Source organism: Diadema setosum, chromosome 17 (assembly GCF_964275005.1).
Source record: "Diadema setosum chromosome 17, eeDiaSeto1, whole genome shotgun sequence".
Lineage (NCBI taxonomy): Eukaryota > Metazoa > Echinodermata > Echinoidea > Diadematoida > Diadematidae > Diadema > Diadema setosum.
Genome location: NC_092701.1, coordinates 37,461,305 through 37,738,519, shown reverse-complemented (window position 1 = coordinate 37,738,519; position 277,215 = coordinate 37,461,305). Strand labels below are relative to the sequence as shown.

Genomic DNA, 277,215 nt, shown 5'->3' with positions numbered 1-277,215 from the left:
TTAGAGGATTGAGAACATCTATTAATAACTTCACATTTGAAGGGGTCGGTGCATTATAGTGTTAACCCACACTTTGGTGAAAAATGAGTTACATGCATTTACACCATCCTGAATCACTGCTCTATAATGTCTAAGAATGTCATCTTGAAATTTAGCTATAAATGGGTTTTTAATGCAGGCATCTTTTTGCCCCGAAACTTAATCACATCTTATAGGCAGGAATATAATGCTAAGCCACACTTTTCAAGATGGCGACCTCCATGGTAGCAGACAGAAAGGTGCCATAAAAATATCTAAATCTGAACAGTGAGGAAACTTTTTCATCTACAAAAGTGAGTGATTCTGATTCATAACATAACTTGTACTCTTCTGCCAGTAATGAAAATGGAGATGAGATAAACATTAATGAAATTTTAAGCATTTAATGAGTATTATTTGTTAATTTTTGTACTGTCGGGGTTAGCACTATTTTCATGCTAATTCTGCTGATTATGACATTTTTCGCCAATTTTTTATTTTTGTTGAACTTATCAAGAAAATACCACAATCACTGGTTTTAGGAGTATTTTAGCATTGTACATTATGACCTATAAGAAAATTAATCAACATTCATGGTCTGTCCCAGCACCTTAAAGTTTCATTAGTGGGTTAGCACTTTATTCATGCTGCCATTTCGCTTCAAAAGGAAAGCTTCCTCAAAATTAATCAGTAGTTAAATAACTGATGAAATATATTCCAAATATAAATCTTTATTTGTTATGTGTGTTTTTTTCTTCATCAAAATGGCTTATTATAAGTGTATTGTCTCTAAATTTAAGATTTTTCCCGATGCAAGTGTGATCGGGTTACGCCATTTCCTGACCCACTTTATCTGACACACTCTTTCTGACACACTTTTTTTGCCATTCACTTTGTACACGGGGCAGTTTTCATGAGACGGCGTCTGTTATTGGCTACTGTGCTAATGAATATTCAAGACTATGGTATGGCTTGTCGAACGTCGCGCTCAAGGCCGGCCAATAAGAGGCGGCCAGGAGCTGGTGAGCTGGAGGCGCGCGGCAATTTCTAACCTCATCCACGTGTAGGCCTTGCTACTACGTGGGCTTCCAGTACCTTTTTTTTTTTCAGCTGCTTAACCCATCCACGTACGGGCCTCTGTGTACTAGTAATCTTCGTGCCTGCCTAGTAAGTCGGCAGTGAACTTGGGCGCGATCTTCCCTACGGCGCGATCTACACGCGAAGGGTATTCATGCTCCCAACCCCCCCCCCCCCCCCCCGAGATAGCTCTGGAACATTCCATTCAATGACGGGGGTTTTATTTTGCAATGTTATCAAATAACTCTCATGTAAGCAAATTCTTGCCATAGCTAATCTATTTTAGAATAAAATCGTAATCCATCTATGATTAGATAACCTAATTCAAATTGGCAGAGACATAGAAAATATTTGTTTTACAATCGTGATACGTTCAACTACTCATCTGTGCTGAAATCCGCATGTCTGCTCCACATAAGCACACATGTTATCGCTATCGCTCAAACTTCGATCGCGGCGGTGCCGGTGGCTTGTGTGTGTTTACAACATGTGTGCATATGGAGGAAGCATGGGGCTGAAAAAACAGTACCACGTGGTGAGGTAAAAAACAAATCGGACGTAAGAAGTCATACATTCGAGAGCTAAACAGACAAATAGCGAATACAAAGTCCACTGAAGAGGTCTTGACACTGTAATGTATGTTCCAAATTCATGTCTGGCTTAGTTTCGAGAGAATTTTCTACACTTGTAAAGGTTTTCTTTGCAAGAGATCAGGAGTGAGATCGGTGAAGTAGCTAAACATGTACTCTATGTGACTGTTGGTGACAGTTGCATGCATGCTTGCACGTGGCTGGGAGAGTGCGGCAAGAACGCTAGGAATGCACCACCAGCACGTACGGTGGGCTGCAAATTCTTGGGGCAAAATTAGACTTCATTGTTCAGCCCGTCTAGTATTTATATATTCATAATAATTCTAATTCTTCATGAAATCACGATAAAAATTCTTCATATTTATATTCATAATACATTTAAGAAGCGTAATATGAAATATTTTGACCTTTTTTTTGAAATCCAAAGAAAAAAAAATGTTTTGAATAAAAAAATTGATAATAAATAATAGTTCTTGACTCAAGTCTAAACTTCGTGCGTCTTCTTCCAGTTACCCCGCAGTTGCCCATGGATACGACGCATAAATAATCAGCTGTTTGCTGAGTCATTCCTACCCTACTGCCTCTGTTCAAATTGAGAGCGATTGTGATTTTATCGGTGGCATTTATAGTTTCATGACCTAATCCAATAAAACTAGACAAATTTAAACATCAAATGTTGTGACAGTTTTTGTCAGAATTTCCTATCAATATCACTTGTTGCCACGATAGTTTTGAGATTTCACTAGCTTCATTATCGAAGCTGTTCTGAGGCTGTTGGACATTTGAAAGAACTGCTTTGTAAGAAATCACCTTTTATTTATTATCTATTTTCACACACAAGAATTTTGATGATTTACATAATCTTTTAAAACTATTCTAATGTCATAATATTTCATGATGGTATGTGTTCTGTCTTTACATGGCAAGATGGGATTTTTTTTTTCCTTCCGTCCAGGGTCAAAGAAGGAAGTGACAGGAAGGAAACCAACACGATAGGAAGGAAATGAAAAGGATAGAATGAAACACCTGCTCAGCGGGCTCTTTTTTTATTGATTTTTACAATGGTGAATGCAGTACATCAGAATTTAAGTAAATTTACAGTTCTAAATAATTTATTTGAAAAATGAGCAAAGAAAATGGGATATAATCGAGTTCTTAAAATGAAAACTAAATTAGCATCGCCATTTAGATCTAATACTTACTAAAGAATAGCCCTGAGGCAACCTTATTGTCAAGCTTTTGGTTGAGTTTCTTTAGAGAAACGAATTTTTGGAGCACTAACCCAAGTGAACAACCAAAAGGTTAAAAAAAAAAACTGATTAAATGCAGGTCTCTAGGTCTAGACCACTCCTGTGCATGAGCGAGCAACAGCCCCCGTGGACAGTGTCACTCTCGTCCTTGGCCTAGGCTAGGCTACTCGTGTCGTTCTCGCCATCATCAATGATCAACGTCATGGTCACACGAAATAAATTGCATCATCAAAAGGGTTCGTATATCATCACCAGAATCATTATGATCATCATCACTATCATCTCAACCACAGCAAAACCCTGAATATCATTCCCACCATAGTCACTCCCAGCTCACAAAAACACATTAGCATACAGACATCGCAGACTTTGTAGCTAACTACGTTAGACTTTAGATCAATGTTAGTTGTACACAAAATGAAACGGAGGTGGAAAACTAGTAATGAATACACGGAGATCATCAACGATGGCATTTTACCGTAGAAAAAATACACTGAACATCTTGCACCGCAAAAAAAAAAAAAAAAAAAAAATTGAGGTAAAAAACTACGTTGAGGAAAACTAGGGTGAAAACTCGCTGCTTGGAAGACGAACGATGAAGACACTGTACGGTAAAAATGCACACGGAAACAAACGAGTGGGTACCATGAATGTTCTCGCACACACGTAGATAATCTACATCGTGTTCAATCAAAAAACTCAACAAACACTCGAACAAAAACTCACCTCTAAATTGTTGCAAACGAGATAATCACTTCAAAAAATGGGGGAAAACACTTGTGGTAGTACGATTGTACTCTAAGAATAACAGAGATAAGATGATACGAAAGCAAAAGAGAGAAAAAGAGAGAGAAATGGACAGGAAACCTGCAGAAGTTATGCCACACTCACTGGCACTAAAACGCAATTCAACACACACACGCACACTGGTAATCAGATATTGTCATGGACCCCCTTGAGGAGATCGATATCACGCGTAAGTCAATAGCTAAAAGCCAATCACAGACACAGAATCAGACCGAGTGACTCATTATGAAAAAATTATCGCAAGGCTGATGAATATTCATTAGCACAGTTGCCAATAACAGAGGCCGTCTCATGAAAACTGCCCCGTGTACAAAATTAATGGCAAAAAAAGTGTGTCAGAAAGAGTGTGTCAGATGAAGTGGGTCAGGAAATGGCGTAACCCAGTGTGATCTGAAAACGTTCATAAAAATATGGGTTAAAAAAAAATGTACGGATAGCTGGATGTTTGGACATGTGCCTTATCTGTTAGTAATTCTTACAGAGTTAGATCACTAGTGACACAACATTTGAAATTGTCATTGATTAATTTGTAACTTCTTTTGAATAAAATGCAATTTTGCTATGCTTTCACAGCCATATCCTAGGGGGATTAGCTATAGACAGTAGAAAATGGATGAAAACAAAATGCATTTTTGATATCGATTAATTTACCTCAAATTTTCAACAACAAAAAATCCTGCCGCTGTCAATACAGCTGTGCTACCCTGTAGTTTCTTACATAACCGAGACACGATACTTACATGTTTAACATCCTTTGAAAGGATGTTACATTTATGATAGAACTGCAAACATTATTTTTCAAATCTAACGCTGTCGTATAAAATTCATAGTTCCACGTGGTTGATACCTCTATACGGTTTCTCAATTTAAATCAATAAACGTTGAAAGCAATCAAATATCAATGCTGATAGTATAGTGTTTTTCAACGTAGTTTAATTGTGAGTCAATAGCTCCCTTTTTTCCACTACTGAATTTACCCTTTAAACTCGGTATTTTTATGCATTTTTATGAAGAAGTCTCCATGTTGGAAAGAAAATGTATTTGCTGTATTCTGTTATTAATTTCAGAGTTATTTTTTTTTCACAGGGTTGTTTTCAAGATTAATTTACAAAAAAGACAGTTTCCTTCAAATTAATTTGGAGATTTGTGATTGATAAAACTATTGAAGGCATGTAGAGTTTTCACTTTTTCGTGTATGTTTTGTCACCGTAACAGCTTTGACATGAGAACATTTTTTTTTTCCTTGTTCCTAAATGATCTTCAAGATCCGAATGTAGTCTGAAAACGTGCATATGGGGTAAAATGTATGTGTATAAACACACCAACTTGGTATAATACGTAGACTACTTTGGTCTTATTCGGCACATTGGATTTCAGCATGTATGGTCTGTCCAAATATACGAAATCTATAAGTGTTCAGACTTCCAAAGAGATTTTTCCCAATTTTTAAAACTGTTCTTTTCATGGATTTTTGCCCATTAAGAGTTAGTCATTAATTTTATGATAAGAACTTTCCTGCATAATTTCACATAGCCTGCATTTACCAACGAACATGGAGGAGGAGGATTCATTGAGGCATGTACAGTCATAATTCTCATGCAACACTATTTTTTTTTTGTAAATTCGTTGTCATACAAAGAAGGATTTTAGAGTACTATTGGTGATTTTGATACCCTAAATAAGAAAACCAATCTAGCTAAACAAGGCCTTAATGTCTAATCTTTGGTATTTTATTCCCTTTAACAAAAGACATGATAATCTCTGGAATAATGTTGATATCTACCATTTTACTTTATTTTCTCTGATCTAGATACCCTAAATTTAAAATTCGTTATATGCATAATGCTGAAGAAGGGACTCTTTCCCTGCTTTTAGGTACACGGAAGATGTAAAATCCTCAATGAGATATAACCCCCCCCCCCCAACAAATCATAGTATTATGTTGTATGACACTGAATGCTTTTTCTTTTAACAGTTGAATTGTTGAAATTGTTTAATATCCACATTTCAAGATGTCTTTATGCGTACAATGATTGATTCTGTGCGCGTGTGTGCGTCTGAAATGTATGCAAAGTTTGTCTTCATAATTCACACAGATTATACAATACAGACAGTTAAAAACAAGTATATCTTATTTTAATTTCACGTCACAGAGGAGAGAAACTCAAATATTACATTAATTTTCCATTTTTAGCGAAGAGATATTGATATTTTGTGAGTTTTCAAAAAATAAAGAGTATTTGTATACACGACGGATTTGGCTGCAATAAAGTGCTAAGCCACAAATTCAAAATGTGACTTGAAAAATCCTCTTGAATCCACCAAAATAACAGGGTAGTAAATTTCCCCAAGACACTATTCAATCTTTAGTATGTAAAGGTTCATATACGAAAAAATTGGCCTTCTCGAGTCATTAACCTGATTTATGGATTTTTTTCAAACTTTCAAAAGCGATTATCTCAAAATGAACATTGTGTGGGTTAGCACTATAATGCACCGACCCCCTCATTTATATTTTGACACGCTTGATACAACTGGTGCCCTTCACATTTACTTTGAAAGCAATACACATGTTTACATGTAGGCCTATCAGGGGCCGCGGAACGAACAACAACCCCCCCCCCCCCCAGTGAGAAGTTTTTGCATTTTGATGTTGTAAATGGTGCAATTTGATGCATGTTTTTGCATGTTTTGTCCCACTTGTTTAATGTAGCAGGATGTTTGATGTGGGTTATTATTGAGCAATTTACCTAAAAAGTGGTAGCATTCAAATAAACTTCTTGTATTAATTCTTACAATGAATTTCATGAACGCTGTCGGTTAAGCAATCAAACAGAAAAGGCATGCACACGAGGTGTACATAAGGGATATTTCTCCTCCCACACAAAGGTGATTTTACATTTTCAGACCTGAAATTCAGCGATCTGGTGCAAACTTTTGGTGCAGTACTTGGAATTTTTTCTAGCTCCCCCCAAAAAATAAATAAATAATGGAAATAATTCGGGCTTTTTTTCTTCAGGGAAGTGTTAATAACAAAATCACGGAATTTTAGCTGTTATTCCAAGTGTGCATCATCTCTGTGTATGTGCAAAGTCTAAGTGAGGTAGAGCTTAGGGAGGGTATGGAGGAGGATGCCCCTCCCTATCGACGGAGCTTTTGCGTTTTTAAAATTGAAATAAAGCGATCTGAATACGGAAATTGTCATTCCCCAAAGTTTACTAAGTCTACAGAGGGGACCAATCAACGGGATGGTGGCAAGATACCCTCCCACATTCGAGGAAGTTTTTTTGTTTTGTTTTGTTTTTTGTGTTTTTTATTTTAGAACTGAAATTCAACTTGGGCACTTTTCTGTTTTAATATCTGGAAATTTGTCAATTAGAGAAGTTCAAGTCTGTGGAAGGAGACATAGCAGGAGGATGTGGGAGGGGATAAGCCAGGGCTATTCCCCCTCCTACATGAGTGAGATTCTGCATTTTCTGATTGCAGTTAAACGTTTTGGTGCACACACTTTGTGGCATATATTTGGAGAATTCAAAGTGTAGCCATTGTCTACTTGTATGCACAGGGCGGAAGGGGGGGGGGCAAACTGGTAGAAAGCGTGGGAGAGTGCTATCCCAACCCTTCCCGTACGAGGGAGCTTTTGCCTTTTAAAGTTGAAATTGAGATATCTCGTTTATATACGCATATTTGATGGAATATTCGGGAAATTATCCCCCCCCCCAAAAAAAAAAAAATGATCGGGGGAACTGAGAGAGGAAAGGATTGATTAAAAGGGGATATTTTCCTTGTACATGAAAAAAAAATATTAATTTTTCGGAATGTAAGTGGTACTTAGACGGGAACTTTATGTAAGGGAGGAATCTTAGGAAATTCAAATTTAAGTGAGCGTTGTGATTTTTTTCCGATTTTCCCCTTCTTTCTTCTTTTTTTTTTCTTCTTTTTTTCACGAACCAAAATTGTGGGGGGGGGGTGCAGCACCGCCCCCCCCCCCGCCGGTTCCGCGGCCCCTGCCTATTAAGACGTCAACGTCTGGACCATACCTTATTTCGATATTTACTTTATTCGCGAGAGAGCGAGCGAGCGCTTGAGAAAATTATGTACAATACATTATCCTATACAAGATAGAATACTGTTCAGCTCTGTTACCTGTCTGAAGGCGGGCGCACGAACGTCATGCAATGTGCCAAAATGGATACAATCCCATTTCAGCTTCCTCCATTCGGGGGGGGGGGGATTTCCCCTTATCCCCCCCCCCCCCCGGATTTACGCCCATGAGTTGCTTAGCACTCATTTTTCTTTATTATTGTTATTGATTATTATTATTACTATTACTGACGGACTTGTCAGTTTATTGGTTATTTATGTATTCATTTGGATAATGATCAGTGGCGTATCTAGGGAAAACGGCGCCCGGGGCAAGCGCGAAAATTGCGCCCCTAATTTCTGAAATATCAACCCCAACCCCATCCCGGTAGGGACTTAAAGAAAAAGTCCACATGATATGCTTTTTCAAGCACTGAAAAGGGGTCTTTTGAGGGTGATTTATTGTAATAGGCAACCCTAAATTTTGATATATTTTGGTGAGTGAGCGCAGCGAGCGAGCCGAAAATTTTTGTATTTCAGCTTACAAAGCATGGAATTCTTGTCATTTTTGGTTAATAAATCTTCGAATTACAGTTCTAATCAAAATAATTTATAGTGACGGTCTTATAGATAACGATTTATACCAACAGTGTTCAACCCCAACCCCATCCCGTTAGGGACTTTAAAAAAGTCCACATGATATGCTTTTTTCAAGCACTTACATGGGCGTCACGGGGAGGGGGGGTGCGTTGGGTGCGAACGCACCCCCTTCAGACCAAAAAAAAAAAAAAGAAGAAGAAAAAAAAATAAAATCACTTCAGTCTGCGAGCGACCACAACGCCGGACGCTAAATAATTATTCTTGTTTTTGTTTTTGTTTTTTCATTTTTTTTTTTGAACCAGGGACAAAAAAAAAAAAAAATCGTGGGCAAAAACAATTTGCACCCGGGCTCTGGCAGCACTGATTTTATACATGTATCTACTAGTATTCTAGAGTGTTTACCATTTATCGACCGTATACTGTACATCCGTACGGTACGGAGCACGTACACGTTTGCATACAGTCATGTGCGTGTGCTACTTACAAGTATGTAGGGTCTATGTACAGCACGTTACTTCTGACCAATCCATATTGATAATGCGAAACCAAGTGCGAGCCTTAGCGTCATTAAAAAAAAAAAAAAAAATGGAGGGGCAAGTACAATTCCCGAAACGAGAAGATTTTCTTGCTTTTTTGACAGAAAAAAAAAAGTTTCCCCATAAAAACATTAGAGGGGCACGCATAATTATTATAATTTGCCCCCCCCCCCCTAATTAATAATTCCCGAGATGAGAAGATTTTCTTGGTTTTTGGCAGGAAAAAAAAGCTGCCCCCATAAAGATATTGGAGGGGCAAGCGCACCATTTGCCCCAACCCCACATAATTATAATTCCCGAGATGAAAAGATTTTTTGCTTTTTTGTTAGAAATCTGTCCAATTATTTCACCCAAAGTGTGCACCAGGTGGCAGGTTGCTGAATTTCAATTCTAAAAAGCAAAGTCTCTCTCGTGTGGGAGGGGGATACCCCTTCCCACACCCTCCCCGTTCTGTATATTTTCCATGGACTTAATACACCTTTAGATTGACAGATTTACAAATGTTTCATCGAAAGTGTGCACTAGATCTGTCACTTTACTTATTAAAAAAAAAATGCAAAGTTCCTTCGTGTGGGAAGGGATATTATCTCCTTTCAATTAATCCTTTCCCACTGGCGTAGCCGGGGGAGGGGGCGATGGGGCAGTCGCCCCCCCCCCCCCCCAAAAAAAAAAAAATAATAAATAAATAAATAAATAAAAAATAAATAAAAAAAACAACCGGGGATTTGGAAGGCGGAAAAAACAAGAGACCCGCGGGTCTAACGCTCACCTGAGTATCGCTAAGTTCACCTTTCACGCAGTCACTAATCTAAATTATTCACAGCTCTACTTAAATTTGACCAGGCATTCTCAAGTAGAAGATGAAAATGTACAATAAGGGCCCAAATTTTTTAAGATTCCTTGATTTTTTCAATTCAATTCAATTCGTTTATTCATCTCAATCATCATAAAACAAATACATTGTGAGATCAACATAGCAAACAAAAAAGAAGTATTGATGAGGAGAACGGGGACTACAAAAAGTGATTGCTTGAAAAGGCGTAAAGCCCCCAGATTACAATGATAAATAGAATGCATGTACATGTACATGACGAAGTGAACATAATTTTTAGATGAAGTAAAATAATAAACTGTTTGAAATTGTACATAAAACACAGAAGATACTATACATTGAAATGGAAAAAAAATAAGTAAGGAGGTCTTATAGCCCAGTGAAGTTCGACGCCTCCTCCCCCCCCCCCCCATAAATACAGTCACATACATGATGCATATATATTCCTCATGGTAATAAAATTCATGAGTATATATTATAACTATTGTAAAATCTTTTGGAATTTAAATCAAATAAAATGATTGAACTTGGTTATTTTCTTTATATGTATGAATCAAAAGATTCTTCAATTTAAATTTGAAAGAAGTTATGGTTGAACAAGAAGCGATGTCATTTGAAAGGTTGTTCCAGATACGGGGACCGGTGTGCTTAACAGATTTTAATATGGAGTGACTATTGGCTGCAGGGTAATTGAATTTAAGACGTGAGCGAGTATTATATTGGTGTACATCTTTATTGTGGCGAAATAAATTAGAAATATTAACTGGTGCCAAATTATTATTAACATAGAACATTAAATTAGCGATTTTGAATCTATAAATATCATATATTGTTAAGGTTTTTAAACGAAAAAATAGAGGCTGAGAAGGGGCAAAATAAGCAGAATTAGAGCATATACGTAGAGCTTTCTTTTGCAATTTGTGTATGGGATCTAAATGAGTAACACCAGCATTTGCCCATGTAATGGTGCAATACTGTAAATATGGGAGGACAAGAGAATTATACAACATAAATAGCTGCTTTTCAGGGAGCGTAGTACGTAACTTGCATAATATACCAATATTTTTGGAAACTTTGTTACAAATCAAAAAACGGTGTTCGTTAAATTTTAATTTTTCATCAAGTATAATACCTAGAAATTTAACTGATGTTGATATACATAATTGAACATTATTCATCTTGATTTTAACTTCATCTAAGACATGAGATATTGTGGGTTTACGAAAATACATAACGCTTGTCTTTTCGTAATTGACAATTAATTCATTAGCATCAAACCACTCAGACACTTTATCAAGCTCAGTATTTGTTTTAGAGACAAGGTACTTAAAATCACTGTGAGAGGAAATAATATTGGTATCATCAGCAAATAACACAAAATTAAAGAAGGACGATACATAACATAAATCATTGATATATAAAAGAAACAGGAGAGGGCCCAGTATGGATCCCTGGGGGACTCCACACTGGACCCTTGAATATGATGAACTACAGTTATTATAGAAAATAAATTGGTATCTTTCATCTAAATAGCTGTGGAACCAGTCCCACACTGTACCCCTAATTCCAAAGTAAGATAATTTGTACAAAAGAATATCATGATTAATCAGATCAAAGGCTTTGGTTAGATCAAGAAAAATTCCGAAAGAGTGATTATTGTTATTGATATTATTCAGCAGTCTATCATGAAGGTCTATTAACGCATGCTCGCATGAATGACGTGCCCTGAAACCATATTGGGAATTATTTAGTAGTTGGTGTTTGTCCAAATGAAATATTAATCTTTTATAAACAATTTTTTCTAAAATTTTCGAAATACAAGGCAACAAAGCTATGGGTCTGTAATTAGAAAATAAGTGTTTGTCTCCCCCTTTAAAAACAGGTATTATTTTAGCAATTTTTAAATTTTTTGGAACCCTTCCACAACATAAAGATAAATTAAATATGTGTACTAAGGGGGAAACAACTGAATAAATTACCTTTTTTAGAAGGAAAGTACTTAGTTCATCGAATCCTGTGCTGTTACTGTTCTTAAAACTTTTTACAATATTAATAATTTCGGATTCATTAGTTGGAGCAAAATACAAAGTTGTTTCACAAGAATGTTTAAGATAAGAAGAAAAGTGAGTCATGGAAGTGTTATTCAATTTTTCAAGAGCAATTGATGCAATATTTGAAAAATATTCATTGAATTCATTTACAATGTGCTGATCATTATATATTTTTTCATTATTCTTTATAAAAAAAGAAGGGAAAGCATCTTTATTTTTCTTACCAATGAGACTATTAATTATTGACCAAACTCTAACTAGATTATTCTTATTCGTCTGAAGTAAATCACCAAAATATTGTTTTCGTGCGGCTCGCAAAGTTGCAATTAATTTATTACGGTATTTCTTAAATTTCAATTCGGACGATTTATCGCGTTTGGAGCAAAATACTTTATAAAGTCTGTTCTTTTTATTAATGCATTTAAGTAGAGATCTGGTGATCCATGGTTTCCGGGGAATATTCTTTTTCTTTTTATTAACGGATATTTCAACTTTACAGATGTTATCAAAAGATTGCTTAAACTTCGTGAGAAATATGTCATATGTAAATTCAACGTCGTTGGATGAAAAAATAATATTCCAGTCAATTTTTGCTAGTTCCTTATTCAAAGAAGCAATGTTTCTGGGATTGAGATGTTTTCTATTGGGTACGAACTTTTTTTCACCATGTTCATTCATGAAAATATTATGAGTTAATGAAAATATTGGTAAGTGATCTGTGATATCACTATAGGATATACCTGAGGTAATATCTTTTGTGCATACATTTGTCAAAATATTATCAATTAAAGTTGAAGAAGATTTAGTGATTCTTGTAGGCTTATCAATTAAAGGACGAAAACAATTATTATATGCAATATTCACAAATTCATTTACATAATCTAAGGACGAACAATTCAATAAATTTAAATTAAAATCCCCCATGACATAAACTTCTTTGTTTTCTTTGGTCAATCTCTCTAGACATTCATTAAACTGTGTGTTGAATTCATTGATATTAGATTTCGGGTCACGATAGATAACGGCTACAATAATGTTTTTTTGACCTGTGACACTAATTTCAATAAAGAGTGAATCACACAAGTCTTGGCCTAAGTTGAGATCACATCTAACAGTAGAATTTAATGAATTGGGAATAAGCATAGCAACTCCCCCTCCCCTACTCTTTATTCTGTCGTTATGGAAAAATTTATAATTATCAAGGTGAAATAAAGTAATTGGTGTTCTATCATGAATCCAAGTCTCACTAAAACCGTAAACTGAAAACCTTGTGTCTAATTGACTAATGAAATCATGAATAGCATTGTAATTTTTGAAGAGACTACGTGAGTTGAAATGGAGCAAGCTTAAAGTAGCATTGTCGAAGTTTATATTTTGGTTAAATTCTTTTGGGAGCCAGTATTTGTTTGTCTTGTCGAAACTAAGGAAGTTGTCATCAGGATCAAGGTTTTCAGTATGGTCGTCTAAAAAAGAATCTTCATTTAATTTACTATGCAATATGTTGTCTTTAACTCCGGTGGTTTTATCTAACACATTTAGGGTACCTGGAAATAAATTACCAAATTCAATATTTGTTACATCTGAAAATGGAAATTGAAAATCACACTGTATCATACAAGCAAATTAAAAAAAAAATACAAAAAATACTTTACCAAACTGTATTAATTACTAAGCTAAGGTAATAGCTAACAAAAACAAATGGGCCACAGAATAAGAAAAGGAGCCCTCAAATGTATAGAGGAACTATTAAAAAATAACACAACTTACAGAATAGTAAGACGTTTGCAACTAGAATTTTGACCAAAAAAAGAGTCGAATTTGTGAAAGAAAATCCAATTTGAATTCATGGATACAATAAAGACATTAAAACATCAAATTAATGATAATGACGTATGAATTTGAGTAAATATAACGGAATATATCATATCACGTGCTTAATCAGTTTAGAGATTTTAGTTCATCTTTGTTTCGAATGACCCGTTTGATGTCTTTTCCGCTTGTACCAGCCAGCAGCACAGTTACGTGACCATCAGAGGTCCAGGCCTCTTTTACTTTTTCATGACGTTTGGCAGTCCATAGCAGGTCTTGATTAGAGACCGTCAAAGCTTCATCGATCGCTATGCCGCTGCCTTTCAGCTTTCTCCTTGCACGCAGGACTGCGGACCGCTTGCGGTAGGAACAAAACTTTACTATTATTGCTCGTGGCTTCTTCTTCTTGGAATTTGCGCCCTCAGCGTTCGACGAGGAGTTCTGCCCCACCCTGCTTGCGACACGGTGGGATCTGTCCAGGTCCTCTTCTGACAGGTGGACACCTAATCGCTCACTTGCGAGGCGACAGACGACATGATCTGTGTTCTCTCCTTTGTTTTCGGGAACGCCATAGACTTTTAAACAGTTCCTACGCGAATATTGTTGGATTTCATTCATTTCAAGTTTGAGGTTGTTGAGAGACACTGCTTGCTTTTCAATGACGCTATCCAGCCGATCAATTTGGTTCGTTTTCTCTCCGATTTGGACTTCCAAGTCCATCAATGAGCTGGTGTTCTGCTCCAATCGTTCCTTTGACTCGGTAGTGCTTTCCTCCAGTTTCTCAATCCGCTCAAACAACCTGCTTAATTGTTTGTTAATCCCCCTCTCGATTGCTACCTCCACGGCCTTCAAAAATGCGTCACTTTGCAGATAATCCTGGGCAGCTTGATATATTGCGGTGTCTACATTGGTTTTGGCTCTGGTGTTGGGGCCAGCCATTTTGAATGAAACAGAAATTCTGAAGTACGTATCAAAATGGGAATTGAATATGTAATCGAGATGACACAGGCAAAATATCAAGAAGAAAGACGTAAATGATATGACGTCTTGTATGTTCAGGTTTTCCAAGAAAAAGAATGCTAGGTCAGTTCAATATTATTGCATGAGATCACATGAATAATATATTCCAGAAAAGTTCTGACAGAATTAAATCATACTGTTTTGTGTAGGTGCAGAGATAATATTGAGGGACTCGCTGACTATCAGCTGAGTCGGTCTCTCCCCAGGTAAGAAATAGTGTCAGGTGGTGTTGAACTTACATCTTTGCCAAATTGTCCGCGACTGTCCGTAACCATATAGCACAGAGCAGATCCACCGCAAACTATATACACGCAGTTGAATGCAATGGGACTATGATTCACTGTCTACGACATGGCTTGTCCAGCATCCTGGTGAGCACCTTTCTGTTAGTCAGGCTCAGAAAAACGATGGATTCCAATCCGTTGGCAAAATCCACATGAAAAGTATAGAGTGTCAATCTGTCCAATAATGTTGTAAAATCCGAATCAACAGGAAATGGAAATAAATATGATTGAGAATTGGGAGATCCAACACCACGCACACCACGCACATCTACACGCTGCATATATATGATATATATGATTTGGGGGGATTGGGGCCCCCTGGGGCCCTCTGGGTGGGGCATGGTGCCCATTTTGATAAATTGAGATCCTGACCCCCTAGGGAGATACCTGCCAAGTTTGAAGAAATCCATCATGAGGTTTTCAGGAAGAAGAGGAAAATGTACAATTCAGGCCCCTATTTGGACCTTCCCAACCCCCGCCCCCAAGAGGAGCACCCCTGGATCTGCTATGAACAAACTTGAAACTACAGTCATTAATGTACTCACTCATAGTATTATCGTAGCTCTATAACTTCTGATTCTAGATAAGATTTTTAAAGATTCCTTCATTTTGGGGGGTTTGGGCCCCCTGGGGCCCCCTTGGTGGGGCATGGTGCCCATTTTAACAAATTGAGATCCTAACCCCCTAGGGATGCTACCTGCCAAGTTTGGTGAAAATGGGTCATGGGGTTCTCAAGAAGAAGATAAAAATGTACAATTTAGGCCCCATTAGGACCCCTCCCCACCCCCCTCCCCTGGGTCCCAGGGGGGGGGGCACCCCTGATTCTGCCATGAACAAACTTGAAACTACAGTCATAATGTACTAACTCATAGTATTAACTTAGCTTTATCACTTCTGGTTCTAGAGAAGAAGATTTTTACAGATTCCTTAATTTTGGGGGGTTTGGGCCCCCTGGGGGCCCCCTGGGTTGGGTATGGTGCCCATTTTAACAGATTGAGCTCCTAACCCCCTAGGGATGCTACCTACCAAGTTTGATGAAAATCGGTCTTGGGGTTTTTAAGAAGAAGATGAAAATGTAAAAAGTTTACGGACGACGCACGATGCACGACGCACGACGCACGACGGACGACGGACGACGACGCCGGACGAAGGGCGATCGCAATAGCTCATTTGAGTTGAGCCTTTGGCTCAGGTGAGCTAAAAATACAATCGAATATGGGAGAGGTATCTTGCCATCCTCCCGTTGCCTTGTCCCTTCTATAGACTTAGTACACTATGGGGAATGACAATTTTCCACAAAAAGTGCGCTTCAGATCGCTTTATTTCAATTCTAGCAATTCAAAAGCTCCGTCGAGCGGGAGGGGGTACCCCCCTCCCCGTATCCGGGCACTTACCCCCTGGGCAACTACCCTCCGGATAACTACCACCCGGATAATTACCCCCCAGGTCTATTCCCCCTTAGGGCAACTACCCCCCGGACAACTACCCTCCTAGGGCAATCACCCTCCAGGGCCATTACCCCCCTAGGACAACTACCACCCGGTCATCTACCCTCCTAGGGCAACTACCCCCAAGGGCAATTACCCCTAGGACATCTACCCCCCCCCCCCGGATAACTACCCCCTGGGTAACTACCCACTGGATGACTACCCCCCGGATAACTACCCCCCGGATAACTACCCCCAGGATAACTACCACCCGGATAATTACTCCCCGGATAACTACCCCCAGGATAACTATAGATACCACCCGGATTACTAACCCCCCCCCCCCCCCCCCCGCCGCCCGCGAATATTTTTTCCGTACATGGAAACGCTACAGGACATGAATTATTCATAAGTTGAGCTGAAAGAATGAAATGCGCATGCGCATGGACTTCGGACAGTGAACGCCACATGCACATGCACATGAATGCACATTCGCTTCATAGCGAAGTAGCCCTACTGTTCTGTGGTAGCGGTTTATTTACGAAGTAGCCCTACTGTTCTGTGGTAGCGGTTTATTTACGAACGAATACGAGTACCCGATCGACAAAAAAAAAGGCGTGCGAAAGATTTCGGAAGAACTCTTATTTGGCCATTTATGCATGTGCGAATAGTGGTAATGTGGCATCAATTCCAAGCCAATGGCTGTAGTTTAGGTTGTAGCTTGTAAAGCTGTTTATTTCACGCGAGCTGCGTATGTACCTGCTTCAAATCGACTGCACTTTCTTCGAACCCTGCATGCTCGCTCATGCTCGCCACGCCGGCTGCCCTGGCTGCGCTGACAATCACGATGCTGTCTGCTCCCCGCATATTTACCAGCGGGGTTACGTAGGGCGCTCATGAACTGCGAATCGTATGTACTGTGTGTAATGTATGATTGAGGGTACCACCTATCGTCACCCTAAGGATCTCTCCTTAGGTAATACACGTGACTTTCACAGCCATGCGTCGTTACCGTGAGCGGATGTGTAATTGAAACGTGTTTAGTCTGGTTTGTTTGTTTGTGAGTTTGATTTTCGTTTCTTCGTTTTTATTGTTTTCATAGCAAATGGCACTTAATCCCACGCGTACATTTCGTTCTATACGCAAACAGCCATGATACGCAGGGTGCCGATGTCAAGGTACCCTGCCGATAGGTGGTACCCCCTTACCATACACTGTATGTACAGTATGCGAGTCCGTTCATTCGTGTACAAATTGGCCGAGCAAAGTCCACGCGCTTGCGCACTTCAAAATTTCAGCTCAACTTATGAATAATTCATATCCTGTAGCGTTTCCATGTACGGAAAAAATATTCGCCCCCCGCCCCCTCCTGATACTTACCTACTGGACAACCCTCCCTCCCCGCCCCCGAAAGTTACCACCCGTTGTATTTTTTCCATAAGTTCATAACACCATATCAGAAGATGCACCTTTCTCTTACACTGTCATCACTCTTTTGGCTTGTCATTTTCTACCGTTATAACACATTAGACGATAAACATAAGAAAAGGGGAGTTGATTTCACTGCAATTCATATTCCCTTAACATTAGCGAGGGACCCTTCGATATAAAGCCATAATTTCTGATAAGATCCGGGCACGGTTTTATGAAAGTTATCAGTCCTGACAAGCTGTCAGTTCCACACAATTACCAATCGTTGTAGGTCGATCAAAGCAGGTCCATGGTAACAAGTCAGTGACTCGAGCAGCTTATCAATCAAGCAGAACCCATGGTTTTATTGAAATCATTAGAGACTAACAAGATGTCATAACTGGCAACTTTTATCAAACGGTGCCCTAATCTGTCATAAGAGTAAAATTACAGCTTGTTTTACATACAGGTAGAATTGTGCTAGTTTTCAAATTAAATGTTCTCGACACTTTAAGAGGAAATCCAGTTCAAATATAAGTTAGTCTCATTAGAAAGAGTAAAATATTACGAGTTTAACGGTATTTATTTTTTTTTTTTACAAAACACCTCTAGTTGTTAACGAAGTCTTTTGTCCTGCACCCTCTTTTTGAATAGATCTATGGAGAGTTGTAATTGACAGAATCCTTTTTACATTATAGGGCTGCTCTGTTTTATCCCGGCCATTTCAAGAGTATTTTATTTTTCTCAAAAACTTGAATCCTTCTTGGAATAACATGCTCTTTAATATTTCGTAAGGGGTTTCTAATTATCTCACCCAAAAGATGTTTAAAACCTGAAGTTAGGTCTCGACCAAAACCAGACGAAATGAAAAAATGTTGTTGTTGGTTTTTTTTTTCAATTCAAATAGCAAACGTTGTTCGAAAATAACAATGAGAGACGTAATTTTCTGGGGGAGAGTTATTGTAAGAGGGGTGATTGTTTGGAGCCTAATTTTAATAAGGAGTAATTGTCAAGGGAGATAATGCTCTGCAGTGATCATACCAAGGAGGTGACAATCTCTTCCCACATCCTTGATATATCAGTTGTTAATATGCCCAATAATGCAGTAGGGCAATTCTGAAATGAGCGTTAACGGTATAACAGTAAAATAGTTACAAAATTGATGAAACAATGCAAAGAAAGCAAATTAAGACAGAGACGAAGTACACAAATAAAGATACAGTGCACTCCCGTTACAACGAACACGGTTATAACGAAATTTCGTCATAACGAAGCAAAACTTCTGGTCCCAAAATAATATTATCGCCATTAAAGTCTATGGTACAAAATTCGCTTATAACGAAGATGGTCATAACAAAATTTTCGTTATCACGAAGTCTTTTCTGAGCGCCACTGACAAAGAAAAACAAAAGAAATGTGCTCCGTTGTAACGAAATGCGGATCGCATTCGAAAATGCGTAGCGGAACAAGCATTTTTAAAGCATCTCTGCATAAGCGAATGCATCATTGAATGTTCACTCCGTGTATCACGCACAGTTTCCGAGGGGAACTTGCGTTATTGTAATACAATAATCTGAATTCAGATAAGGTTTGTTTCATTGTTCCGAAGTCCTTTAATACAAAACACACAGATTCTGATACAACTAAATGTCCGTTAGTTCGGAAATGAAAGAGGGTTTGTAAGCACATTTTGGCGTTATTCCAAAGGTTCGTTAATTCGATGATAAAATATGGTCCTTATTCTTATTCTTATACGGTTCGTTAGTCCGAAAATGATAGGAATTCAAAACGTTCGTTAATCGGAACATTACAAAAAGTATCGTTAATCCATGGTGGAAAAAGGAGAGTACACTAACAAAATTTAAGAATTGCAATCCTTATAATCGTCTTAAGATAAATAAATCTTCGAAAAAACTAACCTTTCTCATTTTTTTTTTTCATTAACAAAATTTCTTCGGAATAACGAACCTTATTTCATTTTCGGATGAAAAAGCCTTCGGAACAACGGACTTTCTGACTAGTGAACCTGTTTCTTTTTTTGATTTATAAACCTTCAGAATGACGAACCTCATTTCATTTTCAGATCAACGAACCTTCGGAAAATGAACAATATATTATTTTGATCTAAATTATGAACTTTCGGAATAATGATTCTGCGGAAATGCGAACCTTCACATAAACAAACCATCGGAATCCCGGGAATGGCGAAACTTCGGAGTAACGTACTTTAGTAAGAAAAGAACCTTTGGAATAGCGAACTGTAACCAAATCCTACACCGTCATTTTCTACACATGTGTGACGACACAAACAACTTTATGCTCTTTTTAAAATATAATATTTAAACGAAATTAAAAAGGTATTCTCCCATTTCACATAGCTTTCCAGCGTATGATAAGGATTCAACAAACATCATTTTTTATGCGTGGTTTCCTTCTTTTCGTTATACATTGCATATTATATTTGTTCGGTTACAACGAAATTTCGTTAAAACGAAAAAAAACTGCCGGTCCTGAGCATTTCGTTTTAAGGAGAGTGCACTGCACATAAACACACACGAGATAAATCCCTTGTAATGAGAGAAAGAGGAAAGGTGAGTTATGAATGACAGGAATAGACTACCTTCACGGTGGACAGAGAAAAGCGAAGGGAAGAGGAAGATGATGGGTCAAAACCAGGGCACGTGAGGCATGAGATATAAGCTCCTCAAAATAAAGAAGTGTTACATGGAGTTGTGGTAAACGATAGACGATTGTGGTTAAAAGAATATTGCAAAAAGTTGAACTCATTCTGAAGTGTAACATTTCTTCAAAATGTCTTTAGTTCAATAGTAAAGGCATTCAAACTTAAAACTTCTTTTATACTATACTATCAAGAGAAATCCGAAATTTCGGAACAGTAAAAGAAAATACAGATTTAGCGAAAATAGTTTTGGTTAAAGGCAATGACATTTACTGGATTACCGGGTAGGATATGAAGGAACAGCTTCGTTTTTTATGAACATAGAGTCAAAATACAGAGGGAGAAATTAAGCTTGTACATAAATCGTCCTAAGTGCAAACGATACAAATCGTAAATCCTTAAAGGACAAGTTCACCTTCATAAACATAAGGATTGAGAGACTGTAGCAATATTAGCAGAACACATCATTGAAAGTTTGACATGTTTGAGGAAAATCGGACAATCCGTTCAAAAGTTATGAATTCTTGAAGTTTTAATGCAGTAACCACTGGATGAGAAGACTACTGCATTGTATGAATAACTTAGATGTCACATGCGTACAACAATATAAGGAAAATACAAAGAGAATTTCACAAAATTTCATCTTTTGAAAAAAGTACACATTCCCATGACTCGTTACCGACATATGTTAGGGGTAATATCATTCCCCATGCCTTTAGAAAGAGGCAAGTCAAGTGCTCTTTTATTATGCGAAAAAAGTGAAAATATGTTGAATTTTCTTTACATTTTCTTTATACTGTTGTACGCATATGACTCACAAGCTGTAGTAGTCTCCTCATCCAGCGGTTCCAACACAAAAATTTCAAAAATTCATAACTTTTGCATCGATTGTCCAATTTTCCTCAAACTTTCACTGATGTGTTCTACTAATATTGCTGCATTCTCTCAATCCTTATGTTTATGAAGGTGAACTTGTCCTTTAAGATGTTGTTTTCATAAGATGATGTATCAGTATGGCATCTCCGTGATTCCTGGCAAATAATACAAAGAACTTCGTTTCCTGTAGTAATGATATTCTTTTTATTAACTCTTTATGTGCCATGTAGTAGAGCAGATAAGCCCTCAAAATCACGTGAATTGTGCAAAATTTGACTAAAGCATGAAACTTTCACCAGTGTTAGTACATACCATAAGATTTATTTTAAGATCGGGAGGTAAGTCTGATTTGACCTCTGATGACCTCCAGAGGTCAATGTACTTTAGATATCAGAAAATCGATGTTTTTAGACATTTGCAAATGATATATGTGGTTATGTTGCACTAAACATGCATTTATACCACAGAGAAATCATTTCCAGATTCAACAGAGCACTGGCAGGTTTTTACCTTTGACCTCTGATGACCTCCAGAGGTCAATGAACTTTAAATATCAAAATATGGATGTTTTTAGACATTTGTGAATGATATATGTGGTTATGATTCACTAAACATGCACCTATACTTCAGGGAAACCATTTTCTGATTCCACAGAGCATTGACAGGTTTTAACCTTTGACCTCTGATGACCTTTGGAGGTCAATGACTTCAAAATATTATATTGATCTGTGATGTCATTGGTTAATGGTAACCATTGTTAAGATGTACAAAACAAGCATATCTGTCTTACAATGAAATTGTCTTCATATTCTAAAGAGCAGACAGGTTTCTACCTTTGACCTCTGATGACCTTGAGAGGTCAATGACCTCAGAATATCAGAATATTGAAGTATGACATCATTGGTGAAAGGTCAAACATGGTAAGTACAAAACAAGCATATCTGTGTACAATGACATCGTCTTCATATTCCAAGGCACACAGACGAGTTTCTGCCTCTGACCTCTGATGATCTCGAGAGGTCAATGACCTCAAAGTATCAGAATAGTTTGGCATCATCAATGGTAAACATGATGATGTTTTAGAGAGCACTCGTAGGCCCTGTTTATTAACGAGCCATTACCGTTCACCTATGAAAATCACACAAGGTCAAATACCTCGAATGAAATGTGAGGATGTTAATATTGATATTGCGATTGTTAATAGTTAATTGTTTATAATGTAGGGCTTACAAACCATGCATTTCTGTTACCAAAAAAGTGGCTACTCATTCCGCAGAACTTTTCAGGTAATTATCTAAGTCGGGTATGTGCACAGAGCAAGGGGTGTCGATCTGTTTTCACGTGGGGTGGGGGAACTTGGAAAATATGTAAAAGCATAAGTTCATGGTGCAAAGGAATGAAGCGGAGGGGGAGGGGGAGGATGTGGGTGGGGGATTGGAATTTTGCAGGTTTAGACCTGAAATCAGTGATTCAGTGTAGCTCTTGTTTAATGTGTGCGTCATCACTTATACGGAAGTTGATGGGGTGTGGGCGCATCTCACCTACCCTCCTCCCAAAGACGATTTTTTTTTTTTTTTTTTAAGAATCTGATGCATACGTTTTGGGGAATATTTGGAAAATTATGGATCACCAAGGTGTACCAAGTCTATATGGATGGGAACCCAGCAAGCGCAGCGTTGGCGAGGGTAGGGTATTCCACTCCCATTCGACAGAGCTCTTGTATTTTGAGAAATGAGATTCAACGACCTGGCACACAGGCACTTTTGAAGGAATACCTCGAAATTTGTATCAAAAAGGTGTAGTAAGTCAGCCATCTATGGAGGAAGACCAATCCACAGAAGGATGTGGGTGGAGGTATCCCCCTCCCACATTATGGAGCTTTTGCATTCTTTTGTTTGCAATTCAATGATCTCGTGCCATTCTTGAACTACCATTTTGAAAAAAAAAATCCATACCCAAATGTGTAGCCATAATCAATGCATGGAGGAGAGGTTGATACAGCGAGAGGAGGGAGCCTTTGCAGTAAGAATAGAAATGTAAAAAAAAAATCTAGTATACACATTTATGATGGAATATTTGGAAAATTATCAGTAAAAGGAGTGTACCAAATCTAAGGGTAGAAACCGAGGAGGGATTGTTAATTGAAAGATACACTACCCCCTCCAACAAGAGGGATTTTCTTTAATATGTCGGAACTGAAATTAAAGATCTAGTACATACTTTGTGATGATATAGAACAAAAATGGGACAAAAGCACTGAGCGTATATGGAAGGGGACATAACGAAAGATAGTGTGGGGGAGGGGGTATGCAAAGGAGATTCTGCCTTTTAATCTGGTGCATACTATAGCTAAAATGTTCAGTGACAATTCATTTTCTGTCAAAAAAGTGAAGAAAAAAAATCTCAATCTCAGGAAATACTTGGAGGCAAAGTTTTATGTCCCCACCATTCCCCCTCCCATATTTTCTCGGGAGGCGGGGCAAATGCCCCTTGCCCTCCAAAATGAACAATCGTGCATGTATAGGAAAGCCTTTTCATCTTTGGAATTCAAATAAAAATATCTCTTAAGAACATTTTTCATAGAATAAGGGAAATTATCATTCCCCAAAGTATGTTATATCTGTGGAAGGAACCAAGCAGGGGAAAGGAGTCTATCGAAAGGAGATGTCCCCTCTCACAGAAGGGAGATTTTGCATTTCAGAATTAAATTTTAACAATCCGATGCACACTTAAAGTGAAAAACTTGGGCAGTTTTCTGTCTAAAAAGCAAAAAACAAAAAACAACAACAAAAACTAACAACAACAAAACATAGTCCACATCTCAGAATTTAATGGGGTGGGGGTCAACTATCCCTGCCACCACCCCACCCCTCCTCCAAACTAATGCCCCGGTATGTGCATGTGTTTTATTCCACTTGTTGAAAAGAAGAGAGAGTTTTAAGAAACAATATTGTTCAGTGGTCGCTATCCCAGTCAAGTAAATTGTTTATCAATAAGGTGATTTCCTTCACCTGTATACCTTAAGATGATGTAGGCCTGGTATTTGCCTTGCACGTTATTACATCTATTTCTTTTTTAGTATTCTCGTTTATATTTTGATGTGAAAGTTGTTTACTTTGCCACGATTTTATTTGTACATAGAAAAAATAATCCAAGACTGAAAATGAAACTGATACAATATTTAATGATTGACATGATGCACATATTGTGTATTTCTATAGCAATAAAAGTGAGCAATTCAAAAGGCGTGTACTCATTTCACATGAACATTAGCGATGATCCTCTGACCTCTGGAGGATATTGAAAGATATGCATCAAAATGTAAGAATATTGATGTCTGGTCTCATTGGTTTGTCATGGCCTGCTGCTTATGAAATAATAATTATATTTAAAAAAAAATGCATTTTGTGTGTGTGTGTGTGTGTGTGTGTGTGTCCAAAATTGTATGCAGAGTATTCCACACACAGTTCAATTTTGACTTCCATCTAGGACAATGAGCGGTTACTTTTTTCTCAACTACACTGTAATATCAAAATCTATTGAAAAAACACGTTGGCGGCTGGGTCTAACACATTATCATTCCTTTTCGTTGGAGATCCATGCAGGATGGTCAAAACAAACATAAAAAATAGATATCTCAGACCTAATTGTTATAACAAAGCATCATATCCTCATATACCCAACCCAACCCTCTATGCCCAGACAATGTAAACCACCCCATGGACTTACTTGGAGCTTTAGAATATCCTTTGTCAACAGAGAGAGACATCCAAACCTTTGCAGTGCCGACTAAGATCTGCCATGGAACTGATTGGTATTGGCTCTGCATCATTGACAGCAGATCTCGTTTCCTATTCTCCTTCTTCTTCTTCTTCTTCTTCTTCTTCTTCTTCTTCTTCATTATACTGTGTAATCTTGTAATATTCTGCCATGGAGCCTTTTCTTAATTGGTTAAAGAAGGTATCCAAAGAGCTATATGAAGCAAAAAACAACAAACAAATGCAAAAACAAAAAGAGAGACATATGTATCTTTAATAACAGAGCTGAATATTGAGTATCTCTCTCCTGAAGTGTTTCAAAGAGATACAAGAGACAGTGGCCGAGAGTAGCCGCCACCTTTTTTTGGAGTAGGCCTACTTTGTGTTCTTGCAAATGATGCCTGACATTTTTGGTCATTTGCCCTTTTTGAAGAATGCAGCAATAGAGCCACAACTTCCTGCGGAGTGGATATTGTGGGGTTCTTGATGCAGAACATCATCGCTGAATTTGCCTGAGCTGTACTTTCTTACAGGGATTGCCATTGTAGTTTTGTTTTGTTTTGCTTTTTGTTTTTCAAGTGTGGCTGTAACACTGCTTGTTTTGCATATGATGGTCATTGCAGCTAAAGAGTGCATATCTTCTCTGGATCATTCCAAAATTCATGATGTTTCACCTGGGTGAATGGATCCCAGATGATGCATGCATATTCCAGGACAGTCCTGAGCGGCATGGAGTAGCAAACACCTGAACTTTATGATACTCGTATCTTCGTCTGGAGAGAGTCTTTGGTTGAAGTATAACCTTTTTAAGCTGCTGTGGCGATTTGATTCCAGCTGAGCCTCCTATTGGAACTCCAAAATATTTTGCACAATCCGCTTTCTCCATGGTTTGCCATGAATGCTTATCTATTCCCTGGGTAGGTCTCGGATGGCAATAGCTAGTTGCAATACACAGATTGCTTCATGTGGAATGCATGTTGGGCCTCACAGTATGTCGAAGTTTTCAAGATGGTCCATGATGTCGCAGCTGTGGACTGTATACTCCAGGACCATGAGTCATTCATCGCAGTCATACTGTAACAACCCACCAGCTTTACTCTGGCCAATACAGGCCCACCAGCTGGAAACTATGCAAATATTGCCCATGAGCTTGACACTTAGGCAAACCAGTCCCATAATGAGTCCGACAAATGGGGGAAAAGATCTATGAGACTTACACTGAATAGATTAAACACTCTGTATATCAGTCTCGTGGGCCTTGTTTTCCTCGAGTGTCGAGATAATGGCCATATTTGCTAGTCTACATAACTAACCCAAACATAACAGTTGTATTTGAGGTCACTGCCATCACTCAAGAAACTTAAGTTTTATTTCTGAAGTAATTGACCTCTCACATTTCAGAGACCTGTTACTATAAACAATGCTCTGTGGAATATGCATACATACTTGATCAAAACATCAATGCGTGATTTGTACATGATTAAGCATTTACGATTACACCAATGAAGCCAAACATCAATACAGGTAAGCCTACACATGTGACCTCAGTGACCTCTCATTGTCCCTGAGAGGTCAAAGTTGGATATAATGCACAGGCTAATGACCAATGTTCCATGGAATGACAAGATTCTTCTATTATAGCATAAAGATTGTACATCGGGTATTACAAAGTTGACCATTGACTATACATAGAATATCACTATTCTGATATTTTGAGGTCATTGACCTGTCACCTTCCTCAGAGGTCAAAGGTAGAGACACGTGAGTAATTTCTCTTGCTCTGTGGAATAGGAAAACAATTCAATTGTAATACAAATGAATATAACATCTAAATCATGTTTGTCATCAACCAATTGCACCAAATATCACTGTTCTGACATTTTGAGGTCATTGGCCTCATCATAGGTCATCTGAGGTCATCAGAGGTCAAAGGTAGAAATCTGACTCGAAAGGCTCAGTGGAACATTGAGGCAATTCCTCTTACAAAAATTAGTTTTTAGTACATAATATCGTGTTTCAGTTATGAGTGACGCATTAAAATATCAATTTTCTGACATTTTGAGGTCATTGACCACTGAAGGTCATCAGAGGTCAAAGATAGAAACCTGTCAGGGCTCCGTGGAATATAAAGACCAATTTCACAGTGACAAAAATTAAGTTTTAGTACATTATTACTGTGTTTATCATTAACCAATGATGCAAAATATCAATTTTCTGACATTTTGAGGTCATTGACCTCTGGAGGTCATCAGAGGTCAAAGTAGAAACCTGTCAGGGCTCTGTGGAACATAAAGACAATTTCACTGTGACAATATTAAGTTTTAGTACATCATTACTGTGTTTATCATTAACCAATGAGGCAAAATATCAATTTTCTTAGATTTTGAGGTCATTGACCTCTAGAGGTCATCAGAGGTCACTTCAGACTTACCTCCCGATCTTAAAATTAATCTTATAGCATGTACTAACAATGGTGAAAGTTTCATGCTTTTAGTCAAATTTTGCACAATTCTTCGGCTTAATTGCTCTACTAATGGTGGAAACTTCCTGTGTGCCACATTATTCTGAGAGGTCAGAAGGAAACACCAACGAATCCCTGATTTGAGAAAATATTCTGGTTTTCAAATCTATGTAGATATTGTGAAATTGCACATGTAGTGAGCGAAGTTGTAGAGAAAATGCCAAGCTTTACTTTGGCGTAAATTGTATGAAATATCTATGAGTCTTTTTCTTTCAAATGACAAGTAGGTACATTGCTGTAAAGGCATGACTTTTGCACACAAAAAAAGTAACAGAAAGTTGTAATTTATACAAAAATCAAGTAGGAGCACCGCCTGCTAGTCAATCACAACATAAATTGCAAGCTATATATGAGAGGAACGGAATCGCGAGAAACGCTTACATTATACTGTGGCATTTGGCGATTTATCGATCGGTTTGGGCGGGTTTGTGCGTTTGAGCAGAATATGCGAAGTTGGCACGCCGTCGACTGAGTCGGGCGTTCGAACGTGGCACATATAGAGTTAAAGGTAGATGGGGGGGGGGTGAGGGCAATGACCCGGGAGGTAGTTACCCAGGGGGTAATTGGCGTGTGCACTGTCCTGGGGGTAATTTTCCTTTTGATAGTATAGGGGAGGGGGAGTTGTAGGCTTGCTTATCCGGGGTAATCATCGGAGGGGTAGTTATCGGGTGGAAGTTATCTGGGGTCTAGTTATCGGAGGAGGGGGTAATTAATCTGGGGATAATTATCCTGGTGGTAATTATCGGGGGGGGGGGGGTAGTTATCCGGAGGGTAATTAGCCGGGGGGTGATTATCCGGGGGGTAATTATCCGGGGGTAATTATCAGGGGGGGGGGTAATTATCCGGGGGTAATTATCCGAGGGGTAATAATCCGGGGGGTAGTTATCGGGGGGGGGGGGGGTAGTTATCCTGGGGGTAGTTACCCAGGGGTAGTTCTCCGGGGGGGGGGTAGTAACCCATTGGGTAGTTTTCCGGGGAGTAATTATCCAGGGGTAGTTATCCGAGGGGGTAGTTATCCAGGGGTAGTTATCCGAGGGTAGTTATCCAGGGGGTAGTTTTCCTAAGGGGGAATTGCCCTGGGGGTGATTGCCCTAGGAAGGTAGTTGTCCGGAGGGTAGTTGTCCTGGGGGTAATTACCCTGGAGGGTAATTGCCCTTGGAGGGTAGTTGTCCGGGGGGTAGTTGCCCTAGGGGGGAATTGTCCTGGGGGGTAATTATCCGGGTGGTAGTTATCCGGAGGGTGGTTTTCCAGGGGGTAGTGTTCCTAGACCCCCCCCCCCTCCCACATCCTTCCCCAAAGCTCTACCTCACTATACTTTGTACATACACAGAGATGATGCACACTCGGAATAAGAGCCACTAACAATTCAATGGACAAAGCAACCTATTTCTTTAAATTATTATTTTTGGGAGGGGGCTGGACAAAAATTCAAGTATTGCACCAAAAGTTTGCACCGGGATCGCTGAATTTCAGGTCTGAAAATACAAAATCACCTTCGTGTGGGAGAAGAAATCCCCCTTATGTTCACCCCCGTGTGCATGCTTTTTCTGTTTGATTGCTTAACAGACAACGTTCATAATACTCATTGTAAGAATTAATACAAGAAGTTTATTTAGATTTTACCATTTTATAGGCAAATTAAAATGTACTGATACCTTAAACAAGTGGGACTGTTTCAAGTCGATAAAACACGCAAAAACCTGCATCAAATTGCACCATTTACAACATCAAAATGCAAAAAGTTCTTAAAGGGATGGCTAGTAACTGATCAGTGGGAATCAGTGGGAATGCTGGGGATGATTGTTCCAATCCTTGTGGGATTCATTTAAGAGTACATTATATATCTATTGTTGTGTGAAAATTATTTGCTTCAGAATGGTCTCATATTCAATGTGCAGTTCAATGTTTCCAGGTTAGCATGCCTGTACAGTGTCGGGGCGGGGGTTTACGGCCCGTTAACGATCGCCCCGACACTGTACAGGCATGTTAACCTGGAAACAATGAACTGCACATTACTTGAATATGAGACCGTTCTGAAGCAAATAATTTTCATACAACAATATAAAACACTCTTTTATGAATCCCGCAAGGATTGGAACAATCATCCCCCAGCATTCCCACTGACTAATTCCCACTGATCAGTTACTAGCCATACCCTTTAAACAAGTGGGACTGTTTCAAGTCGATAAAACACGCAAAAAACCTGCATCAAATTGCACCATTTACAACATCAAAATGCAAAAAAGTTCCCACTGTGGGAGGGGGACACACCCTCCCCCCTCGCTCGCGCCGCTTGCTCGGGCTCGGTCGCGTTCATGACATCAGTGTAAGAAGCAATTCAAGAAGTTTATTTACATGATACCACAGTGGCGTAACTACGGGGGGGCATGGGGGGGCACGTGCCCCCCCCCCCCCCCCAATCCGCTGGTAAAAAAAAAAAAAAAAAAAAAAAAAAAAAAAAAAAAAAAAAAAAGGAAAAAAAAAGGAAAAAAAATACCAAAATGGTAATTCAAGGGTTAGTAAACTGATTTTGAAATCGACATGAAAGGATGATCAAGAAAAAAGATATTTTTCTAAGATTTCTTTTAACCATATAACTAAAGAGGTATTATAGTGAAACATTGTTCAAAAAGCCCGGAGACGACAAAAGATTGTGATTCAGCGTGATTCCTGATTGGCATTTTGAATATAAGCAGGATGTGCGCAGTGTACTCAGAACATCGGAATGGCAAAAAGAGTCGCTGCAATGTTACGCAATGTGATGTTTGATAGGTTGTGCGCATTTGCTATCAAAGCTTGATCATTGATTTTGCAGTGTTGCTTTACATACTAGTCTATATTAAAATGCCTTGAATTGCCAATAATAAGACTTGACCTTGGATATTTCCTAACTTTTTCCATCTATATGAAACACACACACTCACAAACGCAAACAAATTAGGGGATGCTCTATATAAAGTGCAGATTTTGGACATCCTTCTCCCGCTTGGTCACTTCGACGCCCCCTCGCTGGTCATACTCCCCCAATCATGAACATAAACCAACACCCTTGACTAGCAGTGGCGGATCCAGGGGGAGCACCGGGCGCCCCCTCCCTCCAAAGCGAAAAAAAAAAAAACAAAAAACATTATGTAGCTACAAACGACAGTTTTTGGACTGTAAAATGTCAACATTTTCAAGCTCGCTCGCTTCGCTCGCTCGCATTTAACCGTTATATGCCATTCTCCTAATGTTACTGCCAATAATTGCCAGCAGTTGCGCCCGGTGCGCCCCCCCCCCCCACCCTCCTGAGTTTCCAAAGCGAAAAATATAGCTACAAACGGCAGTTTGGGGACTGTAAAATGTCCAAATTTTCAAGCTCGCTCGCTTCGCTCGCTCGCATTTAATCGTTATGCCATTCTCCTGATGTTACTGCCAGCAATTGCCAGCAGTTGCGCCCGGTGCGCCCCTTCTCCTTAATTTCGAAAGCGAAAAAATATAGCTACAAACGGCAGTTTTGGGACTGTAGAATGTCAAAATCTTCAAGCTCGCTCGCTTCGCTCGCTCGCATTCAACCGTTATATGCCATTCTCCTGATGTTACTGCCAGTAATTGCCAGCAGTTGCGCCCGGTGCGCCCCCCCCCCCCCCGAATTTCCAAAGCGAAAAAAATATAGCTACAAACGGCAGTTTTGGGACTGTAAAATGTCCAAATTTTCAAGCTCGCTCGCATTTAATCGTTATGCCATTCTCCTGATGTTACTGCCAGCAATTGCCAGTAGTTGCGCCCGGTGCGCCCCTTCTCCTTAATTTCCAAAGCGAAAAAATAAAGCTTCAAACGGCAGTTTTGGGACTGTAAAATATCAAAATCTTCAAGCTCGCTCGCTTCGCTCGCTCGCATTTAATCGTTATGCCATTCTCCTGATGTTACTGCCAGCAATTGCCAGTAGTTGCGCCCGGTGCGCCCCTTCTCCTTAATTTCCCAAACGAAAAATAAAGCTACAAACGGCATTTTGGGACTGTAAAATGTCAAAAATTTCAAGCTCGCTCGCTTCGCTCGCTCGCATTTAATCGTTATGCAATTTTCCTGGGTCCCGTTGCATAAAACTTTTTTAGCAACCTTAAAAAATTCAGGTTGGGATTTGCCCAACCTGAATTTTTTAAGGTTGCTAGCCTAAGAATGTAAAATCCGTTGCATAAAAACTCTGGTTGGGAGCTTCCAACCGGAATTTTGTGATTTCAACCGGAAAAAAAATCCGGTTGGAGTTTTATGCAACGGGCCCCTGATGTTGCTGTCAGTAATTGCCAGCAGTTGCGCCCGGTGCGACCCCTCCCGGGTTACGCCATTTCCTGACCCACTTTATCTGACACACTCTTTCTGACACACTTTTTTTGCCATTCACTTTGTACACGGGCAGTTTTCATGAGACGGCGTCTGTTATTGGCTACTGTGCTAATGAATATTCAAGACTATGGTATGGCTTGTCGAACGTCGCGCTCAAGGCCGGCCAATAAGAGGCGGCCAGGAGCTGGTGAGCTGGAGGCGCGCGGCAATTTCTAACCTCATCCACGTGTAGGCCTTGCTACTACGTGGGCTTCCAGTACCTTTTTTTTTTTTTTTTTCAGCTGCTTAACCCATCCACGTACGGGCCTCTGTGTACTAGTAATCTTCGTGCCTGCCTAGTAAGTCGGCAGTGAACTTGGGCGCGATCTTCCCTACGGCGCGATCTACTCGCGAAGGGTATTCATGCTCCCAACCCCCCCCCCCCCCCCCCCCCCCCCCGAGATAGCTCTGAACATTCCATTCAATGACGGGGGTTTTATTTTGCAATGTTATCAAATAACTCTCATGTAAGCAAATTCTTGCCATAGCTAATCTATTTTAGAATAAAATCGTAATCCATCTATGATTAGATAACCTAATTCAATTGGCAGAGACATAGAAAAATATTTGTTTTACAATCGTGATACGTTCAACTACTCATCTGTGCTGAAATCCGCATGTCTGCTCCACACATATCGCTATCGCTCAAACTTCGATCGCGGTGCCGGTGGCTTGTGTGTGTTTACAACATGTGTGCATATGGAGGAAGCATGGGGCTGAAAAAAACAGTACCACGTGGTGAGGTAAAAAACAAATCGGACGTAAGAAGTCGTACATTCGAGAGCTAAACAGACAAATAGCGAAAACAAAGTCCACTGAAAAGGTCTTGACACTGTAATGTATGTTCCAAATTCATGTCTGGCTTAGTTTCGAGAGAATTTTCTACACTTGTAAAGGTTTCTTTGCAAGAGATCAGGAGTGAGATCGGTGAAGTAGCTAAACATGTACTCTTCGTGACTGTTGGTGGACTGTTGCATGCATGCTTGCACGCGCACGTGGCTGGGAGAGTGCGGCAAGAACGCTAGGAATGCACCACCAGCACGTACGGTGGGCTGCAAATTCTTGGGGCAAAATTAGACTTCATTGTTCAGCCCGTCTAGTATTTATATATTCATAATAATTCTAATTCTTCATGAAATCACGATAAAAATTCTTCATATTTATATTCATAATACATTTAAGAAGCGTAATATGAAATATTTTGACCTTTTTTGAAATCCAAAGAAAAAAAAATGTTTTGAATAAAAAATTGATAATAAATAATAGTTCTGACTCAAGTCTAAACTTCGTGCGTCTTCTTCCAGTTACCCCGCAGTTGCCCATGGATACGACGCATAAATAATCAGCTGTTTGCTGAGTCATTCCTACCCTACTGCCTCTGTTCAAATTGAGAGCGATTGTGATTTTATCGGTGGCATTTATAGTTTCATGACCTAATCCAATAAAACTAGACAAATTTAAACATCAAATGTTGTGACAGTTTTTGTCAGAATTTCCTATCAATATCACTTGTTGCCACGATAGTTTTGAGATTTCACTAGCTTCATTATCGAAGCTGTTCTGAGGCTGTTGGACATTTGAAAGAACTGCTTTGTAAGAAATCACCTTTTATTTATTATCTATTTTCACACACAAGAATTTTGATGACTTACATACTTTTAAAACTATTCTAATGTCATAATATTTCATGATGGTATGTGTTCTGTCTTTACATGGCAAGATGGGTTTTTTTTTTTCTTCCGTCCAGGGTCAAAGAAGGAAGTGACAGGAAGGAAACCAACACGATAGGAAGGAAATGAAAAGGATAGAATGAAACACCTGCTCAGCGGGCTCTTTTTTATTGATTTTTACAATGGTGAATGCAGTACATCAGAATTTAAGTAAATTTACAGTTCTAAATAATTTATCATTTGAAAAATGAGCAAAGAAAATGGGATATAATCGAGTTCTTAAAATGAAAACTAAATTAGCATCGCCATTTAGATCTAATATTTACTAAAGAATAGCCCTGAGGCAACCTTATTGTCAAGCTTTTGGTTGAGTTTCTTTAGAGAAACGAATTTTTGGAGCACTAACCCAAGTGAACAACCAAAAGGTTAAAAAAAAAAAAACTGATTAAATGCAGGTCTCTAGGTCTAGACCACTCCTGTGCATGAGCGAGCAACAGCCCCCGTGGACAGTGTCACTCTCGTCCTTGGCCTAGGCTAGGCTACTCGTGTCGTTCTCGCCATCATCAATGATCAACGTCATGGTCACACGAAATAAATTGCATCATCAAAAGGGTTCGTATATCATCACCAGAATCATTATGATCATCATCACTATCATCTCAACCACAGCAAAACCCTAAATATCATTCCCACCATAGTCACTCCCAGCTCACAAAAACACATCAGCATACAGACATCGCAGACTTTGTAGCTAACTACGTCATGTAGAAATGCACACCTACCGTTCGCTTCGCCGTTTGTCAATCAAATTTTGTGCAGCTATTGGAGATGCTAAATTGAACCATATCAGAGATTTTCATGGAATTAGAAAGCCGAAAAGGTAAGAAAAAAATGAGAAATCGGAGTTGAAAAGTACGTCGGTCGCGAACATAGTCTCCGACGTAATGTAGTGGCTAGTGCACCGCCGATTCGCAGAGAACGATGTCAACGATTATAATCGATTCTGGTAGTCTCTAATTAGCCGCTTACTAACAGTATCGAACTTGACTCGTGCAATACGTGTAGCCCCTACTTTCTTTTTCGTATTTTTTATTTCTTATTGTTAGCTCACCCGAGTCGAAGGCTCAAGTGAGCTATTGTGATAGTTCTTTGTTTTCATTGCCACTATCATGATTATCACTATTCAAATTATTGATACGATAATTCATACCAGGATTAAGACATTGATCCTTTCTTTAAAAAAATGTGGCAAACTCTGTATTGATTTTATCATGACAAAAGTTGATAATAATAATTTAATTTGAATAGTGTCGAAGGGAATAGAATGAGGTTGAAGGAAAAGTGGAAGAAAACGGTTAGGCTAGAACATGGTCTATATTAGGAGGGAGAGAGAAAGAGAGAGAAAAGAAGATGAGAAGGAAGTTGAATTCAAAGGAGATTTGTTTCTTGTAATCTACATAATTTATTGGCCTAATTTAATAAGTTATTGAGAATAGTATTACAAAAAGCGTATGTTATTCAATCATGTATTAATATTGTGCATTTAATTCTCATAAAGTGCTCATTTTACATAAGAAACAGAATATTGAAATTGAAATGGTAATATGTATGCCTTTGATTGATAGTTCAACTTTATAGTAGAAAGTAATTGTTTTAGTCATAGTATTTATTTTTCCATTTCATTTTTTTTTAATTATGTATACATCGCAAAAACTGCAACCCCAGTATTTGCTTTTGTTTTGTATTCAAAATCCATTTTATTGTGCAATATTCATGATGGATATTTTAATTCCCATTTTTTCATATATCTTTTACTGTTTTATAACGTTACACATATTATCAGTCCATCATTTAGTCAGCATAAAATGCTGACAGATATACAGTCACACGCAGGAGAAAATGAACTAAAACGATAAAAAACAGACGCATCAAGATCACTTTCTTTCTTCCACATTTTACTGTCGAGCCGACGTAATTATTTTGGTTAAACACCAAACAAGCGGCTGTAACACAGACTACAACGATCGATTATCATCGTTACATCGCTTTTCTATAATCGATCATCCATCGTGCTACGCTGACACAGCCGTCGATCGGCGTACTTTTGAGTCAAAATTAGCTACTTTTCTTCTGTAATTGACTATAAAATTTCATGAAACCATCAGATATGGTCCATCTTGACATTTCTGATAGCCACAAGAAGTTTTCATTGACAAATTAAGGAAGAAAATGGTAGGTGTGCATGGTGTGCATTTCTACATGATCAATGTTAGTTGTACACAAAATGAAACGGAGGTGGAAAACTAGTAAAGAATACACGGAGATCATCAACGATGGCATTTTACCGTAGAAAAAATACACTGAACATCTTGCACCGCAAAAAAAAAAAAAAAAAAAAAAAAAAAATGAGGTAAAAAACTACGTTGAGGAAAACTAGGGTGAAAACTCGCTGCTTGGAAGACGAACGATGAAGACACTGTACGGTAAAAATGCACACGGAAACAAATGAGTGGGTACCATGAATGTTCTCGCACACACGTAGATAATCTACATCGTGTTCAATCAAAAAACTCAACAAACACTCGAACAAAAACTCACCTCTAAATTGTTGCAAACGAGATAATCACTTCAAAAAATGGGGGAAAACACTTGTGGTAGTACGATTGTACTCTAAGAATAACAGAGATAAGATGATACGAAAGCAAAAGAGAGAAAAAGAGAGAGAAATGGACAGGAAACCTGCAGAAGTTATGCCACACTCACTGGCACTAAAACGCAATTCAACACACACACGCACACTGGTAATCAGATATCGTCATGGACCCCTTGAGGAGATCGATATCACGCGTAAGTCAATAGCTAAAAGCCAATCACAGACACAGAATCAGACCGAGTGACTCATTATGAAAAAATTATCGCAAGGCTGATGAATATTCATTAGCACAGTTGCCAATAACAGAGGCCGTCTCATGAAAACTGCCCCGTGTACAAAATGAATGGCAAAAAAAGTGTGTCAGAAAGAGTGTGTCAGATGAAGTGGGTCAGGAAATGGCGTAACCCCCCCCCCCCTCCCCATAATTTCCAAAGCAAAAATATATAGCTACTGTGACATATACCCCCCCAAAAAAAAAATAAATAAATAAATAAATACATATCGAAAATATATATTTCCCTTTAAGAAGCACAGTACAGAAAGATTCATATATGTAATTCAAGAGGAGACAGTCTATTCATAAAGAAGATTTAGGTTCTGTGTATCGCTACTGGCGATAGGGAAATGAATTCTAAGAAGCTGTGGTATATTAGGCATAGCGCCCTCTGTAGTTCTTGTAACAGTTATTGACCTCCGACACTGTTATGAATGGATACAATGAAGTTGTTTACGACTTGATTTCCGTTCTTGTCCCCGCGGACAAGTCGAGTACGCGCATTGGTTTATTGTGTGTGCGTGATTCCAAGTCAAGCCCCGCCCATTCTTTTTATCTGCATACGGAAGCTTTTCCGGCGTAAGACATCTCTTACGCAGTAACACGCAGTAGTGATTGGAATTATGAATGGAAAGTCACTCACCGAGACACTCATTTGCATACTATAGTAGTGGGTGTGTCCACATTGTTTTGACCGGCAAATACGAATTGAGGTACCAGTAGCAGTGAAAGTAGTGGGTTAAGCCCAATACATTATGGAATATTGTGAAACATTTAGTAAGGAAAATGGTGATTAATGTAATAAAAGGTATCATATTCATCTGGGTATGATGTTCTAGTTTTTATCAATGCAAGTTTTATGGCTTAAAATTAGGAGAGTAAGTGGCATTTTTGATGTCAATTGAGTCTTGTGGGTATGTTAGACACAAAAGAAAACTGTCTGTAGAGTTGTACACAGAAGTGAACTGCTTGTAGAGTCAATGAATTTTGATAATAGAGACATGTATAAATGTATTGGAAATGAATTAACCAATCAGCATTATTATGTTGTCTGAGGTATTACTTTCAACCAATTGGCACTGATTATGCAAATTAGATTTTGGTGACAGTGGATCCTGGGGTTTCGTATAAAAGGGTAGACAGGTGATGCTAAAGAACTTTTTTGCATCACTCTCCTCGCAAGAAACTTTCCTCCGCCACACCTAGCTTTTGACACCTTTTCAAGCTTCTTGTTCCCGCCCTTTCCAAGCTTCTTTTTCCAGTCCTTTTCAAGCTTCTTGTTCCAGTTGTTTCCAGTGTTGACACTCTTCAAGTAAGTTTATAGGAAGTATTTTAGAGAAGAAGTTAGGATATTTAGTTTTCTTCAAAACCAAATTTTTGAGATCATTCTTCCCTTTTTTGGTTTCAAATTCTAAATTTACCTCTGAAATTAGAATTATAGACTACCTCATTATGTTTTGTATATGATTGCCAAATTCGATTTCAAACAAAGTGAAATATAATAATTTTATTTGATATAGCTTCTCAGAACAAGTGCTAGTTCATATACAAGTGTACAATGTATGTGTCTGCTATTGTCCAACAAAGACACATTTTTACATGCAGTCATTGTAAAGAGATTACTGGACGAGGTGAAACAAGTACAAGTAATACAATTTTGGCCAAGTGATGAACACTTACAGTGACAACTACAAAATATTGTCACTACCAATTTGACTAGGGTCAGGTCGAGGATGGCAAGCTGACTGATAGTCTCATCTGTCACCCAAAGTTTTACAGTCTAGCCTCCACCAGTTCTCTCTATATGACAAGTAGATAATAAGACACTCAAAGAGTCTAGGACATGTCGATTTACGAATGCATTTATTCTTTCACTTGTCTCATTAACATTTGCAATGATAGGTAAGAGTACAATGGTGATAGGGAAGGAGAACAGGGTCTGGGACCCTGGCTTAAGTATTTGCCACTCCTAAACGGATGATAACAGTTAAAACGGACTGAGAACAATTGAAAGGATTAGGAACACTTAAACAAATTACAACAGTTGTCACTATGGCAAATGTTACTGACCAGGAACACCATGGATATTAAGAACCTTTGCAAGTGTTGCACTTGTTAGTGAAAGTTGCCAGATGTTATTGAAATTGACGAGATAAGTTTTGGATTGTGGATAATGATTCTACTGGTATAAGCATGTCCCATTAGCCATTAAATTGGCATTTATTATTGATTTCCCATTATCGATGTGTCACTATGAATGCCCTTATAAGTATATAAGCATAGTGGTTTTTCAAAGCAGTGAAGTTTACTGATGTCACTTGACAGTAGCCAGGTTATTCCCGCCCCCCCCCCCCCCTTTCACAACGGGACTGGAGCGAACAATCCCGAACAGGGAACGTTCAAGTAAGATGAAGGTCGAAGTGCAGTTGCATTTGATCAGATGAAATGGGTACCCCTGCAATAGCAATCCCGAACAGATGCATCTATCTGGTCTCAAGTTTAAACTTCCAGAAAATAATGCCGGTAAAAGAAATCACACCTAGAAAAGTTTCACTATTAGTAACAAGTTTGTCGACATTACTTGTCACTCGTCCCTTGCTTTCTGTGATCTACCAACTTTTCACACCTGACTATGAAATCTCTCCTATTAAATCAATGTATAACTATAGTTATATTCAGTGACATCACAATAACAACACTTGTCGTAACAAGTGTCAGTAACAATTACACTTGCCGCAGTGTCGAGTGTCAACAAGACAGAGCCTCAGTCACAAGGGGGGGGGGGGAATGTTCCTCGGGGCTGTATACTGTATACTTCTGATGAAGTGACACATGCAACTTTCTTTATTCAAGATTGTTACTATTGCAACTGTCAGTATCGGCATTTTCCTTGTTCAGGAATTAAATCAGATGACGTTCACTTTCCCTGTTCGGGATTGCTATTGCAGGGGTACCCATTTCATCTGATCAAATGCAACTGCACTTCGACCTTCATCTTACTTGAACGTTCCCTGTTCGGGATTGTTCGCTCCAGTCCCGTTGTGAAAGGGGGGGGGGGGGGGGCGGGAATAACCTGGCTACTGTCAAGTGACATCAGTAAACTTCACTGCTTTGAAAAACCACTATGCTTATATACTTATAAGGGCATTCATAGTGACACATCGATAATGGGAAATCAATAATAAATGCCAATTTAATGGCTAATGGGACATGCTTATACCAGTAGAATCATTATCCACAATCCAAAACTTATCTCGTCAATTTCAATAACATCTGGCAACTTTCACTAACAAGTGCAACACTTGCAAAGGTTCTTAATATCCATGGTGTTCCTGGTCAGTAACATTTGCCATAGTGACAACTGTTGTAATTTGTTTAAGTGTTCCTAATCCTTTCAATTGTTCTCAGTCCGTTTTAACTGTTATCATCCGTTTAGGAGTGGCAAATACTTAAGCCAGGGTCCCAGACCCTGTTCTCCTTCCCTATCACCATTGTACTCTTACCTATCATTGCAAATGTTAATGAGACAAGTGAAAGAATAAATGCATTCGTAAATCGACATGTCCTAGACTCTTTGAGTGTCTTATTATCTACTTGTCATATAGAGAGAACTGGTGGAGGCTAGACTGTAAAACTTTGGGTGACAGATGAGACTATCAGTCAGCTTGCCATCCTCGACCTGACCCTAGTCAAATTGGTAGTGACAATATTTTGTAGTTGTCACTGTAAGTGTTCATCACTTGGCCAAAATTGTATTACTTGTACTTGTTTCACCTCGTCCAGTAATCTCTTTACAATGACTGCATGTAAAAATGTGTCTTTGTTGGACAATAGCAGACACATACATTGTACACTTGTATATGAACTAGCACTTGTTCTGAGAAGCTATATCAAATAAAATTATTATATTTCACTTTGTTTGAAATCGAATTTGGCAATCATATACAAAACATAATGAGGTAGTCTATAATTCTAATTTCAGAGGTAAATTTAGAATTTGAAACCAAAAAAGGGAAGAATGATCTCAAAAATTTGGTTTTGAAGGAAACTAACTATCCTAACTTCTTCTCTAAAATACTTCCTATAAACTTACTTGAAGAGTGTCAGCACTGGAAACAACTGGAACAAGAAGCTTGAAAAGGACTGGAAAAAGAAGCTTGGAAAGGGCGGGAACAAGAAGCTTGAAAAGGTGTCAAAAGCTAGGTGTGGCGGAGGAAAGTTTCTTGCGAGGAGAGTGATGCAAAAAAGTTCTTTAGCATCACCTGTCTACCCTTTTATACGAAACCCCAGGATCCACTGTCACCAAAATCTAATTTGCATAATCAGTGCCAATTGGTTGAAAGTAATACCTCAGACAACATAATAATGCTGATTGGTTAATTCATTTCCAATACATTTATACATGTCTCTATTATCAAAATTCATTGACTCTACAAGCAGTTCACTTCTGTGTACAACTCTACAGACAGTTTTCTTTTGTGTCTAACATACCCACAAGACTCAATTGACATCAAAAATGCCACTTACTCTCCTAATTTTAAGCCATAAAACTTGCATTGATAAAAACTAGAACATCATACCCAGATGAATATGATACCTTTTATTACATTAATCACCATTTTCCTTACTAAATGTTTCACAATATTCCATAATGTATTGGGCTTAACCCACTACTTTCACTGCTACTGGTACCTCAATTCGTATTTGCCGGTCAAAACAATGTGGACACACCCACTACTATAGTATGCAAATAAGTGTCTCGGTGAGTGACTTTCCAGTCATAATTCCAATCACTACTGCGTGTTACTGCGTAAGAGATGTCTTACGCCGGAAAAGCTTCCGTATGCAGATAAAAAGAATGGGCGGGGCTTGACTTGGAATCACGCACACACAATAAACCAATGCGCGTACTCGACTTGTCCGCGGGGACAAGAACGGAAATCAAGTCGTAAACAACTTCATTGTATCCATTCATAACAGTGTCGGAGGTCAATAACTGTTACAAGAACTACAGAGGGCGCTATGCCTAATATACCACAGCTTCTTAGAATTCATTTCCCTATCGCCAGTAGCGATACACAGAACCTAAATCTTCTTTATGAATAGACTGTCTCCTCTTGAATTACATATATGAATCTTTCTGTACTGTGCTTCTTAAAGGGAAATATATATTTTCGATATGTATTTATTTATTTATTTTTTTTGGGGGGGGGGTATATGTCACAGCTACAAACGGCAGTTTTTGGATTGTAAAATGTCAAAATTTTCAAGCTCGCTCGCTTCGCTCGCTCGCATTTAATCGTTATGCAATTCTCCTGATGTTGCTGTCAGTACTAGTAATTGCCAGCAGTTGCGCCCGGTGCGCCCCCTCCCAATAATTTCCAAAGCGAAAATACATGTATATAGCTACAAACGGCAGTTTGGGGACTGTAAAATGTCCAAATTTTCAAGCTCGCTCGCTTCGCTCGCTCGCATTTAATCGTTATGCCATTCATGTTACTGCCAGCAACTGCCAGCAGTTGCGCCCAGTGCAACGCCCTTAATTTCAAAAGCAAATATATTATTATATATAGCTACAAACGGCAGTCTTGGGACTGTAAAATGTCAAAATTTTCAAGCTCGCTCGCTCCGCTCGCTCGCATTTTGATATACCGTTATGCAATTCTGATGTTGCTGCCATGAGGTGCCCCCCCAATGTCTTGACCCACGGTACGCCACTGTGATACCATTTATAGGCACATTGCTCATAACAATTTACATCAAAATGTACTGCTACCTTTAACAAGTTGGACTGTTTCAAGTCGATAAAACAAGCAAAAGCATGCATCAAATTGCACCATTTACAACATCAAAATGCAAAAAGTTCTCACCGTGGGAGGGGGACACCCCCTCCCACGCCCTCCCCCCCCCCCTCGCTCACTCCGCTCGCTCTTGCTTGTTCGTGTTCATGATATTCAGTGTACATATTAAAACAGGAAGTTTATTGGGATGATACTATTTTATAGGCAAATTGTTCAATAATAATCTACATCAAAATATACTGCTATACCTTAAACAAGTGGGACTGTTTCAAGTCGATAAAAGAAGCAAATAACATGCGTGTCTGCACTCTGGCTTTATGTTGGATGACATTTCAGTCAGACAGAGGGGGTCTATTAGCTGGAAGGTGGAGAAGGGAAAAAAGCCATGGAAATATCATCAAAATATACTGCTATATACTTTTATAGGAAAATTGTTCAAAAATAATCTACATCAAAATATACTGCTACCTTAAACAACTGGGACTGTTTTCAAGTCGATAAAACAATAAAAAAAAACATGCATCAAAATGCACCATTTACAACATCAAAATGCAAAAAGTTCTCACGCCCTCCCACACTCCCTCCCCCCCCCCCCAAGATGAAATCCTATAGCTACGCCGGTGCCCTTTCCCCTCCTGGTTTCCCTTAAAATAAACTTAAAAGTCTGGGGATCGAGAGCTTATAAATTCCATATGCCTGTCTAAAAAAATCTCGATAAATTTAGTGTCAAAACGCACCCCCCTTGAAAAAAAAGCTGGTGACGCCCCTGACTTAAAAGGGTTCCTTGAGCATGTTGAGGGCAATTTAAATGTAATAAATTTTGATGAATCTTGGCGAGCGAGCCGAAAATTTATGTATTTCAGCTTACAAAACATGGAATTCTTGTCATTTTTGATTATTAAATCTTTGAATTATAATTCTAATCAAGATATAGTGACGGCCTTATATATAACGATTTATACCAACAGTGTTCAACACCAATCCCATCCCGGTAGGAAAAAAGTCCTCATGATATGCTTTTTCAAGCACTTAAAAGGGGTCTTTTGAGGGTGATTTTAGATTTTGCTAACATTTGGCGAGCGAGCGCAGCGAGCGAGCCGAAAATTTTTGTATTTCGATCGGCTTACAAAACGGAATTCTTCTCATTTTTTGGTTATTAAATCTTACAATTCTAATCAAGATATAGTGACGGCCTTATAACGATTTATACCAACAGTGTTCAACCCCAACCCCATCCCGATAAAGACTTTTAAAAAGTCCACATGATATGTTTTTTCAAACACTTAAAAGGGATCTTTTGAAGGTGATTTAAATGTAATAAATTTTGATGAATTTTGGTGAGCGAGCGCAGCGAGGGAGCCGAAAATTTTTGTATTTCTTCTTCTTCTTCTTCTACTTCTTCTTCTTCGTTTTTTTTTTTTTTTTTTTTTTTTTTTTTTTTTTTTTTTTTTGATGATGATGATTATTGCAACTATACATGAACTCTTTGAAGACTTGCATAACTTTGACCTCCCCGAAAGTGACAGAATAATCAGCAAGTTGATTTATGGTCACTCCCGTATGCACGGAAGAAAAGAAGAAGAAAAAGAATACGGTGACAAGAAATGATTTGTGCACGGAGAGGAAAGGTTAGATGAAGGGAAAGATGCAAGTAAGGAAACAAAGAACAGATATGAAAAGAAGAAAAAATCGAAAAAGAAATGAAAAAAAGAATTGGGAGGAAAGAAAGAGTCTGAAAAATACGATAGATAAAGACACATGTACTTTTAAAATGAGAGAATTACAGAAAGAAGATCGGAGATACGAGTATGCACCCACATACTTTTTTAATGATGTTCTTTATTTGAATTTCACGTTATATCAGCACATACAACATACACAAACACACACAAAAAGCATCACATTTAACAGCAAACCTCAAGGCACAATTGCTCTGGAGGCTTTATGATGATAATACAGGGGCGGATCTAGCTTTTTCTGAAGGAGGGGGTTGGGGCGGTATGCGAGGGAGCGTAGCGACCGAGCCCGAGCGAGCAGAGCGAGCGAGGGGGGGGGGGGAGGGTGTGGGAGGGGGGTGTCCCCCCTCCCACAGTAGGGAGAATTTTTGAAAATCTGTGTGTGAAAATGGCGTTTTCTTGCATCTAAAACACCACTATTTTTGGTATAGAGGTCATTGCCATAAATAGAAAAAAATAAAATTACAAGTTTTAAAAAAAAAGATAAGATTAAAAAAAATGGTCCCCGGATTTTTTTTATTTTTTTTTTTTGGGGGGGGGTTGCAAATACTCACATAAACTCGGTTATAACGCAGAAATCTTATCGATATCGCAACATCGCCGTTCGCAAGCTGTAAGTCGCCATTTTGAATCTGTAAGCCAATCACATGCGAGGTACGTGTTTTAGTAAAACAAACACCTAGAAACTACCTCGCATGTGATTGGCTAATAGATTAGTGTATGTTTCTGCAGTTTGAACGTGACGACGCGACAGGCTGTGTTTTACGTTGAAAATTCTACTAAAATGTTGGATTATTCATTAATCTGGTAAATGTAATGTATTCTTAAAAAGCTAATTTCACTATACAAGCTTAAAAATGCCGACCTAGGGCCGTGAATTAGATGCACTCGAGAAGGGTGAGGTACCTCACCCAATTTTCCATAGACACAGTGGTTAAGAACATCCACACAGCAATGGGTACTGCAACCTTCCGTCTGTCTACGGAGGACAGCGTTAATGGCAAAATATAACAAGAGTCCTCCGGACAGACGGATCTTTCTGTCTAGCCGTTGCCGCGCCGACTGTCACCGTATCGACGCGACATACATGTAGATTCAGAGTGTGCGTGCAAGATCTTTACAGATCTGTTTCTTCTTCTTCTTCTTCTTCAAAATACTCCTCAACGTTCCATCAGGAACTAAACGAGGATCTTAGATCGCAGCACACCGTACCTTCTTCTTCTTCTTCTTTTCCTCCCTCCGTTTATATCGGAGAACCTGACGAGCATCCAGTGGGTCGCAGATACTGGTGACTGGTGTTCAGGATTGGGCACCTTCCAATGGTACGTCAGGGCAGCCTGGCGTAAGCGAGCAGACGTGCACCGTGCCAGCCAGTGCAGTGGTGTAGCGTATCGGTTCTCTTGACTAGCGACTCGGTCTCGGCCTCTTCATCTCTCGCGAGTTACGTGCGGACTGCACCTCCCTACTTCTGGGTAAGATTCTCACAGAATGTTATGACCAAAACATACTTGAGGCTGAAGAATGCTTGTATTCAAAGAGTTGTAACGACATCGTGCTGCGGAAGCTGGCACATGTAAAGTTTACGGATGTAGTTTCTAAGCTATGATTCAATGAAAAGTATAAAACAACGTTGCACAATGACAAAGGCCTGGCCCTGGTCCGACGGTCCAGTAAAAATCACTGACCAGCATACTTTTTCAGGAATGTACCAGTAAGAAATGGAAAAACTGGGTAACGTTAGACCCTAACTGCACCAGCAACCCTGATGTGATAGGCGATACAACGCCCTGCGCTGGGGTTGAACTGCGACCAGCCCCAACGGCGTTCCCACAGTATAGAATCTATCTCTTCTGTGTACAAAACCTACAAGGTCAGGAGCGCCCCAGGCCGAGGTGATAGGTAGACCCTAATCCCGGCGCGGGGCGCTGTATGTAACTAGTATAGAATGGCACGGTACGTGGTGGGGTCGCTAGTGCGGTTAGGGGCATGGCGTCTGCTCGCGGGCTTGACCAGAAAAAAAAAGAAATGGGCTAGTGACAGTGTGCAGCAGCCGGCCCTGCCTAATAAATTATAAATGTTCTTTAAGTTTTAACGTTACCTTAACAATAATGCTAAATGGAGTTAAATGGATAATGCAACCGTAGTACCCGAGTACGCAGACAGAAAAATCCATCTGTCCAGAGGAGCTTTTTATCTTTTTCTTTTTTTGGGGGGGGAGGTAACTATACACAGCCCAGTCGCCGCTGTACATACGTAGCGCGACAGGGCTGTACCAGCGAAGCTCCAAACACGAAGAGGGTCCAACGATCGCATGCGATCGGATTGAATTTTGATACTTTAGCTCATTTTTTTGCCACTTCAAACTCATCTGACGAACAAAATGATAATGAGACTTCTTATCTATGCTATGAATATTAATTTTAGATTTAATAACTTACCTAAATTGATGGTTATATGCAGCATGTGTGAACGGTTCACGAACGGTAGTCGGTACATCGTCTTTCACGCCAGGCCATTTCCAATATACGGGAGGTCACATGATCTGAATGCCCTTTCAAAAGGTCGCGCTGTCGACCGTGCTGCTACACCAACACTCAAGCAGCGCATCGCACGCACGCAAAAGATTTCCGCAGAGATCAAGGCACCATTTTGAATTCTGCAACGATGAACCCTGACGGTGTTAGGGAATCCGCCAGAAAGTATCATTTTTTGGTTCCACGGACTTATCACGAGGGCTCTCAATGAACTTACGAACCTTCTGTAATACAAGCATGCACGTAAGGTGAGTAACGTTTGGTAACGTGTACATTGTTTATGAAGAACGTATAAATTTTCATAAGTTTTGTAGTTGTGTTGTGATTCCCCACTTTGAAGGTGCCCGCTCGCTGGTCAGACGCTGTATTCGCATAGCGTATTAACAGCGTCTGGTCGGCCTAGGGGGGAGGGTGGTTGGGTGGGGGATTTACGGCTCCCCTCCTCCATAGACATATGGTGTTGAGGGGATTCTGTGAAGCCAGAGGAAGTCTCCGGCTCTCCACAAAACGTATCCCTGACGACAAGATACAGAACAATCTTACGCTCGGTCAAATGCTACCGATGCTGTTTGTGTACAACAGGTAGATGTCTACATAGAAGTATACTGATTTTATAGTAACGTAGCTGCGACTAGCCACAGGAGCGAGAAGTGCTCCCTCGGTTTGCGACTGTACAATGGTGCACCCAACTCATCGACCACCTATTTTGGAGATCGATCACCCTAGCATAGTGGCTTTAAAAAGTATGTCTGGGACCGGGCACAATTAATATACGCCAGAGCATTCAAATGTAAAGTTTAAACACAAATCAAGAGAAATGAGGAGGGCACAGCCACAGGTAAAACACCTGAGGAAACAGGAGGAAAAAGAATGGAAGAAAACCCTCATCAGCAATACACATAATTAATGTTAACACGTAATTGCCATTCACTAGATTTACATGCTTTATCTGTGGAGAACAGGCTGTCAATTAAAATGATTAGCTTGCACTGGCGCACTGTAAAAAATGTCACTTGTGTTTGTTGAGCACTGAGAGCTCTGCACATACGATACGAAGCAATAATCTGAGCCTGTGATATATGATCTGCGGGATTTTCTACTATGGTGAAATGAATTTAAAGTGAAATGAATTTAAACTGAAGAATGTGTTTGTTTGTTTTTTGACATACAAGGTATTTAATCCAAAAGTGGTCGATGACTCATTACATATAAGTAATGTAGTCGTAGGCCTAGTCCACTAGTGACCCCGACACGGCTTCTTTTGGTGAGAAAAGACAAGATCTCATCGTATGTATCAGAATATATGTCACAAAAATAATGATCTACACATCAGGTTCTGTCTTTCATGAGCAATTGCTGGTGAGGCATAATGTCAAAACCCTTAATTCAAAGTCGAGGGTAACCATATCTGGTGTAAGTTTATCATCTAGACTAGATTTTTAGTCAGCTCATGGTCAGTCACTTTTCATTGTGTTGTGCAAGATCCTGCTTTACGAAACGCATGTTGGTGATCTGAGAGGATACCATGCTTTAACAGATACTATTGATAATATGCTCCAAGAGATTGCAGGAGGTACAGGGGACACTGGCCAGAAGTTCACTGGGTCAGAAGTTTGCTTTTTCTTTTTTTAATGAATTGGTGTGGTGTTCGTTCTCCAGTGTATTGGCAATTTTTGTCAGCATCTACTGGATACAATGTTGAATATGTAAATGGGGGCTTATTTGATTTGGGAGTAAACCAAGAGCAGTGTTTCATGATCGACACATGAATTTGTCAATTTCTTCTATCCTTAGTTTTTGGTCATTCATTAAAAGGAATGATAGGTGATGCAACAAACAAAAGAAAAAAAAATGAAAAATGCTGCCAGTTATTTATCCTTTTAATGAACAAGGTATGATGAAGAATTATTTCTTGTACCGGTACTTATCATTATAAATGCCAGAATGCACCCTCATGCACCACCAAGGCCGGGATTCCGTGGACCCTTGCCTCCACGGCATCTGAACCCCCAACAGGGACGTCATGGATTCCATCCTGGTGTTGGACCACCAACTCCTAGATTTGGCCATCATGGCCCTGGGTCTTACCATGCTCCTCCTGGTGTACCACGGCCAGATCCACCCTTGCCTTGCCAACCTCAAGTAAATATTTGAGTGCTCTGGTATTTTCAGATTTCTTCAAACTACTTATTGCTTGTTTTGGTTTTTTTGCCTATGTTTTTTTTCTTTTTGCTGTCCTTTCTTACTGTCATTTTTGTTTTATATCTTCCTTTACCTCAAATTGTGACATCATTGTTGGGTTCCCAATGACTAATGAGTTGTTTTGTTTGTTTTGTTTATTTTTTAGCATGATTTGAAATCTAGTGTAAATTGTATGTGTTCAACAAAGAGATATTCCCTGAATCAATATACTATAGAAATGAATGTTTCCTACTTTTACAGACAGCCAAGAAGGGAGTGGAGTGGGGGGGGGGGGGGGGAGGTGTCCCACCTGGTCTTGGAAACTGAATGATGAAACAAGATGAAATTTGGTATACAGTATCAGGTATAAACTCAAGCTGTTTTGAAATTTCATCATACAGTCACTAGTTTTAATCATTTCAATTTCTTGCTGATTCAGTTTGTGGTCTACAAATATGCTAATTTTTCTGGCCATGTCAGTTTCTCACAATATTTTTGTGAGTATAAATATTCTAAATTCTTATTATCTCTTTGCATCCATTGGATTTGTTACTGTTTGTATCATACTTTGTTTCATTATTTATTTTGCAAAAGCAAAATATTAACAGCACCCCAAGAGCAAATCAACAAACTATGCTGAGAGCAACCATAATGGACATACGCACAAATATAAATTGATCACATGAATGACATTCACTACCATAATAAGTACACATTTGTACTAGACCTTTCCATAGCATTTGACCTTCATGTGACCTTGCATTAGTCTAATTTTCTGATAAAGTACATGCATTGTAAGTATGCAAACCAGGTTTATCTGTAGACACATGCAGATGCTGTATATTGACCATCTCTTTCATTTTCAGTCCTGAACATAGTTCTGATGAGTTTTCAAAAAGGTTTTATTGATTAATCTAGATTTCAGATTCATGTAGACCCACTGGCCAGAACTAAAGACAAATAATAATAATATTATATGTTGTGTGAAGTCATTACATTTCTTTGTCAAATAACATGGTTTAATAAAAATTGCAATTTCAGAGATTTGAAAACTGGAAGGAACAGCGACCAGTCCAAGGAGATGACCAGCAATTTCACCCAAATTATCCACCAAGGCCTCCATTTCATACAGCCCCACCCCCACAACGCTCCTTTACCCATCCACCTTCACATCCAAACACTCAATTTACAGATTTCTCTTCACAAGGATCATTTCCACCTCAGGGTAGGGGATGTGATGTGATAAACATGCCTTCCTTGTCACCTCAGCGTGGAGAGAATATCTCTAGTTTCTGTCCTCAAATGCCTGGTAGAGCAGGGCTCCAGGCTCACCAACCTCAACAAAGGAGGTTTCAGTGCCACCACCAGCAGGCTCAGCCTCTCTCTTCTGGGCCCCTAATGGGTAGAACCGATGCAGGGCACTCCTACCTCTCGGCTCAGAGTACTCAAATTGATGTGTCACATTCTCTGTCACAACCACACCCTCATCACCAGCAGATAGATCCTGGACTTGGAGACAGAAACAGACCAGGATCTTTTGAGAGAAGGACCATCTCACCAGAGAGGTTAGGAACATGTGATCTTAGTAGGAGAAAGCACATTAATGAATGATATCACAGGGAGGCATACTCAGTGAGTCAAGTTTGGCTCTCAATGAAAATGGGAAGAATTTTTCACTTCAAAGGAAGTGTGAAAAACACAACACAAATTTAGTGTGGTAAGATGAAAGGATTTTCCCATATGCTTATGTTCATGTTTGTAGTCAAATCAAGTTAATATGATTTAGTTTCTTCACTTGAAACAATCCCACACTGAAGGAAAATTCTTCTATACCTCTGATGAAACAGATTTACAAATAAAATGCAGACAGAATTTGATGACATCACCTAATTTTGTTCTCAAGGGTGACACACAACAATTCACAAAATGTCCTCTGTCACTATTTGTGCTGTGATACAGGAGGGCTCTCAAACCAAAATTTAACACATGGGATGGTGATAATTGAAGTATATGTGACCCACTGCAACAAAAGGATCCGAAAGTCGGGGAGGGCAATATTCTAAAAATGACATGACATTATTCCCTTACTCTTCCACTTTAATTTCATACATAACACGAGTCATAAAAGTACTCGGTTACAGAGATATCAACCGCTTAACAATAGAAGGTATGCTCCTAGCAACCTCTGCGATGTTCATTCAAGCATAGCTCTGGCGGTCTATGCACCACCAATCAGTAACCACAATGCCAGGCACTGGCGAATAAGATCACCGTGTTGTTGCTAGGGGCGGAGTCTATCTGCAGTGCTAAATCCAAAACTGCAGACACGTTGCTGTTCCGTGGAAAGTCAGAAAATTACAGCCCAGAAAAATGCGAATTTCTTGCCTTTCCTTTGATCATTTAGCTCCTAAATTTCGGCATATGATAGACGATACATTAGACTACAAAATTATGCCAAAAACAGAAATCTCATAGTTTTCACCGAATTTGATGATCAGACTTCAAACTCGATTTTCTCAGCTCAGCCGTCAGCGACTTTAGGATCCTTTTATTGTAGCGGGTCACATATTCTCTAAAATATGCTTACAAATTCAGGGGATTTAGTCTCTGGTGTGATGGACTACTTCATACACAGATTAAACTTCACCATGGCTTACAACTTACATATGTGTGAGTTAGATCTTATTGAAACTAGGCAGCCTCTTGATCTGCAGTGCCAGTAACTAGTAACCATTGATACTACTAGATAAAGAGGGTCATAGTACCATCTGACCTTTCCTATCCGAGTCCTAATGTGATCTTGGCTTGATTTTTTTTTTTTTTTTCATTTAAGTAACTACAGGTGTTTCAAGGTCAAACAAAATTCCTACACAGACTCGCTTGAATTACATATTATTCACATATAATTAACATACATTCACATCTAATTTTCAACTCAATAACATGCATTCAGAAATTCACTACCCCCAAATCACTGCAAGAATATGGACAGGAAAGTTGTTTTGTTTTGTTTTTTTCCTTTAAATCAGGGCAAAGTACAGGCGATCTTTCATAGAGCAAATTATCAGAGAATTCTGAACATAGACCAGGTGACGAGGACGTGTCATGTTCATGTAAAATTGATACACACAATGTATGTGCTCCTCCCATTCTCATTTCCACGTGTAGGTCACAATATGCACAGCAGTCAATATGACTACAATGTAGACTCACATTGGCTCCACTTCATTAATGGGTGATGAAAGACATTAACACTCACAATTTGTACACACACATACAATCACACACAAGTTTTACCCAATCACAATATGGCAAGCACTGGGCCTGGTACGGTATTGATGTCTACCATGTAGTCTACCATATAGTCAGTGTAACAATGATCAACTTTGCCAAGCCATGATAATCACATTTTGAAATTAAGTTTTGTCAGCTCCTTCTGTTTCTTTCCAAGACTTGCTTGATACATTCCTCAATATCTAAGCAGGTAAATTTGACAAATTGATTTCATTTTCATTTCATTTTGATTTTCATTGATTTCATTTTGCAAAGCATAAAAAAACCCTTATAATTTTGTGCCGATAGCAAAGAAAAAGTTTCAATGTATGCTGCCTGCAATAGGTTAATGTGCATGTACAGTGTACATGTGTAGCTACCATTGGGTAGGCAGCTGGGTGTATTAAACATTGACCCTGTTTACAGTGCAGGGCTGGGCTGAGCCCGGCCTCAATTTGGGTACTAGGCCCCACAATTCTGTCAGGTTACTGTGGAAGGCTCGGCCCAGACTTTTAATTCAAGCCTTTCAATAATGACTATTATTGGGAGCGTGCCGGTCACAACTTGGTACCGCATTTGGCCCAGTTTGCGTCTACAGTGAGAAAAGGCTGGGCCGAGCTGGGCCGAGCTGGTGCAGAGACTACCTCCAGAGCTTAGTCCCTTATCCACGTGAGCGCGGTTCCCGACATGTCCAGATAGGAGAGGTCAGACAGTGGTTAAAACAAAAATTCTTGTCTGAGGATATTATATTCCAGACAGGTTCTGAACCCTTGTCCTCCTGCTTAAAGGGACAGAGCCTTATCCACTCAACTGCTATGTTCCTGTCAAAAACCATGTAACTGTTCTTTGAGAAGCCCCTTGAATGCATTTGTGTCACGTTGATAATGTTTAGCATGCTAACTTGTCATACAAAATTACACAAGAATTCCCTCCAGTTAAATGCATTAAAAAAGTACAATCTCATTGACTGACTTGTGGCATTACAATACACATCAAATATTCTCATTCTGATATTTTGTGAACACTTGCACTTCAAGGTTTGCATTTCTTTAGTGATGGAGAAATACAATGTAGATGACAAATCGAGGAATATAGTCAGTCATTCAATGCAGAAGTAATATTAGGTACAACGTAATACTGAACAGCCATTCAGGAGGGCAGATTGACTGCCTTTTGTAGGACCATTGTGTATTCATCTTCAGCTAATTCAGCATTGTCATAGCTTGAGCAATAAATTACAATGTGCCCTCAAGGGCAGCCAATGTAATAGGAAAATATCCTCCCTGCCAGTCAACATTACATGTAATTCAGTATTGACCTGGTCACTGGCAGAATCTTGTCCTTTGCTACATCACCTTCTTACTCAACTGACACTTTAGATGATAGGCAAATAGGCAATAATGCAACAGTCAGCATCTTTCCAATATTATTATATGTGGCAATGCATGGTTAGTAACACAGGTGATTTGTGATATTGTTATAAATCATTGCCCAACTATTGTCATGTGTCATATTAAAAGTGAAATGATATGCCCTGTATTGTGTTTGATGTGGTGTGCTGGAAAACACGTTTGTGTACTTCATTATTTTCAAATGACTAGACACTATTTGCAAGGTGCAACAGATCTCAAGTGGACAAGGAACCAACAAATTTCCATATATTTCTAATACTAGATGAACAAGTAGATATCTGATTTGACTTCTTTTTTTTTTTCAAACAGGGATGAGAGACTGAGAAGCCGGCAAGATGAAACATGCAGAGATAGAGGCAGAGATACATGTAAAGATAGATTCTTGGATCGAGCTAGTGATACAGCCAGAGACCATGAAAGACACAGACAACATAGAAGTGATAGAGGCAGAGACAGAGTCAGTGATAGACACAGAAGCAGGGAGAGAGAGAGAGATAGAGATAGAGACCGAGTTAAAGAAACGTCAGGTAGACGTCGAGACTCAGAGTCAAGAGGACAAGACAGAGAATTCAGAGAAAGAGGAAATGCAAGCAATGCTAGAAGAGAACATGAACCACTTCCACACAGGGAAGGTCAGAGATCAAGATCACCATCAGGGTAAGAAATAAATATGTATGTTTGTGTTACTTTGAGTACAAATCAAGACTTGTGTAAGTTTATCATACTCTCTAATGGAAATTTCATGCACATTCAGTGATTTGTGGGGCAGGTTACAGAGGCACTATGTAGGGATGTTTTAAAAGTCAAAGCCAGGTTTGATTTCAAATACTTTAATAGGGTACATTACTGAAGGTAGTAAATAACTTTAGTCACAGCCAGCACTGTGTCATCTACAGTAATCATATATTCTCCCTCAGAGACAAACATGAGAAATCAGCCAGAAGCAGGAGTCCTCATGGGAGACGAGATGACCACAGGATATCTGACCATGGTCGTTATCATAGATACAGAAGATCTCGTAGTCCCTCGAGGTGTGACAGACATCGAGAGAGATCTCCAAGTGTGAGGGAATCATTTGTAAGAAGAGAAGAGAAGAGGCATAGTGGGTGAGTACATGTTGTCATTTTGTGACCAGTGTAAAGTAATATGTGACCCGCTACAACAAAAAGGTCCTAAAGTCGCGCACGGTCGAAGCCGTGAAAATCGAGTTTGAAGTCAGAGCATCATAATTGGTCAAAACTTACGATTTTCTGATCTTGACATATTATTGGAGTCTGACATGTCTTCTATCATCTGTCGAAATTTTGAAGCAAAATGATGAAAAGAAAGACCAAAAAATAGCGTTTTTCTGGGCCATGTTTTTGGCGTTTGAACCAAGCAGAAACCGGTTCGAAAATTTGGATTGAGCGCCACAGATAGGCTCCGCCCCTAACAACGACCGGAGTGATCTCATTGGTCAGTTTGCAGCTTGCCGCTAACCGAAGCGTGAAACTCGCACACTGCCAAGTCGACTGGTGCGTGCGGGCGGGGTGCGCTTTGCCCAGCCGCTTCTCCTGGCATCCTGGTCACTGATTGGTCGTTGGGGAGACCGCCGACGCTGTGCTTGAATGAGCATTTCGGGGGTTGCTATGGTTTACCTTCTATTGTCCGGAGGTGAAAACTAACTTGCGTGTCCTTGATCGCGATTGCGTCGCAAGGAAAACTTTTAGGGCGCTTTTCTCGAAACAGTAATTTCCCATACGTCTCGACATGCTCTCTTTTAAACATCGATATCTCCGCAGCCGATTATTTTCATAAAATGTGTTATATATCAATTTAAAGCAGAAAGATCAGGGAATTTTGCCATGCAATTTTCAAATAATCGACCTCACCCGACTTTAGGATCATTTTGTTGTAGCGGGTCACATATAAGATACCAAGGTCTGTGATAAGAAATGCTCTTGTGTGGTAGACCTGTGAATTAAGATCCAGATTGTATCCGTCAAGGATGCTAACAAACTCAGGGGACCATTCAAAGACTCTTAATTATTATTAAGATTTGAAGAGTAAGTGAATGATTCACTTAAGAAATATGGGGAGAGCTAACAAATCATACACAGCCAGAAGTTATATTTCAAATGATGTAGACAATCACACTTGCAAAAAATAAAATGTGATGTATGTATATTTTCGTGTGTTTAAAAGTTTGCATGATGATGTAGATGAAAAGTTTGCGATAACACCATGCATGTGTAGTCCTTGAAAGGATTATTGTTTAGCAAGAGAAGACCGTAGAAAGAGAAGAGGGAAGGAGGGAAGCGACATAGAGAGAAATAGGTGGAGCAGCTGCCTGACGGGGAATCTTCATCTCCATCAGTGCAACCTTAACTCACCCCCCCCCCCCCCAAGCCCACTTAGGCAGTCAGTCATACACATGCTTGTTCCAGATTCTTAGAGACACCCCCTTTATGGATGGAAATGGTTTCAGATTTTGACTCCCATTGATTACAAACTTTTGGAAGGGACGCCATCAAAATTACCTCATCTTACAGGCTTTTGGAAGGAAAGCTAGCAAAGCAGCATTAGTAATAAACATGTACCACATGACTGAAGGGGCGAAATGTCCTGCGAAAAAGTGTGCAAGCTCGGCATACTTTACAGCAAAATATGCACAGTATTATAAGTACATTTTGGAGTAATCAGGGCAAACACCAAGAAGCCACACTACCCCTAATTGGAAGTTTTGTGGGGTGTGAAACAAACCTTATTCAAGACCTTCTTTCTTTCAAAAAAGATTTGAAACCAACTCCAGCTCACTACTACCCTTTGACTGTCACTGTGTACCTTCCTTCCACCCTCCCTATGTTGCTGTCCTCCTCTCTTCTCTTTCTAGAATCTCTGTTTGCTAAACAACTGCTATAAGGACTCCATAAACATGGTGCTATTGCAAATCTCTCTTCTTCAAATGTCATTCTGTTAAGGAATTTACAATGAATTGTGACTGTGTTGTTCCTCATTCCTGTTTCAAATATCAAATAATATCCTACCTGTGAAGGCCACCACCAGACCCAAGCAAGCCCTCGCAGCGCTGGAATGACCTGGAGCGCAAAATGAAGGAAGAAGCGGAGCAGCTGCCTGACCGGGAATCTTCCCTGGAGCCTATGGATGACTCTGATCAGGAAGGAATGGATGCAGATAATGCACCCTGGATTCAGTGCTCTCCTAGAGAGAATTTCTACTCCACAGCTCCAGCTGATCAAGTGGTGAGATGATTAACTTTCCTGACTCATTTGTCATTTTCTCCATCTTAAAGTGAAAACAAAAAAATACATTTCTTCAGTGAAATACATTTTATCACAAAAGATTTTTACACACAAGAAGACAATCCTGTGTTGTTGATATACATTTTTGGGTTTGCCATACTCTAAAACTGTATAAGCTGTTATTTTCACGAGGGTTTAATTTTCGCAAATTTTGTGAATCACAGTTTTATCGCAAATTGAAAACATGCGAACATATCTCCTTGCGCTTTGTAAATAGCGCATTAACGTAAGCGTCGGCGTAGATTCGCAAAAACAACATCTCACGAAAATGTCCATGACCTCATCATTCGCAAAAATATCTGTACGCGAAAATAACAGCGTATACAGTATATTTTATTTTTTTAGTGAAGCAAATGCATGCACAAACGTGTGACACAAACCCATAAGGCTGACATATGCAGAACGATGTGGTTTCAAATACCTATGTAAGAAAAATCTGATGAAACTACCTGTAATGAGATGCCCTTTCTTTAATAAATTCATTTCAAGTGTAAAATTATCATGAATGTGTATACATGTAGACTGAAATTTCCTCTAAATTCACCTTGAAATTTGACTTGATTTGTGTCATATGTTGTGTATGAAATACTTTGTGCCTTGAAACTGAAGTATGAATCCACACCATGTTGAAGTTGGCTGTAAGATATAAAGGTATGTCAAACAAGTCAAACATATTTTCTTGCAGCTGTGATATTATTGGCAACATGTCTGCAAATTGAATAAAGTGATGATGTCATGACCTCACCAGTCTCAATTAAGTGCACACACAGCTTCTCAAAGTTCCCTTTTTGACCAAGAGTCCAATACAAACATGGCATCCTTTTCATCAAAGTTTTGCTGTATTGCAATAACCTTGCTATGATTAATTCAATTAGAAAGGGTTGTAGTTGCTGAATTATCAGTCCACAACATAGTATGTTGTAGTGCCCAGAAAGTTGTGAGTTGAAAATGTTATCCTCATAGCTAATTTGCAATATTTGTGGGTTTGACCAATATCACTGTGACTGCGATGAAAACGTGCACATCTTAGACCCCACTGATTTTTTAGTTGTTTTTATGCCTCCGCCACGAAGTGGTGCCGGAGGCATTATGTTTTCGGGTTGTCCGTCCGTCCATCCGTCCGTCCTTCCGTCCATCCGTAATGAATTTTGTGGACAAGGTAACTATCAAAACCTGTTGAGGTATCCTAATAATAAAGTTGTGCCTATCAACTTTTGGGTGCACATGCTCAAGGTCAAAGGTCAAAAGGTCAAGGTCAAATACATAAAATTTCACTATTTCCACCATATCTATTGAATGCCTGAAGATATTTTCTTGAAACTTAGTGTATACATGTATTGCCCAATTAAGATTCTCTGGTGAAAGTTTGGGTCATGAGGTCAAAGGTCAAAGGTCAAAAGGTCAGGGTCAAATACATAAAATTTCCTATTTCCACCATATCTATTGAATGCCTAAAGATATTTTCTTGAAACTTAGTGTATATATGTATTACCCAATTAAGATTCTCTGGTGAAAGTTTGGGTCATGAGGTCAAAGGTCAAAGGTCAAAAGGTCAAGTAAAAATATTAAAACTTCTTTTTTTTTCTCCATACCTTGGAAAATTGTTCAAGGTATCTTCATGGAACATAGTATATACATATACTGACTGGAAGTGATTATCTAGAGAATGTAGGGTTCATGGGGTCAAAGGTCAGGGGTCAAAGGTCAAGTGCAACACTTCAAAATTTTACTATTTCCCTCCTATCATGCAATGCCAGCAGGGTTATTTTTTTTTAACACTTGGTGTATGCATACATGTGTAACCTAATAGAAATTCTCTGGAAAGTTTTTTTTTTCTTCTTTGTTTGCCTCAAAGGTCAAAAGGTCAAAGATCAAGTGAAAGTGCTGAATTAACTTTTTCCTCCATATCTCGGAAGTGGCTCAAGTTATCTTGAAACTTAGTACATATTATGCATGTTCTACCTGAAAGTGATTATCTTATGAATTTTAGGGTCAAGGGCCAGATGAAAATGGTAACAATTTACTATTCAATTCAGAAATTGCACTTTTTCTCCACACCTGCACCTTGAAAATTACTCAATGCCTAAATGTATGAATGGGTCAAAGTCGAGTTAGAGTCCTTAAATCCCTAGATACATGCTCTCCTATTCATCCAATTAAACCTAGGTCAAGGAAGGTGAACATTCAACACATTTGTGACAAACTTGTCATTTCAATATTTTGCCAATTTTGTGAAAATGTAATCACACATTGTCCACATGTACTATCTAGACCTATTGGGAAAATCATGCATTATGGCGGAGGCATACCAGTCGCCAAAGCGACATTTCTAGTTTTTTTTTGTGAGATTTTGATAAAACTTTTACCATCTGCAATATTGAGTAAATTTGTAGCAAATAGATGTGACTGTTATTACATTATGTGCTGTTTTCAGAATGGAAGCACTGTTTGTGCGACCAGCAAACTGAAGGACTTGCTCAAACGGTTTCAGCAGGACATTGTTGAGAGGGGGCCCAAGGTACGGGCTGCCCAGCCACAGCCAGAGACCAAGAAGCCAGAACTTCACTGGCATGTCCACTCACGTGAGTTACATGTATGCCAGATAGTAGTATTTGTTCTTTCTTTTCATCTGGTGTGTGCATGTAATTTATCGTAAAACCTAGCATACATCAGACTAAAGTATCATGAGAATCATAAAATTGGCAAATGATACCATTAGCAAATTCTAAGAACATACTAGATGTCAATATAGTACTTTTGCAGGACTATTACTTTGTAGAGAATAAATAAAGATATGTAAGCCTTCTTGGGGCAAATTATTTGTTTTATAGGGCCCCATTTTTCTCTCTCTTCTAATATTTAAAACAACAACAAGCCTTCATTCTGTGCATCTGTCTGAGTGCTTTCATTGCAGCATATTGCCTTTTAGTGACATCACAAGTGGACTACATATTTTCACAGCAACCTACAAAATGCTTACGTGAATTGGCGCTAAGGTAGTATCATATCCGTGTTAACCTGTTCCTTCTGCAATTCTCTGAGTGCCTTTAACCCTAACTAGGCCGGGGGGGGGCCTCCGAGGCCCCCCCCCCCCTCGACGTTCCGCACGATGTATCGCTATCGCGAAAAGCTATCGCCGCAACGTTTCATGACTTTTTTTTTTCGAACCTCCCGCATCTTTTGACACCTTTGCGATGCCCGGGCATGTGGTTCCAAAGTTGCGCATAAATATGTACGTGCATGTCAGACCAAAAATTGCTCAAAAACGTGAATTCGTGTACAATTTCCATGCAAACTGTGCTTACAAGCAAATTTCATAAAAGTATGATTATTTTGGGGTTTTACTGATTAAAATCAATAAATAACATATTTTCTCGTTCGGAACAATGTCGCGGACAAATTTCATCGCAAAAACAATGAAAAACTTAAAGTCTAAAAAACAGGGAAATAGATAAGAAATTCAAAAAACAATAAAATACTTAAGAAATTTTTTCTGATAGCACAATTTTTTTCTCTTACTAAGGACACTAAAAAGAATTATTACACAAAAAAAAGTGCCTGTTTTGAGCTTTATTTAGTGATTTACACCAAATTGTCTGATTTCATACATTGTTATGCATAAATTAGCATAATTTAGCATAAATGATAATTTTTTTTTAAATTAACTTCATGGTACTTTAGATTACGTCATAGGCAATGTGTGTGCCAATTTTCGTCGCGATCGCGCGGTCGACATCCAAGATCTGGAGGGGGGGCCTGGGAGGCCCCCCCAGCTCTATCATCAACCTAAATAGCCCGGCCTAGTTAGGGTTAATGCCCCCAATAATGAGATTCTTTTTGTCCCATCAACAGAGAACAGAAAGGTTGGTAATCCACCATCCAATTTAAGGATCATGACTCAGTATTGTCTCCTCCTTCCTGCACTTTGTTGGTTTCTACTTCATAGCTCAGGTGGAGAATGCTGTCTTCCCATTTTCCTTCTAGCAATACATTTGTGTCAAGCTACACTGCACAAACTGTAGGAAGCCAGGCGCATGCCAGCTGACCTTTTATACAGCATACAGCTGTTCAAAATCAGTTGCAAAGCATACAGCTGGTTGGCAGAGGTCATAGACCATTAGTGACGTCATCAAAATCAGGCCAATATTCTTAGTGAAAGTAGATCATTTGACGACTCATATTTTTGCCAGATCTTAAACATAATATCTCACTTAGGATCGCAATTACATGTAGTACACAAAAATGGGAATATCTGCATAAGATGTGAAATTTCCTGTCTAAACATAGCAAACTTGACAAAGATGAAAAATTATTTAGGTTCCAGCTTAACTTTTTATGTGCCATGTCCGCATGCCTGACTCGGTCAATGGCGTGCCGAGTTCGCATATTCTATTTAAAAGAAAAACGGTCTAGATTTGTTATACACTTTCCATCAAAGCAAAGTTTGGCATATTCTCTCCAACTTTGCTCATTACGTAACAAAAATCTAAAAAAAAAAGTTACATAGATTTTAAAAACATAATGTTTTCCCACAGTATTATTACATTTCTGTCTCAGAATAATGTGGCAGGGTTTACACCATGGCACATAAAGAGTTAAATATAGCCTTTCAAAAGGGGCTAGTTTCAAAGTTCACATATATTTCCCTGCAGTAATGTGTAATAAGATGTGCTATGTAATATTCCTGAAAGGGTGTCATAGTTGTTGATGCAATGGTGGTTGCTATGTTCGTAATGTATGACTGGTCAAATCATTTAACCTGCTCCAGATCACCACTCTGACAGTGAAAGCAGTGAGAGTGACTCTGAGTCTGAAGTGTCATCTGGAGAGGAGGACAAGGAGTTTGATTACCGCTTTGCCTGCATGAAAAACCGAGCTGATCACCCCTGGCGACTGGCAGAAAACCTTTGGTTCAATGAACCAGGAGAGGTCAGTCATGTCATGTCATTGCACTTGTGTGTAGTGGATGGTCCTATTAAGTCAAGTTTGTTGGACCTAGCGAACCACTCTCCATCAATAGAATTGCTCCTCTAGAAAGACCTTGTACCTCAAAGTAGTTACACTGTATGAGTTTATATAGCACCGGAATATCTAAACAGGCAATAACCTCTATTTTTGGAGCTCTACATGAGTATATCATCATAGTCAAGTTTATGATGTGACATCTTACGGGTAAAATTGGACCTGCATATTTGAAGCCGACTGCAATCAGAAGGAAATTAAAGAAATTCCCATATTTCTTCATAAAAAGAAAGAAAAAAAAAAGATAAACTGTGGTCAGTCTCTGTTGATGTACAGGCAAATGTGCAAATGTGTGTGCTAAATGTAATGTCTATATCCCCCAGCAAGAAATAAGTAAATAGATAAATGAATGAATAATTGAATGAATGAATAATATTATGTTACACTGAAAGCCTGTAATATATTCTTTTCAAATGCATGTTTTTTAATTGACTTTACAGGTACTGATACATGAAAGAGGATGTTAAAACTTCCATATGCAAGAATAATCTTTGGAAAACAAAGTACTTTTTGTTGAGCCCACCGGAGGTGAGGGATCACCTGTGGCGTCGGTTCGTCCGTCGTCCGTCCGTCTGTCCATCGTCCATCCATCCGTCCGTCCGTCCATCCGTCCGTCCGTTGTCCGTCCGTCATCCGTCCATAATGCTACAAAAACTTGCATAACTCTCTACTGAGGACTTCAATTTCAATCAAACTTGGAAGGAAGAGTGGTTATACAAAGATACACATTTTACCAAACATGACGGTCACCTCGAGGTCAAAGGTCACAGGCAGGGGTCTATGAACTTTAGGGCCCAATGTTAAGTTTTTGGCTCATAACTTTTGATGTTTTTGTCTGTTTGTGACCAAACTTGGACGGTAGATGTCCCTTGGGGAGTTGAAGATCACCACAAGGTCAAAGGTCACAGACAGGGGTCAACAAACTTTTAGGGCCCAATGCTAAAGTTTTTGCGGCGCGTTTTGATTGTGGCTCATAACTTTTGATCCCTATGTCCGTTTGTGACCAAACTTGGATGGAAGATGTCCCTCGGGGAGTTGAAGGTCATCACAAGATCAAAGGTCGCAGACAGGGGGTAAACAAACTTTTAGGGCCCAAGATTAAGTTTTTACGGCGCGTTTCGATTATGGCTGATAACTTTTGAACCATATGTCCATTTGTGACCAAACTTGGCTGGTAAATGTCCCTTTGGGAGTTGAAGGTCACCACAAGGTCAAAGGTCTTAGGCGGGGTCAATGAACCTCTGGGAGTTAGAAAAACATTAATTTCTTCTACAAGAATGGTCGAGACACATTTTGGCACTTGCCTTGTTTTGTTTGTTTATCTAAATATGAACCCATGAGAATAAAATAATGTTGACAGCAACGGCGTAAATCCATACTGAGGAGTGGGGGGGATGGTCACCATTACCACGATTACAAGCCCATAACCGGACCGGCGCAGCCTTTTTTTTTTTGGGGGGGGGGGTGGGGGGGGAGAAGCTTTGTGCCCCCCTCCCCCCCCCCCCCCCCCACCCACACACACACACTTTACAGGGATCGGATGCCCCACTCTTTTGCATGAAATATAAAGTGGGAGAAAAGTGGCAGCAACAATATAAAGACTTTTTGTTCTTGTTGCTTTTTTTTTTTTTTTTGCTTGTCAGACGACTTTCGGCTGAAAATCAGACCTTAAAAGTATGAAAACATTTTTTTTTTTTTTTGGAAATATCTGTGAGACGGAGCGGAACGACCGAACGGGGGAAGGGTGTGTATGGGGGGGTATCCCTCTCCCACACGAGGAAGATTTTGCATTTTCAGACCTGAAATTCAGCGATCTGGTGCTCATTTGTGGTGAAAATTTTGTTTTCTTTTCTTTAAAAAAACAATAAGAAAATGAAATATTCACAATATATTATTGAATGACAAAATCGTGGTATTTCAGCTCTTGCTGTGCGATGTCACTGTGAAGGCCTACTAAATAATGGGGCCTATCATCGGCGTAGACAGGATTTGATCTTAGGAGGAGCGGTTATGTGAGGGAACGAATCAAGCGAGGGGGGAGGGTATGGTAGGGGGGTTTCCCCCTCCTACGGTGAAATCTCTTTGCGTTGAAAATTTTGACATTTTTCAGTCCAAAAACTGCCGTTTGTAGCTATATTCTTCGCTTTGGAAATTAAGGGGGGCACACTAGGCGCAACTGCTGTCAATCACTGGCAGCAACATCAGGAGAATGGCATAGCGATTAAATGCGAGCGAGCGGAGCGAGCGAGCATGAAAATTTTAACATTTTACAGTCTAAAAACTGCCGTTTGTAGCTGTACTTTTTCGCTTTGGAAATTAAGGGGGGCCGCATCAGGCGCAACTGCTGGCAATTACTGGCAGCAACATCAGGAGAATGGCATAGCAGTTAAATGCGAGCGAGCAGGGCGAGCGAGCTTGAAAATTTTGACATTTTACAGTCCAAAGACTGCCGTTTGTGGCTGTATTTTTTCGCTTTGGAAATTATGGGGGGCACACCGGGCGCAACTGCCGGCAATCGGGCAGCAACATCAGAATGGCATAACAATTAGATGCGAGCGAGCGAAGCGAGTGAGCTTGAAAATTTTGATATTTTACAGTCCCACATGTCCTTTGTGGCTGTCTAGTTTTGGAAATTAAGGGGGGGGGGTGGGCGCACCGGGCGAAAACTGCTGGCAATTACTGGCAGCAACATCAGGAGAATGGCATAATGATTAAATGCGAGTGAGCGAAGCGAATGAGCTTGAAAATTTTGACATTTTCCAGTCCCAAAAACTGTCGTTTGTGGCTGTATTTTTTCGCTTTGGAAATTAAGGGGGCGCACCGGGCAAAAGCTGTTGGCAATTACTGGCAGCAACATCAGGAGAATGGCATAATGATTAAATGCGAGCGAGCGAAGCGAGCGAGTTTCAAAATTTTGACATTTGACAGTCAAAAAACTGCCGTTTGTAGCTATATTTTTCGCTTTTGAAATTAAGGGGGCGCACCGGGCGAAAACTGCTGGCAATTACTGGCATCAACATCAGGAGAATGGAATAATAATTAAATGCGAGCGAGCGAAGCGAGCGAGCTTCAAAAATTTGACATTTTACAGTCCCCAAACTGCCGTTTGTAGCTATATTTTTCACTTTGGAAATTAAGGGGGGCGCACCTGCTCACAATCACTGGCAGCAACATCAGCAGAATGGCATAGCGATTAAATGCGAGCGAGCGGAGCGAGCGAGCTTGAAAATTTTGACATTTTACAGTCTAAAAACTGCCGTTTGTAGCTATACTTTTTCGCTTTGGAAATTTAGGGGGCACACCGGGCGCAACTGCCGGCAATAACTGGCAGCAACATCAGGAGAATGGCATACTGATTAAATGCTAGCGAGCGAAGCGAGTGAGCTTGAAAATTTTGACATTTTCCAGTCCTAAAAACTGTCGTTTGTAGCTATATTTTCACTTTGGAAATTAAGGGGGGCGCACCGGGTGCACCTGCTGTCAATCACTGGCAGCAACATCAGGAGAATGGCATAGCGGTTAAATGCGAGCGAGCGGAGCGAGCGAGCTTGAAAATTTTGACATTTTACAGTCCAAAGACTGCCGTTTGTGGCTGTATTTGTTCGCTTTGGAAATTAAGGGGGCACACCGGGCGCAACTGCCGGCAATTACTGGCAGCAACATCAGGAGAATGGCATACTGATTAAATGCTAGCGAGCGAAGCGAGTGAGCTTGAAAATTTTGACATTTTCCAGTCCTAAAAACTGTCGTTTGTAGCTATATTTTCGCTTTGGAAATTAAGGGGGACGCACCGGGTGCACCTGCTGTCAATCACTGGCAGCAACATCAGGAGAATGGCACAGCGGTTAAATGCGAGCGAGCGGAGCGACCGAGCTTTAAAATTTTAACATTTTACACTCCAAAAACCGCCGTTTGTAGCTATATTTTTCGCTTTTGTTTGTCCCACTTTTATTTGAGAACCACCCCCCCCCCCCCCCATCGACGCCTCTATACATATTAGGTTGTTTTTGTTAAGTGAAAGATCTGCTGCACACTCTTTGATAAATTAGGGAAGATACATCTATGTCAAAAGTGTACAAAGTTTATCCCTTATCCTGTATAGCGGACCTTTTACATGTTCATGATTGCAATACAACGATCTGGTGCATAGTTCTGGCGATATTTGGACAATTTTCCATTAAGAAAGTTCGAGATTTGTCCTCATCTCGGGAATTGCTTGGGGGATAAATGATTTGTCTGTCTAAACACTTCCTTTGGGCGGGGCAAATGCCCCTTTGCCCCCCCCCCCCATAGATTCGACGTCCCTGATCTTCCCTTGGTATGCCCATAGATGTATCCTGACCGAGTAATCAGTCACTGTCGTTTTTCAGGAATGATTCAGGAAATGGAGGGGATTCAATTATGGCGATAAAGTTGTTGTTATTGTTTGTTTGTATGTTTTCGTACATATTTTGCAGATGGTCCCCAGTTACTCGCGCCATAGCATGTTTACATGTAGACCTATACTATTTGACGTTGTCAACGCCTGAGCCATACCTTACAGTGTATGTCGATGTTACTTTCTTCGCGAGCGAGCGAAGCGAGCGAGCGCTTGAGAAAATTATACATTTTCCTATATACAAGATAGAACACTGTTCAGCTCCGTTACCTGTCTGAAGGCCGGCGTACAAACGTCATGCAATATGCCAAAATTGATACAATCACATTTCTGCTTCCTCCATTATTTCCCCTCAAAATTCAGGGGGGGGGGGGATGATTGTACAGGCCATCCCCCCCTCCTCCATTTCAGGGGGGGATATATCCCCCCCATCCCCCCCGGGATTTACGCCCATGGTTGACAGTTTCTAGGGTACTTTTAATAATGTTGGCAAGTTTTTCATTCATGCTGTTTGACTGGATAGTCACGGACAAGTGGTTTACTCTTGTTTCCACAGATGAATGACGGTCCCCTGTGTAAGTGCAGTTTGAAGCAGCAGAAGACAGGGATTACCCACAACATTTACCCAGGGGAGGGACCAATACTTTGCTGTGACCCACACTCTAACAATGCCTCTCGGCTCCACCACTATCGAGTCACTGTCTCCCCAACAGCAAACTTCTTGGTAAGATTCTCTAGGAACATGTTACACTAGTTTACAGTTAATTTTGTATCCCCCCCCCCCCAACACACACTACTGTAAAAGTGGATATTTTCGCGCAACTGCTTTTTCGAACTTGGCCGGGTATGAAGAGTTTTGCATGTTTTTATTTCCGTGGAATCAAGACACAAAGTAGAGGAACATATGGCAAGCAAAAATATTTGCATGCTTTTATTTTTGCCTTTGTTTCTGGTTGCGTGAAATGCGCAAAAATTTCAACACCGCGAAAGTTTCCACTTTTACAGTAAGTATGCATAAAGACTATGAGCAATTCTGATGATGATTGTTTTGTTACATAAACTAAGAAATATTGTGTTAAAAGATGAAGGTCCTGTCAAGTTAACAGGTAACACCACTCCTGTCCTCAAATTCATAGGAAAAAACAATGCCTCTTAGAACTTTTGAGAGTGTTCTTGTATTAGTGAGACATTTGAGACCCCCTCCCCCCTACTCAGATGAAGTAAAATTATGAAATGAAATGCAATATTTTTCTTAAGGCCAGGATATCATTCACTTAATTATGTATTTTGTGCCACATGCAGCATTCCTGTATATCTTTCTAGAATGTATGTTATTTGCTTTTTTTTTCTGCATATTCAGAGACAGAAACATTTCCTGCTACATACCTTATACTTGTAAGTTATAAAGTATAACACATGAACATTATTACATGTACCAGCACAAACTAGGACATCCGTAAAACACATTTATAATAATGTGGCAATCTCAAATAAAAAAGTTGAGAAATGCAGGCCACCATCATCTCTCGCTTGATATTGATGGTGACCTCTGAAAACAAATTGCATTACACAGTGCATGTATTAAAGGCACCTACTTGTTACACACGAGAATGACATCAGAGATGAAATCTTATGTCGCAAAGATTCTTCCTACTGCCCCATCCTCCTACAGACCACAACTCAGACGGTCATTGTCTATGACAAGCGGGAGTATATCTTTGAAGGGTTCTCCATCTTTGCCCACCAAAGCCTGGATGAGGTGCCAGAATGCAAAGTGGTCCGCTTTGGCCGCGAGTATACGCTCCACTTTTTCTCGGAACCCATGCCTGAAGTAAGTATGATGCTAAATTCAGTTGCAACAGACAGATTATCTAAGGCTTCCCTTCTTATTCTAATTTTAGATGATGCACTAACAGGGTATTATGTATTGCATTTGTATGGAATGTTTTTTTTTTCTTCTTCCTCTTCTTTCTCACAAAGTTTATGACCAAAATATCTCAACCATGCCATTGCCAATTAACATGAAACTTTCAGTCGTATAACATGTTAGCATCTAGATACACAAAACTTTTTGTAATGTTAACTTATCTGTGATGTCATTTAGGTGCCATTTTGTGATTTGACATGATGTCAAATGATCGATCATATCTTTGTAAATAAATATCATAACTTTATCATTTTTAGTGGACATAAAGTTCAAGTGCCACCTGATCTTTTTGCACAGTGCATATCAGTCAGGCTATTATTTCACACATACATGTGCACATCAATGTGATAATATGGTGAAAAAACATGCCTTTGTTTTAATAATTAGCCATAGCTCCTCAAAGTGACAGGGAACCCTCTGTTTTTATTCCATATTCCCAAAGGTCATAAATTGGCAATAACGTTTAAAGTATCCATACTTCAGACCATTTAGATGATGTCATCATATCTGAAATAAAATTAAAAAAAAAGAAATTTAATTTCGTAAAGTAAGTTTTTTGACACTCATTTGCACTTATCTCGGTCTTTTTTGCTCAATACTCTTTCGAAATTTGGATGTGTTGTATGCTTGTACTTTTGACACCATGGACTTTCGATTGGGTGAACAAGAATGTTGTGACACCAATCGTACGTGTAGGCGTATGTCAATGTGTCACCTCCCCACGTTGACCTGCTGCTGAAAAACTTTTCGAATTCAGGCGTCACGTCTCGTGGTGTGTGCAGTACCTGTGCCTTGGGTATATGTGGACTTTGTGACTTGTTTTTTACTTTTAATACTGACTTTGTCTTTGACTAGATGCTAAATAAGTATCCTGGGATGGATTACATGGACTTTAAAACATAATGCATGGTAAGGTTGCAAAATGGTGCCAAGCACTGAAACATGATTGCGTACAGCACTGGTGAACTGAGCACTGATTTGCTGAGAGTCATCATGATCTTTTGCACGATTTCAACTATCGCAAGAGGAGTATGACATCATAGACAATGCCGCATGAGTGCAGCATGAGTGAATTGGGGTGGACGATGATAACTGGAGTGAACACGTTCGAAAATTAGGTGGTTAACGAGGAATCGACACTGACACATGCGCAGTACGTGAAAAATACAAGGTGACGCCGGTGTCAACGTGCAAATTGAAAAGTGCCTAATTGTCTTTTTTTAGTCAGCATCATTGTTTTTCAATATGATGACATAATCATATTGAAAATTGTGATTCAATGAAAAGTATCAAAACTTGCCGAGTTTACTAGTTATGTCTATGGGAGATGATTTTTTTTTTTTTTTCCATTCATGCATTGACTTGACAACATTCTGGAAGCTGCATCTCAGTTGGCTGCTCCATTTCATCTGAAACTTAAAGGGATGGTATAGTTTTGGATGAGATTGGTCTTCAGGTTTCCGAGGTGTTTTTTTAGGAAAAAATGAGAAACCTCTCGAGAAATTTGAAAGAGCATGTAATTCTAAGAGGAACGCAAAGTTTATTTGATGATTATTGGTTTTGAAATGGCCAAGATATTAAAAAACAAAGAGGTCCTCATAAAATGTAGAACCCTTCTTTTATTAAAACCACTTTCTTTAACTTTGTTTTTGGATAACTCAGCCGTTTCAAAACCTATTATCATCAAATAAACTTTGAACTCCTAATAGTAGAATTGTATGCTCTTTAATATTTTATATATAGTGGTTTTTGATTATTTCATAAAAGTCAAAACCTGAATCCCCTCCTCAACCAAAACTATACCATCCCCTTAAGAATTAAAAAAATCTCATTTCATGACATACTGTGTCTGACATAATTATATTTGCGAGCATCTTAGTCATATTTGCTCAATATTATACCAAATTTGCATATGTTGTACTTTAGACAATACGGTCATGTTTTGGTAAAAAGGTGTATGTCTGCCGTTTTACAACGACTACAAAGCCGAGAAAATCGACTTTAAAGTTTTGGCAGTTTCCTTGACCGTAGAAGCCATCTAAACTGTGCAGTGCTCAGGGATTTAATTCCAGGATTTAGTATACACTTCAAATTTCATTTCCTGATAATTTTCTTGCATCAAACTTTAAAAAATCCTTCAAAATTAGCACTTTTAGAGACATACACCTTTTTGCCAAACCACGTTTACGGGGACTGCACCCACGCTATTTTGACAAAAAGGTGTATCTTCACATAAGGTACACCGTGAGAAATCGTACATTTAAGTTGGCAAAAAGGTGTATGTATAGAGATACACCTTTTTGCCAAATCAAAAGCAGGAAAACTGATAAAGTGATACAGAGATAGCCCCAAATGTCTCGGAAACAAAGGCTCGATGACTTACGAAAGTTGGTCACATGAAAATTTCGGCATCGAAAACCCCACATAGCCTGTAGAATCAACATCATTGTTTTGTAATTTGATGATGTCATCACCGTTTAGATGCAAAGTATCAAAGTCTGCCAAGTTTACATGTTATGTCCAGCATCTCATGACCCCAATCATATCACCTAACTCATCTTCAAGAGATTAATTTCATATCTCGTTAAAAAGTATACCCCCTTATAAACAAACTGTACGCCGGGGTGTGTACTAGTATAGGAATCAGCGCGTGGTTGGTCAGGCAGTTGGTGGTGCAGTCGGATGGGGGTTCCATTGCAAATCTTGCGTCGCAAACTCCTACAGTTTTGAAGCAATTTAGATGAAACTTAGGGTATATGATGATATTGAATTGTAGATATGCAACACATGTTTTTATACCCCCGCCAAACGAAGTTTGAAGGGGTATATAGGAATCAGCGGACGGTCGGGCGGTCGGTCGGGCGGTCGGTCGGGCGGGCGGTCCGTTGCAAATCTTGCGTCGCGAACTACTTCCTCAGTTTTCAACCGATTCCCATAAAACTTGGCACAGATGTGTGCCTTGGGTTGTAGATGTGCAAGACGTATTTTTTTGACAGTACCCAAAAGTACGTTGCCATGGTAACGGCATATTATGGGCAAAAATGGGTACAAATCTTGCGTCGCGAACTCCTCCCACAGTTTTTGATCAATTTTTATGAAATTAGGTACAGATGTTCATCTGAATATGTTAATGTGCAAGACACGTATTTCCGCAGTGGCAAAAAGTGCGTTGCCATGGTAACGGCATGTTATTGGTAAAATATAGGGCAAAATGCTTCATGGCAAAACTGCTTGATCAGTGTTCTTCCAATTCTCATGGAATTCATATTGAATGTTTGTCTTAGGATATAGGTCAGCATGACACATTTCTTGACAGTTACAAAAAGTATGTTGCCATGGTAACATGCTCACATATTATGAGCCAAAATGATGGAAAATTTTGTGTTGCAAACTACTTCCTCAGTTTTTGCCCAATTTCCATGAAACTTGGTACAGATGTGTGCCTTTGGTTGTAGATGTGCAAGACGCATTTTTCGACAGTACCTGAAAGTACGTTGCCATGGTAACGGCATATTAATGGCAGAAGATCAAGGAAAGATCTTGCGGATTTAACTACTTCCTCAGTTTTTTGACCAAAGCTTATGAAATGTTGTTTTGACCAAAGCTTATGAAATGTTGTTTGGCGGGGGTATAACCAGTCGCCGTAGCGACATTTCTAGTTTGTGTTTGTCGAAGGAAGCATTGCCATGGCAACCACAATTTACCCAAAACCCTGTGGAGCAAACTACTACCACAGTATTTTAGCAATTTATTTCAAATTTGGTGTGTATAATGATCTGTAGGTGTAGTTATGCAAGATGGAGACACTCTTTGTGTTTGTACCTGACATGGTGTAGCCACGGTAACTGCTAAACTACTTTTCCACAATGTTGAAGCAATTTAAATCGAATTTGGTGGACATTATGGCATTGAAGTATAGATTTGGAAGACCTGATTTTTGTGTTTGCCAGACAAAATATTGCCATGGTAATCACAATTTTACCAAAACCTTGTGAATTGTAGTACTTCCACACACACACACACACACATACACACAAACAGAATCTTTTTAACTTCAAACCTTGGTTCAATTCTTAACATAGGAGTCTGAGCTGCTGGAGCAGGGATATTAATTGCCTTTAGTGATATAAAAAGTGTAGCTCTAGATTTTATTATGCCTCCTCCACAAAGTGTCGGCGGAGGCATTATGTTCCGACCGTCTGTTCTTCCGTGCTAAATTTCACTTCTTCCTCCATATCTCGAAAGTGATTTGAGGTATTATGAAACTCAGTACATATTTATGCGTGTTCTACCTGACAGAGATTCTCTTGGGAATTTTAGGGTCAAAGGTCAAGGGTCAAAGGCCAGGTTAGAATGCTAATATTATACTATTTGATACTGAATTGCTCTTTTTCTCCATACCTTGAAAATTACTTAAAATTACAAATATGAGTGTAGTTTACATAGTAGAAATAATCCCTTATATATCCTGTCTTTTGCAGAATTTCACCGTTGAAGGCCTGAATGTTTTCTCAAAATTTCTCTTTGAAGAAATTTTGGAGCTACTGGATTTTGATTACAAAGGTGATTACATTCTTTTGTACATTATAATTGGACTGAATTTTTACTTCCTTTTATACATGTGACATTTTTCTTACATGTAAAATATCATAACATAAGGGAGCCAAAAAAAGAAAGAAAAAAAATAAGAGCTTATAAAGGTATGTACATTCTGTCATTATTCACAGACAAAAATGTAGGCATTGAATGACAAGGAGAGTAAGAAATCAGAGATTCTGATATGACAAATAAATCAAATTTGCAAAAGTGATTCAAATATTTTTTTCATGTAACATTAAGCATTCACAATATCATATGAGTTATGCCTTATCTCTGAGAATAGTAACACAACCTTGTGGCATCAATGTCGGAACAGAAGACCTAGAAGAGTCAAGAGAGTAGATTGGTGTTCAATTGACTTGATTTATGTTCGTTGGGCTAATCATACATGAAATAAAAATATAAATTTTTCTTTTTACTTCTTTGTTTTGCCTTGTGTTTAAGAGCCAGAGCCGTAGACTGTGTGTATTAGGAATCTTTGTTATCTGTGTGTCCTATAATGAGATTGGCGTATGGTACTGATATAATTCTCAGCATCTCGCTCAGTTCAGCTTTACATGTATGGTGATGGACTCACTTTTTGTAGGTAAGGAGGATGGATGCCATTTCTACCACTTCATGCCCCGTTTTGCCCGCATCCTTCCTAACAATGGCAAAGAGATTCTTTCCATGCACCATGTCATCCAGCATCTGATCAGGAGCAGTCGTCCAATCATTGATGGGGCCAAGCTGGCAGCATGGCTAGCGGTCAGTGAGACCAAATGGCAGCAATATGTGGACAAATTACGCTGTATGATAGCCACCAAGCCTGGGCGAGTGAGTGGATTGTTCCCCCATAATACTTTGCCATCATAATTACTTTTTGGCTCAAGTTTTTATCCGTTTTCCCTCCTCTTTGTACTGCCACAATTATATCCTTATGTTCGTATATCGTGTGTTTATGTGGTGTGAATTTCTCTCTTCTGGACCATTTTTTCATCTACTGGTATATTGAAGTGTATCTGTACGCAGAATTTAGTTTTCTGACATTGTAGGTTATTGTACTGGTAATATCCCAATGAAATATAAGAGTGCAACATTACTCACATACAGAGATACAAGTATAGCAATATATAAAGAGACATAGTGCAATCTCTAAAATGCCAAAAATTACATGCGCCTTGATCTAAGAGTAGTCTTCTGGCCTTATCGACTGTACTAGTATTCGATTGCGTAGTTCGATAATTTTCTGTACAATCAGTGTACTACGATACTCTCAAAACACGCAAACGCACGCAAATGTCCACGTTAGCAGCTAGGTTGGTGCTACCGCGCTGTGCCGGGCCACCTCTACTCATGGATGCATATGGCTCGATGAGGCGATACCGATAGACAGTATTCGATATAGCTGTGTGCAGACAGAGGTGAACGAAGGAAACGTGCACACACCGATGGTCTACGCGTGGCTTCTATTTTCAGATCTGGCTACTACTGCAGTGCGCACTAGTGCATGCTGATTTATTAGATTAATATTTCACAGTGTGGGACATTTTTTGTGATAAGATTTTCTCTAGAGTTAAAATTTTCTCTAGAGTTCTTAGGACATGCTCTCGCACCGATGTTCCACGTGATGTATCGCTATCGCGAAAAGCTATTGCCGCGATGTTTCATGACCTTTTTCTTTCAAGTCTCCCGCATCTTTTGACACCAAATTTGCAATGCCCGGGACCGCGGTTCCGAATTTGCGCACAAATATGTACATGCATGTCAGACCAAAAATTGCTAAAAAACGTGAATTCGTGTACAATTTCAATGCAAACTGTGCTTACAGGCAAATTTCATAAAAACATGATTATTTGGGGGCTTTATTGATTAAAATCAATTATTAACATATTTTTTTGTACTGAACAATGTTGCGGACAAATTTCATCGAAAAAAATTTGAAAAACATAAAGTAAAAAAAACAAGGAAATACTTAAGAAAAAAATACTTAAATCAGGGAGACAAACAAAACTATTGTACTGGTACATTACATGTAGAAAGATCTAGCTGTTTTTATTATTAAGAATGTAACCTGCAAAGTGACAGTGTTCTCTTTGATTTTTTTCTCTCTCTGTGCCTCTGCAATGTGTTTCTGTACTGTGGTCTCTGGAATTCAGCATGCATACTCAGGGCTCTTCCTCCACTTCCACTTCAAGTTAGGCTGCTTCTCTAGGAGAAGCACATCAATGTTCAACTTTTGACTTCACCTATTTATGCACCCAGGTAGAGGGAGCATTGTGAAAGAAGGGTCTTTTTCAAGACCACAACAGTTGTGGCACTGCTTGATCGTAGGACCTTTAAAGTTGTCAGCACAGTGCACATATATAACACGTTGTGTAATGTTACATTTGAAGTCATATTTGTTATTTCACTACATGGCCTGCAGAACCATGGGGGCTGTGGGGGCTCCCCCCCCCCCCCACCACCACACACACACTTTTTGTGCACCATACAAAGGAATACATAAGGTGTCATGACTTTGCCCCCCCCCCCCCCCCAACTTTTTTTTTTTTTTTTTTAGTCCTTAAGGACGTTCCTCAGTTAAAGTGAAGTCCATGTCATTTTCTTCAAACTTTCCATACCGTAACTTTGACCCATCCGAAGTCCAAATATGTAGATAAAACCACAGACTCATGCGCTTGTTTTTCTTCTACGGGACTTTGAAGAATATGACAATCTGCCGTCCAGTACCAAAATGATAGCGATACAGGATCAAGAACATATGATTGGCAATAAAATCTGCAATGACAAACTTAAATCCCCATAATTCTTTCAAAATCCACGTTATTTTCTCCAAATTTGCAAGAATTGCAGATAAAGGTACCCAAAACAAGGAAAAGGTTTTAAAGTTAGGATTTACACTCTCATTCTTGAGCAAGCAGCACCCTCACACGGCAGAAAACACCGAAATCTCTCAAGTCCTTGTCAGGGACGTTTTCTGTTAGGGGTGAGCTAAAGAACAAGGTTCATAAAACTTATGCTGTACATTCAAAACCCATGTCAATTTCACGAAACTTAACCAAATTGTAGAAGAAGGCTTACTAATTCTAGAAAAATGATAAAAAGTGGGGGTTCATTTGCTCGTTTTTGTGCTAGCGGCGCCTCCATGCGACATATCGTAAGACCCCAAAATCTGTCAGGAACCTATGCAGGGATGCTCTGACAGGGTAAGTTCATAAATCTCACGCTGTACGTTCAAAACCCTTGTCATTTTCACGAAACTTGACCAAATTGTAGATGAAGGCTTACTAATTAAAGAAAAAACAATAAAAAGTGGGGATTCATGTGCTCGTTTTCGTGCTAGCAGCGTCCCTATGTGACATAAATCATCGTATAAGTCCCCAAAATCTGGTCAGGAACCTATGCAGGGATGCCCTGACAGGGTGGGTTCATAAATCTCACGCTGTACATTCAAAACCCATGTCACTTTCACGAAACTTGACCAAATTGTAGAAGAAGGCTTACTAATTCCAGAAAAACTAATAAAAAGTAGGGGTTCATGTGCTCGTTTTTGTGCTAGCAGCACCCCCATGTGACATAAATCATTGTAACTTGTAAGTCCCTAAAATCTGGTTAGGAACCTATGCAGGGATGCCCTGACAGGGTGGGTTCATAAATTTCACGCTTTATATTCAAAACCCATGTCATTTTCATGAAACTTGTCCAAATTGTAGAAGAAGGCTTACTAATTCCAGAAAAGCAATAAAAAGTGGGGATTCGTGTGCTAGTTTTTGTGCTGGCAGCACCCCCCATATGATAAAAATCATCCTAGGACCCCAAAATCTGGTTATAATAAACCTATCGTGGGTGCCCTGATTACAATGTAGGTGGGGTTCATGAATGTCATGCTGTACATTCAAAACCCATGTCTCTTTCATGAAACTTGATCAAATTGTAGAAGAAGGGTTACTTAATGCAGAACAATTGTAGAAATGGGGGGGGGGGGGTTCGAGTGCTCGCTTTTGTGCTATCAGCGCCTCCTTGCAACAGAAATCATCGTAAGACTCCCAAATCTTGTCAGGAACCAATGCAGGGATACCCTGATAGGATGCATGAATCTCATGCGGTTCACTCAAAACGCCATGTTTAAAGGTAGGGAATCCCATTTGCATGTCTCAAATGAAGAGTTGTATAAATACAGTGGTATGTTGAAGAGAGTATCATTTTAGAAACTCCCATAAGTATTGAAAGTGGAAGGTAACATTTAGTACATTTTTTTGACCGTTAGATTTTGAATTGAATTTTTTTCAGGGCTCACCGTAAATTCCAGTACATTACTAGGCTACCTTTGCAGACCCATGCACTGCATGTGTGTCCATCATGTATATTTTGTGAAGAAAGTTCATCAAAACTTACAAACATTTCTATATACATTCTTGCCACACACTCTATATGTTATTACATCAGCTCTTATACTTTTAGATTTGTGTTTATAGATAAAAAATACAGAAGACTGCAACAAAAAGGCTTAAGTGTGGCTGACACGCAGAACTACTGAGTAGTTGAGTTTTGTGCATTATTCAAATTGTTGATAACTGTTGACTTCCAAATTTCTCAGCAGTGGCCTAAACAAGTCCCCTGAGGTTCATATTTAATGTTTTGCTGCATTTTGGGAGGTCTGTAAAAGGTATCCCCTACCTTAAAAAAAAAAACAAACAAACAAACGTGTCAAAATTGCAATGATAGGGTGGAAAAATATTCAGAAAGGAAGGTCCATGTGTGTTTTTATGCCTCCGCCACGAAGTGGTGCCGGAGGCATTATGTTTTCGGGTTGTCCGTCCGTCCGTCCTTCCGTCCGTCCGTAATGAATTTTGTGGACAAGGTAACTATCAAAACCTGTTGAGGTATCCTAATGAAACTTGGCATGTATGTGTATTAGGGGGTGAAGTTGTGCCTATCAACTTTTGGGTGCACATGCTCAAGGTCAAAGGTCAAAAGGTCAAGGTCAAATACATAAAATTTCACTATTTCCACCATATCTATTGAATGCCTGAAGATATTTTCTTGAAACTTAGTGTATACATGTATTACCCAATTAAATTTCTCTGGTGAAATTTTGGGTCATGAGGTCAAAGGTCAAAAGGTCAGGGTCAAATACATAAAATTTAACCATTTCCACCATATCTATTGAATGCCTGAAGATATTTTCTTGAAACTTAGTGTATACATGTATTACCCAATTAAGATTCTCTGGTGAAAGTTTGGGTCATGAGGTCAAGGTCAAAGGTCAAAAGGTCAAGTAAAAATATTAAAACTTCTTTTTTTTTTCTCCATACCTTGGAAAATTGTTCAAGGTATCTTCATGGAACATAGTATATACATATACGGACTGGAAGTGATTATCTAGAGAATGTAGGGTTCATGGGGTCAAAGGTCAGGGGTCAAAGGTCAAGTGCAACACTTCAAAATTTTACTATTTCCCTCCTATCATGCAATGCCAGCAGGGTTATTTTTTTTTTACACTTGGTGTATGCATACATGTGTAACCTAATCGAAATTCTCTGGAAAGTTTTTTTTTTCTTCTTCTTTTTTTTTGCCTCAAAGGTCAAAAGGTCAAAAATCAAGTGAAAGTGCTGAACTAACTTTTTCCTCCATATCTCGGAAGTGGCTCAAGTTACCTTGAAACTTAGTACATATTATGCATGTTCTACCTGAAAGTAATTATCTTATGAATTTTAGGGTCAAGGGCCAGATGAAAATGGTAACAATTTACTATTCAATTCAGAAATTGCACTTTTTCTCCACACCTGTACCTTGAAAATTACTCAGTGCCTAAATGTATGAATGGGTCAAAGTCGAGTTAAAGTCCTTAAAGGGTGTGTACAGTTCTGGTCGAGGTGAGGATTTAGCTTTTAACGTTTTGCAAGATATTCAGAAACCACTCTATGAGATGTCAAAGAGCATGCAGTTCTAAGGGGTATCAAAAGTTTATTTGATGAAAATCAGTTTTGAAATGGCTGAGATATCCAAAAACAAGGTGAAACAAAGAGATCCTAATAAAGTTGTGGCATGTTGCCTTTTATTATTAGCACTTTTTTGGATATCTCAGCCATTTGAAAACTAATTTTCATCAAATAAACGTTGAATCCTTCTTAAAATTACATGCTCTTTCATATTTCATAAGAGGCTTTTCATTATCTCACTTAGGAATGTTCAAAACATGAATCCCCACCTCAACCAGTACTGTACAGTCCCTTTAAATCCCTAGATACATGCTCGCCTATTCATCCAATTAAACCTAGGTCAAGGAAGGTGAACATTCAACACATTTGTGACAAACTTGTCATTTCAATATTTTGCCAATTTTGTGAAAATGTAATCACACATTGTCCACATGTACTATCTAGACCTATTGGGAAAATCATGCATTATGGCGGAGGCATACCAGTCGCCAAAGCGACATTTCTAGTTGTTATTATTTCACTTGCACAGCCATAATGATATGTGGACGCAAGCGTGGAAAACTCCACATATACATGCTTGTTTTTATTGCAACTGATTGACAAATTGCCCTACATCGACGTAAAATAAGCACTGAATTGATCAGTGTTTTAGTAGTAGCCATGATAAAAAATCATGGGCGTACATACTCGAGCAGGATTCGAACCTACGACCTCCTGATCACCGGACAGGCGTCATCTCCACTAGACCACCGAGCTTTCGCCCGACAGCAAGTGTTGGTTCTAATCCTTATAGCATGCAGCGGGTACTGCTTTGTTATTCAAATTCATGAAATTCTTCCGTCGAGATGTTTTCATTGCAACTGATTGACAAATTGCCCTACATCGACGTAAAATAAGCACTGAATTGATCAGTGTTTTAGTAGTAGCCATGATAAAAAATCATGGGCGTACATACTCGAGCAGGATTCGAACCTACGACCTCCTGATCACCGGACAGGCGTCATCTCCACTAGACCACCGAGCTTTCGCCCGACAGCAAGTGTTGGTTCTAATCCTTATAGCATGCAGCGGGTACTGCTTTGTTATTCAAATTCATGAAATTCTTCCGTCGAGATGTTTTCATTGCAACTGATTGACAAATTGCCCTACATCGACGTAAAATAAGCACTGAATTGATCAGTGTTTTAGTAGTAGCCATGATAAAAAATCATGGGCGTACATACTCGAGCAGGATTCGAACCTACGACCTCCTGATCACCGGACAGGCGTCATCTCCACTAGACCACCGAGCTTTCGCCCGACAGCAAGTGTTGGTTCTAATCCTTATAGCATGCAGCGGGTACTGCTTTGTTATTCAAATTCATGAAATTCTTCCGTCGAGATGTTTTCATTGCAACTGATTGACAAATTGCCCTACATCGACGTAAAATAAGCACTGAATTGATCAGTGTTTTAGTAGTAGCCATGATAAAAAATCATGGGCGTACATACTCGAGCAGGATTCGAACCTACGACCTCCTGATCACCGGACAGGCGTCATCTCCACTAGACCACCGAGCTTTCGCCCGACAGCAAGTGTTGGTTCTAATCCTTATAGCATGCAGCGGGTACTGCTTTGTTATTCAAATTCATGAAATTCTTCCGTCGAGATGTTTTCATTGCAACTGATTGACAAATTGCCCTACATCGACGTAAAATAAGCACTGAATTGATCAGTGTTTTAGTAGTAGCCATGATAAAAAATCATGGGCGTACATACTCGAGCAGGATTCGAACCTACGACCTCCTGATCACCGGACAGGCGTCATCTCCACTAGACCACCGAGCTTTCGCCCGACAGCAAGTGTTGGTTCTAATCCTTATAGCATGCAGCGGGTACTGCTTTGTTATTCAAATTCATGAAATTCTTCCGTCGAGATGTTTTCATTGCAACTGATTGACAAATTGCCCTACATCGACGTAAAATAAGCACTGAATTGATCAGTGTTTTAGTAGTAGCCATGATAAAAAATCATGGGCGTACATACTCGAGCAGGATTCGAACCTACGACCTCCTGATCACCGGACAGGCGTCATCTCCACTAGACCACCGAGCTTTCGCCCGACAGCAAGTGTTGGTTCTAATCCTTATAGCATGCAGCGGGTACTGCTTTGTTATTCAAATTCATGAAATTCTTCCGTCGAGATGTTTTCATTGCAACTGATTGACAAATTGCCCTACATCGACGTAAAATAAGCACTGAATTGATCAGTGTTTTAGTAGTAGCCATGATAAAAAATCATGGGCGTACATACTCGAGCAGGATTCGAACCTACGACCTCCTGATCACCGGACAGGCGTCATCTCCACTAGACCACCGAGCTTTCGCCCGACAGCAAGTGTTGGTTCTAATCCTTATAGCATGCAGCGGGTACTGCTTTGTTATTCAAATTCATGAAATTCTTCCGTCGAGATGTTTTCATTGCAACTGATTGACAAATTGCCCTACATCGACGTAAAATAAGCACTGAATTGATCAGTGTTTTAGTAGTAGCCATGATAAAAAATCATGGGCGTACATACTCGAGCAGGATTCGAACCTACGACCTCCTGATCACCGGACAGGCGTCATCTCCACTAGACCACCGAGCTTTCGCCCGACAGCAAGTGTTGGTTCTAATCCTTATAGCATGCAGCGGGTACTGCTTTGTTATTCAAATTCATGAAATTCTTCCGTCGAGATGTTTTCATTGCAACTGATTGACAAATTGCCCTACATCGACGTAAAATAAGCACTGAATTGATCAGTGTTTTAGTAGTAGCCATGATAAAAAATCATGGGCGTACATACTCGAGCAGGATTCGAACCTACGACCTCCTGATCACCGGACAGGCGTCATCTCCACTAGACCACCGAGCTTTCGCCCGACAGCAAGTGTTGGTTCTAATCCTTATAGCATGCAGCGGGTACTGCTTTGTTATTCAAATTCATGAAATTCTTCCGTCGAGATGTTTTCATTGCAACTGATTGACAAATTGTGGAGATGACGCCTGTCCGGTGATCAGGAGGTCGTAGGTTCGAATCCTGCTCGAGTATGTACGCCCATGATTTTTTATCATGGCTACTACTAAAACACTGATCAATTCAGTGCTTATTTTACGTCGATGTAGGGCAATTTGTCAATCAGTTGCAATGAAAACATCTCGACGGAAGAATTTCATGAATTTGAATAACAAAGCAGTACCCGCTGCATGCTATAAGGATTAGAACCAACACTTGCTGTCGGGCGAAAGCTCGGTGGTCTAGTGGAGATGACGCCTGTCCGGTGATCAGGAGGTCGTAGGTTCGAATCCTGCTCGAGTATGTACGCCCATGATTTTTTATCATGGCTACTACTAAAACACTGATCAATTCAGTGCTTATTTTACGTCGATGTAGGGCAATTTGTCAATCAGTTGCAATGAAAACATCTCGACGGAAGAATTTCATGAATTTGAATAACAAAGCAGTACCCGCTGCATGCTATAAGGATTAGAACCAACACTTGCTGTCGGGCGAAAGCTCGGTGGTCTAGTGGAGATGACGCCTGTCCGGTGATCAGGAGGTCGTAGGTTCGAATCCTGCTCGAGTATGTACGCCCATGAATTTTTTATCATGGCTACTACTAAAACACTGATCAATTCAGTGCTTATTTTACGTCGATGTAGGGCAATTTGTCAATCAGTTGCAATGAAAACATCTCGACGGAAGAATTTCATGAATTTGAATAACAAAGCAGTACCCGCTGCATGCTATAAGGATTAGAACCAACACTTGCTGTCGGGCGAAAGCTCGGTGGTCTAGTGGAGATGACGCCTGTCCGGTGATCAGGAGGTCGTAGGTTCGAATCCTGCTCGAGTATGTACGCCCATGATTTTTTATCATGGCTACTACTAAAACACTGATCAATTCAGTGCTTATTTTACGTCGATGTAGGGCAATTTGTCAATCAGTTGCAATGAAAACATCTCGACGGAAGAATTTCATGAATTTGAATAACAAAGCAGTACCCGCTGCATGCTATAAGGATTAGAACCAACACTTGCTGTCGGGCGAAAGCTCGGTGGTCTAGTGGAGATGACGCCTGTCCGGTGATCAGGAGGTCGTAGGTTCGAATCCTGCTCGAGTATGTACGCCCATGATTTTTTATCATGGCTACTACTAAAACACTGATCAATTCAGTGCTTATTTTACGTCGATGTAGGGCAATTTGTCAATCAGTTGCAATGAAAACATCTCGACGGAAGAATTTCATGAATTTGAATAACAAAGCAGTACCCGCTGCATGCTATAAGGATTAGAACCAACACTTGCTGTCGGGCGAAAGCTCGGTGGTCTAGTGGAGATGACGCCTGTCCGGTGATCAGGAGGTCGTAGGTTCGAATCCTGCTCGAGTATGTACGCCCATGATTTTTTATCATGGCTACTACTAAAACACTGATCAATTCAGTGCTTATTTTACGTCGATGTAGGGCAATTTGTCAATCAGTTGCAATGAAAACATCTCGACGGAAGAATTTCATGAATTTGAATAACAAAGCAGTACCCGCTGCATGCTATAAGGATTAGAACCAACACTTGCTGTCGGGCGAAAGCTCGGTGGTCTAGTGGAGATGACGCCTGTCCGGTGATCAGGAGGTCGTAGGTTCGAATCCTGCTCGAGTATGTACGCCCATGATTTTTTATCATGGCTACTACTAAAACACTGATCAATTCAGTGCTTATTTTACGTCGATGTAGGGCAATTTGTCAATCAGTTGCAATGAAAACATCTCGACGGAAGAATTTCATGAATTTGAATAACAAAGCAGTACCCGCTGCATGCTATAAGGATTAGAACCAACACTTGCTGTCGGGCGAAAGCTCGGTGGTCTAGTGGAGATGACGCCTGTCCGGTGATCAGGAGGTCGTAGGTTCGAATCCTGCTCGAGTATGTACGCCCATGATTTTTTATCATGGCTACTACTAAAACACTGATCAATTCAGTGCTTATTTTACGTCGATGTAGGGCAATTTGTCAATCAGTTGCAATGAAAACATCTCGACGGAAGAATTTCATGAATTTGAATAACAAAGCAGTACCCGCTGCATGCTATAAGGATTAGAACCAACACTTGCTGTCGGGCGAAAGCTCGGTGGTCTAGTGGAGATGACGCCTGTCCGGTGATCAGGAGGTCGTAGGTTCGAATCCTGCTCGAGTATGTACGCCCATGATTTTTTATCATGGCTACTACTAAAACACTGATCAATTCAGTGCTTATTTTACGTCGATGTAGGGCAATTTGTCAATCAGTTGCAATGAAAACATCTCGACGGAAGAATTTCATGAATTTGAATAACAAAGCAGTACCCGCTGCATGCTATAAGGATTAGAACCAACACTTGCTGTCGGGCGAAAGCTCGGTGGTCTAGTGGAGATGACGCCTGTCCGGTGATCAGGAGGTCGTAGGTTCGAATCCTGCTCGAGTATGTACGCCCATGATTTTTTATCATGGCTACTACTAAAACACTGATCAATTCAGTGCTTATTTTACGTCGATGTAGGGCAATTTGTCAATCAGTTGCAATGAAAACATCTCGACGGAAGAATTTCATGAATTTGAATAACAAAGCAGTACCCGCTGCATGCTATAAGGATTAGAACCAACACTTGCTGTCGGGCGAAAGCTCGGTGGTCTAGTGGAGATGACGCCTGTCCGGTGATCAGGAGGTCGTAGGTTCGAATCCTGCTCGAGTATGTACGCCCATGATTTTTTATCATGGCTACTACTAAAACACTGATCAATTCAGTGCTTATTTTACGTCGATGTAGGGCAATTTGTCAATCAGTTGCAATGAAAACATCTCGACGGAAGAATTTCATGAATTTGAATAACAAAGCAGTACCCGCTGCATGCTATAAGGATTAGAACCAACACTTGCTGTCGGGCGAAAGCTCGGTGGTCTAGTGGAGATGACGCCTGTCCGGTGATCAGGAGGTCGTAGGTTCGAATCCTGCTCGAGTATGTACGCCCATGATTTTTTATCATGGCTACTACTAAAACACTGATCAATTCAGTGCTTATTTTACGTCGATGTAGGGCAATTTGTCAATCAGTTGCAATGAAAACATCTCGACGGAAGAATTTCATGAATTTGAATAACAAAGCAGTACCCGCTGCATGCTATAAGGATTAGAACCAACACTTGCTGTCGGGCGAAAGCTCGGTGGTCTAGTGGAGATGACGCCTGTCCGGTGATCAGGAGGTCGTAGGTTCGAATCCTGCTCGAGTATGTACGCCCATGATTTTTTATCATGGCTACTACTAAAACACTGATCAATTCAGTGCTTATTTTACGTCGATGTAGGGCAATTTGTCAATCAGTTGCAATGAAAACATCTCGACGGAAGAATTTCATGAATTTGAATAACAAAGCAGTACCCGCTGCATGCTATAAGGATTAGAACCAACACTTGCTGTCGGGCGAAAGCTCGGTGGTCTAGTGGAGATGACGCCTGTCCGGTGATCAGGAGGTCGTAGGTTCGAATCCTGCTCGAGTATGTACGCCCATGATTTTTTATCATGGCTACTACTAAAACACTGATCAATTCAGTGCTTATTTTACGTCGATGTAGGGCAATTTGTCAATCAGTTGCAATGAAAACATCTCGACGGAAGAATTTCATGAATTTGAATAACAAAGCAGTACCCGCTGCATGCTATAAGGATTAGAACCAACACTTGCTGTCGGGCGAAAGCTCGGTGGTCTAGTGGAGATGACGCCTGTCCGGTGATCAGGAGGTCGTAGGTTCGAATCCTGCTCGAGTATGTACGCCCATGATTTTTTATCATGGCTACTACTAAAACACTGATCAATTCAGTGCTTATTTTACGTCGATGTAGGGCAATTTGTCAATCAGTTGCAATGAAAACATCTCGACGGAAGAATTTCATGAATTTGAATAACAAAGCAGTACCCGCTGCATGCTATAAGGATTAGAACCAACACTTGCTGTCGGGCGAAAGCTCGGTGGTCTAGTGGAGATGACGCCTGTCCGGTGATCAGGAGGTCGTAGGTTCGAATCCTGCTCGAGTATGTACGCCCATGATTTTTTATCATGGCTACTACTAAAACACTGATCAATTCAGTGCTTATTTTACGTCGATGTAGGGCAATTTGTCAATCAGTTGCAATGAAAACATCTCGACGGAAGAATTTCATGAATTTGAATAACAAAGCAGTACCCGCTGCATGCTATAAGGATTAGAACCAACACTTGCTGTCGGGCGAAAGCTCGGTGGTCTAGTGGAGATGACGCCTGTCCGGTGATCAGGAGGTCGTAGGTTCGAATCCTGCTCGAGTATGTACGCCCATGATTTTTTATCATGGCTACTACTAAAACACTGATCAATTCAGTGCTTATTTTACGTCGATGTAGGGCAATTTGTCAATCAGTTGCAATGAAAACATCTCGACGGAAGAATTTCATGAATTTGAATAACAAAGCAGTACCCGCTGCATGCTATAAGGATTAGAACCAACACTTGCTGTCGGGCGAAAGCTCGGTGGTCTAGTGGAGATGACGCCTGTCCGGTGATCAGGAGGTCGTAGGTTCGAATCCTGCTCGAGTATGTACGCCCATGATTTTTTATCATGGCTACTACTAAAACACTGATCAATTCAGTGCTTATTTTACGTCGATGTAGGGCAATTTGTCAATCAGTTGCAATGAAAACATCTCGACGGAAGAATTTCATGAATTTGAATAACAAAGCAGTACCCGCTGCATGCTATAAGGATTAGAACCAACACTTGCTGTCGGGCGAAAGCTCGGTGGTCTAGTGGAGATGACGCCTGTCCGGTGATCAGGAGGTCGTAGGTTCGAATCCTGCTCGAGTATGTACGCCCATGATTTTTTATCATGGCTACTACTAAAACACTGATCAATTCAGTGCTTATTTTACGTCGATGTAGGGCAATTTGTCAATCAGTTGCAATGAAAACATCTCGACGGAAGAATTTCATGAATTTGAATAACAAAGCAGTACCCGCTGCATGCTATAAGGATTAGAACCAACACTTGCTGTCGGGCGAAAGCTCGGTGGTCTAGTGGAGATGACGCCTGTCCGGTGATCAGGAGGTCGTAGGTTCGAATCCTGCTCGAGTATGTACGCCCATGATTTTTTATCATGGCTACTACTAAAACACTGATCAATTCAGTGCTTATTTTACGTCGATGTAGGGCAATTTGTCAATCAGTTGCAATGAAAACATCTCGACGGAAGAATTTCATGAATTTGAATACATGCTTGTTTGTTTGTTTGATTTACCCACTTGCTGTAACCATGTGCAGAAAGTGATACTGGAGGAAGAAGAATAAATATGAGGAAATGGGAGTTTTGGCATTAGTCTGACCCACGGTCCTCCAAAGGAAAAACAGATCTTTATAATATGGCGTTGATTGTAGATTGCATTTGTTGGCTGTTGCAGTGGTTGGTAAAGTGCATGTTGTAAACTATGGAGATGTACCTTGAGACCCTACTCTTAAAACTGGACTTAATTTGCGCGCGGTTGGAAAAGTTCCAATTCTGCACTTTTGACGGTGGAATTTGGGTTTTTCGATGGATTTTTGGAGGATACTAAAGGACTTTCCTGTTGTGAATGAGTGTTCCAGTAGGACATACAACTTGTATGTGAAATGATGTGATTTGCGTGTGATGTGACTTTAGAACCAAAGATCGTACACTGAAGTGTAGATCTATGATCTTTGGTAGAACTCACTGGCTGGTGATAAGTGATACTTGTAAGTGACCAAATTCTGGTAGGCGACTGAATGCACAGTATGTTTACCCAGACTCTGTAGCGCCGCTAAGGCGTGGGTCTGCCGTCTTTGATGGCCCCTCTAGTGTTTCATGTATTTTCAAACTGGAGCAAATCATTGTACTGTACTATTAAACAGCTGTATTACATTTTTAAAACCTGTGTACAAGACAGGTTTCAGACTTGATTAACCCTAATCCCACCGGGTTTTTGAGGGACATGAAACCACCGGGAGCCTTTTTGGGCCCCCCCCCCCCCTTCAGATCTCGGTCGTGGATTGCGCGATCCTCGCAAAAATTTGCACTTAAGTCGAAGCCAGTGTAATCTACAAGACTGTATAGTTAGATTTTTCAAATTTTGATTTACGTGTATGTATTTTATATTAATTTATGTTAATTTATGCAAAAATAATTTTTTGCCTATAAATCAAAAAATAAAAATAAGACTTCTAACTGTTGGTGAACATATTCTTCAATATCCTCAACAATAATATTGAAGCAAAAATTCGGCTTCATAATTATTTCTTATGTATTTTATTGTTTATTGAATTTCTTATGTATTTCTTTGTTTTTTCAATTTTTGTTTTGTTTTTTTCCATCAAAATTTGTCGCAGAAACATTTTAAAGCATAATCAGGCTAAATAAATCATTATTAGCCATTGAAAGTAAAAATATTTATTTTTATATGAATTTAAAAACACAATTTATATTGGATTTGTACACAAAATCATGTTTTTGAGCAATTTTGGGGTCGACAAATTTTTTTTTCAAAGGGGCGTGGCTTCAAAATGGTATGCCCTGGAGCGACAAATTTGGTCTCGAAAGTTGCACGATACTTGAAAGAAAAAAGTCATAAAATGTCGCGGCGAGAGTATCATGTGTTGCGGAATAATCACGCGAAACGTCGAGGGGGGCCAAAGTGACCCCCCCGTGGTGGAAATAGGGTTAACATTCTTAATGCTATTTTCTATTCTTTCTTATCCTGTATTCATGCATGTGCCTTAGTGTTGTTGTGTATTATGCCATGTAAACATGTAAATGCATAGATGCTAATAAACTTCAATGTCAACTTCAACTTTGTGTTATTGTTACTTGGTTATTCCGTAGAAACCCTCATCTATCAGGATAGACCAGTTAGACCGTGATCAAAGAGATCCTGAGAAGGTCACTTTTCCGGTCATTGTCCACTTTGGTGTCCGTCCTGCTCAATTGTCCTACATTGGGGACCCTGAGTAAGTAAAAATCATAATATTCCTTTGAGACATGCCCCTCCATGTATATACTGTTTGATATGAAAATGTTATTAGTTGCTCTATTTGCTGCTTCCCCTTTTCCCCTTGTTTTCCTTCTCCGTCTACTTTATTTCTTTTGAGGATATCTTGATATTTTTCTGTCCTACTAATACAAACTGGCTTTGAACCTTCTTTTTGATAGTATAATTACTGTATTGTAATCTTCTGTTTACCAGTATGATGATAGTTTCCACCCTATTTTCTTGTTATGCCTCCGCCACGAAGTGGTGCCGGAGGCATTATGTTTTCGGGTTGTCCGTCCGTCCGTCCGTCCGTCCGTCCGTCCGTCCTTCCGTCCGTCCGTCCGTCCGTCCGTCCTTCCGTCCGTCCGTAATGAATTTTGTGGACAAGGTAACTATCAAAACCTGTTGAGGTATCCTAATGAAACTTGGCATGTATGTGTATTAGGGGGTGAAGTTGTGCCTATCAACTTTTGGGTGCACATGCTCAAGGTCAAAGGTCAAAAGGTCAAAAGGTCAAGGTCAAATACATAAAATTTCACTATTTCCACCATATCTATTGAATGCCTGAAGATATTTTCTTGAAACTTAGTGTATACATGTATTACCCAATTAAGATTCTCTGGTGAAGGTTTGGGTCATGAGGTCAAAGGTCAAAGGTCAAAAGGTCAGGGTCAAATACATAAAATATCACTATTTCCACCATATCTATTGAATGCCTGAAGATACTTTCTTGAAACTTAGTGTATACATGTATTACCCAATTAAGATTCTCTGGTGAAAGTTTAGGTCATGAGGTCAAAGGTCAAAGGTCAAAAGGTCAAGTAAAAATATTAAAACTTCTTTTTTTTCTCCGTACCTTGGAAAATTGTTCAAGGTATCTTCATGGAACATAGTATATACATGTACTGACTGGAATTGATTATCTAGAGAATGTAGGATTCATGGGGTCAAAGGTCAGGGGTCAAAGGTCAAGTGCAACACTTCAAAATTTTACTATTTCCCTCATATTTATGCAATGCCAGCAGGGTTATTTTTTTTTACACTTGGTGTATGCATGTGTAACCTAATAGAAATTCTCTGGAAAGTTTTCTTTTTTCTTCTTTTTTTTGCCTCAAAGGTCAAAAGGTCAAAGATCAAGTGAAAGTGCTGAACAAACTTTTTCCTCCATATCTCGGAAGTGGCTCAAGTTATCTTGAAACTTAGTACATATTATGCATGTTCTACCTGAAAGTGATTATCTTATGAATTTTAGGGTCAAGGGCCAGATGAAAATGGTAACAATTTACTATTCAATTCAGAAATTCACACCAATTCTCCACACCTGTACCTTGAAAATTACTCTATGCCTAAATGTATGAATGGGTCAAAGTCAAGTTAAAGTCCTTAAATCCCTAGATACATGCTCTCCTATTCATCCAATTAAACCTAGGTCAAGGAAGGTGAACATTCAACACATTTGTGACAAATTTGTTATTTCAATATTTTGCCAATTTTGTGAAAATGTAGTCACACATTGTCCACATGTACTATCTAGACCTATTGGGAAAATCATGCATTATGGCGGAGGCATACCAGTCGCCAAAGCGACATTTCTAGTCATACATATGAATTATCTTTTATTCACAGTGACACTTATATGTACCTCCATTACTCCAAACTGTGTATGCACTTTGTTCACCCTCTAATGTATTTTCTTTTTTTGTTAGCCAGGATTAATCTGATCACTTCTTCACATTGTGCAATTCATTTGTTTGTGTGTTCTGCTATTGACTCCTATCTTCTTTCTTTTCAGTAAGATATTCTGGTACCCAGCATATTACTCCTGCACTTCTCTTTTTGTGTTCTTTTTGTGTTCAACATAATATATTCTCTGTTTTGATAATAATTTCTGTGTACTGCTACTCATCCTCTGTTTATTTGTTCGCCTGTCCTGCTCTTCTCCTCTGGTATCATTCTTTGCTCTGTCTGAGATATTGTATCATTCAGGTATCGGAAGTTGCTGAAGTCTTATACCAGGCTGCGTCACCTTCTGCTGAACAAACCCACAGTGACCCGAGCAGACAAAGACAAGCTAAAGGTGAAGGAAGAGAAGCTGCAGGAGCTCCGCCTTAAAAACAGTCGTACTCACGAGGTCACGGCAGAGGTCAGCAGTGAGGGTATCCTATCAACAGGGATTGGTGTTGACATGTGCCAGGTGAGGAGGAGCCTTGTTGTATTACAAATTTTAGTGTCATTTTGAAATCCTGTGAAAGCTGCTTTCTCATGTACATTATAATCATCTCTTAGAAATTCATTTCTAGTTTAGTATACAAGTTGTCTGGGAAGAAAAAGCAAATTGCTACAAGCACAACAATTATAATCTTATCAAAATTGAATTAACCCTATTCTAACTGGGCTATTTGAGACCAAGTTTTTACTGGGGGGGGGGGGGGGTCAATTTGAACCCCCCTTCAGATCTCGGCCACCGATTGCGCAATCGCCGCGAAATTTTGCCTGAAGATAGAGCTGGATGTCAACTACAAGATTACATGGTCATACAATAGAAAAATATTGCCTTTCTATTTTTAATAAATGACTTATGCAAATTTGTGCATGAAATCATATTTTCACCTATAACTCCATTAAAAAGACTGAAGTATTGCTAAATTTTTGTGTCAGAATTCCTCAAGACATATCAAACAATTTTCATGTGAAAAAATAGCACAATCAAAATCAATTTCATTTGTTTTTTATTGTTTTGTTAATTTCTTATGTATTTTATTGTTTTTTCAACCTTTTGTTTTCTATTGTTTTTTGCCAAAATTTGTTGTAGGCACTTTTTCAGGCTTATTTACACTAGAATTGATTAATTTCAATGGTTAAAAGTTGAAATAATCTAATTTATATCAATTTAACCAAAAAACACAATTTGCATTCAATTTGCACACGTTATCATGAATTTGAGCTGTTTTCGGGTTGACATGCATATGCATAACATTACGTAACTTCAGAACGGTGTACCCGGACGTCGCAAATTTGGTCTCAAAATATGCGGAAGACTTCAATGAAAAAAGTCGTGAAACGACGCGGCAAAATCTTTGCGCGTTGCGGAATCGTGGCGCGAAACGTAGAGGAGGGGTCAATTTGACCCCCCCAGTTAGAATAGGGTTAAAGTATGAGGAATTTGTGAAATTCTAAAGATTCCCTAACTTTTGCAAAACATTTCTTTAACCTGATTGATATGAATATATGCGAATGGGTGAGCATATGATGTCATCACCGCACAATAATTATAATGATAACAATTATAATTAACATTCATTCTTACCGTGCTTCATACAAAGTTTCTAAGCGCCTTACATATTGTTTCATGATTATCATGCCAAAACAGATATATATAATCTTACATAATTCAGCATAAGTACAGACTCTACAATAATTTACATTACTCAATATATTTTAGCAATAGTCAAATGTTGATAATTCTTTTCCATTGATTGTGATCAAAATAATGACAAAATTGAATTTTTGTCATAAAAATGTGAAATATCATATTTTTCGTAATGAATCTCTTTAAAATGATGTTCAGTTAGTTATATTATGATTTTGGACTGAGGCTTAATTGTGTTTGACAAAAAAAAAAAAATCATAATTTCAAGATTTCATGCACAAGCTAGTGTAAAACTAGGAATTTTGCATGAAATTTTTTGCAAATTTGGCAGAAGAAATATTGAAATGTGTGCAATATGCATTGAATGCCAGTGACAATTCACAAAAGTTTCATGCCACAAATATTTCTGGTTTTACAGTTTATGGCAAGTTGTATTGAGGTGATGATATCATTAACTCATTAAAGCTGGTATTATTGTTATTGTTATTATTGGCAAATAACTTGTTTTGTGTGTATTTGATATGCATATTTTCTGAGTATCTGATTTTACTCTGTTTTACATGTGTTAACCTGTTAAGGACGGACTGATTTTTCTACAACATGCATTTCTTGTAGACACCTGCCCGAGTATACTCGGGACTCATCCTCAACGGGTTAATGATGTGGGATGACAGTTGAAGTTAATGCAAGATTTAGTGTGCCTGTGATCACATCTAGTGGAGATCTATGTCCAGTCATGCTGGCAGCTGTATTTATGTTCTGTCTCTTTCCTTTCTGTTTCTATGGCAACTAGCATGCCTTAATGCTACCTGTTTTGGTGAGTCACTTGCGCTACTTTGCCTGTCTGCCAAGTCTGTACAAGGCTCTGGATTACAAGTTCAAGGATCCCATGCTACTCAGAGTAAGACCCATTGCCACTTGTGTTCATTTTCAGCATTTTAGGATATTTTTGTGGCACTGTAAACTGGGTGAAAAGTTAGTGGCATACTAACAGTGTGAGTTATGGCCATTTTGTAGCTGCATGATATGGTGCCCTTTTAAAATGTGTGAAATGACTGCAAAAGCGTATGATTCAAAGCATGGACTGAGGTCATGCAAAAGGTACAAAAGTATTACATGTGTAGATATTGTCACTGTACCCCTAATGATGTTCATGCCGATAGTGCAACAAGATTCAATTTGATCAGTGAAAGTGCTTGGTAGTTTTTGTATGGCAATCTGTCTGACACTGCACGGATATCTGTACCATCCTGTGCACTGTACATCTTTAGGTTTCCTATCTGTGCACAAGTCATACAAAAGAAGAAGATAACTGCACTGTTTAATGAGCTAAAAGGTATGATGCCACAGCTCAATGGAGTTAACTTGTACCTTATTGATTTGCTTTTAACTAAACAATGGACAACAAGCTTGTTTCAGAACTTACATGTATGAGAACTTCACCCTCTGGGAGTATGAGTACTGATATATTTTTGTCATTTACTTCAATTCACAGGCCTCAATTAAAAGCAAACAGTTTGTTTCTCCATGAGGTCAATGATCAGTAGTAAAAAACAAAAATAAAAACAAAAAAAAACAAAAAAAAACACCTACAACAGCAGCAAGAACACAACAACAAAACTCGTTCTGCAGCCAAAAACTACCAAGTCAGGAGTCAAAGTTGTCAACAGATATTTCTGTCAACTCTTTTGTGACCCAGTATGCTCTGACACACCCATCCTACAAGCTGTACTTTGGTACCAATCCAGACCATGTGAGAAACTCCCTCTACAACTGTGGCATCAGACGCAAGCTAGAGGTGACAGAACACAAGAAGTTTGTTGCCAAGGAAAGAAAGAAAGGCAAGTGATTTTATGACTATTGTGAAGGGCAATGAAGCTTATAGCATATCTGCCTATAGCATATCTGCCTTATGAGCCAAGACATGGGTTTGATAATGACAATAATAATATGGTCTTTAACACCTATCCAGGGTAGTCTCTTCATTATTCATACTGTTCTACCATAGGGCCTTGCCAATCTCATTACCACAGTATTGCCAGGTCCCCATTTTTACCCCTTGGTTGATAGTGGCATCATGGTAAGAACACTTCATTTTTGGACATTAAAGTGATTGTATAGTTTGGGTTGAGACCTAATTTCAAGTTTCTAACATTTTTTGGTGAGATAATGAGAAACCTCTTGTGAAATATGAAAGAGCATGTGATTCCATGAGGAATTCAACATTTATTTGATGAAAATTGGTTTTGAAATGGCTGAGATATCCAAAACAGAGCGATTCCAATAAAGTGTGGGACCCACCTTTTTTATGTTTTTTTTAATGTTTTCGGATCGTCCATCTGTCCGTCCCATTTTGTTTTTGTCGATATCTCAAGAACCGTGTGGTGGTTTTACATCAAACTTGGTATGAGGGTATATCCTGGGGGGATAATACTTTGTTTGGATTTTAGGGTCAAAGGTCAAAGGTCACAGGTTATTTTGTGAAAAAAAAAGGTTGAAATTTCATGTTTTTCTCCATGTCTCGCAAATGGTTCAAGGTATCTTCATGGAACTTAGTATATATGCATGTACCGATGGGCAGTGATTATCTAGGGAAGTTGGGGGTCATGGGTCAAAGGTCAGGGGGTCAAAGGTCAAGGTCAACTCCTCAAAATAGCACTACTTTCCTTATATTTATGCAATGCCTGAGGGATTTTTTTTTAACTTGATGTATGCATGTATTACCCAATATCTATTCTGTGGGAAGTTTCTTGCCCAAAGGTCAAAAGGTCAAAGATCAAGTGAAAGTGCTAAATTGCACTTTTTCCTCCATATCTCGAAAGTAACTCAAGGTATCATCATGAAACTTACATATTTATGCATGTTCTACCTAACAGTGATTCTCTTTGGAACTGTGAGGTCAAAGGTCAAAGGTCAGGTTTAGATAATACTATTTTACCATTTGATACTGAAATTATACTTTTTCTCAATACCTTGAAAATTACTCAATGCATAAACTTATAAAAGGGTCAAAAGTCAAGTAAAAATCATCAGTTCCCCAAATACCTGCACTCCGACGTTTTAATCATTCATCCAATTGAACCTAGTTCTAGGAAAGTGAACATTCAGCACATTTGTGGCAAACCTGTCATTTTGATATTTTGCCAATTGTATGAAACTGTCATCACACATTGTCAAGACATTGTACTATAGACCTATTAGGAGAACCATGCTTTATGGGGGAGGCATACCAGTCGCCGTAGCGACATTTCTAGTTTAAAAGCCCCCTCACACCTGAGCGAATGTAGGGGGACGAAGGGGGACGAATGGGAAAAACGCACGAAATGCGCGCGAATTCAACGATTTCAAATAAAATTGCCTTCAAATCATCCGATTATAAACTAAAGTCAAATATGATTAACGAACGGTAAGCGAAGGATAAATATGACATGCGAAGGATAGCGATTTTCGGTTCACTTCTTTGAGTAAATTGCGGCCGAAGGCGAGCGAAGGGTTGATATGACCCGATAACACGAACGAACAATGAGCAATGGTTTGATATGGCGTGCGATTGGAAACGAAGACAAAAGAATGTAGATCAGGCGTTCTCGTACGAGTGTGTGCGCTCCTCGAGGAGTATAAAAGCGACCAGGTCAGTCCAGATTGCAGTGCGGCCAGAGAAATCATCTACGCAACATTTACATTTAATGACGTCAAATATAAAGAGTAAAATCAGCCGGAAGATTCCAGTATTTTTTGCCTGTAATTTTTTTTTTTTTTCGCAAAAATTGTGCGAGTACGTGGAAGGTGATAGTCATCACGATGACGAGTTGGGTAGATATGAAAAGAGTTGTTTCTTATGAACATAAGTGCAAAAATGTCAGAAAGCTCATCAATTGAAAATTTATACATAAAAATACCAACATTATAATGAAACAAATTGTTACATAGTTTGTATTTTTTTTTAGCAAGAGATTTTAAAAAGTACAGTTATGAATATTTTATGATGATCAGTGGCACATAAATATGTAACGCTGGATGCATCTGGAAGGGATATAGGTTAGGGCGGTCCGCGGACTACAGTTATTTAGATAACTTGCCCAACGCCTGGCAGCCCTGTCAAGTGCATTCAGTGTTTAGGTATTTTTGTGTTATTGTATTGATTGATTGTTTTGAGCTTTGTAATTGATTATGTATTGCATGTTTTCTGCCAAATAAAATAATAATAATAACAATGATAAGAGTAATGATAATAATAATAAAATCAATCAATCAGTTTCAGCTTTTTGCTTCTACACAAAAGATCATTTGTGTGAAATAAATATCCAATATTGTTAATTATTCTTAAAGCACGTTTTTTTAGAAGAAAAAGGGTATCAAGCAAAAACTGAAATGAATTGCCCCTATTGCTATCATTTTAGCAAAAAAATAAATAGATATTGAAACAGTAACAATGGAGGTGAGGTAATAACAAATCTGACGTACCCCTAAATTGACTCGACCTACCCCCTACCCCCTATTGTATCATACCTACCACCAACATCGCACCAGATAAATTTGTAGTCACTGTCCACTGTAGCCAACAGGATTATACTAAAAAGCCCTTGTAGTTGCAGCATAGCGAGCCGGACAGAGGAGGCTTTCTGATGGCCACATGCTTGCCATCAATAGCTGCCACACAGTGGGGAAAATTCCACCGCTTGTAGAATCCACCTCCAGCAAGTTGTTTCCATCCATCAGGGGTTGAAGGGGCTGTCATGACTTCATCTGCATACTCGTCACATATGGCCTGACACACTTCCCTGACCACTACAGATGGGGTGTTTTCAGGCACCCTCCACCCAAATTAATGTCGGAGTACTTGGTGCCAGACACAAGATGACGGAGAGTATAGCTGCCAACTTGAGACCTTCTTCCAGCGGCTTCCTGTACCAGGTGTACTGCCTCCTGATTCTTCCTCTGACCCTCTCCAGGATTTCATCGTAGAGTTCAGGGGGCATGCAGAGAAATTTCTTGAAAGTCGAAGGGTCTTCTCTTCGGAGCTCAACCAACAGCTGGTCGTAGATTCCAAAAGCCCTTATTCTGGCCGGGTTCAGTCACGTCCTTCTCCAGATACGACGTCGTCTGAAGCCTCGTCTCCATCTGAATCGGCCTCTGATGAACTGGTGTAGGTTCAGCTGCTGATGTATAATATCATTCTGACCCATTGCCAGTAAATACTGGACTCTGAGGCGGGCAGCATCTTCTATTTTTCTGAAGATACTTTGAAACTTTCAGGTGGAATGTTTATAACAATATATGAGTTGCGTGGCGAGTGGCTGGTCACATAGAGCAGCTCAGCATTCGCCAATTTTTTCGTCAGGTCATTCGCTCGTATTCGTATCACTTCGCAATCCATAGTTTGTCATAGTATCTCTTAGACTTGCCTTCGTGTATGCATCGCCTTTCAAATTCAGTAAAAGTCAATCTTAGTTTCCCTTCGCATAGAAGATGGCAAGCGAAAATACGTTTGTCATAGTATCTTCGTTTCTATGCGCAAGTCATATTTAGTCATCGTGTTGCTTCGTTTCGAGTTCTTTCGAGATCGGTCCACCTTGGCAAAAGCGCGATGAGGGACTATGCGTGACAATAGCACACGAACGATAAACGAACGATTACCGCAGACTAAATAAGAGATGCGAATGACAGACGATTTTTCAATTCGTCGGGAAATTTTAAACATGTTCAAAAATCCCGTGCGAATTTGAATAATCGCAACTGTTAGTTCAGAAGGTGTACGAACCCAAACACGAAGGGTAAATATGACTTACTATCAATTACTATTGAAAACGATTTTTCCAAAAATGCCTTTCGCCAGCCATCGCAAGTCATATTTCAGGCAATTCGCTCAGGTGTGAGGGGGCCTTAAGATTGCTTTGTTTTACTTTGTTTTTGGATGTTTCAGTCATTCCAAACCCGATTTTCATCAAATAAACTTTGAATTCCTCTTAAAATGGTATGTTCTGTACTATTTCATTAGTGTTTTCTTGGTATCTCGCAAAAAGTTAAAAGCCCATTTCTCATCTCCACCAATACTGTACCATCCCTTAAAGCACATGGCAGGATTTGAACTTGGGAGCTCTGTTTGAAAAAGTCAAGAGTATGATCCACTATGCCAAGGTGCAAACAAAAGGCCCAGTGTGAACTAAGTGAGATATGATATAAATACAAGGCTTAACACTTTTTCCCTCAGATACCACATAGAGTGGAGTCACAACTCAAACCCATATCCCATAAGAGATTTCATTTTACTTCTTGTAAGTAACAGGGTGCAAAAATGATGTGGTCTATCCCACACTCTGGAAACAGGCAAGAATTTTACTGATCCCCTGTAGTTCACTGTAGGTGACTATAGTAGTAGAGGTGTGAATTTTCTTCAATTTGTCACTGCTGATGTGTAATTTAACAAAAGTGTCAGGAAAATTAATTTCTTTAACAAATTAATTCATTCATGCCTTGTCCCCGTTAGACTTCTTAACATAACAATGTCAGAATTTGGGAGCTTGGGTATTTGTTTCAAGTTCATTGTGTCACTGCAGTCAACCAGGGATAGCCTGGTGGTAGTGTCGCTGCCTGGAAAGCAGGAGATGATGGGTTTGAGTCCTCTGTGGTTCCTTTTTTTGCCGAGCCCACCGGAAGTGAGGGGAGACTAAGGGATCGCCTGCGGCGTCTGTCCGTCCATCCTCCATCCGTCGTCCGTCCGTCGTCTGTCCGTAACGCTACAAAAACTTCAATAACTCTTTACTCTGGGCTTCAATTGCAATCAAACTTCGAGGGAAGAGGGGTCATACAAAGTTTCACATTTTACCATATATGAAGGTCACCTCAAGGTCAAAGCTCACAGGCAGGGGTCAATGAACTTTAGGGCCCAATGTTAAGTTTTTATGGCGCATTTCTATTATGGGTCATAACTTTTGATCCATAACTCCATTTGTGACCAGACTTGGATGGTAGATGTCCCTTGGGGAGTGGATGGTCAACACAAGGTCAATGGTCATAAGCATGCGTCAACGAACTTTTAGAGCCCAATGTTAAGTTTTTATGGCACGTTTCTATTATGGGTCATAACTTTTGATCCATAGGTCCGTTTGTGACTAAACTTGGATGGTAGATGTCCCTTGGGGAGTGGATGATCACCACAAGGTCAAAGGTCACAAGCAGGGGTCAACAAACTTTTAGAGCCCAATGTAAAGTTTTTATGGCACGTTTCTATTTTGGGTCATAACTTTTGATCCATAACTCCATTTATGACTAAACTTGGATGGTAGATGTTCCTTGGGGAGTGGATGGTCACCACAAGGTCAATGGTCACAAGCATGGGTCAACAAACTTTTAGAGCCCAATGTTTAGTTTTTATGGCGCGTTTCTATTATGGGTCATAACTTTTGATCCATAGGTCCGTTTGTGACCAAACTTTGATGGTAGATGTCCCTTGGGGAGTGGATGATCACCACAAGGTTAAAGGTCACAAGCAGGGGTCAACGAACTTTTAGAGCCCAATGTTAAGTTTTTATGGCGCGTTTCTATTATGGGTCATAACTTTTGATCCATAGGTCCGTTTGTGATTAAACTCAGATGGTAGATGTCCCTTGGGGAGTGGATGGTCACCACAAGGTCAAAGGTCACAGGCAGGGGTCAACAAACTTTAAGGGCCCAATGTTAAGTTTTTATGGATGTTTCTTTTTTTGCCATAAATTTGTACCCTTTTATATCTCTTTTTATCTGTTATATCTCTTTTTTTTATCTGTTATAGCCCATTCGCGTACAAGAAATTGTACGCGAATGGACGAGACACATTATGGCACTTGCCTTGTTTTGGCATGTTTGTTAAATTACAGATCAGCAGTTGCGATCTTACATTAATTCAATTTGTACAGGGAGACAAATTGAAGAAAATTCACACCACAACTTTCACCCCTCTGACCAACCCATATCCGCCGATCTACGGGATATCCTGTAGTTTGCGCAATCACTGTGAACGCCGATCTACGGGATAATCCGTAGCAGAAATGGCTTGAACAGTGACATCATTTATATAGCTTATTATAGCCCATGAACTCTGACCTGATATCCCACAGCCCTTTGCATCACTTCCTGTTACTGATATTTCCATTTGGATTTGTATTCACTGCGGAGGTTTACAGCAGGCTGCTGACAGAATAGGTCAACATCTATGTAAGATCAAACACTGCTGTACATGTACGTACAGGCCTACTTTACTGTAGTCCCATTCATAGAGTCTATGATTTTATGAACCACACTAGTCCGCAGAGCGCAGAACTTTGTGTTATTATTCAGTATTTTTTTCATATTTGTAAGCATTATACCCTATGAGTTATATACCATCGGAAAGCTTACATTATGAAGATTTCAAAATTGATAGTTGTTTTTCTATATAAATGATATTGAAATTTTTCATTAGTGGTTTCTTTTGAATAAGCAATGTGATTATCCATGAATATGTAAATCATACAAAAATACTTATGTCATATAACATCACATAATTCATGTCATGACATTGATTTACATCTTATATGAAAGGCTGTTACTTTCTCTTTCAATTTAAATATAGTTTTCTTTTCATAAGTGTCAATGACATCACCTTGAATTTGAGATGGCACAATTTAGTGAACGTACGTGAAATCGCCACCGGCAGCAACAGCCTTTAACCTGCATTATATGACGGGTGGATATGGGTTAATATTCTATTGCTTTCACTTTAGTTTTAGTTAGCACACCTTGCAGCTGGAATAACTGTCCATCGGATAGGACATAAAATGGAGGTCCCGTGTATGAGAGAGTAACAACTCATGCACGTAAAAGATCCTGCTTCATTCATTCATCGCAAGAGCAGGGTGTTTAACCCTAAAGGGGCCGGGCTTTTTTGGCTATGCTCAGACCGGGGGGGGGGGCAGATTCCGCCCCCCCCCCCCAAGATCTCGGCCATCGGTGGTGCGATCGCGATGAAATTTTGCATGCGTGAGACCCGCGTCATAATCTACAAGATTGTGTTAAAAGATTTTTTGAAACAATCAATTTCTAATTTTAATTAATTAATTATGCAAATTAAGCTCAAGGTGATATTTTAGCTTAATTAAAAGCATTGAGAGTCTAATTTTTGATCTGTAAATCTGTTTTAGCATATTCAACAATTGTACATCAGAAAAACTTCCAAAACTCATTTCAGTTCTTATGTATTTTATTGTTTTCAGAATTTCTTATGTATTTCTCTGTTTTTCAACTTTTGTTTTTTCTTTGTTTTTTCATTGGAAATTGTCACTGACCACTTTTCTACCATAATTAGCACAAAATTAATCAATGAAAGTGATTAATTGTAAAAATAATCAGGTTTTTATGCCTTTCATGACAGAGCACTGTTTTCCATAGGAAATGTACACAAAATCACAAAATTGTGCCCGTTTTGGAGCGACATTCCGTTACAAAAATGGGCGTGGCTTCGCAAAAGTATGCGCGGACGTTGCAAATTTGGTCTCAAAAGTTGCGCGAGACTTGAACGAAGAAAGTCAAGAAGCCTCGCGATGAGGCCTTCTCGCGTTACAGAATTATAGCGCGAAACGTCGAGGGGGGGGGCGGATTCTGCCCCCCCCCCCCCGGCCCTTTTAGGGTTAACCCGGTGAAGTGGTCCCACCTCACATCCAACTGGACCCCATGGAAGACCAGCTTAATGTAGCTGAATATGGGCTATCCAGCCATTTTCTCAGATGGAAATGAACAAACAAACAAACAAATATGGCAAAAGGATGTACCTAGAAGAAATGTGGGTTCAGAGATTTTTTTTTTTTTTTTTTTTTTTTGTTGTTTGTTGTTGTTGTTGTTTTGTTGTTTGTTTTTTGTTTGTTTTTTTTTTTTGGGGGGGGGTCTATTATTCAACCAATTCTGAGATGTGCTAGAGTTTCTGTTTCCTGTTTCTAAGATAATAGATTATGAGCTGTGTTGGATTATGTTCACATTTTAAGGATAAATTTGATGGCAAAGGGTTTATATCTATATGAATACACCCTTCTGCAATTTAAATGCTAATACAACACTTGTTAGTTTTTGTTGGCACAAGGTTTATCTAGATACTAGTGATGAATAGTTTGAAAAACCAAGAAATGTTGGAAAAATAATCTTTGAAATGTAAAGCAACTCCTACGACAAACTTCGACATCAAACATGTTTTCCTATGGTTTCTAGAGCATGCAAATGCCCAAGCTGTAAAGCCATTTGTCTTGATTTTATTTCTCTCAGTGCAGAGCTCAGATACACACTTTTGTCATATTACAGCTGTTCTATCAGAGAGTTGCAGCACACCTAAGGAATGAGCAATTACACCAACAGTGATTACGGCAACCTGCCTTTACATTATACGCTGTATCTCATTTTGTCCATGATGCTTGTACTTTTTATTTTTCGGCTTAAAAAGCAACAAAGCTGTAAGAAACTTTCATATTTTCTGTATAGCTGCACTGCCATGCAGCAGTGATTTGGTATTAGCAGGAATGAACAAATAGTATGCCTCATATGTGTACATTTTTGTTATATCTGGAGCTACCTGTGGCATTAGCTAGTACAGTGAAGAACAACAAAATATCTCTATAATGCGAATAACCATGTCATTAAAAAGGTACAAGTGCAACACTACTATTAGATTACACAAAGTATTGGGGAAGTGTGGGAGAGTTGAGCCACTTTTTACATTTAGTGATATTATTCAATAACTATACACAATTTATGGATTATTCGTTCGCTGGTATATACTACAACTATTCAGGCATAATATGATAGCCCAATAAGACACCTAGCACAAACAACTTGGGGGTGACACTTCAACAAAAATATTTTGCAAAATGGCTCAAGTCTCCCTTGATGTGGTGAGAGTTGAGCCACGGGGTTGGGAGAGTTGAGCCACTATGCTATAGGCCCTACATATCATATTAAGAAGTTCAGGCTTATAAAAGAAAATGACTATGGAAACCTATCTAAGGAAAGATGGTGTAATGGTAACAGAGGGGGCGGGGCATCTGTTTGACTTACGGTTCATCGGATGGATAATGTGGATGTTATTGGGGTCCACCTACGATCACATGATCAGGATTTCTAGATGCACCCTGATTGGATTTGCGTAATAAGTCAGCTGTTGGTGTTAGGAAGAAGAAACCGCCTGTAGGGTGTCACCCCTGGCGAGAACACCACATACCTTTCCAATATTCCTCACCTCATCCAATTGCAGACCTGTTTCTTTGACCAAAAAATGACACTCATTGAGTCACTTCAAGGGAGGGTTGAGCCACTTGAGGGCTGAGCCATTGGAATACAGGGTTTAGCCATGGCACAACTCTCCCTCGACACGTTGGCTCAACTCTCCCCACAGTCGCCATTTAAACTAACCCTCAAAACCTACGAAAGTGACCACACCAAACATGTTGAAATTTGCTGAAAGAAACAAATGATATACAGACTATCTGCTACTCCAACTGATTCGCACTTATCCTCTACAATAGGTGTGAGAGAAAACCACATATCTGACAAGTGGACATTCACTTTTGGTGACCAAAAATGGTTTTTCTTCAACTATTTTGTCATGCTTCATCTCACGTGGCTGCCTCGTACACTGGCATATAGTTAATCATAGGCATGAACAAGAAATGGCAGCAGCTGACTGCTGTCAGTCACTATGAAGATGTGAGGTGGCCTGGATCAACTCTCCCAGTGGCTCAACTCTCCCACACTTCCCCTTATCATCATATGTAAAAAATCATTCTGATTTGCTTTGGATGTAAAACTTCTTCCCACCTAATTAAATTTTCATGTTTCAGCAGCTAAGTTGTCTTGCTGGACATAAATTCAAAAGAACAAAAACAGCCATGTAAACCTCTTTTTTGTTTTATATGACTGTAAACATCTTTCAGGCATAAATCAGCTTTACCGCATCATGTCCAAGAAAGCGACAGATGATGACATACGATCTCATGTCAAAAACTATGAGCGGCTTGAGTTCCTCGGTGATGCTGTGATTGAATTCCTCTCCAGCACACACCTCTACCACCTGTTCCCTGACCTTGAGGAGGGTGGACTGGCCTCCTACAGGGTAGCCCTGGTCCAAAATCAACACCTCTCAGTCCTTGCCAAGGTTTGTAATGTCCTGTTTCACTTTGACCATACTTTACTTCAAGGAAATTTCATGATTCCATATTTGCCTAGATTCATCATCTCAAATAGTAAGACTCATTGAGGTGGCATTATACTATGTCCAAAGATTGATATTGTTCATAGATTGGTGAAATTTTTATTTCAAGTGAAATCATAGTTAAAGTTTATCCATTATCAAGGAGAAATTTTTCTTCAGAGGTAAAGGAGCAATGATGCCAATATCATATTATGTCTGGCTTATGTCTGTCTGACTTTACCCTATCACCAGACATTCTGAAGCCACCGCATACTCTTGCAAGCTAACATGATGGGGGCATGAGTACACTCCCTTTGAAACCAAGCAAGGCTCATGCACATACAAGGGTGCAAAGACAACTTGGGACATATGTGCTAATGTGTTGTCAATGGTGTGCTGTGCCAGGCCCACAGTACAGCTGGTTTGAAGGTCATTCCTGCCCAGTGGTACTGTAACAGTGCATATGCACTATACTACATTGTATTACTAGAGGAGATTCTAATAGACTAATGAATACAGATGCTTGTCCAACCTACAAGTATGGTGCAGCACACCAGAATATCGAAGGTGCTACCTCTCTATTCAGACCCCCTACACCCTTGTAATGACTTACAAGTTTAAAAACAAACAAACAGATATACACACAGTAAAAATGGATATTACTAATGTTGTGCCGTAAAACCAGAAATTTTTTTTTGTGCACGAAATCTTTTTTTTTTTGCGAATTTCGTGAGGAGCCAAGATTCACAAAATTAAAATGCTCACGAAAGTTCTTGTCAACACTATATACATTGAATGCCAGTAGCAATTCGCAAAAATTTCATGTTGCGGATATTTCTTGTTTAACAGTATTCATACAGTCTTTATTGAATAGAAATTTCATAATCAAGAGTTAAAGATATCACTAGACCAGTCAACAGTGACATAACTCTAGGCTAACACTTAGATTTTATATTCTAATCTCATACACAGAAGCTAGATTTGGACAAGTATATGCTGTACGCCCATGGGCCCGACCTCTGTCGACCCTACGACCTTCGACATGCAATGGCCAACTGCCTTGAGGCAGTGATGGGGGCACTGTACCTTGAGGCGGGGCTTGATCATGTGAGGATGATCTTTGGCAAGCTGCTCTTTGAGAATGAACACCTGCAACAAATATGGCTACTACATCCAAGAGACCCACTGCAGGTAATGGCTGGAATTTTATAAACTCTTGAATCTCTGCACAATGTTTGTTATGTTGCACTTTGCAGATCAACCCACTAACATGCAAAGTAGAAAGAAGGGGTCCCAGGTCAGAGTTTTGGGATACGCTCCAGAATACATCAAACATGAACACCCAGTCTGCAAGGATAGTTACGTTTTTATGTTATGTTATGTTATGTTATGAGTAATGTTTGCATTGGCTTATTTTGTAATGCGCAGTGGAGTGTAGTAAATAGTAGCTCCACCATATGAATACCCTTTATACATGTATCTTTTTCTGTTAAAACTAGATTTTTTAATCCAAAAATTCTGTTTCAAAACTCCTCTTTTGCTGTCTTTATTAGTGTGAAAGTGACTAAAATGTGATGGATGATTGAGAGAAATGTCCATGGCAATCTCTTGAAAAATTCAAATGATATTTGATTATTTGTTGAAATTTGTGAAAAACTGACAATGTGTATATTTACCCCATGTAAATTTAACCGTTTGGTACATAATGCAGTGGAGATTTCTTTTAGAACATTTGTAATGCCTATCACAGCTCAACTGAATCTATTGGTCCGAATTCTCAAAAGTAGTTAAAATTATTGTTATTATCAGTATTATTATTATCATCATCATCATTTGCTATTGATATGTTGTTTTTGTCATTGTTGTCATCATCATCATTATGACAGAAATGAAGGAAATGAGTTGCTAGAGCTGTAACTTGGCCCAAACTCTCTTCTGTCTTTGATGAGGAGAAATAAAAAAACTGAGGAAAATCAAACTGTAACAATTCATTTGTTCAAGGCATATCAAGACTGCACAATTCCACAGCTACCTGCAAGTATAATGTGTTCAATGTGGTTGTATGTGTCTCTGTCTTTCTCTACACTACCATTCATTCCCTGATGTAGTCTGACTTCCCTGAGACTGACAGACATCTGATTGAGAGTTCTGCCACATTAAAGGTACAATGAGTCAAGGAGAATAAGAGGTCTATCAGATGATAGAGAAATCTCTCTTGTGTTCATCTTTGTGAATCATGTTGGTGATCTTGATGCGAGTTTTGGAGGTACAAGCTTACTTCATTGTGAATCAAACTTGCAAAACGCATGCTAGCTGGTGCAGTGTAGGCAGATTCTGTTACATTTTGCACAGTCAGGGGGGAATGAAATGTAGTGTCAAGATAAGCTCCACCTCCCCAGTCATGTTATGGCGTCGAGCCTTTCAGACAAACAGAGCAAATCAAGAATGTGAATACCTTCTGCACCTTGATTTGCTAATCAAGATTTTAGAATCATGATTACAGTAATTTGCTGTAAGATGCAAGAAATATCTCAGTTACAATCATGATTCTTCTGATATAATTGTGATGACAAGAGACTTTTCTTCCATCTGGAGGGCGGTAAGTGCACTATCTTCTAATTTGAAGAAATTTAATGACATTGCTGAATGATGTGCTCTGCTTCTCCCCTATCCTAAATTAGATTGGATATGTCAGGCAGACTTTGCTGATTTCTAGTATTTGACTTTGTCTAATATTCAAGTTATTAAACAGAAAACAGAAGATGAATTACTAGTAGGGCAGAATTTGGGTAGATCAAGATTGGGCATTGAAGGCAAAAGTAAATAAATATTAACATCAGAAAATTGCTGGTACCTTTCGTTGGATACAAACTAGACAACAATGAATTGAAAAAAAAATGAAAGATTTCTATTACTATCTGAAATCTTTCAATTTTATATTGATTACGCTCCCAGAATATTGATGATATCGCAACACAGTAGGGGTATGATTTCAGACAGCAGAGTTTGAATTTTAATGATGCTGACAGTTGTTTCCAGTCTGTATATAAATCATGTTTAGGTTTGTTGTTGTTGTTGACATCGCCATGAGTGGAATTGCGAGATTATATCCCTAAATATAAATCAAAATCACACAATTTCAGCCTAAAAGTAATGTAAAGAAGTGTTTGTAAATGTATGAACTGTCAAAAAGGTATCCAAGGTAATGTACTTGTAGACTCCTCTGAGGGTGTTTAACTGTGTTTTAATAGAAACTGACCAACTTTGAGAAGGACACTGGTATCCACTTCCGTCACATTCGTCTCCTGGCCAGAGCCTTCACCCAGAGGACTGTAGGATACACCAACCTCACCAGGTCTGTTCGCATTAGGCTCACATCTTGATGAGTATTGTTCAATGTATTTTCAAATCACAAATCTGGAGCAAATATTACAATGACTGTTTGTCTCGGTTATTTCTTGAATCAAATAATGATCATAGTGTAGTGCTTTTGTTTATCTGAATTGAAACCACCAACCTGATTTGCCTTCATTACAATACAACAGAGTGTGTGACAATCTAATGCTGCCCAGCAGCCAATGAATTTACCCTAACCATTCTTATTTTAGTTTGACCATTATGGTTCATATACCATCTGTTGATGATGTGGTTAGTAAGTACAGGACATTACAGATATGTCCTGTCCCATTTTTAAAGCCAGAAAAGGCACTTGGTGTCCTTTTTGTTTTGTTTGTATTGTTTTTGAGCATTTATTGTACCAGATACACCAAGGCCTTGGAAATAGCAGAAAGCAGTCTGCTTGCATAAAATAGCTTCTTTCTTTTCTGAATATGACATAAAACAATATCAGCTACCGGTAGTTATATTTCTCAGTCTCCATTTGTCTATGTGTGGGTTACAGACCCACTACAGTACTCTCCGCGTACCCACGGGTACTCCGTTTAATTTGGTAGTAATGTCAAAATCACTTCCAATGCACATTATAATTACCTGATAATTGGGTTGCCTCTCTGCATAAACGGGTAAGTAATTTTCTTCTAATCTCATTTTTACCCACATTTTATCTTGCAGATGTATCACTTTAAGAAATCATGAATGTCAAATTTTCCATGGCTAATTGCATATTCTCTGCTTAATTTGCAAAGAAGACCTATCATTTGGGGAGTGATTAAACATGAAAACACATGTACACGTACCGACTTGCCACACGGAAACAAACATCACACATGTAGCTGGCACTCACAATTGCATAGACAGACATGACTTGAACACACTTTTTACGGACAAATATGTCTTCAGAAAACTTTGTCGTTTTGGCTATAGACTCCGCGCTAACACGCATGCATTTTCCGAAATGATCACAAGGAGCGCAAGGAGTGTAAATTATTGTCCGTGACTGGGCAAGTGTATGGAAGGTACGGAAAGTGTGCCATGCAAGCGTGCACGTTAAGTATACAATGAAGGTGTTTGGTGCAGTGTACAATGCATGTACTTGCACATTGTGTGTGTCAAATGTGAATGAGACGTGTTCTTCTGTTAGTTGGGTACTCCGCTTAATCGGGTAAGAAACGTTCTGCCCGAGCCCACCCGATTATGCAGAGAGTACTGTATTGATTTTTGATAAAGATATTTTGACCTGATAAAAGGAAAGGATGGATTACAAAACATCAAATGATAACACAAAGCTAGGAGCTCTGTCATTTGTGACTACTTCTCCTTTCTATCCTGTTGCCTGTATCTGACAGGGGCTCCAACCAGCGTCTAGAGTTCCTGGGCGATTCTGTGCTACAGCTGGTCGTGTCCACTTACCTCTACAAACACTTCCCTGACCATCATGAGGGGCACTTATCAGTAAGTAGTTCTTCTGCTTAAGAAAGCACGATTTCAAGTAGAACTTTCCCCAAATATATATGTGGACTGAGCAAATGCAGCAATATTACTATAGCAAACTAATAAAGTGGAGGAAAATTGGACAGTCCATACAAAAGTTATGACTTTCTAAAGTTTTGGTGCTACCATTGCTGGATGAGAAGACTACAGGAGTTTGTGACATCACTGCAGAGCGATAATACAGTGCACTCCCAATAATCAGAACTGCTTGTAGTGAGAGCCCTAATTAAGTGCAGCAGAATTCTATGTGACATACTTCTCACATGTTATTTTCACCACTTGATTGGAACCAAAAACCACTTCATCAGGACAGATTTTGAATGTAACAATTTCATTATTGCAACTGATTAACAACTTGGCCTACATGGACATAAATAAACATTGACTTGATCAGTGTTTTAGTAGTAGCCATGATTGTTTTTATAATGACTCCAGCAATACACACTTGCAGTGACACTCACACACACACAAGCTGTCGCATGGACTCTTGTGCATAGAATTAATAAATAATTAAGTTTCTTGTTTCCTGTCCCTTTTTTTGTCCAGCTCTTGAGGAGCTCCTTGGTAAACAACAAGACCCAGTCCATTGTGGCTGGGGACCTGGGCCTAGTGGACTACATCATTGATACTCAGGACAGGTATAGGAATGAGAAGAGTATTCCAATGAAGATTATGGCTGACTTAGTGGAAGGTAAGCAAAGAGACCAGGGAAACAAAATTGATAGTCTAGTCTCAAGACTTGTCTTCAGCATACACCAAACATCGGTTTTAGTATAGCAAGAAAAAAAAAAAAAAAAAAGTCCAGCCTGATTAGGGTTAAAGTCTGCTCTTACAGAATCTGCCTGTAACTAAAAATCCATATCTGGTGACTTTATGTTGGTTTTATGAGGGTCACATATGTCTGCTGAAATTGATAAATGTATATACACTACCAGACGATCGTAATTCTGAATTGTGAATGCACCTACCAATTGAAGAGACCCCCCGGGGGGGGGGAAATGTTTCATGCCTTCTTGTATATTTTGTTTAACTCATCACTATATTTGCAACCTAAGTGCAAATTTTGAAGCGTGTGCGTGATAAAACTTGTATTATTATCATCATTGTCAGTATAATTTGTCACATCGTTATTATTGATACTAGTAATGGTAGCAATTTTGTAGAAGTATTAGGCCAAGTAAAAAAAGAAACCAGTTTCTCGTCCTCGCGAGCATCGATTTTGGCCGCCGCATTGATTTTTTTACTATTTACTATTTTCAAAATGGCGCTGAAAATACCAAGAAATTCATGATTCTCGTCCCAGCCCGCTCCCTGCCCGCATCGATTTTCAGTTGCCGAATCGACTTTTTTGATATTTACTATTTTTTCGGCCGCTGAAAAAAAGAAATTGACAATAATATTCACCTACCAATGGTTATGTCTCGTTTCTAATTACGCCTTGCGTCCTCTACTTAGCTGTAGTACAGCTGTAGCTTCTGTAGTGCGTATGTAATAACGCATGCATTTCACACTGCTCCACAAAGCAGTCAAACTGTAGTTGGATGGGCGGGCCGCGGGCGGGCCTGGGCTGTGATGTACATTGTACAACGCACTCGGTACGTCGTGAACGCGATAGCGGCAACATTTTTGCGAACAATCGCTGATATTCCACGCATATTTCGCACATTGTTCGTATTTTTCCCTGTTTCTCATATTTTAAGCGGATGAATTGTACTGTACAAATTCTTGTGAGGATTGTATGGAGTTTGTATACATTTTCCTGTCATTGTGACTATGTGCATGTGCGTGCAGTGTCGGAAGGTACGGTAATGCTGTGGCCGTGCCGCACCGTTTATTGGCAAAGTGTGCTTCGCGCGTGTCTGTAGCTGTGTAGAGGCCCGGACACTCTGCTCTGTAACGTTGCATCTGACGGCGATGTATTGTTATATTTTGAAGATAAAATGAATGCGCTTTTCCAGCAAATGTAGAATTATTAAATGAGTGTATCTACAAAATAAATAACGTTTCCACGGATTCTGGTTTGTCTCGTATTTCTGCGGGATACTTTTCTTTGTATACGATGTACGGCCGTGAGTCGTATCATCTGTAGTGTGGTATACAATCATTCATCATCCAAATGATGAGTGATTATCAAATGTCTTTTTAGAACATGAAGAAACATCTTTAAATGTTTAATGCTATAATGCCATATCAGTATCATTTTGACATCCATCTGCAATTGTACAAGCCAGTTTTCAGTTGAATGTGCTACAATTGTACTGTGAAGAAATGCAGATACATACCAGCTGTGTGGACACAAAAAGTCACAAACACCAATGATAAATAAAGCAGTGTTTTTAATATCATGGAATTTATTTCAGTCGTACATTTGTTGAAAGACATGTTTTATACCTGTTTCAATACTATAGCACAATACATCAGAATTGCAAGTACACTGGTATCAGAAATGCCATTACAACACTAAATACCAGTTTTAAGATGGTCATTTTCCCTCGACATCTGTAGTGGAAAGAAAAAACAAATGTATTTCTGCATGCATGAAGTTTCATTTCAAGTATGGTACATAATTTGTTTGAAAATGCACAGAGTGCAGGCAAGACATACACTTGGGACCTGGTCTCTCATAACACAGCTACCAGAGTGATATTTCATTTCATAAATTGGATATAGAAAATAGTAAAGCCCTCTCTCGTTCCCCTTTACCTTTCTCAGAATTACCGGACGAGAAACACATATTACTTTCATTTTGACAATCCTCGAAAAAATAGTAAGATATCAAATAGTAAGGACCTCCCTCATCGCCTTGCTCAAAAAACCCGGACGAGAAACTACTTTCTTTTTTTACTTGGCCTTAATGTCAGTAACTTTTTTGATTTGTATTTGAGATAAGTGAGTGACAAAATGCAGAATGTGTTGAATTCGTATTGTGATTTGCCAGTTTGTTGACATTTTTATTTTGTTTCTTTTCACAAAAGTTTGTAATAGTGTTGTTACGACCAAAATCACTCTGAGAATGATCGCACAAAAGAAACAATCAACTAATGTTCAGGCGGTTTATTAACAGTGATATTGTGGGTACAGACTCGTAATCGGTTTTCACATCAGTACAATAATGATCAATAAAACAATTATAAATCAGTAGTGGAATCACTTAGACGTATCTGAAATCAAGTACTCCTTTGGAAAGGTCCAAATATGATGCTCGATGCACAAATGAATAATCCACGATGCACCGATGAATGATACCTCCGACGTAAATCCAGAGGCGCAGGTTACGATAGTCCACGGTATAGATCCGGGGTAAAATCCACGATATATGTCCACGGCGAAATGTGCAGAATCCAACGTTATGACGACCACGTCCAGTCGATGCGTTGAATGATGATTCACTTAATAATGTTCAGCTAGGAATCCAGCCCGTCACAGCTTTGCCGTAGCAATGTCCGTTGATATTAAAATATGGAGTCTATCTCCAATGTAGGCAAATTAATTCTCTGCAGGCAAAATGTCTCCCAGGCCTTATCTCCACAAACACAGTTTGTATAGCAGGTCAGCAGGTAACACAGGACTGACTATAACAAGTCGCTTCAGAGCCAGAAGTGACGTAACTCTCAGAGCAGTGGTGTTGGGTACTCTGCCTACCTCGGAATTTCTCTGGCTTTTATATATCCATTCACCCCTTTCTAGCACATTCTGTAATTTTCTCCAACCTGGGGCTACACACTTGAATATACAAACTAGCAAGTCCAAGTTCCAGGAATCCTGGATGACTCACTGCCTAACTATGTGCATAACATCATTGCCAAAAATAACTACCAATCACATTGGGCTACAGGGACAGTGCCTCACTCGGCCAAATATGTAAGCACTTCCCAGAACATTCTGGAATGGGTGAAATCATTCTAGATTGAGTGAGCTATAATGTATTTCCTGTCACATGCATGTACTGTAGTTACATTGTATACCACCTAGAAAATTCTCCACTGATCTGGTCAGCCTGTATGTACTATAGACTATCTATATCATATAGAATGTTCTCCATTAATCTGGTCCACCTGTGTACATACACATTAAAACAACCATGCATACAGTACATCATACATGTACATAATTATTAGTGTGTACATTTGTGACAGTGTGAACAGATAATTCCTTGAATTGTGATGATGAACCATAGAGCATGTACAACCTACATTAAATGAATAATTGTATTTTATTTTAATTCCTAAAAAATTTCCTGAAGATAGTTTATGAATATAGTAGGTAATAAAAGTTCTAGCTTGTCATGTTCATTATCCTTGTTTTCAGCTTTGATTGGTGCAATGTATGTCGACCATGGACTCACTGCAGTAGAGACATTCTGTAGTGTAGTCTTCTACCCAAGGCTCAAGGTATTTATCAGACACTAGTGATATAATGTCTTCATGATTTTTGTGTGTCTATGGCTGTACATTTGTGTATGTATGGCCCTGTCTCACAAAATCCACTAAAAGTCTTATTGATTGATTTTCCAGTAAACCTGAAAGACCCAGTAGCATGGGAAGACCATGCAGTGGGAAAGTTTGACTGACTAAGATAAATTTGGAAATCCCTTTAACAGATAGTGTACAGCTTCACATGCAGTACACATACATGTATAGCCAACAATTCTTGACTGAAGTTGAGGTTACCAATGAGAATACACATTGGTGCACATGTTAGCTAGCAGGCAATTCTATTATAGCAGGCCTGCTTTAATGATTTTTAAATTGTACCCCAGTGGGCAGTGAATGAAGATAGATTCAATCAGGCGTACCTTCACTTCTCTCCCCAGGCTGCCAGGTCTTTAAAACACACACTTTTAGTCAACTTAAATGAATCAGGGTTAAACTTTTAATGTTTAATAACAAAGATACCCTTTCTCCGGGGAGCATGAGAGGAAGTAGTATCTCTCACATGTTTTAAGGCCCATTTTTTTTTCTGACTCAGTGGTTGGTTTTCCGCATTCCTGCTTGCATATTTTTCATCATTAGGTCATGTGTTGAATTGTTTATGAAAATTATGCTAAAAATCACTTTTATAATTTGACCACCACTAAAAAGAAAAGAAAACAAAACAAAACAAATAAAAATAGAAAAAAAAATCTTTTCTGGTCATTTGTTGGTTTTGTGATTCAGGGTCACATGTATGTTTGTGCTCTCACTGGGGTCCCAGTAATGTTCATTGTCAGTGTAACATTTCATCAAAGCTCCCATGTACTTCACAAATAACTTAATCCACAAAGCTCACATTAACCTCTCAAGAAATGAAACTGAAAGCAATTAAAAGCATTAGCAATTCTCAACAATCAGATGTTACCCATTGCATAAAGGTGATTGTCAAGTCAAAATGTTAGTACTTGCATGAAAACTTTTTGTCAAATTTGAGTCTTGCACATTATATGCGCATTATTCCTTTGCCTATGTCACAGTATTTCTTTGTTGTTGTAGTTATAGGGCCTACCACTCAGCATAGTATATCAGAAACATTAACTGCAAGCTATGAATTGCTCTCAAAACATTGTTGGTCTTGCAGCAGGAGTTTAATACAGTATGGAAGCATTGTAAAATGGAATTTTCATATAATACAGAATTTATGATGCGTCAGTGATGTTATTCAACCAACTATATTTTTGTCTATGTATTACCACCATTTACCAGGTCTTCATCGAGACTCAAGACTGGAACGATGCCAAGTCTCAGCTCCAGCAGTGTTGCCTGACTCTCAGGGTGGAAGGACAGGAACCAGACGTCCCCAGCTACAAGGTCATCAGTCAGAGTGGACCAACAAACTCACGACAGTATTCGGTGGCAGTCTATTTCCGTAGCAAGCGCATGGCAACAGGCACTGCCTCCAACATCCAGGACGCTCAGATGGAGGCAGCAAAGAACGCCCTCAAGAAGGGAAATTTCCCTCATTTGTGGTTCCAGCGGAAATGCCTGATGAGAAGAAGGCAGCAGGAAATAGGCAACAGAGAAGACGAGGATCGGGATGACGGGAGCCTTACAATAGGGGAGCATGGAGAGAATGAACAAGGAGGTGGAGCAGGAGGAAAAAAAGGAAGTAATGCTGAATTGAGACCACAAGATAACCATGGACAAAGAAGACATGATGCCGAAGGAAGGGAGAGGCAGCACTCAGAGAGAACACCGGATCCAGAAAGGATGAGAAGGGGTGATGGAGGATACAACAGGACTGGAAGAAGTGATGGAAGGGGTGTAGGGTCAAGAAGTAGCTCTAGATCTGAGAGAGGGATAGGTGAAAGACATACAAGTAGGAGGTCCAATAGTAGGTCTAGAGAGAGGAGTGAACAGAATAGATTGAGGGAAGAGAGGAGTGTGATGAACAACAGAGGAAGAACAAATGAAAAGATGGAAGAAAGAAGTAGAATTGGTGGCAATGTGAGAGGGAGGGAAGAGAGAAGTAGAGAAAGGAGACAAGATAGAGAGAGAAGTGATGGAGGCAGATTAAGAGAGGAGAGAGAAGAGTGGAGGAGAGACCAAAGGAGGGATGGAAGGAATGTAAGATAGCAGTTCCCTGTCCAAGTGAGATAATGTCTATGGTTATAGTTGGGAGATAGACAAGTCAGGGTAAACAGAGGAGATGAAAGAAGACATTGAAGGGAAGTTACGATTGACCTGTCACATCTTTATTGATCCCACAAGGCTAGAAGGGATTGAAGACAAGAGTAAGAATTGTGGAAAGGTTAAGAGAGAAATTCATCGACAAAGAGTGTGGCTTTCTCACAGAACTCTAGATCAGATTGTTCTGAAATGCATAATTGTGTTAATTTGACAGTCCTGTTGCAATGGTAATGTGTATATTTATTTGAAGGATGGTATGTTAGCATTTTTTAGCCTTCATTTACCATTCCAATGCTTAAAATCAGCCTGCATTATTCATAAACACTATATCTTAATTTCCAAAAACACTGGCTACTGAAGTGCTAGATCATTCAACCAACATTTCGTGCAATATGCCAGTTTTGTCTTACAGTCAACTCTGCATTCTGAAGACAACAGAGCATAATATGTTAGATAATCCACTGAGTCAATAAAAGACGAAATGTTTCAATTTACCATATTCGCCGGTGATAAGGCTGAACTATTTTTAACAAAAATAAAGCAGTGAAGTCGGGGTGAGGTCTATACGCCAGCACAAGCAAATTATCTTTCCAAGTCAGAGAATCACCTGCGTAACCTACACACATAATCGTGTATGGGACTATGCAATATGCCAATGAGCAATGGGGTGTCGACCACTGAATTGATCACAGACAATGCTATGTTCTGTAGTCAAGTGACTTTTTTATCATTACCTACTTATCACCGATGCTGGTGCCAATTTTGAGGACATTTAAAAAAATGTGTATTGAAAAAAAAAGAGCACACATTTAAAGAAATGTGTTTAAAAGAAAGCACAGTGTAGGAGTAAGTTGATGTGCATAGCCATAGTGGCAATTGCAATCCTGCACGCATGCAGTGTAACAAAGTAACACTGTTTGACGCAATACTCAGCTATTGAATTGTACAGTGTGTATGAGTGTACACATGCACAGTCATTCTTCACAGTAGGGTCCTAGACACAGTAATATCATTCAGAATCGTGACACACAGTTTTCATCGACCAAAAAAAAAAACACCTTAAAACAGTACAAACATAAATTTTTGTTTGGAAACACATTTAAACTACAGGTAGAAATAGGAAAGTGTTGCATCAAGAATGATGTCGAATATTAATGAAGTTTTGAGTAGAAGGAAGTCCCTCGGCTTTTTTTTTTTTTTGGTTTTTTTGGCTTTGTTTTTTTGTTTTACAGCCTGGATGCGGCTTATCCGACAATTATATTATATTGGATGGCTATGAATGGGATACCAGGGAATATTGCACGAGTTAGGGCCAATTTTGCCCGAGTCGAAGATGAGTGCAATATTGACCCTAACGAGTGCAATATTCCCTGGTATTCCATGAATCAAGGCCATCCAATATAATTATTATCATCTATACAATCGAGTAGAGCAAGCATAACGTCGCTGGGGTGACAAGACCTTGTATCTGCAATTTTGGTGAAAATGACTTTTTTTGATTAATGGTCAAATAATGGGTTAAGTGATGTCCTGTCCAAATCCCAATTGTCTTACTCCAAAAATGAAGCCACCACGGAATGTCAAAGGAAAGGCTTTCCCATTCGCTACAGTGCTTTGGCCGCCATGTTTTTTGGCTCTCCTGAACATTTGACATTTTGTAGATACGAGGTCTTGTCACCCCAGCAACGATAAACTGCACAAAATTACCGGGCTTCTACTCGTCTTTGAAGTTGACTCGGCAGTCACATCCCAGCGTTGAACAGGGGAAGCCCCTAAAACTGCATATGAAACAAACAACTAGCAAGATGTTTGCGCACTTGTGAATTGTAACGAAACGACGCACACTAGTAGCAAGCGTTAGCGCATTTAGCAAGCGTTTGCGCATTCAGCAAGCGCTCGCGCAACAGACGAGACAGAATTGAATATGGTGTGATCTTGAACGGCAAGTAACGATAGCCTATGGGGAATTAATACGTTGGCCTATGCATTTCGTTCAATATGCTCTGATATTGAATGGTAAAAACTGAGCGGATAACAATACACGTTTTTAAAGTAAAGAAAACCATGTGCCAATATGTAGCTGAAAAACCAGCTACACACTTGTATTCTTGTATTTATTCTGCTTTGTACTTGTCATTTGCCATAGAATGCAGTAATATGTGACCTTACCCCATACTACCATAGTGAAGTTGCAGTCGTATGTAAGTCAAGAAATATGCAAAGTGACGTGATTTGCCTGAAGAAAAAGAAAATTAATTTAATTTAATAAAACAAATCCACCCCCCCCTCGACATTTTGCACTATAATTCTATAACACGAAAAGGCCTCATCGCGAGGCTCCTTGACTTTGTTCAAGTCTCGCGCAACTTTTGAGACCAAATTTGCAACATCTGCGCATACTTTTGCGAAGCCACGCCCACTTTTGTAATGGAATGTCGCCCCAAAATGGGCACAATTTTGTGATTTTGAGTACATCTCCTATGGAAAACAGTGCTCTGTCATGAAAGTCATAAAAACCTGATTATTTTTACAATTAATCACTTTCATTGATTAATTTTATGCTAGTTATTGTAGAAAAATGGTCAGTGACAATTTCCAATAAAAAAAAGAAAAAAACAAAAGTTGAAAAACAAGGCAATACATAAGAAATTCTGAAAAACAATAAAATACATAAGAATTGAAATGAGTTTTGGAAGTTTTTGTGATGTACAATTGTTGAATATGCTATAACAGATTTACAGATTAAAAATTAGACTCTCAATGCTTTTAATTAGGCTAAAATATGATCGTGAGCTTAATTTGCATAATTAATTAGTTAAGATTAGAAATTGATTGTTTCAAAAAATCATATGACACAATCTTGTAGATTATGACGTGGGTCTCACGCATGCAAAATTTCATCGCGATCTCACCAGCGATGGCTGAGATCTAGGGGTGGGGGGGATGGAATCCCCCTCCCCCCCCCCCCCCCCCCCCCCAGTCTTAGCATAGCCAAAAAAGCTCGGCCCTTGTAGGGTTAATGCCCCTACCTTATGGAATAATTCACCTCAGAAATTAAGACAAATCACTGATATAAATACATGTAGATTCAAGCCTGCCTTGAAAACGCATTTGTTTACAGTGTAAGCAAACATTGAGCTCGGTACCATTACTGTAATTGGAATTGCATGTTTTTGTACAAATGTATAATCTTTTCTTTTTTGGAGCGCATAGGGACATTACACGTATCACTTTGTGTTCTGCGCTATAAGCACTGTCAATTATTATTATGATTATTATTATTATTATTATTACAATGTAGTCCCTGAGAGTATTGCATGTGGAAATGTATGATTAGTGTCTAAACGGATACTCAGTACATGCACAAAATGTGGAAATGTGTTGAAATTAAACTGGCCAGAGAAATTTGCAGTTGATGTTATGTACCTACAATATCAAAGGATTTGGGCTGAATGTGCCAGTGGAGATCATGTTATGATCATTACTACATTGTATTTGTTCAATTAAAATCACTCTGTGAAGTACACAATATCAAAATTCTGTCCTACTCTTTTTTTCTTTAATGGAATTCATGTTGATATACAATGTGTAGAATATGTAAACCCATGCTGCGAAATGTGCTTTTAATACATAAAACATAGGCCAACTATGAAAGAGCCTGATGTGGGCCCCTATGGGTTTCAGTGAGATTTGATGGTGGCAAAATGGTTGTGGTCTAGGATGGTGTAGGATAACTTGACACACTGGATGCCAATCACCATTCCTACAGGTATTTCTAGTCATAACCTCCATTTAAAGGAGGTTGTTTTTGTTGCAGTGGTTTGTCTGTGTCTGTGTGCAAAAAAAACTTTAAAAAGATTGTGAATTGATTTCGATAAAACTTTACAGGAAAAGTTGATAACAACACAAGAAACAGAACATCACAATTTTGGTAATTATCGGAACCATCGTCTGGATCCAGGAATTTGTAAAGAATTAAAAAAATTGACGGATTATTACATGTACTGGTCAAAGGGCCACATTCCGCAATGTGCTCCGCAACGCACAAAGATTTTTTTTTTTTTTTTCATGCCATTTTATGCATATTGTGAGACCAAATTTGCAATGTCCAGGGACACCATTCTGAAGTTACATGTACATAATGTTCTGTACATGCATGTCAGCCAAAAAAAGCTCAGATCTGTGATATTGTGTGCAAATCTAATGCAAATCTTTCACAAGTAAAGCTTACAGAGACAATGTATGAAAAAACAAACAGTACCGTACTTGTACTGTGTTAATTCCCTAAAAGGGGCGGGTTGAATCAACCTCCCCCCTTCGACATTTTCTGCAACCATTCTGCCGCGCGAATTTTTTTGACTGCGCCGCTCACAGACTTTTTACTTTCAAGTCTCGCACAGCTTATGACACCATTTACGCGAAAATCAGATATACCGTTACGACGCTGCACGACCTTTTATACATGTACATGCTTGTCAGACCGAAAATGGCTAAAAGAGTGATTTTGTGTACAAAGTCTATGCAAATATAATAGAGTTTTCTCACCTTATTCAAAAAGATACGTTTTCACTTTCAATGGCTGCAAATCAATCAATTTTAGCATAATTATGCTTAAAATAGGTTCTGTAATGAATTTTGTGGAAAAGAAAAAAAGTCAGAAAACAAAGAAATACATAAGAAATTCATAAAACAATAGAATACATAAGAAATTAACTTTGATACCAGATATCTTTTTTCAAGTACATTGTTACAAATGCTACACGGAATAATGTCACCAAAAATTAGGATGCCATTAGCTTTATTTTCTGATTTAGAGCAAAATTTATGATTTCACACATATTAATTAATATTAAGTATAAAAATGAAAAATTCCATTTTTTCTTTTAAGATTTGGTAGATTACGCGACAAGTAATGTACATGCCAATTTTCAGGACGATTGCGCGATCGACAGCCGAGATCTCGGGGGGGGGGGGGGGGGGGGGGGTTGAATCAACCCTCCCCCAGCCACAGAACAGGCCAAAAAGCCCAGCCTGGTTAGGATTAAGATGTTAGTCAATTTGGAATCCACAATCTGCTTCTTTCACATAGACCACAAACTGACCTAATGTTTAGTCATGATCACAAAATCAATATACTTATTGAACATCTGCAGTACATTTCTTTCTTAGCCATCAGGCACATGTAAAAGCCTCTATATAGTCCATGGGCCAGGCCAGATATTGGTACCATCTGAGGTGGCAAAACCTTTTCGGTGTCATTTTGTTTTGTCGGGCATAGATATACTTATCAAGCTATGATAGCATTTCCAAATGAGTAGCTTAGTCATAATAAATGAATTTTCAACTAATTTGGTCTTGTTGTTATATCCCTATACTTCTGAATGGAGACTACCCGCTATACAAATAAGAGCGCTGTCTTCTGTATGTCCACAGGTGTTCTGTTGTAAACGCGGTGCGCTTAGTCTTTATTCAAGGCAGCGAAGGGAATATTCAAATGTTATGTTGTTATTTGTTGTTGTTTTTGTATTTGAGGCGCGTCATTCAAATATGAATATTTACGCCTTTATCTTTATATGATTATTTTACACATAATCAATTAAAAAAAAATACTTTTTACAATTATTTTTATGCGCACTATGTGTCTGCTGTTATACGGTTGGGGCAAATAAGTTATGATGTCCACAGCGCTTAGTCTCTATTCAAGACGGCGAAAGGAATATCCAAAGCTTATGATACAGTGTACTAGTACAATTGTATATCCCTTTATCTAAAAACAAACAAAAAAGCAATTCCTCGTGGGTTTTGCCGTATTTTTCAATTATTCATCATTTTCCGGTGAAAACGCTGTGGTGGAAACGCTAATGCCCCGTCACTGTCGCTTTATTTCCATCCAACAATGAAAGATAATGCAAAAACAATGTACCGGTACACTACAATACATTATAATAAATAGAATTGTAAATGAACAGAGTGATTTTTTTTTTTAAACTGATGTATTTGTTCAGAGGGTGGTAAAAAAACAGGATAGATAATCCCTTTTATTAGGAACTTTAGATATGATAACGGTACATTGGTCTAGATAAAGACTAAGCGCACCTCGTGACAGCTGTGGACATCATAACCCTTTGGATATTCCCTTCGCTGCCTTGAATAAAGACTGAGCGCACCGCGTTTACAACAGAACACCTGTGGACATACAGAAGACAGTGCTCATCTTTGTATAGCGGTTAGTTTCGATTCAGAAGTATAGGGATATAAAAACGAGACCAAATTGGTTAAAAATTCATTTATCATGACTAAGCTACTCATTTGGAAATGCTATCATAGCTTGATAAGCATATCTATGCCCGACAAACAAAATTACACCAAAGAGGTTTTGCCACCTCGGGTGGTACCAATAACCCATTTTTCGGGTCTTGGCCCATGGACTAATAACAATGAGTGTTGCTACATTGTATTTTTTTTTTTAAGTGTAAGCTTGTCACTATAATTTATACAAGTACATCGTCGCTGGGGTGACAAAACCTCGTATCTCAAAATTGTCAAATGTTCAGGAGAGCAAAAAAAATGGCGGCCAAAGCACTATAGTGAATGGGAAAGCCTTCTCTTTGACATGTCATGGTGGCTTCATTTTTGGAGTATTATACAGTTAGGATTTGGCCAAGACATCACTTGACCCATTATTTGACCATTAGAATAAAAGCTAAAAAAAAATTTTTTGACATTTTTGAGATACGAGGTCTTGTCACCCCAGCGACGACATATTAAAGGGTTACACTGTACATGTATTCCCCTTTGCTGACCTAAACTTGTGCAATGTCACCACCTGTATTACAGGTCTATGAGTGTACTTGTCCCAATTCAACAACACACACAAACACACAAGAAAAACAATGAGAGGTCAATACACTGAATAGTATGCCCACTTTTTATCCATGGCTCCTTCTCTCAGCATATTATGCACGTACATTTACACATGTGGAACTTGCCTCCACTTCTGAATAAGTTTACAGGAAACACCAGACTAGAACCGCCCTTACAGGCAAGATATTGACCTGTAAAACATCTTGTGAACAGAGGAGACAGTGGGTACGATGTAGTCTATGAAGTCACAAAGAGATCCAACTAGAAAATCAAATAAATAAAGCTGTCTCAATAATAATTAGGCAGACAACTGAATCAAGGTGAATACAACATGATGCTGAGTGAAATTAATGTTTTGTACTAAGGCTGCAAAAACACAGTTCTTTATGTAGGCAAAACTCAGGAAGGTACTTTTATACAATGTTTATAATTGAGAGGTTTATCTCCCACTGTTAAATGCATTTTTGCAATGCCTTTTCATTTGTAGGTGATAATGTACATGCTTTTTGCAAAGAAGCAGGCTGGCTCAAAGCAAACTCCACAAAAGTCTTATTTAAAAAAGGACAACATAGTGATTGCTCCCTCTACTGTGGGTAATAATGAAATTTAATCTTATAAGCTAAACATTACTTCAAATGAATGTCCCCCAATCATGGATTATCCATCAAGTGTTTGAAATCAGTATACCAACAATCTTTTGCTGTTATCTATAAACTATCTCTTCCTGGTCAATATTTATATATGTATTGGATGCACTTGAGTGGTATATCAGACATATTCATGTTGATGAATGCAATATATCTGATATACCACGAAAGAAATCCAGTATTATTATTATTACACATACAAACCAATTTCCACGACAACACCACATTCAATTTCCAAAAAACAAAAAATGAAAAAGGGTTTCACTCACCATTATATTGTTTACAAAATCTAACCTTTCAACTTGTATGCTGGCCGCAGACAGCACAGACGATTTACGTGTACTCCTATGGCATTTCTCAACCTCATCGCGCATTTCTCAACCTCATCGCGCAATGCCACTGCACTTTGCTTTCTTTGCAAGCGATACTGCGCATGCGTATAAAGAAACATTTGAGTGCGATATTGACAGCAGAGTACAATATTGGAAACAATATTGTACTCTTTTTCTCCATTGATATGGGTAATGTAAAATGCATAGGACAGGTATTATGCTAACAAAATTGTATGTCATTAAGCAAACCCCTTGCAGGAATATTGATACATGGTTGTATCGAAAAAGTGGCTTGTATGTGTAATATTACATTATGTATGTTGCCTTCACATTAGCTGGGGTTATCTGTACACAAAGTGAACCATAGAGATCTACAGCACAAGCTGGTCAAACAACAATAAATGCATGCTAACATGGGCATGTGAAAGCTGCATGAACATTGTACTTTGCACTAGTTTTTAATCCATGAAATAAATTGAAATCATGAACTTGATTTAATCTACCTTTATGATATACACAATTTGGGCAAATAGGACTTAAATCTGAGCCATTTGACTGCATGGCTGATGCTGAGCCACTCCAGTCCCTTCATCACAGTTTTTGAAATGCCATCAAATGTCTTTGGATAAAACATTCTGTACAAACTTGTATGTTCCCTTCATGCCAGTCACCATCAATGTTATGACTAATACAGCTGTACTGGTCGTACAATCAACTGCAGCTCTACTTGGGCTTCTGTACAATCAGTGGAATAGGGGGAAGTGATTAGTAGAATATTTTCCTACAATTTCTGTTTGCAAGTCAAAAATATCTCATGCACCCTTTTAACCTAAAAATATATTGTACACGTATCAAAACTTCTGTACATCAATTAAACAGCTTCTAATGAACATCATCTTTCACTGGGTAAAATAATTATGTTATGTACAGTGTACAGTGCTTGTAGCACTTTCCAAGGCTGTGCACACATACTGAAGACAGCACTGAAACATGAATGCTACATGCTGGAGTGACTTGCAGTCATTCACATCAACACAAACTGAATTACATGTATATTGTACTGATTTACCTGCTGCTTCAACTCACATTGTACCTAGATGAAGTCTAAATACACAAACACTTCCACCTGAATTCTCCTCATAAAGAGAGCCAAGTTCTTCTTTTATTTCAGTTTATAAAGTTAGCATTAGTGTTATCCTTCGTTGTCATCCCACAACTTGGCCCTAGTGTGGACAAGGCATGTACTGTATATGACAAAGAGTTTATTGCAGAGAGAATGTCATCTCACTGGATGAAAGCATTTCTTCCTATTGAACTCTGCTCTTTTTTGGAGATGGCTGTTCTTGTTTTACTATGACTCTTTTCTTTGAATCCTCTTCTTCAGTCTTTTCCTTCTTCACAAGCCACTTGCTCAGGGGACCACCAGCAGCACATTTTTTTTCCTTCTTCATCTCCATTGCTTTGAGTACTCCGCCTCCTTCTACCTTGGCCGAGGGGCTCTTCTTTTCACCGCCCTTACTCCCCTTGGCCATCCAGGATGCCATGAATTTGCTCTCTTCACTCTTGGGTTTCACAGGTTTGCTAAAAGTGAGATGTTGAGGAGCCAAGTGGAAGACATGGTTATATGCAAAGTATGTTTCATGCCACAACCAGGTACATGTATGTTGTTTTACATCACATCGCAATTACAAATTGTACATGGTAACAGCTTCCCTTCATTTCTGATGAAACAGCATGTTTTGTCAGTACCTAGTACAAATGTTGGAACTTAATGGCAAATGCAAACAGATTGATCAACAAACTTGACTTTTTGTCAGAGAAAGCACACAAACTTCCATTGTGCAACATTTGTTACCTCCCCTGTATCTGATCTGTACAGTTTTTATGCCTCCGCCACGAAGTGGTGCCGGAGGCATTATGTTTTCGGGTTGTCCGTCCGTCCGTCCGTCCGTAATGAATTTTGTGGACAGGGTAACTACCAAAACCTTTCGAGGTATCCTAATGAAACTTGGCATGTATGTGTATTAGGGGGTGAGGTTGTGCCTATCAACTTTTGGGTGCACATGCTCAAGGTCAAAGGTCAAAAGGTCAAGGTCAAATGCTTAAAATTTTACTATTTACCCCATATCTACGCCATGCCTGAAGATATTTTCTTGAAACTTAGTGTATACATGTATTACTCAATCAAGATTCTCTAGTGAAAGTTTGGGATCATGCAGTCAAAGGTCAAAAGGTCAAGTAAAAAATGTGAAATTTAACTTTTTTCTCTGTATCTTGGAAATAGTTCAAGGTATCTTCATGGAACATAGTATATATGCATGTACTGACTGGCAGTGATTAGTTAGGGAATTTGGGGTTCATGGGGTCAAAGGTCAGGGGTCAAAGGTCAAGGGCAACACTTCAAAATTTTACTATTTCCCTCATATTTGTGCAATGCCAGCAGGATTTTTTTTTTTAAACTTCGTGTATGCATTTTTAACCTGATAGTGATTCTCTAGAAAGTTTTGTTTTTGTTTTTGTTTTTTGTTTTTTGCCAAAAAGGTCAAAAGGTCAAAGATCAAGTGAAAGTGCTGAACTTACTTCTTCCTCCATATCTCGAAAGTGGCTCAAGTTATCATGAAACTAAGTACATATTTATGCATGTTCTGCCTGACAGTAATTCTCTTATGAGTTTTAGGGTCAATGGCCAGATGAAAATGGTAACAATTTACTATTCAATACAGAAATTGCATTTTTTCTCCATACCTTGAAACTTACTCAAGGCATAAACTTATGAAAGGGTCAAAGTCAAGTTAAAGTCCTTCAATCCCCAAATACGTGCTCTCCTATTCGTCCAATTAAACCTATGTCAAGGAAGGTGAACATTCAACACTTTTGTGACAAACATGTCATTTTGATATTTTGCCAGTTTTGTGAAAATGTAATCACACATTGTCCACATGTACTATAGACCTATTAGGAGAATCATGCATTATGGCGGAGGCATACCAGTTGCCATAGCGACATTTCTAGTTTGTTTTTGTTTTGTTTGTTTTTTTGTTTTTTTTGGGGGGGGTTGTTTTTTTAAATGTCTACACTGTACATCTTTTTATAAACTGCCAAAGCAGTATGCAAGAATATGAATATCGGTTAAATTGGCAGTTGGAATTTATCCAGCAGTGTTCAACTCACCCCAGCTCTACAGGCTTGATGCAGTCTGGCTCCTTGTAGCGAATGTTGCCCATTGCATTAGTGACAGGATGGAACTTAAGACAACTCCTTGCACTGATCAGGGAATGTGCCTGTTGGAGAAACGCAACACAGCAGGAACATAATCTCTCACAATTCTAAATAATCATCACAAACCTGTACAGCTATGGATATCTTAAACAGGAGCTTTCTCTAATTGACCTGTGACTTCCCTTACTAGTTTCCACGAAGGTGCAGCTACTAGATATAAACCACATTTCAATTTCATGTCTCAATGGAATTTGCAAGACATATGATTCCAGCAAAAATCTCACATAATATCCGGTTGAATACATAAATGTATGTATCTTAATGTTTAGAAGGATTATCTATCATACTAAAAATACACCATTATTACAAATATTTCACACAGATTTACAGCTTCATTTTTTGAATGGGAATACTAAACCTTTTTTTATTTAAAAAAAAAAAATGATGAGCAAGTAAAGGGTAAAGGCTACAATAAATAAAAATGTTTCTGTCAATGATTGATTTTTAAAAAGGCATGGAAACTTTGCATTTTTTAAAAATCAAAATGTTCATGCAATATCTAGTAAGCTGGCCTCTCTCAACAGACCATCAGGCCAGAAAAAGAGCAACAATACTTAACTATGCACTAAATCAGTAACCCACTAAATTATAACAATTCTTTTAACTTACCAACTAATATCAAGATTTGCATACCCGTAATTCAAATACATCCTGATAATAGTGTAACATGTACCTGTTAAACAGGGTCATGGTCACACTGGCAGCAAAACCCCATGCAGTAAATTTGGACTTTGAAGAAAAAGACAATTTGAGGAATTTTCACCAAGTATGAGGACATGGAGTTTCAAAGCAAGACATAAATTTGGAAAGGCTGGTCGTATCTGCACACAGAAGTGGTTTGTGTGAGAAAAGCTGACCTTTTTATTCGCCTGAAGGGAACCAAACTCCAACCAAGCCTTAATCTCCTCCTCCCCATCAAGGATTGCAGGCATGCGATGGTGAAGCCAGGACATGCTGTCATTTGACTCCACAGTGATCACAGAATATGTGTACAAGTGTTCCCCACCCTGTAAAGCAAATTTAAGAAATGATAGGATTGCTTAATTCACAGTATGTTGGGGGGGGGGGGGGGAAATAAAAATGTCATTATGGCAGCTGGTACACCTTCACAATATTACTTTTTTTTTTTCTTCCAATAGGTCTACATTACACATTGTACTGTATATGTACAGTAAGATGACAATTTCACATGATTGGGAAATAACCATTAACTGGTAATAAAAATACTGAATTTTCATGACAACACTCTGAAAGATGAGGTACACTATTCAACTCGGCTTCACCTCGTTAAATAGAATATCTCTATCTTTCACTTTGTGCCAAATCTTGTATCATCCCACCTGAGACCATTTGTATACTGTCGGGTATTCTTCTGCTGGAAGGTAAAGTCCTCAGAGGAGAGGTCAATAGCCCTAATAAGGATCATTGGGTATTCTTTGGCTAAATCATATCTATTCATATAGTAATTCAACCAGCTTCCTCTTAGTCATGGCTTCAGAAGAAGATGAAATCACAGCTTAGTTAGACCTGTGAGTGTTAGTTAAAACTAAAAACCTAAGGAGTAAATGTTACCTGTGGTGGGTGCCATTTGTCAAAGAGTCCAGCCATGGTCAGCAGTCTGTGGCCTTTCCACTCATTTGGGTCATCCTTCCCAACCTCCTCCGGTTCATTGACCACTTCCATATCAAGCAAAGCTTCCTCCTCTTCCTCCTTGTTGATGCTCAGTTCATTCATAGTATGGTCCTGAGCAAAGTAGATGAAGTATGGCTGCTTTGAGCCATTCTCATTTTTCTTCCACTCATAGAATCTGGTAGATTTGAAAACAAGAAGAATATCATTAATCATCACCATAATCTTAATTTGGGAAAATGGCTTGTTATTCTTCAGTTTGGTTCACTTAAAGGTTCACATTCAAGGGAGTTATCTCATTACCCATTTCCTAAATCTCAACGAGAATCTGCCTCCCAAGCTGTCCAGGCATGCCACATCCAAGAAGTCTCTGTGCGCCAGTAATTAGGAAATCCAACTGGTTCCCATGCACTTAAACACTTTACAAGCCTGATGTTTAGTAAATAATGTAAACGTACATGTACATGCTTGTAGTATATTTTGTACCTTGCAGATGAAAAGCTGGGTAACCTGTCTTGTTTTCATCTACATGTACTACTTTGAATGCTATTGAGCGCATTACTGCATAACAGGTAAATGATATCATCTTATCAGTTGAGTAGGTGCACTTGGTACAAAGGGTACCACGGTATACTAATTTGAAAACTTATAAGTTGCATTCTTAGTGCATCAATGATACACTAAGGGTGCACAAATTAAATGATGGCTAGTTGATTTTGGTCTCATGCATTTGCTTGTATAAACTCTCTTAAATTCTGTCTGATATTTTTCTTTAAAAATTCTTTTTCCAGATTTCATCCTGACTTTTATTTTTCATTAAATGCCATATCTACTTTCAAATCATTTCTTAAACAGAATCCATTCTGATATCAACTTGTAGCAAACATACCCATCCACCAAGACAACACAGCGTTGTCCTCTCTCAAAAGGCCCCTTGAAGCTTGCCTTCTCAAGCATCCCCTCACTGCGACAGTTGTTCATCTTGTAAGCCATTTCTGAAGCCTTCCCTTTGTGCCAGGCAGGAACAAGTCCCCATGTCATTGGCATGATCTCTAGTTCATCTGAGCTCTCTTTGTGGGCCTCATTTGTCTTGGGCTGGAAGTGCTTACAAGACAGGAGCACAGGCCTTCCAGAAACACACCAAAGAGAATACATTTCTCATGTCAGAATCTACAGTTTTCAATCATTGTAGCAGGATTTGACAAGCCGAGTCTTGCACTACAATGTATTTTATGAAGGTAGAGCCTGAAAGACAGATAATGATTAATTATATTGTTTTATCAAGCTTTATTCTATTTCTAATTCAATACATGTATTTTCTCTTCACCAAGATTAACATGGAAAAACTCTTCAATAAATACAATGTCAGCATTCTTTCTTTAACCCGTTGAGGATGGACTGATTTTGTTATAACAAGCATTTCCCATAGATACCTGCCCTAGTATTCTCGGGACTCATTTTTAAACAGGTTAAGAATAGATGCACTACAGCATAACACTTTCACTCAACATAACATCAAGAAGATTCAAGCAGTACAAAATAGAGCAGCCAGATTCATCTGTGATGACTACAAATGGCAGTCTTCCACCTCCAGAATGATAAAGGATCTTAAACTTCACCTACCTGTACTTCCAGAACTACATAAGCTCTGGTAAAGGCTATCATTAACACTTCATAAATGATAAGATAAAGCATGGCAATACTGATTTAAAGCTAAAGGATTATATCAGCCCAACTTAAGCACCAAGAGGTATGGCAACCCGAAGCTATCACCCTGATAATTATTCTATTTCACACGGCTCTTCAACTGCTCTCGCCAACTCCTTCTTCCATAGAACAGCGAAGGATTAGAATGGCCTGCCAAGCAATATTAAACAGATTTATAAATTTGATACATAAAGAAGTGCTCCAGCGTCACCTCCATTGTGATTAGCTGTACATCACACCACAGTGCTGAGTGATACTCTATTCAGAGTTTTTCAACGTATTCATCCAGATCCAGAAACCAATATTAGGCCACATCCATGTTATATATATATATTTTTTAATGCAGACATTTTTCATCATTTGGCTGATTTCAGCGGCCTTCAATGCATACATAGTGGGAACATCATACTGTTTCACCTGACTTTACACTTGTCCAACAAATACTCTGGGCTTGATTTTTGAGGGTTTGACAAAAAGTACAATTTGAATGACAATAAAATAGGTACTATAAAATAAGTAGACACTCTAACTATAAAAAAAAAAAGAAAAAAAAATCTAAGAAACTTACAGCCAAAATGGTAAAGGCAAAAAACCATCAACTATAACTATGAATCCTCGCTCAGCACTAAGCAGGACCCTGTCATTTTGAAGTGACCACTACGGGAAAAGTGGATATTTTCAAATGACTAATTTTTCATGCTCGGCCAGTAAGAAGAGTTTCCATGTTTTTAATTCCGCGTAATCGAGACATCAACTACATGTACTGAAACATATGGCAAGCAAAAATATTCATGTGCTTTTATTTTCATGCTAGTTTCCAGTTACCCAAAGTGCGCAAAAATTTCCACACTAATAGTCTTACAGTAGGCCCTATATGAAGCCCCTTTGAAGTAGAAACACAGTCTGAAATAAAAGAAAATATTGTCTGAATATAGGTGCAGAGGTGCAGCATGCATAATACTGTATACATTCCTCATGATGTCCTATGGTCACACTGCATGTCACTAGGCCTACATCTACACATATCATAAAATTGATGTCAATTAATAATGACTTACGTTGTGCTAGCTGGAGCAATGTTATATGATTGATAATATCTCTTCCTCAGTTCATGAGACTGCTGTGGTTGACTGGTTGGTTGGCTGTCGCTATCTGCTGGTACTGGAGCTTGTCTAGTCCTGCCTCCTCCTCCTCCTCCTCCTCCTCCTCCTCCTCCCCCTCCTCCTCCTCCTCCTGGGCCCCTGTTACGCCACCCAGGTCGCATTCTCCGACCATGACGATTTGTGTATGTGCATGCTCGCCGAAGCTGATTGCGATTCAGCGTACTGAAATTAAAGATTAAAAAAAAAAAAAAAAAACTGAGTCAGTTTGATGCAACTTGTTCATTGCATGTATAAACCAGGTGAGTGTACATATTTTAAGTCTACTACTCATCGACCACCTACTTTTAGACCGACCGCCATTGCGCAATGGTTTTCTCGCGTATAAAATCAATTAAAAGTACCGGTACAGCTATACCTAGCTGCCTTACTGGGCCCCTCCCTCTGCTTGTATTACACTATTAAAATTATAAATATACATAACTGATATTCTACACCTCTGAAGACTGAAAAATCCATCTGTCCGGAGGAATTTTATTTTCTTTTTTATTGGAAGGAGATGCAGAAATAAATGCACATGCACCATGTCCATGTATGCACACTCGCCATTTAGCGAACAGTAGTGTTGAGGCGTTCTAACGCTAACAGGTGTGCATTTCTTAAATTTTAGTTCTAGAGCTACGTCATGTGAATAAACTACCATTTTTTATGGTTCTCCTCCAGATTCCATCAACTTGAATAAAGCCAGTCGTAAGCTCTGCACTTCATGAAAACATATCTAAATTTAAACGTAGAACCGTGTACGTAGCCTGGGCCTAACGGCGTACTCGTGAAATAGGCCCCACCACTGCGTGTCCGTACAAATACTACGGCGGCTCGCCTGTTTATACTCGTGAATTCAGCCCCACCGTGTGGCGTTCATCGGTAGGTAAGACTCCCTAATGTCCCTTGACTAATTTAATGGCCAATTTAACCATAAATACAACCCTACCTAACCCTAAACCCTAACCCTAACCTAACCTTGCTTGCTAACGCACGGGTGCACGTGCACTGCGGTTGGGCCTATTTCACGATTTTGCCGGCCTAACAGTTACAGTAGAGTCCACAGATTGATCTTTCGCCAATTGGTCTACTGCTTGCAATGCAATATACATGATGATGATCCCTAGGCCTTCTGCCCACATATGGCATGCCATTAATTAACCCCGGCCGGCGCGGGGCGCTCTAACCAGGAACAGCCGACTCGGTACGGGTTGGGGTCGGTCGCTGCTGGTGCGGTTAGCCTTACTAGTAAATTACATACTGTCAATACTGGCAAGTGGCAATCCTGCCTGGGTTTTAAGCTCCTAACTTCAACACAGCTAACCATCCGTGATTACCGCCACTAAAAGTAAAAACTAAAGAAAAAAAATAAGCGATTAAATTAAGGTGGCTTTAAGGTTTAATAGGGTTAGAGTTTAGGGTTAGGTTTGGGCCTGGGTAGAGTTAGGATGCCAGTAAAATTACAGAGTATTTTATTTTTAGGTTAGACATAACTATCATAAACATGATAAACATTGATAAACATCGCAAATGTGTACACATGGGACTTGGACTGACGTGCGAGTACGCTGTGCGAGTGATTTGCTGATATGATAACAGACATTTTGCCAATTGTGGAGGTAAAATCTTTCATAAAATGTGACAAGTTTCCAAATAATACAAAAAATGTCTCCTACGTCCTAGAACAATATCCTACCTGACCGTTCTTCCACACATGATGCCAGTCACTTTCAAAGTTCAAGCTGAGAGAGAGTCGACCGACACCATTTACGACGAAGCGACGACAGCGTATGACTGGTCAGCATAATACTACAGTACTATACTGCGCGCGCCCGAGTTATTCAGGGAGGCTAGGCCGAATTCTCTCATAACGTGGGAGCTGCAGCTGCCAGCTGGCTGGGCTATTTGCTGCATATGACATCATTACTATCGTCCCAGGCAAGCACGCACACAAGCAGACGAGTCGCTGCAAGTACCTCTGACGTCATGAAGAAGCTTGCAGGAAAGCTTGGTGGAAAGCTCTCCACGAGATGTCCTCATATCACGTTTAACCACGATAGAACTAACATGGAGCTAAGCTGTACTTGGCAATGCTTGAGTCTAGAATAAAACATAAAAGAGAAACAAAAAGCGAGCAAGATATGAAAAAAGAAATCAATTTATGGATAGTAAGAAATTAATGCAGGCAGGCAGGTGTCTCTTTCCACCTCCCTGATGCAAGCCGAGCCGTTTATAGATGTGCGAGATCCCAGATAACAATATCAGTAGGTCCCAAAATGAAGATGAGCTTTAAAATTATTCTGGTTTGATCAAAGGCATTTCGATCCTGATTAATTAACAGTGTGATAGCACCCTATCAATTGCACTGCTTCTTTGGTGCACTTGAAATAAGCTTGAATAAAGAAGTCTGAAATCCTCATGCAAGACTTTATATGATGATATAGTTGTCTATCTGTCCTACACTAAACTTAGACATTAATGTAGCTATCCACGTATAGGTGATTCTAACAACAATAGAGCCCACACATAATAAGCTTACATCAATGACATGAACTTAGTACAGCGAAATGATAACGTATCACACAATATCACATAATATAATTATTAGGCCTATATTTTCGATAAAATATCACGTATCGGCCTAGATATATTTTATTGATTGGTTAAAAGAGCTTCGAACGATATTTCAGAATAACATACCAGCCTAGACCACTTCTCGCCTCATTTCCCCCCCCCCCTTTTTTTTTTTTTTTTTTTTTTGAACCAAAATAAAGAACAAAGATACTCTTTCTATTATGATTTCGAGTCCTGGTTAAAATCTCTCTTAAATGAGGGTGATGTGGATCCTATCTGAATAATAGGGGTATCCCCTCCTTCACGTGGGAACTTTGGTACTATAAGAATTGAAAAATGTAGGCCTACCTCCTATACACTTTTGATGGCAATTTTTCTTTTAAAAGTCTGAGAAAAAAAAAACACATATAGTGCAAAACAAAAGTGTATGAAAGGGACTCTTAGAAATTAACGGCCAAAATAAGCGAGGTATTTGACACTATGACGTTCCGCGTTGTGAAAAAAAAAAGTTTAGCCGATTTAATGGGGTTAAAATCACCAAGTGTCTGAGTTAATAACTAAATGATCTTTCAGCAACTCTCAGTAAGATTAAGAAACCTCTGTTGTTGGAATTTGGAGGTCTATATATACACAGTGCCTATCATGATGATTCTACATTACCAGGACACTGTAATCACAACACTAAAGTGGCTTTTATCATCCATTTTACTCAGGTCTTCACGAACAGTACATGTATTCAAGACTGCTATATAGAACAGCGACACCACTGCCAGAACGATCTCGTCTATCATTTACACACACACAAAAAAAAGAAAAAATATATATATATATATATTTAGGCCCTATTGATTTCCCCGGTCAATTTCGCACTTACATCAGTCCATTGATTGAGGGCAGGGCTGCCAACTCTCACTCATTGAGAGTGAGACTTGCTCATTTTGGTGCTTTCTCACTCTAAAACTTTATTTTCATTTGCATGCATTTCTATTGATCTCACTCATTTTGACTCCTAAATTATAGTATTGGCCTATGAGAGTCTCACTCTCAACTAGTTTCCAATGTTGGCAGCCCTGTGAGGGTTCATTCAATTTATCGAAAATCCTCGTTATATCGCACAGGTCAGTGCCTAGCAAGCCTCGTACATAATAGATTCCCATAAAGGTTCCCTTTCTCATTTTTTTTTTTAATTTCTTTCTCTCTATCCCTGAGGAAGTGGTTCTCATTCCATACACTGATCACTTTTTTCGGTCTTCTTATGTGTATTGTACCATGATGTACGTATTTCCTTTCTGCAAACCTCCTAGAGAGGGAGCTCTCCATTTTGTCAGAATGATGATTGATAACATGGGCGTAAATCGGGGGGGGGGGGAGATGCATCTCCCCCCCCCCCCCCCCCAAATGGAGAAGGGGGATGGCCTGTACAATCACACTCCCCCCCCCCCCCCCGAAATTTGAACAAAAAATGGAAGAAGCAGAAATGTGATTGTATCAATTTTGGCAAATTGCATGATGTTCTTACGCCCGCCTTCAGAGAGCTAACAGAGCCTAACAGTATTCCATCGATGCCGCGCGCAACTCGGGACCGTCTGCAAATAAACCTTAAAGATGTACGAAAACAAACAAACAAACAACTTATATACCGCCATAATAATTGAACCCCCTCCCCCTCCATTTCCTGAATCATTCAGCAAACGATGATGACTCTGATGACTGAGTCAGGATACATCTATACAGGGATGATCAGGGGCGTCGATCCTGGGGGGGGGGGGGGGAGTGGTGCAAAGAGACCAAATGGGCATTTGCCACGCCCCAATAGAAATGTTGGGAGCAGACAAATCATTTTTTCCCCCAAACAATATTCCCGAGATGAGGACAAATCTCGAACTTTCTTTATGGAAAATTGTCCAAATACCGCCAGAACTATGCAGCAGATCGTTGAATTGCAATCATAAACGTGCAAAAGCTCCACCATTGGGTCCCTTTCGACAGACTTTGTACACTTCTGAGATTGGCGTATTTCCTAATATTTTATTAAAGAGCGTGCAGCAGATCTTTCAGTTACAAAAGCTCCCTCATTATGAGAGGCGTCAATGGGGGGGGGGGGGGTGGTTCCCCGATAAAAGTATTGGGGACGAACATATCATTTTACTCATCCTCGTAACTGACGAGATGTGGAAATTTTCGTACTTTTTTTGATAGAAAACTGTCTAAATATTTCATTCAAAGATGGCTGAATTTCAATCCTGAAAATACAAAATCTCCCTCGCGTGAGAGGGGAATAGGCCTACGCCCTTCCATACCCTCCCCTTTCGGTCTTTTCACTTTTAGATTGATTGACAGATATCCAAATGTTATTCAAATTCATGAAATTCTTCCGTCGAGATGTTTTCATTGCAACTGATTGACAAAACATACTAATTGCCCTACATCGACGTAAATGGAGGTCGTAGGTTCGAATCCTGCTCGAATATATACGCCCATGATTTTTTTTTTTTTTTATCATGGCTACTAATACTAAAACACTGATCAATAAAACACATCGACGTAATCAGGAGGTCGCAGGTTCGAATCCTGCTCGAGTATGTACACCCATGATTTTTTGGCTACTACTAAAACACTGATACTTTACTGATACTTTCAATTAGCGGCAAACATGTCATTTTGTTCCCCAATGATTCCCGAGATGAGGAAAATTTTCTTGCGTTCTTGCGATAGAAAACTGTCCAAATATCTTATCTATCCAAAGTGTGCACCAGATTGCTGAATTTCAATTCTCAAAATGCAGAATCTCTCTCGCGTCCCCGTTCGTTCCTTTTCCTATTGTAATAGACTTAGTACACTTTTAGACTGACAGATTTCCAATTGTTTCATCTAGTGCACCAGGTCTGTCACTTCGGTTCAAAAACACATAAAACAAAAACAAATACGTACACACAAAAGTTCCACCGGGTGAGAGGGGATATCTTCTTTCAATCAACCATTTCACCACTTGGTTTTCCATTAAAACTTTAGTACACTTTGGGGATTGACAGCTTTCCGAATTCAATCAAAACTTTTAATTTCAATTTGTAGTCTAAGAATGCAAAAGCCCACTTGTATGCAGGGACTTCGATCCTGGAGGGGGGGGGGGAGGGAGGTGGGGGGCAAACATGTCATTTTGTCCCCCAATAATTCCCAAAATGAGGAAATTTTTCTTGCTTTTTGTCCAAATATCTTATCCAAAGAGTGCACCCTAAATTGCTGAATTTCAATTCTAAAAATGCAAAATCTCTCTTGCGTGGGAGGGGTATACCCCCTCCCACTCCTCCGTTCGATTCTTTTCTTATATAGACTTAGTACAGATTAAGATTGACAGATTTCCAAAAGTTTCATCGAAAGTGTGCACCCGGGCCCTGTTTTATCAAAAGATAGATTTAACGTTAAATCAAAATAATCTATGATTAACCTCTCAAATCAACTCTAAGTCCACACTCTTAAAAATATCTAGTCATTTTGTGACTAGATTTTTGGTTCATATTTTTTCAACTAAATTCTAGTTATTTTGACTAGAATTCTATCAACTTTCAAGCAAATTTGACTACAATCGAGTCAATCTTTTTTACGCTTTAGCTAGAACCGTCTTGTCAACACTTCTTTGAAACGTGATTGGCTCTTGTCTGCGCGCTGCACGCAAAGAGCTAGATGGCGGCGCAGGCAGAGAGCAAAAGCGTACTCGATCGCACGATCCGTGAGGAATGTATGCTGAGCGTATATGTAACGTATCTACCCTAGCAAGCGCCACGTACGTACGTTATAGTACAGTACGTATGTACAAATTGTACTTGATCAAAATGGAGTTTGTGGATGACAAGCTTTCTGAGTGGGGCCTCGACAAATTTATCAAAAATTTTGAGGGTAAGTGCTGTATTTATTTTGTAGCATATTCTAAATCGTGTTTAGAAGCTTGTAGTGTACAGCTTCATATTAGGTATTGATTCAGTATTATCTAAAAAGATAATTCGCTAAAATTGGGCGAGCTCGGGGGAGAGCTGCTGCTGCCTTGGGCCTATCAAGTTGCCTCAAAATGTGTAAAACGTGCTGCATGAACCGTTGCGTTGTTGGGCGGCAATGATTAGCAGGGTAAACATCGGTGAACATTGCCAAAAAAAAAAAAAAATCCCCCCAAAATCGGCTTTTTGACAAATATGGTTTCAAGCAATTGTAAGATAGATATGCTGTTACAATATTGGGAGGTCTTTACTAATTTGGTTAGAGACGATTACGGTGATGTAATCAGATTTACCGCACTTCACCACCTTTCAATTAGCAGAAGGTTCACTTTTCGAATGAATTCACAAACAACCGCGCACTCGCAAGTCACAGGCGAACGAGCCGATCTCCGCCATTTTAGGGGGCTTAATTCATTTTGGCTCATCCCTGTCAGTCCCCACCCGTCCTCTTTCCTTCGGTCCAAGATCTATTTGGCACCTAGTTCTAACTGCACTTGGTACAATGGTAGCCTAGATTCTATAGACCGGTGATCTATCTATCGAGTCTCTGTACTGTAGTGTAGACCTAGACCTATCTACCAGTACCAGTAGATGCCTAGTACCAGACAAAAGGTCTAGCCTTCATGTAGAAGAACTCTAGTAGATCTATAAAGGATGTAGGTAAAGTACTAGGTCTAGAGGCATTATTGTGAAATAGGTCCTCATTCACTTCTTCGCACGCGTGCACGTGCGTGTAAAGTACCGTACTAGAATCTAGTAGCAGTTAGTCTTAGTTGCTTGATCTTTTCCTGATACGATAAGCTAGAAATATAGTCAAATACACATAGATCTAGATACTTGGTAATTGAACATCTAGTCTAGATCTTCTAACTACAACGTATTCATTTTTGCTAGTCTAAAGCCCTTTCAGTCCTCTTCTCATTTGGTCTAGATCTAACTGACACTTGCGCTTGGTACAATGGTAGCCTAGACCTCGGATCTATAGGTCTACTGTAGAAACTACCACCAGTTCCAGACAAAAGGTCTAGCCTTCATATAGAACCCCTAAATAGTGAGAAGCCCTAGAGGCATTATCGTGAAATAGGTCCACACTCATTCACTATGCAAGCGCGCACTTGCGTGTAAAATAGTTTTAGACTTAGTCTAGATTTTAGAATAGCCCGACCAGACGCCGTGCGGAACCGGTTGAGCGACAGGGCTGTGTACGTACTATAATTAAGTCTAGAATTAAAAGTCTAATGACACTGACATATCTAAAGGGAAATTCGACAAACTGATGTGGCTCTAAGTACTGTCATGGAACTGGGTTTATAATCCCCAGAAAATGATTGTGTGCCAGTCATGTTATATTATGGTCTCACACTGGCAATATGTGCTGTACCCATTAGGAGAATAATGTGATATGGCGGAGGCATACCAGTGGCACAGCGACATTTCTGGTTTTTAAGTTAAACAAAAAAGTATCCTTTAGGACACCTAAATGTTGTGCACCTATCAGGATCAAAGTGGTCATAACTTAAAATATTTCAATTCTATCCCTAAAGTATACATTTTCAAAAATGAATTTCCAGAGGATTTCCAAAATGTAATTGAGAATGAGGTAGGATAAGGTGGTAACATCTTATAAATGGATAAATTTGACTTTTGATCCCAAAATGTCTTATTTTGAACATCCTATGTGTTTTCCCTTTGCTCTTACCATGAAATTTTCAATATCTTTTAATAATTAATCATGAAATCCTATTTCTGATGATGCATAAGTTATGATTGGGGTTTGTTAATTTCATAATGAAAGGCCTACATGTTAACTTCTGATTTTATATATCACAGGTTGATCAAGGCTTTCGGATACTTTTCGAAAGTGAACTCTGCAGATGCCCTCTTCGAAAAATGGCCGAAAATGTCAGCAAGAGTTCTGGAATATGCAGAAAAACAAGTGCAGTGGAAGAAGATTCTCAATGTCGAAGATCCACATTCAGGTATCACATTACCATGAAAATAGCACAATTCTCACGGGAACTTAACCATTTGACTCATGTATGCATTATATAGGAGGGACAATGATCTAAGCAGATATTGGGGTCACAATTTTAAAGGTCAAGGTCATTGCGTTTATATAAGTGAAAAGGACACTCTTGTGCTAACTATTTATTTGGTGGATCAAACATGAATCATACTTGCATATGAGAGGGACAACAATCATATTAGAGTTGGGATCACAACATTGGCCTATAGATGGGGAATCTGCATGGTTATGTGCAAACGTAATGTCAATGACCTTCGACCTCGCCCACCGTTGACATTATTTGATCTGGCCGGCAGCCACTATTTGCATAACACACTTGTTTTTCACATCACACCCTTCCCGAGCTGCTGCCCCGCCAAAATAGCCCGGGCTTAATCAGGTTAAGTGTTGAGAACCTTTAGATCAATATGAAATGGGCCTGACGCAACGTCATTTAAGTAGATTTTATTTTCCACTTTGTGTAATACATTTCAAATTGACACTGTCATATTCCTGATCTGGCAAAGGTGGAGACATAAATTTTGACCCTGTGCAGTCGAGGATTCATCTGTAGTAGTTTTTTTTTTTTTTTTTTTTTTTTTTTTGACGGGGGGGGGGGGGTGTTGGATCCATTAGAAGAGAAAAATGAATGTGTTCACTCATGCATTAAGTTTCTCTTTGTTTCAAATACCAGGTTAAAAGACCATTGAATGTTTTTTAATTTGATACATAATCTATTGATCTTTTGAAATCCTTGAAAAATATGAATCTTTTCCTGAGTCTTGATAAAGATTTAAAATTAAAAACTCTGATATGAATAAATGAAATAAAACTAATTTTGGTAATAGAATGAGAAAAAATGCCATAATGCAACCTTTATAAGGGATGATTGGAATTGAAATGTGTATCTTCTTTGTCATTTGAATTTTTACAGAGAGAAAGTATTAAAAAGGTAATAAAACTCCACGTGCCACATTTCATGAACTTGTTTGCTAATGTTTGTGTTCTCCTTAGATGATGAGAAGAGCAACCTGGCTCTACAAGTTCTTCCTCTGTTGTTTCCAGCTGGGGTGAAGAAACGGGCAGAGAAGTGTACAGCGTGCAGCTATGGAAGAGAGCATGCCTGCATTCATCAATGTCGAGAAGGTGATGATAGAAATAGGGATCTAACACTGAAAATAGTGCAATACCCTGTGTTGTGTGAATGGGTCAGTTGACATGCTATGAAATATTTGTCACTTGAGATCTATATTCAGTCAAGTGAACACATTCCTTTTATCCTTTAATTGACATTTAGTTATCCTTTAATTCACCATATAGTCAAATTGCTCTGAAAATGCTTGCTGATTCCTGTTCATTTAGTAAGTAATCGATGGAATTTCTATTAATGATAATGATAAGAATACTAATAACAGTATTACCACTAGTGCTACTACTAATGATAATGATAACAATTACAGTCACCATAATAAAATGTGCTTCGTATGTCCATAGTTTATTGCAGCTGGAATTATCTCACTGTCTGCTTGATATATTGAAAGGCAAGATCAAGTAAGTTAAAACCATAAACTGGTGAAGGGCTGAAGATAGAGGTGTGCAGAAGGAAATGTAAAAAAAAAAAAAAAAATGATATAAAAGTGGCATGGCAAAATCATGTAGATGAAGGGGGCTTTCATTGGCAATATTTTTTTCCAAATTCAGAAAATGAATTAATCTCCCAATGTTTATGATGGTATATCAACAGAATTCATGTTTGATACACTGATTGATGTTTGTGTTTTTATATTGGTTAGATTATTCAAAAGCACTTCTCTTTTATGCCTTAGTTGTGGATCAAAATTTTGAATATTTGTCTTTTATCTGTTTGTTAATCTCTTATTAAAGCTATTAGAGAAATTTCTTTATTTGCTTTTTTACATATAGATGGGACGAACCTGCCTATGTATTTGGAAGGGAAACGAGAACCTCATGTCCTGGTCTTCGGGGGGAGAAAGAATCCGGAGCAGGCATTCGTGGCTGTTGAAGGAGATGCGATCCCTTGCAAATCTCTGCTGAAAGCAGTAGATGTATGCTTCAAACTTACTTATGTGTTGGACATCAACTACTGCTGGCAGTGCAGTCATACATAACATATTTGCAAAAGTATGTGTATGGGCTGGGAATGGGTGATGGTCCACCGACATCCTCTGTTGTATTGCTTAATAACTTCGTTGAGCAAGAGTAAAGCTGTAAGGACTCCACTGTACACCAGCTAGGGCGCTGAATTGAAATGTTCATTGAACAGTAACATCGTATAGTGATCTGTTTTTGTAACACATATCTATTTCTGAAGATATAGTTGATTTTGTGGATTGTGGCATGTGGAAATTTTCTTTGGGATTGTCCAGGTTTATATGAGCTGGCCATAATAAGGAGGGATGGTCGATTTTGGTGGCCTTATTGTAGAAGCCCTTTTTGTGTTGCCTAGATTAAATAGTCTATATGATGCAAAAGAAAATGACACCAAGATCATAATATTTGGTTGATTCGTTTTTATTCTATGCTTTGTTGGAGTAACAACGTAATTTCAAAGGTCAAAAGTCAAAGGTCCAGTGACAGTGCTAAAATTTCACATTTTTCTTCATATCTTTGAAATGGTTCACGGTATCTTCATGAAACGTAATGCATATACAATGTACATGTGTTGCCTGACATTGCTTCTCTGTGGATGTTTTGGGACATGAAATCAAAGATCAAGGGTCAAAGGTCACCTTAAAATGCTAAAATTGCATTATTGAATGCTAAAATTACACTACTTTCTCCATATTCATTCGGAGAAAATATGTATATTCATACATAAATATACACAAATTAATGCACAATGATTGTGTAGGAAAAGTTTTGGGTCAAGTGAAAATGCTAAAATTTTGCTCATCCATATATTGAAAGTGGCTCTTAAGTACTGTCATGGAACTTTGTGTATAATCACCAGAAATTTATTATGTACCAGTCATGTAACATACGGTCTTACACTGGCAATATGTCCTGCACCTAATGGAGAATAATGTGATATGGCGGAGGCATGCCAGTCGCCATAGCGACATTTTTAGTTAAACATAATTCGAATCTCAAAACCGTCATCTTCCTCAGAAAAATGCTTCATCAAAAAAGGCTTCATCAGCATTGGCAATTTGAGATATGAGCCAAAAAAAGATATTTCATTGTTTTATTGTTCAACTTCAGAATCTACAAACCGAATGGAAGTCTGCACAATGATTCAGCATTGTGTATGAGATCAAAGATGGCCGGGTTTGAGCGTACCCAATGAGAACAATCATACTTTTTGACTCTTTTCAAATATTTGATCTCCGTTATCTATACATGTATATACTCGCCAATTGACTGGGCGTGCGAACGCAATGCAGGAGAGCTGTGTGTATGTGGGGCTCCCTGATCAAATCAATCACTCAATATTATCAAATATCAGTTATCAAATTGTCTATGTGAACTTTTTATCCGAAACATTTTTTTTTTTTTGTAAGCCCATTTCGATCAATTAGATCTCTATCATCATTAACTTGCCATTGTTAAATGTGCTATCAACTGAAAGCCTGATTATTGTAGTTTACATGATGCCTCGTTTGTTATGATCTAGGAAACTTGAGATATGTGACAAGGTAGAATGTCATGGAAGGCCGAGTAAAAATGAATGTTAATTTTGAGAAAAAAACAAACAAACGTTCGTGTACATGCCTTGTATTCTACACACATTGTTGATAATGCTGAATTTTCAATTTGCAAAGAGAGAGTCATGAAAGAAAATGAATGAAAAATCATAGATGTTCATGAATCAATGCAATATTCATTGCAAGCTTTATACTCAGTGTTACGAGTAGCATGTTCCGATGATTATTGGTTCAGAATAAAATATGCATTTGTGTCAGTTAAATGTTACACAATTTGTCATTGCATTCATAATTGATTTTGAATTGTGACTGATGTGTGATTGGTGAGATTGAAAAGATGTTCTGGTCATTTTGAATAGAAACTAGTTGAATTTGACTAGATTCATGAATCACAACACTGACTACATATCTAGTCAAATAACTGATCAGTATATTCTAATCATCTTTTACTAGAAACCGGTCAAACCAACTAGATTTTCTAGTCATAAACATTGACTAGATTTCTACTCAAAATCTGTGACTAGTTTTTTCTAGTAAAAATGACTAGAACAGAGTAAGTGCCCCTGGGATCCTATAATCTAGTCAAATACGACGAGATTCTAGTCATATCTGACTAGGTATTTTTTAGAGTGCACTTAATCTATGATTAACTTCCAAGTCCACTTGAAGTCCGTCTTATCAAGACACCCAGAGTTGACATCAACTCCAACTTCCTAAAAAATCAACACATAAGTTTTCTCAACCGCTCCAAATCTATGATTAACTTAACAGGTGATAAATATCAACTTTAAGTAGAAACAGTCTAGGTAGACTCAATTGTAAGGCAATTTACAGAAGAAAGATGACTGTCACACTTTCCTAGTCTAGCTGGGGTCTTGTCACAAATGTTTGTCTGTTAAATGCTAACCTTTCTCTTACATTTTGTTGCGTTTCTTTCATGTAATTATGGTCTTTTCCTTGCATGAAATTCACGATCGGCACGCATTGCTTACGCGACTGCAGCTGCACGCAAACACCCTCGACAGCAGTCGCAATCCCGCCTCGGCACGCCGTCCGCCCGCGTATTTTTTATTTACACGCAAGCCTGTGGCTTTTCGCAATTTAATTCAATGAAACCGCTTGTGATGCGTCTATGCTTACTCCGCTCGGGTTGCGAAGAGTTCTGTGGGTTACTTGTACTTGTACAGTGCCTCCGCTCGCGCCGATTCGATACACGTGTATAGCTTGTACCACTGAGAGGGGAGATCAGTGGTTTGTACGCGCTGTGAAAGTTTTGCTTGCCGTGGTAGACCTGCATCCAACAAGTCCATGTACGTACATTGTACTATGTAAACGAGTGAGAGTGCGAAAAACAAGACAATACAAAACAAAAAAATTGAAAGTTATGGAATAGGCTGGTACATGTGCATGTACATGTATCAGAGAGTTCTGAAATAACATGATCGCATAATCTAATGACACCTGAATGGAATGAAATACATTGGAAAATCATGCTTGCCATTTTTCTCATTTTAAAATTAATATATTGTATCAAAAGTAATGTATTTGTCTTTCAGACCCCCCTCACTCTCTTATTTCCAAAACGTCTCTCTTCTCCCGTCTCTCCATACATCATAGTATTTGTTCCAAATACAAGCCCTCTCTATCTCTCTTGACTCCCTCTCATATCACACGATTTCTGTTTCTAAGACCCCCTCTATATATACATTGTATGTACATGTATTAATGTTATTTCTCAGACCCCAACCCCCCTCTGTTATATCTGTTGCTATAATAAAGGCCCTACATCTATCTTCATACTGATGGTATATTATTTTGTTTCTCAAACCTGTCCCTCTTTTCTTCATACTAGTTTCAAAGACTCACTCTGCATATTCATTTTTCCGACCTCTCTCGACCCCCTTCCTTTTTCAAATGCATGACTCGTGTATTCCTTGCTCGATCACTTCTTGAATTAGCCTATATACACTGTATATCATACAATTTATTTGTTTCTCATACTCTCTCTGTCCCTCCCCCTTCTCTCTTTCTGATTCTTAAACTTTACAATGTTTGTTTACAAGACCACTTTCTACTCTCTATATACATTGATCAGTTTGTCTAGAAACATGTACAGTCACATGTAAGGAAAATTACACCACTATTGCATGAAGTCACTATATGCACTTTATTCACTTCTTTATATTCAAGCACTTTTTTTCATGAAGGTACAGATGTAATCTGATCCTCCAATATCCAAGAAGTACTGTAATACAAACTAGAAGTATCACCTAATGTGATATATACCCCCAACTAGACACTGAGACAGTTAGCTCAACTAGCAATGATTACTTTGTATGCTTTTCCTGGAAAAAAAAAATACCATGACAATGTATTGTTCAATATTGAATAAAATTAAGAGTACAGTAATGTGTTATTTTGCTCACTCACAATGTGCCATATCTCATGTCAAGTGCTCAAAACCTGAGTGAGTAAAGTAAATAAATCAGCAATTTCTATGATTTTCATGAAAATAATGTTACCATGGCAACACAATGTTTGACATTAAGAAAAAATGAAGTTTGCACAACTATATGTCATAGCTGTCACGTGCCAAATTTCAAGTCAAATGCTCAAAATCCAAGGGAGTTAGGTGAATTCACAATATCATTGCATAAGATTTTCATCCAAAATATGCTGTCACCATGTGTAGAGCCCACTAATGTCAACAATAATCAACCAGTAGAGTCATAACAACCACTAATGTGACTGCCGTATCTTCAAGCTATATGCTTACTTGACGACAGTCTTCTACATTTATACACTCCGTTAATTCAGTCAGTGATTTTCTTTATTCCGAGTGGTTCCCTATCGACGCGTTCTCTCATACTCTTTTCTTTAATCTGTCGATACACGTATATCTCAATTGTATATTATTTCATTTCATTTTCATTTCATTTCATTTATTTCATTCCTTCTTTCTTTTTCGTCAAACATAACACGAAATGAATCAGAAGATATAACATATATAGGCATGTATTCGACTTTACATGGTAGATAATGGTTAACAAATAGGAAATTATACATGCATACCGGCAGAATACAAAGTTATGTTTGGAGGGAAAAAAGAAAGAACTGAGAGGTTCACTGAAAAGCATGCTTGTAAATTGTGAACCACTCAAAGGATTCTTGTGAATACATTAAACTTTTTTTCTTTTTTTTACAAAGACAGGAGAGAACAACACAGGACAGAACAAGACAATAGAAACACAACGACATTACATGACTTTACAGTATAGGGTATACCATGACAGTAATAATACACAAAAGAATAATGGAAAGGAAGGAGAGAAAGAAAAAGGAAATGAAAGGAAAAGCCAACACGCTGAACATCGGGATCGTAAGAGGGAATTGAGGTGTTTCAGCTCAGTCAGCCGAGCAAAGTGTATACAAATAAGATGATGTAAAAAATACACAATGATGAAATCAATATCAGTTCGGGAAACCCACTCACAAGGGGGGCCCCTCCTTATAAGTAACCCGTCCCCCTTATAAGTAACCCCGTCCCCCTTATAAGTAACCCCCGGGGCACCCCTTATAAGGAGTCTCCACGCTTTTTTGCAATGCAACGCGAAAATGAAAGGACTGCGGCAATTCGCTTGATTATGTCCATAAAGCTTCACAAGTTTCCTAGTTACTCACGAAATTTGAGCAAAATCGGTTTGAGGCATCATATCTAAAATCATGGATTTAAATGCGATGTCAAACGACCCATGCGAATGCTGAAATGCGAGCGATTACTGGCGTGAGTGTCGCCAGGCGCGGCGGCGCGGCAATGTTTGAGTGCAGACGTGGCGACTGACCTCCGTACTCAGTTGCCACGTCTGCACTCAAGCATTGCCGCGCCGCCGCGCCTGGCGACACTCACGCCAGTAATCGCTCGCATTTCAGCATTCGCATGGGTCGTTTGACATCGCATTTAAATCCATGATTTTAGATATGATGCCTCAAACCGATTTTGCTCAAATTTCGTGAGTAACTAGGAAACTTGTGAAGCTTTATGGACATAATCAAGCGAATTGCCGCAGTCCTTTCATTTTCGCGTTGCATTGCAAAAAAGCGTGGAGACTCCTTATAAGGGGTGCCCCGGGGGTTACTTATAAGGGGGACGGGGTTACTTATAAGGGGGACGGGTTACTTATAAGGAGGGGCCCCCCTTGTGAGTGGGTTTCCCGAACTGATATGATTGACGATGAACCCTTCAATAGGCTGTAAAGACCAGCTAAGTAATGAATCGTATATATCTTAATATGAGTTCAACAAAAAATATTTTAACTTACGCTTAAACGAATTCAAAGATAAAGAATTTTTTATATCACAACTTAAAGAATTCCAAAATCTAGGGCAGTGTATATAAATGTATTTTGAGCCAATAATGTTCTCAGAAGGGGTAAATGAAACTCATTTGATCGCCTGGTGGGATAATTATGAAAATATTGATTTCGGGGAAACATTGAATCAAAAATGCTGGGAAGTGCATTTGTGTTATAATTAAACATAAACTGACCCAGCTGTAAGAAAAACAAATCTTTGATTTTTTAAATCTTATATCTAACAAATAATGGATCTGCATGGGAACGTGGAGAAACGCCACAAATGATACGAAGTGCCTTTTTTTGTAATAACAATAATCTATCTAATAAAGTTCGATGGGCACTATACCCCATGCTAAGATTCCATAATTTAAATAAGGTAATATTAATGACAAATACAACGTCAGCAAAGAAAACAACGGGATATGAGATTTAAGTCTATTAATAATACCAATATTACGCGAAATTATTTTACTAACATTAATAATATGAGGCTTCCACGAAAGTTTATCGTCCACTGTAATACCGAGAAACTTTGTATGAGATACACGCTCTAAGTGAACGTCATCAAAGATGATATCTGTGGGTAAAACTTCTATAGACTTACTGAATAACATATAGTTAGTTTTCTGAAGATTCAGTGATAATTTGTGGGCTCTTATCCATTGAGCCACTTTTTTAATTCGGAATTAACAGTAGAGTGATTGGATTTTGGTGGGAGAAGAAAATATTTGAATCATCGGCAAAAAGTATAAAAGAAAGTATGTCGGATGATCTACAAAAATCATTTATGTAAATGATGAAAAGTAAAGGTCCTAATATACTACCCTGAGGGACGCCACATTTAATAACTTCAAGACTAGATTCGGATGTACACACTGCATGTTTCATTCTCCGTGTAAACAAAAAGAAATGACTGTATTTCATTTTTGTAATATCATGATCGATGCAGAAAATTCTTAATAAATTCATTTCAATTTGGATCGTGTAATGTCATAACAACCACTATAATATCATCATAACACGTCGACGACAAATGTCATAATGGCCATAACACTAATGTCATAACACGTCGACGACAACTATCAAAATCGGATTAACCACAAATGTCATAACACGTCGACGACAAAATTTAAAATCGAATTAATCACAAAATGTCATAACGCGTCGACCGCAAAAAATAATGTCAAATTTTTCAAACTTACTGCAAATGTCATAACGCGTCTTAGGGGAGGATCCAGGAATTCCGTAAAGGCGGCGCGCCGCCTTTACAAAATCAAAGACTGGGTGACCCCCCCCCCCCCTTTCTTCTTTTTATTTCTGTTGTTTTAACAAAATATCGAGAGGGGGCACAAGAGAGGGAGGCGCCCCCTCTCGATCCGCGATTGCGTCAACCACAAAATAATGTCAAAATCGGATTAACCACAAATGTCATAACACCTCGACCAGAAATATCAAAATTTGCAAATTTACTGCAATAATGTCATAACGTGTCACAGGGGAAGATCCAGGAATTCCATAAAGGGGAGGCGCCTTATACAAAATCAAAAGCTGGCGCTACCAGCTTCATTCTATTTCATTTTATTTCTTTTTGTTATAACAAAAATATAAGAAAAGAGAGGGAGCGCCCCGCCGCCCCTCTACAAAAGTACAAGCTGGCGCACCCCCCCCCCCCTTCCCCGCCCCCATTTTTTTTTTTTTTTTTTTTTTTTTTTTTTTTTACTTCTGTTGTTTTAACAAGAATAGAAAGGGGCACCAGAGGGGGATGCGCTCCCTCTCGATTCGCGATTGCATCATCCACAAAAGTAATGTCAAAACTCATTGCTCATTGGATCCAGGAATTCCGTAAAGGGGAGACACCTTTCAAAATAAAAGGCTGGCGCAACCCCATCCCCCTTATTTTTTTTTTTCGAAAAGAAAGAAAAAGAAAATGAAGGAGGGGTTACTTTTGTAAAGGCGCCTCCCCTTTACGGAAGTCCTGGATCCTCCCCTGTGACGCGTTATGACATTTTGCAGTAAATTTGGAAATTTTGACATTTGTGGTCGACGTGTTATGACATTTGCTGCAAAAATGGGAATTTTGACATTGTGTCGTCGACGTGTATGACACTTTTTGTGGTTAATCCGATTTTGACATTTGTCGTCGACATGTTATGACATTAGTGGTCATTATACGACATTTTGTCGTCGACGTGTTATGACATTAGAGGTTGTTATGATATTGCACGATCCAAATTCAAATGAATTTATTAAGAATTTTCTGCATCGATCATGATATTATAAAAATGAAATACAGTCATTTCTTTTTGTTTACGAGACAATGGAACATGCAGTGTGTACATCCGAATATAAAACTGAGATTTACGTGTACAGATTAAAGAAAAGACTAAGAGAACACATCAATTGGGAACCACTCGGAATAAAGACAATCAAATGATCTGACTGAATAAACGGCACATTGTATTGGGAGTGTAAATTCAGAAGACTGTCCTCAAATAAGCATATAGCTTGAAGATGCGACAACCACATTAGTGGTTGTTATGACATTAGTGGTCGATTATTGTTGACATTAATTTAGTGAGCTCTAACATGCTGACAGCATATTTTGAAAGAAAATCATACAATGATATTGTGAATTCACCTAACTCCCTCAGCTTTTGAGCATCTGACTTGAAATTTGGCACATGTGACAGCTATAGTTTTGCAAACTTCATTTTTTCTTAATGTCAAACATTGTGTTGCCATGGTAACATTATTTTCATGAAAATCATAGAAATTGCTGATTTATTTACTTTACTCACTCAGGTTTTGAGCACTTGACATGAGATATGGCACATTATTGTGAGTGAGCAAAATAACACATTACTGTACTCTTAATCTTATTCAATATTGAACAATACATTGTCATGGTATTTTTTTTTCCAGGAAAAGCATACAAAGTAATCATTGCTAGTTGAGCTAACTGCCTCAGTGTCTAGTTGGGGGTATATATCACATTAGGTGATACTTCTAGTTTGTATTACAGTACTTCTTGGATATTGGAGGATCAGATTACATCTGTACCTTCATGAAAAAAAGTGCTTGAATATAAAGAAGTGAATAAAGTGCATATAGTGACTTCATGCAATAGTGGTGTAATTTTCCTTACATGTGACTGTACATGTTTCTAGACAAACTGATCAATGTATATAGAGAGTAGAAAGTGGTCTTGTAAACAAACATTGTAAAGTTTAAGAATCAGAAAGAGAGAAGGGGGAGGGACAGAGAGAGTATGAGAAACAAATAAATTGTATGATATACAGTGTATATAGGCTAATTCAAGAAGTGATCGAGCAAGGAATACACGAGTCATGCATTTGAAAAAGGAAGGGGGTCGAGAGAGGTCGGAAAAATATGCAGAGTGAGTCTTTGAAACTAGTATGAAGAAAAGAGGGACAGGTTTGAGAAACAAAATAATATACCATCAGTATGAAGATAGATGTAGGGCCTTTATTATAGCAACAGATATAACAGAGGGAGGTTGGGGTCTGAGAAATAACATTAATACATGTACATTCAATGTATATATATATAGAGAGAGAGGGGGTCTTGGAAACAGAAATCATGTGATATGAGAGGGAGTCAAGAGAGATAGAGAGAGCTTGTATTTGGAACAAATACTATGATGTATGGAGAGACGGGAGAAGAGAGACGTTTTGGAAATAAGAGAGTGAGGGGGGTCTGAAAGACAAATACATTACTTTTGATACAATATATTAATTTTAAAATGAGAAAAATGGCAAGCATGATTTTCCAATGTATTTCATTCCATTCAGGTGTCATTAGATTATGCGATCATGTTATTTCAGAACTCTCTGATACATGTACATGCACATGTACCAGCCTATTCCATAACTTTCAATTTTTTTGTTTTGTATTGTCTTGTTTTTCGCACTCTCACTCGTTTACATAGTACAATGTACGTACATGGACTTGTTGGATGCAGGTCTACCACGGCAAGCAAAACTTTCACAGCGCGTACAAACCACTGATCTCCCCTCTCAGTGGTACAAGCTATACACGTGTACGAATCGAATCGGCGCGAGCGGAGGCACTGTACAAGTACAAGTAACCCACAGAACTCTTCGCAACCCGAGCGGAGTAAGCATAGACGCATCACAAGCGGTTTCATTGAATTAAATTGCGAAAAGCCACAGGCTTGCGTGTAAATAAAAAATACGCCGTCCGCCCGCCAATCAAGCTATCGCCAGCAAGCAAGTGACCGAGTACAGTACTGGAACCGCGTCTGTATGTAATGCATATCTTGCCAAAGTAAAGAACCCATATGCGAGGAAACCAATGATTTCTGACGTGCGTAAGCCTACGTAGAGCTAGTTCGGCAATAGATACTAATTAAGAGTTTAGTAGGCATATACAGAAAATAAAGAGTTTAATTCTATATAGCACCGAGTACGACAGTTATAGATAGAGCGTCTAAGTAAGTCATTCTAGAATTTCGACATGTTGATGATGTAGACTTGCGATCTATTCTTTTAATACAAAGCCGATCTGCGCCGTGGAGGTAAAAACAAGCTACTGTTTACCATATAATCACCACACTCTCACAAGTTTCCATAATCCTACACGTAAATACACAGGACTTCAGCCTATTGAATTAAGACTTGAAGTAATCCTACGTATGTGCGGAATCTTTACGGTACACGCGTACGCAGATTTTCGTTGAGCTCGGAATGTGCTAGACCCAAAGTTCCCGGAACGCCGAAGGCGCCCCCATTCGTCGAAAACTCTATCGGAACACTGCAAATGCTTTCATAAGGAAATGACTGTTTGCGATTTGGCCTGATTTGATAACGTTATCGGCAATTTATAAGCGGTGTATAAGCCATTGTCTGTTTATAAGCCACTATCCCGAGTGCGATTTTTTGGCGAGTTATATCCCAAATAATAGTTCTCTCAAGCATTTGGTGTGATTTGTTGCCGTCAGTGGCGATTTATAAGCGACTTGTAAGCCACTGCCTATTTATAAACCATTATCTTTTGTGCGATTTTTTGGCGATTTATAACGCAAACGAACGAGTTGAACGCCGTCGATGCATTGGTTGTTGCTATGGTCATCATCGCATGTGTTGCATTCGACAACATTCATCAAATACAAAGTTCATGAGAAGTGAGAAATGAAAGTAATCTGGTGTGTTTGTAAGTAAGCTGAAGTTTTTTAATTATTTGTAATGTCACGCTGTCGCACATACAGTACAAAATCAACGGCTATTTCGTGGTTTAGGTCCCCACTCGCTGAAAGTGAGAGCGCACGCATTCCTTTTATTTACGATTTGTGCCGCGTACTATGCTACTGGATTGTTGTCCATGTCCCACATATAAACATCTGTGTTGCCTATAGTTAGCGTTCAAATCTTTCAACCTGCGTACCGCTGCACGGTGGTTCTAGACCTAACTGTATTGTATTATCAAGTCTTCTTCGTGAAGCATGGCTAACGCAAAGTCATTGGAGGTGGATTGAAGGGTACCGATTGAAGTCCCCATTGCGTACACTGTATAGCGATAGTGTTAGTGTTACGTGTGCGAGGTGAATGAGGGCGGCCCAAAGCCTAAACCACGATTTTAAGCCAAATCAACATGTTCATTATTATCATAATAATATTAATACTGTAATAAATAGCCTAGATGATATTTCTACTTCACTCTAAAGTTTAGGCCTACCGAAGAAAGACTAAGGCTGAACACTTTGTCTTTTCAAAAAAGAAGAGAGAAGATGAAGACATAGTCTACTCCAATCATACAGAACACTGAACATGCAGAACATGGCAGAATATTCAAAAACATTGTCATTGACAATTCAAAACCTGAGATTGAGAACTTGCCACTCGCACTCGTGAGTCGTGGTTATCATAGAACAAGAGGCCATTCCATGAAACTAGCCAAAGCAAGGAGTCGCCTGGACATCGGGAAAAAAAACAACACTTTTATAGCCAAAGAGAATAGGCCTAGTAAACGAGTGGAACAATTAAGCTTCCATAATCGGCTGTTCATGCCCCTACACTCATTATCCTCAAGAAGCAACTATCCAACTTGGGTTTTTACATGGGCCCCATGGGACCCCTTAACCCTGCCACACCGTGCTACATTTAGTGTTTATAGATGATATCCTGCCGCCAAGAATGACTACATGTAGGTGTTGCCTTCAATAAAATTCAAGGTAAAAATTTGTGTTACGTACCGCTACTTAGCTGTAGCCGTTCTGCACCACTTGCAGAGTTTACCTCCCTCGCGAAGGCTTGGGCCAGGCTTGGAAAAGAGTTGCGTACACATGTGTATTTTTTTTCAGCATTGCTGCAGATAGTACTTTTAAATGGATTTTGGGGTACCTTCAAACTATCTCCAGCTTATTTAGGGGGCATAAATGATACGAGTTCCAAATATTCTTCAGGTTAAAAAAAAAAATAAGTTTAACTTCACAGAAAAAATGTCAATTTAAAAATTGAAATACTTAATTAGGTGGCCCAAAATAAATGCTTGTTGGTAGGGAGTACAGTGAAATCTGGTTATTTTGAAATCATATCTGTCAGTACACAAAAATGTCCTATTGAACAATTTTCTAGTTTTTGTCTAATTGGGAATGGGATATGAAGGACTTTAAAAAACCCATATGGAATTGGTATCAAATGAAAGCTTGAAGTATGGGGATCATTTTCCGATCATTTATTTTAATGCTAGTCTTGTTCTAGAGGGTCCGATTTTGCAGCAGAATTTTTAAATGTAATTTTTAAGTCAGAAGATTGTAACTTTGCCAAGTTTTTTATCGATTTAGCTGATCGATTGTCTTTCTCTAGGCAGGACCTATCCAGTGATACCAAACTTGTCTGGTTTTTATCAAAGAATCCAAGCAATAAGTCATTGGCCTCCCTACTGTTGGCTTTTTGCTTTCCTGCCACCCTGTGGGCCATTCATTGCCATAAGAAACACTTTTGAAAATGTCCAGGAATACACCATTTCTAATCAAAAACATGATAGGTATGAATACGAAAAAAAAAAATTTTAATAAGTTCTTTATGCGGGAGACTTCTCTGCTGCTCAATTTAGGTCCCTTCAAACTCATCTCTCATCCACACTATATTCTAATCATCCCCACATTAGAATTTCACTTTGATCTTAAGAATATGTCTGGGTGGCTCCCACAAAAGGAATTTGTGCTGTTGCTGTATTATTCTTTACCAGAATCTGGTAACTCTTAAAAAATACCCTAAAGAACAATGTGTCCACATCCGCCTATAATCGCAGTTTTACTGTTTCCAATAATATCAAGTTTCAAGTCAATAGATAAGGATGAGAGGATGCATTTCCTTTGGGCAGCATTTACAATGCTCATGTACACATTTGCAAATATCCAATCATTTCAAATTTGAAGTCAATAGGTGAGAGGGTGCATTTCCTTAAGGTAATGCATCCTCTCACCTCCAAACAACCAGGAACATAGGCATCCCCATGTTTCCAATTTTCATATAATGTCGAAAAGAAACATTCCCACATTCTGTGTAATTTTTAACTAAATCATGGCAAATTTCACTCTACCTCAAAGTTCACTGCAACATTCATCTTGTGCACTCATAACATATTCATTTGAAGCAAATATCTCAATTTAAATTCAATTTGTTCACTTTTATAATTGCATGATTCTGGCATACAACTTGTCAATTGCCCTGCAGAAGGGCCTTGCCTGATGCGTTATTCACACAAAAAAGTACTTTTTTAGATAATCACATTTTTGATGTTCGAATGTCTCTGTAAAATGGAGTTCTTAATCTTCTGGGCTAGGAATTTATCTCCATTTAGTCAATATTGTTGTACACTGTTCTTCAGAATTTGAATCAATAATCTTATGATAGTTTCTACGCTACACTCACTTTTATGCTAAGACCTTTCTGCTAGGAACATTTACCTAAGCTAAGGCCCTTCTGCAGGGCAACCGACGAACTGTGCACGTCTCATGTAAAGTGCTCATTCAGAGCATACATGCTTTTCTTGGACAACATAAAAAAATGACAGCATCTGTGACATGACACCAAAGACAGGAGATTTTTCATTGGCATCTGATTATATTCAACTCATTTCCACAAGAGATATATTATTACCTTTCACTTTCTAGCAATATCAGGATGGAACTTCACTTACGCAATTCAACTGTCTGTACCTTTGGCCCAATAATCATTCTCATGAAATTTCATAGTGATTCAAATACCCACTCAACTCAAAATCATTGTGCCATAATTGAGCAAGAACCAAGACGCAAACTAATGAGGTGTACTCAAAGCACTTTGTTGGAAACTTGAAAGCATATCTTCTTACCAGTCCACCAATCTACTCCTGCTATACCAATACCCAACCCTAGTTCCGACATCTCTGGATCTATCGACCTACTTTTTTCAATACAACGCAAAACGGCGTATTTTGCGGTTTTGTTGCAAACTTTACTTCTAGTTCAGCGGCTGTATAGCGCTAATAATACTGCGTCGCACTAGCAGACTACGAATCCGTGGCCATGGCAAACAATCATGTTTTTGTTGTTTGTTTTGCTTAATGTATTGTTTTGTTTTTAAGCAGACAGTACCGGAAACCAGCCTCGTCCCGTGTTTTTAGTTTTCACTAAATCAATAATTAAGTCATGGTGATGATATATAATCAACTATTAAGTCTCTTCGTAAAACGGAAACTTGCAGTTGATTTAAAGTTATAGCAGACTTTAAGTTGGATGAAGTTAGCGTTGATTTCACGATCAACGCTAACTTTATCTTGATAAAACAGGGCCCTGCTGTCTGTCACTTCAGTTAAACACACACACACACACATACACACACACACATACACACAAACAAACACACACACAGAGTTCCACAGGGTGGGAGGGGATATCTTCTTTCAATCAACTCTTTCCCCGCTTGGTTTCCCATTAAAAACTTTAGTACACTTTGGGGATTAACAGCAAACATGTCATCTTGTCCCCCAATAATTTCCGAAATTAGGAAAATTTTCTTGCGTTTTGTCCAAATATCAGATTGCATGAATTTCAATTCTGAAAGTTCAAAATCTCTCTCGCGTGGGAGGGGGGTACCCCCTCCCCCGTTAGAGGTCATTTTCTTCTAGACTTAGTACAGTTAGATTGACAGATTTCAAAATGTTTCATCTCAGTGTGCATCAGATCTACATGTATTAATTCAATTCTAATAATTTAAAAATTCCCTCATCCTCTTTTAATTTACCCCCCGCTCGGTTCCTTTCCATTGATTTAGACTCTGCACATTTTGAGGATTGATAATTTTCTGAATATTCCACAAAAGAGCATATCAGATCGTTCTATGTCAGTCCCAAAAGTACAAAAGCCCCGTCGTGTTCGCGATCGTTAACGGGCCGTTAACGATCGCCCCTTCACTGTAAAAGCAGGGAGGTGGAAGAAAACCTCCCTGGTAAAAGCATGCTAACCTGGAAACATTAAACTGCACATTGCTTGAATATTCTGAAGCAAATAATTTTCACACAACAGTATATATATATATATATATATATATATATATATATATATATATATATATATATATATGTATTTAAATGAATCCCACAAAGATTGGAACAATCATCCCCCAGCATTCTCACTGATTCCCACTGATCAGTTACTAGCCAACCCCTTTACGGTGTCATTTTCCGCCAAGTCGGCTGACAAGCAAAAATAAAACAAAAACAAGAACAAAAAGTCTTCATGATTATTTTTGCTGCCACTTCCCTCCCACTTTATATTTCATGCAAAAGAGTGGGGGGTGCAAACATTCGATCCTTGTAAAGCCTCCCCCCCCCCCCCCCACCCCCAGCCCAAGGCTGCAGCAGCGGTCTGGTTATGGGCTTGTAATCGTGGTGATGGCGTCTATCGCCGATCACCCCCCCCCCCCCCCACCCCTCCTCGGTAACGGATTTACGCCGTTGATTGATAATCATCATTTTTAGCGTAATTAGCGCGAGGCTGTTTTCTGGCCGACGCGATCCACTCCTTTTGTTATTCTGCATTCTATCGAATTAAGAGTAAGCATATAGAGACATGAACTATGTTCTATGATAATGTCTCAGTGTTCCTCATATTTCTTTATTTTCTCAGACTCTGTCTGCACCCTTTCATCGACAGCCAATTGAATTCTGTTTGTATGCTTACAAAGGGCACGTATACAGTCACGCATATGATGCCTCCTTACATTTCAAATACTAGTACAGGTGTATCACCGTAACTCTTGACGTGGCGTAAATTTGCTCCCAATCAATAGTGCAAACTGGCACTGTCATTAGGCCAACTCAGTCGATTGAGGCCACCCCATTTGTATGTCGCATGGGTCATGACAGAGTCCCTCGTGATCTGTGGTTGGATAACACCCCTATGCAGTATATGGATCAACCCGGGCAGGGAAGATAACACGGAGGACAGCTGCGTGCATTACACAGGTTGAATTCACCAGTAACGCAGCTCATCACAGCTTATTCTCCTTTCATTCTTTATATTAAGGTAAGGCAAATCCTTTATACGATTCATTGTATTTCATTGTATTTGATGTAAAGTATGAGGACGCATGAATATGGGACGGTCAAGTATGCTTTACCTTGAAAACTGCCACTTTCTTACATGTAGTATACATGTGGCATGGCATAAGTCTTTTTTTTTTATAGATAACACGTCCTGTTTTCTATCAGCGAGGGACTTCTCTCACCTCCCTGTTTCGATCGATGATTCTTTGTCAATATTACGACCGGTAATGTGGAGATCGAAACCATCTCACTTGTGGTATATAGCGATGTATGTTTGGTAGCTATAGGCCTATTTAGTTTTTACTCATGACACGTCAACGCTAATAGACGTGCAGTTGACTGTTCTGTATGTCATTTAATGAATAGAATCAAGAAACGGTTCATCAAAAAATCAGTGCAAGCGGACCGACTAAACAATCATCTTTGGAATGTGAGCACACCATTAACCTTGTACATTTACTAGTAGATGCCTCCTCCTCTGGGCTTCCCGTAACCCCGGGTAGCTCCAACTTATGCTGTGCATGGAGATGGGAGCGTTCGGGCTGGTCGCAGTCAGGCTTCCCGCAGAAAGAAGAGGTGAGCTGGGCTAGTAGTATAGCACTGTCCATGCTCTCACGCAAGCAAATGTGCTTACAGCATCTCACTGGCCCACTCACGTTGTACAAAATGAAGCCGAAGCTCGAACATGTGCCACCATACCAGGGAGGTGTCTCACTCCCCTGACCATACATACGTACTACGTATTATTATACACACTCGCACTCTGATTCGGACATATAGGCTACGTACCGGTATGCAGGCATTTTCCAGCTGAATGTTGTCACCTGTAATAGGAAAGGGGATGTCGTGTGCTCGGTAGACACAATTAAGAGTAGCAGAGCAAACAGTGTCTCTAGAGTGATGGCTTACGGAGATAACAGATAATGTCCGTTAGAGATCTGGATAGTGGCAGAAACAAAGTGCAAACGATTGATCCGCTGTCTGTCTAGATAAAGGTTCCCGTTGCTGCTGTAATATGACGACATGTTTAAATTCAGTTTAAAGGGTGTGTACATCTGCAGTTCTGGTCGAGGTGAGGATTTAGCTTTTAACGTTTTGCGAGATATTCAGAAACCACTCTATGAGATGTCAAAGAGCATGCAGTTCTAAGAGGTATCAAAAGTTTATTCGATGGAAATCGGTTTTGAAATGGCTGAGATATCCAAAAACAAAGTAAAACAAAGGGATAGTAGGCCTATAGTATTAATTGGTTGAGGTGAGGATTCAGCTTTTAACTTTTTGCAAGGTACTTAGAAACTACTTTAGGCCTATAATGTTAAAGAGCATAGAGGAATTCAAAGTTTATTTGATGCATTTGGTTTTGAAATGGCTAAGATATCAAGAAGAAAAGTAAAACAAAGCAATCCTAGGTGGGTCCAGCCATAGGAACGCTTTGTTTTCGATATCTCAGCCGGCCATTTCAAAATCAATTTTTATCAAACAAAGTTTGAGTTCTTTTTAGGCCAAAAAAAAAAAAAAAAAAATCATCAAAGGACGTTGAAAACCTGAAGCCCCATCTTAACCAAAACTTTATCATCCCTTTAATCAATGTTAAGTCTTTAATCAAAGCAGGGCCCTCTGGTAGAGCAGTGGTAACACTGAAGGGGCTACCCTGGATAAATAAGACATTATTATTATTATTATGATGATGATGATGATGATGATGATGATGTTGTGTAAAATCAGGACGAGTAAACAGTACCATGCAGTGTAATAAGGATCACTCTTGAATCACTCCAAGCCCTTCCTCAAAATTATACCATTAGTGGAAGACGAAGTAGGCCCTATATACATGTGGGCAAGCCCACATATTGCTAAAATATTAGCAAGAGGTAACCCCTCCAGAGATTGACCCTGGCACCCCATCTTCGAATGGAAGAGTCCAACACTTTCTTTGGGGTTGTCTCCTCTGCGGGGTGAAAGCATTCAAGACTTGCTTTTCACCACAAGAAGTCTGCCATCTCTCTCTCTCTCCATCTAAGGTGAGTGCAAACATTTTATGGTATATTTGCTACAATTATTTGGTAAAGATTTGAATAGTGAGCAACTAATATCATCAGAAGTAGACATTTTATCCTGAGTAGATGCTATTGAAGGTATACAAAAGAATGGATTCCAAGAGAGCACTCTACGCAGGTTACAAAAGTTGAGACATAAATGGCAAGCCTGAGAAATTCTACAAATTCGATAAATGCAGCCGAGTTGGCCATTACCAATATGGTTTCATTGTGAATAGCCAGTAGATTAATTGCCTTAAAAATGGACCACTTGGTCAGTTAAGCTTTACATGTCTTGCGATTGTCTCATGAAAATAATGTCCTTTGTTATATTGTACTCTGTAAACTGACGAAGGAAACGGGATAATTATGTCAGTTATCAAATACGTTTCACAAATTATCCTATAACTCAGTAAAACTAAAACTACAGAGTATAGTGTTGTATATTGTCATTAAAAAATTGCAGTACTCATGTGAGGCGTACATGAAGGTATATAATGTGGGCCTGTTCAATAATTGTTCTAGAAAATATTGCGAGTTGTTATGTGTGTATGTGTATGTAGGGATGGTATGCATGTGGCTAATGTAATAATGTGGCTCAATGTGCATTGCAATGTCAGGGCATATAAGACTGTAGAATTAGACACTGCAGTGAAGAAAAGTCAGTCAGTTTGTACACTTCATTCTAACAGACTCCATCAAGACGAAGAAACCTCAGTGGTCTCCAAAGAAAGATACGCAGTGGAAAAGATAACAGTTTGATGGGCTAGGGGTACTTTCACACGGGAAGACTAATACACCACATGAGACAGCGTATCGGGAATGTCCCTCGAGGGAATATGTTGAGACTGGTGTTGAATGTTATAATTGTGTGTAGTGTAGATACCGTGTGCCATAATTTGACAATCCAGGTTGAGGGATGAGTAATAGATGACTGTCTCACACAATTCTAAGTTAGATACTCCTTTTTAAGTTTTGAAGTGTTACAGTATATGATAATACAGGATTGTATTTTCGCTAATGAAATTGAGTTGTGTGTTATAGGTGTCAGCAGAAATAAGTAGGGTTATTATTAGGTATACAAGTGTGATGGGGGAGACGGAACTAGAATTAGAGTGTGAATACTCCTCCCACTGCCGGAGTGAAAACCACCGGTATGCACACCAGCGAGCCAGTGGTTCTCGCTCCAGCCCTGTGGTCGGATGTTGATGTGATGTGGTCACTCCTCTCCTGCCTCTCGCCAAGGTTGAGATAACTCTGTACCTCGGCAGTGTAGATAGCTTGCTACTTTCTTCCCCCTGCCTAAACAAAGTCCTTGTTTTAAGTTTTGGACACCACTTGGGAAAGTGAGAGAGTTTATCTCCTCCTTTTGAGGAGCCATCTCGAAGAGTGCTGGGGAAAAGAGAGGAGGTGTTTTGTTTTATTTTAGTTCAGGAAGACAAGTTAGAAAAGAACCAGTCAGTGCAGATTGGTAGTAGAAATTTACAACAAATGTCAGTGTTATTTTTTATTTTTTTTTTATTTTTTTTTTTTGCCGGGTAGATATATTTTCACATTTATTTGAAAAGATTTTATTTTCTGCATTTCATATTTTCTTTCAGAATAACAAAAATAACAAAGGCAGGTTCAATTACACAAATACAATTCTGAAAATTATCGACATATTACATAGTAAGTCATATTTTGTATGTAAAGACAAATGAAACGTTAAATAACATACAAAATGTTTATATGGCCAATAATGACTTAATTCACAGTACAATATATAATATATACATATGATGCAGAGGGCCGCCGTTATAAGCCGTGCTTGAACAGACGGACAGCCAGAGTTAAATTACCATTTTTTATTGTAGTACTTGAACACTAATACAGATGGGCCATGTTAAAGAGCGTGTAAATCCAGTTTTATACAATTACTTGGTAAACAGGAGTGGTGCCTGTGAGTGCGTGTGCAGGTGATGAAGCGCGAAAGTGTTGATGGTCAGCACTTCTAAGAAAATGATTGGATATGTTATAATATGGGCGAAGGGTCAAGCAGCAAAGTAAAAGAAAAGGAAAAGGGGGTGGACCAAAATATTGCCTTGTTGTTGAGTATAAGAGGTACATGTTTAATGATTACTGTACCGTATGATATTGTGCCAAGAAATATTTCTTTGTATTTGCCTTAAAGGAATAGAGAGATGTGCACTGTTTAATGTGGAGAGGGAGTGAATTCCAAATATCAGGCCCGTTATGCCGAATTGATTTTTGAGCTAATAGGAGTTTAGGGTTATTCAAATGGAAATCATTACGATGGCGCGTGGGGTAAGCATGGACATCCCTGTTAAGGGAAAATGCGTTGTGGAAGAGTGGGAGTAGATTTTGCGTGTATTTGAACATAAATATTGCTGTTTGAAATTTGTGTATATCGTCAACTTTAAGAACTTTTAGTCTAAGGAATAATGGATCAGTATGTTCTAGATAATGTGAGTTGGTACATATTCTTATTGCCTTTTTCTGTAAAAGAAAAATAACATTTACTTTGGTTTTATTACAGTTTCCCCAGACAACATTACAATAATTAATGTACGGTAAGATTAATGCATTGTATAACATAATGAGTACTTTTTCCGTTACAAAATATTTTACTCTCCGAAGTATTCCAATGGCTTTGGATATTAATGTGGTTATATTGTCAATGTGGTTATTCCAATTTAAGTTGGAGTCAAGGGTTACCCCTAAGAACTTGGTTGATTTTTTTCCAATAATGGGCATACCATCAATAATAATGTTATTAGGCATTATCGGTTGCAAATGTGAAGTATTGAAATTTATAAAACACGTTTTATCTATATTTAGTGATAATTTATTGCATTTAAACCATGTAGAAATTTTTGCAAGCTCAGAATTAAGTATATCAACTAGTGTGCTTAAACAGTTGTGAGAGTAGAAGACACTGGTATCGTCCGCGAATAATACATAGGTGAGAAGGGTTGAGGAATTTATGATATCGTTGATATATATAAGAAAAAGTAGAGGTCCTAAAATGGATCCCTGTGGTACACCGCAAGTAATATATGACTTAAGCGAGGTACTTGAATGAAATGCTACGTATTGCTGACGTTGGGATAAATAATCTCGGAACCAGGAAAGAACTATTCCTCTTATGCCATAATTATGTAGCTTTTTTAATAAAATTCCATTGTCTATTGTATCAAAGGCCTTGCTCAGGTCCACAAAAACTCCTATCACGTGCTGTTTGTTCGCGATAGAATCGATAATTTTGTCGCAAGTTTGAATGATTGCAAAATCTGTAGAAAAACCTTTGCGAAAGCCAAATTGGTTAGGATTTAAAATGTGGTTATCAACCAGAAACTTATACAAACGTTCATGTGCAATCTTTTCAAGGATTTTGGAAATGACGGGCAATAATGAAATTGGACGATAATTCTTTATTTGGGACGCATCATCTTTTTTGTGAATAGGGATTACTTTCGCAATCTTTAAAGAATTTGGGAAGATCCCAGTAGATAATGATAAGTTACAAATATGTACTATGGGGGTTACTAAAAAATGTATTATTTGTTTTAGTAAATGCATACTTAATCCATCATGGCCACAAGATCTACTCGACTTAAAAGATCGAACAATATTCAGTATTTCATTTTCATTCGTGGGAGTAAAAAATAAAGAATTATTATTACTTTCTGGAAGGTAATCTGTAAAATTTCCAGCGTTTGGAAGTATTGTTGAGGCGAGATTGGGGCCTATGTTGGTTATTATATGTAGCCTGAAAGAATCCAGTCATTTGAGTCATCGAATTGTTTTGAAGTGAGAAGGAATAAGTTTAAGGGCTATTTCCATGTGGATTTTTATTTGTTTTGGAACAGAATGGTTTAGATAAAAGAACAAACATTTTTTTTAATTAGTTACATAATGAGTTGGCAGGATAAATTGATTGGAATAATGTTGAAGTTAGATTAAGTGAGTTGTAATTTTATGACTAATTATGATTTGTTTATTTGTAGCACCAATGAGTTATAGGCATTGATATAGATGTAACATAGAACTGCATTCTTACCTATCGCACAGCTCTATGGGATGTAATCAGTAATAGAGATAGGAAAGGGATCAGTGAGAGATTGTGTTATAAGGCATATACCTAATGAGTAACCGCTTTACAGCTAAATCAAGAAGGGTGTATCAATTTAGTTGTTTACAGCTGGGGATAGGGTAGGCAGACAAATAAGAGAGTATATCACATATGTTATTTTGTTTCACACAGAGTGAGCAGTTATCATTCGTAATTACAGGCTGGTTGCACTAAGCAGATGTTGTGTAAACACGGTGTGCTGACATAGAGCCGTAATTGTCGTACATGATTTTGTTTATAAGTTGTTTTGTGTTTCATCATTTGAGTATTCATTTGGTCATTAACGGAATAAAAGATTCAAGACTTGCTTTTCACCACAAGAAGTCTGCCATCTCTCTCTCTCCATCTAAGGTCTACGAGTGCGAATGAGCGAGAGGTGGGCTACATACATGTGGTCGATGGTATCAAATACCTTTTTAAAAGTCCCTCAAGACACAAGTATTTTGATAAAATTTATCTATAACTTCTGAGACTCTTTCAAGAAAGGTAGGAATTGTACGAGATGTATCTTTTGCTAAAAAGAAAATTGATAAAATCAGAAATTAGTTTATTAGTATCTAAAAACTTCAATAACCTTGAGTGTAACCTTTTCTAGTAATTCCGAAGTAAAGGCTAGCAGGGATATTGACCTACATGCCTTTATATACAAACATCTTAATCTCATTTCATCTTTTTCTTTAGCTCACCTGAGCCAGCATATCTTATTCGTCTTCTTGAAAACACATGGTCAACTTCGTCACCGAAACCAGTGCGTTATTATAATGGGCTATCTATAGCTACTCTATCTATAGATGTACTTTATACAAGGACCACAGAACCTCCTGTTTCAACAAAAAAAGGAAAAAATTATGTTGTTTAAAACTGGAAATACTCTAAGTAATACAATAGTGAATACACTGTAAAGGTCAGTTATCAATGGTTATAGTAGATCCAGGGATTGTCCGGGGTTGAATGAGTGAGATCGGGGCAATTTTTACATTAAACTAAAGGTTGTTTGTTTATTTTTTAACTGCATTCTTAAGTTTTCGAAATACAAAGTAGACCCTGTAATTGGCAGGTAGTTTTACCAGTGTTATGGAATACACGGACACCATGCCCCACAGAATCTCAAAAAGCTGCCCCCCCCCCCCCCCCCCCAGTTTGCAAAGTTCTCAGATCTGCAAGAATGCGCGAGACCCCCCGGGTCTCTTGTTATAAACGGGAATTACCTTGAAACTTTCATAACCTCAGGGACAACACATCGTTATAGAGACATCAAACATTTAAAATTCGATCAATATGAAATTCGTAATGTTTTAAAACAGTAAGGATACCGTCTTATCATGTTGTTCAGGGCTTCTTTTTGTTTTTCAAATTCTGAACTATAAATTAGTCTGTCCTTGTCTATGGTTTGAAAGGGAACAAAAAAAATAATAAGGAGACGGGATTAGGGGTTTAAAAAAAGAAGAAATCCAAACCACTAATGAGTCTGAGCAGGGAGGTGGAAAGAGACTCTTCCACCTCTTTGATCTGAGGTATTTTGAGCAAGATGGCTTCCTTTTTGCGAACAGGGAGGTGGAAGAGACTCCATACTTCAACTTCCGTCGGAAACAGTGGCTCACCATAAACCGCATCCGAACCCTCAATGGAAGGACAGGCAACGACTACACAAATGGGGGTTCTCGGCTAGCCCGTGTGACTGCGGCCATCTTGCCCAAAGTCAAGCAAGTGATGCTGCCCTGAACTGGATCCGCAGCTGATACTCCTTTTATACTGCCCACGACTTTTAGCTCGCTTCTGAAGCGAGCTAACTTTAGCTCGGGCCAAGTCGTTTTATACTGCCATTCTCGACCACCCAAGGTTACGTGCGAGACCAGACCTATCGCCCCCCACCTCAGCCTGCTGTCCTTCCCACCAGCAGAGCGAAAATTCAGTGACAGTTTTCATGCTTACTTTTACGAGTACGAATTCAGTTCCACTGTTATACGTTACTCGCGAAATCCAACCAGTCATCGGCATCCTGTATAGCCTTTTGTCAAGGCCCTCTCGCTGTATGGTGAAGAGAGCCCAGCTGAGTGGGGTTGCGCGAGGCTGGCGCGCTCGGCTGGGCTCGCTTCGCTCGCCCATTACAGCGAGAGGGCCTTGACAAAAGGCTACATCCTATAGTGTACGCACTGCACCTGTCTATTTTTTTGTTTCTCAAGATTTAATCATGCCGTTTGCTAGTTCAAAGAGTTCACTAGGAGTTTTACCGAACAGCGTACAGTACAGCAGTAAACGTAATACATATTGGCAACCCGGAAGCACCGTACACGATTTCCGGTCACGGGTCAGTGGACTTAGCCCGAGCTATTTAAACTCTCGTACCTTTTATACTGAAGTTAGCTCGGACCTGAAACTGACCTGATCCACCCCCCTAGAGCGGACTAACTTAAGCTCGGACTATTTTTCGACCTTTTATACTGAGAGTTAGCTATAACCCCTCACCCACCCCGTTGTATTGCATCATATACGACAGAAGAAGAGGAAGAAGAAGAAGAAGAAGACGAAGAAGAAATGTGAAGTCGGAATGCAAGGATTTAGCGAGGACGGATAGCGAGGCCGTAAGCTAGGGATTAACGAAGATGGAAGCAAGGACAGAAGAAAAGTTGATATACACGAGCAAGGCCAGGACGAGTATTTTTTTTTTTAACAAAAGAAAAGACAGCGCAGCAGTTTCGCTCAGACAGCAGCAGTTTACATCAGTGACAATAATACGTATCAGCCAATCGTCCGGTTTTTGCTGCAGTATCATACCACTAACAGGAAGTTTTGCTATTACTTAATTTTCTTTTTTCCTCTTGCTTGCCTCTTTTTTTTTCTCCGTGTGTGATGAACAATAGCAACAACAACAACAAAAACCCTACCCTAACATGCCACAAACCAGGATCATCAGCACTATGTAGCAACCAACATAATCTATAAATGTCTCTTCAGGAAACATGTTGAAGGTTTAGAAAAAATAGTGATAACGAACACTACTCAACAATAATTTTCAAGAAAGACGAAGAGCTAGACTTAAAACTGGTGGGAGAGAATCAATGACAACAAAAGAATGCACCTAACGGGGGTCCTCTTCTAGCTAGTTTATGCTACAGTCACACACGGCCGGGTCACAAAACGGATTTGATCCGGATGAAAATGAGCGGGATTAGTCCTGGAATGGAGGGTAATTTATGCTACAGTCAAACCCGGTCGGATTTCGAACCGGGTCCATAAGGAATCAAAACCGTATCGACCCGGTTCCATCCGAAGAGACCCGTATTGACCCATATTGAACCGTATATAAATCTGCTCTAAATCATTAACTGAATCCTTTTCGACCCGTACATCGACCCGTACCGACCCGGATGTTAACCAATTGTCATCATCCGTTGCATGAAGGCAATGCGGTATACGGCAAGAGTCCTTACGGTTTTATAACTCTGCGGGTTGCAGCGGGTCGATGCGAGTCAATGCGGTTCGAACCGGGTCAATTCGGATATCAATACGAAATTGAAATCCATTAAACATGACCAAAACATTTTCACGGCCGTATCGTATAGCCCCCGGAATCCATCAGGAATTGACACGGGTTACGATGCGGGTCAGTGCGGGTTTCTACGGCTCGAACCGGGTCGATACGGTTTTAATTCCTTGTGGACCCGGTTCGAAATCCGGCCGTGTGTGACTGTAGCCATAAAATTATGAGCAAAGGATATTATAGATGAAGCCATTGAAGAGCCCTTTCTGTATGACGTCAGTCACCGTGTGGACACGGCGGTGCGGCAGTCAACGATACATGAAGTATTCAAATTGTTTTTGTGACTTCTCCAGAGTGCGGATAGAGAGAAAGGATTGTAGGAAATCATGTAGACCGCAGAAGGGTTGCCGGAATGGTTGCGTAATGATAAAATGCGGGTAGCTGCTGGTGATATCAACAGCTGATACTCGCCTGTTATCTTCTTGGTCCGAGGCATACTGCATGGTGCTTTTCTTATTTGTTCCCGACAAGCTGCTAAATGGTTAGTTCAGCACATCGTCCGATAAAAGATGTTCTGACCGTGAGGATCTATAGCAGATCTCACGGGATCAATTTAATGTCAGTGTCAAATTATCGTTTGCTGTACTTTGTAATTGACCGAGCTGTATGTTCTTGTACTAACTCTACACTGATTGACTGAACATTTGGTTGAATACTGAAGAAGAAAGATCTATTCAATCTTGCATGAGTGGGCACACAATAAAGACAAAATGACCACTTTTCAAAAGTCCCAAAATTCAGTTCATAGAGTCTTTGAAACGTTCGTTTTTATGTAATAATACTAATATGTTCAGGTGCTGTTGCTCTTTTATCATCCATCGTTTGACCGCTAACACGACATGTACATATCCTGACACTTTTTGTGTAGGCCTAATATTTACGGTTAATTGAGGACAATTGAAATTTAGGGAAACTGACTATGTTCAACCCTCCTATATCCGCTTGCTCAAGATCCATTTGATTCATTGCAAAATTAGGCCCATCAGATTGATATTGTTACTATGTGACAGCACATGTTATGTGAGAAATAGAAGGATCGAGCAAGACTCCAAAACTGAAATGTAGGCTTTATACAGTTGATATGACATAGGGGATTAGAAGATGGCTCATAAAAACAACAACAATTAAGCATTCGTCAGAAACGAAAATAAATGTTTCGCAGACCCCCAAAAATTGAGTTTTGTGACTTTTAAAAATTGACCATTTCGTCTTTCATATGTCATGTATGTCCTCATTCCTGAATGACTTTATAGATATTACTCTCATTTTTCACACAGCAGTTAGTCATTATAGTGTATAGGATCCTCTGTCAATTATGTATAGCTCAACACTTGTTTGATTTTTAACCTATGCTAAATTCACAACATTTTGATTAAGGGCAGCCTCTTTTTTCTTTTTTTCTTTTTTTTTTCTGTGTATTTGAACATGTAACAGGATGGCGGTCCGTTGTGCAAAGGATGAGAGGACGAATAAAGAGGAGAAAGAGGAACAGGAGGAGCATCAGAAAGATGAGTCAATGATGACCAAAATGAGTTGTCACGAATCCTTGAAGAGCTCGATCAAGTCCAAATGGGGCTGGATTGCAGCTGTTGCCTCATCATTGGTTTTTACTGTCATCAAGGGATATATGTACTCCTATGGTCTCATCATGGTCGAACTCATGGAGGAATTCGGTAGTAGTGCCACCAAAACAGGTAAGAGACACCTGGAGGAGTATTAAGTCTTTTCTAGACAGTGCTAGATGTCTTCAGAAAGGCATCCATGTTAATTGACTTCTTGCAGGGACGTCGATCCGTTTTAGCTATTGGGGGAGGGGCAAAACTTGGAGTGAGGATATCTGTGCGAGGGAGCGGAGCGACCGAACGGGGGCAGGGTGGGAGGGGGTATTCCCCCCCCCCGACCCCTCTCACACGATGGAGTCTGCATTTTCAGACCTAAATTCAGCGATCTGGTGCACGCTTTTGGTGAAATCCTTGGGTTTGTTTTTCAATGAAAAAGTGAGAAAAAGAAATTTTCGCAGATATATGAATGACAAAGTCGCGGAATCTCAACGTTGAATTGTTCTGCGTATTCGAAAAATTGTGACTGCCTGAAGTGTTCCAAGTCTAAATCTATGTAAATATACGAACCGAGCGGGGGAAGGATGAATTAAAGAGGATGAATACAGATGAACTTTTGAATTTATATGAATTCAAGTGACAGATCTGATGCACACAAATATAATAATTCGGAATTTTTTCAATCTAAAGTGTTAAGTGTATTGAAGGGAACCTAACGAGGGAGGGTTTGGGAGGGGTTATCTCCCTCTACGCGCGGGAAATTTTGCATTTTCAGTTTTGAAATTCAGCAATCTGGTGCACACTGTAGGGTGAGATATTTTGGCGGCTTTCTATCAAAAAGCAAAAAGATTTCCACATCTCCGGAACTACTGGGTCAAAATGCTATGTTGGCCTCCAATATTTTCGGGGGAGTGGGGTAACTGCCCCCTCCCCCAGAGTCGGCGCCCCTGGCTTTTTTTGTCCTGTACCATGCAAAGCATTTCTGAAGAAGAACTTACCACCGTCAGGCTTTAGGGAAGGATGAATCTTAACCCTTTTCCTTGAATGTAAAGGGAAGTAAATCACCTCTTTCTTTTTAAACTGATGTGTGTATCATACCAATTTGTGTCCATTTTTAGCTCTGTAAATGGTTAGAGATGGTTAGTGTTCTCTTTGAAGGAGGTCCCAAGAAGGGTTTACCCTAATATATCATGTCGTTGTGGCTGATGTTATTACTTACATGCTGGAAATCATAATTTACTAAAGGAAATCCAATATCATTGATGCGATAGAGTTCAGTGATCCTCATGTGAAACACTGTACGCGTTATATGTGCCATTCTGAGCATTTCGGGGCCAAATATTATTTCCATGACGTTCTTCTAGGATACGTTGGCACTCTGAGTTACGGCATGATGTGCACCATGTGTCTGATTACTTCACCACTGTCCGTGAAGATGGGATACCGCCTTGCCGCCTGTCTTGGCGCCACTCTGTGTGTGCTAGCCTCTTTCTCCACCTCCTTCGCCCCAAGTCTCTCCGTCATGTTCTTCTCCTATAGCTGTCTCTATGGTATGGGTTGTAGTTTCCTCTTGTGTGCTGGTATCAACGCTACCGCCGGATACTTCCCGACCAAACATCGCTCAATCGCCCTAGGTATAGCATCTGCAGGTGCCAATATCGGTACGTAATCCGAAACATTACCCACACCCCCTTTCCTGTCACGTCATTATTTTGTTTGTGTTTTTTTAAGTCCCTCTTTCTAAAAATTGTTAGAAACAGAATATGTTTTGTTGATGACAGCTGTGTGACACATATCGTAGAGGGAAAGTCTCCCAAAACATAATAGATATAGAAGATCACAAGCTTTGATTATTTTGCCTGTATTGTGCTTCCCTTGTTATAAGTGTGGAACTCAACATGATTCTTTTTTAATATCACAATTATGTACTAAAATCATGGAAAAGGAATTTCATTTGTTTTCATTGACGTGTTTCTGAGTTATATATTTTTGTGGGAGATAAAATTATTTACCATTCCTGTGTGGGCTTTTTTTTTTTTTTTTTTTTTTTTTGATATTCCAGGAAATGATGTTCTGTGATATCTTCTTTACATCTGCGTAATACAGTGACATCATAATTGATGATGAATTCTCATGTATAGATCTGTACATAGGTCTGTACATTCCCACATAACTACAATCTCCAGGTCTACAGCTGTAGGTCTAAGTGGAACTCTTGTCGATTCCGGTGTGATTTTCTTTATACTTAAATGGTTAATCCAACATTTGTTTTCAACTCAGTGAACGATGATGAATTTTATGATACAGTTGGGCGCTCTTTTACGTCCGTGCAGGAAAACAAAACTTCCACCTTATATGAAGCATACATATCGAACAAACTTAATGCTACGGCACAAGAATTTGAATATAATTTTGATCCCCAAGATCCTGTGCAAAGTTCATCATGTGTTTATCTGACTGTAAACCAGTATAAACAATATGTTATGAATAGTGATGATGATAATCTTTTGTTAGGTCATTTGAATATACGAAGCATAAGTAGAAATTTTGATAAGCTGCGATTATTTTTAGAAAACTCTGGTAAGAACTGTTCCATTATAGGTCTGACCGAAACATGGTTGACTTCCAATATAAGTCATTTATTTTCTATATCCGGCTTTGATTTCGTGTACAGAAATAGAAAGAAAGAATGGGTGGTGGTGTGGGTTTATACATCCCCAACAAATTTGAATATTCTATCCACGAAGAACTGAATGTCACGACTGATGTAGTTGAATCTCTTTTTGTTGAAATGGTAAACCCGAATGGGAAAAACATATTGATTGGAGTTGTTTACAGACCCCCTGGATCGAATCCGAATGATTTTTTGTTGTATATACAAAATTTAATGCAGAACTCAAATAAACATGTATATTTAATGGGTGATTTTAACATTGATCTTATGAAATGTATCTCCCAACATATTTCGCAAGAATTTGTTGAAACCTTAATGTCTGTTTCTTTATTACCGTTAATTTCTAAGCCGACCCGTGTTACTGACCAATCTGCCACTTTGATTGATAATATTTTTTGTAATATTCTCCCAATTCCCGAGTCTGGTATTGTTTAATCTGACATCTCTGATCATTATCCTATATTTACACAAGTGCCAATTAAGCTATCTCCTAGGCAAAATAATTATCAGAGACGTCGTAAGATTACGACCAATAATCTTATTAATTTGCAAAATTATAGTTTAAAAGATATTGATTGGTTTTTTGTATACAACAATACCGATCTTGATTTGTGTTATTATTATTTTATAAAAACTATCACTTCTAAAATTGATGAACATATTCCGTTTTGTACAAGGAAAAGTAGTTACAAAAGAACTTCAAGACTCCCGTGGATTTTTTTTTTCTCCTGGAGGCGCACACAGTTATCAGTTATTGTACCATTGTATCACATGTATTTTTCTTTTCTTTTCTTTTCTTTCTTCTTCTTTTGTTACTGTTAACGCTGATTTTGTTAATGTTATTGTGTTTTCTAATCTATTTGTATGAGTAGCAAAGTGCGCTTAGAAACGTCAGTATGAAGCGCCATATAAATGCAATTATTATTATTATTATTATTATTATTATAACCCAATCTCTTTTAAGATCGATTAATATAAAAAATAATTTGTTTTATAAATACAGGAGTAACCTTACGGATAAAAATAGACAAAAATATTTGACTTATAAAAACACGCTTACTAATTTATTGCGTTTACAAAAGAGAAAATTTTATGTCAACCAGATAAAGAAATATAAAAATGATATTAAGAATACTTGGAAAACAATAAAAGATGTTATGAATACATCTAATGATGTATCTAGTTTTTCAGAAGTACGATGGGGTAATACCTCTAGCAATGTACCTGCTGGCATGGCCGAAATTTTTAATGATTTTTTTTGCATCGATTGGGAAGAATTTATCGCAAGGTATCCCTTCATCTAATAAAGTGTTTTATGATATTTTAGATATACCTAATCCTAAAACTATATTTTTGGACCCTACGTATAATGAAGAAGTTATTGATATTATTTATAATTTGAAAGAAGAGAAAAGCCCAGGTTGTGATGGAATCGATAATTATTTGTTGAAAAGTATAATTCTTCAAATGATAGATCCTTTAGTATATATTATTAATTCATCACTTATTACTGGGCTTGTACCAAATCAGATGAAGACTGCCAAAGTTATACCTATATAGAAAGGGGAGAAGAATGATGTCAATAATTACAGACCAATATCGTTATCAACTTCAATTTCTAAAATTTTGGAAAGAATAGTGTATATCCGAACTGTAAATTTTTTCAATATGAGTAATATATTTACGAATTTTCAATTTGGATTCAGAGAAAATCACAACACCACCCACGCTTTACTTACCTTTGTGGAAAAGATTACACATGCACTTCATACATTTTCGCATACAATAGGCATCTTCCTGGACTTTTCCAAGGCTTTTGATACGATTAATCACGGTATACTTCTCTCTAAGTTATCCCATTATGGTATTAGCGGAAAAGCGTTGCAATGGTTTACGAGTTATTTATCTGACAGATTTCAATATGTACATGTGAACAGTTTTGATTCTTCTATGAAGAAAATAGAATGTGGTGTTCCGCAAGGAAGTTTGTTAGGCCCACTGTTGTTCATAGTTTACATTAATGATTTTTATAGATCTTCAGATAAACTCTCTTTCATATTATTCGCGGATGATTCCAATCTTTTTTATTCCCACCCTGACCCTAATGCTTTTATTAGTACAGTGAATTATGAATTGAAGAATGTCTCACAATGGATATATGCAAATAAATTGTCACTGAATATTGAGAAGACAAAGTATATGTTTTTCAGTAATTCTTTAGATAGATTGCCAGGTAATGTTATATTTGACACTACTCCCCTAGAAGAGGTTTCGTCTATTAAATTCTTAGGTGTTTGTGTTGATAATAAGTTATCATGGAAGTGTCACATAAACAATATTTGTAGTGTAATTGCACGTAACATAGGCATAATGAATAGATTGAAATATTATCTTCCTTCTTCGGCTTTGATTACGCTTTATTCAAGTTTGGTATTGCCGTACTTGAATTACGGAATTCTTGCTTGGGGGAATACGTATTCGACATTGCTAGATAAACGTTTCCTTCTGCAAAAGATGGCGCTCAGAATTGTTTTTAACCTTCATTCGCGAGCACATACTGACAAGCTGTTCCTTAAACACAAAATTCTGAAAATAAAAGAGTTGTATTTGTTTCAACTTGGTCAATTTATGTTTAATTACAACTGCAACCATCTACCCAAGATATTTTATTCTTTATTTCACTGTAACAGCCACGTACATAATTATCCCACGAGACAGTTTTATCTTCCCTTAGTGAGAACTGTACACACTCAAAATACATGTGTTTATACCGGACCCAGATTTTGGAATAGCTTAGATAATGATCTAAAAGAATCTGTGAAGTTAATTACATTTAAGTATAAACTCAAAAAATATTTGTTTTCTATATATACCAGTTAATTCTGTTCAATGAAAAAACCCGTCATGTTTCACTTTTCCTTGAGATTTTGTAGTGTGTCCACAGACCTTTTCCATCCCTCTCCTTTTCCCTCTCCTTTTCCTTCTCTATTCTTCCCTGTTCCTTTTTCCTCGTTCTTCGTTGTCCAGTGTCTGTCTGAGTGTATTTCCTCAAGTTCTGTTATTTATGTGTTTTGTGTTATTGTTGTTGTTGTCGTCGTTATGTTTTTTGTGGTCGATTGCATATCTTCCTTTCCGTTCAATTTTCCTAGCATACCTGGCCCCATAGTGTCTGTGCCACAAATGTGATATGTTACATAGTTTATACGTTTGCATTCTAAAATCCTAGTATGTACATTGTATTGTTCATAGTATCAACATCATATATCAATGAGTAAAATGTACAATAGTATATAGAAGAATTTAAAATGAATATGTTTTATTGGTATAACAAATTGGTGCTGTTGTTGTTTTGTTCCAGTGTTCCACGTCTTACAAGCTTGGTTTTTTTTAGTGGAACACTGTTTTCTATCATTGTGATTATTTACTATTTTTGTTGCCATGGCAAAGTGCATTGTTCTTTTTTACGACATCATTCGTGTATATACTTTATATTGTATTTTTAAAAATCCTTTATCAGACGAGTGTAAGAGAAATGAAAAAAAAAATGTATCACTTTGGATTATGTCAACTTTTTCTTTTCTTTTCTTTTTGATGATGGAAATAAATAAACTATTGAATTGAATTGAAAATAGAATACAGCACTTTATAACCCGCCCTTTAAGTTTTTGGCTCTGAAAAGTTTGTCCGACTTTCCTATAACGGCGTGTTTCTATAATTTTATTCCGTCTGCATCAACAAGTCTATAGACCTACATTACATGCTTATTTTATTATTTTGCATGCTTACATTAATTTACTGTGCATCCAAGCCGGATATTATGATTCACTATGTTTTTATTATATGTGCATTCCTTCATTGAGAAGTATGAAAATAAATTGAATTGAATTGAATTGAATTGAATTAATATGTTAGGGGAAACGTCCCATTAAAAAAAGAAGGAAATTTGAAAACAAATATATTACCAAAACATAATCACATCATGAAATAGGCGTGTAACATTAAATTACACCTGTTGAAAATGCGGGGACTACTAAAGAAAGAAAGAAAAAAAATCATGTTGAAAGAGGTTATTGAACACACACACGCACACACGCACACAAGAACGATACCCAGCAAACACATAACGTTTTCAGAACGTTTCCTCAACGTTTTTTGTTTGTTTGTTTGTTTTTTAGGTTTCATACGTCTTCGTATAAAATGAACGGTTAAAACTTATGGCCTAAAGATGTCAAATTTGGACTTAGAATTTACCGCAAAGCACAGGTTTTTTGGGAAAACGTTTTAAAAACGTCAATGGACGTCACAAAACGTTTTTATTTTATTTCATTCACTTATTTTATTAAGTCTTTTAAAAGTAGGGTAATTATACCGGTAGTCTTCTTTAAAGCAGGGTTTATTTTGTCTGCTACGTCTTTTATACGTCTGCGTCATTCATAAACGTCCACAACACGTTTTATTAGGTCTGCTACGTCGACTTTGTCTTTAATGAACGTTTAAATAACTGTTCGTTTATATTTGGTCCGCTACGTTTTCGTCATTGGTTTCTTTATCATGAATATTCATGCATATTTATGAATATTCAAATAAGAACGTCTAAAATTTGAAAACTAGTGGAAATACATGTAGATAAAACGCATTGAAAACTAAAGTATCTATTTCATGCTGGGTTCAAACTTTCGGTGTTAAAAATTGTACCTACGTTATTGTCCAGTTATTTACAATATTTCAAATTGTGTTATGAATCGGTATTCATATTTCATATTTTAATAGACCTAATTAAGTTATGTGTGATTTAATTTTAGTAACCATGTCTTCATGCAGTATAACATTTTTGCCGGCATATAAAAGAATGTGATATACATCAACTGGGAATAGGATGTAGTAGGTATAGGTTGTAGAACATTAGGAACAGGTTAGGATAGGATTAGGATAAACGGTACATTCATCCCAGATTTTATCTGTATAATCTCATAACTATACTTTTTTTTTCTTATAAAGTCCAATACAAAATACACGATAGACGTTCTTAAAAGATTTTCTGGACGTTCTAGACGGATATGAAAGGTTCTTTAAACGTTCTGGAAAGGGTAATAACACTTTTTTACACATTCTTAAAACGTTTTTGAACGTTGAGACGGTTTTCAAAAGTTGTCTGGACGTCTGCAGAACGCCCATAGAACGTTTTGAAATTTTTGTATAACGTCCATTTGAAACGTTTTAAATACGTCGAAAACCTTTCACAAAAAGACGTTCTGAAAATGTTTTGACAAAACGTCTAAATAATGAATTTGGAACGTTTCAAGGACGTTCAGAAAACGTCCAAATGTTAGCTGGGTATAGGCTACTACTGATTCCCATATGTCGTAGAGTCATATGCATTATACAGTGAAAACAAGCTAGAGTCTCTGGTTCGCAGATACAGGCCTCAGTACGAACATTTTGAATGCTCTAACCACCAGGATTACTTTCACACGTGATTCAACACCCGGGCCTTCCTTCAGTTTTAATTGCCCCATGACGTTTGGCGATCACATTGATTTTTCGTCTGTATCCCGTAGGCTTCTCTAAATCGTTGGAAGAACTCATCTTCGATTTCAGATCTAAAACTAACTTGGCATATGTCATAGAATAGTATTCTGTTGCTTGATGATTTACATGTACGTATACAAGATCACTGATTCCAATGTATGTGCATTCTTGTAGGTCTAAGTTGCACTAGGTGTTCGTTTCAGGACTTTTTTCTTTGTGCCGCGTAATTGTGACGAGTTGTTCTATTTCGTTCTTAGATTTGCGACGCGAACGATTCATAGGCCATTCTCCTCTCTCCCTACGTCATGTTGTAGAGTAGCTTTAGATTACGCGAGGACGCAAGCTATAATATGTAAAAGTAAAATGGCGCCGCTATGATCACTGCATCAAGTAGCTCTCTGGTCTGAATTAAACTCAGACGACGCGATTTTTATAAGCAAATGTGCTCATGCGCAGAACTTTTTTTCCCTTTTAACGTCCGCATTTCGAATATCTAAAGCTCCCTATTGTCGCTCGTCACGCTACTGCATAAATTACCGACAGTAGATATGTTGTTCTCTTACAATCCAAATTTAGGTTCATATTTTTCTTTACCCAAGATACTGGAGGAATCACCAAGTAATACAGTGAGACAGGATTTGACTGCGCTCCAATTTTTAGGTGTATTTTCTCACTGTATGATCACTCTTTGCCAGATTACTTCGACATTTTGTGTGTGACAGTGTTTATGTCATGCCTTACATCTGGATTGGCATTCGTTTTTTATCCTCAACCAGATCCGAAAGTCCATTATTTGGTGCGCTGGCATCAGACAGTATGGAGTCAACTGCGTTTGTTTGTTTTTTTATTGAACCTGATGAAACACGTGATATTTTCGCCAGGAAAATGTTCAATTTTCACAACCTCAATAATGTATATGATGAAGGATGTAGCGGGAGATAAGTATGGTGTGACAGATTGTAGGTAGGCCTGTACACGGTCTACGAGAGACTCTGCAGCTCAGTGAAAATTGAAATTTATGGTGAAAGGAAAGAAAAATTAATACATCTGTTTAACATTGCTTATACATGTATTAGGATATGCATTGGAGTATATCTTTTTTGTAAGATATCTGATCTCTTCGTCTAGGTGTCTTGGTCATCAATCCGCTCGTCTATGCCCTAATCAGCCGGTTCGGTTGGCGCGGCATGATGAGAATAATGGCGGCAGTCGTTGGCGGCACGGTTTACCCTTGTGCCTTTACCTTCGTGTCTAAAGCTTCAGTGGAAGGTCAGGCAGATGAGAAGGAAAACGGCCGTCCACATAGCAATAACAATGCCAAGAGCATGCAAGAGGGCTGTTACAGAAAACTAAAACCGCGTATTTGTCTACCAAACACAGAGTGTGAAGTTTCTTCTTGCGAAGGTGCAGACGAAATGACAAATGATACAGCGCCAAAATATCACTCCGGTACGAACAACGCCACCAACATTATCCCTGGGACAAATTTTAGTGTGCAGCACATTCCAAATATTATATCACAAGACCAGTGTCAACCTTTCATTCATCGAAATGATACCCTTCGTCATCCACAGCCATGCATGAATGGGGATATTTGGTGTTCCAAAGGAGACTACAACGGACAGGTACTGTCGCATGCTGCTTCCCCTTCCACAGAAGACTCCAAGAAGCAGCCGACAAAAGCTCGGAAATGGCAGGATAGCCTCTCCATCGTATGCATGCCAGAATCTTGGCTAATAGAGTTTGGCCTGCTCATGGGGGCTGTTGCCTTGTCCTTCGCCTACTTCAGCTCGGTATGAAAACCATGCACTGATTGACATTATGGCATCCCTGCTAACACGTTGAGTGGCCACTTTGTATTATATTGTTTGGGCTTGTGATGGTGTGTGTGTGTGTGTGTGTGTGCGCGCATGTTTCCTACATGTCTCATTTTGCTATTGCGTAATAATGCTATTGTATTCTCATTCACCTGAGTTTTATTCAGAGCGATAATGCCTTTAACAACTCAAGGGAAAAGGAACTTGTTCATGCGAATGAATATACGTGCCATTTTCACTCAGTTTTTACATTCTGTTTGAACGCGAGTTGTTTATTTGCACTCTGCCAGTCATTCTGTGCAAGCGAGTGTGAAATTCTTATTCGGATGAAATTCAACCAAATTGAGAGATGCATATTAACATTTATAAACAAATCAACGAAATGTTACGAGTGTGTCCAACCTGGAGTTCATCACGTGCTCACTCCAAACAATGTATTCACTGCAAAATTAGAATCTCGAGGAGACGAAGGATTATAGAGTGTGAAATCAGAATTATTCATCTTTATTAGTAGGCTTTGATCAACATGTTCTGAGGCGTTACATTGTTCCGAAATCAAGCAAAGATGAAATGTTCAACTTCGCTAAGCATGGGCAAAATCTTTGTGTAGCCGTCGTGCCTCTTGTGTCCTTGGGTCAAACTCCATAAAGATTCACATCTTGGTGACCTTCTGTATAGGCATCGTACTTTCTTCGGCTTTTGACCAAGTTCGGGGCCTACTTTTAACGACATTAAAATTCAATTTTCGTATAGCCATTTTGTGTCAGTTTTGGACAGTGTGACCCAAGGGGTTTTAGTGTTCGCCATGTACGTGTGATAATTTATTTGCTTCATAGTTCATATTAGATCGAGTTATTACTTCGAACGTTGCTTGATTTTGATGTGTACAAGGGAAGCGAACAATAGGAACACATTGGACGTGTGTACAAGATTCATGAATGATAAGCATGTCAACTGACTTCATCTTTTGCTGTATCGATGATGATAATGGTGATGATGATCATGATGATGATAATAATGATGATGTTGACGGTGATTTATTTTACCAAGTATTCCTTGGAAGTTTTTAACCCTATTCTAACTGGGGGGTCAAATTGACACCCCCCCCCCCCTCTCGACGTTTCGCGCCACGATTTCGCAACGCGCAAAGCTTTTGCCGCATCGTTTCACGACTTTTTTCATTGAAGTCTCCCGCATATTTTGAATCCCGCAAATTTGCGACGTCCGGGTACACCGTTTTGAAGTTACGTAATGTTTTGCATAATATGCATGTCAACCAAAAAACAGCTCAAATTCATGATATCGTGTGCAAATCGCGGCGATCTCGCGATCGGCGGCCGAGATCTGAAGGGGGGGGGCGTCAAATTGACCCCCCCCCCCCCCTCAGTAAAAACTTGGTCTCAAATAGCCCAGTTAGAATAGGGTTAAGTCATTACTGAGAAAAGGATGAATGTCAATACCATGTTGATATGAATGAGAGGTGATAATTATCGTGATTCAGCTTTCTAACATCGTTGATATATGATCTTGCTTAGATGTTGTGTCATCGTTGTTATCTTTTTTCATTTCCATGTTGATAGTAGTGTCCCAGTTTGAAATCATCTGATAAAGTTCACTCGTGCTATCCTATAGAGTGTAGTGTACTATACCGATACTATAGGCCTACTGATGTTTCAGTCATATAGTCTGATGTTTGTTTCCTTGGAAACAAGTTACAAACCAAGTGTAGATTCTGGCAGCGAGTCTTCACTCGGTTTTCCCATTCAAGATGTAGCGAGTTTTTGGTTGTTGTTGTGTCCTTGAAGTTTGACATGGAAACACAGTTAGAGCTTTTCTGCAACAAGAGAACAAACGTGTTTGCGAACACTACAGTCGTTTTAATACAATAATTGGCAAGCAAACGGGTAAATTTTGTAAAACACCGGCGACTGGAATTTTTAGCTCACCTAAACCAAAGGCTCATGTGAACTTTTGCGGTCATAAATGGTCCAGCGTCCATTGTGCGTCGTTTGCTGTCCGTCGTGCGTCATGCAAGTCGTAAATTAAAGAATCTTTAAAGATCTTCTTCTTTTGAACCAGAAGTGATTGAGCTTGTTGCTAGTGCTCCAAGAAAGGTACAATGATGACTGCCGTTTTAAGTTTGCTCCATGTGATTCGCGCGTACCCCCTTAGAACCGGGGTACGATGGGGCCCCCATTTCACATTTTTAGTTTCTTCGTGAAAACATCATGATGGATTTTCAACTATAGGGTGATAAAATGTTAATTTGTTCAAAAAGGACAACACGCTGGAGGTCTCCAAAGTTCTCAAAGTTTGCTATGTTCTCTTTAGGTAGGCCCTAATGATCTTCAAGAATATTGTGGAAGGTAAAACTTGCGATACTCGGGTGAGGCGCGAGACCGCCGGATCTCTTGTTATTATATTCATCTTTTGTGTCTCGCTTGTCTCGTCTACCTTCGGTATCGTTCCAATTTTAATGGTATGATTTTTTATTTCATTTTTATTTAACATTTTTCATTTCATTTCATTTCATTTATTTTTTCCATCTCCAACAGAACTTGTAAATACATTTTCCTTCCACATAAGATATAGATACATATGTGAATATATTACAAAATATGATAAATGGAAATTTATAGATATACAAATGATAAGGTGAAAAAGAAAAAGCACAAAAAACATGCTTCTGTTTCACAGGTAAATCTAACGGTAACATCAGGCTATTCGAAAAAGACTGGATCCCTCATTATGGCAACCATGGGTTTATCGGAAGTCATCGGGAAGATCATCCTGGGCGTGATGGCTGATCGTCTGCCCATTCCAAAGATCTTCATTGTGATGGCGGGAAACTGTGTCGGAGCACTGCTCATGGTCGTGGCGTCCCAAGTTCCCAACTCGAAAGCCTATCTCTTCTTCCAAGCCACAGGTAAGCGTAAGAGCTGTAGCTGTCTTCGGACGGATTTCCTTGAAACAACACTCCAGTCCATGGTCAAGTTTGAACTTGAATAAAATAACTTACTAGCTTTGTCATGTTTGTTGCCATCTCATCATGGCGAAACTATAGGTTTTCCCATCCATTTTCGCACTTTTGTCATTCAATTTCAAAGATTTATTATTCAATTTCGTCCCGAGAAGCAGGTGGAACGCAAATCCTAACTTCAATTTCGTCAATTGTCATTGCTATTCGTTTTTCGTCAAACATGTTCGAAGACATAGCATTCAGAATCGTGAATTGTCATTCAAATTCGTCCCTCCCGCTGACGGATCGCAGAATGTGAAGGTCAAATTCGTCTTTGTTCACACAATTTCATGAATTTTTCATTCAAATTAGTCAGATGTTGTCGATTCTTTATTTTGATGGTGAACCAACTTTAAGCCGACATATTTTTACTTTCTCTCGTAAACTGTATCGTTACACATTATTCCCTAAGCATTTGCTTTGACAATACACAAAAAACAAGACTGCCAACGAAAATGATTGAAAGATAAACGACAGTCAAAAGTCATAACCCAGGACAGTATGTCAGGTCACATTTTGAACTTTAACTCGTAATTTTCAGGTTTTCGCATCATAATGCATGAAGCAAAGTTTAAATTTTTGTACCCTGGAAAGCAGCAAACATAATTATGTTATCCATTTTTTGACATTAAACAGGCGACAATTCTACACTTAAATTTTGTCTTAAATCATGTTTGCCTAGAAATCGTTTGTCAAGTGTTTTCGTTTGCGAGACGGTGTACGTATGTTTGTATCAGTGTGTACTCGGATTGCTTGTGTGTGTGTCTGTATCTGTGGTTCTGTGTGTGTGTGGGGGGGGGGCACTTGTGTGTACGTTAACTCCTGAATGTAAAATGTGAACGGTTACAGAAAAAAAATAAAACAATACATGAATGACTGGAAAATCGCACCGGGTAGAGATATGAGACGAATATGAATGAAATTTTAACGAAAATGATTGACAAAAGACGAAATCGATCCTGCTGTTTTGAGTGCTGCGAATGAGACTGACGAATTTGATCTGTAAATGACGAAAATGTATGCCATATGACTAAATTGAATGGACTTTATTTGAAAATGAACGACGAAAGACGAATTTGAAAGTAAGATTGGCCTACTCCCGACATTCCGCGACGAAATTGAAGTAAAAATTTGTGAAATTGAATGAAAAAAGTTTGAAAATGAATGGGAAAACCTATATTTGGGCATTTATGATCTAAAACAAGGGATGTGACGACAAAAGTTGCCCCTCATTTGGTAGATGTACTTAATTTGGTCATTACTGCATATGAGATATCCCGTTTTCTGAGGAAAGTAGAAAATGGGTGAAAATTGTGAAAGATGTATAGCAAAAAGCAATTCAGTGAAGGACCTTATAGGTTGTCAGTGCATCGTAAAGTATTTTGATTTTCTCTGTCATGAAAAAAAAAAAACCTCTCAGTTGGTGTTATTTCTTACTTGATATTCTTTTCATGTCTTTGCCGATACCAGGCCGTTCCTCTTGACCAAGGTGTAAAAAATATGGGTACCTGCCTAGTATACAAATATACTTTGCCGTGAGAGTTTCTTGTTAAAACTATGGGCAGAGGTGACTCCAAAAGAACTATTCACTGAGGGGCGCAGCCCCGAAGTTGAGGCACCGAGGCCTATAGTTTTAAATTGGGCAAATTTGTTTTATATTTTGGATAAAAAAAAATGAGCAAAAGAAGAGAAAATGGGGAAACGCAAAGCGAGAAGTCGTATGATGGATGCGATGTTGTGAAGGGATCCTACATTGATCCTACCAGGGAGGTGATTTAAGAAGCATGTTGCTGCGCACGATGTCGGACCTGCTTTGTGATGTTTGTTAAAAATGTTACATTATTGCGCTAGGTGCGAAGCAATGCGCAATGTCAGAATTGTTTTTATGACGTCACAATTGTTTTGTGATACATTATTTTCACAGAGTGACGGTACTAGCAGTGCGCAATGTCAAAATTGTTTTGTGGCGTCACAATTGTTTTGCTAGAAATTGTTACAAGTGACGGTGCAAAGCTGGGCACAATTTCAGAATTGCTTTGTGACATCATTTTGCAAATATTGTAGTATACTATTTGCAAAATGACGTCACTTCTATGACGACCTTTTTCAAATAGTACTTTATGCAGTGTCAACTTTCTGAAATAGCTGAAAATACCTATAATCACGTGAAGCTCTTTCAACCAATCACCAGCAGATAAATTTTTGATCCAAAATAATTGTAGTACAGGGTAGATAGTATTTCTATAGTGTATAGCCTACATACAATAATGCCGGGGTCCTCTAGTAGAGGGACGACAACAATGAAGAAGCTACCCTTAAAGACCATGAATAAATTACTTCAGTGGTCAATCGTATTCAATGTTTACAGTGCAGGGAATCTTTGTTATGGCGGCTCTCGATTCCATGCCTCACTCCATGGGTGACCAGATCTTTGGGGAGAAGTATCGAGTCCAGGTCTGGGCGGAGAACATGGTCTTTATGGGCATCGGTGGCGTCTTTGGAGCGGTCTTCGGTGAGGACACACTCTTGTGCGATCAATAGTTTTACCACAATTCAATTTGAAGGAACGTCCAATTGGTCGCTGAAATTGAGTGTGCATAAGTGTTTCAGAGACAATATTAGTTATTGTCATGTAGGTGACCTACTACCGGTATATGAAAAGAATTATATTGCGCAAGAGTGTGCGGCTCTATCCCACCTCAACCGTCTTCTCATGGATGCGTTCTTGTAACGAATTCAGCAATCTTAGATGTCACGTAATCTGAATGAAATTGCCCGTGAATATTCACGGCAAAGCCGTTTTACTATCAATAATCCGTCATTCGTCCAGCAAAATTGTCATTGTTTGATACAGTTTAAAGATGAGTCATTCTGTGATGAGGATTATCATAAAAAAGCTACAAATCAGGCACATTATATGCAGCTGTTCATGATACACTCTTGCGCACGCTTTCAGAATTTCTTCCTAAGCTAAATGTTGCAGTTAGATATCGGGGTAAAGGACATTAATTCTCAAAGAGTAGAATACACCTCTCAATCCCCAATTTCAACGTGTCTTGACAAATGCGCGATTTCAGTCAATACTGTAATCATGTTACCAATCTGATGTTTCCTATTCTTCTTATTCTTTTTATGCCATTGTGACGTAAAGGGGAAAGCGTGGACAAGACTGGTTCATACCAGATGGCTTACTACGGGAATATGTGCCTGTTCCTTATATCCACTGCTCTCTTGGCGTTTGGCATCGTCTACCAGCGATTTTGCGCTCGGGATCGATTTATCCTCTTTCAGACGGTCGGTCGACGCTATGTAGCAGTCAGTCAGAATGAGACAGACAAAATGAAATGCCCGTGCCCCGAGTCCTGCCAGCAGGATCATGTAGTGCTGAAGATGAAACACCACGAAATTGAAGCGACCAGTAACCTTGTTGTGGAGAAGACATCAGTAGTATAGAACGTCAATGCACTATCATGTTTGACTTTTGTAAGATTGTGATCGTAGGATTTCAAAGCACGGAAATAGGTCAGGTGCATGGGCGTGAAACCACGAATAATAACGTTAGATCTTTACTCTGTACAAAATTTGCCGTTTCTGATGAATGGAAGACTAGGAACAGAACAAAGCAGCGATGAGAAACGATTGCACAAAGTATTTATTAAAATGGTGCGAATACACACACACTCAGATAGATAGATAGATACGATAGATAGATTGATATAATGTATGTATATACTTATATATGTATGTGTGTGTGTATATATATATATATATATATATATATATATATATATATATATATATTGGCAGCAAAAATTGCACAGAGACGTGGCTGATGTTGGGTTGCACCACTTTAATTCAGCTTTCGGGTGAGATGCCCTTCTTCAGAAACGCCTCCCCCCCCCCCCCATACACACCTACACATATAAGATACACCCGGCCACAACTTTTACACAGACAACATCACAAGACCGCACTCAGCAGTAATACAGTAAGTTTTGTTCCGTGATTGTATTTAATTATGTTTGTTAGTTATTTGTTGTAATTTTGTATGTTTTGTATTTATTGCTATGTTGAGTATATTTTTTAATGTATAATATTGAAGGTTAATTAAGTTTAGTATGATTTTACACCGAGTTTGATTTGTTTTGTTGTCATTGTAGATTCTGAAGAAGGGCATTTCGCCCGAAAGCTTAATTAAAGGGGTGCAACCCAACATCGGCCACGTCTCTGTGCAAGTTTTGCTGAAAATATATTTAACTGTCCTTGTACCGCCCCGCCATTTTCTGGTTAAGTCCATTGCTGTCTCTATGTATGTGTGTATATATATATATATATATATATATATATATATATATATATGTATATATATATATATGTATGTATATATATATATATATATATATATATATAAAATACTATGTATGTATATATATATATATATATATATATATATATATACAGAGTCAAACCTTTCTATAGCGGCCACCCAAGGGAAACAACAAAATTGGCCGCTATAGACAGGTTGGTGGCCATTTTGAACTTCAATACTTGCATTATTTTTATAATAACAGAATTAAAGTAGGCCTACCGAATGTTATTCTTAAGAAATAACAACCAGCAAGTAAGTTTGCACGTGCAGCTATTATTAGGGGGATTTTCGTTGTACAATTTACTTCATTTTATTTTTTTTTTTATTTTTTAGCCTACTTCTTTGCCTACATTTCGGGCCTAAGCAACTGCTCTAGCTGGCTCATAACGGTTTGCATGAATAACGTTAAAGAGTGAATTTGAAGGGAATGTGCGAAGCTGACGTAAACAACAAACAATACCCAGACAAGTACCATATTGTCCTTATTCAAAGGGATTTAAACGCTAATAAGTCGACATTTTGGTAAAATTCAAAGAGGTTATCAAAGATGTTATTCAAAGAGTTGTCTTTGCCTTTGCACCGGTAGCTTCTATTCAGGGCGGCATTACTGAAGGCTATAGCTTTAGATCTTGTAAAGTTCATGGTAAGACGACTTTTCACGGCGAAGAGATGCATTTTGTCAATCATGTCTGTGTGATTGTGACTGAGCTATGAGTCGGTAGAATTCACGTAATGAACGTTAAAGCCAGCGTATTCATGGCTGATTTAATGGTTCAGCTAAATTTTTGTGGCGGCTATACGCAGATATCCTAAATTCACCACGGGATACAAAATGAGAGGCCGCTGGCCGCGTTAGGCAGGTGGCCGCTATGTAAAGGGTCTATAATACAGCAATTTCGTGCGGGGGAGTTTTCAGTGGCCGCTATAAGCAGGTGGCCGCTAAGATGTTTGACTACATATATATATATATATATATATATATATATATATATATATATATATATATATATAATATATATATATATAATATGTACGTACTCGAGCAGCATTCGAACCTACGACCTCCTGATCTCCGGACAGGCGTTATACCCACTAAACCACCGAGCTTCCGCCCGTCAGCAAGTGCTGGTCCTAATCCTAATAGCATGCAGCGGGTATACACCGTACTGCGTATACAATTCAAATTCATAAAATTCTTCCGTCGAGATGTTTTATTGCAACTGATTGACAAATTGCCCTACCTCGTTTGTGTTGTATATAGGCCCATAATTTCATTTATGGGTACTACCAGAGCCTTGGGTACTACTAAAACACTGACCAATCTAGTGCTTATGTATTGTATTATAAATATCGCAACAGAGTCCGAGTTGACGAAGGACAACACCTACATGGTGTACTGATAGGTGAATCATGCATTTTTATGCCTCCGCAACGAAGTGGCCAGAGGCATTATGTTTTCGGGTCGTCCGTCCGTCCGTCCGTCCGTCCGTCCGTCTGTCCGTCCGTACGTACGTCCGTACGTCCGTCCGTCCCGTTTTGTTTTTGTCGATATCTCAAGAACCGTGGGGTGGTTTTACATCAAACTTGGTATGAGGGTATATCCTTGGGGGATAATACTTTGTGTGGATTTTAGGGTCACAGGGTCAAAGGTCACAGGTTATTTTGTGAAAAAAAATTGAAATTTCATGTTTTTCTCCATGTCTCGCAAATGGTTGAAGGTATCTTCATGGAACTTAGTATATATGCTTGTACCGATGGGCACTGATTATCTAGGGAAGTTGGGGTCATGGGTCAAAGGTCAGAGGGTCAAAGGTCAAGGTCAACTCCTCAAAATATCACTACTTTCCTTAAAATGCAGTATGCCTGAAGGTTTTTGTTTTTGTTTTAACTTGATGTATGCATGTATTACCCAATTATATATTCTGTGGGAAGTTTCTTGCCAAAAGGTCAAAGGTCAAAAGGTCAAAGGTCAAGTGAAAGTGCTGAATTGCACTTTTTCCTCCATGTCTCGAAAGTAACTCAAGGTATCATCATGAAACTTACATATTTATGCATGTTCAACCTAACAGTGATTCTCTTTGGAACTGTGAGGTCAAAGGTCAAAGGCCAGGTTTAGATAATGCTATTTTCCCATTTGATACTGAAATTATACTTTTTCTCAATACCTTGAAAATTACTCAATGCATAAACTTATAAAAGGGTCAAAAGTCAAGTAAAAATCATCAGTTCCCCAAATACCTGCACTTTGACATTTTAATCATTCATCCAGTTGAACCTAGTTCTAGGAAAGTGAACATTCAGCACATTTGTGGCAAACCTGTCATTTTAATATTTTGCAAATTGTGTGAAACTGTCATCACACATTGTCAAGACATTGTACTATAGACTTATTAGGAGAACCATGCATTATGGCGGAGGCATATCAGTCGCTGTAGCGATATATCTAGTTTTTTAATCAATCTTTTAATTGGAATTTCTACAAAAAGAAAGAAATAATAATCCCTTTAAATTAGTAGGTTTCCTGTTTACTAGAATGTTTACGTCGTAACAGTAGACTGTCGTACTTCCGCGCTTGAGGATATTTGAATAATCACGATGCACGTTCCAAAATGTATCATCAGTGAAGCACAAGGTTTCCGCAACAGATGAGATTTATATGAGGACGTTTTAAAGATGCAAGCAAATAAAAGCTGGTGTTTAAAATTTGTCACTCTCTTTGTGCATAGTCAAATCAACGACTGATTGATCTCTCGGGGCATAATCGTGGTATTTACATTTTCCATCTGGATATTCATTATCCGGTAGCATCAACTTATTAGTACATAAACCTGTCACTTTTGTACCTCATTTCCTAATGTCATTCTTCCTCATTCAATCGGCACCACTCACCTGAAAGTGCAATGACACTCTATGTTCAAATTAACCGTGACCTTCAAAGTAGATTAAAAGAAAAAAGAAATTCATAATGGTAGAAAGTACAATTGATTGATTCTTAACTTCTCTTTCCGTTATATGTAAATGACATATCTAGTGCGTCACCTTTATTATCATTCATTGTATTTGCTGATGACACGAATATATTTTATTCACATAATAATTTAGAAATATTAGTTAATACAGTAAATTTGGAATTACCGAAAGTTTCTGAATGGTTCAGGTGTAATAAATTATCTTTGAATATAGATAAAAATCATTTTATACATTTCAAACATTGTAATGCTAGGTCGGTTACTACACCTTTAAACATTAAGATTGATGATTTATTTGTTCAACAGAAACAGCATTCCAAATTTCTTGGTGTAGTTATTGATGAAAATTTAATCTGGAATGCGCTTATGCGTTATATTTTAAGTTAAATATCTATTATCTCTAAACTGAAGTTTATTTTACCTTTAAGCACTATATTTTTGTTATATATCACGGTATTACCATATATCTTTTGTTGTACACGTAATTGTTTGGGCTAATTGTGGTAAAACAAAAGTTAATCCTATTTTATTATTACAAAAAAGAGCAGTCCGCATTTTGTACAGGATCATCTTATTTTGCCAATACGGATCCATTGTTTTATAAATTGAAAACACTAAAAGTGGCTGATATTAATGCACTTCGAGTCGAGTTTTTATGTTTAAGTACATCAATAGACAACTTCCTTCATCTTTTGATATATATATATATATTTTTTTTTTTTTTTTTTTTGCTTTTAATAACAGTATTCATTCATATCCAACTCGTAATGCCAGAAATTTTCATCTTAAGAATCCAAAATTGTTAGTAGCACATAAATGTATGCGACATCATGGGACTGACTAGTGGAATAGTCTTCCTAATTGTATTAGAATATCTTCAAGTCAATTCTCAGTCAAGCAAATAATGAAACGACATTTATTATCGTTGTATAATGCAGGGTGATTGTTGATTCTTTTTGTTACTCCATGACAATTAACCAAGTTTGACAGTCTCCTATTTTTACCTCACCTGAGCCGAAGGCTCAAGTGAGCTATTGCGATCGCCCTTCGTCCGGCGTCCGTCGTCCGTCGTGCGTAAACTTTTTTACATTTTAATCTTCTTCTTGAGAACCCCAAGACCGATTTTCACCAAACTTGGCAGGTAGCATCCCTAGGGGGATAGGATCTCAATTTGTTCAAATGGGCACCATGGCCCACCTGGGGGCCCCAGGGGGGCCCAAACCCCCCTAAAATTAAGGAATTTTAAAAATCTTCTTCTCTAGAACCAGAAGTGATAGGGCTTACTTAATACGATGAGTTTATAGTACATTGATGACTGTAGTTTCAAGTTTGATCATGGGGGAATCAGGGGTGCCCCCCCCCCCCCCTGGGACCCAGGGGAGGGGGGTTGGGAGGGGTCCTAATGGGGCCTAAATCGTACATTTTCATCTTCACTTTGAGATTCCCATGTCTGATTTTCACCAAACTTGGTAGGTAGCATCCCTAGGGGGATAGGATCTCTATTTGTTCAAATGGGCACCATGGCCCACCTGGGGGCCCCAGGGGCCCAAACCCCCTAAAATTAAGGAATCTTTAAAAAATCTTCTTCTCTAGAACCAGAAGTAATAGGGCTTAGTTAATACTATGAGTTAGTACATTGATGACTGTAGTTTCAAGTTTGTTCATGGGGGAATCAGGGGTGCCCCCCTTGGGACCCACAGGGGAGGGGGTTGGGAGGGGTCCAAATGGGGCCTAAATTGTACATTTTCATCTTCACTTTGAGATCCCCATGTCTGATTTTCACCAAACTTGGTAGGTAGCATCCATAGGGGGATAGGATCTCAATTTGTTCAAATGGGCACCATGGCGTACCTGGGGCCCCCAGGGGGCCCAAACCCCCTAAAATTAAGGAATCTTTAAAAATCTTCTCTAGAACCAGAAGTGACAGGACTTAGATAATACTATGAGTTAGTACATTGATGACTGTAGTTTCAAGTTTGTTCATGGGGGAATCAGGGGTGCCCCCCTTGGGACCCACAGGGGAGGGGGTTGGGAGGGGTCCAAATGGGGCCTAAATTGTACATTTTCATCTTCACTTTGAGATCCCCATGTCTGATTTTCACCAAACTTGGTAGGTAGCATCCATAGGGGGATAGGATCTCAATTTGTTCAAATGGGCACTATGGCGTACCTGGGGCCCCCAGGGGGCCCAAACCCCCTAAAATTAAGGAATCTTTAAAAATCTTCTCTAGAACCAGAAGTGACAGGACTTAGATAATACTATGAGTTAGTACATTGATGACTGTAGTTTCAAGTTTGTTCATGGGATTGGCGGAATCAGGGGTGCCTCTCCCCCCCCCCCCCCCCGCCCCCCACTTTGGGACCCAGGAGAGGGGATGGGGATGGGTCCTAATCGGACCTGAATTGTACATGTTCATCTTCTTTTTGAAAACCTCAAGATGAATTTTGACCAAACTTAGCAGGTGCCATCCCTCGGGGGGTAGAATCTCAATTCCTTCAAATGGGCATCATGTCCCTCTTAGGGGCCCCTAGCCCCCCCCCCCCCCCCCCCCCACATTAAGGAATATTTAAAATCTTCTACTCTAAAACCAGAAATGATAAAGCAAAGTCAATACCATGAGTTTGTACTTTGATGACTTAAGTTCCAAGTTTGTTCATTGCAGATCCAGGGCTGCACATATGCTGCACATAAGCTGCACATATGCACTTGCACCCTAACTCACCATTGCACTGATGCATTTCGTAGCTACCCTATTCGGATACACAATTTGATATGTATTAAATGATTTGTAAAGAAATATAAGCCATAAGTTTTTCCTGAGGCCGCCATCAAACTCAAGCTTCAGCTTAAGATGACGGTCTCCTGCATTTTGTATGTACTGTATTAACTCGATTGAAAAATCAATGATTTTCCAATTGTTTTTGTATGATTATAATTCACCTATACAATATTTCATTATTGGTACATTATGACTGTATTTCTATTCATCTTGTGTTGGATATGATATAGGACTAGAAAATTGTTTGTTATGTTGTATATACTTTGTGAAAAATGCAGAAATAAATCAAATCAAACATTTCAAAAGCGTGTTTATCATGCATAGTGATATTAGCCTCAACAACATTTGTAAATTGATATTTTGTTGGCGAGGATATATATATATATACATATAGGATATAGGATATATATATATATATATATATATATATATATTAGATTTCAACTCAAATATATACATGTCTACAGGTCATACGACGAGGCAACCAATTATCAATTAACTACACAACGTCGTTTTAACTAATTTCTCTCTTTTAGAAAAAAAAAAGTGATATCAGTAACTCTTGTTTTCGATGCAATCATTACCATTATTTTGCTTAATTAAAGCCTCACCAATAAAATCAACATGAGCCCGCTATCGCTTATTGCACTTTTCTGGCACCCGTAATATCAGTGGCACATCGCTGATTACAAATCCATTACCGACATTCAGCGGAAGTAAATGACGTTGGCCGTATTTCGAATTCGAGGAGCGGTCTTTCATTTTAGGAATCTCTTCTCACCTCCCTAGTCATATCAGTTCGTCTAAAGTTTTAGTTCATAGCAGATGGTGGGTCTTCCTATCCGTAGAGACAATGGATAACATCAGGTCAAGGAGGTATGAGAGAAATACCTCCTTGATCAGGTCAGCCCTAACGGATGTTCACGTGCTTTCGAGGGAATTGAATTCACTCAAGGATAGATATGATTCTATTACGTAATACTCGTATAAGTCTTCAGAGGGTAGCATTTCCCAGGTGTTTAAGGCAGTGAAGTCACATAATGAAATTCAAAGTAGGTAAAAATTCCAAGCAGTCCCAGTTGGCTATAAATACCTGTGTCAGTGAGCAGCAAACATCTTTTTCAAGTGTGACGGCAGTGAATATACATCTCAAACTCCAATGTCTAGTGATCGGGAAGACACGTTACCTTCTCAGTCAGCCCCCATCCCCGCGGGTAGGGCATGGAAGGCCGCCTTGAAGCTCAACAAGAGAGACCTGTAATCTATCCGAGACACTCTCCCGCTTCATGGATAGGGCGGCGGGCGGCGGCACACCAAGGAGGTACTAGGCGAGCTCGCCTAGTACCTCCTTGGGCATACCGTGGTGATGACAAAAGGCATGGGAGCCATGCAGCTGGTGCAGGAGAGCTCCTCCTCCCGGCGATTTGTCTGGACATGCGAGCCATGTCCGCGGGGACAGGGGCGCTGCCCCGCCCATCGAAGACTTCAGCGAGCTAGCCAACCCCATCGGCAGCTCATCGGACGACGATATTCTCATGTCAGCCTCTTTCCCGGCAAATCTGATTGCCTTGCCCTGTATGGGTGGCCTTGACTCTGCCCTCGTGGTTATGGTCATTATGACAACCGAATTGATTCGGATGCCATGCCCTCACAGCCAAATTCTTTCAAAGCCTGATACCAAATTTGATATTTAACAACGACATATGACTGAAATTCTGATCTTGTTTGGACCAAATTGAAAAAATTGGCCGATTTGCTAATAAATTAAGGCAGTCACACTGCCACATCAGAAGGAAATGCTCGATTGCCATACAAATGCCCAAGCAGTTCTCACAACAAAAATCGAGAGCAAACTTGGGCGATCCTCCTTCACAAGTCTTGTTGTGAGCTCTCAACTTCTACAACAAAATGTAGTGAAGGGACTTCTACCACATGGATAAATCCTTTCTGAAATTCACAGATCATGCACGGATAATCAACCATGCAATTTACACAACATGAATTAAACAACTCACGTGACCATCGATGGCCTGTGACACTCTCGGGCTTTGCTTATTGTATGATCTGAGCACGCACCATCGACGTAGCTTGAGACCCCTTCTCAACCCTTCTCAACAACACTTGTGCAGCAAGTCGATTCCACTTGATAGAAAGTTGTTCAGAAAAGACATCTGAGAAAAATTAACAAGTGTCACATAAGCATACAACGCGGGTCAGAATTTATCTACCCAAGTCAGCAAATTGCAAAAAAAAAAAAAAAAAAAAAAAAAAAAGGATGAGTACTGCCCAAAACCGTTCATTGCTGAAAATCTCAAGTTCTTCAAAGATGACTGGTCAAAATGACTTTCAATCCTTGGATATTGGCCACAACATTTGGCTACGAAACCAATTTCATTTCAACTCCATACCAATAACTTTTCCTCTACAAAGTGTACATTCTACCGAGGAGGAAAAGGCAACCCATGAAGAATCGTCTCTGAAGATTCTCTCAAAACAAGCTATGAGAGAGATTCCTCATTTGGAGTATCAATTCTATTCTACCAAAGACTGGCGGTCTAAGTCCAATTATAAATTTGAAAAACTTGAACAAATTTGTGAGATACGAACAATTCAGAGTGGAACAGTTTCGCTTGATTAATGGCTTTAATTTTGCCCCTCCAAAGGGTGCATGTTTATCGATATCCGTTCACCTCGTTCATCAAGCATAGTCTTTCGAATGGAAATACATGTAGTATTTTCACTGCATGCCGTCAGTGCCTTCTATCTGGCCCTACTCACAGGATCTTAATGTCAATATATCAATTGATGGGTTTTCTCTTTGCGAGAAACAGGTTATTAGATTTTTAGGCATTACAATCGATTCTCATTTTTTTTTTTTATTCACGTTCCATATTCCACATTTCGTATAAGTTTTATATTCCATTTGATTTGAAGCAGAAAAGTTTTTTTTTTCACACAATGGTCAGTTTGAACCAATAATGCACAAATGTATAAGGACATATAATTAACGTGTAAAATGAGGAACCCACTAAAAAGCAAAGCTTGTAGGATGTGGGTTCCAAAAATATAACATAGGGTTTTAGTACAGTGTATCAAAATCAGAAGTGACGTAACATGCAAAATTCAAAATATCGAGAATATTACAATGTTTACGGGATGTACACAGTATAGTATATAATGTTTTATGATTAACTTATGGTATAAATGCTTAAAAAAGTAGCAAGTTAATCAAACTGGTGAGGTCATCCGAGCGAGGCATCATTTAAGTATATGCAATGAAAAAAACCAAAAAAAAAAATTAAGCGATTACGGCGAAATAATTACACATAGGATTTTAGAAAATTGGCTTTGAGATTTTTCTTAAAGGAGCTTAAAGAACTTGAGTGCAACCGAACCGAATCTAACTCATTCCAGAAAGAAGGGTCGGTAGATGTAATTGTCTCAAGGGCTACAACTGTACGAACAGGAGAAAAATGATAGGATTCACTGTGTCTTGTAGGGTAAGTATGAATATCACTGTTTTTCACAAACACTGAGGAAAATATACTAGGAAGGTCACCAGTATTCAACTTATACATGAAAATTCCAACATGATATAAATACAAATCAGAAATTTTTAACAATTTACTTGAAACAAACAATTCATCAGTATGATCAAAAAATTGTGCTCGATTTATAATCCGCAAGGCCTTTTTCTGAACCAAAAATAACGAATCATTTGACATGGAACGAACATTATATCCTGTCTACAAAGGACCCTGTCAAGAAATATTGGCGTACTCAGGAAGTTGAAAGATCTCCTATCAGAACGATCCCTGATTATTTTGTATAATTCTTTAATTTTGCCTCATATGTTTCATTGTATTCAAATATTGTATGGGGAAATTGTAGTATTACTAAACTGAATTCATTGTATTTACTCCAAAAGCGTGCTATTCGCATTATTACTAATTCCACATATTTATCTCATACAGATCCTTTATTTCATTGTTTGCATACTTTGAAGCTTCAGGACATCCACATTAACAAACAGGTATATTTATGTACAAGTAACAAGTACGCAACAAATCAACTTCCCTCTTTATTTCATAATATTTTTCACTTTAATTCGAATATACACACATATCCAACTCGCCGTTCGACAGACTTTCACCTTGTAAACCCCAAAACTGTCTTAGCTCAGAAATCAATTAGACATTACGGTCCCGATGTTTGGAATAACCTACCTGATCAATTAAAGCAGTGTACTTCACTTTTTTCCTTTAAAGCTCATTCAAAAAAGTATTTATTATTGAAATATGTTTCTAGTTAGAAGTCTTTGATCAATGTATTTTTTCTTTTTTTTTTTCGTAAGTCTCAGTCAGCCCTGATCATGCAAAATGGGTTTTTTTTTTCGATTTTTTTCCATTCCCTCCCGTTCCCTTCTTTGATAATGATATTGCATACATTAAGTAAAGCCCATACCTTACCCCCCCCCCCAGAATAGGCATGCTACAGCCTTTATTCTCTCTTGCACTGTCACCTGCACACACGACGCACTGTCACTCGCACACACCTACACTTGTATTGTCTACTATACCATGCAGTAGTCAATGGTGCAGCGTGCTGTTTTGTTTTGTTTTTTTTTTTCTTGTTTTAAAGCGCCAAGTCACTATTTTTCTTTTTTTTTTTCTTTTTTCTCTAGCAAAATGTGTTTCGTGTATTAAGATTAAGAGTTTTATGAGTACATATATAATTGGTGTTGTATTATATTGGTATCACATATTCAGATAGGGCCTCATCCACGTCAAGCTCTGCTTATGATGACGGTCCCCTGTATTGATTTCTCCTTTGTTAATAGATACAGTATGCCTTATTATGTTATTTTGATTCATATGTCACTTCAGACTAATGTTGTTACGCAAATGATATTTTTTTTGTATTGATTTGTATGTTATCTGTATCATTCTGTTTTCAATTGCAATTGTATTTGGAGAAAGAAAATGCAAAAATAAACCAAACAAACAAACAAACAAACAAACATCTTTAAGAGTTTCAGTAAGGATTTTGACAAAGTCAGTTTAAACCCAAAGCACGTCGAGACCTTCCTTGGTTCTCATATTAATTCCAGCAACTAATGATGTTCAGTTTTTCCTCAGAACAAGATTGAAAAGGTTACTACTTTTGGAAATTCAATCTTGTATAGCAACAAAACCAAATTTCGGGATTTTAATGCTTTCCACAAGAAAATTACATTCTTGTCACTTGGGACTAGAAAAAAAATTAAATAAACTAATGCTCTGCGTAAAGCAGAAGATGACTTCGACACTTTAGTTACGTTATCATAGTCATGCCATATCCATACAAAATATTCTTTGGTGGTGGCTGTCTCGCAAGACAAAGAATTATTTTCCACCCCCATTAGCATGATAATTTCAAGCGATGCTAGCATCTCAGTATGAGGGAGTAGTTGATTCTGAACAATGACAATTCCTTTGCTCAGGGAGTCTGGAGTGCCAAACAGAATTCCCCACTTATCAATGTGCTTGAACCTCTTGCAATTCAGAACGGTCTTGAAGCCCTGTGTGGCTCGTGTACAAAAAATGTGCATATTCATAATTCGGTCAGACATTTCTACAGCTGTTTCATACGTAAACAAAGAGGTGGTAGCATACCTGACCCGAACGAATTCACAGCAAACATAGGAATTGGTGTCTAGCAATTGGATATCAGCTTCACATTCAACAGGTGTAGACAATTCTGAAGCTTACTGCTTGTCTCGCAGAGACATGAACAAATAATTACTGTTATACATGTTTTTTTTTCATCACATAATCCACAATCTCTACATATCAGTGACCCTGATGTTGACCTTGATTTGCATCTCGCTTCAACCAGCAGTTCGCTCCTTATGTCAAATGGAAGCCAAATTTTATTGCCCTGGCTTTTGATGCTCTTTTTCCTTACCCTGGAACGTTTTCACTCCTCCACAAGCTTCAACTGGACAATTAAGGTGGACAGAGCACTCCTCACTGCCCCAATGGCGGCGGCAGCCATGGTTCTCATTATTATTGCTCGAAATGCGAATAGCCCCACCTCTACTACTCCGCGAGAAAAGTCTTGCCCCACACCCTCACCACCCACCGACGAGCCTAGATCCGGTTAGCCGCCTGCATAGGTGCTCTCTGCTAGCGATGACAAGCGACAGACACATCGCAGCACGCTGCAAAGCTCCATTCATTATCATGGCGAGACAATACCAATAAACAAAACATATGAGGGTGCTTGAAGACAATAGCAAATTGTCTGTGTTCTAAACAATCTTGTGATCCTTTTTAACCCATCTACAGAACACATTGTCAACATTCTAAGCCTACAGCATAGCTTTTAAACAAAGCCCACTCCACGATTAACTCATAGATCAGCTGTCGGCCCTGTTTTATGAAGAGTTAAAATCGATTATAAAGTTGATTTCAACTGTAAGTCTATGGCAGACTGTGTGGTAAGGAAATTTAAAATCGATTTTATCTTTTGATAAAACGGGGCCGGGTCTCAGAATATTTACAATCGAGTGTGAAAACATTTGTGACATGTCTTCGCTGTCCACGCGCGCTTAATCGGAGATGCTGAGTGATGTTTGCAATTTCGATTCGAGCAACATGCTGGGAAAAATAATAAGTTAATTAAGATCGGGACATTAGATTCCCCTTCGAGGTAACCGAACTTCGAGTTATCTTTTTCGAGCTACGCGAATTTTAATACACGGAAACTCCATCGGAACAATCGGGATCGACTTTCATTTTGCCCCCGAGGTAAGTGATATTCGGCTTATCCGACGTCGAGGTATCCGAGTTTGACTGTACATCAAAAGCCATCGGTCCTGATCAAATTCAGAACCAAGCCCTTAGGATAGCTGCTGATGAATTGGCTCCTGTTTTACAGTTCATCTTTCAACAGTCCCCTGACTCGGGGGAACTCCCGCTTGACTGGAAAAGTGCTATATGTTGCCCGGCCCTTTTCAAAAAGGGCTCTACACCACTGACCCTGCAAATTAACGTCCGATTTCTCTCACCTGCACATGCTGCAAACTGTTAGAACATATAATTGACAGTCATAATGAATCATTTAAGTGAACAAAACATTCTCTCCGACAACCAACATGCGTTTCGGAAGCACAGATCTTGCGAGTCACAGCTTATACTCACTGTGAATGACCTCGCAAAGAACTTGGATAGTAACATCCCAACAGATGTTTTTGCACTGGATCTCTCAAAAGCTTTTGATGTCATCCCACACAAAAAAAAAACTAATCCAGAAGTTGAATTTTTATGGAGTTCGCTCTAACATTTTGCGATGGATTACAAATTTCCTTACCAAGCGTTTTCAACGTGTATGTGTAAATGGGAAGAGCTCTGAATGGTATCCGGTCTTGAGTGGTACGCCACAAGGTACATAGTCTAGCGGGCGACGTATTTTTAGCCTGAATCAGTCCTTGATTGGCAGTCAATAGAGGGCGCGACGATGTGGAAGTCAAGTTGACTAAAAATACGTCTAGCAAGAAACCTCCGAATAGAGGCGTGGAACCAGGCGTGGCACGACAGTTGCCTGTCTTCAATATCGAAGTTTCATTGGCTGAGCACCAATGTCAATCAAAACACATTGCAGAACCCAAAGGAATTCTAGTCTACTCTCCTAGGTATAATACATATTGTCTTTCAGTGAAAACACAATTTCCCTGTCTCTTTCACACTATCATAGTATTTTGCCATTCTTTCCCATTCATTTTGATGTGTATAACATCTTACCTTACTTCAAATAAGAGAATGATAGCAGTCAATGACCACATGCATTTTAAAATTCATGAGGGCTCTGCACATGGAAACTACTCCAAAATTACTGCCGAATGCAAACCTCTCACTGTTGTTGTAAAGTCTACGAGATATTCACTGTCATTGTCGGTTTTGAAAGTGTGAATTATGAATTTTTCCCATTGGCATTTCTTTATTCTAAAATACTTTGTATTTTCATATCAAATCTATTAAGATAGTTGCTTAACATCAATTAAATCTGCTATCGAGATAGCTAATCACTATTGCCAAGCACATCTACATTAAACAGGCATTTCGTGGGTGATCACACTGTCATGGGAAAATCCGTCCGTGGTACATTTTCTGTGAAAGGAGAAAGAAAGGACCTGCGACACAAAAGGATTCCTGCAAAGCCAAAGTGCCAGGGAAATATGGTGCATTCTTTGCAATCATGAAATTACGAGACGCCAGTCTCACAGAAGACTTGTATGTACTGATTAACATTTTCAACTCAAATGTAGATAAGGACATCTCTCCTGGCAATTCGAAATGCATGCCTATGTAGAAAATGTGAAGCTGAAAAAATGAAATAACATTAACGAGCTAACCTATGTGGATGGTGTACACACATACAGCACACACACACAATGGGCAGAAACACGATATGTTACGAAACTAGAGCACAACGCACAAAATCCATGACCACGTCAAAAGCGCCAGAAAAGACCCATGTGGCTCAAATGAAGTGTCTGGTACCATTTTCAAGAGAAACATCTCGTTTTGAAGAATCCCATGAATTGTTTATTACGTATATTATACAAATTAGTTTAGATCTGTCTGAGATAAACACTGTCTGCCTTTTATGCCAAGATTCTAGAATTGTGAATTAAGAATTGTGTTCCTTGATGTCCTTTCCGAAGTTGTTCGAAGGATCGTTGATCCGAAGACAAAATAGGGTTCGTAATTCCGATGATGAAGTAAACTAACCTGTCTGTAGTGACAAAATGTGGCGATATAACAAAGTAGTAGGATATTACGCAGTGAAAATTGAACAAAAACATGCACAATTCCCCCCCCCCACACACACACACACACACACATACACACACGCACACGTACTTAAAAACATACAAACACTACCGATACATACACTCACTGGCGAACCGGAATACGATCGTAATTTGTAAATTGTATTATTAATAATAAAAAAATAGGTACTTTTTTTCCTCTCCTCTGTATACCCATCATCAGGACGAGCCATATGTGACGAAGAAACAATAATTGCACTAAGAGGCCACTTAAAACAAAACAAAACAAAACACACACACACACACACACACACAGACACACACACATAGAAATGCCGCTATGACGACTGGTATGTTTCCGCCATAATGCACGGTTCACCTTATAGGTTTATAGTACAATGTCTTGACGTGTGATGACAGTTTCACATAACGCTTATATCAGAAAAATGTTAAAATGACAGGTTTGTCACAAATGTGCTGAATGCTCACTTTCGTTAAAGTAGGTTTAATTGGGTGAATGACTATATTGTCTAAAAGTGCGTGTATTTGAAGATTTGAGGATTTTTACTTAACTTTTGACCCTTTCATAAGTTAAGGGAAGAAGTGAAATTTAGTACTTTCGCTAGACCTTGAACCTTTTGACCTTTGACCTCATGGCAAGGTACTTCCAAAAGAATCTCATTGGGTAATACTTGCATACATTAAGTTTAAAGAAAAATTCTGCAAGCATCGCATCTAGATAAGAAGAAAATAGTGAAATTTGGAGTATTTGACCTTGACCTTTGATCCATGACCCATGCATTCCCTATATAATCACTGCCAGTCAGTGCATGCATACTATATGTACTAAGTTCCATGAAGATATTTTGAACTATTTGTGAGATATGTGAGATTTGTGAGATAGTAACACTTATTTCATTTGATCTTTCTTCGTTTTAATCGGATCCCCCAGTTATAGTATGGTCTAAAAATATCTGTACTTATGATTCCCCTAATCTGATTTTATCACGGGACCTGCGGCTCTATAAAAGCTTGCTTTCCCGCAGGCCCCATCATATTTTTCGCATTATATTCTCAGTTTAACTCGCATATTCATATTGTATTGCCAGAACGACAATGGTTCATCCGCTTACAGCATGTGGCTTTTCCGACCCCTAACCTGCACTAGAGAAGAATTTGCTATATAACTGTATAATTGTACTTTTTTATTTTGTTTTTCTCTTATGTTCCGATCATTGTTGTACCCGTGCTCCCCTTCTCAATCTTAAACTCGTTTTTAACTGGGACCTACGTTCAACGAGCTCGCTTTTAAGTATAGGTTCCTTCATATTTCTTTAGCATTCATTCACAGATTCCAAACTTAACAGATCGACCACTATTATGTTTTATATATTTGCAATATTCTATGTATGTCATGTATTTCATTTAATTTTGTTATATATGATGTAATTTTTCATCGAGAAATATGAAAATAAATTGAAATTGAAATTGAAATATTCATATACAGATCTTATGTATACCAAGACAAACTTTGAACATTCCGGTGAAGTTCTATTTTGTACTGTGTTCTGTATAAATTTCGTATCAATTTACTTTGTATTGTGATATATGTGAGAAATATGAAAATAAATTGAAATGAATGAAATGAAATATGGAGAGAAAGTGAAATTCAACATTTTCACTTGAACTTTGACGTTTGACCTCACGACACAACTCTCTCTGGAGAATCTTCATTTGGTAGTTCATGTATACACAAAGTTTCAAGAAATACCTTCAGGCATTGCGTAGATATGGGGGAAATAGTGAAATTTTGGACATTTGACCTTTTTGACCTTTTGACTTTGAGCATGTGTGCCCAAAAGTTGACAGTTGATAGGCATAACGTCACCAACTCGTACATATACATGGCTGCCAAGTTTCATTAAAGGCATAATTTACCATTTGCAGATGAAAAAATAACCTAGCACTAGTGCTTAAAATAGTTCTAGAATGTGAGTTAGGGATAGAAACGACAGTAAAAATTTGAATCAGTAAAATCGAAGTTAAGTACAGTTAAATATACGAAACGTGAACAGTAGTTATAATAAAAATGTTTCCAGACTTTAGGAGAAATTTTCCGAAAATAATGTTTCCCAGAATATGGCGAAATAAAGGATTATTGTCATACCTCCAAGGATGTACGGTTTTGAATAGGTAATAATAAGAAATAATCTCCATTCGATAAATCATTTCATCAACGCTCAGAATTGACAGTTCCCATTGGGTAGAAGGTCTTGCAAGAAGGTCTTGCAGCTTTAGACTTTCGAGAGCAGGCCGGCAAGGATGACGAAAGCAGTTTCGCCCTTTATATTGGTGCACTAACATTTATATCAGATTTCCACTCTTCCTAATGAGCGATGGTAACAAATAACCTCGAATTAACATGAAATTTATGTTACGGATCTGACGTCACCGTTTTCACCTTTTTCGTGTCTCATGCATTTGATTCCTCTTACCCATAACACAAGTCTCTTGGTGGAAACTTCGTGATATCGCTCATTGAGAACGTGCAATAATTAACTGGTATGCAAGTTATATTACTTGAGCATTGTTCTAGACCAAATCAATGTCGTAAAAGTATACTTTTGGGATCTTACCCTGTTTGAACTCAAACCCTCCACATAAGGCTGACAAAATCAGTTTCATCCAGAATATTGCTGTAATAAAGGGTCTATAGACCATTTCAATATTCCGAAAATGAAATAAGGCTCATAATTCCTAAAGTTTGTTGATGGCCTGAAAATGAAATTGCGTTCGTTTTCTCGAAGGTTCGTTAATACGAAAATGAAACAAGGTCCTGTTTTCCAGTGATTCATTAATTCAACATGTAATAAGGTTTGTTAATCCCAGCATGAATCAAGCTTCGTCAATCCAACAATGAAGGTTCGTTAATCCGAACACTATTTCTATTCGTGGAGAAGCTGGTACTGTCGAGAAGAGGGATGGTCATCGTTTCTGTAGATTAGTTATAATGATGGAAAGGGGTGATAATGATCAAGGGTGCACTCAGTATTCTTTCAGAGGGTATCATCAGTACACGCATGCATGACCTTTTTTTTTTTTTTTTTTTTTTTTGTGGGGGGGCCCTAAGGTGGCCTCTTGTAATATTTGTTCTACGTCATGCATGGCCCATATTAATAATGATGCCATAGATGACTATGGGAGCATACGGCGGAGAGGGAGAAATTGTTCATGTTTCCATGAAAAATGCAATTTGCAAATTGTACGATTGCATTCCAGTTCGCCAGTGAGTATATTGGGGAGTTTGTGTATTTTCCACATTCCCCTCTCTCTCTCTCTCTCTCTCTCTGTGTTCTCGTTCAATTTTCATTGCGTAATAGGCCTATCATACCTTTTGTTATGTTCAAATTAATTCAAGTTTTATTTCATTTTTTCGAAAAGAAAAAAAAAAATTCACTTTTTTGCTAACACAAAATAAGGTTGCATAATCAAAACAAAGTAAATTGAGAAATATAATTGTGGAACCTTGGAGTAACAATAACAACATATTACAGTCTTTTGTCTCTAAAACAAGTTCACTTCATTTTCGGAATTTGAACTTTATTTCGTTGTCGAATTACCGATCCGTCGAATACTTTCGACAAAGAAAATGAAAGAACACAGTATTAATAAAATAATGTCGAGAAAGATGGGAAAAGTTTATTTCTGACAGATCTAAACAAAAATGTCTCTACGTAATCAACGATAGCTTTCCTCTAAACGAGATATTTCTGGTGAAAAAGGTGCCAAACGCTTCAGTTGAGCTACACGGATCCTGACGGGTGCTTTGGACTCACGTTCCCAACATGTCGTTTTTTGTGCATCATCCACAAACTTGTTGGTGTTACTCAATTTTAGCTTCACGTTTTTCTGCATAAGCATGCATTCCGAATGGACAAAAAGAGATGTCCTCATCTCCATAATTATTTGTGTAGAGAATGTCAAACAGCATCGACTTCCCTTCACAAGTACACCTGTACCGCCATCTCAGACTGGCGTCTCGTAATTACGGATTGCAAAGAATGCACTATGTTTCCCCGGGTCTTTGGCTTTGCAGGAATCCTTTTGTGTCGCAGATCTTCTCTTTTACCTTTCACAGGAAATGTACCACGGACGGATTTTCCTATGACAGTGTGATCACCCACGAAATGTCTGTTTAATGTAGATGGTGCTTGTCAATAGAGATTGTTATCTTGGCGGCATACTTAATTGATATTTGTCAAATATCTTAGTAGATTTAATATGAAAATATAAAGTACTTTAAAGTGAAAAACATACCAAAACATAACAATGGGAAAATTCATAAATCACATTTTCAAAACCGACAATGACAGTGAATATCTCGTAGACTTTACAACAACAGTGAGAGGTTTGCATTAGGCAGTAATTTTGGAGTAGTTTCCATGTGCAGAACCCTCATGAATGTTCAAATGCATGTGGTCATTGACTGCTATCATTCTCTTATTTGAAGTAAGGTAAGATGTTATACACATCAAAATGAATGGGAAAGAATGGCAAAATACTATGATAGTGTGAAAGAGACAGGGAAATTGTATTTTCACTGAAAGACATATGTATTATACCTAGGAGAGTAGACTAGAATTCCTTTATGTTCTGCAATGTGTTTTGATTGACATTGGTGCTCAGCCAATGAAACTTCGATATTGAAGACTGGCAACTGTCGTGCCACGCCTGGTTCCACGCCTCTATTCGGAGGTTTCTTGCTAGACGTATTTGTAGTCAACTTGACTTCCACATCGTCGCGCCCTCTATTGACTGCCAATCAAGGACTGATTCAGGCTAAAAATACGTCGCCGCTAGACTACAAGGTACAGTGCTTGGCCCTCATCTGTTTTTACTGTATATCAATGACATCCAGAAAGAAGTCACCAGTACCACTAGGCTCTTCGCTGATGATTGTTTATTATATCGCCCAATTAAATCACCGAATGACATGAGTGATCCCCAAAAGGACCTCGATGTAATGGTCAAATGGTCTCACAGATGGGGCATGCAGTTTTATCCTACCAAATGTGAATTTATGCGAGTTACTAGACAGAGGTCTCCAGGTACATGTAAAACATCCTACAACATCAGTGGTGTTACTCTCCAAGGAACTAAGGAGATCAAGTACCTAGGCATCAAAATCCAAAACGACCTACGCTGGAATTGCCATACTCACTACTCGACCTCTAAAGCTGCGAGTGTATTGAACTTCCTCCGGCGTAATTTTCATCATTGTTCATCCACTGTCAAGCAAAAATTATATACCTTAGTAAGACCACACTTGGAATCGAAATTACACGCCCGCGGCCATGATGACCGCGCAAGGTTCAGCAAGCCAGAGTGCAATGAGCAAGCCTCGTCTTGGGAGTGCGTTATTCCTGATCAACGCAACTCCTGCGCCAGGTAAGTTGCCGCATGGGATCCTTACACTGACAAAAATATTTCATCCATCGAGAGAATCCAGAGACAAGCTGCACGTTTTGTCACCAACACCTACAGCAAGGAATCTAGCGTCACTCAACTCCTGAACTCCCTTGGATGGAAGTCACTCCAAGTAAGACGAGAAGCACATCGCCTGACTTGCTTTCACAAAATGTTGAATAATAGATTGGATATTGATTATTTATCACACACTAAACCCAAGCTTATTAGAAGTAGACGCGGACATTCTCATCAGTTTGAAGTACCATCCTCCAGACTGGAAGTCCACAGAAACTCATTTTTCCCCGCACAATTAAAGCATGGAATGAACTTCCTTCTTCTGTAATTACACAAACTGATTCTGCTAAATTTAAGGAGATGTTATTAAATGGAATAATTGTTTAAATGTCCACCCTTCGGCACCTCAAGTCAAAACTCCAGTAGGAGTATTCAGGAGGACCTCAACCAAGTACCAAGTACCAAGTACCAAATGTCCTAATACGAGTCAGATAAGAAGACACAAGACCATATATCACGTTACGTTGTGCATTGGAAATTGGCGACACATAACTCGGCCACTCGTTTAGGAGATTCGGTTCACCAAACTGATGAATTTAAACTCTAATATCAACCCAAAATGGCAACAGAGTTGTCTCTAATTATGCTTGCTGCAATACTGTGCCGAGTATGAACTGGTTAATGTTTAATTCTTCCATCAAATGTATATGAATTAAGGAACAATGATTATGTTTTGATTGGGAAATCGGTACAAGAGGTCCATTGTATTTGATTTGTCTATGCGTTATCATGCTTAATCCTGCTCCAGTTAAAGCACGCAAGGTGTCAAAACGATATCATACTAAAAAACTATGCCTTGCACCTCACAGGTTCTCAAGCAAACTTTGCTCGAGTTCTTCTCCTGTTTGCGACAATGTGTGTCACCATCGATAGACACTCTCTATGCATGAGGTGTCATGATTAAAGTTTCAACCTTGTTGTAAAAACAACTGTCCATCATCCTTCTTGTCCTCTTGTCCTCACTAGACTGACTTCTGTACGGAACTTTAAACATGCTAACCTCTGAAGACTTATACGAGTATTACGTAATAGAATTCCTAAATTATACAAGTAATAAGAAGTATAATTAGAATTCTATTAGTAATAATGAAGTATAAGTCGAAGAGGTTCCCACCCAGCATCTGTTGTAATCGATACTCTTCAGTTCTGAACCCTCCCTTTCCAACACTGTACAGAAGTCAAAACTACTGGGCCCTACTGTATGCTGATGTTCTGTTTGCTTGACATGAGATGTCCAGGCTTGTGCCGAAAGGGTGGGTTTGGTGGTGGCGCGTCGCGTTAATGGGAACACCACCCTTCGTCCAAAGCCCCCCCCCCCCCCGGTTTTGCCGAAAGGGTGCGTTGGGAGCGTTGGGTCGCGTCGCGTTGACTGGAACCCCACCCTTCGTCCAAAGCCCCCCCCCCCCCCCCCCCCGGTTTTGCCGAAAGGGTGCGTTGGTACTTTTTCCTCATGTAATATTAAAAGACGAGTTTTGAATTTATATTTAACCTTCAAACAACCATTTCAAAGAGGCTATCGTCCGGATCGGTTTACACTCTATTACCACTTGGTCTACAGCCAGTTGGTCTAATAGACTGTTTAATATCAGTTGGTCTAATAACCAGTTGGTCTAGTCATCATTTCGTCCAATTACTGTTTGGTCTAATTGTTATTTGGTTTAATTACTATTTGGTCTACAGTCAATTTGTCTAATAATAGCCATTTGGTCTATTCTTGGTCTATTATGAGTTGCTCTAATTCCATTTCGTCTAATCATCAAATGGTCTAAAATAAAACCAAATTTGTCCAATATATAAATTTGGTGTAAACATCAATAAAAAGGCCCCCCCCAAAAAAAAAAAAAAAAATAGCCCAGTGGCAGTTGGTCATATAGACGAAACGATGATTGGACCAAATGGTACCTGATTAGACCAGGAGGCTGGCTATTAGACCAAATGACGATAAGATCAATGGTTTAATTATTAGACTAAATGGGTGTAGACTAAATGATGATAGACAGAGACTAGACCAACTGGGCAATGGACCAAAATTAATGATGTGTACACCAAATTTATATTGGACAAATTTGGTTTTATATTAGACCTTTTGATGATTAGACGAAATGGAATTAGACCAACTCATAATAGACCAAATCGGTATTTGATGATATAAATTGGTGTTAGACCAAAAATAGACCAAATGGCTATTATTAGACGAATTGACTGTAGACCAAATATTAATTAAACCAAATAACAATTAGACCAAACAGTAATTGGACGAAATGATGACTAGACCAACTGGTTATTAGACCAACTGATATTAAACAGTCTATTAGACCAACTGGCTGTAGACCAAGTGGTAATAGAGTGTAAACCGATCCGGACGATAGCCTCTTTGAAATGGTTGTTTGAAGGTTAAATATAAATTCAAAACTCGTCTTTTAATATTACATGAGAAAAATTACCAACGCACCCTTTCGGCAAAAGCGGGGAGGGGGGGGGGGGCTTTGGACGAAGGGTGGGGTTCTAGTCAACGCGACGCGACCCAACGCTCCCAACGCGTCCTTTCGGCAAAACCGGGGCGGGGGGGGGGGGGGGGGCTTTGGACGAAGGGTGGTGTTCCCATTAACGCGACGCGCCACCACCCCAACCCACCCTTTCGGCACAAGCCGATGTCCATACGTATAAGAATACTCCGTACCATTGGAACAGCAGTGATTGTGCTTTATTTATTGCTTTGTATGATCACAAGGACCAGTGAGCTAATTGTCTGCATTGCACCCTATACTGGTGTTGCTGGTCTGTCTAAAGCCGTTTTCTCTTTGAAAAGATGTTTGCTGCTCACTGACACAGGTATTTATAGCCAACTGGGACTGCTTGGAATTTTTACCTACTTAGAATTTCATTATGTGACTTCACTGCCTTAAACACCTGGGAAATGCTAAACTCTTCGACTTATACTTCATTATTACTAATAGAATTCTAATTATACTTCTTATTAATTGTATGATTACAAGTCCATTGATGGTTTCAAACGTATTCTGGTTTGACTTTACTCAAGGGATCATATGTTGTTTTTGGCACATATAGTCCATATGGATTTTCTACTTAGATTAGAGACGAAAAAAGGGTGAGAGACGGATGAGAGGTCATGACTTGGATCATGGAAAAAGAAGAGAGAGAGAGAGACTGACGGACAGACGGGGAAAGAGACGGAGAGGGAGAGAGGAAGAAAGAAAGAAGCTGCCTTGTATCGCCATGTCATTTATTGCAGTATACCTACACTACCATTAGCTTCTGCTTTCCGTTTTTTCTTGGTTTTTTTTTTTTTGTTTGTTTCTTAGATGCACACAGGATTTATTGCAGTATACCTACACTACCATTAGCTTCTGCTTTCCGTTTTTTCTTGTTTGTTTGGGGTTTGTTTGTTGTTCTTTTTTGTTGTTGTTTCTTAGATGCAAACAGGATTTATTGCAGTATACCTACACTACCATTTCTGCTTTCCGTTTTTTCTTGTTTGGGGTTTGTTTGTTGTTCTTTTTTGTTCTTGTTTCTTAGATGCAAACAGGAGTTTGATACATTACTAGTTTTAGGTTATATCTTCTCATTGCTATATTTGTTGTTATTGTGATCACATCTATTTCCATCGTCATTATGTTACCGTGCATCCCAAAACCAACAAAGAGTCGCACCTCTTGATTTTACGTGAGGCCTAAAAAAAAAAAAAAAGGTGAAACGGGTCAGCTAAGTCAATCTCGACTTTTTCATATTTTCTGAAAGAGCTATTCTTTTTCTTATTACTGAGTTTGGGATCATAAAATGAGTGGGAAAGTGTGTTTTCAGCAGTTTTTTCTACTTTTTTTGTAGACTAGTGTGATCAGGTATGTCTTCATTTCTTAAAAACCCTTTACACATTCTTCCCTTTCAGCTCTAATTATAACTTTTGAAAGGATAAAGCGATACTGCTTTGAAAGCTGGTACTACTCACGGAAAGAGTGTGCTTATTAGATCATGAGGAATCTCAGCTTAATTTGACAATTGTTCGATAATCTCTTCATTGTTTTTGCTGCGAAGATTCCCAACCTTTTTTTTTTTTGTCCCATTCACTGCACAGCTATAGCACGGCTTAGTAAGATTATAAGCGCTTGAATAGACCCTATACTTTAGCGCCTCCTTTCTCAGTAAAAACTTTTCCAGATTATGTGTATTCTTTTCTATGTTTAGATAGAAAAGACAGAAATTTGTCAACTGTTCTTGTTTAGCATGCACCAGTTAAATGACGTGTCATTGCCACACGTCCGCCAAACCCATCAGTATTCAGACGAGATAACAGAATGAAGCATAGGAGCAACGTAGCCAAAACTGGCATATTTCTCTTTCATCCCGCTGGATGTAGCATATTTTCATGGCAATTTAGCATTATTTCGGGAAGCCTCGAAGACAATCCCATTTTTCACGCTGGCCATACTGCTTAGGAAGAGATTAGAAAGGAAGTGGAGAAAGATAATACTTGAAGACAACGTCTGGTATATGGATTGGATTGTCTGGTATAACTGTGGATAAAGCACGATACTTAGAGAAGCATGATCTCTGACAGTGTTAGTCAGAGATATGCATATAAAAATAGACACGATGCTTCACCATCGCAATAAATAGATTTATCCTTCAAACACGTCGTAACGACCAAGAGCTTGGATAGAAGATTAGCCTGTACTTTTCCACAAAGATACAAGACATACGAGCAGCACTAGCGCTGCAGCACTAGCGCTGAAGTACTAACTGATGCAAATAATGGTTTATTACGAACATTCTACTGGTAAAAACCACATTCTCAACAGTTTTGACTTGGCATCGGAGGAAGAAGTGATGAGGATTATAGCTGGTCCCCATCTTCTTAGCTCACAGAGTCACAGGATCCATTGCAGCTCTTCCTACATAGGTTTTGAAAGGACACTTTTCTTCTTCTGCCAAGCATTACACTAATAGTGATTACAGCGGTGGATCACTTGAAACAGATATCTTCCCCCAAGCTCATTCAAAGAAGCCGTTGTTCGACCTCTGATAAAGAAGCCAAATTTAGACCCTGACACCATATAGCTACAGACAATTGTGCAATCTCAATTAAGCTTATTTCGAAGGTTTTTTAAAGAGTTGTTGCCCAGCATCTTCAAGCTTGAAGAAAATTTAGAACTCCATGTATGATTAGAACTGAACCTGCTTAATGTGCTTATATAAGAGGCATCATAGCACGGAGTCTGCCCTTATTTAAGTTCATGATGATAAACATCAAGCACTATAGACCTGACCAAAAAGCACGTTTCTTTTTTTTTTCCTTGGTGTCAATTGATCTGTCAACAGCTTGATCTACGCCATCGACAAGGATAGTTTTATCACAAGGTCTCGTTCAAGAGGTGTGAAAGGATCTACTCTTGCATGGATATTCTTTTATCTGTGTAACTGTTTGCCAGCACACTCGGGATTACTGAATGCATATCTCTGTACATATGGTGTCCTCCAAGGGTCTGTTTTGGGTCCGTCATTCTTCAGCACTTTGCAGAGATTGCAACGACCAATGGCATCCATCATCTTTATGCTGATGACACCCAGCTGTAGGGGAAGTGTGGGAGAGTTGAGCCACTTTTTACATTTAGTGATATTGTTCAATAACTATACACAATTTATGGATTATTCGTTCGCTGGTATATACTACAACTATTCAGGCATAATATGATAGCCCAATAAGACACCTAGCACAAACAACTTGGGGGTGACACTTCAACAAAAATATTTTGCAAAATGGCTCAAGTCTCCTTTGATGTGGTGAGAGTTGAGCCACGGGGTTGGGAGAGTTGAGCCACTATGCTATAGGCCCTACATATCATATTAAGAAGTTCAGGCTTATAAAAGAAAATGACTATGGAAACCTATCTAAGAAAGGATGGTGTAATGGTAACAGAGGGGGCGGGGCGTCTGTTTGACTTACGGGTCATCGGATGGATAATGTGGATGTTGTTGGGGTCCACCTATACGATCACATGATCAGGATTTCTAGATGCACCCTGATTGGATTTACATAATAAGTCAACTGTTGGTGTTAGGAAGAAGAAACCGCCTGTAGGGCGTCACCCCTGGCGAGAACACCACATACCTTTCCAATATTCCTCACCTCATCCAATTGCAGACCCGTTTCTTTGACCAAAAAATGATACTCATTGAGCCACTTGAAGGGAGGGTTGAGCCACTTGAGGGCTGAGCCATTGGAATACAGGGTTTAGCCATGGCACAACTCTCCCTCGACACGTTGACACAACTCTCCCCACAGTCGCCATTTAAACTAACCCTCAAAACCTACGAAAGTGACCACACCAAACATGTTGAAATTTGCTGAAAGAAACAAATGATATACAGACTATCTGCTACTCCAACTGATTCGCACTTATCCTCTACCATAGGTGTGAGAGAAAACCACATATCTGACAAGTGGACATTCACTTTTGGTGACCAAAAATGGTTTTTCTTTGACTATTTTGTCATGCTTCATCCAACGTCACTGCATCATACACTGGTATATAGTTAATCATAGGCATGAACAAGAAATGGCATCAGCTGACTGCTATCAGTCACTATGAAGATGTGAGGTGGCCTGGATCAACTCTCCCAGTGGCTCAACTCTCCCACACTTCCCCTACACATCATTGTTTTGATCCATCTGATCCTTTAAGTGAGGTCTCTAAACCAGACAGTAAACGTGAAGCATGTATTGATATATGTGAGCACGGATGATATACGGAACAAACTCAAACTGAATGATAACCAAAGAGAGTCAACGATAATCACCTCAAAACATCTGACAGCTTACGGTCTGCAGTCAATCATTTGGCTACGCATAGGACGTGTCATTGTACAATATATATCAAGTTTTAGGAATCTTGGAGTTTACTTTGGCCCTGAAATGTCAATGTCGACACATAGGCCTATTTGTACAACCACATGCCGATCTGTATACATCGTATCTACAATGTTATGCAACATTCCTGACATCAGTAAACCATTATCACACTGTTGTTGTAGCCTAGCTCTGTTATTTATTCATCTGTCTCGTATATTGAAATGCATTATTGTTCGATGTCATCCTACCAACTGGTCAAACTTCAATGTACTCAAAATTAGCTCCTCTGCTCGGGTCCTCGTCACACGCCTGGCTGCAGCAGTACCCAGTGCTTAATTAAAAGTCTCACTGGCTATACGTGTACCAGTGTCCAAAAGGGTAAAGTTTAAATTCTGCTCCACACATGCAGAAGCAGTACATTCCTCAGCTAAAAAAAAAACCAACCAAACAAACAAACAAACAAACAAAACAAAATAAAACAAAACAAAACAAAACAAATAACCAGAAATCTCCGCTCTTGCAATTAACAGTCCGAGAAAAGGTTTTTCTTTCTGCAGCACCATAATACTGGAATGCTCTTCCACTGTGGATCCGATCAGCAGAATCCATAGAAACATTTAAAAAGTGTCTGAAGTCATGCATGTCCGCATTTTGTTTTGGTTGAATATTTGTTAAATTGCTTACATCTTCTATAGTTCTTTACACGTTCATATACCTTTTTGTAACTGTACAATGTACGCCTATGTTATTCTCTTATAATGTTCCTCTGCGCCTCAATATAGGTCACTACATCGATGGCGCATTAAAAATGCTGGCACAAAATTTGTCGCGTGAAAAGGTTTGCTGCTATATACCCATCATTGGTGTTCATTCAAAGGTAGTTGAGTCTGAAAAAAGGCAGCTCGGCCTGATAAGACCGAAATGAGGGAAACGGTTCTTTTATCAGTGGCAGTGCACGACTACACAATGGTCATTGTCTAAACGTCTGAATGTACTCATTCTAAAGATGTACACACTCAGGTGGCGGCAGGCTCGATGATGGCATCAAAGAAAAGCCTTCGTTAATAGGCTGTGTATTTAGTATATAGGTCCATTGTTAATTCATTCCATAAAGGAGACTTGCGACTATTTTCTTTGATAGTTTCATTGTTTCTAACATTATACATTCATTGTATCTTTCTGGATGGAAAAGATACATCACATCACTTCATTAAATCCTTTCTGTGCTGTGAACTTTGGCTATATGACGTTTTCTGTGCCAGTCGTCACTCAAAGCACACACGGAAGGGTTAATCATTACAAAACTGTGTGTACAGTGTATTTATTATGTACTATTTTAGGGTGAAGTAACTCTGGTTTGTTGTTGTTGTTCATAAAGACAAATCCTAGTCGAATCTTAATGTATTTTAGGCCTATGTATGAACCATGCTTTGTTTTTGTTTTGTTTTTGTTTTTCCCTCGGCTGACTGATTTAGCGGTGGGCGTATCCTTGACGTGGTTGTGAATGTGCCCGTTGTCGGATTATGAGGTATAGTGGAGAAAAACAGAAGAAGAAAGGAATTTGATGTCTTTTGGATTTTTTAAGAGATTGGGTACATCTCACACTGTATACTGTTAGGAACAACTTTTGGGGGCAGTTTAGACCTTATCATTGACACACACAAAAAAAAAGCTTCGAGTTTGTTTTCGAGTAGTTTGAATTCTAATGCTACAAATATGTACTTCACCTCCCGCTGTGTGTGTGTGTGTGTGTGTGTATAAACACTGTACACGTTGTTTTCTCTTTCGTTATGATTACATAGGCCTAATGACGTGAAATTGCCTTGGCCACGGTGCTCATTGTTTGGTATACTATAGTCACGTGACAAGAAGGAAGAGCCAGCGGACGTTGCAGGCGTTCACTGAATCATGCCTTTAAAAGGTAAAACATAGTTTCACCTTAAGGGATGGCTAGCAACTGATCAGTGGGAGTCAGTGGGAATGCTGGAGGATGATTGTTCCAATCCTTGTGGGATTCATTTAAGAGTACATTATATATCTATTGTTGAGTGAAAATTACTTGCTTCAGAATGCTCTCATATTCAAGTAATGTGCAGTTTAATGTTTCCAGGTTAGCGTGCCTGGTCACTGACGGGGCATTAAACTGCACATTACTTGAATATGAGACCGTTCTGAAGCAAATAATTTTCACACAACAGTAGATCAAAATGTATTCTTAAATGAATCCCACAAGGATTTGAACAATCATCCTCCAGCATTCCCACTGATTCCCACTGATTGGTTACTAGCCATCCCCTTTAACACCGGGCTCTCAACCTTTTCACAGGTATTCATCAGGGATTTGGATATGAACATAACAGAAAGCTAATAATTTGAAGGGAAAAAAAACTTGAACGGATGCAAGTTAAGGATAAAAAAGCAAAATCAGCAACTCTGACATAAGTAAACATGCACTACACCAGAACAGCATTACACATTGACATCATAGGCACGGTACGTGGTGTAAGCATGCGACCCCTTTCACTTACCCTAAACACAGACACCAAAAACGGCACAGTTTCACCAGTTCTCCCATGCAACGCCAGCAACGTAATCAGTTTGTTTGGTTATACATCGTTCGGGCAATTTCAGTTTGTTGTTTTAGACATTTTGAATTATTCCAGTGCACTTACATGTAGTGTTTTGTATATGTATGTTGCTGATGTATTGCTGTTTTATTGCCTACACCGCCATGCATGTCAGTGTACTTTCTTTTTGTCCTTTTATTCAAGTTTTGTTGAATCGGTTGCTTTTTGTTATATTCATATCCAAAGCGCTGACGAAGACCGTAGAAAGGTCGAAAACTCGGTTTCATTAAAGGCAAATTACAAACAACTGCAATGTCCGCTGCCTCTTTCTTGCTGTCAATACATAACCCTGAACTTCGTGATTGTACATCGTGGCACCTCAACAGCATTTACCCCTATTTATAAACCGGTAATTAATTCAACCACGTCCATGTTTCAAATGCTTTGTTTATTGTTGAATTCAAGATCGGGGTTCAGTTTTCCACTTCCAAAAAATGAAAACATTTATGACAAATCTGAACCTGTTGTTGTTGTTGCTGCTGCTGTTCTTGTTTGTTTGTTTGTTGGTTGGTTGGTTGGTTGGTTGGTTTGTTGGTTGGTTTGTTACAATGCTCCCTCAGATACATAAATACATAAACCAGTCTGGGGGCCCACAATCTACAAACATCACTTTTTCAGTGGGTCCCCCATCCCCATCAGCTAGGGCCTCTGAATCTGATTAGGCCTATCACGATAATGCATAATTGTTTGTATGATCCCCTTCTAAAATGTACCACCCTTTTTGTCCCCGCCGAACGAGTTCGAGCAAGGGACTATGAAACGGGCTCCGTACGTGTGTGTGTGTCCGTCCGTCCGTCCGTCTGTCTGTCCGTCCGTGTGTGCGTCCGTGTGTGATCAAAATGTTCAATTTGCTACTTCTCTGTCATTTATGAGCCGATTTTGATTCTGTTTGCTTTATATGATAGCACTACATGGGAGCTTTGAAACTTCTACACAGAATTTCAGTTGTGACCTTTGACCTTGACCTTTGACCTATATTGTACATTTTGCTTCAAAATGCTACTCCTTCGCCATTTCTAACCCGATTTCGATTCCGTTTGCTTTATGTGATGGCACTAGGTGAGGGCTTCAAAACTTCTACACAGAATTTTGACCTTTGACTTCTTTGACCTTTGACCTTGATTTTTGACCTGTATTGTACATTTTGCTACAAAATGCTTCTCCTTTGCCATTTCTAACGCGATTTCGATTCCGTTTGCTTTATGTGATGGCACTAGGTGAGGGCTTCAAAACTTCTACACAGAATTTTGACCTTTGACTTCTTTGACATTTGACCTTGATTTTTTACCTATATTGTACATTGGCTACAAAATGCTACTCCTTCGCCATTTCTAATCCGATTTCAATTTCAATTCCGTTTGCTTTATGTGATGGCACTAGGTGAGGGCTTCAAAAATTCTACACAGAATTTTGACCTTTGACTTCTTTGACCTTTGACCTTGATTTTTGACCTGTATTGTACATTTTGCTACAAAATGCTTCTCCTTTGCCATTTCTAACGCGATTTCGATTCCGTTTGCTTTATGTGATGGCACTAGGTGAGGGCTTCAAAACTTCTACACAGAATTTTGACCTTTGACTTCTTTGACATTTGACCTTGATTTTTTACCTATATTGTACATTTTGCTACAAAATGCTACTCCTTCGCCATTTCTAACCCGATTTCGATTCCGTTTGCTTTATGTGATGGCACTAGGTGAGGGCTTCAAAACTTCTACACAGAATTTTGACCTTTGACTTCTTTGACATTTGACCTTGATTTTTGACCTATATTGTACATTTTGCTACAAAATGCTACTCCTTCGCCATTTCTAACCCGATTTCGATTCCGTTTGCTTTATGTGATGGCACTAGGTGAGGGCTTCAAAACTTCTACACAGAATTTTGACCTTTGACTTCTTTGACCTTTGACCTTGATTTTTGACCTGTATGTACATTTTGCTACAAAATGCTACTCCTTCGCCATTTCTAACCCGATTTCGATTCCGTTTGCTTTATGTGATGGCACTAGGTGAGGGCTTCAAAACTTCTACACAGAAATTTTGACCTTTGACTTCTTTGACCTTTGACCTTGATTTTTTACCTGTATTGTACATTTTGCTACAAAATGCTACTCCTTCGCCATTTCTAACCCGATTTCAATTCCGTTTGCTTTATGTGATGGCACTAGGTGAGGGCTTCAGAACTTCTACACAGAATTTTGACCTTTGACCTCTTTGACCTTTGACCTTGATTTTTGACCTGTACTGTACATTTGCTACAAAATGCTACAATCGCGCGAATTACACATTATATCCATTACATGAGCTCCTATTTAATTCAGTACTGTCAGCCATTATTATTGCATTTCACACTTTGCTTGTTATACGTACTTATTCATCTTTAATAGAGAGAGAGAGAGACAGACAGGGTGCACGTCAGGAGACCGAGTGGGACACCCACGAGTCATAATTTTTTACAGCCAACGAGTCATACAGCTCACAAGTCATACAGCCCATGAGTCATACAGCTCACGAGTCATACAGCCCATGAGTCATACAGCTCACGAGTCATACAGCCCACGAGTCACAGAGCTCACGAGTCATACAGCCCATGAGTTCGACACTACATTTTGTATAAGCTAATAACAGAAGGCCCACGAGAGCAACACATTAAAGGGATGGTACAGTATCGGTTAGCTGGTACTTGAGGTTTCCGACGTTTTTTTGATAATGACTTTTTGAGATAATGAGAAACCTCTTTTGAAATATGAAAGAGCGTACAATTCTAAAAGGAATTTAAAGGAAGAAGTTTATTGGATGAGAATCGGTTTCGAAATGGCTGAGATATCCAAAACAAAGCAAGGGACCCATCTTTTATTAGGATCACTTTGTTTTACTTTGTTTTTTGGATATCTCAGCCATTTCAAAACCGATTTTCATCAAATAAACTTTGAATTCCTCTTAGAATTGGAGGCTTCTTAACATTTCATAGAGTGGTTTCTAAATATCTCGCAAAAAGTTAAAAGCTGAATTCTCACCTCAACCAATACCGCCGTACTGTATCTGCGTTGTATTTGTCAAACTCGTGGGCTGTCTTTATCCAGTGTCGAACTCATATGACGCGTGAGCTGTATGACTAGTGGGTGTCGGTCTTGATGGGATTACCCCAGATAGACAAATCGACAGACTATATGTCTGTCGATATATATATATATATATATATATATATATATATATATATATATATATTATATGTATTATATATCATATATATATATATATATATATATATATATATATATATATACATATATCATAGTGATTATGAGACACACAAAGTATGTATTATTATGCAAGCAGTTACCGGCCAATTTCAGTATACTCCCACTTCTCAAAATTGATAAGTTATAATAGGTGTATCTAATTTTCCCGTTGCTTTTTTTTTTTTGGTCAATTTGTGTCTTTTGTAAGGTGTCTAGTGGTTGCTTTTTTTTTTTTTTTGCTCTTTTGAGTCATAATTTGAGAATCAAAGGTTGTAGGTGCTATTATACCACCAGAAACACTATAGGCCTATCGATGAGATGCCTGATGTGCCTTGCTTGATATTCTTGGATGAAATGACCTATCTTGAAGGGATGGTATGCCTATAATATTGGTTTTGATTTTGATTTTATTATTCCACATCTCAAGCACAAACATCATGATACACAGAATCGATAAAACATAAGACCAGACATGACGTCATAAAAGAGAAGACAAGACAATTTTACAAATATGGGGGACCTACCAGAAAGCAAAGCTTGTGTACTTATTGTGTATGTCCCTATAGATGAAAATGTTGAAGTCGTACTAAACAATGTAATAACGAAAACTATGAAAGGAAGGAGTGGGACTTAAAGGAATAGACAGCAAAAGAGCAAGAGAAACAAGCAAATAACGAGAATGCATTAGAACATACCGAGATAGCCACCTGCAATATTCTATGCTTACATGATTCCTGTCACCCGAGCGACATAATAATGTATACACGCAACTGTGGGGCCCCGTGTGCAAGATGCACATGATAAATGATAATTCAGGAATGGCCTTGACATGAAAGAATTTGTTAAAAGAACGAAAAGCAAATGACCCGGAATACCTAATAAACAACGAATCTGATAGGAAAAGGAAGTTGGAATGCAAATCCCCAAAACAAGGTACAATGGTAAAACGTTAAAAGCGAATCCAAGTGTGTCCCCTGGATCCCACCTTTGTTTTGGATATCTCAGCAATTTCAAAACAATTTTCATCAAATAAACTTTGAATCCTTACATGCTTTTTCATATTTCGTTAGATGTTTCTCACAAAACAAAACAAAACAAAAAGTTGGACAACTGAAGCCCCATCTCAACCAAAACACCCAGTGAAATTGTCGTTCACTTGTTCGTTTGTTATTATCAGTTTTTATATACCATAGCACGGTGACCGATTGCACGTTGCACGGACGGATTGCGAAATCCCCATTATTCTTTGCTTTGCACATTTTACAGACTACTACTGTACATGCATGTGCATACGGATACGGTACAATATTGTCTACTTTACCAGTACTTATACATTTTACACGTAACAGTCTTACATGTATCGTGCCATCTGCTTTCTGAAGAAATCAGTGCCCCTGTAAGTAGAATTTACATTTTATGAATTTACAAACAAAAAAAAATTTCATCACTGTTATTTCATTGTCATTTTTGCCATTACTGTCTGTGTGTGTATACGTGGTTCTACTTTGTCATTTGATATGTTTGATTACTTCCTTTTGTTGCCTCCTCCTGGTACACCTTAAGGGCTCTCTGTTTGCTCAGCCCCCCCCCCCCCCTTCCCTTGCTGTTGCCTTTTTCACCATTTCCCTTTCTTTATCCTTCTGGTGTTCCTTATCTTCTTTGATGTTGCCTCCCTATTCATCCTTTCCTTTACAATGGTTGCCCCCTTGATCCTCATGTTCATTACTGACCCTCCTCCGCCTTTTGTCTGTCCACCCTCCTGCTCTAATCCCCCTCCCTTTACCTGTTGGGCTCCTTGCCCATGACTTCCCACCCTCTCCTTTGTTTTCTTTGTTTTGTGTAAATTTACCCAGCCTGTCCCTGTCTGTTCTTGTTGTGTGAAGTCCTTATATGTGATTGCTTTCCCTGCTTGTTTGTCATTTTGCCTCTGACGAAGATTCTGCTAGGATCGAAAGCTCAGGCCCCTTTTGACTCCATAGAATTTACATCATTACTAAACCGAAAGCATGTATCTGTCGCTGTCCATTATTTTGTTTGCTTGATGTGATAAATTTTGTCAGACTATCGTTTACATTTGGTTTAAAATACTACCTAGTAGTACAATTTGTAGAAAGGTCTACATGGTCTAGAATCCTACTTTTGTTGTAACTGCACTGCCACTGGTAAGTGTTAGGCACTGGTAACGTTAGACCTCCACGTAGACATGGTAGAACTGTATCTGTTTATGCATGCAGAATAGATAAGGCATAAAAAGAGAACTGGTCAGGATCATGATCAGAGCTAACTAGTAACTTGTATATGGTAGTTGACAGAAAGATCGGTCTGTATCCAGTTGGTATCTGGTTGTCGCGTCGGGGATATGTTCTGCGGAGACTCCGTCTGGCTTCACGGATCCCCTCCTATCTTTATGACTTTAGACTCTATATCCGGAGGAGAGCGATAATGTCAGAAAAATACACTCCTCTGGCATTATCCGGATGGATGGATCTTTCTGTCTAGTTACAGTAGTAGTAGTAGTACGGTAGTAGTGTCTCTACAGTAGAACGTCTAAAAGCGATCTAAGCTAACATTAGCATTATTGATACACTGATCGCTGATGAATCTGCCTCTGGCTCTGCTAAATTAAATGTAGAATGGCCACACATGTATTTTACGGTCAGTAATATTATTGAATCTAACAGTTCCATATTTTGACTTGTACACATACAAGTTCTATAAACACGATAGTCGATACGAATTTACGATGTTAATTCTGTCAGCCAGCTTCGGCCGGCCGTCGGGTGTGTTATGGTTTGTGCTCTCCACTAAAATCAAGGGAAAAGAATGTTGTTTGGTATGAAGTTAGCTGTGTCGTATTAAGGAGGTTTTTTTTTTTCAAAGATTTGTTAAAGAATGTTTTACAGCGGACGAGCATCATGCGTTCGCCATAGTGATATTTCGTGTTTGTATAGAGGCCCGAGAGCCATAGTGAATTTTGATTGCTTTTTTCCAACCTGGCCAGGCCAGACCGGGAAAGCCTGACATCTTGTACCGTACCTGTATTGTATGTCACTTGTTTTGTTTGTTTATCTGTATTTTATCATTCACTTGTGAATTGTATCAATTGTCTTGCAAATGTCAAGTAGATACTGGAAAAGTGGATATTTTCGCGTAACTAATTTTTCGTGCTTGGCCTGGTAAGAAGAATTTTGCATGTTTTTATTTCCGCAGAATCAAGACATCAACTACTGGAACATACATGTATGACAAACAAAAATATTTGCGTGCTTTTATTTTCGTGCTAGCTTCTGGTTTACGTGAAAATTTCAACACCATGACAATTTCCAATTTTAGTTTTACAGTAAATGGTATTGGTAGTAGTAATTCATAGTAGTAGTAATGGCAATAGTAGTAGTTAGTAGTAGTAATAACTAGAAAAGCACTCTGAGAGCGCAGACCTCCGCCAAGCAGCTACTTTCCACCAGTGATCTTGCTCTTCAGATCACTGATTTCCACCGACTGAAAAATTGCCCGATTTCCCAATATAGAAGCCTTTGTTATGTCATAAACCCTCTGATACGCGGCGCGCCTTGCCCCAGCAGAAACTAGAGCACGCACTTTAGTGCGCGCATGAAAACCTCAAAAATGCGCAGCTTGAACTCCCAAGTTCATTGACCCTACCTGGCAAAATATCGAAAATCCTTCATAATGGTAATGATGATAATAATATCATCATAACCATAATGATTATAATAATAATAGGCCTATAAAAGCCTAGATGTCAATGCAAATCTTGTGTTGTTAAATCATTGCATTGCTTCCTGTGTGAGTTTCTAATCATCTTAAGCGGAATTCAGTAGGGTCACATTTTCATTCGATGGTTGGCGGGGTGTGATCGGCACCTGGATTACCGCAATGTACTCCAGGTAGAACCACGGAGTTACATGTAGTAATGTGTACTTGGTAGAAGTACTGGAACCATGGAGGTAGCTCCATGGTAGAACCTTGTGTGGAACCCCCAGAGTAAGTAGCATCTAGACCCCTATCTAATAAGTAAAAAAAATTATTATTTTTGTAGAGATACGTGTCAACATGGTCAACTAAGTTTCTAAATTAAAAGTATTTTACTGTAAATGATTTAAACTAGAAGCAAGGTGTAGGAGTGGTTGTTTTGTTATGGGGTTTTTTGAGGAAATTAAAGCCAACTGCTAACTGCAACATAAAACTTTGATAAACTAACCTTTGTCTGGGTAGGTTTACTTTAGGCACCCATGTGGAATTTGTTTTTAGTACTGGTATGTGGAATTTTGAGAAGCAGACAAAAGTAAAATTGTCACAAACTGAATGTAGACCATGGATCTATCTAGATGTGGAGTATGGATGTTGTGATAATCATAACTTGTCTCGACAGCAAGGGAGAAGGGACTGGTTGTGGGAATTGGTGTCTTTACCACTTCCCTATTTTAAACTATGTTCTTCTAGAGGAGGAACTAATGTTTCTTGATGATTCTTGAGGATTATCTGTCAGTATTTAGGTCTATTTTATATTAGATTATATTTCTGAAGGAATGTCTGCCAAAAAAAAAAAAAATAAAAAACCAACAAGAGTAAAAGGTTGAACTAAATTAATTATAACAAGTCATTCTGACTGATGTTTAATTGCATTGCCTCTACGTTAACACTTCATGCTCTTGTCCTGGCAGTGCTTGTCCTCACTCCACTTTCTTACTTGAACTTTGCCTTTTCACTCAGCAACTTTTCTCTACATTGGGACTCTTTACTTTGATGGGCCTTGATGTCTTCAGCAAAATGCAAAGCTGTCAAATTATCTTGCAGCTTGCAGATAATCTCTAAATATTATATCTTTAAATGTGCATCATGCTCACCTTGATTAAGATTTTGGGCTTGGCTGTGTGGCTTGAGTTGACAGCACACATATGTCACATGCAATCCCAGATTCATCACCCCATAAGTATCATCTTTGATGACATTTTAGGGCATTGAATAGATTTGACGTTGTGTGTAAGGCTCTTCTTTTTCCTTGACATGTGAAATAAAGAAAGTGGTGGTGTGGACACAAGAAAGAAGCAAATTACCTTCCATGGTAATTAGCATTTGAAATGAAATAAAAGATGAATCTGCATACTGACATTTGTTGATATCTTTTTTTGAATATATTTGCAGAATGTGTGCCCTGCCTTTGAACCACATCCAACTTTGTTTTAACAGACAAATAAATGAGCTAACAGTATCATCTAAGACCCCGTTTACAGTGCGGGGCCGGGCTCGGCCGCGGCTCGGCCGCGGCCGAGCCTCGCAATTTTGTCCGTTTACACTGCTGGGCTCGGCCGCGCTTTTGATTCAAACCTTTCAATATTTTGTCGTAGTGGCGCTCTGCTTGTAAACAAATGCAATTTGGTATTGTCTGGTTTTCAGACCCTTTGCCAAATGAATTCCGTGGCGACGAAGTCGCCGTTCTGGCAAAGGCCTTTGCCGAAGGAAAGAATCCTTTGCAGGACAAAACCACCTGAAACTATACTGGTTTTCGACGTTGAGGGGGTTAATATCCTGAATAGCGAAAGATACAGGCAGAGGGTTTGGAAGCCAGACTAAAATTGGCCGCGCAATTGGCCGCGCATTTGGCCCAGTTTGCGTTTACACTGAGAAAAGGCCAGGCTCGGCCGCGGCTCGGCCGCGGCTCGGCCGCGGCCGAGACCACCTCCAGAACGAGGCCAAATGCGAGGCCAATTTTGGCCTCGCATTTGGCCTTTTGCGCGTTTACACTGAAGCGAGGCTGGACTCGGCCGCGGCCGAGCCGCGGCCGAGCCTCGCACTGTAAACGGGGTCATAGTACTTGTGCCATTAAGGAGGTGACTGTCTGTGACCATATTCATGTGGAACACTTGGTTTAAATACACACTGATAGATATGCCACTCATATTCAAATGATTCTCAGATGCTTCTTTGCTCTTATCTGCACAACCTATCATAATTTTTTAATTGACCTCTCAATGTCAAAAAGTATAAATATTGAAAACAGACAAAAGGGTTTTTATTTTCATTGTGTTGGTGTGAATGCCATTTTCACTGTGTGTTTGTGATGATTCCTCTACTGTAGTCGGTAACACCATTGAAAAGCTGAGATAGAGGTAGGACATGAATAAGATTCTTCCTTTTTTTTATCCAAAGAAGAATGTGCTGGAATTTGTGTTTGGACCAGGGAGGTCCACCTCCCTGGTTTGGACGTTCTGAAATCAGAATGATTTGATATCTGTGTCAAGGATTGGAGAAAGGTAAAATTCATAATTTATGCTTGTAATTCTGCTTGTGTTGCCTACAGACAAGTGTTGATGAAGAGAATCACTGACTTTGCCTAAATTCAGGACTCTGAACTGACACCATGCCTAAAAAGGGTAAGAAAGGAGGAAAGAAAGGGGATGACTTTGACGACGATGACCAACCCAAGATCAGTTCGGGGAATCTTGAGGAGACTGAAAGTGGTCAGCGATCAGGAAGTGCAGCCACAGGAAAGAAAGGTTAGAAATATTAGTAGAATATCCATCTTGCTGTCATCATTGCTTGTCAATGTTTTACTCAAGTATGTGATGCCAAAACTGCTCAGCAGAGAATGTTTTTCCTGTGCAAAACTTTGCAAAACTTAAACTAATGGAATAAAATACTACAAGCATAGTACAAGCTGTCTATGTTGAAAAGGTTTCATTTTCATGACGGTGTTCACTGCCGGTGCAGATGCACCTATACTTCTGCAGTCATTGTGATGGGTACCCAGTAATTTCATTTGACCATAATACATTGTACACTAACACAGTGCAGAGTAATCAAGGCATGGGATTCAGTGGTTGATGTTCCTAACTAGGCCGGGCTATTTAGGTAGATGATAGAGCTGGGGGGGCCTTCCAGATCTCGGCTGTCGACCACGCGGTCGCGACGAAAATTGGCACACACATTGCCAATGATGTAATCTAAAGTACCATAAAGTTAATTTTTCCAAAAAGAATTCATTTATGCTAAATTATGCTAATTTATGCATAATGATGCATGAAATCAGACAATTTGATATAAATCACTAAATAAAGCTCAAAACAGGCACATTTTTTGTGTTAATATTCTTTTTAGTGTCCTTAGCAAATGTAATAGAAAAAAATTGTGCCATCAGAAAAAATTTCTTAAGTATTTTATTGTTTTTTGATTTTCTTATATATTTCCTTGTTTTTTCGACTTTATGCTTTTCATTGTTTTTTCGATGAAATTTGTCCGGGACATTGTTCCAAACAAGAAAATATGTTGTAAATTGATTTTAATCAATAAAACCCCCAAATGATCATGCTTTTATGAAATTTGGTTGAAAGCACAGTTTGTATTGAAATTGTACACGAATTCGCGTTTTTGAGCAATTTTTGGTCTGACATGCAGGTACATATTTATGCGCAACTTCGGAATCACACTCCCGGGCATCGCAAATTTGGTGTCAAAAGATGTGGGAGACTCGAAAGAAAGAAGTCATGAAACGTCGCGGCGATAGCTTTTCATGATAGTTGTACATCGCGCGGAACATCCCCCCTCCCCCCGGCTTAGTTAGGGTTAAGTGCTATGGAATCCTGTAGATTGCAGACACATATTTCAGCATCAGTGCACATATTGATGCAGAGATGTTGCAAACATCACGTCACTGTTTGCTCTGATTTCATATGCAGAACCAAACTATGTTGATGAATGTTGTTTGAGCAGTTACTATGTTCTTTTAGAAGATTGATGACAAATTTGGAAGTCTCTGTCCAAGTTTTTGGAGGTGTACATGTCTTTTGCAAATCTATCAACTTGCAAAATTTGTAAACTCTGTAGTTAATCAAAGTACATTGTATCTAGAGTCAAATGCAATTGGCATGTACAATTAATTAATTCTTTAACCTTCATTAAACTCGACACAATCCATGCTTGTCCAGTGGAGAAAGAATTTTGGATTAGCTTATTCCAAAGTAAACTCTGGTAAATTTGTACATGGGTAATTCCTCAGCTTCCTTGTTGTGTTCGGATGCCACTGCTTGCAGTAAAGAGCAGCTTTAGTATTCAAAAGATGGAAGTATTATATAGAGTGTGTAGACTCCCTATGTCCCTCAAAGACTTGTCACATTATTTCCCTGTCTCTCTACCCATTTTGTACATTAATTTACAATCCTGCTTTGAAAGATTGCTATAAGTCTTCTTTTTATGTCTTTTGTTTGATTGCAGACAAGAAAAAGGAGAAGAGAAATAAAAAAGGGAAGCGAGATGATGACAGTGATGATGACATTCCAGATCCCATTGCTGCAGCAATGAACAAACAAGACATGGTGGACGAGGAAGAAGAATCTGGCAGGACTAGCTCAGCTAAAGGTGATCTCATGGTTAGCCATTTTCTCAGCAATGGCTTTCTTTCTTTCTTTTTCTTTTCTTTTGTGTGGGGCAATATTCCAAATGAGGTTTAGAAATGAGCATAATTGATAATATAATTGCTGGTTGTACCATTTTCTACAGGTACCACCCCATGTTTGCATTTTTTTTTTTTTTTTTTTTTTTTTTTTTTTTTTTTATAGCTTGGAGTCAGAATGGGCTCATAGTTTTGCCAGGACAGCTTGTGTTTTAATTGTATTACAACAGATAAGCCATGGTCTTGAAATGAAATATATCTCTTGAAGTCAGAGGATATCATGGCAAGGTGACTTGAAGGCACCTGGAGGGAAGAAAAAAACAAAACAGACAAGATGAAAAATAGGAGATATGCTCTCTTCCCACGCAAAGAAAATGGCTTAATTAAATCTCCATATGCAGTAAAAGTTGTACAACACCATAGCTGTATGCAGAATTATGTTAAAATTAGGAGGGCAGGAAACGCAACACACGATGAGAATAAAATGATATGATCTCACCTTTACCTTTTGTTAGGTGTCATATTTGCAAGGCTGAGATAAGCTTGGTCCGTGTTGAGAATGTCATGCCACCAATGATGGAAGATCAGTTTAGTATGATTATGAGGAGTTCAAATGAATACACACAAACTAATTTTGTGAGATTTTAAGTCCACTTAAATGCTATCAAACTTATATCAGGGAGGCCTATTGCTAAAAATAAGTGTGTGCCTTAATATCCACACATTCCATACATACTGAGACTTACCAGGTACTCAATATTAATATGGACATGATTGTTACAGTGCAGTTTCCTTTTGCATGTCTCTTGGGCAGACTCCAAGAAAAAGGCCAAGAAGAAGAAGGGCAAGAACAAAGGACGTGATGATTCGGATGATGAAGAGGAACAACAACTGCAAAACAAGATGAGCCAATTGGCTCTGCAGGTATGACGGGTTGCCTAATGTAGGTACACATAAATTTCTGTGGACCTTGTACACACAAGTATTATATCACATCGTCTTCCATGAATAAGAAGGGAAGATAATTCAACCTGTTTGTTTATGTGTTTGTTTTTGCATTTGTCTGTCTTTGTCAATTCTCAAAGACCTTTATTTGTTTTCTGGAAATTTAGCCAAAATAACTTTGGCATGCCAAACACTCCAATTCTGCATGACATAGAGTACATGTATGTCAACTCTATTCTGTAGCCACTGAACATTATGGAAGAACAAATCAAACAAAAGTATTGTGCTAAATGTAAAGATCATATGATCATCACGACTATTAGTGAAGGTTACTTTTGTTTGTTGTTTTTTATGATGATTTATTGCAAGTGTCTGAGATTAGAAGGCAAATGCATAGTACTCCATGGATAAGAAGACCTACTGAATATGTAGGTTAAACATTCTGCTATCAAGAATGCAGGCATACGATGACGATGCTTTGGTTGACTTCTTGACTAGCTCATCTTTTGTGCAGTTCTGTGCCAGCTTCTCATGATGAGTGTGTTACTAGCACAGGTGTATAGAAATGACCCTCTGCCCATTGCATTACAAAGAAACCTTACATTTTACAAAAATACTTCATTTGTATGCTCTGGTTCATGTGCATGTGGCTCAGTCCTGAAGCAGTAATTGTGCACTTCCATGTTTATCAATTTACAATGGAAAATGAAAAAACATACCTTTCTTCTAGCACGGAATTTCATTGATACCAACTCTGTGACAGCTATTTGCATGCACAGTTCGTGTAAAGGACAAAGTTATCTCCAGTTTGATAAATAACAGTAGCAGTACTTTTGTAATGGGAAGTATGAACTTTCATTATCACAGTGAGGTTAAAGGGGATGGCTAGTAACTGATCAGTGGGAATGCTGGGGGATGATTGTTCCAATCCTTGTGGGATTCATTTATGAGTACATTATATATCTATTGTGTGAAAATTATTTGCTTCAGAATGGTCTCATATTCAAGTAATGTGCAGTTTAATGCCCCGTCACTGTACAGGCATGCTAGCCTGGAACCAATAAATTGCACATTACTTGAATATGAGACCATTCTGAAGCAAATAATTTTCACACAACAATAGATATATAATGTACTCATAAATGAATCTCACAAGAATTGGAACAATCCACCCCCCCCCCCCCCAGCATTCCCACTGATTCCCACTGATCAGTTACTAGCCATCCCCTTTAACCTCATTGTGAAACCGTGCAAACTGGAATAGATGGTTAGGCAGCATTATTTGTTAACAAGATGTATTTTGTACACCATTGTTTTAAATGAAAGGAAGAAGAATTGGATGAAGAGGAGGAGGAGGAAGAGGAGCCCAAACCTGTGAAAGGAAAGAAACAACAGCCTAAGAAAGGTGAATGGACGGTTGAATAGTGTTCAAGCTGAAATTTTCGCAGTGGTTTTATTTTCGCAAATCTCGTGACCCACCTGTACACCTAAAAAAAAATAATGCATTAATATAAATATGCGTAAAAATATGATTTCTTTAAAAGAATAAAGCCATGCCTGCACTGGATAGTGTGCAACTAGGACAGTAACTGCTGTAGGTCTAGCATGCTGTGTGGACCATGCCATAGAGATAACTGGGGAATAATAGCATGACAGTGCAGTACTTTGAATGCAGAACACACTATTTGTTTATTTACTAGTACAAGATATTTTAGAGAGAGATAAAAAAAAATCAGTACTGCTGTTGTTGCTTGTTTCTCGATCTTATAATGGTTGTGAACGGTGAAGTAAGGATTACCAAACCCTCACAACCGTGAAATCAGCAACACACAAAAATGTCTGACAAGTAGCAATCCCAATGTTATCTATATTCAAAAATTTCAGCTCGTACAGTATCGTGATTTTGCTCAGGACAGCAACTTTGAAAGCAAAGTTACCACTGTTTACAGTGTACACCACCTGTTTTATGAGGGTGTCATATTTATGCCTCCGCCAACAAAGTGGCCGGAGGCATTATGTTTTCGGGTCGTCCGTCCGTCCGTACGTACGTCCGTACGTCCGTCCCGTTTTGTTTTTGTCAATATCTTAAGAATCGTGTGGTGGTTTTACATCAAACTTGGTATAAGGGTATATTCTGGGGGGATAATACTTTGTTTGGATTTTAGGGTCACGGGGTCAAAGGTCACAGGTTATTTTGTGAAAAAAAAGGTTGAAATTTCATGTTTTTCTCCATATCTCGCAAATGGTTCGAGGTATTTTCATGGAACTTAGTATATATGCATGTACGGATGGGCAGTGATTATCTAGGGAAGTTGGGGGTCATGGGTCAAAGGTCAGGGGGTCAAAGGTCAAGGTCAACTCCTCAAAATATCACTACTGTCCTTATATTTATGCAATGCCTGAAGGGTTTTTTTTTTCTTAACTTGATGTATGCATGTATTACCCAATATATATTCTGTGGGAAGTTTCTTGCCAAAAGGTCAAAGGTCAAAAGGTCAAAGGTCAAGTGAAAGTGCTAAATTGCACTTTTTCCTACATATCTCGAAAGTAACTCAAGGTATCATCATGGAACTTACATATTTATGCATGGTCTACCTAACTGATTCTCTTTGGAACTGTGAGGTCAAAGGTCAAAGGTCAGGTTTAGATAATACTATTTTACCATTTGATACTGAAATTATACTTTTTCTCAATACCTTGAAAATTACTCAATGCATAAACTTATAAAAGGGTCAAAAGTCAAGTAAAAATCATCAGTTCCCCAAATACCTGCACTCCGACGTTTTAATCATTCATCCAATTGAACCTAGTTCTAGGAAAATGAACATTCAGCACATTTGTGGCAAACCTGTCATTTTAATATTTTGCCAATTGTGTGAAACTGTCATCACACATTGTCAAGACATTGTACTATAGACCTATTAGGAGAACCATGCATTATGGCGGAGGCATACCAGTCGCCGTAGCGACATTTCTAGTTTTATAATCATTTCACTCTCATTACTATGGCAATATGTTTTTACAACAAAAGGCTCATACATGATTGTAATTCAGCCCTAAACAATATTACTCTTTTTAGTTTTGTAAGCTGGGTATGAATGATCAATGTGGACCAGAATCATCAAGAAACTGTATACGCCATATATTTAGCGAGTCTAAATTTTCACAAATCGGGACTTCCCAATGATTTCGTGAGTGGTTAAATTCGCGATCATGGAATACTGTACTGAACGGAGATATGTATTTGTGTGTGTCACATTCGTATCGGGATCAGCGTCATTATTTTCGCATGACTTTAATTTCGCGAGTATCACCTGACTCGCAAAATTTGCGAAAATAAAAATGTCACAAAATATTTGGCGTATACAGATAGATGATTGCTTTACTGTATTTATACTCTGTGATGCGTGTTTGGTAATGATTGATTCTTTATATTTTTAATGAAAAAAGCAACTGTTAGAGGTCATATGGTTCTGTCAATTCACTGCTTTTGCAGTGATTCAGATTGGGTGCGTTTGCTTCCAAACAGCAAGTAATTGTCCACGTTGCATCTAGTCCTTTACATTTCACTTGCAGACTATGATTGCATTAGATACTAGTCTTTTTCTTGGAGACTCATAGCATGAACCCATTTTCAATACAATGCCATTCAGTCATTCTCCACACCCAAGGAAAAGATTGATATCATATTCTGACAGGTGGTTTTGCTCTCCTGGATGAGATGGACAACGATGTGGAGAATGATGCAGAAGAGGATGAGGATAAAGAAGAGGACAATGGATTACCGTTGGAAGAGGAGAAATTAAAGCCTGCTCCAAAGACTACCAGCAAACAAGATACACCTCAAGCAGAGGTAGTGTCAGATGCTTTCATATTGCATTGTAGGATTCCTTGAAACATATCATTTCATATCTTTATTACTCATAGAAATTTTGTGTGTAGACATTTATTGCCAAATATTTATTCATTCTATCTGCACCTATACATTGTATGTTATGTCTTCTTGATACAACAATATTGTCCTGCAAGATCCCCTTAATCTTCTTCTCAATTATCATAGTTTGGTTCTTTTGAGATGATAGTTATAAGGATGCTATGTGACATTACATGTTGACTTTTTAGTAAAGATCATCATTTCCTGCTGCATGAGTTTTCCCTCATTTGCTGGACATCATGACTCGTCTCAAACAGGCCTTAGCTCATTGTACCATAATGCACAGTTCATGTGGCAGAAGTGGCAATATAACATGCTTCTGATAGCACACGGTCCATTCAATTTGTATACCTTCTTGCTACTCCATAATGCCTTTGACCAAGCTTGGTATAAGATATTAGAGGAATGCCATAGTTGGTCATTTCTAGTGAGGCAGATGTCATACTGGACTTAAATCAGAATACTCTGATGTGAAATACAGGTAGTAATCTCATGCAAGATGCAGTACAAATGAAAAATTGAAAAGAGTTTTTAGAAAGAGAGTCTTTAACTTGATGTACATACCCCTCAGACTTGCAACACTTCTCTTCCCACTGGTTATTGGTGAACCTATAGAGCACTTAAATACTTTCAACAAACACACCAAGGTCATATTGGCATAACTGAACGTGGCCTATCCTTCTTTCTCTAATCACAGCAAGAGGCAGCAGCTGAGGAAGAGACTGAAACATCTTCACAAGGCAAAGGAAAAAAAGACAAGAAGAAGAAACCCAAGAAAGGTACCACTTTATAGTTACACTTGTATGATATTGATAAAATTATTACAACTTGGCTGTCACCGGCATTGCACCATAATTGTAGTCACATTCTCAAACAATCTATGCATTGATATTTCTAAGGATTAAGACAACAAAAGAACAAAACAAAACAGTGATATCATCCATTTTACTTCTCATCTGCTTTTCAGTTATAAGAAATATTGTCTCTTTATGCTTTGTGTAATTAGCATTTGAAATTGATCAGCCATTTTACACGTTCCTGTGTCAAAATGTGAATTTGCTGTCATGTAGCCAAGTAAATGGAATTGTTAAAACAAATCAGTAAGTTGTTTGCCTGTTTCCAAACAAACAAACAAGCAAACCCAAAATATATTTGTATGGTATGTTCGTAATGTTCATTGTAACTGTCATGGAAACAAGTAACTGATGTGAGATTTGTCTGTATTGTTGTACAGATGTCAGTGGAAACAAAATATCTATGTGCTATTATAGATTGATGATGATAAATGTCAATCTGAATCTACTATGCTTATGTTAAGCTTAACCTGTTCTTCCCTTAAATCTATGAGAATCTTCAATGCCCCCAAACAGAGTCTTTTTGCCAGTTGACCAAAAAATGGACAGGTGTGTAATCCACCTGTAGGAAAGCAGTCAAACAATACATGTAGCCCCTTTCCACAACCAAGTGCACGTGCCATCAAACAGTGCAAAATATCAATTGGACATGAGGATATGAATAGAGCGTGCGCTGGTCTCTTTGTTACACTTTATAAGGACACCCAAATGGGGTCAGCGAAAATCAAAATCTATAGAGCTTGGCCTTGATTGCTACGTACGTCTTCATACGAGTTTTATAGTAAAACAAGCACGCTACTACATTGGGAATGCATAAATTAGACGAAAATACAGTTTTGATACAGAAAAAGAACAGATTCTGATAAAAGAAGCTCTCATCTTTCAATCAAAGCCATTTTTCTGTTCAGCATAAGACAGATGAACATGAATTTAGGCCACAAATCTAGACACTCTTGCCTACCTTTTGGGAACATACCAGGTTCCCATGACAAAATTTGACACAATTGGTCGATGCCATTCCTTCACTCAAGTCTATATATATATATATATATATATATATGAAGAGTTTGTTAGCAAAAACCGATAAGTCCATATTTGCCAAATGGAGATATTTGCGATTTAATGTTAAGAAAAATAAAGAGAATAATAAGAACATTTTTGCTTCTTTTGACCATAACTTCAAAAATGTACCTTTATATGTAAAGACCAATATATCATTTAAAAGGATTATTTTGTACTTTATGACAGAGACCGTAATTCAAAATCTTCAAAAGTGGACTTATCGGTTTTTGCAAACAAACTCTTCACATATATATATATATATATATATATATATATATATATATATATATATATATATATGCAAACGCCAGTGGTTTCAGTGTAGTTGCTAATTGATCATCAAGCAATGCATTGCCATGCAATACAACTCTGTAAGATTAACAGTTTTAGTATTGTAATTCTCTATTAGCTAAAACGTGACAACATTTGAGCATCAATCTGTCTTGTCTGTTTATTTGATATGTAGTATTGTTTCAGAAGGAAGACAAATATTTACAATATCAGAGGGAAGATGTTGATAGCAACATGATAATATTCCTAATCTATTTTATATTCCTGACAGGACGATTTGCCTTCTTGGATGAGATGAATGATGAGGAGGAAGAGGAGAAAAAGAAGAAAGAAGAGGAGGAGGAGAAAGAGAGGGTGAGGAAGGAGAAGGAAGCAAAGGAAGCAGAGGCCAGAAGGAAGAGGGAAGAGATTGTGGAGGAAGAAAAGTCATTACAGGAGGGACCAGAAGATGCTGTGGCAGCTGAAGGTATTTTAACAACTCTTCAATACTCTTACAAGTTTTATTCTCACACATTTCTTGAGTCAATTGGGAATTCAACAATAAGCAGAAAATATTGCAATGTATTAAATCCTGCATTGTGTTGCAATTTTTTACTAGATTCACTTCACTTTACTTGTACAGCAATCGGGCTATGGAATATATGATAGGCACATATGTGTTCACAGCATTTGTGCTATGCAATCTGAACAGCATCAGGCACAATCAATTCACAGCTCTGACATTAACACAATATTTGTTTACTGACACTTCACGCTGCTGTGATGCGGGATTTATAGTGCCGGATATGACCATGTCGATAGTCATTGGATTGATAGTGCAGAGAAGGGCCATATCGACATTTATGTTTACAGTCATTTCATGTGATGTCTAGTAATGAAAAAGGTGAAATAATCCACTATTTGTTTCCTTTTTTGTAGGCACTAATGACCGTTCTTTGTAAAATAAAAACAAATACGAAAAAAAAAGTATTAAACTGGGATAGCAGAGTTGTCTGCTGCCTGTCATGAAATTTAACACCTCATTGATATTTTTAAATTTATTATTTATGGAAGTATGTGTATCTTTCTGTAAAAATATTGGCATTTTTTGGTACTGCGTATGATGGAAGGCCAACATTGGATCTAGACATCACCAAACCATGGAGTCAACCAGAAATGATGGCATGATATCAAACTTGTAATGGTAGTTCAACATAAAACAAACTCATTTGAATGTAGTAAGCAATACAAAAGAAAGAAACGAATACAATTGTCATTCTTTCTGTGTTACAAATATTTTTTTATTGTTCTTTTGTTTGTGCAGACCAACCTACAGAAGAGAAAGAGGAAAAGAAAATGAGCAGAAAGGAAATGAAGAAAAAGAAGAAAAGGGTAAGAATTCACACTCCCCTTTTTTGTCCCTTGTTCTGGCTTTCTCTGTTTCGGTTGCTGTGAAAAGAGTATGCAATGAACATTTGAGAACACTTCATGTGTTCATGTACATTTTACTTATTCCCTTGTACAATCGCAGTAAGGTATTAATGCTTTGTATTTTCAATCACAGGTAGCAGAAAATGCTAAGTTGAAATCCACTGAAAATTATGCAAATTGATAGCGTTGATTTGCAGATTCAATTTTATACACAGAATATTATGACACTCGGTAATAGACTGTCAGTCAACTAGTTACTGTAAAAGTGGACATTTTTGCGCATTTCGCACAACCAGAAAGTAGTGCGAAAATAAAAGTACATGGATATTTTTGCTTTACATAATATGTTTCTGTAGTTGATCTCATGATTCCGAAGTATTAAATAAAAGCAAAAGTAATCTTACCTGGCCAAGCATGAAAAATTACACAAAACTATCTACTTTTACAGTAGTTGGAATCATTCAGTAAGGCAAACCATTAACTTCATTCACACTATCCAGCACAGTGATCTGTTATCTGTATAATTTTGTCCAACACTGAGCACTCTTTCTTGCATTTTCTCCAGAAGATGAATATGTGACCGTGCATCACAAAACGAACAAAAAGTCACACGCAGTGATTTTGTGTGAGGACTGAAAATAGGTGAAATGGATCAACGTAGCTAATCTTGAGTTTGTCATATTTTCCAAAAGAGCAAGTCTTCTTCTACATTATGTTAAAGTTTGGGATCATAAAACAAACAGGAAGCTGTGTTTTTTGCAGTTTTTCTCAAACACTTTATTGGTGAATAGTGTGATTAGATGTTTCTTATAGAGTCCCCCTTTCATTTCTTAAAAACCCTGTACACACTCTTCACTTTCAACTCTAACAACTTTTGAAAGGATAATGCTACTCCTTTGAAAGTTGTAATTAATCATGGACAAAATGTGTTGACAAAGCATGCCTAATTTCAGCTTAATCTGATAATCCCTTAATTATCATTGCTCCCATGGTTAACACCATATTTGTTTGGTTTTTTTTGTCCCATTCATGGCACAGCTAGCGTGGCTTTGAAAAGATTAAGCGCTTGAATGGACTGTTTACTTCAGAGCCTCTTTTCTCAGTTCACACTTTTCCGGAGTGTGTGGTTAGGAGAGTCAATTTAAATTGAGTTATACATCATTTCAAAGCTTAGAGTCTGCTCTTTTAGAATCTGCTCTAAACTAAAAATCCATGTCTGGCGACTTTTTGTTTGTTTTGTGGTGCAGGGTCACGTATGATGTGCATATATTGACTAGCTATAATGTTGTAGGTCATTGTATACTGTTGCCCTGTGCTAACACCATACATTTGATACCCCCTCCCCCCCACCCCCAAGCTTTCTATCTACTACTATACCATGTTGTTAATGTGGTTTAATGTTGTAGGACATTACATACCATAGCCCTGTGTTAGCACCATACATTTGATATTAAACCCCATGCAGACCAGCTGTTTATCTAATATTGTACACCATGTGGTTATAATGTTGTATGACATTACATACCATCACCCTGTGTTAGCACCATACATTGGGCCACCATGCAACCCAGCTGTTTATCTTATATTGTACACCATGTGGTTATATGTCCTAGGACCAAATGAGGCAACAGATGCTGGAGGATGGTGAGCTGTCCAACTTTGCCCTGTCTCAACAGGAGAGTAATATCAAAGGTGCTGCACTGGAAAATGCCACAGACGTCAAGGTAAGCTTTCCTCCCCCCCCCCCCCCCCCCCCAAAAAAAAAAAAATAAATAAATAAATAAATAAAATAAATAAATAAATAAATAAATAAAATAATAATAATAATAAATAAATAATGATAATAATAATAAAGTAAAAAATAATACTGTGCTTCCTTCTTGATTCTTTTATTTCCATTTCCTTTTCATCTTCGTCCGTTAGACTGAAAATTTGCCTTATCTGAAAAAACCCTGAAATTGTTAAATTTATTTCTCTCTGTCTCTTTGTTTTAGGTGCTCTCTTACCGTCACACAGCTCTTTTTTTTTTTTTAATTTAAAACTTTTGTCTGATGTACAGAAGTTCAACATATTTTGTCATTTTTGTGAACAAACAATATGGTTGACTCATCTCAGTTTGTCATTGTTAGTCCTGTGTGATGTTTGTATGTCTATGACCTGTTGAGGATACATTGTGTCTGGTAGTATATATATAGCTGATTTGACTTAACCTAGCTACTAAAGGGAATATTTCTCATTTAAAGAGTACATCTACTGCCATTTCCTGTGTTGCCAGCAAAGTAAATATTCTAGCTTGATTTCCAAGTACTGTGAAAGTGGAAATTTTAATGCATTTGGCACAACATGAAATTAGCATTAAAATAAAAGCTCATGAGAATTTTTGTTTATCATATGTAATAAAATTACATCTCTTAAAATTCTGCAGAATTAGAAACATGCAACATTTATTTTATGCTGCTGATCAAGAAAAGATTACTCACACAAAAATTTTTGCTTTTACAGTATCAAGTAAAAAGAGCCATTGACAGAAGGTTTTAAGGAAAGGTGAGAGAATTGATATTCATTTTTGTCTTCTCAAAATTCATGAAGGTTGACAAGTTCTCAATTTCTGCTGCTGGCAAGGAGCTCTTTGTCAATGCCTCTTTGACCGTAGCTCAGGGACGCCGGTATGGTCTGGTCGGACCTAATGGGTGAGTTTTCCAATGGCCAGAAATGAGGAAGAGAATGTTACATACTAGTAAAAAATTATGAGAAGTTGCTAACATGATTGGAAAGATTATTAATATCCTTAGCAGTATTGTATTTGATGAAATGTTGATATATCATGAATATAGAGAAAATGTCTGTAATGTATTCATTTACATTTAATTATGTTACTTGGGTCCTGTGTTGTGAATATGGCCCAAAATATTAATATTTTATTTCTTGGCAAGGTACATTTGTCACTTTTTCTGTTCCTTCACAATGTGGTTTCATCTGAAGAAAATCCTTCATTTATTTCAGAATGGGGAAGACAACCCTTCTTTCACATATAGCAAGTAGAAAGCTGGCTATTCCACCAAACATTGATGTCCTACTGTGTGAGCAAGGTGGGTCCTGAGCTTAGTTGTGGAGGTGGTATTACCTAGAGGTGTTCCTTTACAATATTAATCATAGTGTTATTCTTGGCATATGCACCACAGTAACAATCTGAAGGTCATGGAAAGGAGGTTGACAGAAATCACACTATTATGTGCCATGCATGTATCACTTGCGTAGTTTTGTATAGCTATTTCTCTGATCACCAAGAAATAGATGCATATTTTCAGAGTATGTATGAAATTAACTTTGCATGATAATGGTTATGAATGTGAGTGTTTTTGTATTTATGTTTATTAAATAATAACAATTAACATTCTCTTCATGAGAACTAGGAAATGCCTTTCAAACCGAGTCCACCATATGAATTAGATTTGCTCTGATGTAAGGACAGAATTTCACTTTGATGATTTGACCTTGTCACCAGTTGAGTATTGATTCTGATCAGGAGATTCAACTTAGGTTTTATGCGTGCAAGTGGTAATGTTAAACTTATTGTTTGTTATGCAAGATTGACAACAGTAAGTCAGTTCTCTTACTCTCTTTCTTTGCTGGATAACTTTTTAGAGGTGAAAGCTGATACTACTCCTGCCTTCTTGGCTGTACTGAATGCTGATAAGAAGAGATTAGCTTTGCTGAAAGAGGTGAGGCATCATGCTAGCCAAGAGTCCTTCACTTGTACACCCAAAGATCCATTCCCATAGCTTTACAAATTAGATCAAGTTTAAAAAAATGAGCAGAAGAATGGACCAGTAGTTGATTTAACCCGTTGAGGACGGGCTTAGTTTGCTACAACACGCATTTCCCGTAGACACCTGCCTGAGTATACTAGGGACTCATCCTCAACACGGTAAGATCACCCTAGGCATTTGAAATGTATTTAAAGCTAAAAAATCAAAATGTTGTTCTTTCTCTTGTCTACCCTCCATGGTATTTCCCTCAGTTCATTATTTAGAAGCTAAATTCTTGGTAGTCATACATAAAGATTGACAATTTAAGATATGCCGTTCAGTTGTCATCAAATAACAAGATTTTTCAGTTTATTTATTGTCTTCTTTGCTTTCCCCATCTCATGCTATAAAATTTCGCTATTTTCTCCCTTAGTCTTGAAAATGTATTCTTTGTTTACTGTTGACATGTATTTTTTTTTTTTTTTACAGTATTGTATTCTTACAGATATGTTCTTTACATAGGAAAGAAAAAGATATGGAAAAAAATTGCCATGTTATTGTTGCAACCATTTGTGATTTGTCAGATATATGAATGTATATATTGCTATTTAGTTTGAGCTATCTTGAGTACATAATGTCATCTTTATAGAATTCACTCACAGCCTTATACACCTTTTAACTTTGCAGGAGAAAGAACTACTAGAGGAGAGTGAGAGAGGTGATAACTCCCGATCAGAGCGACTCAAGGAGGTAAGACAGAGTTGACATCTTACAGCCATCTCTCATTCCATCTCAGTAGGCCAACACAGTATGGAGTCTTCTCAAATATGTGTACTGCATCGATGGAAATGTAATACTTTTTCAGGCAGTTTAAAGGGAATTATATAGACACCCCAAAACCACCAGCATACAACACCCGAACACCACTAGCACACAACACCCAAACACCACTAGCGATTCCAATGGTGGCCTCACGTTTGTCAGATATGGATGAAATTATCAGTTCCCCCGTCCTTGAATATCATATCAAATAGAATGGCTAACACTCGCTTGATGCAGTAACACACATGCACACACTCACACACAAACAGTTATGAAATGTTAATAACCTCATACATGTATGCTTCTTGACAAGATGTCATTATGATCATGGTTGAAGGCAGGGGATATGATGGTTGTTTGACTGAAAATTCCTGCGGAGAGGAAAAGAGTTCATAATTATGTCATGAAATATCTGCTGTGAGACATTTCATTTTATCCCTGATAGAGGTCTTCCATCACTTGTGGCTGGCATACATGTAATCACCTAGTGGCAATCACCTGATGAAGTTACGTTTTTTCTGGTGTATGTTTGTTTGTTGTAAGCAATATAACTCAATATGTTATGAACAGATTGTAATAAAAATTATCAGGATACATGTAGGTGTTTTGTAGTAAAAGCTGAGGTGATTTGTTTTGGGGAGTGATCTAGATTGTCACCAGAATCCAGTTTGTTTTTTTGTTTGTTTTTTTGTTTGTTTGTTTGTTTGTTTTTAAGATGCATACACAATTTTATATTTCTGACCCTATGACCTAAGTGGAGGCTTGTGCTCTCGGAGTGCTATAGTTTAGAGATACATGTTTTACACAATGTTCTCTGTCATTGATATTTTACAGGCCTAGACTGTACATTCAGTGTGGATTTTTCCCCTGTAAGCCACAAACACTAAAACAGTAGTACCTCTCAGTGTGATTTCTCAGTCCGGTATATGTTGAAAGATATTCGTTTCAGACCAGGGAATATCAGTCAGAGTTTAACAAATGTAATGTCTGTTCAATTCTGTCAGCAATGTAGCATCACTTTTGATATCATTTGTACGTAGTCAAGACCATGCTCATTTCCCTTGTTCACTAACCATGACTGCATGACCTTTGACCTTCACTATCTTTTGTCTTCTCACCAAGGTGTATGAAGAGATGGAGGTGATTGGAGTAGCCTCAGCTGAAGCTCGTGTGAGGAGAATCTTAGCAGTAAGTCTCACCTTGGATGACACGCAAGGAAATCTTCAACACTTTACAGATGTCATGTAGATACAATCAGACATTTCATCATTTTCATAGCATCACAGTCTAATTTGATATACTGTATATTAGGATTGAAATTTATTTGATATCATAGTCTTTGTTTTTAATTGATACTCATTGCATTGGTCAAATCAACTTTGCCCAGTGTGTAGAAAAGACCTGTTTACAACTTAAACGTAGTTCAAACCTGATGAGGAAATGACCTCACTCTTGCACAGTGATTCAGTTAAATGTGATGTAGTCTGGATCTAAGACTAGATGCATGTAGCCCTTACAAAAGATGCAGGAGATTCAGTGTGAGGCAGTGAGTATTTATTGCTTCAAGGCACTGCAGTGAGATGGAGATATGGAGGGAGGCAAATTAGACTTAGATCAAGAATGCCATTAATTCTCTGTCGATCTTAACTTTCCTTTTTCTCATTTGATTGTAATTGATTTTTTTTTTATGCCATGAAAAGGGTCTGCAATTCACACCAGACATGCAGATGAAGGCAACACAAGACTTTTCAGGAGGATGGAGAATGCGTGTGTCTCTAGCAAGGTGAGAATTTGATGATGTGAGTAGATGTGAACACACATACTGAAGAGTGTGTCCTTATAAAACTACTTTTTATATATGGCAAAATTTCCTTTGTAAATATATTATGCTAGTTCTAGCTTGGCAGAAAAGAAAACGGATGTGAGTATGAGTAAAACCATTGTGAACAGATTTACAGAAATACAGTAAGTGCCTTTTTCATTTGACTCTGTCTCTTTCAGCGGTCATATACTGTATATCATCCATGAAACACTACTGTTGGAGCAAACAAGAACTTTGATGAATTGAAATTGAACAACCGTAATAATCCTAAAATTGGCCTCATATTTAAGGATGAAGGTGAGAATACACTTTCTCCTGCCCATCACAAAAACACACATGCCCCAGAGACTAAAGTTCATAATCAGTGTGTTACATGAAGTCAAGTGACAAGAAAGAATTCATGAGGAAATATTTGGGTATTTTGAGAACAATGGTTGTTTTTAGAGATTCTTGTAATACTGTTAAAAGGGAATTACAAACATGTTGATGTATTGTATGATACAGTGGTGGTACAGGCAGTCATAATTGTAATTCATGAAATGAGGAATCTGTGTGTTTAACCTTAAGCCAAAGGTGGTAACACTTGTTGAAGTGGATCAGACAATCATAGAAGGCTTTCTGTACAAGTCGATGACTTGTTGTTGTTTTATTTTCATTTCTCTGCTACAGGGCACTGTTCATGGAGCCAACTCTCCTCCTGCTAGATGAACCCACAAATCATTTAGACCTCAATGCTGTCATCTGGCTCAACAAGTAAGTAGGAAAGTTTTTCCTTTGATTGTTGCAGGCATCACCTCGTCACTTTGAAGGAATGTTTGCCCTGACAAGAGAGTTTTCAGTAAATGCAGTGAAACACAAGTAGCACCTTGGTGAAAGTATTAGAGAAATTGAGAAGTTTGTTGCAAAGCATGTTTACTGCTGGAATGTCATACTGTCAATCAACACAGAGTTCTTTGACTATTTTAAACTAGTCATACTATCACAAAAATTGTGAGAAGGTTTGCATATTCTCACTGTGTCCATTTTAATAACATTTTCCTAATTACTCAAGTTATGTTTAGGACACTGTTCAGGCAGCTGCTAAAGGTGAGTCGTTAAATGAGTGAAAAATCAAAAAATATTAGAGTTACTCTATGCACAAAACAACCAATGAGTATGCTGAAGGGAAATCATACTTTCATTTGGATTTGATACTTTGAAGCACCTATAAAAGGCCACATTCCATGATAAATCCTCACTCACTCAAGCTGAGCCCTATCAGAAGCAAAATATTTGGCTTCTGTATGCTGTCAATGTGTTGTTAAAATTCATGCAATTTTGGAACATTGGAGTATTTTCAATTGTAGATTTTCATTGATCTAACTTTGCGGTGACTTTTCAATCTAAAGATGTGACTGTTCATTGTCTGAACCAATTAAAAGAGAGCATGTTTTGAAGAAAGTCAACAAATTGGCTGACACTGTCGAAGCAGAGGAAAAAAATCAACCAAAGTGGAGGAAGAGCTGTTTGTTCAAAGTTTGGATTTTATCAACCAAAACTGAATGCACTCATTACTGTCAACATATCAAAAGGAAAAGATTTTGGCAATGTGATCCTATTGGCTTGGCATCCACATGTGATTGTCAATACAGCTACCTTCAGTCATGGAAAAAGACTCTCCTCATAGTCTCCCACGACCAGCAGTTTCTTGATGATGTGTGCACAGATATCATCCATCTTGGTAAGTAGAAAAAAGCTGCTGTTTTAATATCTTGATATTTTTTTAGAGGTAAAGACCACAATTGATTTATACAAAATTTCAGACTGAATGAAAAGTAATAATGGTCCAATTTTTAGATCTTCAAAGACCAGTTACCATTTTTGCTAATATTCCTGTGTCTTTGTTTGCATAGCATACAATGTGAAAGTTAATGTTCCATTTTACATATACAGTCAAACCTGTCTATAGCGGCCACCCAAGGGATACGGGAAAAGTGGCCGTTATAGACAGGTGGCCGCTATAGACAGGTAACATGTATCATCGTTGTATACATCTATACATACTTACATGTACATGTACATGTATGTGTGTACGTATGCACCTGTGTGTATCATGTATAGAACAGTGCCGGTGTTTATGAAATTGTTGCACAGTACATGATGTAGCATGTGCAGTCACTAGTGCCTTATTGTGACTGAATAAGTGATGAATGCAACGGTGGCGATCACTGAACGTTGCCCAGGAATGACTGGCACGGCTAACAAGCAGAAAAACACGCTGAATTATCGGCTCGGCTACGGCTCCATCGGGTTTTTGGCCGCTATAGACAGGTTAAAATCTACCGCGGGAAACAAAATTTGTGGCCGCTGGCCGCGTTAGACAGGTGGCCGCTATACACAGGGTCTTTAACATTGCTTTTCTCTCGGGGGGATTTTTCAGTGGCCGCTATAGACAGGTGGCTGCTATAGAGAGGTGGCCGCTAGGGCAGGTTTGACTGTAATTGTAATTCTGAATTCCTATACTGGTATGTTTATTGTGCCAGCATTGGTAAGGGAAGTATGAGAAATAGTTTGTGTCAACGATGACTTGTAGACCAATCAGATTCACTCTTGTTTTGCTGTCTATATTCTATTTCAGTGAGAAATGAAGTTTGAAAACATTACAGTTTTTCCAGCTTTGTTAATAATGACCACGATGATGAATTATTTGTATTGTGCTGAGTCTGTCAGATTTGGGTGTGTTCGAGAACTCTCCTGAAGCGAACTGTACCATACTGTACCCACACCAGAGGAACGCTCGAACGTTGCTAAGGTGTACCGTACCGTACTGTACCAAGCCAAAAGTGGACCACTTTCCGATGTGCTCCAAAAGCGTACCAGAAGTTCGCTGTAAAGCATGCCCGTATACGTCACATACGTCACAATGCAAAGAGATCATTCTCTTTGTTCGGGACAACTGTAAGAAGTTCAAGTGCCAGGTGGATGACATTCTTGCTACAAAAATGCGTGACCTTTTATCAAAATAACTTGTGAGGTACGCTTTCTCGACAGCGCGCTCTAACGCTTCAAATCTGGCCCAGTTCGGTACAGTACGCTTCGGTACAGTACGCTTCGGTTCAGTTCGCTTTGGTTCGCTTTAGAGCGCTCGAACGCCCCCTTTGACACACAGAGCTCAGGCTATAAAAACTGATGATGACACCCAAGATGCATATGCCTTGATGTGTCACAACAGAGTTACAGTAAACAAGTAGAACTGTCTGTTCCATGCCCTGCCAAATGCTCTTCGATGGAGTGTTGTACAGAAGGGTTGTGCGGACAAGATGCCAGTGCATTGCTCATTGAGCTGGTGAGACATGGAGAATAGATTGCTGAATGTGAACACTATGATATTTTGTTTTCACCATCCCTACAGATATGCAGAAGTTATTCTACTACAAGGGAAATTACAGTGAGTATTGTGTTGATTTTATGTTGACATCTGGGTGTTTCACTCACCACACAATACACAATTCTCCCTGATTTGTACATGTAGCACTAATATGTGTTGTTCATTAGCAACTAGAGAGCAGATATCATTTTCTGGCCACTATTCCCATTTGATGAGATCATTCCTGTTCTAACAATAGTGGGAGCTTTATTCAGCCATGAGTTTTCATTTTGGGGAACATCTGTTAGCAGTGAATGGAAATTCCTGTCTAGTTTTCATTGCCATTTTTTTTTTTTTTTTTTTTTTTTTTTGCTGTTTGTTTCACCAGGCAGGTAGGATATAGTTCTTGTTCATGGAAGACTGAGTGAATAGTGAATCAAAAATTACAGGGCGTATTATGTGTTCATCATATCTTGTAAAGTTTATTCATCCATTAGTTACCCAAGTCACATGGAGCAGACTTATGAATTAGAGGGTCTGATGAATCACCCACTCTGAGTGGATCCCATGAAATCTCCAGGCTGTGTTAAGAGTACACACAGTCAATCAACATTTCATGACATTATAATTGTTCATTATTTCCTAGAAGAAGAAATATTTCTGCAGCCATGTATCTTGTAATGTCAACAGCTCATAACATTGTTTCAGAGTAATTTGAGAAATTTTGAACTGCAGTGTAGGTGACTGATGAATATGGATGACTGTTATTATAATACTACATGTGGGATGGTTATAATAACAGTCTCTGATGTGTACAGTCTTACTGTACATTGGTTATATCTCTCGGTTTGCTAAAGCTCCTGTGCAGTTTGTATTTATCCATTTCTTTCTGTCTTTTATGTCTACTTTGCAGATACATTCAAGAAAATGCTTGGCCAGAAAAGGAAAGAGCAGCTAAAGGAGTATGAGAAACAGGTGCAGTATTTCATATTATTTACCTCATTCAAAGAATACTTGATTCTGATTGATCCAAGATACAGTAAATTGTTTTGGCTATACTGCCCAGCAGTCAATGGTTTTTCAAGATGCATGTATTATTCTATATTTGCACATTGTTGCTCATTGTGAATTGTGCATGTATCTACATTTGTACCTTGTTTGTTTGTTTGTTTATCTATTTTATTTAATCACGGGGTTAAAAGCCCTCAATCAGCCAAGAGGCTGTTTTTCAGAGAGGCTGTGAACAAAGTATTTGATGTAAACATAACAAATCAGAGATATTGAACGAAGCAAAATCAATTATGAAATGATACTTCATGTAATTCTGTTTTCTCTGACCAGTAACAAGACAACTTCATTTCAATGCCTTAATTTTGCATAAATATCTGAAAATTAAGTGGGATGTGGCATATTCAACAAATGTTAACTGCTTTCTTTGAAGTCATGGTTAAAACTATTTGCCCTCTGGCCAGAGTTTGAACCATGTCTCTCAGAGGACTCAGTATCTATATACCACTGCTTGAATACATATAGATATTTTATATTCATGAATTGCATGATTTTTTCTGGTTTCTGTACCTTGTATTCTTACTCAATACTGTGTACATTGTTTTTTGTTTGCCTTACAGGAGAAGAGGATAAAGAGCTTGAAGAGTCAAGGCAAATCAAAGAAAGCTGCAGTAAGTCTCTTTCATCTCTTACAATATTCAAGTACAACACACTTTAATGAATACTTACTTAAAGGGTATGAGTATGTTATCTATTTCTTCTGATTTTACGTGGGTTTTTCAAATTGCATGGTTGAATGCCATGGCATGCATTAGCTTTAATTCATGCATTAATACAGTCTGCATGTTCTTAAGTAAAATGCCACCAATTCTTCTGTAGGTTTGATTGGCCATATGATATGTGCAGTGTTTATAGCGGTATTCTATATACTAAAAGAACACTATTGCAAAGTACCTACAGATGGATATGATTATCTACATATGACCAACTGTTAATTGAAAAACGAAGTAAGGAGTCGATTAAACTGAAGCGTTTAATTTGCAGACAAACAGAGGTAAGTGAGACAAAAATGGCATTCAAGGAAGGAATGACATGATAATGAAAAAAAAAAGGAACAGTATGAAATGTAATGCATTGGAGTAGTCAGGCCTAGAAGTGACTTTCTCACGATGCATCTTTCCATTCAGAGAAAGGTAATTGATAAGATAAAGAGCTCACTCCAAGGATATGGGTTTCAAATATCTGAATTCAAGAAAGTGGTCTTTTAGATGTGATAACTAGACTGAATTTTATTGTGCAAAAGAGTATTGATAGATACATGAATGGCATAACAAGGGGAAAAGAAGAAAGATTTAATGAAATAAAGCTAACATTATTTTGTTTTATCATTTCATCCTCTGTTTGGATGAATGAGTAGGAGAAGGAGACACAGTCGGCCCAAAAGAAGAAGAATGAGAAGGGAAAGAGGAAAGGAGACCCTACAGAGGAAGACATGGAACCTCAAGAGCTGCTGAAAAGACCCAAGGAGTATGTGGTCAAGTTTACCTTTCCTGACCCTCCGCCATTGAATCCTCCTATCCTTGGCATGTATGGTGAGTCCCAGTCAGCTACTTCTCTCTGTTTTTGTCATGTCAGTCTCTGTTTATGCACAATGTCTTTGATTCTGAATGAAAGACTTATTTTTATGTTTACCCCTGGTTAAAAATCTTCAGCAGAAAGTTCCATTGGTGTTCAAAATATTTTATAAATTTCCTGTAATTGCATTTTTAGTCTTTCACTGTATTATTAGAGAGAAACTTAATTATTTGTCTCAGATATACATTATTAATGACTGCATGATGTTTATAGACATCTGTGGAAAGTTTCCCTAAAAATTGCTCTATCTTGTAAAATGAATTTAACATTTGTTTTCCCCCTCAGGTGTGGACTTTGGGTACCCTGGTCAGAAGAAACTCTTCATTAATTGTGATTTTGGTATCGACATGTCATCGAGAGGTAAGGAATTTCCCTTTTTCTATATGAATAGGATTTAAGATTAATGACTTCATCATTTTCAAGCTCTGTAAATAGAAAGCTTGTCAGCAGAAGACAGTCATTATTGGACAAGTTACATGTTGCCATTACAACTGTACTTTACAAAAATTCTAAATACATTAGAAATATAATATTATGCCACTTTTAGTATGCTTTTTGTCCCCGCCGAACGAGTTCGAGCAGGGGACTATGAAACGGGCTCCGTACGTGTGTGTGTCTGTGCGTCCGTCCGTCCGTCCGTCCGTGCGTCCGTCCGTGTGTGCGTCCGTGTGTGATCAAAATGTTCAATTTGCTACTTCTCTGTCATTTATGAGCCAATTTTGATTCTGTTTGCTTTATATGATAGCACTACATGGGAGCTTTAAAACTTCTACACAGAATTTCAGTTGTGACCTTTGACCTTGACCTTTGACCTATATTGTACATTTTGCTACAAAATGCTACTCCTTCGCCATTTCTAACCTGATTTCGATTCCGTTTGCTTTATGTGATGGCACTAGGTGAGGGCTTCGAAACTTCTACACAGAATTTTGACCTTTGACTTCTTTGACCTTTGACCTTGATTTTTGACCTATATTGTACATTTTGCTACAAAATGCTACTCCTTCGCCATTTCTAACCCGATTTCGATTCCGTTTGCTTTATATGATGGCACTAGTTGAGGGCTTCAAAACTTCTACACAGAATTTTGACCTTTGACTTCTTTGACCTTTGACCTTGATTTTTTACCTATATTGTGCATTTTGCTACAAAATGCTACTCCTTCGCCATTTCTGACCCGATTTCGATTCCGTTTGCTTTATGTGATAGCACTAGGTGAGGGCTTCAAAACTTCTACACAGAATTTTGACCTTTGTCTTCTTTGACCTTTGACCTTGATTTTTGACCTATATTGTACATTGGCTACCAAATGCTACTCCTTCGCCATTTCTAACCCAATTTTGATTCCATTTGCTTTATGTGATGGCACTAGGTGAGGGCTTCAAAACTTCTACACAGAATTTTGACCTTTGACTTCTTTGACCTTGATTTTTTACCTATATTGCACATTTTGTTACAAAATGCTACTTCCGGCGGGGACATATATTGCGCACCGCGTAATTTCTACTTTTCCTTGTTTCCCCTACTTTTTCTGTCAGTGTGTACTTAAGAAGTCGTGAACAAACATTTTCTTATGAGCTTCTCCAAGAAGAACTTACTTCAAGTTATGATTGTGACTGGGTTGTTTGTTGGCATTTAAAGCCTTGACATAATGAAAGATATGGTTAGTATAGGGAAACAGTCTCCGTAAAAGAAGCAAAAATCTTGTGTGTTTTCAAAAAGCCTCATAGAAAACATTGTAGAACCGATAATGTGTAGGTAACCTTAGATTCAAACTCTAGGAAAAGTATTTAATTCACACTGTAATGAACTGAGAGAAATTATCGTATTCAGGTACCACTCTTAGTAGGTTTGTCTCACATACTTTCCTATGTTAGTAGCTTAGTGTGTTTTATCTCCTACTGATAGTCTGCAAAGTTCTTCTGTAATATTTTTAACGTATGATTTGTCCACCATATCCTGTAATATGTTTGGATTTTGTATTTGTTGCACAATGATTCAACCACACGGATATAAGAAAGATTTATGTTTAAATACATTGTTGCTTTTGAGAACTATCTTTCATTAGATATCAATTAATCAGAATTCCCTTGGACTTCATTTTTTGTAAGCTTTATTTGCTACTCAGAAATGTGTTTTTGTAAACTTAAATTCTAGGAATATCCCGATGTTGATTTCTTCTTTTTCTGTTTTCAAGAAAAAAAAAAAAAACTTACTCATATGTTTTTGTTCCTTCCACATAGTTGCAATTGTTGGACCCAATGGAGTTGGGAAGAGTACATTCCTGAAATTGCTCCAAGGGGAGCTATCTCCTGTAAGTACATTTTAAAACCTTTGCTTGGGCAGATTTCTCTCGTTCTTTTATTTGCATTGTGTCCAGCATTCAGGGACACGATTGTTTTGTTTTTAGAGTTTTGCATCGAGATTTAGGCACTACAAAGACCAGAGACAAACTTTAAAATGGATAAGATTTGTGCTAGATTTGGAGTTGATAATTTTAGCATCATTGCTACTAATGGTGATTGTCCTGAGGCTTAAGAAAGAATTCTCTTCAGAATCATTACCAAGGTTTATTTGTTTTGTATTCCATAGTGACTGAAGTGAGTGAGGACTATGAATTGATACCTTGGTATTTGATTGCATTCTCAAAAAATATATTTGTTTTTGTGCATATGCAAAAGTGTGTGTTTTAAGCATGTACATTAACTGGGCAGTTAAAGTTGCAGTTGATGATTGCCCCATTGAAGTATACATTGACATTTTCCTCGCGTAAAGTTTGTTGAATGCTCTCATTTGTATGTATACAGTCTTTATAATGATAAAGTGGAATGTGCCTTGACTGTCTACTATTCAAGGCTTTGTTGGTAGAAGTCTTATCCTTTCGTCATATTGAGCACGTAACAATCTTTTTATTGCGGCAAACAATACTATGCTGCTCTAAACAGATGTAACAAAAATTGTTAAGGAAGAAAAGCTAAAAGACCTGGTTTGGTGTCTGTTTGTGGTCATGTAGAAGAAAAATTGTGAAATACACTGCCTGCTGCTGTCCAATGTAATGAATAATAGTATTATTTGGTGAAATCTTTCACAGCTGAAAGGAGAAATCAGGAAAAACCACAGGTTACGGATAGGATCCTACAGTCAGCATTCAGCCGACCAGCTAACGATGGATGTGAGCCCAGTGGAATATCTTCAGGTAAAGGGGACCTTAAGATTGGTATACCGGTATTATAGTCAGTTCTCAGTTTAGATCAGCTGGTAGAACATTGAAAGGTCTGAAGGAGATTGCAAAGTGTTATCTTTTCAGCGTGATTTGATGGCATGCAAGCCAAGTCTTGGAACATGATATTTCATATGACATGATTCTCTTGATAGCTACATTGTTGGAGGTATGCATTATATTCTTCAAATATCACAAAGGTATTCATAATCTTCCATATCTTGCTGTGGTAATCATTTCTGGAGACACCCATCAAAGTCCTCTCCTTGCATACATCACAGCAGTAATATCTCTCACCAGCACTTCTACACAGTAGTGTGTCAGTAAAGACTCTACCTCCTTATGGTGTTCTGTAAATTTAGATCTGATTTTCTGTTTTCTCCCTTGTCTATACACATTTTCTATTTCTGTGTATTGAAATCATCTGAAAATGTTGATTTCCATTTTTTTTTTCTTTTAACCTCAATATCATCCCTGTCTGGCAAGAAAAGAATTGCAACGTGATTCTATTTTCAATACATAAAGCTTTGCTCACATGACTGACTATCCTCTTACATCCAGACCAAGTATAACTTACAGTACCAGGACTGCCGCAAGCTGCTGGGACGCTTTGGACTGGTCAGCCATGCCCACACCATCAAGACTAAGGACCTATCAGGTGGTCAGAAGTCCAGGGTGGCCTTTGCTGACCTTTGCCAGAGCCAGCCTGACATTGTTATATTGGTCAGTTTGTTTGCCTGTTTAGTTGTTTTTGTTTATAATCTCCAGTACATTGTTGCAGAATGCTAAACCCTGCAGCTTCATCATATGCAAGTTCCCAAGTTGTTTGTTTTTACAATATTAGGTTTGTTTTTCCTTCAACAAAAATAGGAAAATATGGTTTTGTCATTTTTTTTTCTTGACATTTGGTTTATTATGCACACTCAAAGTTGTCCATGTTTGATCCTTAATATGATTTTTGCCTTTAAATATGTTGTATACTGTGTATCAGTACATTTTGTTGAAACATTAAATACATTTTCTGTGTCCTGTCATACATTACATTCTTTATACTCTGTAAGTAGAAGTTTCTTCTTTCTTGAGTGTCCTTGAGGTCCTTTGTGCTGACTTCATGTTTGAAATAATTATTTGCTGAAAAAAGCAACACCTGAGAAGTGTCTCAGTGATTAAAAAAAAAAAATGTAATTTCGACAGAACAGCCAATCTTTGTATTCTTTTCTGTGGTATATGTGTGATAATTGAGCATATGTAAGTGTTGCATTAAGTAATTTTTTAATTCGTACACTTAGAGCGTAAATAGACTTCTCATTTCTCTATCTGGTTAAGACACTGTAGTCTGATAAAGAGAAAAAGGTTTTATATAATGCTCATGACCTATGCAGAGGAAAAAAAAGCCACCAAATAGACTACTATTGTAGATTTGACTTGGATGTACTGCTATCATGCCTTCTTGCTACAGGACGAACCGACAAACAACCTGGACATCGAGTCTATTGATGCTCTGGCTGATGCCATTAACCACTATGCTGGAGGTGAGCATTAGTTCAGATTATTTGAGGTGTAACTGACATATAGCTTTGTTGAGCCTCCTGTCTTTGTTTATTTAATAGACAGAAACCAAAATTGCACATTTGTAGTCTGAATATATGAATATACACAAATGAAGACATTATAGTAAAGGATTCATTGGAATCCATTGTACTCGGTAATTTGATGTAAATGATCTGTAAAATTTGACTCAAATGAACTGTATTTGAACAAAGCATGACTTGGGCTTCATATTGTGGTCGTGTCAGCAACGTACATTAATAAAATTGCATTAAGAGTGTCTCAAGAAATGAAAGGAATGCCGGCCACATAGAAGGGAGAGAGAATTTTCTATGTCTACAGCTATGGTAGGATGATGGAATTATCCTTTATCTAGTAAAGTAACACTGAATGCTTGTTTGTCTGTTGCTAATAATATGATTTATGGATGGTGTGATGAATGAGTGTTATCACTCTTTGATAGGTGTTATCATCGTCTCCCATGATGCCCGCCTCATCACCGAGACAGACTGCCAGCTCTGGGTCATTGAGGACCAAACCATCAATGAGATAGATGGCGGCTTTGACGACTACAAGCAAGAACTTCTGGAGGAGCTTGGAGAAACAATGAACAAGAAGGAGTGAGGCAGAAAATATTTTCTAGAGACTTTGAGCGATTGTCATCTGAATTTAAACTGGTATCACCCAACAAAACTGACACTAAGTAGTTAGACATTTTTCCTATGCAGCATCAGGCAAGTTCTGTCCTACAGTGAACCTTAAGAAACACCTTCATCAGAAGAGGTGAAGCTGTTGGAGATAGGATTATTTGTGACAGAATATTGTATTTGACAGCTGATGATATGACTGCTCAATGTTTGCATCACACAACACTCCATCCACATATAAACCATTGACAGGCTGGCACATATACATCTCCCTGGTTAAAAAACACTTGCCTTCAGCTGTTGCTATGAAGATTAAATATTGCCACCAGAAAGATTGGGTGAGTTTGTGGAATCAGCTTGTTTTGCAGGTGATAGAGGGGGCAACACAGTTACAGTGGTTTGATGCCATTTATTACAAGTACCCAAACATACTTTTAACAAGTGAGCATCAGAAGCTAGTGCTGTAATATGCAAATTCATATCCAATAGCTGCCTAACAGCCTACACATAGGTTAAGCTTGCGATGGCTTTATGTATCAAAAGAAATGTCCTAATAAGTGTTAAAACTGGCTTTCTCAAAAGAGCATGGTATTGAACATCAACAGTCAAGAGCAGAGAACTGCTTAGATTATTGCATAAGAAAATATCATATTTATTGAAATGCAAGCTGTCTTCAGCTTGTTGAAATAGAAATTATGTAATATCAAAGGTACATCTTGTCAGTTCAAGCAAAGTTTAATACTGCTGTCAGTAAATACACATGATATTTACAGGCAGATGCAAATAGCTACTTATCATTGGCTTCATAATATTCTACATTATTAAGTGATGGCAACTTCTGTCAGTGAAGCAATATGGCAATATAAGAAGTGAAAAGGGTCATGTTTTCTCCAAACATATAATTATCAATATGCATAACAGTGGTCCAATAGACCAACAACCTCTGTATCTGATCAGAGAATCTTGTTACAATACCTGACTCAGAGTAAAACTGCAACAAGAGCAAAGTAACTGTTTTGTAGCATACTAACATGTCACTCGTGTTTACAAGTTTACATTGTGGAGCCAGACATCATATCAAAGTTTACCTCGATGAAGTTGTCTACATATCAGTGACATGTACCTGAAGATCTTTTGTTCACACTCTCTCAAACAGTTGATGAAATTTTGACTCTTTGCAGGGTAAATTCCCTCTTTCAAGGCTCCTGTCTTGAATGCAGATTTAAGACAAACAGGACACACACTAGAGTAGCAGAATGTCTGATTCACTGATTTTGTGAATATTATGTCCAAGCATGGACCTGTCAGGGTTTACAAGCCTTACAATTTAAATCTGGGGCTGAACGTCCTCGTGATTTTTTTTTCTTTTTTTTAAATTTATTTTTGCTCAAATACTACATATCATCACTGGGGCGACAAGACCTCGTATCTACAAAATGTCAGATGTTCAGGAGAGCGAAAAAACATGGCGACCAAAGCACTGTGGTGAATGGGATAGCCTTTCCTTTGACATGCCGTGGTGGCTTCATTTTTTTGAGTAAGACAGTTGGGAATTGGACAGGACATCACTTAACCCATTATTTGACTATTGATCCAAAAAAGTCATTTTCACCAAAATTGCAGATACAAGGTCTTGTCACCCCAGCGACGATATGACATAACGCATTTAGTTTTGTCATATAGAATGACAAGCAATTTTTGAAATGTGCATTTTGTTGATCTTTGTGAAAACTCTTCAGAATTTCCAAGGCAAGGGTGCTTTAGTATGCATGCTGTCAATATTTGTAGGTCACTGCACATCTTGTCAATTTATTATACAATTATTGAAACGATATTGGTAATATTAAGAGAAATGTGACAGAGGAACAAGAGACTGAAGTAAAACCTATTAAATAAAAAAAACAGAGTGAGACTGCATGATGATACAAAGTATCAATTGAAATTTTGCTCTATTTGTCTTGCATACTGAACCTGATCACCAAGTACCTGCATGAACTTTTCAAGAATTTGGGCAAATACAGAAAAAAATAAATATGTATTATGTAAATTCCTATTTCATTCATGCATGTTCATAAACTACAAATCCATATTTCAGGAAAATTACTGAATTTTTCTGCAATATTTCTGAGATTGTGAAATTGAGCTCTCAGAAGTTCTTTTTGCACATTTTTGTTTCTGTGATATGACTTTTTCCCCTTGACTTTCTCAGGGAGACAAGCAAAAACTTATTGCTCAATAACATCGATATTGGCAATTTATCCAGATCAAATCCATTACCATGCAGGTCTTGAATAGTAAACCCACATACACTGTGTAAAATGTTTCGTATATCAGTCGACTGTGACACAACCATAGTGATGTAACTTAATAAATGCATCATAAACAGGAGAACAATTGATTTTTGTCAAGGATTTTTAATATGAAGTTTTGTTTTCACTGAGATTAGAGTGTGTGTAACTTTGACTGGCTATCTATATGAAATTTAAAAAAACTGGCCCGTCGGGCATGAACATATGCACACGTACACAAACATAAACATGCATACACACACAGACATTTGTACATGGGCAAGGGGCTAGCTTGAACCTGAACTGAACCTGAATTTTCTCTTGCTTTAATGAAAAACTAATAATTCATCTACTTTACATAAATGATGTGCAAACATTTCTGTGCATCAAGATGTACTTGGATCTTTTGGGTATCACCTCATCAAATATTCCATCCTTTTGACTGTTTCTGGTACAGCACCAAGAGGTAATATGACACTGTATTTTCAGCTGTACCGGTCTCATCACTTTGGTCAATTTACTAAAGTGGGCAAATCAAAGGCATTAATGTGGTAGATTCCTGTTGGCTATTAAAATGTGAAATCGTCCATCAGGTAAATCTATGGCACAGTCACAAATGGCTTCTTTGGCATTGCAACATAACAGCAGACTTGCACATGTATTGTGATAAATCAGTAATACTATACAGTGGACTCCCATTACAACGAAGTCCTCGGGACTGGCAGTTTTCTTTTGTTAATTGTTGAAATTTCATCATAACCGAACAAATAAACAATAAAATACATAGAGCCGATAATGTTGCAACCTGAATTCTTACATTGTTGTAACCGGAATTTTATTATAATTGTGTTTGTTTTATGGGAGTGCACTATACAACAAGCAATAATGTGTGTTGAGTATGTCTGATGTTGCTTGCATATTGTATAGTCCCTTTGCACAGTACTAGTACTTCAACTCATTTTGAAAACAAAGGGACCAAATTTTGCAAGAAAATGCAGTTATTGCTTTGTGTGTCCACCCTATATGGACACTGTCATCGGACCTGCAAATGTTCCAGTATGATTCTTCAGCAGGATTTCCAGACACATCCTTCAGGCTTTTTGGTACCCATAATTTGATCATGCACAGTCCAGAGATGGGAGTGGTCATCACTGGACCTCATCTCTTGACCTGACCTGTGTTACCAATAGCTATAGCTTCCTTGCTGACGGACTCCAGACAGACCTGTAGAGAGAGAAGCAAAAGGAATGTTTGTCTGTAAGTGTGTTTGTAGGATGGGATGAAGAGAGAGGCAATGACAACCAAAGGGATGTTTGTCTGTAAGTGTGTTTTTAGGATGGGATGTAGAGAGGGAAGTGACCACCAAAGGGATGTTTGTCTGTAAGTATGTTTGTAGGATAGGATGTAAAGATAGGTAGTGACAACCAAACGATATTTGTGTGTTTATAGGATGGGATGTAGAGAGAGGTTGTGACAACCAAAGGAATGTTTGTCTGTAAATGTGTTTGTAGGATAGGATGTAGAGAGAGGTAGTGACCACTAAAGGAATGTTTGTCTGTGTGTTAGTAGGATGACAGAGGGTATGTAACATGTAATGTCATAACAGAAATAGCCCCACTCCTACCCCCTTGGTTACACATTGCTGCATCCTGACCCATACTGTCTTCTTCCAGAATTCGTGAGAGATGAAATGCAACAGGGAATGTGAAGTTTCAGACCGAAAAATTATTAGATTTTTTGCAATGAGATCTTAATGCAACTATATTGTTTTCTGGATAATTAAATGTCCAGTACATTTATACATGTATAAAAGATATTAGAACTTAAAGTGTATATTATGAAGGCCTATTTGTAACACTGAGACACAGATAAATTAATGGTGCTACTTTGACTTCACACAGATTGTGAAATCACGGGACATTTGTGAGCCTTCATTTGAGTGATCTTAAGTATTGGTGATAGAGCTATATTTGTAGGACGACTGTTGAATGTTTCAGAACAGGGCGGTGAGTTAGCTCAGTCGGAAGCGCGTCTGCCTCATGATCCAAAGGACCCCAGTTCGATACCCCGGTCCCACTGAGCTATGCTGGGTGTAATCATACCATCCCCTCTAGTGAGAGGCAAAACACTCTGTCCTAGCTCGGTCAGGCATGAAATGGAGATCCTGTGTGTGAGAGAGTCACAACTTGGGCATGCAAAAAAAAAAAAAAAAACCCACTGTATTCATCGCAAAGAGCAGGGTGTTTGACCCAGTGAAGTGGTCCCGCTTGTCATCCAACTGGATGACCAGCTATTGCAGCTGAATATGGGGTATCCAGCCATCTTCTCAGATGGAAATGAAGCAAAAAAAAAAAAGAGAAAAAAAAAAGCATTTCACCAGTAACAATTTCTTCAAAATGTCACAAAATTTTGGCGTAGAGCTACAATGACCACTAACAATTAGGCTACAATAAACAATAGTATGAATTATTACCAAAGTGATTCACCCTTATAAACTTGTGCCAGACCAGACGTTACGGGACCCCACCCTACTCGTCGAGAGGAGAAATTTCACAGCTGTTACTACTTACCGCTTGGCAAAGTGCGGCCTTGTTGATGTGCGTAGGTGTGCTCTCTGTACGACATGGTTTTTCTGGTATTGATATGTGATAGACATTCCCTTTCCCACGTTCCATGTGATTATTAGTGATGCGATCCTTGCTAATGGGTTCAGTGCTGCTGTCGGCTCCTGAAGTACCAGTCTTCGATATCTCTCCTGTGTTCATTGACGTCGGTGAGTCGATAGAAATGTATTTCTTTCGTGAGAAAGTAGTTGGAGAGTTGGTCTCGTGCTGAGAAGTTATTTTAACCGGTGTAGATGATTGCTTTGGAGGATGAGTACTTTTGAACGCAGGAGCGTTAACATACTGTGATGACCCGCTGCTAGACAGAGGGCCAGCCGACTTACATGTAGCAGAGCGAGATGCTATTGACGATGCGGCAGAGTTCAGCCGCTGACCGCGAATGCCGAGTCCATGGCTGGTGTGAACAACCTGTGCGGGAATACTGGCGTCTGTGGAGTTGTCATCTGCTGCAGATAATTTCGGCGATTTGTAGATCGCAGACGAGCTTTGTTGCCGCAACGGTTGTTGTGTTTTGTCGATTGATCTCTGGTGGTTAGATACAACAAAAAATTTGGTGTTCAAGAAGTTGAGGAAAAAGTCTGACCCATATACGATGTACATACTTAAACTCTTTTCGATCGCACTGGCATAATCAATGTAGAAGGAAAAAAAAAGTATAATTGTGAACAGCAAGTAATAGAAAATGCGTACTTGACATGTGCTGAGCTGCGACACATTCTCATAATGATGATGATCATTACAACAATAATCATAACAATAATGCAATGATAATAATGTAACTATTGCCCCAAAAATTGTCATACATAAACATTCATAGCGTTGTTGGTATTTCTAAACTTTGATAACGTGAACATAACAGCAGGAGATAGTGTTGTAGGAGACCATTCTGTCCAGTGTGTATGATAGCACGAAAGTTTGTAATCATCCCCATACCTGCCTGCCCGCCACTCGTAAGTAATGCGCCGCTTGAAGGAGATGAGAGTAGAAGTCTCTGAAGACAGACCCGTCTGGCGTTCCCATGGTTTCAGGGTGGTATCCATAGCAACTGTCATCACGTGTGGCACCAGTAAAATGGTTTGGTGCTACGTCCCTGTTAAGGCGGATGTGCAATTTATACACACACAAAGTACATTAGAAATGCTGTTTGTAACCAGTAATACCAGTGTAAAGATGGTGTTATGTTGAAATCAGTTTTTATCTCTGGCTCAACAGATGGCATAACCGTAAATTGTTTATACACTTAACCAGTTTTATTCAAACATATCATACTTAGCAATGTATAACGTCCTGTTCCATGATGGAAGAAGTATTATTAAGTTATATTTTCCTTCCCTCCCTTTCTTTTCTAGTTGACTCGCCATTTTCATATTGGAAGTTGATAAGGGCGTTGATTTACAGATCATTTTGCGAAGCAAACTAGTGTTTCAGAAGTATTTATGTCGCAAGTTGCAAATCGAAACAAGATGAGGTTCGGGAATACTATTACGCAAATGAACATGAGCATCATACGCCTCCCTCTACAATACAGTTTGCATGCAGTGTAACAAAATTCACTAATTCGACATTATTTGATATACACGTATTACCGTGTCAAATAGTGTATCATTATCTATAATTCAGTGTGTTTAGTTTGACAGAAAATTCATTGAACAGATAAACCCAATTGAGCTGAGCAGCTTTGATTCACTTTGAGGACAAAATATGAATTCCTGTCCCCTTCATTTATCACGGAGACAATAGTTACGTTCAGTCGGTGGTCTTTAGTTTCGAGGATAAGATAACTTGAGGATAAGCTCTATGGGGCACCAAGTGTCGCACGGTCGGTGTTTTAATGAAATCGACCGTGCGACACTTGGCGCCCCATAGAGCTTATCCTCAAGTTATCTAATATCCTCAAAACTAAGGACCTCCGACTGAATGAAACTAATCTCGCTGCCTGTCAGTGTCTCTCTCCCTCTCTCCCCTCTCTCTCTCTCTCTCTCTTTCTCTTTCTTTCTTTGGTCATCGTTTTCTATAGTATTGCTATTTAACTCACAATCGCCAAGTATGCCCTGGATTGTCCAGTCTCAGTTTCAACTTACTAGTATATCAATTGAGCAATCAATTTGTGAGTGGTTTGTTATCACTGCAAAAACGAGTTTTAGTACAACAGAAATCACAAAACTAAATGTGAAATGTGGAGTTATGTAACGTTAAAGGGTGTGTACAGTTCCGGTCGAGTTGAGGATTTAGCTTTTAACGTTTTGCGAGATATTCAGAAACCACTCTATGAGATGTCAAAGAGCATGCAGTTCTAAGGGGTATCAAAAGTTTATTCGATGAAATTCGCTTTTGAAATGGCTGAGATATCCAAAAACAACGTGAAACAAAGAGATCCTAATAAAGTTGTGGCATGTCGCCTTTTATTATTAGCACTTTTTGGGATATCTCAGCCATTTGAAAACCAATTTTCATCAAATAAACGTTGGATCCTTCTTAAAATTATCATGTTTCATAAGAGGCTTTTCATTATCTCACTTAGGAATGTTCAAAACATGAATCCCCACCTCAACCAGTACTGTACAGTCCCTTTTTAAGTTCTTAGATGCCAAACAAGAAGAATCTAAACAAGGCACACAGTACAATTTATTTATAACTTTATGAATGAAAAGTTATTACAACAGCAAACATTACACTGATGCCAGGTACAACAGTAGACGTGATTTTATAAATCATATATCAAATTCATACAGCTATGTATAGATGCAAGTGACTGTGACGATAATTCAAGTAATGCCCAAATTGTCAGATTCCATGCCTTCCTCCTCGATTGAATGAAAAGTGTTTTCATTGCATTCTCGGCATAGACCTACATTATTTCCAGTGCTTTGTTCAAAACGGGTGTCAAAAGAGTTAACAGTCCTCACACAGAGAAATAGCTTTGTGGGTGCACTTTGCAGTGATCTTTGTCAGGCACCCAGTCTCATGACTTTAATCTTACAGTATACTTGTATAGGGTCTAACTTGTTCTTAGATCAGAAGAAAGATTGACACAAGATTACGAAAAATTTGACTCTTTGGCCGATGTATGTTGTGATAGACAATGATTAGTGTTGGAGGATGATGTCAGATTAAAATATTGAAAGAATATAATACAGTGTGTAATCTGTGTATGCATTATATTGACAGCAGCTCAATGCCATGATACTCTTTAGACCGAGGCCGATGTCCGACTGCACGTTGTGAAGTGCTACCATGGTAACACAATATAGCGTGCAGCTAAAATCGGCAGACGAAATATGCAACCTCTTGCTAAGTCCTAAGGATCATTCTGTACTGTTGGAAGTAAAGTAAAAGCTTACCCACGTATTACAGAATGTCATGTTACAAGCACTTCATGTTAATAGGTATTATACGCACAAACGTAGGCATGGGAAACGGGTTAACAGTAAAGCCTCGAGAGTGTGACACAGTTTGAGCTACTATGCCACCCATACATACAGGACAACATACGAGTAGATGTTAATACTACTGAAAAGTCCAACCTTCGAACAGAAACCTTGGCTATGTAAAACTAAGTTACAGCTAAAAGGACAGAGATTGTATTATCACCGTAGCACAACCGAGTTGGAAGTTCATGGAGCGATCATTTTGACTATGTCTTGGGCGCACTGCATACGTTTGTATTTGTCAGGTGCAAATTAGAAAGGTGATAACCTTTTCAATAATAGCATCTATAAGGCCATAGAATTTATAGTTGTTACTTTGATCGTATTTCATTTAATCATCTTTATCATTCTCATTAGATTCTTATCAACATTGTTGGCATCAGGGTATAAGTACAAAAGTTTGCGGTGCGTCCGTGGTGATGAGACAAGTGCAAAATTTCGCAGAATGAACCTCCTTGTCTAAAGGAAACCAACACTCTCGTTTTGGATTACTTTTATGGAAAAATTGATATACCATTTGTAAATAAATTCAATTTCAAGTTACAAAAGCTATACCTGAATGTAAAAAGCCATAAATCTGGGAAGTTTTTTTTTTTCTTTTAACAACTCTGATCATTTGTTCATATTTCCAATAAATTCTTAGTTCTTTTGATTGACTTGTTTATATGATCCAACTTTATTCTAAGTCTAGAATACCGAATTGCTTTTGTACACAGAGGAGATTATGTCCTACAGTAGAAAATGGATGAAGAAATCAATGTACAAAACAGAAGGATAATTGTTTGCAAAATTGACTCCTGCCCTTTAAAGCTAAAGTTCCCAATTCGCTGTGATCCCCTCATTTCTTACCCGACCTTACGCAAAATTTACAAACATGATTCGTTAGGTATTACAAACTTGACGAGGACTTGTGGTTTCCTTTAAAGGTGAGTTATTGAAAACAATAGGGTCATAGCGTCGACGGGGATAGTTTGCTATGAATGAAAGCGAAGGATTGAGGAAAACTAGACTAAATTTTATTGGTTCTGATTTGACACTCGTACCAATCATCGCAGTCTGACAGCTCTTCGTCAATCGGTTGCAAATCGTATTTGGGCAAACGGGTGACAAATCTGTGAGATTCGCGCAGGAAAAACAGACCGACATGCATTGAGTGTATAAATGAAGCATCATAGAGCACGTCGCTGAATAAGAGGGACAAGTAATGGAACAGACACATTCACAGATATATTACAGGGCGTGGCACATCATACGTTGAACCTCCGTTGAACACGTTGGTATGGTTATGAACCATGCAAACCGCAGCAATTAGTTTTAAAGGCGACATTTTGTAAGAGACTATCGGTTAACATGTTAGCATTGTTGATTGTTTTGCTTGTCAGTTATACGTGTGTGGAGAAGTGTAAAAATTGTAATCATAAACAAACAATGCAATACACTGTATACAATGGTATAGTATTGTAGAGTGGATATTACCTGTTTTTATTTCCTCCCGTGTACATTGCTTCTGAAGATAATGGACATGTACAGGGACTGTAATTTTGATAGGTCACTAACTCTTTCATAATCTGAGATTTGCCTAAGGTTGATTGTGACAGGCTAATCATCGCAAAAGTCATTCTAGAATCTGATTAATCCATGGATGTACATTGTATTATCGATCACAAGGTGTTCCCGATCAAATTCAATCCTTGTTTAAGGTGTGTTTTTGTATGAATCGCTAATCATTTTGTTGTCTTCATGTTTTGACATGTTTAATATTGGTTTTGTTTGACACTAAGAATGAAAAGAAAACTGCACACATAGGTGAATGCAGCACAGTCAGATTTTCCCGTCACCGTTACCATGATTATATCACACTCAATGGATTTACGAGGGATAACCAATTTCCGATAGGTAAAAAAGAACCTGTGTATTATGGCGAGCGAGTTTTGCAGGACTTTTTTTTCATAGGAAACTCTGCCAAAGTACGGAAGACAATTGCATCCCCTTCTTGCTTAAAAAGCTGAGAAATACATTGTCCAATTACTGATCTTTTTTTTTTTTTCAAGTGTTCTGTGTAAATTATCAGTAAGGAAATAATACGCATGTTGAATTAAATTCTGTGTTGTTTGAAGGTTTGTCTGAATTAAATTCGTTTTACGAGATACCATGATGAACTTTTTCGCTGAAAATTTGAATTTAATTTGGTCTTTATCAAACAGACAACTAGATAATATTTCCACAGAAATTGGTTATCCACACTAGTGACTGTATAACAGTAGACCACACCTACCTTACTTTGGCATTAAGTATCCGTATGCGGTCCTGTGGTAGTAGTATTTTGTGTGTGTTTTTTTTTTTTTTTTTTGGGGGGGGGGGTGGGGAGGGTTGTATAAAAGCCGTGGATAGAAATAAGAAAAAATGCAAGAAATGTGCTGTGATGTGGATCGACACTCACCCTCAACCAAGAAATATTGTGTTCTGACATGGGTCACAGATGACACTCAAAACAGGACGATACAGACAAACATGACGCTTGAAGAGTACGAGATAGGACATGACACGGTCAGGAGTAACACAGGGCAAGCTGTGAATTGCCGCAGGTGAGAGAATTGAAATTTGGAAAGTGTCACACACGTGATATGTGACGTCAGCAAGGGGTGACCCAATCACCAGTAGAAGTTTGCCAAGAGTCTAGAAGCGGATGAATATTACCCCACGATCTGTGTGCACTGCCTGGGTCCTGGAGTGCATGTAACTAGACAACAATATGAACACAGGCCCTTGGTTAGCTTCTACCCACACAAATAAACAATACTGGCGAAACCAAGGGAGGGAGAGATATGAAAGAATCACATCAAAGTTCCCTCGTCGAATGATCAAACAGAAAAAGAAAAATACCCCATGACATAGCCATATATTTCCGTGTAGGGTACATAACGTAACGTAGTTATGAAATAATAATAGTGAGCATAAAATGAAAATATGAAGAAAACACCGGATGAAATGAGATCAAACACCATTCCCATGAAGTATACATACACACAAAACAACTGCCATACAATTTACGACATTGAGTATGCGCAATGCACCATTCACATTGTATCATAGAAAATATTCGGTATTAGAAAGATGCCATCAAACCCCTTTTACACTTCATTCAGATGAAAGTGAATGGGACAAAAAGTGATAGAATCCCGAAGTTATGAAAGTTTTTAATGATGTCTGTATTTCGGCAATGTCGATATTTGATAATAACTTCAAGTCTAACTTGTTTTAGCCATATCCCCATCTACAAAGTGTCCTTCAGGAATGTTCGCGAGGATTTAGCTTTAATGAAATATATTATTAAGTTTATTTGTAAGTGAATACAATGTGGATGTGTATTACTTAGTACGTCACTGTGTCGCCGTTAAGGCACGACTCCAACTGCGTGTAGGCCTACTTTTTATTCTTCTTCTAATCATACAGAGTAGTAAAACAGCAGCAGACAGCAGTTTGTACCTGTGATATGACGAGGAACGCACATCACTCTCTGTGTCATTAAAAAAAAACACACACGATCGTTTCTAATTATCGATACTGTCATCAGTCGTTGATAATGTTTAAACACGATGAGTCGTACCATAGCAGTTTGATAACGAAAAACTCGAACTCCTCGGAAATCATGTTGAGTATCCAATCAGCAGCTTGTTTTATAAGCAGTAACTAGCCATTGGAATTTGATTTGGCATATATATTAGAAACGGTCGCGTGACAGTTGGAAAGTGGCCTATTTACTTCCACTTGCTTTATAGTGCGATGCCTAAGTACAGATCTATTCTGTTTGCTTTTCACGGGGCAAGAGATTTTACTGCAAAAATGGTCTCGATTTGACAGGTACCTACAATGTAATTGATTCTCACATTAAAATTGGTACCTGGAAGCATTTGCGACCGTTATTTTTGCAGTCGCATGTATGCTCAGATTCTATCCTGTATCATTTTGTTCGTTATCTGTAAACGTCCGATTTGCTGAAAGAGCGTTTTTGCTTTCAGTCAGACTGTACTTTATTACATAAGAAGTCTATATAGAAGGCGTGTAGAAGTCAGTTTTATTATAGCAGCCTCCTCAAATTTTCATTCCTGTTGTTGATATTGTTTAGGATCCTCAAAATTAACAAAGCCGTCAGCGGAGACAATTATGTATGGTTTCTTAAGAATATCGATTCTAATCTTCCCCTGGGTGGTAGTACTTAAGCTCACACACTCTTTCCAGCTTTCCAAACGAAGTGATATACTCATCATAGTATACTTCTTTAGTTCATATAAAAGAAAAAATATATACAAACTTTTCTTATAGAACTACAGATATACCAAAAGCCAGTAAAATCGTAAATACGGCCTACTGCAAGTTTCATAGAGGCTTACAAAATATTTACTAAAACAGAGATATAAAGATAAGTTGTTAGGCATAGATTTAGCATCGCCCTTGGAGCATATCACTACGCGATAGGTGCCAGACCAATAGGAAAACATTGATTTTTCTTCCTTCTTTCACGTCATTGTAGTTTGAATCGTGCAATCGATTGTTGTCTTTCCAGCCCGCTACCATTTAAATTTTGAAACCTCAGGAGATACAGAGTATCGACCCAGGTCCCGGGTCTAGACCGTATACAGCCTTTATAGGATCACGAAACGAAAGGTCTTAGCACTCAAAATGAAAACAGCAACAGGGCTCTCTCCAACTGACGATGAATTACGTTTTAAAATCACAGAGAGCTTAGCAGAAGACAACATTCAGGAAGATGATCGTTTGTCTTTTTCTCGCCTTCTTTCTCACTCTCTCTTTAGTGTGTATATCTTCATGTAATTAAAGACTCCTGAGTGTATTTATTACTGATGATAACATTAAAAAAAAAAATCATTTGCTGAAGACATTCGTCAAAATACACGTTTTGTTCGATGAGCACGCGCAAAGGATTTCTCTTTGATGACTTTGAACACAGCACGCACATTGTAAAAAAAAAAGTATCCAACAGTTCTATACAAATCTGGTTGGAAAATAAATGGAGAAATGACCTAGTAAAGTGTCATTATATTATGAACATCTCTACATTAAATACTTCTGTGATTGGTCACGTGTTTGGTCATGTGATCTATGAAGTACCGATTGTCTGGGAATTCTCTTCTTTTATGTACTCCAAAAGTGCCTTTTCGTGGCATGATTGGAGACGATGTGTGAGGACACCTGAACCGATTAATGGAATTAAATCGGTGTTTTCTTGAATTTTGATGATTGTTTCTAAATTGTTACTGATTTTTATGTTTTCCCAGCAGCTCGGATCAAAACCAACCTCCTTTGAGTGTCATGGTATTATGCTCTTCGAAGTTCTCACAAAATGGCTAAGTTCTCGCAAAATCTTAATCATTTAGGAGCAAATTGCATGAACTGTCACAATTCGGTTGATTGAAAAGAAATTATTATTATACTCCAGCAGATAAGCGTCATTTATGAAAAATGTGGTGTTACGTATTTGTTTCAAGTGGACGTAGGCCTACTGTATAGAGTTATATCCAACTTTTGAATTCCGGTGTCGAATTTCTTTTGCACTTATTGTGCATCTGTAATGTATGTTCATTGCTACCCGTGTATGATTCCAACCAGACACTTTATATGCTCACTATTAGCGTCGTGGTGCGTCTATAATGATATCTCTTTGAGTAACTAAGTTAATAATACCGGAAACATCATCTGGACACGGGTGCGGGCATAAAACCAGTCAGTATTACTTATATATCAAAATCTCGCGGAATCCAGAGTTATTCGCTGCCAAAAGAAAACAAACACAAAATCAACAGAATGCAGTTAATTTGGAAGCGCACAATGACACTGTTAAGTTTCTCTGGATAGGGGGCCGTACAAAATGACGTAAATATAATATGGTGATAAAGGATAACTGATGATTACGGACTTATCTTATGAAAGAAAGTGCCGTGGTCGTGAAAGGTTATCAAAATGGACGTTAATAAACATGATTTTCGTTTTTCTATTTGATATTCTCTGGTCGTGAAAGGTTATCAAAATGAACGTTAATGCACAAGATTTGAGTTTTTACATGTGATATTCTAAAGTGCCAAAGTTAGGCCTAACAACTTACCCGAAAGCAACGGGTAGAGTGTGGTTGTCGGCGGTAGCAGGGAATTGTGAGACTACGGAGGGCTTCCAAAAAGGGTGTTGTCCCACAGGTGGGCCGTGCTGTGGGATGGTGTTGGCTTGATCCGTTAAACCATTGGATGATGGCGAACCGTTCCGGACATTGCCATTCGATGCCCTCGACCCAAGGGATGCCGCGGTGGTCATCGGTCTCAAGCCAGGCGGACTCCTGCTCTGCGGCTTGGCGGACTGTGACGACACGTCTGCTGTCACGGTCAGACTCTGCGGAATGCTAGGCATGAGAAGGTGTTCGTTGTCCTTGACGAACTTGGAGATCACGGAGCGGGAGTTATCCTTGATCAGGCCCGGTGACCAATGGGCAAAAGTTTGACGTTTGCGCGAGGCGGCCTCTGTGAGAGAGCAATATCGCGGTAGAGTCGTACCAGACACTTCACTTGCCGGGCCGTCGGCTGGTGCGGGTGCGCTTGGAGCGGTTGAAGGTGGAGGGAGGGCAGTCGACGCCCCGGCGTGGTTTGATTCCGTTTTGGGTTGATTTTCAGTCTTTGAGTCCGAATTGTGCCGCGGTCTTGACTGCGAAAGTCGTTGCATTTCCACTCGCTCAGCAGTTGCCGCTGCGGCAGCGATTTGCTGCGCTGCAAGTCGCGGTTCAGGTTTTGGTTGGGCCAAATCTGGCTTGAAGCCAGCATGTGCTGAGGCATCGCCAGCATAGTAAATACTCCTCTTTCTTCCACACGCTGTGTCCTGTGCAGCTAGTTTTTCCAAAGGGCCACCACATGTGTGGAACCTCCGATATTGCTCCATGTACTTTTTGGGGTTGTGGTAATGACGAAACTCGAATTCAATGGCCATGGTCTTCATACGACTCGAGGCACGAGATGTGATTGAAAGCCGGCGGGGATGCGTGTCGGAATCTGTGCGGGACCCGCCCTTCGAGCTTCCACCTCCGTGGTTCTTCTGACCACTCTTTGATTGGCTCGGAACGCGACGATATTGCAGTCTAGCGTCCGGCACCCAACCGCACAGGTCGTCCAGATATTTGGCAAGATGCTGTGAGATCGTGGTGGCGTCCCAGGTAAAGTAAGGCTCCTGTCCGTCTTCAGCGGTATCCTCGTAATCGTTCAGCGCTCTCGTTATCGTCTTGTCCCGCACGAACGACGGACACTCGATCTCCTCGGCGGACTCATCGCCGCTGGAGGAGTCGACCGCATGGCGAGGAGCGGTGATCGAGTAAATGGACAGCGGCGTCGACATCGAGTCAATCGATGGGGAAGCAGGTTCATTGAAGACCTGAAATGAATTGAGTTCAGATCAATTACAAAATGTAGTTACACCCATTCATTGGCACCGTAGTGGGTGTAGACAGTGTTCATTGTCAACACAAAATATCTCACTAAGAAATTCAGACCTTTGATCAGTTATGATTTAGGCAATTTTTTGTTTTACGTAAGGTGTAAGTTACTAGTACACGTTGTCATAAAGTATATCTGATCCAGACCTAGCGTAACATCTGGCGAAACAAATATCACTGCATGCGCTAATGATTGAAAGTTCATCACGTGACCGGATGAATATTGATATGACCAGTGGCAACAGCAAGACACCTTCTCCCAAATGCTATGGGATGTATATTTTTTTTTTTTTGCCTAGATTTGATCGACCTTTTGTAAGGAGAATGCTAATGAATTTCTGGGATACTAATTTTGTGATGCCGATGACGACAGCAGACAAGGACAGTAACGATTTGATCTCATCTAAGCTTAAGAGGTCGAATCAAGTGGGTCTTATCGTTCAGTCATCAATTATTGAATCAACATTGCTGTACCCGTATTTATAATGAAAATGGCATCTTCTTCTTTTGTTGACTTCCTCCAGTCCTGGAGAACTGCGTTAGATTCGCAGAAATTTAGTAAAACACTGATTGTCATCTACTAATGTGGTCATAGGTCAAGCCGGAGACAACAGACAAGAATCAACACAATAAATAATAGCATAGAGCAGGAGAGATGAGGAAGACAAGATGAAAGCAACAGATCAAGCAGCAGGTGTGAAGAGGTTAGTGTCATAGATGAGCGGATCACATGCATATCAGCTAGGAAGCGAAGGGAGTTGATGTGGAGAATTGAAGATTCTTCCCGGGAAATATTGGGGTCACTTGTTCCGGTGAGTATGAGGCTGGCAGAATATAGGGGAAAAGCAACCTAAACCGAATATCTTGTCTATGGAGACACTTAGGCTGAAAGAAAAGTCGGTACATTTGTTTGAAAATAGAAATTCAAAATAATAAAAAGTGAAGATACTATAATACCATTCGACAATAAAGAGAACTATGTTTAATAAGAAGCATTTTAATATCCCCAGGAATTATCTATAATGCGAGGGGTAAAGCAACTGGAATGCTGCTGTTTCATGAAAGCATGTTATATGCTTATATCTAAATAACATTTTCACTGCTCTACATGTTTATTTAATTTTCCTCCTACCCGAATCAATTTATGACACGGGATAGAGCTTCAATACGAATGCAGTAATGCTTTAATACATTTATTACATCTAATTTATAATCGCAAGCAAGACAGGTGTTATTTTAAAATCTTGCGTAGCTTGTTAAACTGCAAACATATAGTGCCAATTAAGTCTTTGGGTTGGATGTCTTTTTAAATCCATTTTTAAAATCCTTTTTAAATCATAATTTAAGCAGATAACGTTTAGTGCGTTTTCAAGGGATTCACAATATAAACCTATAGCCATAATGTGAACATATCGAAACTGGCTTGATTCCAAATCGCCGCCAAGGTATGATACACATGCCAACAAACATGGTGCAATTCGTCATACTTGAAGTACAATAATGAGCACTATTCATATGTGATGTCAGAATTCTATAGGGACCTACCTCACACCGATCCGTGTATCCGTCTTGACACTAATACAATTCGTAATGAAAACATCCTTCTGAAAAGGTAGCGTTCTTATCAGTGAGCATCATGACTACGACCACGGAGCATGACGAAGATAGTCAGAGCATCGTCACGTATAAGGAGAGGTTCCACATCCAAACTATTACAGAACAATGTGCAGTCATTTATCAAAAATCTATACATCATTCGGGCCGATGATAATTTCAGGAGAACATATACACACAGAATGCAGTTTCCATACAGCTGCTTCTTGCGAGCAGGAGTTCAGAGGGCGTGGGTTAGTGGTGTACCTGCTGCCTCGGAGAGGAATCCAGTGTGCAGTTGACCGCAGGGTCAATGTGTCACGAACAACTATTTCACATGTCCCTCATCGAATTCCTTCTCTGTGTGCGCATCAACAAAATGGTAAGATCAAATTTAGCATCTTATGCGATGACGTACTATACCCCCATTGGGTGAATATGAAAACAGGAACTCTCTTCTCGCCAGGCAAACGTGCTGGATAACTTTCAAGAAAACTATCTTGGCAAACCAGGGAGTGTACATACTCGATCCAGAACGTTACGCGTGGGATCTCCCGGGGCAACTACTGTATATAGCCGTGATAGTAGACGAGCTAGGGGTCTTCAAGTCGGTCTCAAGCTTTCATATGCCGAACCATCTTTTGTTCCGTATACATGCAAAGGCAGAGAAAATCGATTTCACGATGGAACTCATCTACTGATCCTTTTACAACCGTTAGTCTCCAGTGTTTCGATGTCCCCACTATTCGGCTACTCATGAAGTAGGACGAAGACGGAGAACTTGAGGTGAATACCTGCCCTAAATGAGCTGACGGCCAAGAAGAGAATGTCTAACCAAGCTGGCGGGTTGAATTCTAATCGAATACCACTGTGACTAAATGTGTTGAACTGACTACACTGTAGGATCTAGAGAAAGAAAGCGTCACTGTTTAGGAATGAGGAGCAGTATAAGTGTATTCATGAGTGCGGCTTCTATTCATTGTAGTAGATGGGGGATCTACACAATGTATAGGGCTGATGGGGTGGAGAGTCACTGATCCGATAATCGTGAAAACACGGCCTTTTGTCCTCGGCCACGCAGGCATTATGACTGGGGGGATTCATGGAGGGATGTGTGACCCCCTCGGTTTGGTGTTCAGATCCACCATGTAAGGATTCCTTTCCTGGAGAAACATTGAAATATATATCATATAATTATATACATATATATATGTATATATATATATATATATATATATATATGATATGTGTGTGTGTGTGTTTGTGTGTATGTGTGCAATCATAAATACGGGGGTTTTGTAAGATAATAGCTAGCAGATTACTTAAATGACTATACAATTGTATGTCAGTTTCTTCATGAAAGGAGCCCTTCGTGGATCTGAATATCACACATAGGGGTCACTACAAATAGAAAGATATAGATATATGACTTTGCATATACCTCTGTCCTATTGTATGCGTATTTAAATGCTCGTTTTAAAGTCATCCTGATTGTTGTATTATAGCCCACGATTTTATCACTCCATCATCGATATATATACCGCACTGTCCTGCTAGGATAAGAATTTTCCATTGGACACTCGATCACGGATATGTCTGGTTACAGGAAAAGAGGATTCAAACACTTTCTTGCATTTGTGCGAAGCGGAAAGAATGCCGTAGTATGTGATGATAATTAAGACATCTGCTCCATCAGCAACCTTACTAAATCTTGTTGTGGTTCCAGTGAACGACACTGAGTATAACGAACGTTTTATCCTCTTTTGTTGGTAAAGTGAAGGACCGCGAATGTTACAGTGTACTGGATTTTATAATTATATGTCATTTGTCATACCGGAGATTAAAAAAAAATAAAGGTTTCTTCCAAATTATAATGAAACCATAAGAAGAGCGATCCTTTTACATTTTTCAGTACAATTGCAGTTTTATTAGAACACCAAATAAAAAATTCCGAATTGGTTCAAATAAAATATTGACAACAGCAAAGACATTTTATTTTTAACTGCAAGGAGACTCAGAGAAAAAGACGAAGGTAAAGCATGAAAGGCACATGTTATTGAGATATCATCAAAGATACTCGAATATTACACTCTTTACCAAATGATATATGATACACACTGGAGTACATCCGTAAATGATAAAAACTGAAGATAAAAAAGAACGCTAAAAAGGTCGACACAGGGAGAGAAAAGACAGGAAATTAAAGCCATAACAAGCCACACATTAATAACCACGTACATTCAAAACTTAAAAATTATTGCCGCACGATGAAAATGTCTGAAAAAAACAAAACGAATTATTTCTAAGATATAGAGCCTACGTCAGTCCTTGAAGAAAGTAGGAAACTTGAAGAAGAGGAACATATAAGTGCGATTTTTGGTCGCAGCTATGACAGCGCTATCACGATAGCTCATTATTAGATCATAAGAAATGTGGCCTTCTTCAATATCTGTGAATATCTATATATTTTTTTTTTCTCTTGAGAAGATTGGGAAGGGGTACGTATATTATGTATTATATAAAAAAAAACTCCTTTTGAAGATTTACGCCATATGATAGAAGTCGCCAAAGTACACGGTTCATGAAAAATCACCTGTTACCTTGATCAAGGAGTTATGGGCAGGCAAAAAATTTACCAGTGCTGTATGTGGAGCGCAATACACATTCACCAAACAAACAAATGAGGGCGCTATGCCCATGTTGTTGACAGACAGAGCCCTTTTCGTTGAAAGGGCTCTGGTTGTAGAAACTGGCTGTCGCCTGGTGCAGTGTTACTCAATGAGGTGGATTAAAGAACACACACGCATTTGGGTAAAAGAACCCTCTTCCACATTATGGAGACCATTGAGCAACCAATAACTACATTTTATAAGATTCATCAGCAGTCACCACCACCACCCCCACTCCCCCCCCCCCCTCAAAAAAAAAAAAAAAAAAAAAAAAAAAAACACACACAAGAAAAATAGTTTTGGGATGGTGTGTTTTACTCCTTAGAAATGCTGTCGAGATCGATGAGCACAGTAATAATTACAGGGGCCCAAACTTCCTTCGCACAAGCCACACCGAGCGACCGTTAAAGTCAGATCAAATCTCATGGAGGACATGCCAACCATTGACAGTGGTCACTCAATGATGACGAAAGGCCCCAGAAACCATTACAGTATTTAATAACAGCCATGAGAGATGTCATCTGACATTTTTTCTTTGCTCCCCTCCCCCTTTTCTTTTCTTTTCTTTTCTTTTTTTTTTTTTTTTGTGTGTGTGTGTGTGGGGGGGGGGGGGGGGGGCTGCACTCAGTGGTCTCTTAACGGTCCCGTCCCTGACTACATTATATGAAAAGGAATAAATTTACATTTCGTGTCTGGTGCGGTACATGTACCGTCCTAGTCTACTAAGAAGTATAAAAATTTTGCTGGACAAAAGGGCATATTTTACACAAACGGATGCGTGATCTTCAATGAAATTGACGCATGAGCTTGAACAGTACTGCTTTTTAGTCAAATGAAGATCTCTCCCGAGGCTTTAGATTCTTGTGATCACCTAAAATTTGAAACTCACTAAATCAATAACAAATTGCCAAAATTCAAGAAAAATAAGATATCCCTTTATACAGACTAATGGTTGGGTAGTCCATTAGTTTTGGAAAACTGGTTATGTTAAAAAATATCTTAAAATATAACTATTTTAGTTGCTTTTGTATCTAACAATGAATATAACTGCAGAAAGGACATTTAGAAAATTAAATGGTATGAGACTTTACTCTTGCATTCATACAGTATTTAGACAACCTTTTCTTTCTGATTGCAAAATCAGAAATTACTTGTCCCTTGGCCAAGAAGGTTTTATTCACAAAATGTTCATTGCCCTAGTATACACTACACTGACGAAGGCCCGGGGCGAGTTGAAAATTTTGTATAAAAACCTTCATGTTGGATCTACAGATGGCGTATTTGAGACTCATTCTTCTTATAATTACAACATTCGAAGTCAAACACGTGGAAAATTCCAAAAATAACGCAAAAACCGATTCATTTATTTTTCCTTTATCTTGAGATATTTGAGATTGATGTTGCTGAAAAACAAAGGATTTGTGATAATTTTCATACCTTCAAAATAATGTTGTCATGTAACAAGTACAGTATCATCGGACAATTTTATTTTTTCTTTATTTGATGACCTTACATATAAACTTTTAATAAAAGCATTCGCATCTGTCTTTGTATTCTTTCTCTATTTTTTTCTCTCTCTCTATATATATATATACATATTATATATTGTTTACATGTTTATGTATATGTATATATGTATATATACAGAGAGAGAGAGAGAGAGAGAGAGAGAGAGAGAGAGAGAGAGAGAGAGAGTGAAAACAGTCGTATAAACACCGCAGGAGCCAAAAAATTGGACTGACGTTTCGGTCAAAGACCTTCAATTTTATCAAAGTAAGTCTAAACATAAACAATTTGATGCAAGAAACTAGCGCTTATATACCTTGCGTCCAGCCAGGCTTTTGTTATTATCATTTGTACTCTCTAAAAAAAAAATCGAGTGAAAATATTCACTCTTAAAGGAGTGAATACAGCAAAAGAGTGAATTTAGAGTGAAATTGGAGTGAATTTTGAGTGAAAATGTTCATTTTCACTCATTTTGGAGTGACCTCAGGGATCACTCGAAGATTTTGGAGTGATCCCTGACGTCACTCTCAAACGAGTGAAAATTATCATTTTCACTCAAAATTCACTCCAATTTCACTCTAAATTCACTCTTTTTTGTATTCACTCCTTCAAGAGTGAATATTTTCACTCAATTTTTTAGAGAGTATCTTGGCAACTTATGCGTCTTCTCAGTTTCTTGCATCAAATTGTTTATGTTTAGACTTACTTTGATAAAGGTCTTTGAACGAAACGTCAGTCCAATTTTTTGGCTCCTGCGGTGTTTATACGACTGTTTTTACTCTTGATATCTATTTACTACACACCGACGCAGAACTTTCATATTTTGATTATAT

The 277,215-nt window shown here is 38.7% G+C and overlaps 5 protein-coding genes and 2 pseudogenes across 7 annotated transcripts; 4 read left to right on the top strand and 3 right to left on the bottom strand.

The window, feature by feature from the left end:
* Nucleotides 1-45,520: 45,520 nt before the first annotated feature.
* Nucleotides 45,521-116,936, top strand: LOC140241289 (ribonuclease 3-like). The gene is made up of 24 exons (XM_072321040.1): nt 45,521-45,597; nt 48,603-48,801; nt 49,882-50,405; nt 53,835-54,182; nt 54,443-54,631; nt 56,560-56,767; nt 59,262-59,409; nt 61,596-61,756; nt 66,784-66,951; nt 67,900-68,058; nt 72,636-72,717; nt 73,340-73,569; nt 88,606-88,730; nt 90,740-90,947; nt 92,917-93,024; nt 93,823-93,964; nt 104,054-104,274; nt 105,283-105,501; nt 106,419-106,472; nt 107,562-107,665; nt 109,056-109,161; nt 109,747-109,891; nt 113,509-113,591; nt 114,879-116,936. The coding sequence occupies exons 2-24, from the start codon at nt 48,604-48,606 to the stop codon at nt 115,746-115,748; spliced, it is 4,800 nt and encodes a 1,599-aa protein (XP_072177141.1). The 5' UTR covers nt 45,521-45,597; nt 48,603; the 3' UTR covers nt 115,749-116,936.
* A 5,776-nt stretch (nt 116,937-122,712) lies between these two features.
* Nucleotides 122,713-133,211, bottom strand: LOC140240788 (abasic site processing protein HMCES-like). Of its 2 annotated transcripts, XM_072320562.1 has the most exons (7): nt 133,099-133,211; nt 131,319-131,585; nt 129,443-129,679; nt 128,497-128,731; nt 127,782-127,931; nt 126,817-126,926; nt 122,713-125,226 (listed from the first exon to the last, which is right to left on the bottom strand). In XM_072320562.1, the coding sequence occupies exons 1-7, from the start codon at nt 133,116-133,118 to the stop codon at nt 124,953-124,955; spliced, it is 1,293 nt and encodes a 430-aa protein (XP_072176663.1). In that variant the 5' UTR covers nt 133,119-133,211; the 3' UTR covers nt 122,713-124,952. The 2 variants fall into 2 exon arrangements, with proteins under 2 accessions (XP_072176663.1, XP_072176664.1); XM_072320563.1 differs by lacking the exon at nt 127,782-127,931.
* Nucleotides 133,212-137,807: 4,596 nt separating this feature from the next.
* On the top strand, nt 137,808-143,877 carry LOC140240824 (uncharacterized; annotated as a pseudogene).
* A 25,925-nt stretch (nt 143,878-169,802) lies between these two features.
* LOC140240676 (monocarboxylate transporter 7-like) lies at nt 169,803-186,551 on the top strand. The gene is made up of 6 exons (XM_072320430.1): nt 169,803-169,968; nt 171,198-171,494; nt 179,165-179,829; nt 182,551-182,779; nt 185,241-185,384; nt 186,024-186,551. The coding sequence occupies exons 1-6, from the start codon at nt 169,803-169,805 to the stop codon at nt 186,323-186,325; spliced, it is 1,803 nt and encodes a 600-aa protein (XP_072176531.1). The 3' UTR covers nt 186,326-186,551.
* A 20,583-nt stretch (nt 186,552-207,134) lies between these two features.
* LOC140241293 (U1 spliceosomal RNA) lies at nt 207,135-207,261 on the bottom strand (annotated as a pseudogene).
* Nucleotides 207,262-221,348: 14,087 nt separating this feature from the next.
* LOC140240967 (ATP-binding cassette sub-family F member 1-like) lies at nt 221,349-257,857 on the top strand. 2 transcript variants are annotated; one of them, XM_072320741.1, is made up of 28 exons: nt 221,349-221,484; nt 226,451-226,603; nt 228,318-228,461; nt 229,310-229,419; nt 230,767-230,845; nt 233,139-233,293; nt 234,072-234,153; nt 235,853-236,047; nt 236,885-236,952; nt 238,605-238,715; nt 239,581-239,681; nt 239,995-240,080; nt 240,637-240,713; nt 241,428-241,490; nt 242,685-242,750; nt 243,263-243,345; nt 244,054-244,137; nt 245,016-245,104; nt 246,776-246,811; nt 247,644-247,705; nt 248,359-248,409; nt 249,156-249,330; nt 249,659-249,733; nt 251,617-251,687; nt 252,465-252,569; nt 253,155-253,316; nt 254,053-254,125; nt 254,605-257,857. In XM_072320741.1, exons 2-28 carry the CDS (start codon nt 226,468-226,470, stop codon nt 254,763-254,765), a joined length of 2,700 nt encoding a protein of 899 aa, XP_072176842.1. In that variant the 5' UTR covers nt 221,349-221,484; nt 226,451-226,467; the 3' UTR covers nt 254,766-257,857. The 2 variants fall into 2 exon arrangements, with proteins under 2 accessions (XP_072176842.1, XP_072176841.1); XM_072320740.1 differs by having other exon boundaries at nt 221,351-221,484; nt 226,408-226,603.
* Nucleotides 257,858-258,234: 377 nt separating this feature from the next.
* LOC140240675 (uncharacterized) lies at nt 258,235-270,517 on the bottom strand. Its single transcript, XM_072320429.1, has 5 exons — nt 269,250-270,517; nt 264,172-264,240; nt 260,634-260,790; nt 259,647-260,225; nt 258,235-258,300 (listed from the first exon to the last, which is right to left on the bottom strand). Exons 1-5 carry the CDS (start codon nt 270,515-270,517, stop codon nt 258,235-258,237), a joined length of 2,139 nt encoding a protein of 712 aa, XP_072176530.1.
* Between the last annotated feature and the right edge of the window lie 6,698 nt (nt 270,518-277,215).

What these genes read in the sequence shown, in the direction of transcription:
- LOC140241289 (XM_072321040.1), top strand. Translation starts at nt 48,604, where the DNA reads ATGCACCCTCATGCACCACCAAGGCCGGGATTCCGTGGACCCTTGCCT. An exon ending in TTGGTGTTGACATGTGCCAG is followed by an intron (nt 90,948 to 92,916) that starts GTGAGGAGGAGC and finishes TATGGCAACTAG; the next exon opens with CATGCCTTAATGCTACCTGT. An exon ending in ACCTCTCAGTCCTTGCCAAG is followed by an intron (nt 104,275 to 105,282) that starts GTTTGTAATGTC and finishes TCTCATACACAG; the next exon opens with AAGCTAGATTTGGACAAGTA.
- LOC140240788 (XM_072320562.1), bottom strand. Translation starts at nt 133,118, where the DNA reads ATGTGTGGAAGAACGGTCAG. An exon ending in ACAAATGGCACCCACCACAG is followed by an intron (nt 127,932 to 128,496) that starts GTAACATTTACT and finishes TTTGCTTTACAG; the next exon opens with GGTGGGGAACACTTGTACAC. An exon ending in CCCTTCAGGCGAATAAAAAG is followed by an intron (nt 126,927 to 127,781) that starts GTCAGCTTTTCT and finishes TTTCTCCAACAG; the next exon opens with GCACATTCCCTGATCAGTGC.
- LOC140240676 (XM_072320430.1), top strand. Translation starts at nt 169,803, where the DNA reads ATGAGTTGTCACGAATCCTTGAAGAGCTCGATCAAGTCCAAATGGGGC. An exon ending in ATCTGCAGGTGCCAATATCG is followed by an intron (nt 171,495 to 179,164) that starts GTACGTAATCCG and finishes CTCTTCGTCTAG; the next exon opens with GTGTCTTGGTCATCAATCCG. An exon ending in TCTCTTCTTCCAAGCCACAG is followed by an intron (nt 182,780 to 185,240) that starts GTAAGCGTAAGA and finishes CAATGTTTACAG; the next exon opens with TGCAGGGAATCTTTGTTATG.
- LOC140240967 (XM_072320741.1), top strand. Translation starts at nt 226,468, where the DNA reads ATGCCTAAAAAGGGTAAGAAAGGAGGAAAGAAAGGGGATGACTTTGAC. An exon ending in TGAGCCAATTGGCTCTGCAG is followed by an intron (nt 229,420 to 230,766) that starts GTATGACGGGTT and finishes TTTAAATGAAAG; the next exon opens with GAAGAAGAATTGGATGAAGA. An exon ending in TAAAGGAGTATGAGAAACAG is followed by an intron (nt 247,706 to 248,358) that starts GTGCAGTATTTC and finishes TTTGCCTTACAG; the next exon opens with GAGAAGAGGATAAAGAGCTT.
- LOC140240675 (XM_072320429.1), bottom strand. Translation starts at nt 270,517, where the DNA reads ATGTCGACGCCGCTGTCCATTTACTCGATCACCGCTCCTCGCCATGCG. An exon ending in CTGTCAGACTGCGATGATTG is followed by an intron (nt 260,791 to 264,171) that starts GTACGAGTGTCA and finishes CCGCCTTAACAG; the next exon opens with GGACGTAGCACCAAACCATT. An exon ending in AGGCCGCACTTTGCCAAGCG is followed by an intron (nt 258,301 to 259,646) that starts GTAAGTAGTAAC and finishes CTCTCTCTACAG; the next exon opens with GTCTGTCTGGAGTCCGTCAG.